This window comes from Chiloscyllium punctatum, chromosome 24 (assembly GCF_047496795.1).
Source record: "Chiloscyllium punctatum isolate Juve2018m chromosome 24, sChiPun1.3, whole genome shotgun sequence".
NCBI classification, from domain to species: Eukaryota; Metazoa; Chordata; class Chondrichthyes; order Orectolobiformes; family Hemiscylliidae; genus Chiloscyllium; species Chiloscyllium punctatum.
Window position 1 is genome coordinate 80,602,359 of NC_092762.1, and position 283,766 is coordinate 80,886,124.

At 41.2% G+C, this 283,766-nt stretch overlaps 4 protein-coding genes and 1 non-coding gene across 7 annotated transcripts in view; 2 read left to right on the forward strand and 3 right to left on the reverse strand.

Moving 5' to 3' along the window:
* The window catches only part of LOC140494736 (CUGBP Elav-like family member 4), a 480,405-nt gene extending 428,966 nt beyond the window's left edge, over window positions 1–51,439 (reverse strand). For both annotated transcript variants that reach the window (XM_072594282.1, XM_072594281.1), the window contains exons 1-2: window positions 51,140–51,439; window positions 8,999–9,081 (exon numbers count right to left, since the gene is read on the reverse strand). In XM_072594282.1, the coding sequence (XP_072450383.1) occupies window positions 8,999–9,081; window positions 51,140–51,413 (357 nt within the window). In that variant the 5' untranslated portion in view covers window positions 51,414–51,439. The remainder of the gene's footprint in view (window positions 1–8,998; window positions 9,082–51,139) is intronic.
* Window positions 45,265–45,347, forward strand: trnal-uaa (transfer RNA leucine (anticodon UAA)). The gene has a single exon. It is a non-coding gene; the product is annotated as a tRNA-Leu (tRNA).
* A 38,890-nt stretch (window positions 51,440–90,329) lies between the features above and the next one.
* haus8 (HAUS augmin like complex subunit 8) lies at window positions 90,330–154,188 on the reverse strand. Of its 2 annotated transcripts, none has more exons than XM_072594285.1 (15): window positions 154,132–154,188; window positions 147,611–147,789; window positions 135,234–135,264; window positions 133,826–133,983; window positions 129,046–129,076; window positions 122,652–122,689; window positions 121,691–121,755; window positions 117,307–117,340; window positions 111,670–111,771; window positions 111,144–111,202; window positions 107,439–107,516; window positions 105,364–105,522; window positions 100,975–101,116; window positions 96,161–96,287; window positions 90,330–90,888 (listed from the first exon to the last, which is right to left on the reverse strand). In XM_072594285.1, exons 1-15 carry the CDS (start codon window positions 154,158–154,160, stop codon window positions 90,780–90,782), a joined length of 1,341 nt encoding a protein of 446 aa, XP_072450386.1. In that variant the 5' UTR covers window positions 154,161–154,188; the 3' UTR covers window positions 90,330–90,779. The 2 variants fall into 2 exon arrangements, with proteins under 2 accessions (XP_072450386.1, XP_072450384.1); XM_072594283.1 differs by lacking the exon at window positions 154,132–154,188 and adding an exon at window positions 153,935–154,043.
* A 552-nt stretch (window positions 154,189–154,740) lies between these two features.
* Window positions 154,741–203,976, forward strand: ncln (nicalin). Its single transcript, XM_072594286.1, has 15 exons — window positions 154,741–155,078; window positions 169,522–169,712; window positions 170,796–170,940; window positions 175,567–175,661; window positions 176,811–176,891; window positions 180,850–180,953; window positions 181,709–181,797; window positions 182,767–182,906; window positions 183,931–184,106; window positions 184,464–184,551; window positions 187,562–187,600; window positions 191,325–191,488; window positions 195,921–195,974; window positions 200,081–200,159; window positions 201,204–203,976. The coding sequence occupies exons 1-15, from the start codon at window positions 154,904–154,906 to the stop codon at window positions 201,261–201,263; spliced, it is 1,680 nt and encodes a 559-aa protein (XP_072450387.1). The 5' UTR covers window positions 154,741–154,903; the 3' UTR covers window positions 201,264–203,976.
* Window positions 203,977–269,508: 65,532 nt separating this feature from the next.
* s1pr4 (sphingosine-1-phosphate receptor 4) lies at window positions 269,509–278,741 on the reverse strand. Its single transcript, XM_072594287.1, has 2 exons — window positions 278,655–278,741; window positions 269,509–274,429 (listed from the first exon to the last, which is right to left on the reverse strand). The coding sequence occupies exon 2, from the start codon at window positions 274,337–274,339 to the stop codon at window positions 273,221–273,223; it is 1,119 nt and encodes a 372-aa protein (XP_072450388.1). The 5' UTR covers window positions 274,340–274,429; window positions 278,655–278,741; the 3' UTR covers window positions 269,509–273,220.
* Between the last annotated feature and the right edge of the window lie 5,025 nt (window positions 278,742–283,766).

The window sequence follows — 283,766 nt, forward strand, 5'->3', positions numbered from 1 at the left end:
ATAAGATAAAGTGATAAGCAATAATAATGATATAACATTATAACATAATGATTGATATAATGATTTGATTCCATAAGTCCTGTAATCAAGAAATGTTAGACCTACTTAGATATGCAAGTCAATATGTCCAAGAAGGAAGTTGAGAGTATTAGGTTTATGTGATAGCCTTTTCAACCACAATAAATCTTGTTGTTTTCCATTTATCACTTCATTATTGAGAATCTTATAAACAATATAATGTAAGCACATCATTTAGTTGGGTTTAATAAGTAAATCACGAATCATTATTGAGCTCCCTTATGCTGCTGGACTCAGTAATTCCTTGGACCCACTTAATAGCATCAACACTCACTGATTATGTAACAAAATGAAGAACAATTTACAGAACAAAATATAAAAGGTATTAAACAGCTGCTTGACTCCTTAAAGAGAAATGGTGCTGAGAGCTATGCTATATGTCCCAAAATAGCAAAATCCCAAAAAGGAACGCAGCATTTAATGCCACTGAGATAAAGAGAGGTAAAGATTCCTGTGCATGTTTATCCATGAGCAGTATGTCATTCACGTGAGTATGACTCATGGTTACCACAATCTGTCAACAGCCTGTAGGCTCAGTCATGCCCACATAGCCTAGCGCCAGCTGTTGGAGCACAGTGGGAGACGACTAAACATGTATTCTTAATCCTCAGTGAATGTCAAAGTACCCGAGTCCTCCCACACACACCCCTGCCCTCTTCCCAGTGCCTCCTGCAGAATTCAAATTACAGAAACGGTACCCATTTTTAAATTCCCTGCACAATAATCAATGCCAGTCCAGGACTGAATTTCACCCAAAAACAACCACTCATTTCAGACATTAGATCATTCTCTGCATAAAATATATTTTCATCCAGAGCATTCTGTTTGTGTTGAGAATCAGCACTGATTCACTGCAACACGCAGATCAGCAATTCACAATCTCGCCTTTAATCTCTCGACATGGTAATTCAATTCGAATTCTTTACTAAAATATCTCCCTTTCTTAAATTTCAAGTTTTCAGGATTCAACCACCTACAAAGGGATTGTCGTCAATCTCTGGTGTGGAGGGATTGTCTTTTGAGCAAAGGTTAAACAGGTCGGGACTCTACTCACTGGAGTTTAGAAAAATGAGAGGTGATCATATTAAAATCTACAGGATTCTTAAAGGGCTTGACAGGGTAAATGCTGAGATGATGTGTCCTCTCATGGGAGAGTCTAGAACCAGAGGGCATAGTCTCAGAATAAAGGGCATGGATTTAAGCCTAAAGTGAGGAGGAATTTCTTCTGTCAATGGATTGAGAGAGTTGGAAGTCCTTGCCACAGAATATTGTGAGGGCAGAGTCCTTATGTCTACTTAAGGCTTAAATAGATTCTTATTAACTAGGGGAATCAAGAGTAATGGGGAAAGGGCAGGAAAGTGGACGTGAGGAATATCGGATTAGCCACGATCCTATTGAATGACAGAGCAGGCTGGAGAGGCTGAAAGAGGTAAAAATCTCTCCATGCTTCAGGCTCACTGCCTTTATTCCTGATGAAGGGCTTTTGCCCAAAACATCGATTTCGAAGCTACTTGGATGTTGCCTGAATTGCTGTGCTCTTCCAGCACCACTAATCCAGAATATGGAGAGGCTGAAAGGCCTACTCCTGTTCCATGGTCTCAAAGAGATATCAGGCCAAACATAGAAGAACATAGAACAGTACAGAACAGTACAGGCCCTTTGGCCCTCAATGTTGTGCCAACCTTTTATCCTATAAAACGTTTAGTTTTAGGGAATATCTTAGAGAAAGAGAGAGAGGTGGGGAGGGTGAGGAGATTTCCAGCACTGAGTCAGACTTACTGTTAACAGGAAGCAGTTTGGCAGCTTTGCCGATGACCTAAGACTCCACTACACTGGCCAAGAAGTGAAGTCATGATTTGGAGATGCCGGTGTTGAACTGGGGTGTACAAAGTTAAAAATCACACAACACCAGGTTACAGTCCAACAGGTTTAAGTGGAAGCACACTAGCTTTCGGAGCGACGCTCCACAACCACCCAATGAAGGAGCGGCACTCTGAAAGCTAGTGTGATTCCACGTTAACCTGTTGGACAATAACCTGGTGTTGTGTGATTTTTAACCAAGAAGTGAAGTGAAAGCCTTTCCTAGGATCTATGGATACTGATTGCCTCCATAGTGGATATCACAGATGAAATGTACTTTCCTGAGGACATCAACAGGAATTCAATGGCTACTGTGAACATGAAGCCATTATCCCATTTTCTACTCGGACCAATGTCCCAGTGGAGATCAGATTCTCACGTCTGAAATATCACATTAACAACTTGAACCATATCTCAATTCTAAAGTTCTCATCATTTTAAAGGTTTGAGTATGACTTGGAATGGTGTCCAAAAGATGCAAAGGACAACTCAAAGCCTCCAGAGGCACTTTATATCAGGTACTGTCCCTGTATATTTGGAAGAAATAATGAAAGGACATTTGAGAGACCCTTCAGACGCCTGGATAAATGCTTTGAGATGGTCCTCTGCAATAGAAAAAACAAGTTTAGTCTAAAAATCATTCACAGTCCTGATGCCAAGAGCTGGCTTCAAAATGGGGCAAAGCTGAACACTTGGAAGACAGTGTTTAGATATTGAGAACACTTGTTTTAGAGGTGTTAGATGTTGGGAGTGGTGTGATAAAAGAGAAGACTTGCAATTGTACAGCACCTCTCATCAGTGGTCCCAAATCACTTTACAACCAATTCTGTGTTTTTGAGGTGTGGTCACAGTTATAATGCAAACGTGATAATTTGTAGGTACTTGTTTTTTTTTAATTGTCATGTTCATATCAAGGATAAATATTGGCCAGAAAGCCAGGAATAACTTTGGTCCTGTTCTCTGAATTTGTGCCATACAATCGTTGATGTCCCTCTGAGGGAGCAGACAGGGTTTTGCTTGCGCATCCTATCTGAAAGTGAAAAATCACACAACACCAGGCTGTAGTCCAGTAGGTTTATTCAGATGTACTAGCTTTTGGAGCACTGCTCCTTCATCAGGTAGCTACCTGAGGAAGGAGTAGTACTCCAAAAGCTGGTACTTCCAAATAAACCTGGTGGATTATAACCTGGTGTTGAGTGATTTTTTACCTTTGTCCACCCCAGTCCAACACCGGCATTTCCTCATCAGATCTGAAAGATGGCATTTTCAACTGTGTCGCACTCCCTCAGTACTGCACTTCAGCTCATGCCCTGGAGTAACACAGAAGTGGGTGTGTAACCTACTGAGGCCAGGCTGACTCAGTGCACGAGAAGGTTATGTTCATGGCTTAAATCCCACAAATGCCCACTACTATACTTTCTGCTTGATACACTGCCTTGGATCCTATAATGTCTTGAGATCAGGATGGCAGCGTAACTTTCATAGACATGATATTCACTGTATCCTAGCATGTAGAAAAAGTGTTATAGCATACTAACCATGAGACACAAGGCAAGGGGCAGGAAGAGGTCAGAGGAGGGGACAAAAATCATACTTTGTCATTTGTGACTTCTGACAAGTGTGGCAGTGATTTTAACAAACAGAAAACACACACTATATCCATTGACCTCTGTAAAAAGTATAAATATTGGTCCAGGGCTCTGACAATGAATCTAGACCCCCTGAAAATTTCAGCAGCCAACATTTGAGAATTTTCTCCTTCTGATACAGGTGGACACATCTCAGACAGCAAACAGAAGAAAACATGAAATTAGGGAAAAATAACTATTCAGTCCATTAAGTTTGTTCCTCCACAGACCTGATACATTCATTTGCCTGTCACTGCAAAAGGTTCCCAAGATCCTCCTTCAACATGATACCAAGCTGAACTCCAGAATATCTGTCTATCCTACTACAGTCATCCCTGATTGTGTACTTTTCCACAGTGAGACAGTTCATGGTCACAGAGGTCTGGGAGCACCTTGTACCTCTCAGTGAGACAGACACACTAGGCCAGGAATGCATGGTACAAATTTGTTAACAAAAGCTGCAACATGCTGAGAATGTAAATGTCAGGGTCTAAAATCATGGAGTTTTCGTAAACTATTTGGGCGACCAGTGGAAGTCCATTGACTGGTTCCCCATCACGTTGCAGCTCTCAATAACAGATCGCAAGTAGGCCCAGGGAGGTGAGGGAAAGCAAATTAAACGTGAGGGATTGGGGGCAGGACTGACCAGAGGTCTTCAAGATGAGCTACAAAACCAGGAGCAGCAAAGAAGTGTTAGATTGTCATTGGCTAGTGCAAGAAGCTTAACTTCTGCTTTAAGAAGGCAACTGAAACAAAATGGCATTCAGTCTGTTATCTTGGGATGGGGTGGGGTCAGGAAGAGGACAGATTTATGATACAGTCCCCAATTCATAACTGCAATCAAATTAGGCATTAACTTCAAATATCTCCATATGTAGAGACAGGGGATCCTGCATCAGCAGATTCAGCCAAGGCCTTGGCATTACAGGAGGTTAAAATGAAGCAGATTCTAGTTATATATGTTTCATAAAGTCAAGATCATGTTTGGATAGATCATTTGTGTCACATACTTCATGTACATGCCCACTGGTATCAGCTCGATACTTGATCAGAGCAGAAATACAGGCAATCTTCAGTAATATTTATATACACACCCACATACCAACACACACTTTCCAAAGACTGAACCACAGAAATGATACAGCACAGAAGGGGGCCATTCAGCCCATTTGTCTATGCCAATTCATAGAAACTCAGGTGCCCTTTCTAATCCTTCTCACACACAGCCCATTGCCCTGCAGCTTATAGCACTTAAGGTGCAGATCCCGGCACCTATTGAATGAGTTTAAGGTCTCTGCCTCCACCACCAACTCAGCAACAAATTTCAGACACCCACTGACTACCATCTGCGTAAAGAAATCCTTCCTCATACGCCCTCTAATCTTTCTGCCACTTAGCTTGATCAATGACCCCTGGATTTTGTGCTGTCGGCTAAGGGAAACAGGTTCTTCCTGCCTACTCTCTCTCTAACCCTCACAATTTTGTACACCTCAATCATGTCACTCCTCAGTCTTCTCTGATCCAAGGAAAACAACACCAACCTCTCCAATCTTTCCTCATAGCAACAATTCTCCAGCTCTGGCAATATTCCAGTAAATCTTTCCTGCACTCTCTCCAGAGCAATTACATCCTTCCTGTAATGTGGTGTCCAGAACTGCACACAATCCTCCAGTTATGACCTCAACAGTGTTTTATACAGTTTCATCATTATTCAAAACATCTGCCAATGAAGGAGGACATTCCAAATGCTTTCTTTACAATCTTAAGGCCCTCTAGTGCTACCTTTAGGGGTCTGTGAACCTGCATGCCAAAAGCTCTCACTTCATCTTCTGCTCTCAATATATTTCCATTTATTGCGTATTCCCTTTTACTGTTTAACCTCCCTGAATGCATTACCTCACACTAATCAGAGTTGAACTCCATCTGCCACTTTCTTGCCCACTCCAACAACCCATTTACATCAGTTTGGAACTTACAGCCATCCCCTATGCTATCCCCTCCACAGCCAATTTCAGTGCCTCCTGATAATTTCCCAATTGTGCCCTCCGTATTCAAGACCAAATCATTGGTGTGTTAAACAAAACACAAGCGAGCCCTGTGGAACATCACTCGAAACAGCTTTCCCTTTGCAAGGGCAGCCATTGACTATCACCCTTTGTTTCCTGTTACTGAAACAACTAATCCATAGTGATTAAAATTGAGAGCACTGACCAACTCTTTCTAACAATCAAGGTCAGTTGTAGAACCACACTGGTTGGCTGTAACCACAACAGCTGAAATTTACAACCATTTGTGGCCTGTATAGCTCAATCTGTTGAACCATAAGGACGGCACTTCAGTAAAATTGAAACCAAGGGAGGACGTCATCTTCACAGCAGTGTCGAGCTGTGACACAGCAATTTTGACAATTTTCAGTTTTTGTGGATTGATGAAAAAAGATACAGCAGACTTTCCAGGCCATCCCAAAGGTCTTCACAGTGTAGTTGCTGCAGTAATGCAGAAATCACGGCAACCAACTTACACAAAGCAAGTTCCCACAAACAACAGTGGCCAGATTATTTGCTTTCTGGTATTGGTTGAGGTTAACTATTGCAACGACACTGGTGTGAACCCCTTCCCCCCCAACCCTCAAAATAGTGCTGTGGGATCTTCTTTGGCCACCTCCCCGGAGGGAAGACCAGACCTCAACTGCATACCCTATTTAAAAGGTGGGGGCATCTCTGGCAGAGCAGCACCTCCATCAAGCCCCACATGGGAGCGTCAGCCTAGATTTCATGCTCAAGGCTGTAGAGTAGGGGATCGTAACCATGAGTTTCTGAGCCACAGTCAAAGGGCTTGGCAACACCAAAGGCTCTTACAGTCAGTTCTTCTACAACGCAATGGTTGTGCTCTTGTGCAACCCCGTGTAATTTTAAAATTGCACTTTAGAAACAGATGTTGGTGATGTAATCGCATTATAGCCAACACGCGTTTTAAACGTTTCTGCTTTAGAAACAGTTTCCCCAATTTGCCAATCACGTTACAGTGAATTTGCGTTGATGAATCGCACGTTTTAATGGAACGGCTGTATTAGAAAATAGAGAAACACTAAGCAAGCATGACAGTGGAATGTATCTGCTATGGACAGCCTGTAAACAGAGCCGTTAGAATCTCAGTATGAACAACACGAGCTTCCGTACTTCTTGAGTGAGGTCAGGTACATGCCATAAGACCATAAGACATAGGAACAGAAATAAGCCATTCAGCCCACGTTTCAAATCTCAGAGCAAAATTCAATCCATCGTTGTCAACCAATAATAATTTGCATTTATATAGCCTCTTTAAAGGTAGCAAAACATCCCAAGTCACTTCACAAACAAAATTTGACACTGAACCACATAAGGTGATATTAGGTTAGATAAAAACCAAAAGAACTGCGGAACCTGGAAATCAGAAGCAAAAACAAAAACAAGAATGGCTGGAAAAGTGCAGCAAGCCTGACAGCATCTGTGGAGAGAAATCAGGTGCAGTGACCCCCTTCTTCAGTTCTGAAGAAGCTGCCAGACCTGCTGAGTTTCCCCCACAATTCCTGTTTTTGTTTTTGATATTAGACCAGACATTGGGTTTGAAGGATGGTCTTAGGAAAAGACAGAAGATGAGCAAATTTCCAGTGCTGAGCTCTTCAGCAGCAAGATACCAAGATTTCTTTTTAAACAGACATCCATTTTTCCAACTCCCAGTTGCACAGTTGATTACGATGCAGTTTCCACAATCAACAGTTTCCTGGGGCCTGACATGGAAAGCAGAAGCAGGGGTTGACAGTGGTTGGTATGTATTTAATTCCATTATTGCACTGGGGAGTGTCCCAGTACACAAATTACCAAGCTACTGATACACAGAATTGAATCCAGCTGGAAATCTAACCTGATTAAATCTATTCAAAAATAGAGAAATGGGATACACTGCTGTTAAGCCAACATACAAAGGAAAGTTTAAAAGACTTGCACTTAAATAGCACAGTTCACACAGTCATTCAAATCCATCACAAAAGAACTTCACAAACAACAATCTATTTTGAGATGTGACTTGACTGCTATATTGGACATGGCTGTCCATTTGGGAAATAGCAAGATCCCACAACCAGCACTGGAACACGTTACCAGCCTGCTTTGAGCAAGTCACGTGAGTAACGAAATGCTCGCCAAGTCACCAGGAGAACTGCATGTGTGTGCCCTTCCAAAATCAAACAAAGCAGGAGATGGTTCTTTGGTGGCGTATGCGAAGATAGAACAGTGACAGTGCAGCACACCATCAGCAGCTGACTGGAGTGTCAGCCCAGATCATCAGATCAATTTCCAGGTATGACTTCCTCAAACTTCTTTTCTCATTATCTCTCTAACTTAAAATAATATTGACCTTGCTTTGCGCACTTCCTGTGCAGCCGTAACCTTTCGCACCTCACTCGGTCTAAGCACCCAATGATCTATATGGCCTTTTTGCTCATGATTTGTCTGTACTGCTCACAAAACAAAGCTTTTCACTGTACTTAGATACATGTGACTACAATAAACCAAGAAAAATAAATCACTGAAATGTCATCACTTGTCCAAACACATTGAAATGATGTGCACGTCATTTATTTAATTATTTTATCATTGGAATCCCAAAATAAGAATTAGGGCCATTCATCCCTCGAATCTGCTGCATCATTCAATATGATCTTGACTGATCTGACCTTGGCCTCAGCTCCTGCATGTTCCCTTAAACTTTCACACCCCCACCCCCATTAGGTCAAAAATCTGTCTATCTCAGCTCGGAATATATTCAGTGATCAAGCTTCTACTGCTTTACAAGCTTGAGAATTCCAAACATTCATGACCGTCTCAGGTAAGAAAATCCCATCACCTCAGTCTGAAATATTTAAAATGGTGCCTATCTTTAAGGTAAAATTGAGATAGGTTTGTTTGTTACTCAAGACAATGCACCAGAACACACAAATATAGAGAAGCTAGTCCAGCCACCCAGTGACCGAAGGCTAGAGTTGAAGTTGAACCACAAACATGCAAGAGGACCAGTTGCTATATTTTTGTACGTATAATGCTAAATTGGTCTCAGATTGGTTGTACTGAAAATTTGCAATGCCAATAAAAACCAGAAGCAGTTGGCCTCAAAACAGCCCTTTAATCATAATCTCCTGCAGTTACCCAGACTAAAATTATCCCTGAGGGATGTCTACTTTACATTAATTACAATGAAGCCTCCAGGAAAACACATATTCGAGCCGCACTCGGCTGTAAACAAAGTGATGGAGCTGGTTAAGGTCTGTTAACCTACAAGCTGGTTTACAGAAAAAGAAAAGTGTTAGTATCCAGTTCAGAAAACAAAACAAACAGCAAACGAGAAAAGAAGAGAAATACCGTAATATCAATCTATTCAACAATGTATCAACTTACCCCAGGCAGTGTCTTCTGCTCATGTAATGCATTCTGTGCCTTGATAGCAGATTCTCTTGCACAGTATGTAAGGAAGGCACAGCCTGGAGGAACAGAAGTACTATATGAGAAACAAACCAAAATAATCAAATGAAATTTCATTGCATCACACCACAATGTTTAATAAAAGATAGGTTAAAAAGAAAGAAGATTACAGCAGATCATGAGGTCCATTCATCAGATACTGCAATCTCATCTGACCTTCTACTTTCCTACACATTCACAATTCCCTGGGAGAGGAAAAAAAATCTCATTTTCAAATCTGAGAATTTTGTCCCTGACCCCGCTAGAGCGATTGAGCAAGCTTAAATTACTAGATAAGATGCAAAGAGTAGGTTGTTTTGAAAACCCCAAAACTGGGTTTGTTTCCACTGGAATTTGGAAGAGGGAGGGATGATTTGAATGAAGTATCAAAGATCCCGAAAGGTCTTGACAATGTGGATATGGAAAAGATGTTTGTTCCTGTGGGTAAACCCAGAACTAGGAGCCTTTGGTTGAGGCACCAAGAATTGGTGTGGTTTTTCGGACAGAGACAAAGAGAAATGCTGCACATCTTTGGAACTCTCTGGTGATGGTGGTAGTGATGGGAGTCAGTGAATATTTCTTAAAGCAGAGGTGGATTATTACGAGTCGAGAATGTGATACTGGAAAAGCACAGCAGGTCAGACAGTATCTGAGGAGCAGGAGAATCGACATTTCGGGTATTCCTGATGAAGGGCTCTTGCCCAAAACGTCGATTCTCCTACTCCTCGGATGCTTCCTGATCTGCTATGCTTTTCAAGCACCACACTCTCAACTCTGATCTCCAGCATCTGCAGTCCTCACTTTCTCCTAGTGGATTATTATGAGGCAGAGTAATCAAGGTTTATTCGGGAAAGATCCAAACATGGAGTATTGAACAAATAGATCAGACGTGATCTTAATGAATGGGGGAGCAGATTCAAGGGACTGAACAACCTAATCCTAAATTCTATGCTCGTATAAGTTCCAGGATATCAGCACTGGAATTGCCAAACCAACCATTCCATCAATTCCTCCCAATATTTTAAAAGAAATATGGTGACCTACAGGATCAAAACAATCATCTTCACATCTCAACAACAAGGGTTAGATAAAAGAGTTCCAAAGAATATTGATTTTATTTATTTGAGAAATTATTAAATATGCTCTAGCCATTCCCACTTTGGAGTTTCACAATTCCATGCATCCAAATTTTGAATATGACAAAATATTGTATTTTGAGTCCTCTAGGTCCCACGAACCATATTGGCCAATTTCCAACCTTGCCCTCCTTCTACATTTTGACTGTGCCTCACATTTGCTTGTCTTCAGCTTTGGCTCAGTGATGGGGGCTCTCATCTCCTGAGTTAGGAGGTTGCAGATTCAAATCCATCCCCAGAAATTACAGCAAGAGATTTAGACACTCCAGTGCAGTACCATGTGAGCTCTGCACAGGCAGAAACTCCTTCTTCCAGATGTGATGACAAATCGAGGTACTGTTAAAATCCCACAGCAATTAGCCAAGAAGAGCAAGATAATTGTCTGGCCAACATCTATGATGATCACTTTATTGACTGCTATTTGTGGTACATTTCTGAACCCATACTGACTGTCACATTTGTATGCGTTCCATCAGTCACTATATTCAAGAAATATTTTGTTGGCTACAAGACAATGTTAACAATATTGTAAAGATACATGGGTGAAGGGTATTAATTAATTTAGTATTTAGAGTTATCAGTAAGGATGTTTATGCAATAGTGGTAGTGTCCCTACTTCTGAGTCAGGAGGCCTGGGTTCAAGTCCCACCTGCTCCAGAAGGGGGTTATGATATCTCTGAACAGTGTGACTGGAAAATACTTAAAGAGACACTTGGGGCACAATCCTGGCCAACGTGGCCAGCAACAGGTTCAAGCAGTATGTGATGAAAGAAGATCATTAGCCCCCTATTGCCTGCCCTTCCTCTGCGGTACGTTTGTGCCTGGAAGTCCTTAGAGAGGGAGCATGTGGTGTTGACCAACACTCTTGATGCCTTCAGAGAGGTAGGCATCACAGCAGGTGGAATGCCTTATTTCCAACTCCATTTTAATTTAAAACCACAAACTGCGGATGTTACAAATCTGACACGCAAACAGGAATTGCTGGACAAACTCAGCAGATCTGGCAACATCTTGTGGAGAGACAGAGACAGAGGGAGAGAGAGAGAGAGACCAAGATAGTGTATGGAGTCCAATGACTCAAACTCAGTTCTGAACAAAGGGTCACTGAACTTGAAACGTTAACTCTGACTCTCTCTCTATTGATGCTGCCAGACCTGCTGAGTTTCTTCAGCAGTTTCTGATCTTGTTCCATTTCAATTTAATCCCTTCCCTCCTTCTATTCTTTCCCTTTCGTGGGCAGTGCCTGTTAATGTCATTGGTCGCACTGGCAATTTGAAGGCTGTTTCATTAAAAAAGAGAGACCACTAAGATCTTGTAACATAATGGTATTGTCTCTACCTCTAGACCTGAAGTTCTAGGGTCAAGGCTCAGAGGTGTCTCACAGCATGTCTGAACAAGTTGATTAAAAATAACTAAAGACAGACTGCTAGGGTTACTGAGCAAGTGGTAGATGCAATCGCACTCTACAAATACACCAAGCATCAAGAGAAAGAATTGCGTCTAGCTTCAGACTTCATTATCTAGCTTGGGATTCAATTATCAGACTGTTAGGAGAACCCAAGGTCATGAGAAGTGCAAAGTATTTCTTTCTTTGTAAAACTTGCCTCAGTTGGAAGGAGTGTGATGTACAGTTGAAGCTAAATAAATGGAAGTGCATTCTGTGAATACTGTTCTGAGCCAGCAGAGTCCTATGTGACTGGAATATTGTTTGGTGGGCTGGAGCATAGGATTGCTACCTGTGGAGGCAAAACATTTACTGTAGGAGGCAGCAAGCCAGCACTGAATGCTGGGGATTTAGTTCAGGAAGTATTTTGGTATTTGCTTAACAACTTTTAGTGATCATGAAATAATTTATATAGACTTTTTCCTCATGAGATTAAATGGTTGGGATAGAATTCATGACAAAACAGAGCTGATTTAACGAGTCTATTGGTCTTTTATATTTCATACATGATTTTATTAATTGCTTCTAAATGTTAGATCACATCAGTCATACTGTTTCGCCCGCTCTCCCTCTAAGGAGACTACTGGCAGACTATTCAACCACAGGAGGCATCGACATCAAATCCAACCCAGTTTTGACTACAAAAAGGGCATGCAGCCATTTTCCAATTCTGAATAAAAGGTTGATAATTTCAGACTAAGGATGAGGAAAGAAATTCTTTCACTCAAAAGGAAGCAAATATTTTGAAGTCCATGGGGTCATGGATGCTCAATCGTTAAATACTGTCAAGACTAAGTTCAATTGATTTTTGGCACTAAGAGAATCTCTGTTATAATAAGAGACACAAGCAATTTGGAGGCAGGGATTGAACTTTGCGATGAGACACAAAATCAGTCTTGATTCATTGAATGTTGGTGGATTTTCAAAAAGATAATCTGCCCATTGTAATGATTGTAACGAGGTCAAGTGGACCTCACAGAATATGAGCTGTTAATCTGGTCCAATCAGGGAGCCCTGTCTGACAGATATAAACAAGAGTGTCAGAGGTTCTGTTCACTCTGAGAGCTGGATCAGTGTAAAGAACTACGCTCATGTAAATAAACCATGACTTGGTGATGGGATGCTGGCCTCTGTGGAGTTACTTCAGCCATTTCTGCTCCTATTTCTTCGTTTTTATGTTCTAACAGTGGTTACCAGATCATAATGCTGACTTTCTTCTTCCAAGGTGCAGGTCACTCGGTATCCTTTAGCCAGTTCAATGATCTTCCCTGTCCCAATGGACCAATCCACAATATTGAATCACAGCAGGTAATATCTCATGGTTATTTTCTCTGATGTACATAAAGGCAGCCAGAAATGTGCCTTATCTAAAATAGTAGCCAATTAGCAGGTGTGATTCAAGGACATAGTTGACTGTATTAAGTTTTGGAGTTGGAGAACTGAAGACTAGCAGTGAGTCATATACAGAGATGTAGCAAACTAGCAGCCAGAGATACACAGGGTATTAGCGAACTGGCAACAAGTTATACAAAGGGTATTAAAGAACTGGCAGAGAGTTATACACAGGGCACTAGACAGCTGGTAATCAATTGCATGGGCACTGGATAGCTGGTAGTATATTATATGTAGAACAACAGATGGTTGGCAGTGACTCATGCACAGGGCATTGGATAGTTGGCAATGAGTTATACAGGGCAAGAGAGTTATACACAAGACGCCAGATGGCTTGCAATGTGTTACACACAGGGCACCAGATGCTGCCACTGACTTATATACAGTGCACTAGATGTTTGTTCGCCTGTAATGTGGAGGTCACCAGAGTCTGGTAATGAGTTACACGCAGGACCCCAGCCACAGAGGACAACAGAGAACTGGCAGAGAATTACTCACAGAGTACCAGACTATTTGCATTGTGAGTCATGGAGGACACCAGACAGTTGGCACCGAAAAATGCACAGGACACCAGATGGTTGGCAACAAGGATAACTGATGATGGCACTGAATTATATCATTATACTCTGAGACCAGGGAGAACAAAGCAAGGAATTTGTATGGAGCAAGATGAACAATCCCTCCCCTGCATCCCTTGAATTTGAGCATTAAATTCCAACCAGCTGTTTTTACTGTTAATTCTGTTTTTAATGTGTAACACGTAGGGCCCTCTTATGGGACAGTGATAGCAACCCTACCCCTAGCCTCAGAAGCCTATGTTCAAATCCCACCTGCTCCACAGGTCTGAAGTAACATCTTTAAACAGGTTGATTAGAAAATTAAGTTAAATTAAAACAAAAGTGTTACCAGTAGGGCCCTATTGCATCCCTATCTCTGTGCTGAGAGGTCCATCTGGTCCAGAGGCCTGTAATAACATCTCTGAACAGGTTAATTAGAAAAGATAGGTTAATAAAAAAATGTTATATGTTACCAGTAGGTGGCACAGCAGAGCACAGGCAGCGTAGTGGTAGTGACCCTACCTCTGAGCCAGGAAGCTCAGGTTCAAATCCAACATTCCCGAACAGAGATTAGAAAACATTACGATAAAAGTAAGTGGAAAAGAGGAAGTGAAATAATAAAAGAGCAACATATAAATAGTCCAATTCAGGAAGGGTCCATACTGGACCTGGTGTTGGGGAACGTGCCTGGCCAGGTGATTGAAGCTTCAGGAGGGGATTACTTTGGGAATAGTGATCACAGTTCCGTACGTTTTAGATATTCATAGACAAAGGCGAGAGTGGTCCTAAAGGAAGAAGCTAAATTGGGGGAAGGCCAACTGTACCAAAATTCAGCAGGAGCTGGGGAATGTAGATTGGGAGCAGCTGTTTGAAGGTAAATTCACATTTGATGTGTGGGAGGCTTTTGAAGAGGAGTTGATTAGAGTGCAGAGAGACATGTTCCTGTGAAAATGAGGAATAGAAAGGGCAAGATTAGGGAACCATGAATAACAGGCAAAATTATCAAACTAGCTAAGAGGAAAAAGAAAGCATTCATAAGGTCTAGGCGACTGAAAACAGACAAAGCTTTGGAAGAATATCAGGAATGTAGGACCAATCTGAAATGAGGAATTAAGAGGGTTAAAAGGCATCATGAGATATCTTTAGCAAACAAGGTTGAGGAAAATCCCAAAGCCTTTTATTCATTTATAAGGAGCAAATGGGCAACTAGAGAAAGGATTGGCCCACTCAAGGACAAAGGAGGGAAGTTATGCATGGAATCAGAGAAAATGGGTGAGATTCTTCTCATATGTATTCACCAAGGAGAGGGACATGATGGATGTTGAGGTTAGGGATAGATGTTTGATTACTCTAGGTCAAGTCAGCATAAGGAGGGAGGAAGTGTTGGGTATTCTAAAAGGCGTTAAGGTGGAGAAGTCCCCAGGTCTGAATGGGATCTATCCCATGTTACTGAGGGATGCAAGAGAGGAAATAGCTAGGGCCTTAACAGATATCTTTGCACCATCCTTGAATGGGACCTGTTTTGGGACCACTGCTGTTTGTCATTTTTATAAATGACTTGGATGCAGGTGGATGGGTTAGTAAGTTTACAGATGACATTAAAGTCAGTGGAGTAGTGGACAGCATGGAAGAGTGTTGCAGGTTGCAGGGAGACTTGGATAAACTGCAGAATTAGGCTGAGAGGTGGTAAATGGAGTTCAATGCAGATAAATGTGAGGATATACATTTTGGGAAGAATAGCAGGAAGGCAGAATACTGAGTCAATGGAAAGATTCTTTCGTGTGGATGTGCAGAGGGATGTTGGAGTCCATGCAACTATACAAAACGATAATGCAGTCGCACTTGGAATATTGTGGTACAGTACTGGTCACCCCATTACAGGAAGGATGTGGAAGCAATGGAAAAGTTGCAGAGAAGATTTACCAGGATATTGCCTGGTCTGGAGGGAAGGTCTTATGAGGGAAGGCTGAGAGACTTGGGTCTGTTCTCATTGGAGAGAAGAAGGCTAAGATGGGATTTGATAGAGACATACAAGATGATCAGAGGATTAGATAGGGTAGACAGTAAAAGTCTTTTTCCTAGGATGATGATGTTGGCTTGTACAAGGAGGCATAGCTACAAACTGAGGAGTGATAGATTTAAGACAGATGTCAGAGGCAGGTTCTTTACTCAGAGAGAGTGGTAAGGGCGTGGACTGTCCTGCCTGCCAATGTAATTAACTCAGCCACTATAGGGGCATTTAAAGAATCTTTGGATAAGCACATGGATAATGATGGGATAGTGTAGGGGGATGGGCTTAGACCAATTCACACGTCAGAATAACATGGAGGACTGAAGGGCCTGTTCTGTGCTGTATTGTTCTATGTTCTATGAACAAGGGTGAGGTCCCGGAGGACTAGAGAGTTGCCAATGTTGTTCCCTTGTTTTAGAAGGGTAACAGGGATAGTCCAGGTAATTATAAACTGGTAAGCCTGACATCAGTGGTAGGGAAGCTGCCTGAGAAGATACTGAGGGATAGGATCTATTACCATTTGGAAGAAAATGGGCTTATCAGTGATATGAAACACAGTCTTGTGCAGGGAAGGTCATGCCTTACCAACTTAATAGAATTCTTTGGTGAAGTGGCAAAGTTAATTGATGATGTAATGTACATGGACTTCAGTGACATGTTTGCTAAGGTTCCCCATGGTAGGCTGATGGAGAAATTGAAGTTGCATGGGGTCCAGGGTGTACTAGCCAGATGGATAAAGAACTGGCAACGTGAGACAGAGAGTAGTAGTGGAAGGGAGTTTCTCAAAATGGAGAACTGCGACCAGTGGTGTTCCATAGAGATCGTGTAGGAACCAATGTTGTTTGTGATATACATAAATGATTTGAAGGAAGGTATAGGTGGTCTTATTAGCAAATTTTCAGATGACACTAAGATTGGTGGAGTAGCAGACAGTGAAGGGAACTGCCAGAGAATACAGCAGAATACAGATAGATTGGAGAGTTGGGCACAGAAATAGTAGATGGAGTTCAATCCGGGAAAATGTGAGATGATGCATTTTGGAAGATCCACTCAAGAGCGAACTAAACAGTAAATAGAAAAGTCATGGGAAAAATTGATGTACAGAGAGATCCAGATGTTCAGGTCCATTGTTCCCTGAAGGTGGCAACGCAGGTTAATAGAGTGATCAAGAAAATATATGGCATGCTTTCTTTCTTCGGACTGGATATTGAGTACAAGAGCTGGCAGGACATGTTACAGTTATATAAGACTTTGGTTTGACCACACATTTAGAATACTGAGTACAGTTCTGGTTGCCACATTACCAGAAGGATGTGGATGCTTTGGAGAGGGTGCAGAGGAGGTTCACCAGGATGTTGCCTGGGATGGAGGGCAGAAGCTATGAAGAAAGGTTAAGTAGATTAGGATTATTTTCATTAGAAAGACAGAGGTTGAGGCAGACCTGACCTACAAAATCATGAAAGGTATAGACAGGGTGGATAGCAAGAAGCCTTTTCCCCAGAGTAGGGGAATTACTAGTGGTCACAAGTTCAAAGTGAGAGGCAAAACGTTTAAGGAAACATGTGTGGAAAGGATGCCTGGAACACATTGCCAGCAGAGGTGGTAGAGGTAGGCACAATAGTGTCACTTTAAATGTATTTTGACAATACATGAATGAGCAGGGAACAGTGGGATACAGACCCTTAGAAAATAAGCGACAGGTTTAGATAAAGGATCTGGATCGGCACAGGCTTGGAGGGCCGAAGGGCCTGTTCCTGTGCTGTAACTTTCTTTGTTCTTTATTCAAATGCCATATGGTGACACAGCTGATGCATCCTTACCCTCTGGTCATCTGAACATGCAGAAACCCACTGCTACCGAAAAGTAAAAAGGGCAATTGGCAACAAGGAGAGTTACTGAGTGTTTGATGGAAATTGTACACTCTCTGTCCCCCACAGGGAAGCAGCAAACATAGCAAAAGTCATGGAGCATCTGTGTTTGTCAGCAGGAGGCATGTTTTCGGGGCTCCATCATGGTATCGGTGTAACCAACCAAAAGGTGCACAACTCACAAGCTTCCTCTGTCACCCCAGCTGAGACCATCTCCATCCTAGGGAGGACTGACCACCATCCTTTCTTTTGAATTGGAGTGAGCAGAACCTTGGTCCCAGTTCCAGCACATTAAGATCACATATAACCCGTACAGTTCGTCAATCAAGAACAGCTACTTGAAACATTGCGGATTAACCCAGTTTGACTCCTGTGTAGTAACAGTAATATTTCTCTCCTGACTATCAAGCGAGGACTCAAACTCATTCCAGTAATATCGAGCACACAAGTGTGTATCAGATATTTATAATCAAATATAAGGCACTGATTTTCTGATCTAATCTTCAACCAAAGTGAAAATTGCTACAGTGTCTGGATCAAATACAGCATCATGCAGCTCATTCTACCAGCTACCTCTATTAATGTTAAATTACAGCAATATTGATTCTCTTTAGGGAGGGGAAGGGATGTTGGTTGGGGGAGGATGGTGCAGAACAAGTGGTGTCACTTAACTAATGTGCAGCTGTGCTGACCTTTGAACCCTATTCCTCACCACGGTAGACAGGTAATGACTATTAGCAATGCAGCTGAACACTAATGAAGGTGGGTTATTAGACAAAGGTTATTGACCTTTCAACACAGTCAAGTCACACTCAGAATTGCTAATTCAAGATCTGGTTAATCCAGTAATGCTCAGTGTTAGGCACAAGACTGAGCAATATAGACCAATTTTTAAAATATGAGTAGCCATGGTACATTTATTTCTCCTTCAGTTTTTTTATGCGCTCCTTTCCTGACAACACTGGTGTCCTATGGTACCACAAACCCACAAGTAACTGAACATGCTACCTCTACCAAGTATTCAATCCTCATGAGAGTCTAGATAATGGGCATCAGAGGTTAGTTGGCTGGAACCCAACCTTGTCCTCACCCAACATCTAGCCCCAACAACTTATGTTTTTTTAAAATTGAGTGATCAGGAGTACAATACTTGGTGGCTTTGCTGCCCAGAGCACTGAGGCTAATTATGACACCCTCTGAGACAGCGTAGTGTGGCACAGACTTTGAACTGAACTTGGGAAGCACCAACTGTACGGTTCACTTTCCAACCTATATCCTACAATCTTCCGGCTCCTGCACATCTTTCTCTCCACACCCCCCACTCTCTATTTTCCCATCTGTAGCAGAGTGTTTCACATAATTTTGAAGCCTCTGCCCTAAGTCAAAATGCACTGCAACTTACTCCCTCATACTTAAAAGCCTCTTTAAAATCCATAGCCTTCAGCCCCCCTTCCTAGATTTTCTGCTCCAACACAATGTCCACATTCACTCTTGTGAAGTACCTTGGTACCTGGAGAAGACACTATTTAATGCGAGTTGCTGCAGTTCTACATTAGGCAGCAAATTTGCCAACTGATTGACATCAATACAGCTTAGCGATGAATTGTTGCTAAGGTTTTAGCTTTCCCCAATAGAGCTGTTAGCAAAGACATTGCCAACTGTGTGCAGAAACAGAACAAGTTAAATTGTTGGTAGCTGATCCTTATTTTCTTACTGCATATTGTTTGCTATTTCCTTCACACTGTCACCTTTAAGTTGCCTTCCTTCAAGATAGTAAAAGCCAAAGTACTTCAAGTGTTCCTGGTTACTCATTCTTTTAGGGATCAGTCAAGGCATTCATTGCCTTGTCATCCAGAGACCCCAGTTAATGTTCCACAGACACGAGTTCAAACACACCAAAATCTGTTGCCTGTCCCTAACTGCCTTTGAGCTGAGGTGGTGCCAATTCTCAGTTAACCACATACTGTGCATCTGCTGTCAAATGTAGCCCAGACCAACTAAAAAGATATTAGTGAACCAGCTGGGTTCTTAAAAAGACAAGTTTAACCACCACTGAGACTGGCTTTTAATTCCAGATTAATTGAAGTCATATTCCATCAGCTGCCTTGCTGGGATTTGAACTCAATTCCCAAGAGCATTAGTTTAAGCCTCCTAATTACTAACCCAATGACATTACCAATACAACCACCATCTCTCTTCTCAGTAACTCTGAACTCGATATTTTACTCAGAAAAGTCAAGTCTGTGCGCAGCATTCAGAATTAAAATAAAAGAAGCATATCTAACTCTAAATCATCAATAACAGGAGTTTAAGAGCATATGGATTACTAGAAGCTAAAGAAGAATCATACCGTTTAGTATCAGCCTTAAGACATTCTGCAGCAGAATGAATGGTTAAGCTGTAAACTAATGGAGAGAGACAAAACGGCTACAGGCAAATGTAAAATTGTTTTTACAGTAAGGTGCTAAAAGCTTTTTACAAGAACAAGGCAATCTGAAGTGATTTTACAACATATTGCAAAAGACCTAAACTATTGCTAAATGACTAAGTGGTTTTCACTAAAAAAAAGTGGAGTTGAGGATCAAATTAATCTTTTAACCTATGGCTTAGTAACAGATACTTATAAAATATAAGCTATATTCATGTCTCAGGAGAGGACTTGGGAAGTTGAGAGAAGTGATGAGCCAGAGCTTGGAGTTAGTTAGCGCACACATCACCCCAGAGGGGGACAGGTTAGACAGCTGAGTGAGAAAAGCAATTTCATGCTGAACGACCCTGTAGATTGTAATGTTTTCTTCCTCTGCAATACCTCCAAAATAACGAAGCTTTGAAAATGCTTCCAAAAGACAACAAACATGAAAATAACACTAAATTAGTGGCTCCTGCAAATATTTGGTGAGTTCAATTGTACAGCCACTGGAAACTAGGAAGGTCCTAGCTTCCAACCCCCTGGTTTAAAGGACCTCAACTGAGACGGTAAGATGGATGGTACAAGTGAATACAATGCCTCTGGTTTAGAGTGAGAGTGAGATTAGATTGCGATTCTCATTTCCCATTGCCATCTTAGTGACATTAGAGTCGTAGAACTGTGCAGACCCTTTGGTCCAACTCATCCATGCCAACCAGATATTCTAAATTAATCTAGTTCCATTTGTCCCATATTCCTCTAAACCCTTCCTATTCATGTACCCATCCAGATGCCTTTTAAATGTTGCAATTGTACCAGCTTCCACCAATTCCTCTGGCAGCTCATTCCGTATTGGATAGGCTGCATTTGGAAAGTCCTCAAACTAAGTATGTTTTCCCTTTGAGATTTTGCATTCTTGTGATTCTGTCTGGTGACAGCAAGATGCATAACGTCATCAGCATGTCTCTTTTCCTTGACCCTGTATTCAAGCTCTGTACAACCAAGTGACTATTAAATATAAACCCTGGCGATATGTATGATGAAGGTGGAGAGATGGTAGTGTCAATGGATTAATAATTCTACAACCACAGTTGGTGCCCCAGAGACGTGGGTTCAACCTCACTATAGCAGTGCATAGAATTTAAATTCCATGCATAAGGAAAAATCTGCTATCAAAAACTCATGGTAACCATGAAACTAACATCAATTGTTGCAAATAAAAAATAAATCATTTTGGGAAGGGGGAATGCCCTACCTATTCGGTCTAGCCTGCATGTGACTCAAAGCAACATGGTGACTCTGAATTGATCTCTGAAATGGCCCTAGCAAGATGCTAAGTAAAGGGCAGTCAGTGACAGGCAACACTTGAAATCAACATCTACATCCCATGAAGCAAAGAAACAGGAAGAGGACAGCCGTGAGACTGATGCCTAACTTTGAAAGACACATGACCTTTTTGTTTTTAAAAGCATGACCGATAACTCAGTCAACATCTTCAGGAAGGACATGACAGAAATTCCAGTTCCTAGTCTTATGAATTTAAGTGTGAAGTCAAGAACGTCCTTGCTTTTGGTAAGTGTAAAAGTGGACACAGCTGTTCATAAGTAAAGGTAAAAATCACACCACACCATGTTATAGTCCAACAGGTTTATTTGGAAGCACTAGCTTTTGGATTGCTGCTCCTTCATCAGGTGGTTGTGGAGTATGAGATTGTAGAACACAGAATCTATAGCATAAGACTATAAAGAGCCCCAGCAATCACTTCCCTAACTTCTAGGGTACACCTGATCAGGTCCTGGGGATTATCCAATTTTATGCATTTCAAGACATCCAGCACTTCCTCCTCTGCAATATGGATATTTTTTAAGATGTCGCCATCTATTTCCCTACATTCTATATCTTCCATGTCCTTTTCCGCAGTAAACATTGATGGAAAATACTTGTTTACTATCTCCCCCATCTTCTACGGCTTCACACAAAGACTGCCTTGCTGATCTTTGACAGGGCACTATACTCCCCCAGTTACCCTTTTGTATTTGTAAAACCCTTTGGATTCTCCTTAACCCTATTTGCCAAAGCTATCTCATGTCCCATTTTTGCCCTCCTGATTTCCCTCTCAAGTATACTTCCACTGCCTTTATACTCTTCTAAGGATTCAGTCAATCTATCCTGTCTATACCTGATCTATGCTTCCTTCTTTTTCTTAACTAAACCCTCAATTTCTCTAGTTATCCACCATTCCCTACACCTACCAGCCCACCACACTCTGGGTGGAAACATATTTCCTCACTTCCTCCTGCACCTTATCTTAAGTCTATGCCCCCTGCTCGTTGATCAAGAAAAAAGCTTCCTTCCTCTTTATCCTGTCTATGCCACTCATAATTTTATACATCCCAATCATGTCCCCACTTAGTCTCTTCTGCTCCCTGGAAAAGTAGCTAGCAACATTTAAGAAGCATTTTGAAAGACTCATGAACAAGCAGGGTATGACAGGGATACAGACCATGTGCAGACATGTGGGATCAGCTTAGATTGGCATCATGGTCAGCACAGATATTGTGGGCAATACGGCCTGTTACTGTGCTGTACTGTTCTATGTTCTAAACAATCTCTCTTCATAACTCATACTCTCCAGCCCAGGCAGCACCCTGGTAAATCTCCTTTGCACCCTCTCCAACATTATCACATCCCTCCTATAATATGGATTATATAAATGAAAACAATCCTCTAGCTGTGGCCAAACATTTTACACAGTTCAAGAATAACCTCCCAGTCTTAAACTCTATGCCTTGGCTAATAAAGACAAGTATACCATATGCCTTCTTAACCAGTTTATCTACCTGTCCCGTTACCTTAATGGACCAGTGTAGATGCACACGAAGGTCCTTCTGATCCTCAGTGCTTCCCAGGGTCCTACCATGCATCATGTAATCCCTTGCTTTGATCGCCCTGCCCAAATGCATCACCTCACATTTATCTAGATTGAGTTGCATTTGCCATTGATCAGCCCAAATGACCCACCCAACTGTAGCATACTGTAATCTCATCTTTGATGTTTATTACATTAAAATCAAGATTATGGTAATTTATTTAAACAAAAATTTACTATTTTGATGAAATCAATCATGAAGTTTTGTGTCTTTATCCACATGCTTGTCATCCAAAAACTTTCAAGATACAGAAACTCAAATTAATAACAACTCATTTTAGTCCATCTGTGAGGGTTGCTTTATTATGAAGGGGCTTCTTAAAGGGCACTGTTACCATGAGAAGTTCCACAGGATCAAAGCTGAGATGAACTTCATGTTAGCCATTATCTCCATAATCCTTGCGTTTCTCCACTTCTGAGACCATACCCGAGATTATTGTTTCATCATCAGAGGCCATTCCTTCAAATCGAGTGAGAATGCCTCTGGTGTTCCTCAAAATAGTGCCATGAGAATGTTAACATCCTCCAGAGCAGCCAGATAGGGCCTCCATTTAACGTCTCATCCAAAAAGCAGTACCTCTGACAGTCAAAGTTAAAAATCACACAACACCAGGTTATCGTCCAACAGATTTAATTGGAAGCACTAGCTTTCGGAGCGCTGCTCCTTCATCAGATGGTTGTGGCCCACAATCACCTGACGAAGGAGCGGCGCTCCGAAAGCTAGTGCTTCCAATTAAACCTGTTGGACTATAACCTGGTGTTGTGTGATTTTTAACTTTGTACACCCCAGTCCAACACCGGCATCTCCAAATTCTGACAGTCAAGTTATCCTTCAGTACTGCACTGCAGCAACAGCCTTCATATTCACTCTCAAGCAGGACTTGAACCCAGAACCTCATGACTCAAGAGGGGAGAACATTAGAGGGAAGAATTAAGTACCCATGGAGCCACAGTTGACAAATACTGTTACTGAGATTTTGTGTTTAATGTACGCACATGATCGAAACAGGTTGCATGCATTGCACTACCAGCTCAGGTGGCTGCATGGTGTCTATTGTAGGGTCCACTCCCATTCCAACTAATGCTCCAATGAAGGTTCCTCCTTCTCAACCTCTCTCTTTGCCTGAGATGTAATGACCTTAAGGTTAAACCATTACTAATTATCTCTCTATTGTGGGAGTGGGACTTTGGCCCACAGACCACCCTTCACTCACAGCCATTGACAGACCTTGATGCTCATCTACCTCTGCCTCCTCTTTCTTTCATATCTTGCCTGGCTGCAGCTTGTTGTTTGGGCTGCAATTCTGCATGGCTCCTTCCCTTCAGTATTTCCTTTCTTTTCACTGAAGAGCGCCATGGGATGTGGGGCTAATGTAGTTTCCAAAACACAAGCGTCAAAATTGAATAGAGATATTTCTGTGAGAAATGCCTGGTTTGAATTAGAAACGATTAAAATTATGACCCTGCTGTATCATTCACTGCAGCAATTCCATGTCCCCTTGTTCTGTGCTGCAGCATTTTTTATGGTAATCTTCAGATAAGCATGAGGTTGAGGTATCTCAACAAAAAGCTCATGAGCTGAGGCAGATTGTATCTTTAAAGTGCTCAGTATCTCCTCAATTTATGAAGACTACAGAGGATGGGTAGTTGAAGTTCAATACCAGCTTCCACCTCAGAGATCTATATTTCTGTCTGCTTCAAGTTGATGGCTGCCTGATTCCAGAGGATGGCACAACAGAGGATAATATCATCTGGACCACACAGCTCCCTCTGTCCTCCAGATCTGGACATGGTTTTCAACCTCTAAACACCTACCCTTTCACTCTTTGTCATGTCAGGAAATTGCCTCATTTCCCTTCCATTTTGCCAATTGAGGGTCAAACTAGTTACTTTTGAACCCAAGCCCGCAGCAAATCAAAAAACTGCCAATACTTGGTACTGGTCTAAAGAAGTTGTGACAGGACATATAACAGCAAAGAAATAATGTTCATTTTATATAGAACACTGATTATGCACCGGTTAAAACACTAAAAGCAGTTTTTGGCAGCTGTTACGAAATAAAAAGACATTAAAGACATTGTAATCCTACAGCACAGACTCTTAAAATGAGAATAGTGATGGAAACCTATACTTATGAGGGGCAACTTGATATACCGGAACAATTTCCACTGAAGCCAGGAAGACAAGAAAAGATTTAAGAGACATTTTTAAAATTATGAGGATTTCAATACAGTATATGGAACTACATTTCCTCTATTGGGAAGTCAGAGATGAAGGGTCATCAATTTAAAACTATTGCTACAGGGAGTGAAAAGAAAAGGCTCACAGAAACTTCTTTAGACAGAACACCATCAGAATGTGGAATGCTTTGCCAAAGGGAGTGGTGGAATCGGACCCCATTGTGTTATTCAAGAGAGAAAAGAAATTGAATAAATATTTCAAGCAGAGAGAGAGAGATGCAGAGCTTTGGGGATAGGGCAGGTCAGGAAGATTAGTTTTGAACTACGTTATTAAGTGTGACATGTCAAATGGCCATCTTCAGCCCTGTAAACCCTAATATTTCTTCTCCAGAAAGTTGGTCGGAGACATTTCTTCAATTGCTCTAGTGTAGGAAAATCAAGACCCAACTAACCGCTTCCCACTTCTCATTCTTAATGGTGTTTCTTAATATTCATATTCACCAGCACTCATTTTGAAATTCATCATTGCAGTGTTTAAAATGAGCTGGATCTCATTGACTATGAGTTCCCTGATTGGGTTTTTTGACCTGGGCCAATCAGGGAGCCCTGGCTGACAGATAAACAGGGGTTTCAAAGAGTCTCCTCATTCTAGAGACTGGCTTTGAGCTGGCTGGTCAAAGCCCATGCACTGTACACATGTAGCTAAAAGGTGACTTGGTGATGGAATTCCAGCTTCTGCGCAATTAATTCAATCATCATCTCCAGTGAGCCTCTGCCTGACTGAGGAACAGAGATTTTGATTACCAATGTTTCAAAACTGAGACTAAGGCAAGGGTTTACCAGGCAATGATTTGTGTGTTCCTCCCTGCTTTGGGCTCCTCCACACCCTAAAACAGGCAACATAAGTGCCATCAGTGGTGCCCTTGCAAGATCCTTCAAATCTGGTGACAAGAAAGGTGATAGATCAGCAGCATCACTTCCCAAGTCAACTTGTCCCACATCAAAATGTTACTCATTCAAAACAAATATTGTTGGACATGGCATGTTGCTCATTTACCTGAAATCAGGCTTCAGAAGCAACTGCTCCACTTGAAGTGCTCCCAACAGGACAGTAGAAATGTTTTGGGAATGTCTCTGAAGAGGTCAAACATACTCACAGGAGACCCCCCCCTGAATTGTGACTGAACAAGATGGAGAAGACTCATTCAGGTAGATACCAAACACAGAGAGATTTTGTGAGGAACATGCAGAAACAAAGTCAAGAGGGCAGACAAACCTTTAGTCAAGTCATTTATCCAACCCATCACACACCAACTGCCCGCATAGGGCAAAATCTGCAGAGGACACAATGGATTGATCAGAGATTCCAGACCCAGAGTGGATGTGAGTCATCCTCAATCTCAAAAGACTGCCTTAGAGAAGATTCACCAACAAAATACAATTGTGAATCACATAAAGGCACATAGTCTCAAAACAATACTACTTAATTACACACTCTTTAATAATTAAGCATTATTGTGAATTAAAATTATTATGAATATGAAAGTGATCGGAACAGAGGCATAAAGCAGTGTTGCTAGCTCAGTAAATAAACACTTTGCCCAAAGCAATACAGATTGGGAACTGAGCAGATTCAATCATGTGCACTTAGTTGGTCAGAGAGAGACGACCAACTGGGAGTACTTGTGTCTGAATATTGTTTGCTGTGATTAAGAAAGTACAGGATCAGACTCATACAAGAAGCTTCCTTGAATTGCAGACACAGAGCTGCAAAACACACAATCCCAGAAAGAACTTAGAATTACCTCGCAATTTTCACATTCTCAAGACAGCCCAGAGGATTTTGGAATCAGTCAACTACTTAAAGTGTAATCACTGCCACAACACAAGAAAACATGGTGGCTAAATATTGTACACAGGTGGGTCCCAAAATGATAAATTCTACTGATGACCAGGTAATCTGTTTCAGTGAAGGTGAATGAGCACTAACTGTTGGTAAGGACACAAAGGAGAACCCCCTTACTGTTCTTCCAATAATGTTGTGAAAATGTTGATGCCCACTAGAGAGAACAGACAGAGCCTTGCTGGAATATCTCTTGCAAGAGATGGCAGCTCCAGCAGTGGAGCATGTCATTGGTACAGCGCTGAAACGTTGGCTTGAATCACATGCTCAAGTCCTGGGGTTGGACTGGAACCCATAATCTTCTGACTTAAAAGACACAAGCACTAAAACGCTGAGCTACAACAGCCATCCAACTCATGTGAGAGGATGACCATTTGCTTGAGCCACAATGGGGCAACAGACAACTATGGCACTTTACCTTAATATAAGGTATGGCCTAAAAAGGTGCTCCCTAGGAAGAATAGCACAGACACAATGGGTCTCCTTCTGCGCAGTATCAATTCTGTTTAGAGTGAGGGGCAGTTGGAAATCTATGCGGTTAACACTATCTTGCACTGAGCAGCGTAATGGTTGGAAAACTGCAGATTGCAGGTTCCTATCCTACCATGTCAAATTTTCACATTTGGTGAATTTGACCCAGAGCCAGAGAAAAAAAAAATCATGAAAGCCTCTGGATCAAGAGAAAAATGAATCCCGTGATTCCCCAGTACCCTTCAAGGAAGAGATGCTGATGCCCCAGTCAAGTTAAGTTTACACAGCAACTGACACTTCATACCTTCTGAGTGTCACCCCGTTGTATGCACCTTTATACCAATGAGCCAGTAGATAAAAATAAAATACATCTATCCTCCTGAATTCATACCTTTCCTGTTAAATCCCACATCCTACGTGAGTTTATTTTCCGGAGCCTCAGAAAAGGTTTTGTTGTGAATAGAATATCACACGCACAGCAGTAAGTTATAAAGACATTACTCATACACGGCAGATTCCTAATTAATGCACACCCACGATGTTCCTGGTTGGCAGGTTTTTCTCAACATCTTAAGAAATTCCCAGCAGTCATGTAAAGGAATTGGAAACAATACTTTTATTTACCTTACAATGGGGAACCTCATCCACCAACCTCAGATGGTCAACATATCTTAAACACAATATGGAGGCTTTAGAGAGGATTGACAAGGTAGCCCTAGAATTGGAACCCTCTACCCATCAGGAAAATAATGAACAGGCTGTCAAGGTCCAGGACTATGTGCTGAGGGACACAATAAAACCTACAACAGCTGCAGCTGAGGTTCAACAGGCCTTACTTCCACTCCTATGTCTTATGGTCTTATGGTCTAAAAGGCCACTGTCTAAGGCCTTTCAGCTATAGTCCACTGAGGATCTGAAATCTGTAGGATCGTCTATACAGTCTGCTTCACAAAAAGTGTACAATGTGGTATTCAATAATATTAAAAATGTATTGAGGCATCTCAGAGTGGAACACGGTGTATAGTGAAAAGTTTATTTTGACTGCATTTTCTATAATTTTGAATTTAGAATGTTTTGCCCTTGGGCTGTAAACTAACATATAATGTATATTGCAAATATTAAGACGACAGTAATTATATTGAGTGAAATTAGTTGTATTGAGTCAAGCTGAATTTTATTGCAAACATGATAATATTCAAACTGAAATGTTTTGTCATGTATTTTTACAGATATAATGAATAAAGTACATTTTTGGCAAAAAGGATAGTGTTTTCCTTTCCTTTTGTAAGTAATTGGCTGAGGGGTGATCTAAGGGAGGTCTTAGGAATTGTGAAAGGTTTTGGACGATTTCTATAACCACTTTAGGTGCAGCTGAGACTGTTTTTGGGTCCTGTACCTGCTCCTGGGATGGGTGATGAAGGAATATTGACTGGAACTTTGACTGGGGCACTCAATAATTCGCATGCCCAATCAGCAGAAGTGAGTAGACTCTCAAAGATTGATTCAGAAGGCTCAAAGCTTCAGCCAAACATCCAACTACAGTAGAAAGTGAGTAACTGAGAGTGTGCTTCAACAAAAAAAGGCGCCTTCTCAGAAATTGTTTTTAGAGAATCCATTAAATCATACAAAAGAAAGTAGCTATACCACATTGGTTGTGGGGATGGTGTAGGGAAGATGACGGAAACATGTGGTTGTGTTTGTCGGGGAGAGAGAGTGAGAAAAGAGCACAACTAGAGATCATCAACAGATGTTCACTACCAAGTTATCAATCAGGGGATTCAAGTTTTCAAGAGATCTTACGGGGAATTCAGGAAGGACTTCTGTACCCAGAGCGTGGTAAGAATGCAGAACTCAGTACCACCGGGTGTAGTTAAAATGAATTGTATCGTTAGAAGTGCATTTACAAAGAAGCTCAACAAGTGCATATGAAATAGGTCAATCAAGGTGAGGGAGGTTGAGGCATGCCTCAACAGCAGTGTGTGAACTGACTGAACTGAAATGAGTTGTTCTAATGCCCTAGATACTGCTGTGACCAACACAACCGACAAACCAGAGTTGCACTTTATAATTGCCAGCCTTTATAATCCCCCCCCACCCCCACCCCTCTGCCATTTCTTCCCTATATTTTCTTTGAATACTTTGTTTATCAGTGATAAAAGTAACTTGGAAACCAGGAGGAAAGGACTGCTCTCTCCCAGACTCCAAGAGTGTAGATGACGTTTGTTGCAGAAAAGTGTGCAGAAGAATAACAAGAGGAATTTGAGAAGAAAGGATACAATTCGGACAGGAGTACCTGAGTGGAGAGACCGAGATGTGTATAGGCCCAAATTATTGAAGGTGACAGGGCAGATTGGGGAAGAGCTTTAGTACAGTTTACTCGATCCTGGTCTTTATAAATAGAGGTGCAGGGCTCAAAAGCAAGGAACTTGTCGTGAACTGTTCCAAACTCAAGAGAATTGTGTCCACGCTTTGGATGGGATGAAAAGATTCACAAGAATATTTTTTAAAACATCTTTCATTGGATAAAACTGGCACTGAAAAAGCCAATATTTGTCACCCATCACCCATCACCCCAGAGAAGATGGTGGAGAGCCATCTACTTGAACAGCTGTAGTGCATTGATATAGCTACACCGACAGCCTACAATCCACTAACTTCATCCGCCGCTGCCTTGACCTCTGAGGATTGTACACAGCACCAGCTGGAGAGACTGGAAATGAATTCATTGGTGTGTCATTTGATGTTTGTGGACCCGCAGCCTATAGGGAACATTTCCTCCAGCTCTGTTGAAAAGCTAGTCCCAAGATTTTGATGGAGTGACAATAAAGTAACAGCCATATGGTTCCAAGCCAGGATGCTGTGCAAATTGGAGGTGGTGGCATTCCCATGTATCCGCTGCTCTTACCCCTCTCAATGGAGGAGGTCACGGATTCTGACAGAGGACCCTTGATTAGTTGCTGCAGTTAATCTTGTAGACGGTGCACACTGCTGCCACTGTGCATTGCTGGTGAAGGGAGCGAATGTTTAAGTTATTGGATAGGGAGCTGACCAAGTAGGCTGCTTGGTCCTGGATTCCATCAAGCATTCACTCCCTCCACCACAAATGCACAGTGCAATAGAGAATGGCTCCAGGGATGAAGAGCTTCAGTTAAGCGGGTGGTTTAGAGCAGTGGGGCAGTTCTCCTTTGAGAATGTATGGTTGAGAGGGGATTTGATCGAGCATTCCAAAATCAACACAGGCCTGAACACAGTGGATGGGGAGAAATTGTTCCATTGGTTGAAGGATCTAGAACAAGAACACATTGATTTAAGATGAATGGCAAAAGAATCAAAGGTGGGATGGGGAACAACATGTATGACACAGTAAGTAGTTAGGACCTGGAATTCTCGGATTTCCAAAGAGGAACTGTCTCAGTGAGAAGAAAGTATCGGTGAAGTTATGGGGAATGGTTCAGAGGACTAGGACTAGCTGAGTTGTACTTTCAGAGAGCTAGCAGAAGCACGATTGGCCAAATAGCCTCCTTCTAAGCTCTAACCATTTCATGAAAGGGAAGTCTTAAAATTGCTGCCATCTATTATGAATAATCTTAGAAAATTGGCCCTTAAATGGTATATTTCTCAGTCCAACTATTCTCAGTTGACCTGGCACCACTAGTTTCAGAGTTTCAAATATCTAATTTGTCCGTGCCCAATTTCCCTTCAACTGAAGGCCATGCTTAGTCATTTCAGAGTGGAGTTAAGAGTCAATAGAGTCATACAACATACAAAAGGCCCTTCGAACCACTGAGACTGCGTTGACCTATCTACACTAATCCTATTTTCTAACATTTGGCTTATTTCTTTGAATGGTATGGCCTTGCAAGTGCACATCTACATTTTTTCTTAAAGTTTGTGACACTTCCCACCTCAAGTATTCTCTCAGACTGTGCATTCCAGATTCCCATCACCCTCTGGGTGAAAAGAGTTTTCTCAAATCCCCTCCAAAATCCTGCCCTTCCCCTCAAATTTATGCCCCTCGTCAATTAGGGGGGGGCATCTGCTTCCTATCCACTCTGCCCACACTCACTCCTTCTGCAAATAATCTTATGCGCCTCAAGCCAATCACCTCCCAGCCTTCTCTGCTCTAACCTGAGCTCATCCAGCTTCCCTTTGTTGCTAAAATGCTCCAACCCGGGCAACATCCTGGTGAACCTCCTCTGCACCCCCTCCAGTGTAATCACATCCTTCCTAGAGTGTGCCAACCAGAAATGCACACAACACTCCAGCTAAATCCTAACCAAAGTTTGTACAGTTGCAGCATAACCTTCCTGGTTTTATAATGTGTGCCACAACTGATAAAGGCAAGTGCCACATATGCCATCTTAATCACCCTATTAATCTGTCCTGCCACCTTCAGGGATCTGTGGACAAGCACCCCTAGATCCCTCTGTTCCTCTGAACTTTTCAGTATGCTGAAGATAGTGAGAACTGCAGATGCTACAAAGGCAGAGTCAATAAAGTGTGGAGCAGGAAAAACACAGCAGGTCAAGCAGCATCGGAGGAAGGGAGTCAACGGTTCAGGTCAGAACCAGTCCTGATGATGAAGGGTCCTGCCTGAAACATCAACCCCCCCCCATCCCCGCTCCTCTGATACGGCTTGACCTGCTGTGCTTTTCTAGCTCCACACTCTATCAACTCTTTCCAGTGTCCTGCCATTGACAGAGTACATCTTTGACTTGTTATTTCTTCCAAACTGCATCACCTTTTCAGGGTAAAATTCAATCTGCCACTGATCTGCCCATCTGACCAAACAGTCTGTATCTTCCAGTAACTTTAAACTTTCTTTCTTACTATTAACCATCACATCAATCTTCATGACATCCACAAACTTACTTATTGTCCCCCGCTTCCCCACATTCCCATCTATATCATTTACATCAGAATTTAATAACATATCTGTGGGTCTCAAGTCACGCACAGGCAGGATGGGATATAAGTGACAAATTTTGCTTTCTAAAAGATGTTAGTGAACCAGATGAGTTTTTTTGACAATCAACAATGGTTTTGTGGCAACCATTACGAGCTTTTCAATTCCAGATTATTAATCAAATTCTACCAGCTGCCATGGTGGGAATTGAAGGAATGTCTCTGGTTAAAGTCAAACAAACTGTAAACATATTTAAGTTACAGTAAGATGTTGTAGTGGGTATACTGAAAGGATACTTTAAAATCCTGGGTGGATAAGAGGTTAAAATGGACATGGAATTCACCTTTCTATAATGCATTTGGCTTATGGCAAAGTGCAAAGAGCAGAGTTTAAAAATAGAACAATTACACACTGTGTCAGTGTCTTGTCTTAATCATGTGGAATAATGCAGCACTGAAGGAGACCATTCAGCCCATCTTGTCTATGTTGGGTTTTTGAAAGCTTTATCCAATTAGTCCCAACTCAGCATAACCTTAAGGGCAGGGTTGTGGCTCTTGTCACATAGTGGCTCTGGTTCTGCCTCTGCCTCTAAACCAGCAAGTTCTGGGTTCAAATCCCACCTTCCACAAAGCTATGTCTGAACTGACTGATTTAAAAGTAAACTTTAAAGAAGTTCTTCATGGGTTGCCCAATTCATCCAATGGAATAGTGGGTTCATCCAATGGGTACAGAGTCCATGAACTATAAGCAAACTTATTGGGCCTTGAGATTTGACCTCAAATGTGTTAGGGACAAGAGTAAACAACCATGGTGAGATCTTCAGATCATAGATTCGACATTGCTTTTCTGGTAACATAATTACGACTCCACCATTTTAGCAATTCTGATTATTATCAGCACAGAGTTTGAGGTCAGACTGCTTTGCAAGATATATTGATGTGATGTCTCATGATATCATTGAATTCACACCAACATTATAAGTTTTTTTAAAACATTAACCTGTTGGAAATGTTTTGACATACCTCTGTAAGAGTTGGGACTCAAACCTTGACTTTCTAGTCCAGAAGTCAGGACACTAACACTGCACCCCCATCCCCATCCCCATCCCCATCCCCATCCCCATAACACCACGCCATACAAAATTTTAAACTTACCCCTACAGCATTAATATACACTTCAAACTGATTCACATTTCAGTTCACATGACATTTAATCTTTTGAAAGTCTGAAATATTTGTTCAATTTATTTAATTAAAATAGAGGGTTTTTTAAAATTAAGTACACTAAGAAAAGATGCTCAACAGATATCACAATTCTGGCAAATACTAGAAATCCTCTTGGAAAACAATGGCATTGACAGTGTCTCCAAAATCCAAATTCCCATGGCCTTCAATCATAAAAGTGAAAGCAAAGTTACTATAGTTCTGCTAGAGAGGCAACTGATAGTGATTTAACCAGAGGGTCACAATGCTACAGATGAGGGGAAAGGTTGAGAAGGACAGTCCTTTATGACAGTGCAGCTGTTGTGGGATCTGAACCCATGCTGTTGGTGTTATGAACCAGCTGTCCAACCAATTGAGCCCCTTGCCCCCCCAACCATTGACCCAGCCAAAACAATCATCACCAATGCCTTCATTTGTGAACAATGGCTACTCTGATGATGTACTGGAATCTCATTTGGGGGTGGGTGGAGTTGCCCTGGCCATTTGTATTCCTCAGTGGATGCATCACAGTAACACCCAACTTCATGCTCAATTAACGTCCTACAGGGTGACATAAAACTCGACCTGACTTTCCTTTCTCCAACTCCAGAGTCTAAAGCCTATTGTATTTGTCAGCAAAAGCTCAAGCCAAGGTTGCTTAATGCAGCAACACTTAGATAATTATAAAATACTTCAAATGTAATAAAAAGTCCCAAGACACTTCTTATAAAACAAAACATGACTCCGATCTGGAAGGAGATGTTCGATGAAGTGACCAAAAGCTTGGTCAAGGTGATACATTTTAAGGAATGTCTTAAAGGAGATAAGTGAGCAAGAGAGGCTATCCAGGTTACTTCAGGTCCTCACCCACCACCACCCATCCCAGCACAGTGACTCACAGCACTAGGGACTTGGGTTCGATTCCAGCCTGATACTCTCTGTGCGGAGTTTGCACATTCTCCCCATGTCTGTGCAGGTTTACTCTGGGTCCTCCCACAATCCAAAGATGTGCAGGTTAGGGGAATTGGCTATGCTAAATTGCCCCATAGTGTTTAGGGATGTGTAGGTTAGGTGCATTAGTCAGGGGTAAATGTAGAGTAATAGGGTAGGGGAATGGGTCTGGGTGGGTTACTCTTTGGAGGGTAGGTGTGGACTTGTTGGGCCAAAAGGCATGTTTCCACACTGTAGGGATTCTGTGATTTTATGAGTCCACAGAGAGGTCCAGAGACAAGGGTGAGAACTTAAAAATCAGGGCATTACTCGACCAGGAGCCAATGTAGTTAATGAGTACAAGGGTGTTTGGTGAACAGCACCCAATGTGAGTTAAGACATTGACAGCAAGGAACTCATGGAATTCCCAAATCTAGTGACAATAAAGGCACTTGTATACAGTGACAGTGTCCCTACCTCTGAGGCAGTTAGGGCCTGGTTCAAGTCACACCTGCTCCAGAGGTGTATAATAACATATCTGAACAATTTGGTTAGAAAATATCTAGAGAGGTCATGAGGGTTTTGATGGCTGTTAAGTAGAAGAAAGGCAACATTATGGTGGAATTGTCGTCTTCAAGGTGATAGTGGTTTAATCACAGCATTGCCAATGAGAGAGCTGGAGTTGGTAGCTGGGGAACAGAGTAGGATCCATTGGTCTCTCCAATATTTAATTGGAGGAAACTTCAACCCATTTTCAGCACTGGATGCCAGATAAGCAATCTGATCATTTTGCAACACTGGAGGTGGTGTCAGGAGAAGAGCTAGTGATGTCGAGCTGGGTATTGTCAGTGAACATGCCTCTTGACTTTCAGGGTCTCCACAGATCAATTCCACACACAGCAGTGCACTCACCAACTAAGGTCTCAAAGAAATTGCCATCTAATCATTTTCTGGTTTTGTTGCACATCAACATGCAACATATAAACTTGAACATACCAACACAATTTCTGACACAAGTTCCAATTTGATCATAGCTTAGTTATCAGAAGAAGGAACCCTATCTACACCCATTGGGAAGGGTATTTACTATCAATCAGGGCACCCCATACTCACCTGAACAAGATTTGTTAACTCAACACAGACCACAGCAAGAAACTCATATGTTTATGCAGGGAAAGTCAGACAGAAAAACGGCAATTAGACCATCGCTTTGTCTTTCTATTTTTGTTCGTTTAGTACAGGAATGTAGAAGATTTTTCTCTTTGTTGAATACTCAGAAGCATCCAATAATGCCCCATGGACTACATGAATGAATTGTAACTCATTGGTAAATGTGCTCCAGCTACATTCCAGTGCCTCTGGAACTTGCACACTTATTAAGTTTAATTTTATTATTTAACTACTATTGAAATTAAATCCACATTCCTGTTAATTTCCATATATCTTGAGCTACTAATCTTGTTGTCCCAATTTGGGATTTATTCAACGAAGAGATAATAACATTAAGAACAGCTCTTTCCAAATCTCCACAACATTGAAACTGGATAAAATCAGCAAGGTCAGAAGGTATCAGGACAAATACAAAGTTTCTATCTACTCCAGAAGGCAAGTTACCAGATATTGAGGAACCAAAGACACCCCATAAGCAGTGGTTTCAACCCTGTTAATCAGGTCAAATACTATTGTAAAATGTGCATATCAAGGCATCACTGAATGGATTGAGTCTAGTAAAACTGCCAACTTTAGACCGCGGTATCTTTGTGGTCGTTACTTTATTCCTTCGGTTCAATCATTGGCCCTCAAAGCTCTGATATCATCTTACTGTTTAAAACCACAATATTCATCTGCAAGGTGAAACAAACAACAATTATAAGTAAATATTCAATTTATTCTTAGGCAGAGCTCCTGATAAGTATCAAATAACTCCTCCATAAAGTGTGGCAATCAGGTCTGCACCTGATTGCCCCTGTTAGAATCCTGTTTGGATTCTAACAGGGGCAATCAGGTGCAAACCTCATCTCAACCTTGGCCCAAACATGGCCAAAAGAGCTGAAATCCAGGGGTAAGTGACTTTCCCAGACATTAAGTCTCCCTAAGTGTGACACCAAGGAGTCAAGTCAATGGGAATCGGGAAAAATCTCTCCACTGTTGGAGTCATACATAGCTCAAAGGGAAACAGTTACAGTGGCTGGAAACCAATCACCTCAGCCATTGGACATCACTGCAGAGTTCCTCAGGGGAGTATCCTAGGCCCAACCTTTTCACCTATTTCATCAATAACCTTCCCTCTTCCATAAGGACAGAAGTGGGGATTTTCGCTGATGAACTCACAGTTGCCAGATACTGAAGCAGTTTGTGCCCACAAGCAACAAGACCTGGATAACATTGAGGCTCGACTGCTTGGCAGCATGACATGAACATTACATGCCACTTGAGTGCCAGGCAATAAACATTTCCAACAAGGGAGAATCTAATCATCGCCCGATGACACTTGATGGCTTTACCATCACTGAGGCCCACTATCAACATCCCAGGGAGTTACCATTGACCAGAAACTTAATTGTTACTGACTGCAGCATTCACAATAAAATGGACAAATTGGTCATGCAAGAAGATCTAAACGGGTAGGACATAGTAGACATTATAGAGATGTGATGGCAGGGTGATCAGGAATCGGAACAGAATATTAAGCATTTTTCAGTTTTTAGAAGGACAGACAAAAAGGAAGGTAGGGTAGCACTGCTGATTAAGAAGAAAATTAATGTGAGTGACAGGAAGGATTTTAGCTCTGGTGAAGTGGAATCTGTACATGTTGAAGCACCAAGAGGCAGAAAACAATAGTAGGGGTTGCACCCAGACCTCAAGACGGTAGTAGCAATATTGGTGAAGGCATTCTAAAGAAAATCAGATAAACAAATAATAAAGATACAACTATAATTATGGGCAACTTTAATCTGCATATAGATTGCGTTAATCAAATCAGTACTGAAACCAAAGACAAGGAATTCTTGGGCTGCATACTGGGATAATGTTATTAATCAATACACTGAAGATCCAAGGAATCAAAGGATATCAGGAGAAAATGGGAATAGTGTACTGAATTGGCTGATTGGCCATGATCATACTGAATGGCACAACAGGCTCGAAGGGCCAAGTGGTCAACTCCTGCTCCTATTTTCTATGTTTATATTTGAATAGGGTGACTGTAAGAGTAGATGAATGGCTACAAATTCTACAGCAATTAACTCACCTCCTTACTCACCAAAGATTATCCGCCAATTGAATTCATGGGTCAACAGCATTATGGAATACTCTCCTGAATATATACCGCTCTGGTGTTCAAGAAGCTCAACACAATCCAGCATCAACCAACTGCTTTACTGATACTCCATCCAACTTCACCACTCGCTCCCTGTACCACTGATGCACAAAGCCAGCAGTATGTACCATCTACAAAATGCACTGGAATAACTCACCAAAGCTCCCTTGACAGCACCACCCAGACCTATAATCACTACCATCTAGAAGGACAAGGGGAGCAGGTGAAAGGAAACACCACATGCGAGTTCTCATCCAAGACTACATACCATACTGACTTGAAACGATACCAACATTCCTTCAGTGTCACTGGAACAAAATCCTACACTTCCTTCCCCAACAGCATTGTGGGTATCATGACTAAATTGACTGCATTGGTTCAAGAATCATAGAATCCCTACAGTGTGGAAACAGACCATTTGGCCGAACAAGTCTACACTGACTCTCTGAAGAGCATCCCACCCAGCCCATTCCCCTACCCTATTACTTTACATTTTCCCCTTGACTAATGCATCTAACCTACACATCCCTGAACACTATGGGCAATTTAGCATGGACAATTCACCTAACCTGCACATCTCTGGACTGTGGGAGGAAACCAGAGCACCTGGAGGAAACTCACACAATCACGTGGAGCATGTGCAAACTCCACACAGACAGTCGCCAGGGGCTGGAATCGAACCCGGGTTGCTGGTGCTGTGAGGCAGCAGTGCTAACCAATGAGCCACTATGCCACCCTAGAAGATGACACAGCATCACTTTCCCAAGGGCAAGTAGGGATGGTTAACAAATGCTGATCTTGCCAGCGACACTGACATTCCATAAATAGATTAAAACGAACAAGATTACCTCAAGGTCTTAAAACAGTTTATCAAACCCTGAATGCAAAATTGCTTTGTCAAAGGAATATAAAAATGGGAGGGAAAACCATCAACATCTCAGCTGAGAAAATGCAACATTTGACTCAAATCATAAATGAATCAAGAGCTTTTATCTGGCAGCCAATTTTTTTTCTGTCTTCAGTTTTCAAGTAAGCATTTCAGAAAGAAATTAAAAGACCACATCAGGAAATCCAGCAGCTGCTAGTGGTTACTACAGGTGTGTTGTCAGTTCACACAGAGCAGGAGGGTTCCTGCTTTGATTGCCAGTCTTTGCTGAGTTTGCTGATCTTTTGACAGGGTTGACATTCTTGACTGCTATCTGCTGAAAGGTGTGTACACATATACTGAGAAAGAACTGTACACAGCTCAGCTGCAATGACGGACAGAAATGAAAGCTCACTGACATTCAATGTCTACGAACCTACAGAAAATCATGCACTTTACAGCACAAAAGGTACAGCACAACAGCTGTTTCATCCTGCCTGGACAAGCAAACTACTTTTGCCCATACCCCATCCTTTCCCCATACAAAAAGATTTTCATTTATCTATCACTCTGCACAGCCACTAGATGTCCCAATACACTCCATCAAGTAAAGTACAACTAATGAAGGTGATGCCTTAGTGGTAGTATCACTAGATGATTAATCCCAGCAATCCTGGTAATGATCTGGGGACCTGGGTCCAAACTGTGTTCAATAAAAATCTGGAATACAGTAACTGTAATTGTAGAAACTGTAGGTAATTGTCAGGGGGCTAAACCTAACTGGCTCACTAATATCCTTTGGGAAGGAGAGCTACCATTCTTACCTGGTCTGGGCTACACACAACCCCTGGACCATTGCAATATGGTTGACTCTTAACTGCCTTCTGGGCAATTAGGGATATGTAATAAATGTTGGCCTAGCTATACCCTGTTGATGAAAAAAAAGTACATGCAGTTTTGTTCGTTTACTTTTCAAAGCTTGATCTTTATAATCTACTGTAGATTCATTTCCAGCACTGTTTCTGGTCAAGCATTCCAGACTCAAGATATTTGTAGAGATGGACCAGTTCAGCCAGGTGAATGAGAGTGTCGGTGAAAGGGTATTGGTTGAGTTGGCGTGAGAGCAAGAAACAGAAGGTTTGGAGGGCTTCGCTGTGGCAGATGAATGTGTACAGGGACTGGATGATGAGCTTAGGCCCGAAACATCAATTCTCCTGCTCCTCAGATGCTGCCTGACCTGCTCTGCTTTTCCAGCACCACACTCTCAACTCAGATTCTATATACCCTTTACACAACAAATCCTGAAATTTCCTTCACACTTTGAATTATAATCTTAAATTTATGTCAACTCGCTAACTTGATCAATGGAAACAACTGGCCCGAGTTAAGGTGTCAACTTTCAACATATGAGGGAAGTGAGAACAAAGAACAAAGAACCTTCCAGCACAGGAACAGGCCATTCGGACCTCCAAGCCTGCGCTGATCCAGATCCTCTATCTAAACTTGTCGTCTATTTTCTAAGGGTCTGTATCCCTTTGCTCCCTGTACATACATGTATCTGTCTAGATACATCTTAAATGGCGCTATCGTGCTCCCCTCTACCACCTCTGCTGGCAACGTGTTCCAGGCACCCACCACCCTCTGCGTAAAGAACCTTCCATGCATATCTTCCTTAAACTTTTCCCCTGTCACTATGAACTCATGATCCGTTGTAATTGAGTCCGCCATTCTGAGAAAAAGCTTCTTGCTATCCACCCTGTCTACACCTCTCATGATTTTGTCGATCTCAATCAGGTCCTCCCTCAAACTCCATCTTTCTAATGAAAATAATCCTAATCTACTCAACCTCTCTTCATAACTAGCACCCTCCGTACCAGACAACATCTTGGTGAACCTTTTCTGCATCCTCTCCAGGTTACTAACCAGCCCTGATCAAACTATACCTTAGCCTTTCTTCAGAAGAAAACTGGATGTGGGAGGAAAGTTACACAAATACAAGGAAGATTAATCAAAACACACAACAGAGGAGCATTCCTATCTGAACTCAATTGAAAAGCTTAAGATAACTAGAGGATGATAATTAAATGCTGGTTTAGCCAGCAATGTCCACATCCTATGATGATATTTTTCAAAACGGCTCAGCATTTGATGATGAGTTTCTTTGCTGATGATGATCTGTGGTTCCCTATGTGTGATTAGTTAAGTCTGTGTTTAGTTGCAGAAGAAAGAAACTAAACTGTAGGCAAGTAGCTGTAAGCACGAGAGCAGACATTTTAAAGCACTGAGTCACACTCTTGTTCTGGACATACAACCTGGGATTTTATTTCTGCATATCTCTACAAAACACAGAGATCTCAATCAAGATACCTGGGACACTGCAATTGTTTAAAATACAGTGGTACAGTGCTGGTGTCACTAGGCCAGGAAGTTCAGGTTCTAGTCAAACACAGTGTGATGCTAGAAAAGCACAGGGGGTCAGACAGAATCAAGGAGGAGAGCTGATGTTTTGAGCAAAGCTCTGGATGTATTTTATAACACACATTAAAAATATCAATATTACAGCATGACTAATATAATTGACTATGTTCAATTATATGCAGGTGGAGGGGTAATAATTGTGACTTCACTTGAGCATATTTCAAATGGACACTAGTGCTCCTCAAGCATTCAGTGCAGAGGGCGTGAGCAAGTCGGAGAACCTCCTCCAGTCGGGTCTGCCCTTGGGTGTGGCCAAGATGGCTAGTACCAGGTCCAGGCAGTGGGCTGTGGAGGGGTTCATAGATGCCAACTGTCTGCCCGTCTTCCGCAGCTATGTTCATGCCCAGGTGTCCTTGGAGAGGGAGCATGCTGTGTCCACCAACACTCTTGATGCCTTTGGAGACAAATGGGCACCGCGGGGGATACAGTGCTTTGTCTACTCCTCCTACTCCACTTTGATTTAAACTCTTTCCCCTCTCCTCACTTTGGATGATCTGATTTACCCTTAATAGGCTTTTAACAGAGATGATTTATGGTGAGGTGATGCATTTTGGAAGATCTAATGTAGGAGGGAATCACAGAGTAATTAGCAGAGCTCTTAGTGACATCAAGATACAGGCAGATCTAAGGGTACCACAGTCTACAGTTCCCTGAATGTGGCAACACGGTCAATAAGGTGGTCAAGAAGGAATATAGCATGCTTGCTTTCATCGGTCAGGGAATAAAATATAAAAATTGGCAAGTCATGTTGCAGCTTTATAGAACTTCACTTAGGCCACATTTGGAATATTATGTACAGCTCTGGTCGCCACACTACAAAAAGGATATTAGATTAGATTAGATTAGAAGTGGAGGTTTTCGAGAGGGTACAGAAACAGTTTACCAGAATGTTTTCTGGTTTGGAGGGTAAAAGGTATGAGGAGAGATTGGACAAACTTACTTTGTTTCTACTTGAATGTCAAAGGGTAAGGAATGACCTGATGGAAGTTTACAAAATTACGGGAGGCATGGATACAATATATAGACGGAATCTATTTCCCTGAGTCAAGATATAAAAAAATCTGGGGGCATCTAGGGGGCATAGGTTTAAGCTAAAAGGGGATAAGTTTAAGGAGATGTGAGAGGCAAGTTTTTTTTATATAGAGGGGTTTAAGTGCCTAGAATGTATTGCCGGTGGTAGGGGAGGGGGCAACATTTAAGAGGCATGTTGACAGATGTATGAATAGACAGAAAATAGAGGGATACATTGAGGCAAAAGGTGTTTAGTTTAGAAAGGCATCATGTGCCAGCGCAATCATGGTGGACTGAAGGGCCTGTTCCTGTGCTGTGTTGCTCTTTGTGTCTTTGTACTGGTGATGGTTAATAAGTGAAGAAATACCATGAATGGTTTAGTGACAGGAGAAAATACTTTCAGTTCTGTGCGATGACACTTCTAGGGATGTTACAAAAAAAAGTTAAAAGGGATACTGCAGCTCTTCTGATGCAGTGGTATTGTCCCTACCCTTAACCCACAAGCTTGGGTCCAAGTCGCACCTACTTCAGATATATGTTGTAATATGGCTGAAAAGGTTTATTAAAAATATCTATGAAAAAGGGACACTTACTGAAACTGTGTGTGGTTGAGTTGGGAGCTACATGCTTCCAATATTTCATTCAATAAACAAATGTAAAGATTGGTTCCAGTTTCTTCCTTCAACACTGGCTTCCTGGAATAAAACATGTGTTGTCTCACAAAGCACTTAGAACACCCTGAGGTTAGGATAGGAATTGCATATTTGCAACTCCCGTCTTTAGGTTTTTTTTCACCCGACCAAAAAGTCTGCCAAGCACCTTTCCTGAAGATAGTGCTGATATTTTTAAAACATTCTTTCATAGGATGTGGGCATTGGCACTCCTTTTATTCCATTGTATTTAGCTAAGTTCAAATTCCCAAGCTGCCATGGTAGAATTTGAATTTATTTCTCTATATCATTAATCCAGGCCACTGGATTACTAGTCCAATAGGATAACTATAATGCTATCTTATTCAGATAAGATAATATTATAAACTGTGGACTGCTACAGTCTGGAAGCAATTTTCTAACTTTTCAGGTAATTTCACAGGTCAGCAGTGTCTATCAGTACTTAGCACGGAAACACCTGGGAATTGTCTGTTCCGATGTGCAGCAGAATGACCTAGTACTAGGGTCATTGCTCAAAAAGGAGCCAGGGATTTTCCATGTGTTCTGGTCAACATTGCTTTTTCAAATCACAGCATCAGAAACTAGTTATTCATCTTCATAATTAGTGTTATAAGTTATTTTTCACAAAGTGTTTATCTATGCAACAGAATAAGTTACATTTCAAAGCAACTGATTGGACACAAAGGGAAATTGAATGTAAATTAGATTAGATTACTTACAGTGTGGAAACAGGCCCTTCGGCCCAACAAGTCCACACCACCCCGCCGAAGCGCAACCCACCCATACCCCTACATCTACCCCTACCTAACACTACGGGTAATTTAGCATGGCCAATTCACCTGACCTGCACATCTTTGGACTGTGGGAGGAAACCGGAGCACCCGGAGGAAACCCACGCAGACACAGGGAGAACGTGCAAACTCCACACAGTTAGTCGCCTGAGGCGGGAATTGAACCCGGATCTCTGGCGCTGTGAGGCAGCAGTGCTAACCACTGTGCCACCCACTTTATATTATATATCTTATATATTATATCTTTATAATATCTTTATATTATAAATCTTTATATTAACCCTGGTACAATTTCATCCCAACACTGTCAAAGTCAAAACATTTCATGTTTGTTTGATACAGTAATTAAGGGGCTAATTTTAATCTGACTCACTTGGTGCGCATACCATAGAATCCAGGTGACAGAATTTATTGCATAATGCAGTACGTCATGCGAATTTGGGAGCATTGGTTTTTGCACACCATGGCTCATTGACTTTTGAACCCAAATTGTTTACAAATTGCATTAATTTGAAAATCATGCTTTTAGCACCATTTCAGAGTCACGATGCTACATGATTGTAATCAGAAGGTGAGGTGAGAATGACTGGCCTTGACATCAAGGCTGTATTCGACTGCATGTGGCATCAAGGAGCCCTAGCAAAATTGGAATCAATGGGTCTTAGGGGCGAACTCTCCACTGGTTGGAGTCTCACCTGGCACATGGGAAGATGACCGTGGTTGCTGGAGGTCAGTCAGTTCAGCTCCAGGACATGGGGGGACAGGAGTTCACCAGGATGGTATCCTGGACAGAACTTTCTTCAGCTGCTTCATCAGTGGCCTTCCGCCATCATAAGGTCAGAAGTGCAGATCTTTGGCAGTAATTGCACAATATTCCGCACCATTCAGGACTCGTTAGACACTGAAGCAATCCATGTTCAAATGCAACACGATCTGGACAATATCCAGGCTTGGGCCGACAAGTGGCAAGTAACATTTGCGCCACACAAATGCTGGGCAATGACCATCACCAATAACAGACAATCTAACCACTGACCCTGACATTCAATGGTGTTACCATCACTGAATTCCCCCCTATCAACATTCTGGGGGTTATCACTGACCAAAAACTCGACTGAACTTACCACATAAGCACAGTGGTTACAAGAGCAGGTCAAAGGCTAGGAACACTGGGGAGAGTAATTCACTTCCTGAGTCCCCAGAACCTGCCCACCATCTACAAGGCACAAGTCAGGGGTCTGTTGGAGTGTTCCCCATATTCCTGGATGGGTGCAGCTTGAACAACACTCAAGAAGCTTGACACTAACCAGGACAAAGCAGCACACTTGATTGGCACCACATCCACAAGCATCCTCTGCCTCCATGACTGATGCTCAGCAGAAGCAGTAGCAGTGTGTATTATAAGACCATAAGACATAGGATCAGAAATTAGGCCATTCGGTCGATCGAGTCTGCTCCACCATTCAATCATAGCTGATGGATTTTTCAACCCTATAATCCCATTTTCCCCATGTAACCTTTGATCCCCTTGGCAATCAAGCACTTATCTATCTGTTTTAAATATAGTCAATAACCTGGCCTCCACAGCTCTCTGTGGCAATGAATTCTACATATTCACCACTCTCTGGTTGAAGAAGTTTCTATCCGCAAGATGCATTGCAGAAATTCACTGAAGGTCCTCATAGACCACCTTCCGAATCCGTGACCACTTTCATCTGGAAGAACATCACCGACCAGGATGGCCGAGTGGTTAAGGCGTTGGACTTAAGATCCAATGGACATATGTCCGCGTGGGTTCGAACCCCACTCCTGGTAGCTCTTTAGGGCGGCATGGTGGCACAGTGGTTAGCACTGCTGCCTCACAGCGCCAGAGACCCGGGTTCAATTCCCGCCTGAGGCGACTGACTGTGTGGAGTTTGCACATTCTCCCCGTGTCTGCGTGGGTTTCCTCCGGGTGCTCCGGTTTCCTCCCACAGTCCAAAGATGTGCAGGTCAGGTGAATTGGCCATGCTAAATTGCCCGTAGTGTTAGGTAAGGGGTAGATGTAGGGGTATGGGTGGATTGCGCTTCGGCGGGGCGGTGTGGACTTGTTGGGCCGAAGGGCCTGTTTCCATACTGTAAGTAATCTAATCTAAAAAAAAACATGGGCATCAGATACACAGAACACCACCACCTTCAAGTTCCCCTCTAAGCCACTTATCATTCTGACTAGGACATATATCACCATTCCTTCACTGTCACTGGGTCAAAATCCTGGAACTCCCTCCCTAAGGGCATTGTGGGTCAACTCACAGCAAATGGACTGCAGGAGTTCAAGAAGACAGCTCACTACCACCTTCTCAAGAGCAGCTAGGGATGCACAATAAATGCTAACCAGCTACTGACACCCACATTCCACAAATGAATAAAAAAAGGCACAAATTTGAGATTCTTTCAGTTTATATCATGTATTTTTTTAGTTTAACTTAAGATATTTGTAATGCCAAAAATTTAGCAAGATTCTACAAGTAGCAATCTGTCTTTTACTGAGAAATAAAGAATAGCAAATACACTGTTATTGTTCTGCAGATAGTGGCTTGAATCACCTGAGTAAACAGACAAGGCCTCAGTTGAACATCCTACAGGAAAGGTGCTCACTCTGAATGTACAGCATTTCCCTCAGTATTGCAGTTAATCAGCCTAGATTCTGTGCTAAAATCTGTGGTTTCAAACCCCCAAACCTCTGACTCAGAGGTGACAGTGTCACAGTTGGTACTCAAACTCCACCAGCACTCACACCAGCAAATGCTACCATTGAATCATAGCTGACTTTTGTACACTGAGCTTGATCTGCTTCAGTCCAGTTTGGTTCAGCAAGTGCTACTTACTAGGAGTGATAGTAACTCATTTTGGCTGAAAAATATGATTCGTTTTGATATATTCCAAGTTAAAACAAAAACAGACATGTTTAACAAGTTTGCAATTATCAGTGTTACTCTCAGCATTTCTCCGATGTTGGCATTTAAGTATATAGTAGAAATAAGCCACACGTTTGCTGTTGTTGTTCAGATTTTGTGGCACATTGCCTTATGCATGCTGTTATTGCCAAGCAATAGGAGTATTGACATCTAGACAGTACACTTGCAGGTCTCTAAAGCTTGGTTTTCCTAGCTTGCAGCCAAGCCCACTGGAGTTAGGTAGGAGATGTGTTCCTCTGCGGGAGAACTGCACATTCAACATCAGAGAAATAGATCAGTGCAGACGCACACTTCTCAGCAGTTTGGTTCACGACACTTTGATGTGACAGTGGATTTCTCCATCCACTGGGTGTGTTACCTAATTAATCAACAAACACCTAGTCCGAAAAGCTCTGCTTTCGAAATAAGGTCAGAACCAATATTCAATCCAGCTGACCGTGGTCAAGAGTACAGCATTCTCAAGTAATAACTATTTCACAAATCAGGAAATATAGAAATAATAATCCAGATTCAGAAATGAGGAGAAGTTAATGGTGCCAAATTAAAGATGGGCCCTTTCTCCAAACCAAAATCTGACATGGGATCAGAGGTGATCAATCAATAGAGTAGCACTCTGTAGGTTTTAGTCTAAAAAAGATTTACAACAAGAAATGTGATCACTGCAACGCATAGTGCTGTCTGTTCCTAACATAAAGTGGGTTAAGACACGCCTTTAGTATTATAAAGTCAGGAAGTATGCTTTACAAATTGATATCACATGAAGGAACAATCAAACACATTTCAAGAGTGGCATTTCTATTTTATTGGATTAAGAGTATTGGAAGCTGGCTCAGCTTCCCAAAGACAGAAAGGGCAGCTTCCTTAAAGAAAAGCTTTCATGGAATGTAGATATCAATGGCAAGAGCAACATTTGCTGTTGATCCTTAATAGACCTCAAGATGGTAGTAGTGGTGATGAGTAGCATTCTTAAACCACTGCTCAGTCAACGTGGTGTCGGTGGACCCACAATACTGGGTAGGGGAAAAATTATTAAAATTTGTCTTTTCAAGAGTTCAAAATGAGCCAGAGAACCATCAGTAGTTCCTTTCATACCTGGTCTGATATTCTACTATATTGACTTGACTTGAAAAGAAAATGAAGAATGGTGTAAGAGAAGTTAGCAATTAATTATTGTTAAGTTTGTCAAATTGCCATGGTATATTTCAATCACTGTGTTAATTGAGAGGGTGAGCAACCAGTATGATTCAGATCATCAGGAGCTTAACTAAAATAAAGGTTTAGAAAATTGAGATTATTCACTTAGGTAAAGAAGAGAATTGGAGGTAATCTCATGGAAACGTCAAGCTTACATAGAGGATTTCCCCAGGCAAATAGCTTGTAGTGCTAAAGAGAGAAGACAGTCAAGTTAACAAAGAGAAAGTTAGGTTTATGAATAATGTCAATAGAATCTTTTTATTTAAAGGGAAACAATTAACTAAAATTAGCTAAAACAAAACTGAAAAAGTGCATATAAATGTTTTGCAGATCCAACTTCACACATTCTTGTTGACTGAAAGGATTTAAGGTTAGGTTAAGAACACCTAGGTGAGATTTGAATATCAAAAGGAATCTGATTGATAGAATATTCCTCTTCATAATATGGAAAGCAAAAAGAATCGGGCACCATAAAATCACTGATGTACACGATACACAAGTTGTTCACTGTTGCAGTTACATGTGTTCGGCTCCAGACGGCTAGGTGATGAGAGTCCAACACCAGCACATCACAGGTGATGAGAGATTGACTTGAAGCCGAAAAGACTAGCATCTTCTGATAGTGCAGGTCCGTTTCCCTTCTGGCTTGGGAACTGCCTTTCTCAGAGTGGAAGGCAATGGCAACAGGTGACAACAAAAACTGCCAAGAAGGTAGCTCAGGTTGAAGCAACAGAAGACACTGTGCCAAGGACCAACTTGCTGGTCTAGCTCAGTTAATGACAGATCATAAACAATCACGTCCAAACCCAACCAACTGTTTCAAATCGATTTTTATTTGGAAACAGGTGAATTCCCAATTAATGCCCATCTCTTGAATAAGTACTCAATGCAAGGACAATTATCACCATTTTAAATATTTTAATAAAACAATATGAAAATGGAAATAAAATTAAAAGTTAACAAAGAGCTGCAGATTGCAGTAAGGAAAAAGAATTTAAATTGAATGCCCTCTATGTGCAAATCAGTCCACTATAGAGATGAGGCAGCCCATCATTTCATTGCTATTACTTCTAGTGATCAAATTCTGGATTTTGCTTTAAATAGACATCACCCAGGTGAAGGGACAAGCACCAAGACCACAGGACACTGCCAAGGTCAAAAAGAACAGGAAAGAAAAGGTAAATCGAGATCAAAGACCGTGTGATGCTGACTTGTGTTTGAAAAGATAAATGAGCAGCTTACTCCAGCACATAAAAGGTGTTTTCAACACTGGAAAAGTTTTAATTGCAACAAGTCTGAAGAAAAGAAGTCTTTACAAACGTTGTTAAGTCAATTTTAAATGCACAAGGGAACAGGGCAAGAAGGTAAACCTTGCAGTGCATATATCCAAATAGTTTGCCCAAGTATTTGCGAAATACAGAGAAGCAGTCAGCTTGCCATGAACAAAACAGGATAAATTATCAAACTCAAACATTCAAAACAGGATAAATTATCAAACTCAAACGTCCAAAGAATGAAAGGGGAGCACCAAAAAAAAATCTTCTCCGAAGTGTCAGGATAATGAAGAGAAGTCGGCAGGACCTTGTCGACCAAAGGGGAAGTAGGTTGACTCATGCATTGCTGAAATGCTAAGCACATTCCCTACCATGTTGAACAAGGGCAAGCAAACATGCTGTTGCAAAACAATATATTCCTCGCCTCACACCTGCTAATAGAAAAGGGGCAACAAAAATACTGTACCTCTTTCTGTCTGGTGCTTGAATGATCAAATTTAGTGGTTCATCATCCTTGACTCTTGAATGACAAGTCACCAGATTTAGGCACAAGACTCAAAAATAATTTTGTATATAAATGTGAAATATATAATTCTGATCTTAGAGCCGGTTTCATCTTAATTATAAAGCGTGACATGTAGGAAAAGAAAATTTGACATCGAGCAAGTGCAGCTCTTGACATAGTATATGAAGCAAAGTAATGAGACGGGCAGTTTGTTGCAGTGTTGCAATGCATACAGCTCTTACTACCAATTGTACCATTTGGTAAATAAAGTTTTTAAGCAGTTAAGCATAAAATTCGTTTAAAAATTACACCGTTCACATTGTGAATATTTATCTATAACATATCCCACTGCAAACACTGTCTCAAAGAACCACAGTAAAACACACCAGGATTCTCTGCTCACAATTCCTTCATTTACTGGGTAACCCGTTCAAATGCCCTCTGATGAACTACAACCTTGTATGTAACGTATTGTTTATAACCAGTCATTAATACAGGAAACAGCTAATACATCCGCCCTGTAACGCACTCCTTGCTGTAATACTCCCGTACCACAACCTCTCACAGAACACACATCATTTACCCCATTTGTAGTCAACAATCTTATACAAGGCTCATCTTCTTAACTACAGCACAACCTCTAATGTAACATGCAATAATTCAGCTTCGGTCGCTGGGAGGGAATGTGTGCATAAATAAAAATTAGATATCTGTAACGTGTTCCTTGAGAAAGGCAGGCTTTTTAGCATTGTTTGATACACAAGATCTACTGGTTAAATGGTCAGCTTTTACAATTAAAAGTTGATATGAAGAAATGTCCCCAAAGTCCCAAGCATCAGCGCTTCATTAAAAGGTGGGAAGTGGGGAACAATGAAAAAAAAACGATCCATTGCTTGATCTGTTAGAAACCTTGAAAAGGATCGCTCCCTTTTTGGGAAAATATTTGGTAAATGGGTAACGTTGGAGGGTAAATTGCACCAAATGTTGTCGTGGCGTTGCTAGAAAAAAAACCCTAATCACTTGAGACGTCAGAGTAAAAAGACCTGGATAAAGCAGGACCGTTCTCACGCCGAGGGAAGCACTAAAGACGGTGCCTCTTTAAACTAAACTGCGATTGAGGACGACAATGCAACTTGTAATCCTTAAAACAAAACTGGGCATTGTGAACGAAACGGCCATCCACTGTAATAGCCTGAATGCACTTCACATTATCCCGTCTGAATTTACTATAACTAGGGCAATGAATCCTGGAGTTAAAATGAAATGATTTCTTTCCCACTTACAACCTTATTAATAAAGAGTGATTGGATTTCAGGTTCAACTTGAATAAAACACCGAGCATTAGTTTCAATAAAATGAAAGACATAACTGTACAGTGAATAAAAGAATCTTTTCTGCCAATCAGTGTGAAACAAAAATCATTCAGTGGCGACATTTTAAATGTAATTTTAATCAAATGCCTAAGTGCCTTGATTAATTCAACTCTGTTAATTTGATCATCGTCTTTTTTTAACTGAAAAACAGGTTGATCAATAGTCAATTAAAGAAGCTAAAATAACTAGAAATTTTAACACAATTAATAAGGTCTTGATTTGAATCTATTGGTATCAGAATCTATGATTTCCCATTAACTGCTTTGTTGCCTTATTCTGTAGGTGGTGCTGATGTTATTCAAACCTTTGTGCATGCCTGTGAACCGGTCCTTCAGCACAGTTAACTCATATATCTTCCCAAATTCCTCAAAGAGGGGCTTCAGGTCATTCTCCTCCAGGTTCCGTGGGATCTGGCCAATAAACAGCTTAATGGCGTCGTGGTCCTTCATCTGGCTGTGGTTGAGCTGAATATCAGCCTCGTTCATGGGTTGATGATACTGGGAAGGCTGCCGCTGCTGCCGCTGCTGCTGTTGCTGCTGCTGCTGCTGAGCTCCGTCTGCCTCTCTCAGTCTGGCCATCGCTAACCAACAGAATGAAGAACACAGGAGGCACCACTCAGCTGTAGAGAGAAAAAAAAGACTTCCTGTTTCAGCCTGTGTGCTCAGTGGTGACACCCCTTGAGGACTGGCTGTCTGGAAAAGCTGTTTGTATATATTCCCCTTTCAGTTTAGCAGCAAGCAAAGTTGAAAGAGATCGCTGCTAATTAACCCTTGGAAGGCAGAAATGTTTTTCCTTTGTTGTTCTTTTTGATCTCCTGTTCAAAACGTTAGCATGAAAACAGTTCCAAGGTAATAGAGTGAGAAATCGTAAAGGGAATGTATTTGTATTAAAAACAGCCGCCCGAACATTGCAGGAATAATTTCTGGCTAGGTACCTTAACAGTCTTCAGGACTCAACGTCGAGTTTAACAATTTCAGAACATAACCATAATTTAAAACAAAGAAGAGGCTGCTGGAAATCTGTAACACAGAAGAGCAGAAATTGCTGGAGAAACCCAACAGGTCTGGCAGCATCAGTGGAGACAGAAACAGAGTTAACGTTTTGAGTCCAGTGACCCTTCTTCAGTCATCAATGATCACTGGACTGGAAGCGTTAATCTTGTTTGTCTCTCCACAGATCCTGGCAGATCTGCTGAGTTATTCCAGCAATTTCTGTTGTTGTCACCTGTGACAAAATAGTGGGTGACTATTTAGAAATTAAAGGCTGTCAGGCACACCATGGGCACTGACACAACACTCAGGCTCAAGATACAGCAGATAGTCAGGAAGGATCACTCAAAATAGCTTGCCCATGTTTACATCCTGAATGTACACCTGAGTGACCGTGGTGTATGATCATGTAATGTCCGGTTCACTGGAGATCTTACCGACACCACAGGATGGTGAATGCTTCATGGATCCGCATTTTGAAATGCCATTTAAAAGCGTTTCCCAGTCACTGAGTTGTGACTTGGATGAGCTGTCCTGAACAGAAGGTTGGACTGGTGCACACTAAAGCTTGGGACAGCTGCCACACAGGCCCAGTGGGGAAAGACCACCGTCTAAGGTCTTTCTGCTGAAGTTAAATGGGGAGCCATTCAGTTATCAGACCCTTCCCATGTGTCAGCTACATGGGAATATAATCTCGTCCAGGTAGGAAATGCTTCGGTTTGTTTGCTGGATAATGTCAAACTCCAATGTTTGTTTCTTCATATACAACTGTACAGAACTGAACTGCTTTAGTGATGATGTATGTATATAAAGATATTTTTAGGAATAAAGTACATTTTTGAACTAAAGAAAAGCCACTTTTGCAGTCAGCACAGAAAAGGACACACGCACATATCTCCCAATCTAAGGCAAAATATTGCACATGATGGAGACCTGAAGCAAACACAGGGAAGGCTAAAGAAACTCAGGCAGGTCTGAGTATCTACAGTATCTACAGAGGGAGAGCAAAACAGACTTAATGTTCCCAGTCTGGTATGATGTCTTCAGAAGTTCAGATGAAAAGACATAAAAATCTGAACCATTAACTCTGTTTCTCTCCTCACAGATGCTGCCAGACCTGCCTGAGTTTCTCCAGCATTTTCTGTCTTTATCTCCCAGTCAAGTTTAGCAACCAGTCAATGTTTATTATTCAAGTTCACCTTTGAGTGGGTCAAGTAACTCCTTTCTGTCCTAATGCTATGTTTGTATGAACTGCTTAATCTCAGGGTTCTCCACCCCCTACACACTCAGCCTAATCTCAAGGGGAGAGCATAAATAAAGAGACAAACTGGTTCTTATCCAAGCATCAAGATAACGATAATCCACATCTGAGAACTGCTCAGAAAACCAAAGAAGTGAGGGCAAAATACAAGGTGTTGGGAAGGCATGGTGGCTCAGTGGTTAGCACTGCTGCCTCACACTGTCAAGACCCAGGTTTGATTCCGGCGTCGGGCAACTGTCTGTGTAGAGTTTGTGCATTCTCCCCGTGTCTGCATGGGTTTCCTCCAGTTGCACTGGTTTCCTCTCACAATCCAAAGATGTGCAAGTTAGATGGATTGTCCATGCTAAATTGCCTGTAATGTCCAGGGGTGTGCAGGCTAAGTGGATTAGTCATGCGAAGGGCAGGGGATTGGTGTGGATGGGATGTTCTTCGGAAGGTTGGTATGGGCTCGATGGGGCAAATGGTCTGCTCCTACACTGTAGAGATTCAATGAACTTAGCTTGCAGTTATCAAAATACACATGGCTGATCAGTCATTCTTTGTGATAGGGTTAGGGTGAGTTTTCTTCATCTGAACTTCAGGGGGAAAGAAAGTGAAATAAAATGTTGCATTCCCGTATCAGTTTTCTTCCTGCTATTTTACGCTGACTGAGGTGAGTGGTTACACTGCTTGGCAACAGCACACTTTCCATTTCAGATGCCCAATATCAGCAGCAAGTAATCCCCAGGGCAGCGACTAAAGCTTCCTCCGCTCTGCTCCAACAATGTGCCTCTGTGCTATCTTCTTAAAAGTATTTCCTGCATAAGTATGACCGTTCCATTCCAAAATACCAGCAATCTCTGTCAAAGATTACCAATTTAATACCAATGGCTCACGCCTCACCTGCCCCCCTCCCAATTCTCTGGTTTGAGACTGCGCATAAGATCTGTACTGCCAGCAGACTTTTATCACTTTGGGCCAGATTTGAACCCTCGCCCCAGGGATAAAGAGAGACTATCTGACCGATTGAACCATTAAATCCTCCAATTCCACTCCATGCATCATTGCAGGCCATACAGGCTAATCCAGATTGGACACCTATCAGAAGTAGATTTACGTCACTGTCCTCTCAAATTTTGTGTGGTCTTCTTCAGGAAATTAACATCTTTGCACGACGGCATAGCTGTGTTGGAAATTTGGTCAATGAAACTGCTTTATTAACATATGTCCACTGTGTTTATGGCACAGCATGGACTTTTATTTGTGCAACTTGTTTTTATATTTTTCAGCCTATTCTGATCAAATAGTGCCATTATAGAAAGAGCGATAAACCTGCATTCATATAGCAATGTCCAAGTGCTTTACAGTTAATAAAATCACTCTTGAAGTGTGATATCCAATTTGTGCACTACAAGATCACACAGGCAACAATGTGATAATCAGCAGATTTTAGATCTATTAATGAGTATGTAGAGTACAAGGAAAAGAAAGTTTTGTTGAATAAAAGCTTGAAAGAACTGCAGATGCTGGAAATCAGAAACAAAATCAGAAATTGATGGAAAAGCTCAGTATCTGTGGAGAGAAATCAGAGCTAAAGTTTCAGGTGCAGAGACCCTTCCTCGAAACTCAGTTCTGAGGAAGGGTCACTGAATCTGAAACGTTAAGTCTGATTTCTCTCCACACATGCTGACACACCTACTGAGATTATGTTGAACTTGTAGAAACCACTGGTTTAGCCTTTAGAGGCATGTTGTATCCAGTTCTAAGCAGCATACTTAAGAAGGATGTGAAGCTATTGGAAAGAGTACAGAAAAGATTAGACTCCCTACAGTGTAGGCCCAACCAGTCCACACCGAAGAGTAACCCACCCAGACTCATTTCCCTCTGAATGCTGCACCTAACACTACAGGCAATTTAGCATGGCCAATTCACCTGACCTGCACATCTTTGGACAGAGGGAGGAAACTGGAGCACCCGGAGGAAACCCACGCAGATACGGAGAGAATGTGCAAACTCCACACAGATGGTCACCCGAGACTGGAATTGAACCTGGGACCCTGGTGCTGTGAGGCAGCAGTGCTAACCACTGAGCCACTGTGCCACCCCCCAGTGATCATGGAGATGGCTCCAGGAAGGAAGATTTTCACTTATAAAGATGGATTGGAGAAACTAGGATTTTTTCCTTTGAGCAGAGAAGGCTGAGAGAAGATCAGATAGAGGTATTCAAAATCACGCAGGGCCTGGACATAGCAAATATGGAGAATCTGTCCCTACTCATGAAACAATCAAGAGCACGAGGTCAGAAATTTAAAGTATTGGCAAAATAAGCAAAAAGTGGCATGAGAAATGAGAAAAAATATTTTCAGACAGAGAGTGGTTAAGATTTCAAATGCTCTGTATAATGCAGACAGATTCATTGAAACACTGTAAGAGGGAATTATACAGTTACCTGAAAAGGAGGAATGTTCAGGGTTATAGGGAGATAGCAGGGGAATGACACCCAGTAATTGACCAATTGGAGAATTGGTGCAGACCAAATGGCCTCCTCCTGTGCTCTAACAATTCTGTGAATCGCTAATTCTGAGATAATCTGTTTATTTTCAGAGACGTTTGGGTTAAGCACTAAGTATTGGCCAGTACTCCAGGACTCCCTGTCATTCTTCAAAATAGTTCCAAATGCTTCTTTAAGACTGCACTTCCAACAGTTCAGCACTCATGTAGTATTGCACTGGAAAGTCAGAATAGATTTTCTTTTCACTTTTTTTGATGTGTCCATGCTCTGTAAATGAATCACTCAGAATGTTATTTCTTTCAGGTTCTTTCATCATGGGACAAAGACTGGGACTAGCCCACATATCAGTCAGAAATTTGCAAACGGTTAAGAGTTAAAGGGTTAAATTCAGGTAGCCTCTTGAGATGTGGCTGTTTTTTTCTCTCTGTAGTCTACACATAGCTGCTGCATTTATTAACGGCATTGTTTAATAGCATTGCTGGCCTTCCTGATTAAACAGAGATAAGGTACAGAGATATGCAGCTGCTGCATTGTCATCATCTGTGGCTGTCCTCTGATTTGAGGATATTGTCCATTTGGAGTCAGAATTTCCACCATGGGTCCTTATGTGAACAAGCAAACTAATTCTCAACCAGCAGATCTTTGGGCATGTGGGTCAAGAGTTAATGGGATCTGGAAAGCAGGATTTGCTTCACTTTCCTTCCTTCTTTGCTTCATCGTTAAGAGATTATAAATCAAAGCATGATGCAGCTTTGTGGGTAAGTTGTCACCAATTTGAACGGATAGTGACAAATTCTTCCCATTCATAGAGTCATAGAGCATGGAACCAACCAATCCATGCCAACTATGTTCCCAAACTAAACTAATCCCACCTGCCTGTGCCTTGCCCATATCCCTCCAAAACTATCCTATTCATGAACTTATCCAAATATCTGTTAAATGGTGTAACTGTAACTATAGCTACCACTTTCTCTGGAAGTCCATTCCACACACAAACTACTCCTTGCATAAAAATATTCCCCCTCATGTCCTTTTAAAATGTTTCTCCTCTCACCTTAAAAATATGTCCTCTAGTTTTGAACTCCTCACCCAAGGGTAAGGACATTAATGTCAAAGCTGTCATGCTTTAAGGAGAGCTTCAGAATGTCTTTAAAACAATTTCTTTGTCTGCCTCTGGGACGTTGACTACTTAATTGAGACAATGGGACTTGGTGGATGAGACACTTTTCGGCCATTCAGACAGTATCCAGTGCATCGTATTTAGTTGGACAGGCATTTTGCCTGAATGGTTATAGATCTGGCTTCAACAAAGGGGCTCAATGGTCCTCACTGGAATTCGGTGAATGTGGTTGAGATGTCACTGACGGGATTTCTCTAACACTCTTGTGCATTCCTGATGCACAGTACAGGTCTCACTACAGTACAGGAGCACCTGCTCTATACACCAGGAGTTTTGTCTTTGACTTGTAGGGGCCTTGTTTTGTTAAACACTCATTGCCATAGTTTGTAGAAGGCAGAGGTGAGGCAGATAATCTGGTGTTTTTGGATCTCTTTGTAAGTTGTGTCCTTTTGAAAGAAGTCATTGCCAAGGAAGGGGACGTGCTTGGTATATTTGAGAGGCCCTTCTTCAACATATTTAACAGCTGGAATATTTGGCTGACCAGATGTGGATTAACGTGTGAGTTTTGTTACAATTCTGAGACAGACTGAATTTCTTGTGGGTAGAACTGAAGAAGATGAGAGAACCTTGCCAATCCATATCAGTATGGGTAATGATTCCTCAATCATCCACATACTATAGGATATTACATCTATGCCGATCATTTTAGTTCTGGACATGAGTGAGGTTAAAGTGTTTTCCATCTATGTGGAATTTAATACTGACCTCAGAGAACAGCTGATCTTTGCTGAGGTGAGTAGTCGCTATCAGGTCGATTGCAAATAGTATAAGGTTTATTACACATAGTTCAGACGCCAAAGGCAGTTGTTTCAGATTTCTCACTCAAGTCAGTTGCAACTACCAGATTGTGATTAAGTTTCTTAGTCATCCAAATCTTTGGAGCACAATCCACAGAGGCCAGATTCACCTTGCCCAACGTTTTATATCTATTTGATGAATGCAATGAAGAGTTCCTTTTGCTGCTTTCCACATTTTTCTTGGATTTTTCTCACACTGACGACCATGTTGGAGGCTCCTGTGTAAGGCCTAAATCCACTTTGTGTGTCTGGGAGGATTTCCTCTGCCTCTGGAAGTAGGTGATGCTGGAGAATGTCAGTCAGTGATCAGCACTATCACACAGCACTATCAAACACTATCAAAGTAGAGTTGCTGATAGATAGAATAGTGAAGAAGGCATTTGGTATGCTTTCCTTTATTGGTCAGAATATTGACTACGGGAGTTGGAAGGTCATGTTGCGGGTGTACAGAATGTTGGTTGGGCCACTTTTGGAATATTGCTTGCAATTCTGGTCTCCTTCCTATCTGGAGGATGTTGTGAAATTTGAAAGGGTTCAGAAAGGATTTTCAAGGATGTTGCCAGGGTTGGAGGATTTGAGCTACAGGGAGAGGTTGAATAAGCTAGGGCCGTTTTCCCTGGAGCATTGGAGGCTGAGGGGTGACCTTATAGAGGTTTATAAAATCATGAGGGGTACGAATAGGGTAAATAAACAAAATATTTTCCCTGGGGTGGGGGAATCCAGAACTAGAGGGTATAGGTTTAGGGTAGGAGGGGAAAGATATAAAAGAGACCAAAGGGGCAACTTTTTCATGCAGAGGGTGGTGTGTGTGTGGAATGGGCTGTCAGAGGAAGTGGTGGAGGCTTGTATAATTGCAACATTTAAAAGGCATCTGGATGGGTATATGAATAGGAAGAGTTTGGACGGTTATTGCCGATGTGCTGGCAGGTGGGACTAGATTGGGTTGGGATATCTGGTCAGCATGGACAAGTTGGACCGAAAAGTCTGTTTCCATGCTATACATCTCTATGACTCTATGACTATGACTCCTGATGAAGGTATCAGTTACTTCCTTGATTTATCCATAAGCAGCAAACTGCATGCCAAGCAGAATGAAGTATAAACATGGAGGGCTGCAGTGGTCTCTGAATTGTAGATGGTTTCTAGAGGTTTTTTGGAGCGGACAATGCACTTTGGTCACTGCCTCTCTGCTATGCTTTAACCTCTAATGCACTGAGTTTCCAATTCCAAGTAGCTGTACCTGGACTGAATGACTGCTGGATAGCTATAGGGGTTGGTATGCAGAATACTTCTTTGCACTATCTTACCTCCTCACCCATCCTTTCTTAATAATCTTTCTCAGCCAAGCTATATACCTGAAGCATTCTACATAATAACCCCATCCTTGTTCCTCTACCCGTCACATTTGTAACCAAAATTGAGACTTTCTATTCAACTGCATCTTTCCAATAGACAGCCCATCCTTGAATCATCAACTCTGTTCAGCTCCTTTCCCAAGATTTTATAACTGGGACAAGCCCTTTAACCATTAACTTGCAGAACATTTAAATCTCTTTCTTGTCATCCAAGGATTGATATTATAAATGGTTTCCTTTGTCTTTCAAATCTGCTATCTTCAAACCCTGCTTCAAATGCACGCACTTTCAATCTTCCTGTTCCTACAAAGTACTTGCCTCCCAACATCATACATGGCTGTAATCCTTCGACAGGAGAAAGTGAGGACTGCAGATGCTGGAGATCAGAGCTGAAAATTTGTTGCTGGAAAAGCGCAGCAGGTCAGGCAGCATCCAAGGAACAGGAGAATCGATGTTTCGGGCATGAGCCCTGAAGAAGGGCTCATGCCCGAAACATTGATTCTCCTGTTCCTTGGATGTTGCCTGACCTGCTGCACTTTTCCAGCAACACATTTTCAGCTGTAATCCTTCGACATACTATCTCCTACATCTGAACTCATCGGACTCAATAGTTCAGTTTGAAGCTTTTCAGTCAGGCTTTCATCCTGACTTTGCTTGAATACACTGGCTCTAAACTCCCACCCCCCAAACTCTAAGTTACTATTGATGGAAAGACTGGAATGTTGCTGAAACACCTTATCTTGAATTTACATGAACAAACACAAGCATGCCAAACAACAACAATTTATTCCACAAGGGGAAGGGGTTGCTGACTGGTTGGCTCTGATTGGTTTAACCATTGCCATAGGATATCAATGGTACCTATCGTCTCCTGAAGCTCTCTGGTAATTCAAACAAAGTGCAAGGTGTAAAACATACGCCTTTTAGTCTGCAGGGAACAGGATCCTACGAATGGATATAAATCACCTTCAGCAAGCATTAATGAGTCATTACAAGCTTGACTGATTACCTTAAGGTGGCTGTTATTGTAACTATTAGCACACTCAGGATTGTTCAGCATTTGCTATCCAATCACTGAATCACTTCTCTAACAGTCAATGACTTGTTTATGGCTTATAAATGTTGCCTGGTTGAGTACAACTCATACTCTAGCTTTACTTTAATTCTACCCTGGGATGCAGCCATCATTGGCTAGATTGGCATTTATTACCTTTTAAGAACGTGAATCACACATTGACCAGACCAGGTCAAAATGGCAGATTTCCCTCCACCACCCCACGCTCCCCCCCCAACCCCAAACCCCAAAAGGGCATTAGTCAACAGTCTATTACACAACAGTCTTCACACAGTTAGGGACGTAGATAACATGTTTCATGACCTCAAACCTTCCCAAAGCTTTTTACAATCAGTGAAGAACTTTGATTAAGCAACAGTTTAATAACTGTTGTAATGTAGGAAAGTCAGTAACCAATTTACGCAAAAGAAGTTCTCACTAACTGTGATGTGACAATGCCCAGTCTTAATGATGTTGATTCATAAATATTGGCGAGGATGCCATTCAGAATTACCCTGCCCTTCTTCAAATTGAGTCATTGGATCTGTTACATCCATTTGGGAAAGGGCCTTGTTTTAGTGGCATTGAAGGGATCACAGATTAGTAGAAGCATGTGATCTCTCTGTTCTATGTGCAAGACTATAGTAAAACAAAAGCAGGAGATTGGCATTAGGCTTGTTTGAAAAGCTGGTGCAGAGAGGATAGGCCAAATGGCCTCACCCCGCGCCATAGCAATTCTGTGATTCTGTGATATCAATCCCCGCATTACCACAGCAGTAAGTACCAATAGTAACCTCTAAATTATGGATCCTTGATCAGTGTTGGGCTACATCTCAGTGGGATTGATAGTCAAGCGTGTTACTATTGGCATCAGAGCCAACAGGCAAGCATCAAACAATATTGACCAAGCTTTCATCTCTTCAATGCTGCCTGTAGTTGAAGGCAGCAGGACATGCAGCTGCAGCAGGACATTCGCTGTCTTTTCTAACTGCAACATTCCAGAAGATGATCAGCATTTGTTCATCAGCAATTTTTGAGAGAGAAAACCAGAGCACAACAAAGTTAAGTTTTGACAAGTTGTTATTGTCAGCATGGATGTGCAGTGGGAACATTGGTGAAAAATGTAATTGTTAGATCTGGGGTGGAGACAGAAGAAGGAAGAAAGATTAGAATATAGAACATTACAGCATAGTAGGACCTTTGACCCTCGATGTTGCACCAACCTGTGAAATCAATCTGAAGCCCATCAAACCTACACTATTCCATTACCATCCATATGTTTATTCAGTGACCATTTAAATGCTCTTAAATGGTGATGAGTCCATTACTGTTGCAGGCAGGGCATTCCAGGCCCCTACTTCTCTTTGAGTAAAGAAACTACCTCTGACATCTGTCCTATGTCTATCACCCCTCAATTTAAAGCTATGTCCCCTCGTGCTAGCCATCACCATCTGAGGAAAAAGAGTCTCACTGTCGACCCTATCTAACCCTCTGATCATCTTGTATGCCTCTATTAAGTCACCTCTCAACCTCTTCTCTCTAATTTAATGCAGCCTCATGTCCCTCAACCTTTCTTCATAAGACCTTCCCTCCATACTAGGCAACATCCTGGTAAATCTCCTCTGTACTCTTTCCAATGCTACCACATCCTTCCCATAATGCGGTGACCAGAACTGTACGCAATACTCCAAGTGCAGCCGCACCAGAGTTTTGTACAGCTGCAACATAACCTCATGCTTCTGAAACTCAATCTCTCTACCAATAAAAGCTAACACCCCATCCACCTTTTTAACAACCCTATCAACCTGGGTGGCAACTTTCAGAGATCTATGCACATGGACACTGAGATCTCTCTGCTCATCCACACTACCAAGAATCTTACCATTAGCCCAGCACTCTGCATTCCTGTTACTTCTTCCAAAGTGACTCACCTCACACTTTTCCACATTAAACTCCATTTATCACTTCTCGGCTCAGCTCTGCAGCTTATCCAAGTCCCTCTGTAATCTGCAACATCCTTCCGTACTGTCTACAACTCTACTGACCTTAGTGTCATCTACAAATTTACTAACCCATTCTACTATGCTCTCATCCAGGTCATTTATAAAAATGACATGCAGCAGTGGCCCCAAAACAGATCCTTGCAATACACCACTAGTAATGGAACTCTAGGATGAACATTTCCCATCAACCACCACCCTCTGTCTTCTTACAGCTAGTCAATTTCTGATCCAAACTGCTAAATCATCCTCAATCCCATACCTCTGTATTTTCTGCAATAGCCTACCATGGAGAACCTTATTAGATGCTCTATTGAAATCCATGTACACTACAGCAACTGCTTTACCCTCATCCACCTATTTAACTCCTTCTCAAAGAACTCAATACGACCTACCCTTTATAAAACTGTGTTGACTATCCCAATCAAATTATTCCTTCCTAGATGATTATAAATCCTATCTCTTATAATCTTTTCAAAAACTTTTCCCACAACCAAAGTAAGGCTCACAGGTCTATAATTACCAAGGTTGTCTCTACTCCCTTTCTTGAACAAGGGGGCAACATTTGGCTCTAGTCGTCTGGCACTATTCCTGTAGAAAATTATGACATAAAGATTAAAGCTAAAGGCTCTACAATCTCCTCCCTAGCTTCCCAGAGAATCCTAGGAAAAATCCCAAAGGCCCAGGGGACTTATCTATTTTCACACTTTCCAGAAATCTTTATGAACGTCAATTCCATCTAGTCTAATAGCCTGTATCTCAGTATTCTCCTCGACAACATTGTCTTTTTCCTGTGTGAATGCTGATGAAAAATATTCATTTAGCACCTCTCCTATATCTTGGGACTCCATGCACAATTTCCCACTATGCCCTTGATTGGCCCTAATCTTACCCTAGTCATTCTTTTATTCCTGACATACCTACAGAAAGCTTTAGGGTTTTCCTTGATCCTACCTGCCAAAGACTTCTCTTGTCCCCTCCTGGCTCTTCTTAGGTCCCCTCCTGGCTCTTCTTTAGGTCCTTCCTGACTAACTTATAACTCTCAAGCGCCCTAACTGACCTTTCACATCTCATCTTTACATTAGCCTCTTTCTTCCTCTTGACAAGAGATTCAACATCTTTAGTAAACCATGGTTCCCTCGCTTCCTACTTTCTCCCTGCCTGACAGGTACATACTTATCAAGGACACGCAGTAATGGTTCCTTGAACAAGCTCCACATTTCAATTGTGCCCATCCCCTACAGTTTCCTTCCCCATCCTATGCATCCTAAATCTTGTCTAAGCACATCATAATTGCCTTTTCACCAGCTGTAACTCTTGCCCTGCGGTATATACCTATCCCTTTCCATCACTAAAGTAAACGTAATCGAATTGTGGTCACTATCACCAAAGCGTTCACCTACCTCCAAATCTAACACCTGGCCCGGTTTGTTACCCAGTACCAAATCCAATGTGGCCTTGCCCCTTGTTGGCCTATCTACATCCTGTGTCACAGTTGATTTCTCACTGACTAGAAGGGGCCCACTTGAAAATTCAAGAGAATTGGACAGAAAAACAAAAAAAACTATGAATCTGCAAATGAGGTTTCCTTCCCTGAAATGTTTGTCCTCTACCTAATGCTTGCTCCAACAGTCTGGTCGATAATGGAAAATAGTCTCATGAGAAGTGACAGAAATGTCATGTTGTCTATTTTGGATACTATTATTGTTCCATTTGACTTTGATGAGTGGAACAAAAATCACATTAAATGGCTCTACATCTAGATTTCACCATTCTTTTGATATTTTAAGACCTTGGTCACTCAGTGACTCAGTGGCTTAATGGATTTACGGTGAGGTATTGAGTCACAGGCGAGGAGCTAAATTTGCCAAGGTCTATGCTGAGTTAACTGATCCTGGCCAGGGCAACATTGCAAAAGCTACAATTAGTCTCAGAGTCTCAGCTTCTGTAGCTAGAGGTGGAGAGATGAATATCAAAAAGAGTTAATGTTAACATTCTCCTTCATGATAACTAAACAGTGACCCCTACTGGAAAGGGCATGTGATTAGTAAGGGAGATTTTGTCCCTTATGCATAATAAAATCATAATTCCTTTCCTTATAATATACATTATAAATGTTGTTAAAAAAGGACTGGTATTTAGCTACATACAGAGGCACGGAGGAAACCTAGGCCACTGTCCAGGGATTGCAAGATCCGATTATACAAAAATGGTGAAAGGAGGTCATCGTAGTTCATAGAAGCCCACCCTCCTCAAAACTAAATTCCAGGGGAATCAAAACAGGGAGGAAGAGAAAAGATAAAAGGGAGAAAAACTGGGAAATTTCTTTGCAAATTCCTTCAAGTTACCAAGCAAACTCCACAAGACCATTGATATCCCACTAGGAATATTTGCCTCGGCCTAGAAATATTTCCGTGTTCTTCATGACAAAAGGGAGATATTGTCCACGTATACAAAATAGCACACGGGTAGCTCGTAATTTTCTGTTTACTTATGTCCTCTTTGATCCTTGTAATGCTCAACAAGTATCCACCTGGCTCAGAAAGGCCTCATTTTAACTTCGTTTCATCTCCCGATCCCTTCACAAAGGATTCGGTTGTAATTTTATTGTATCCTACAAATCGAATCACTTCCTGTCTTGACTTGCAAGGGGAGATTCGCTGTGAAGTCGAGTGGTGCTGGTCTCTTGTACACAGCTTGAGGAAAACTTGGTAAGGAGTGAAAAATGTGCAATGTGAAAATGTTGTCAAAAAAAAGACTGGTATTTATGTCGCACTGTTTGTTACCACTGCATGATTTAAAGTGCTTCATAGACAATGAAGTACTTTTGAAGACTAACCACTGTTGTAAAATACGCTTTGTTGTATTTTAGGAAAACAACAAAGATTTATGAAAAAGCATCCATTTTCTGAACCACTACAGAATAACAAGTGCTCAAAAAAACCTACTTAGAGAGGTCAATGTGGGTTTTATGTTGAGAAATATGCTATTTTTAACCAAGAATTGTTGAACTGGTTTATTTCCAAGCCTGTCTTAGAAAACAGTCAGCTTTTAACCAGGCTGGATGCAAAAAAAAATTAGGATTGAACACTAACTATTTCGAAATACTTTCAGATATTCCCAAGTGCTTGGTGTGCAGTTTAAACTCTGGAGATTTACATAATTTTCCAAGGTGGCTGATGCAATGTATTGCTTTCATCTGCATTAATTATGATTGAATAATTCCCCTTGCTGGCTTAGCAGATAAATAGTGTAACACTAAATCCAACCACCAAGGCTACCAAGTCCTGCTGATTTGGATCTCAAAGCCCAAACAAGCTAATAGTGTTGTAATTATTTATTAATTGGTTTGCCATTCCTTGATATTAGTGAGCCTAATAAGCCTAGCGGTTTGGAAATGCCTTTTTTTAGTAGTGGATACATGGAGAAAAAGACTTCAACTTGAGATATGTGCAAATTAATGAGAACGTGGATTTCAACTTTATATGCAGCCCATGAAGAAACCCTTGATTTCAATAAAAAAGAGGTCCCAGGGTCAAAGATTTAATCTGTGTTAACTAATCTCAATCAGGGCATCAATTGAAGCTTTGCAATTTCTTGCAGTAGCCACAGGGGACAAAGAGGAGCATCTCTCCCTGAATGTGCAGCAGTGATGCCTGATTCGACATGTGTGCACTGACCTATATTGGCTCCCCATCCATCAAAGGCTTGATTTTTAAAATTTGCATCTTCATTTGTAACTTGCATCAATGTTTCACTGTCCTTATCTCTGTAATTTTCCTCCACACCCAAAACTTTCCAATATCGCTGAACTCTTCCAACTCTGACCTCTTGGGAATCTTGCTCCACCACTGACTGCAGGAGATAGGCCTCAAGTTCAGAATTTTTTTTTAAAACCTCTCCATCTCTCTGTCACCTCCTCTAAGACACTCCTTAAAAACTACACTCTGCCTGGCTTTTGGTTAACTTACATAGAGTGATTAGATTTGCTGGGCTCATCACTTGGTTTTCTTGGATAATGTTCCTGTGAAGATCCTTTTACTACATTGATGGCACTACCCAAATGCAAGTTGTTGTTGAATGCTTTGTGAGATTTGAATTAATCTTTTCAACCAGGCACTCTAGATTGTTTACAAGAGAGACCAGAGTGCCACCAGTACCACAGAAATATGTCCCAGCAACAGATTGTCATAATTTGTTATCAAGTGGAGAGACAGTGTCAGCAGAATAATATGGAAATGCAGAACCAGACAGATTAAATTCCCTACAGTGTGGAAACAGGCCATTTGGCCCAACGAGTCCACACTGAACCTCCGAAGAGTAACCCATCCCCCTTTGACTAATGCATCTAACACTATGGTCAATTTAGCATGGCCAATTCCCCTAATCTGCACATCTTTGGACTGTGGAAGGAAACCAGAGCATCCGGAGGAAACCCACACAGACACGGAGAGAATGTGCAAGCTCCACACAGTCGCCTGAGGCTAGAATTGAACGCAGGTCCCTGGTGCTGTGAGGCAGCAGTGCTAAGCACTGAGCCACCATGCTGCCCATTTATTAAGCCTTATCTGGGCTATCCAAATATCTAGAAGAAAGTGAGGACTGCAGATGCTAGAAATCAGAATTGAGAGTGCAGTGCTGGAAAAGGACAAAGAGCTTAAGTCTGAAATGTCAATTCTCCTGCTCCGTGAGTGCTGCCTGACCTGCTGTGATTTTCCAGCACCACAGTCTCAACTATCCAAATGTCTGATTTAGCTTGGAGAAAATGTATGATCTGTTTACCTCTACAATTATCTTCACTATATGTGCTTAATTTGTTGTTCATACCTCCACTCAAAGGGGTATTAGTAATCTTGAGATTAAGGATAACTACTCGAAATGAAAACCGATATGTCAGACTATTTTGTTTTCAGTTATATTGTCATACAGCAAATGTTTCAAGCTTTGGCTCTGCATTATTTCCAAGGAGATAGCAATGACACAAAGGAACAAAAGTGGGGACTGCTTTACAGAACATATCTGTTTGGCTTGTAAATATTAGCCACCTCCTGCCATTTCTATTCTCCACATTGGTCTCACATGGACCCTCTTGTCCTTGGTCTATGACAATATTCTAAGACGCTCAATGTGATCTCAAGGAACAGTGCCTCATTTATCACATATGTACCCTACAATCTTCTTTCTCCAACAATCCAAGACTGTACTCTCTGCCCCCATTCTGTTTCCTTTCTATTGACACTCTTGCTGTTCAGTATTTTCTGCTTTCAGGAGGCAGTTGTTCAGATGTCTGCCATTCATACCTCCTCTGGGCAGATCTTTTGCTCCTTTACCACCCTACACCCTGCAAAGCCAATTCTTTTGTCATTTAATCTCTCCCTGTCTTCGACCCCATCACAGACCTTCCCTTTCATTCTTTTTCCACCACTACACCCCTTCATCTCACCCGCTTTACTTCCTTAAAAACTACTACATTTGTAGGTTTTCCTGGTTCTGGTAAAGGCACAGGTCTGAAACACTAACTCTGCTTCTCTTTCTAAGTATTCCCAATAATTTGTTTTGTTTTTATAACAAGAATAACAAACGTGTCAATAAACTGTATGCCCTTCAGCTAGCCTTTGGCTTTGAATATATGAGACAACTCACTGCAAGTAACATCTACCAATGTTGGCTTATTTATGGTCTGTTCAACTGAAGAGAAACACATTGAAGAGAATGCAGAAGTGATTTACAAGAATGTTTCCAGGAATGAGAAACTTCAGGTATGTGGATAGATTTAATAAAATGAAACTGTTCTCCTGGAGAGACGAAGGCCGAGAGGAGATTTAATACAGGTTTTCAGAATTATAGGACACTGGGCAGAGTAGATGGGGTGACACTGTTCTAACTTGTAAAAGTGGTATGACACAGGGTAAACCCTTCTGCTAATTTAAACAGAAATGCTTACCTTGCCTCGTAATATGTTAAGTATGAATGACAAAGAACTATCAAATTCCCATTATTTGAAGAAAAAAATAATAATTTATTCTTTAACTCCCAGAAACACAAGAACATTAATTGTTAGACAGCATGGTGGCACAGTGGTTAGCACTGCTGCCTCACAGCACCAGAGACTGGGGTTCAATTCCCGCCTCAGGCAACTGACTGTGTGGAGTTTGCACATTCTCTCTCTGTGTCTGCGTGGGTTTGCTCTGGTTTCCTCCCACAGTCCAAAAAAAACGTGCAGGTCAGGTGAATTGGCCATGCTAAATTGCCCATAGCATTAGGTGACGGGGTAAATGTAGGGGAATGGATCTGGGTGGGTTGCGCTTCAGTGGGTCTGTGTGAACTCGTTGGGCCGAAGGGCCTGTTTCCACACTGTAAAGTTATCTAATCTAAATTAAACAACAACTATTTACATGGTAAGCTTCCTTTGTTTGATCAATTTATCTACCTCCCTCTCTACAACAATATACTGATCCGATAAAATCCCCAATTAAGTTTAACAAAAAAGAATCAAATTTCAAAACCAGCCAATCGTCTCTTTTCCTTTGGTGTCTTTGTTTGTACTTTCCTGGGTCTTTTCTTTGGTTTTCTGCTTCACAAGTTTCATATAAAAAGGTACCTTTCAGAGAGAGGCTGTGCAGGCCGTATTGCATTTGTGCTCTTTGCCACTCTGGCTAACTGTTTAAAATACCTGACTTTATATATCCCAAAATATCAGACCATCTCATTGGCTTGATGTCATTAAAACATTAAAATTCAAATTCGATTGGATTTTGGCATCTTTGGTCTCTTAATTTAAACTGATTGGCCTGATTCTAATTTGTTATGTACCATGGCAACTCAGCTCCAGCTATTTGTTTCCCAACCAAATGTTACATTTTTAATCCCACTGCTGGCATTTCTGGGGCAGCATGGTAGCTCAGTGGTTAGCACTACTTCTTCACAGCAGCAGGGTCCCAGGTTCAATTCCAGCCTCAGGCAATTGGCTGTGTGGAGTTTGCATATTCTCCCTATGTCTGCGTGGGTTTCCTCTGGGTGCTCCGGTTTCCTCCCACAGTCCAAAGATGTGCACGTCAGGTGAATTGGCCATGCTAAATTGCCCATAGTGCTAGCTGCATTGGTCAGAGAGGAAAAATGGGTCTGGGTGGGTTACTCTTCGGAGGGGGCGGGTCAGTGTGGACTGGTTGGCCCAAAGGGCCTGTTCCACACTGTAGGGAATCTAATCTAATCTAAATTGCTCAGCACACTCTGTGCTTTCAGTCAGTCCTTGCCGGCTTTCACTTTCTCTTAAAGGTATAGTACACACCTTCACCTTCATAACAAAAGGAACAAGATCGAGAGGGCATAGATCTAAAGTGATGTGCTAAAGAAGTAAGGGTGATGGGAGAAAAAACGTTTCCACTCAATGAGTAATAAATATCTAGAATGCACTGCCTGTAAGTGTAGAGGAGGCAGGTCCAGTTGAGACATTCAAGAGAGCATTGGATGATTATTTGGATAGAAATAGTATCCAAGAATTTGGAAAAAAAAAGCAGGAGATCGGCACTCGGTAATGATGCTCATTTGAAGAGCTAGTGCAGGCACGATGGGCCGAATGGCCTCCTTCTGCATCGTGATGATTCAGTGATTTGTCATTGCACGGCACTTCCCATGACAATGCTTTATAGTCATAGTCAATGAAGAACTCTTGAAGTTGTAATAATTGAATTATATTTTGGCTACATAGGCTTCATATTACCGATAAATACAACTGCTCATCGTGAGCAAAAAAGGAAGAGGTTTTCATATCTCAAATAGGAACAGGTGGGTTTGCATGTGGTAGAGTTTCATGAGCTTCAGAACCAACAACAATGGATTGGTAACAAGTTTTGGCATTAGTGCTCCCTGGATAGCTGCAACAGACAGCTTGAAATTATACTATTGTTCCCTCATTGTTATTCACTGAACTGATTATATGCTGTTGTGATATGGTGAATAAATATAAACCAGTGTTTGCAGAGCTGGATACAGGGGATTTGATTCCAGTAACTTACTGCGTGTTGTGTAGATTGGATTGTTTTCTGAATACGTACCAGGTTTACAACTGCTGGATCATGGATAGTACTGGAAGAATTAATTCAGCTTTATTACAGCACATTATTTGTCTGGTGCTGGATATCAGCAATTTCTGCCAAAGTTGTACCATACACAGAACAACGTTCTAGGGACCTGGCAGTTTGTGGAATTTAAATGCCATTAATAAAATCTGAAATTGGAAGCGAAAGTCAATAATGGTGCTTACACAACTTTGTTGTAAAAACTTATCGGACTCTCCGACATCTTCTAGGCAAGGACATCTGCTATCCTTAAACTATGAACACACACACACCCACACACACACACCAAGGGTAATTTGGGATAGACAATAAATACTGTTCGTGCATATCCCCAAGAAAGAACATAATAAAAAAACTAGGTTATTTGCCTCGACTGATACTTAAAACATCTCCCTGCTGCTTTATTTCTGTACCTATTACATGTCAGTTAGTTAGATTTAATGGGCTAGTCAGTGAAGATCGGCCCATTTCTGAGTCTTGACAATTATAGCTAACCTTCTATGATCTGTGATTTATTATCAAGGTCTGCATCTTATGTATTTTATTTCCCACTGACTTAAGTGCAAAACACATCTACAGATTCACATCTCATATTTTAATCACAATCAGTTCTTGTACTCTTTATCATTTCCTGTATCATAGAAGATGTTAAATTTATCTTGATATTGTTCTTCTTATTAGACAGAAGTGGGTACTGCAGATGCTGGAGATTAGAGTGGTGCTGGAAAAGTACAGTAAGTCAGGCAGCGTCTGAGGAGCAGGAAAATCGACGTGTCGAGCAAAAGCCCTTTGACTGTTGTGCTTTTCCAGCACCACTCTAATCTTGACAATGTTCTTTCTATCCTGAACACCAGGCCCCCATCAATGAAAAATATCAAAGCATTAATTCAAATACCAGTGAGATATCAAAGCCTACTATGAAAAGTCATTTCTCCCACCTTAAAGGAATTGGAGTTGATTGGGGATAAGTGAGGCAATATTCCAAGCAGAACTGTAGTTACCTAGGTGAATGCTGACACATGAGATGTAGCAGATTTATGGCTATTGACTCATTCAAGACATATACAGGCAATATCTAAGCAAGACTGCATACCTTACGTGAATTAATCAATCATATTCACGCTTTTTGAACTAATCCTCAAGTCCTCTTAAATTATCCATGAGTTTCATTAATATTCATAGAGTTTTACAGGACAGCATCCTGTTCAGCCCATTGTATGAGAATCTGCTCAATCTTATTTCTTTGTTTTTCAACTTTTTATGTGTTAAATAACATACATAAAAGTCAACGCTATTACTTTTGGCTTAGAAAACCATATTTCTTCATGTACCTTGTGTAAGAGTTGGCACTAGATTCTCAGGAATCGAAGTGCAAGAATTTCAGAACCAAAGTGTGATCCTAGAGATGTCAATGATTTGATTTCCTTATATGCATATAAACACTCATGGAATCATAGAATCCCTACAGTGTAGAAGCAGGCCATTTAGCCCATTGAGTCCACACCGATCCTCTGAACTGCATCCTACCCAAACCCACATTCCTAGCCTATCCCCATAATCCTGCATTTCCCGTGGCTAACCCACCTAAACTGCACATTGCTGGACACTACGGGCAATTTAGCATGGCCAATCCATCTCACCTGTACATCTTTGGACTGTGGGAGTAACCAGAGCAGCCAGAGGAAACTCACACAATCATGGAGATAATGGACAAACTCCACCCAGACAGTGGCCTGAAGGTGGAATTGAACCCTGACACTGTGAGGCAGCAGTGCTAACCACTGACCAATGCACAATGCAAATGCTTAAAACATTTAGATGGCTTATATTTCATTGTCATTTATTCAAATAAAGTGATCAGATTATGAATAATAATGGATGGAAATTATTCAGTGTTATTGGCTTTTACTTTATGCCTAAATCAAATGTATGTCACCACCCTCCCCCAAGCATTATCCATATGAGAGCCAACCTCATCAACTTTTGCCCAAAGAATTGAACCATTATGTGAGTGTGCCACTGTATCACCTACAAGCTGCACTGCAGAAATTCATCAAGGCTCCTTAGGCAGCCTCTTACAAATCCATGACCACTACCATGTAGAAGGACAAGGTTAACAGATACATATGATAACCACCTTTACAAGTTCCCTTTGAAGTCAGACACCATGCTGACTTTGACAGATACCACCATTCCCAGTTATGTTCACTGGGTCAAAGGCATGGAACGCCCTCCAAAATGGCCTTGTGGGTCTACCAATGCCATCTGGATTACAGACGTTCAAGACAGCAGCTCACCACCAACCTCTCAGGGTAATTAGGGAAAGGTAATAAATACTAGCCCAGCAGCGATGCCCACATCTCATTAAAGAATAAAAACTTCCTTTTTAAATATTATTTTGGCAATTTGGCTCCACTGCCATTTCTAGTAGGACACTTCATATGCAAATAACACATTACTAAGAAAATCTGACTGAGAATTGTTCTAAATCTAGGGGTAGGACATTGAAGTTTCTGAAGCTAGCTAACACCATAAATGTGCATCTGCAGGCACAAAAGGTGTCACAAGGTAATTAAGGCAAGGCACCAATGACCATTAAAACCTGTTCCACTGCTCAATAGCTGATGATTCATCCTTTTCCTTAAATCCACTATCCCACCCTGTTTCCATAACCCTAAGTTCTCTTTGTGCTCAGAAAAGAGACCATGAGATGTAGGGGCAGAAATAGGTCATTCAGTTCATCAAGTCTGTTCTGCCAATCAATGAGTTTATGGCTGATCTGATAAACCTCAACTCAGCTTTCTTGCCTTTACCCCACAACCCTCTACTCCCTTACTGATTAAAATTGAAAATAGGAACAAGAGTAGGCCATTAAACCCTTTGAGCCTATACTACCATTCAGTATGATCATGGCTGACCATCCAACTCAGAACCATGCTGAAAACAAAAAATGCTGGAAATCACAGCAGGTCAGGCAACATCCATGGAGAGAGAGCAAGGTAATGTTTCTAGTCTAGATGACACTTCAACAGAGCTGACATCACTTCACATCAGCTCTGGTGAAGAGTCATAGAGTGAAAGAGATGTAAAGCACGGAAACAGAACCTGCAGTCCAACTCGTCCATGCCGACCAGATATCCCAACCTAATCTAGCCCCACCTGCCTGCACCCAGCCCATATCCCTCCAAACCCTTCCTAGTCATATACACATCCAAATGCCTTTTCAATGTTGCAATTGTACCAGACTCCACCACTTCCTTTGTCAGCTCATTCCAACATGCATGAAAAAGTTGCCTCTTAGGTCTCTTTTATATCTTTCCCCTCTCTCACTAAACTATGCCCTCTAGTTCTGGACTCCCACACCCCAGGGAAAAGATCTGGCTATTTACCCTAACCATGCCCTTCATGATTTTATAAACTTCTATAAGGTCACCTCTCAGCCTCTGACGTTCCAGGGAAAACAGCCTCAACCTATTCAACCTCTCCCTGTAGTTCAAATCCTCCAACCGTGGCAACATCCTTGTAAATCTTTTCGAAACCTTTTCAAGTTTCACAATATAGTTCTGATAGGAAGGAGACCAGAACTGCATGCAATATTCCAAGCATGGCCTAACCAATGTCCTGTACAGCTGCAACATGACCTCCCAACTCCTGTACTCAATACACTGACCAATAAAGGAAAACAAACCAAACGCCTTCTTCACTATCTTTTCTGCCTGCAACTCCACTTTCAAGAAGCTATGAACCTGAGTCATCTAGATTCAAAACGTTAGGTTGCTCTCTCTCCATGGATGTTGCCTGCCACGCCACGATTTCCAGTATTTCTTGTTTCCAGTACAAATTGCAGCATCTGCAGTACTTTGCTCCTACAATGCAGAACCATATTCCTGCTTTTGCTCCCATACCCTTTGATCCCATTAGCTCTAAGAATCATATCCATCTCCTCCTTAAAAATCTGTCTATCTCAGCCTTGAATATACTTAATGACCCAGCCACTTTATCTCTCTGCAGTAAACAAATCCGGATTTACTACCCTTTCGGGAAAGAAATTCCTCCTTACCTCTCTTTTAAATGGATGACCCCATACACTGCAATTATACCCTCTGGGTCCTAGACTCTCTCACTAGGGGAAACAACCTCTTAGCATTTACTGCTTAGCATCTAACACCTAGCTGCTTAAGAATCCTATATATTTCAACAAGGTTTCCTCTCAGTTTTCCAAACTCTACTGAGTACAGAGCCAACCCACTAAACCTGTCCTCATTTTAAAAAATGCTTAGTATACCCCAGACCAAGTGGATCATCTCTGGGCTGCCTTTAATGCCAGTATATCTTTAAGTAGATAAGATGACCAAAGCTATTCACAATATTCCAGAATCCATAGTGATTTTTTAAAAACGTTTTTGCAAGATCTCCCTATTTTTATACACCACTGTCTTCAAAGGAAAAGGCCAACATTCTATTCACTTTCCCTACTTCCTGCTGCAAGGACCCCTAAATCCCTCTGTACAGCAGCTTTCTGCAGTCTTTGCCCATTTAAATAGTATTCAACTCTTCTCTTCTTTCTGTCAACGTGCATAACCTCATGTTTTCCCACATTACATTTCATCTGCCAAGTTTTTGCACACTTGCTTTACCTGCCTGTATCATGTAGACTTTTCGTGTCAACCTCACTACTTGCCTTCCCATCTGTTTTTTGTTGTCACCTGATGATAGTATATTTACTTCCCTCGCTCAAAGAAAATTTCAAGTTTAGCCTCTAAGGACAAGATGATTTCAGAAGTTTAAGAAACAAAATGTTTGAAGAATTGCACATAGTTGCTAGAAACCTTGGGAGAAAATAGAATGAAATGAATAGGTGTAAAAGTCCAAGGAGGAATTTGGGCAAACGGACACCTGGTTCTGAACAGTTCTAATGAACCAACCCCTGGTGATGATAAAACTTAATGTGTTGTGATTTTTACAAACAGGTTTACTAGCCCTCTTTAATCTTACTCTTAATTACCACAATGTACCTTCATGAAAGCAATTTTGAATCTAATGCCTGTCAGCCACAACCAGATTTTGCAAACCCAACTTTGAAAAGGAAAGTGAGTTATTGATCCAGAATGTAAAATTTACAACAATTCTGATTTACTCTTTACATAAATAGAGTAATAAAATCAACATTAAATCTCTTTCAGCGATTTAGAGGCAATTTATAATTGCCTGCATTTTCTCATTTACAGCAATGAAGGGTACAAGCCAGGTAAAGAAAGACTTGCATTTATATTGCACCTTTCATGACCATTGGTGGTCTCAAAATACTTCGCGTTCAATGAAGAATTTTTAAATGCAGTCACTGTTGTAATGTGAGAATCATGGAAGCCAATTTTCACTTAACAAACACTTACAGATAGCGATGGTCAGTGTGATAATGACCAAATAATCTGTTTTTGATCATCTCAATGTTGATTACATATATATTGATCAGGACACTGTCGGATAACACCCTCACTGTTCCACGAAATAGTGGCACAAGACCTTTACATAGACCCGAGGGAAAGGTGAAACCTCCATTTAACATCTCATCAGAAATATTGCACCTGCAATAGTTCCTTAGTGCTGTACTGAAGCTTTCATCTAGATTTTTGATTTAACTCTTGCATTGGGTTTGAGCCAACACTTTCTGATGCACAGACAAAAATGCTGCCTACTGAGCCACACCTGACAGCTGAACTGGGTGCATTCCCCATCAATAGGGAATATCTCTGGACAATGCCATAGGAAAACCACTGGATAAACAAAACAAAAACAAACACACACACACAAAGCATCCACTGCTTGACATATACCAAATAGTCTTTAATCGGTAGCCCCTTTTGCAGTTCCAGTATATTACAAAACCATAAAGTTATCAAAAAACAAACAGGGAAACACTCCAGTAACGTAATAAACATACTACAAAACATGATGTAATGAGAGAAAGGCCATAGTGATCACTTCTGGGGCCACAATTATTTACAATGTATATTAATGACTTGGATGAAGGAAGTGGTGTCGGTGAAAGCAAGTTTGGCGGTGAGAGCAAAAAACAAATGGGAATAAAATAGTGAGGTTGATGCAAAGAATGTCTATGAAGGAGCACAGGCATGTCTCTCTATTAGAGGTAGGCAATTGGTTATGTATGTGCGGTAAAGTGAGGAGTCAGGGCCTCCATGAATTACTGCACTGTCAGCTTTATTCTGCACTATACTTTAGTCATCTAGCCAACTGAGCAAATATACCAAATAACCAAGGAAGTTATATGTAAATATATTGTGTTTCATTATGGTGGAAAGGCAATTCATTTTTATGTTGATGGAAGATTAAGAGGAATTGGAAACTTTTCAAAAAAAAGTAGGACAATGTGACAAAGTTGCTCCTTTAACAAAGCTAGGTTGTCCTTCGTTTTTTCTTCAGGAGATCATGAAAACATAGGTTCCCAAATTTCTGAGTTTGGATAGGTTTTAGGACCAATTTGTTTACAGCTAACAGATACGATCTCAGGCAGAAGGCTTTCAAATAAAAAAAAACTTTTATATGCCAGTTCTCCCAGCTCAGCTTTCTCTGGTTTTGTTTTGTTTTAAAAAGCAGTAGCTGTGTGAAAACGCTGCTGGAATTCAGAAGCAAGCTCAAGCTGGTTCTTTCTCTCTAACTCCTATTCTGTAAGAAGTTGCATTTGATTTTACCTTTTGTGCTAAGGGTATTTATGGGGATTGTTGCAAGTACTTTGGAACAGCATCATTAAGTGGGATGATCTGTAGGGTTTTCAGATAGCATAAATTGTTCGGTATTCTGTTTTCTGTCTTGTGTGTTTCATTCCGTAATCTTGTAAATAAATTCTATTTTGTTTAAAACTAAGTGGTTTGACTAAGGAGTTGATTCACTCCTGGAATACCCAACTTTACACCTGCTTAAAACAACTAGCAAAGTTAAGGTCTGGGCTCCATTCTTGAAAAGCTTTGAGGGGTGTGGCCTGATTCATAACGAACAATCCCTTAAGCCTGGTCTGCCAGTAAATAAAGTTGATGATTGACCTATCCCAAATCCACTTTTCAGTAACTTTATTGGGAAGGGACAGCAAAGTCACTTCAAATAAATTTTCTTCCTTGGTTACACATTCTTCCAAAGAAGAATTCTCGCTCCACGCAACATCACAGCTTACACACTCTGCTTAATCAAGTCACAGATCTGTGACCTTTGGTGGCCAATTGAAAAAGTCCTGAAATCTGGAATCCTCTGAACACACTTCATCTTTGTGAAACTTTCCCAATCTTTAAGTATCTCCTGACTGCTCTCTCTTCAATCACATCTGTGTTTCTTTACTCACAATATGACTCAACAAGCCATTCACCTTTCTGAGAAGGACCTTACTATCTTTTTCTTGCTTTAAGGTAGATTCTTATGTCTGACTTGATGAATAAAAATAACTAATTTGAAATTGTTTATGCTCTTGAAAGAATGTTTTTAAAACCAACTTCAATTCCCAGTATTTCTTCAGTAGAGGCAATTGTCACAAGACAACCTGCTTTCTGAAGAATGAGTGAACAAGTTAGACATGCTCGACTTCACATTGTCATCAGATGCATTTTACAGAGAAAAAAAAGCAGGACAGCCATCTGTATTGTAAAACAATCAAGGATCTAAGTAAAAATACATTGAAAGGAATGATAAAGTCACATTGAATATCTAACTGGTGCAATTCAGTTATTTCATTGCATAAATATGCAATGAAAATTCAGAAGGCACCTTTTAAGTTTCCCTGCTGAGCAGTGGTTAATTTAGTTTATGAACAGGCGTTAACAAGGTAACACAATTTATCTGTGCGTCTATGACAAATCTTGACAATGCACACAAATTTAACAAGCAATGACACAGATTAATACATCAAATTGTGAATAAATTGGGGGCGTAAATAGTAGCTCACTGGCAATTTAACAAAACAATATTGCAAGTGTTATATTTCTTTAGAATCTGGAATGTGACATTTCTTTGCTCACAAACATAACCTTATCAGTTGCCCTGCAGCTTGATTATGAAAGGTGCATTTAAATTACCTTTAACCTGTACAGAGGATAGGTTCTGCATGGTGTGTATCATGTGGATATTTATTCATCAGCAAACCCTTGAATAACATGGTAAAAGTTTACTGGTTGTGGTTTAATTTGGACTCTTCCAAAAGCTAAACTAATGAATTTCAACTGTAGTAAGGCAGTCAGGGATGGATGTAGGACAGTAGGGAGGATAGGACAAACATTTGTTAATTCTCATAATCACCCTGTTCCTCAACCCTTATTTATTGGTACAAAATCTCAGGTCTCCTCTTCCTTTAAAACTGATCAATAAATGTGACCTTTAGACTCCAAAGTTTCAAAGTTACTGTTCCTGAAAACTGGGAGGATGCTTTCTTTTAAGTAAGATTGTGGTGAAATCTCCAGTGGCAATTCTTATTATTGGTCCACTCCAATTAATCTCAAGTGCAGATCAAATTCATGAATACTTAATTGGCTTGACTGCTGGATCTCCATCAAAACTCAATCACTGAAAAGGTTACAAGTTCATTAACCTCTTTTGGCACTATATTAAAAGTTCATTGTGCACTGCATGCAGTTACAGTTTTCTATTTCGCAGCCTCACTCTTTATGCTATAGGCAGAATAACTGGTTTTACATGTAGAATTAATAGCTTCATCTCTGATGTAGGAAGAGTATTTACCAGCCAATATTCAACTTGTTCAAAGACATAACACATGCTGATTTAAAGATATTTTTTGATTTTGAGACAATTGTTTTCTCACCATCTCAATAATAGCTTCTTTACATAAACTTTACTTACACAAAAAAAATTATTCACTAAGCAACCACATAATCAAGTTTCCACAATTCTTAAGGGCACCAGCATTAAGTAAACTTATTGTACCATAAAAAAAAGTTCCTGTTACTACCGGTGGAGGTGCCAAAACTGTTTTTTCCTATTCCCAGTCCTTGCTTGACAACAACTTTGCAAGGCGAAAGTGAGGACTGCAAATGCTAGAGGTTAGAGTCAAGATTAGAGTAGTGCTGGAAATGCACAGCAAGTCAGGCAGCATCCGAAGAACAGTAAAATCGACATTTCCGACAGGATTCCTGATGAAGGGCTCCTGCCCGAAACATCGATTTTCCTGTTCCACGGATGCTGCCTGACCTGCTGTGCATTTCCAAGAATTTTGCAAGGTTTATGAATGTAAACAAGGAACTCTGGATTTCCAATTTGATGCGGACTTCACTGTGATCCAGCCTTTTAATATACAAACCAGATTGATATTCTGAAGTTAAACAAGTAAGGGGTTTAGTTTTATCCCTAAAACCTCATTGGTAAAAATAAGAAGAAAACTGGGAAAAGTGTCGAACTTTGGCCTACTCCCTATTAACACACACAAATCATGGAGAGAGATACAACTTTACAAAGTTATTGGATGTTTAAATTTTGACAAATAAAGGCAATACGAGTAAAAGTAGTAAAATCAATAAAAGATTCACCGGCTGTGTCTGATGTTATGATGACAGTTCAGAACCCGAAAATACAATGGATATATTTCAACTTTGAAATCTAAAATTAGATTCTTTTTAAACCAGCCAGCTTCTGTGAAAAGACAAAAAAAACTACAGATGCACATTCAGTGCTGGCAAAGTCCTGAGTGTGACCCATGAAATGTCACAGTGCGACAAGTACCATGGCTTTAAGAGATGTATTTTGTCCTAGTTCTGTTTGGAGAGTGGTTTTAAGACAGAGGTACCGAGCTGACTATTTGAAGCCAAAGTAAACACCTTGTCAGGCATTGGGAACTTATAGAAACAACCTGAATGAGAGGGGTCAAACTTCCCCATGGGTCAGGATTTTTAGTTTTCGTGTTTTCAGTGGCACTTGCTGCTGGGGTCATAAAGCTGAATGTGGAAACTCTTATTCCTCTCTCCGTTACAGTTAAAAGCTGGGGGTTCTCCTCCTGCTGCTAGAATTGCATGTGAGACAATCTATTTTACTAAATGGACAGCATGGTGACTCAGTGATTAGCACTGCTGCCTCACAGCACCAGGGACCTGGGTGCGGTTCCCACCTCGGGCAACTGTCTGTGTAGAGTTTGCACATTCTCCCCGTGTCTGCATGGGTTTCCTCCAGGTGCTTTGCTTTCCTCCCACAATCCAAAAAGTGTGTGGTTCAGATGAATTGGCCATGCTAAATTGCCCATTAGTCAGGGGTAAATATGGGGTAGGGGAATGGGTCTGGATGGGTTACTCTTTGGGGGGTCAGTGTGGACTTGTTGGGCTAAAGGGCCTGTGTCCATAGTGTAGGGATCTAATCTAAGTATGCCTTTGCTAAGGCTGTGTTTATGGGATATTACTATATTGGAAGAGTTACAGACCAAACCTCCTCAAAATATATTATGAAGGTAGCCTAGACCCTAACTTCTTCCTAGTTTTAAGTTAAGGGTAAGGTGTTGCATTCCAGATGCAATTTGATTGATCAAACTACTCAACATTAAGAAAAACTTCTTTTTTAACACTACAGTTAAAATATCGACAAAATAAAAGAAAAGGGAAGAATTGGCTTAACTGTAACTCATCGAAATGCTTAACAAAATAATATATATCAACTACTACTAATTAACTGTTCCAATATAGTAACATCCCATAAGCACACCCTTGCCAAATTCAGTAAAATAGATTATTACTCGCAGCAGGAGAATGCCCAGCTTTTAGCTGTAACAGGGAGGGGAATAAAAGCTTCCACACCCAGCTTCAAGACCCCAGCAACTGCAGAAAGTTAAAACTAAATACTGGTTCTGTGGGACCTTGACCCTCCCATTCAGGCTGCTTCTATTGATCCAATTTTTAAAAATAACCCAAGTCCTCACAAGCTGTTTATTGGCTTTGAGCAGACTGCTCTTCACCAACTTCATTTAAAAAAAAATCCCAGGACAAAACACATTTCTTAAAGCCATAGTATCGTCACACCTCCTCCTTAAAAAAAAAGTACCATCAAAATACAAAGATGGCTTCATTTTTAAAAACCTTTAGCTTTACGGTATTAGTACAGTACATTTACATTACACTGACTCTATGAATGCCAACATTCAGTACTGCAGTCCATTTTTTCATGCCACCCAATGACGGTCTTCCTTCATCAAAGTCACAACAGCATGTTGGCAATCACATTTTCCCATTCTGCCACATGTATAATTTTCAAATTGAACAGTTGCATTAACAAGCCCCAGCTGAGCAATCTGGAATTTTTAGCTTAAATTTTTCCAAAAGCTTTTAAAAGGGGTTATGATCAGTATATACAATTGTCTCAGATACATTACTGGCAATATAAAAATGTTGAAATGTTGCAATGCAAAAACTAAACTCAAAGTCACCATGTCAACTACAGAATATTTATATTGATGATTATACAATTTTCTAGAAATATACCAAATAGGTATTTCTATATTCTTGTTGTCTTCTTGCAAGAGTACAGCACCGACCCTCACATCAACAGCCCCTTTGAATGGCTTTGCATAATTAGGTGTGGCTAACACTGGCACAGTGGTTAATACAGCTTGTAGGCTGTCAAATGTCTTCGGACATTCCTCGATCCACTGAAAGTTTCTGCATTTCTTCAGCAAATCAGTCAGTGGAGCAACCACACCACTAAAATTCAGATAAAAAACACTCTGGCCCAGAATCGTAGTACTTCCCTCTTAGTTGATAGTATGGGAAACACCCCAATAATCTTTGTTTTCACATCTGGTGGGGTCATTTGTCCATGTCCAATGACCTGGCCCAGAAACATTACTTGGGCTTGTGCGACCTTACTCTTAGCCAGGTTTATCACCAAGCTTGCCTTCCAAAGTTAATTTTCCATGTGTGACTAAAAACAAAATCACAGGATCGTCAATATATATCACACAACTGGGTGATCCGATATGATTTTATTGGTCAGTCTTTGAAATGTGGCTGGCGCATTTTTCATACCAAAAGGTTAAACTGGTACAGTCCATTTGGTGTCACAAAAGCAGAAATTTCCTTCATTTTTTTTTAAAGAGAAGGGTATCGGTTGGTATCCTCTGAGTAAGTCCAACTTTGAAATATAAAGTTGCTTGTCCCACCTTCTGAATACAGTCTTTAAAAAGTGGAATCAGATATGAATCAGATTTTGTAACTGCATGGAGTTTGTGATAGTCCACACACCTGTTGGGTACCATCTGATTTTGGCACAATTACTATGGGTGAGCTCCATTCACTGCAACTCACTTCAATTATATTGTCTTTGACCATGTGCTCAATCTCTTTTCGAATCTGTGCCAACTGTATGAGGGTGAAGTCTATTTTTTTTTTTAAAAAACCAGGACAAAATACACCTCTTAAAGCCATAGTATCCTCACGCTGGACTCACCCCTGGAAAGATGACTTTGATCTTTTGAGAGGACTATGGAACTTAGAAAAAAAACTCTAGAATGCCCGTAAGTTTCTCAAGCTCTCCACCTCTCTTTCAATCTTTTAGATCCTCTCCAAAGGTTCCCTTTCGACCAAGCATTACTTAAACTATTCTAATAACTCCTTGTGGCTTAGTGTCAAATTTAGTTTGATAATGATCCTCAGAAAACCTGGAGATATTTATATTAAAATAACTAAATATAAGTCATTGTGGAAGGATTAGACCTTAAGAGTGGACATCACTGTGCTTTTAAGTTAGGCATTTGGAGAATATGAAACCAGAACACACAAGACTCCTTCCTGGAATAAAAAAAAAACTAAAAGAACTGCAGATGCTGGAAACCAGAAACAAAAACACAAGTTGCTGGAAAAAAACTCAGCATGTCTGGCACTACCTGTGGAGAGAAATCAGAGTTGATGTTCCAGGTCCAGTGACACTTCCACAGAACATGTTGAGATTTTACAGCAATTTCTGCTTTTGTTTCATTTTTGGGATAAATAGCTTCTATTCTGAGAAAAGAGTAACAGGTTGCGCCTTTGCCCATTGATTTTAGAGAAAGGGTAGGAGATCACATTGCAACATAGGTTATCCTGAAGGGACTTGACAAAGCAGATTCTGAGAAGATGTTTCACATTTTAGGAGAGACAGAGCTAGGGGACACAGTTTAAGATGAAGGTGAGAATGTTTACCATCACAGAGGAACATTGGCATTTGGAATTTTCTTCCAAAAAACAAAAATAGAAAGTGCCGCACTTTAAAAATTATTCAAGTTAAGTCAGATAGATTTTACATGGGCAAGGGAGTCAAAGATGTTTGGGAGTGAACAGGAAAGTAGAGTTGAGACCACTACCGGCACGGTGGTTAGCACTGCTGCCTCACAGCGCCAGAGACCTGGGTTCAATTAGCGCCTCAGGTGACTCCCTGTTTGGTTTGCACATTCTCCCAGTGTCTGCGTGGGTTTCCTCCAGGTGCTCCGGTTTCCTCCCACAATCCAAAAATGTGCAGGTTAGGTGAATTGGCTATGCTAAATTGCTCATAGTGTTAGGTGAAGGGGTAAATGTAGGGGAATTGGTGTGGACTTGGGCTGAAGGGGCTGGTTCCACACTAAGTAATCTAATCTTAAACAAAAAACCAGATCAGCCATGTTGGTATTGAACAGTCGAGGGATAAATGGCCTAATCTTCTGTTCCTGGATAGGATAGGAACATAAAATGTAAGCACATTATATCGAAAGCTTCAAGTTGTATAATTTTTAATATTCTCTGAAAATAAGCATATGAAATGTTGGATGTAACTTTTCAATACTAGTACACTTCTACCATCTTCAAAAGTTGTACTGAAAGGGACATTAACGCGTTAGAAATGCATCGAGTAAGACAAGATTAATGAAAGAAAAAAAAATGACATTTAAACTTATGTATTGGAACTACTGAATACTTCAATAAAGGAATATTTTCTTCAAAATTAGCACAACACGGAAGAGTCACAATGGACCTGTATCCAGTGGCTGCTGTGGTACGGAATAACTAAGTGCATTTGAAGCAGGTTAAAACTATTGCCCCCTCCTTTTCACCAATAGCCTCTCATCCCTTCCATTTTAAATGCCAATGCTTGCTGAGGAAAATGAACTACGTACCTTGCAGTTGATACTCAAGCAAGAGCCAAACAGCTTAATACTCTCCTTAATCTAATCTTGGCTTACCACAATATGCTAAAACAGACACAGGAGCCCTGGTTGACATATTCCATTTCCAGCTTGCGCCAAAGCAGATTTCAACACCCAAGCTGCACAGTGCAGAAAGCTGTGGGGGCAGAGTCATTGTGTATATTTAAAGCGGAGATAGTTAGATGCTTGATCGATAGGAGAGTGAGAGGGTGGGTTAGGAACTTTGCCAATGACATGAAGATTGGTGGAGTTGTGGATAGTGTGGAGAGCTGTTGTAGGTTGCAATGGGACATTGACAGGATGCAAAACTGGGCTAATAAGTGGCAGATGGAATTCAACCTGTAAAAAAGTGTGAAGTGATTCACTTTGGAAGATTGAATTTGAATGCAGAATACAGGGTTAAAGACAGGATTCTTGGCAGTATTGAGAAACATAGGAATCTTGGGGTCCACGTCCATAGATCCCTCAAAGTTGCCACCCAAGTTGATAGAGTTGTTAAGAGGGTGTACGGTGTGTTGGCTTTCATTAGCATGGGGATAGAGTTTAAGATCCACACGGTTATGTTGCAGCTCTACAGAGCTCTGGTTAGACCATAATCGGAAAATTGTGTTCGGTTATAGTCACCTCATTATTGGAAAAATGTGGAAGCTTTAGAGAGAATGCAGAGGTGGTTTACCAGGATGCTACCTGGACTGGAGGGCATGACATATGAAGAAAGGTGACTCTATAGAGGTGTACAAGATGATGAGAGGCATAGAATGGATGGCAAGAGACATTTTCCCATGGTGGAAATGTCTATCACGAGGGGCATAATTTTAAGGTAATTGGAGGAAGGTTATGGAGAAATGTCAGAGGTAGGTTCTTTACTCAGAGTGTGGTAGGTATGCAGAATGCAATGCTGGCAGTCACAGTAGAGTCAGATACATAAGGTCATTTAAGCGAGTCTTGGACAGGCACATAGAAGATAGAACAATGAAGGGTACATAGGTTAGTCTGATCTTAGAGTAAGATAAAAGATCAGCACAACATCAAGGACTGAAGGGCCTGTGCTGTTCTATGAGAGACAAGGGTTATAGGAAAAAAACTGGAAAGAAACTTTTTTTAAGCCTGAAGGCTTTTGTTTCCCTTTGATGCAATGAGTCAGAGCAGTGTGCTTAAACTTGGTTCGTTCTCAGCCTGTTACTCATTTGCAAGCCATCTTATCTGGCTGAACCATAAAGAAAGCTGCAACATTCGCCACCAAGTCACTGGCACACCAGTGTACGTTTGCTCAATCTGGAACAGCTCAGCAGTAGATTATCCATGCAGTACACTGCACCATTGAGCGAGATCAGACATTTTACCAGCTCTTCACCACGAAAGGGTGCAAGCATGCAAGCTGCTGGAGTAAGAACAATGCCCTCTGCTGACCAGTTGAGGGAATTGCGAATATACATGAAACCTGTGTTATGACTTTATCCCTTTTCACAAATACCCAAGAAAGGTGTTATGACATTTGGATTGAAGTATACCAGTCACTTATTTCTTTATTACTTCAAATATCAACCAACATCTGCAGTACTAAAAGCAGTTTGGGTCCCCTCATTTAGGAAAATATATTGTTTAATTCGACAGTTCGGAGAATGTTCACTTGCATGATCCCTAGTATGGAAGGATTGTCTTTTGAGCAAAGTCTAAACAGGTTGGGACTCTACTCAATGGAGAGTAGAAGAATAAAAGATGTCATTGAAACATATAGGATTCTTCAGGGAATTGACAGGGTTTGAGGAATGTTTCCTCTCATAAGTGTGACTAGGACCAGAGGGCATAGTATCAAAATAAAAGGGGTGCCAGTTTACGACTGCAATAAGGAACAATTGCTTCCAAGTTGAGAGTTTTTGGAGCACCTTGCCACAGAAGACTGTGGGGGCAGAGCCATGGGTTATGGGAAAAGGGCTGGAGAGAATTTTTTTTTTAATTCATTCATTCATTAGATGAGCACATTGTTGGCTAATCCAGCATTCATTGCCTGTCCCTAATTGCCCAGAAGCAGTTAAGAGTGAACTACATTGCTCAGACTAAGTAAGGATGGCAATTTCCTTCCCCAAAGAACAGTGAACTAGATGTTTTTTTCCTGGCGATCAACAGTGGGATCATGACCATCATTAGACTCTTAATTCTAAATTTGTATTGAATTCAAATTCTACCATCTCCTGTGGCAGGATTGAAACCTGGGTATCCAGAATGTTACCTAGGTCTCTGGATTAACAATCCATCAATAATACCTCTAGGCCCTCACCTCCCTACTCAAGTTGAGGAAAAACAGATCAGCCATAATCTATTCAAATGGAGAAGGCTCAAAGGCCAAACGGCCTATTCCTGTTCCCATTTCTTAGGGTCTTATTAGTTGAGCCTCAATTCAGTTTTCGATGTAATGTAAATTTCAAACATGTAGAATGGTCACCTAATCATGTACAAATAACTAAAATGCCAGGGGATGCCAATTTAGAACTCATAATCACTGTAGTGAGACATTCTAGACAAGAAAACAATTTTTTTTAAAAATCAAAGAGAAGCTTAGTTTTGAAGCTACAATATAAAATATCAATTTTTGTAAGTTAGAAAACACTCAGAGGAAAGTGCAAAGCTACGAAGTTTAAATAATTTTAGAATTTTAAACTTCTATAATGAGGTTTATTATATAGGTACTTCAGAAAATGTTGGTTCGTGGATTCTGCACTTATTGAGTTCAAGAATGTCAGTATTCAAAATCATCTGAAATACATTTTGACAAATAACGATATAGGCTTACTTGCAAGGAATAGGTATGAGAGTGAGCTAATGGAGTTGGTCAAATCAACATTTTGCAGGTTCCAGAACAAGTGAAGGGAGAGGGAGTGTTGGATAGGTAATTGGTGATGGTGGAAATTTGAAGAACAAACAGAAAGCCATTTACTTTAAATGAACTGATTGGAGTTAAGTGAAATGTGCTCAAGAAAGTCTGATGCAACAAGATGTGGAAGATCAATCATGTGAAACAAAATACAAAATGAAAACATTTGAAAACCAGCCCTAAATGTAGGAAGAATAACTAGCACCATTCTATATATTAACAGGAGTAGGATTTGGAGGTGCCAGTGTCGGACTGGAGCATAAAAGTTTAAAATCACAATACCAGGTTATAGTCCAACAGGTTTATTTGGAAGCACTAGCTTTCAGAGCGCTGCTCCTTCATCAGGTGGTTGATGAAATGAACCTGTTGGACTATAATGCTGAGATTTTTAACTATATACAAACAGCTCCCTCAAGAGGCTAAGAGGAGAAATGGTTCACAATATTCTAACATGTTCCATAAATGTATATACACAAAAGAATATATAAGCAAACTGATAAGTTCTAAATAAGGCGGTTAGTTTTGCATGATGTCCATTAGCTGAAACAAATAGGACCTGCTGTATGAGACAGGATCCAAAACTGACCATGAAAACGGTCAAAATTGTCTGTTATACAATGTGACAATTACAGTAATTACTTTGTGGTGAGGTGGCTTATTACAAATTGAACCACCTCTGTCTTCATAGCTTATATCAGTCAAAACCCTGGAGATTACAGCTACACCATCACTCAAGTTCTTTATGCTCTTTGCAACACATTACATCAAATAATTTTTTTCTACTTACTTATAATGTGTGCTGCAAAAACAATTAGCATTAATAGTTGATACTCATCATAAGTGCCATTTCTAGTTATCTATGCACTTTAGTAATCCACCCCCTTCAATTTATCTCATGTTCTCATTTCTGCCTCTTTTCACAGGCACTTCCAGTCCTGCCTTTAGCAATTGGCCAGACATCTCCCCTGGCAATACTGAAACCAACGCTGCCATGGGGCTCCTAGAAAAGGAAAATTGGCAATTACTGCAGATGAAAGAGGCTGATGCCAAAAGTGATAAAACTCAAATGAGGTACAAGCTATTACCAAGCTGTAAAAACTGACCACAGGATTGCAAAATGCTCAAAATCTGCATCAAAGTTGATTCAGATTTGGAGGTCTTTCCTTAAATGTGCTACTGCATTCTGGAAAAACAGCCTCTGCACTATGGATTGGGCAGTCGTTTGTACAGCAATGAAAACTCTTACAAATTCACACACCTATTACTCAATTATTTAATGTTAGTGTATAAAGCATTTGCAGCATATTGCCTGTAGGAATGCAGTGGCAAAACACCTGTGCATGTACAATCATTGAACTTTTGAAAAAAATTGTTAAAGTTGAAGCCAACTTGTCTCTAGTCAGCATCAAGTTTTTGTTTAAGAAAATAACATTCGGCAGTTTCAATGCTACATTAAGAAATGGTTCTTCTCAACCTGGAACTGAGTCATAGGGCGAGGCAGCACAACTTTAAATTGTTACTTCCAGGTGATTATTACTTGTCATTGGAGGGGGATGCTGCACCGACAGAAGCCATTGGCCCCCTTGTGCACTTGACAGCAACTTTGAAAATAATTATCCAATTAGTTCCATTCCTCTTTCCTCACAGCCCTGCAAATTTTCCCTTTACAAATGTTTATCTAAATTCCCTTCACAAGTTCCTATTGAATCTATTCCCATTGCCCATTCAGCGAGTGCAGTCATGATCATAACTTGGATGCTGCTAGCTGGTTAGTGAGGAGTGTTGGAGAGCGAACATGCCTGGAATCATCCAAGGAAAGAATTAGGTTTGGCTCCCTTCCTTTCTAATCTTCAGTCAGGTTGGATGCCAGCACCCACCATCCAATTCACACAAGAAGAATAGCCAGGTGCAATAGCAAATCCCATGTGCAACAAACCTCACATAGCAACTTATCCATCTGTATAGCACTAGCAATTTGGCACAGGAAAGAAAAGGCACCTCTGCATAGGTATGAAAAATAAAATAAAGGTGAAAGCAAGATATGTCAACAGCATGATCATAAACTGAATAAAAAGTTATTTTTTTTCCCCAGAGGTCAGGTGCCTACCTGCTCCCCAGGGTAGACCTAAGATAGAAGGCATTACATAAAAATAATTGAAAAACTGGATAGAAAAAAAAATTATAAAGAATTTGGCAATACACAAATTACAGTCAAGTGTAATAATAGTATCAGTAATATTTAAGGGCACAGGAATAAAACTGCTTTGTGAATTGGGGAACAACTGTGAACGAGTTGGAGAAACAAAAACTATTTCTTCTCAAGCCTTGGTGTGATCTGTTTGTAGAACTTCATATTTTCTATGGGCCTCGTTGAATTGAATTGTATTTGCAAAACAGACATTTATGACTTAATCAGAAAAAACCCTTGGGAATTTAGTATTTGTGTATATAGTCCTATTCACAGAATAGGAGTTGATCTAAAACAATAATTTTTTTTTAAAGAAACATGATTTAGAGTTTCATTTTATTTAGAAGGCAAGGAGTATAAGACTGACTGGATTAGCAAATGTGCAAAACTGACTTTCTTCAAATCCATTTCCACCTTGAACCCACCATTAATGAACTTTTGACACCTGTGCGAAATGTAATTATGGCAAAAGCAAGATACTTGGAACCAGCACAAGGAGCAGATTACATCAGAAATAAGGAAACTTCAAGGGAATACATATGACATTAAATAGCCAGGGTTGTCAAATATTCTAAAGGAAGATACTTGTACACTTCTATTTAGTCACTTCCCTATTTATTAAAACTACTGGATAATGGTAAGCTAAGAGATGTGTTTGTGTAATCTTGTCCCTGAAGTTTCATTTGACTGAGCTTTAGTGCTTAAACTAATTGATGACTAATCTCCGATGTCCAGTTCAAAACACCATAAAGATAAAAGACTGGTGCAGAGAGGCCCTTGAAGAGATGAAACATGCCTGAAAAGTGCAACAATGGTTTTCACAAAAGAAAAATTCATTATTTCACCCTTGTTTGCCTGTGAGGCATTCTCCTTCTCCTTTGATGCTGCCTGATCTGCTGCGCTTTTCCAGCAACACATTTTTAAGCTCTGATCCCCAGCATCTGCAGTCTTCACTTTCTCCTATTTGGATTACCCAACCAGGGACAATGTTTTATTTTGCAAGGAGACTGCCCAGAAACATCCACATCAGGATTTTTTTTCCTTAAAACATGACGAGGGAAAAATAAATCACTCTTGCAACTCAACTGATGCAAACTAAGGAATGCAGAGCGACAATCAGTCAATTTTACGTAGGTTAACTAGCACAAACAAAATGTAGAAACTGCTGGCAAAACTCAGCAGGTCTGGCAGTATCTGTGGGAAGAAAGTAGAGTTAATGTTTTCAGTCCTGTTCTGAAGATTCATTGGACTTGAAACGTTAACTCTGTTTTCTTCCACACACACACACACACACACACACACACACACACACACACAGCCAGACCTGCTCATTTTCATCACCAATTTGTGTTTGTTTCAGATCGAGAGCCTCTGCAGTTCTTTATTTTATTATAACAAGCACTACACATTCATCTTCAGGATCATATCCAAAAAAGAACATTTGTTGGCTGATTGCATAAATAATACAAGATGATAGATTTTATTATACATAAATGAAGTGTTATTTATAAAAAGGGAAATGGGCTAAGTGAAAATTCATTTTGCTGATACTTCCATCCCCAAGGCTTCTTCGTCCAATTCTTGATGTAGCAGTGTGGTCTCTCTGCTGATGCTAGAGGCCAATTCCTCAATCTTCACAAAGAAACTGCGAAAGTAAACACAAAGACTTTTTAAAGAATGAAATGACATACAATTTAGATAAGGATCTTGGTTAGCATCCAGCTAAAACATTTTGACATCTTTCATAACAAGCAAACAGAACCAATGAATCAGTCAGAAAACCATTTAACCTGCACTGTAGCATAGTGGGTGGCTCAAGGACCATGACATATTCAGGATACTAGAGTTTCATGTTGCAATAAAAAAAAACAGCATTAATTTCCAACATTGCTAGCATTGTTGCTGTCAAAGTAAACAACATTTGGAATACTGTTAAGGCTCTTCCAATAAGGCTTTTATAAAAAGGAGTCTGGCAGTTTTTTTTAACCTTTCTCTCAACTGTTCTCCCTTTTGCTCCTGATAAGAATTCCATGCTGAGGAAGAAAGCTTCACAAATACTGACCAACCTCTAGTAATTGGTCAAAGAAGTTCAAAAATAATAAGCACTAAATTAACTATGGAGAAATAGATAGTGACAAATCCAAACAAAAACTTCCATTGACACAGCACCTTTAATGCATTAGAGTCTCCCAGGGCATGCTTCAGAAGTATAATCAGACAAGAACTGACACCAAGCCAAAAAAAAGAGATATTATGATTAAAGTATGTTGAGATTGTTTTAAAATGTGTGAAGAGTAAGGAGGAAGATATAGAGTCCTACAGCTTACGGAGGGAATTCAAGAGCTTAGGGCCTCATTGACCACTTTGGAGAGTGTAGCTTCAGGCAGAAACATTGAGTGGGGATTTCAGGAGATTCCAGAGTTGGAAGAATAGAACTGAAAAGAGGAAATTTGGGATTAAAAAATGGGGCACAGCCACAAATTGTATGTAAAGGCTGATAAAAATTCTAATATGGTAAATCTGGAATGACGATGACAGAAGGGAAATCCTATTTTTCATTCTGGATGGGAGACCAGTCAGATGAGCATTGGGATGTGAGAATCTAGAGGCAGAAAGAAATAGATGGAGGCTTCAGAGGCACATGCTTAGTGAGGGAGGTGGAAATAAGTAGTCTTTACCATATAGAAGATGCAGGGTTGATTAATTCAGCTCGGGCTCAGATAAAAAATTTACAAACAGCTAGTTTTAATCTGAGACAGCACGACAAGGTACAAGGCTTTGGGCCAAGTGCTGGAAATGATATTAAAATAGTTAGGCAGTTGTTTTTGACTGGTGCAGACACTACAGACCAAAGTTCCCTTTTCTGTGCTGTCAACTTCTATGACAGTGGCTTGGCAGGAGGTTGAAGTCACTGATGAGGTCGCAGATATGGTCTGGAACTGAGACAATGCCAGTCCACATAATCTTTAAATGGAGGAAATGCAATGCCTTTGGGACTGGACATCCTAAAACTAAGATAGCAACACAGAACTCAATCTGATCTAAAACATGTATACTTTTCCAAAAGCAGGGAACAGATAGTCGTTTGGAATAGGACATTTCGGCCCAATTTCTCAGCTTTCTACTTCCAAGACGACATAGATGTAGCACTGATACTGCTGCCCTAACAGAGATCAAGGAAATAGTCAATTTATATCTCCGTTGTGATTCTCAGTATGAATGCATTTCGTGAAATTGTAAGAGCTGATCTCATTACCAGTACATTGGCATCACAGTATGATTCATTTTGCATTTAATCTGGTCTTTAAGTAACTATTTTTGGAAAGGACTACAGGCAGTTCAGGGTCAAGTCAGATTAATTAGTAGATTGCTGGCATTTATGTAATGGATCGCAAGTCTCGATACATAGACCCTGGCATATTTCACTTAATAAGCAATATCACATTGAACAAACTGGAAACTCCTTTAGGGATAGTTACACTAAAATTTATGGCACATAGCATATCCAATCAAACTAGCATGCATTCAGGTTTCATAGGATAGATATGAAACCACAGGTATTGCTAACTGTTGCATGGTTTCAGAATATTTTTATGCAGTTCATGTTAGTGAAGAACTGAGGGGGCAGGGCAATCTGTTATATATTACCATTACATATGCATGGAGCACCAAAACAGAAATTGCTGGAAAATCTCAGCAGGTCTGGCAGCATCTATGGAGAGAAATCAGAGTTAATGTTTCAAATCCAGTGTCCCTTCTTCAGAACAGTTCTGCTGGACCCGCTCAGTTTTTCAGCGATTTCGGTTTGTGTTTCTGAATGCCAGCATCCACAGTTCTTTTGTTTTTTTTTGTTCATGTGCATTGTGTTTTGGTTTCTCTCCTTTTCCTCTTTGATAAGCAGTACACAGCCAGACTTTATAAACTTCATCACAGTCACAATGAAGGGGGCAGAGGGTTTATTCTTAATTACTGCATATAAATAACAAAAATAAAAAACGATCAGAATTCCATGTTTATAACAGCCCATTCAATCAACACCCATTCGGCGATCAAGGCCTGAGCTCAGATTCAGATAGAAAATTTTCTGACTTATCACTCGCAATACTAAGTAAATTAAATTTAGTGCAATAAATAGAATCCATATCATATTCTATAGCTCATCTGGCACATAGTTTCCAGAATACTAAGTTTGTAACTAAAATTAAAATGAATACTTATGATTTTTAAAATGGAACCAATAAGATGCCAAAAGTGCAATCACTCAGCGATACCACTTCAAACTATACCAATTTTATTGTAACGAGAAACTTGTTAAAAAGCTTAAGAAGCTGATTTTTTTATTGCCACAGTGTATGCACACTAACAATGAAAATACTAGTAAAAATAATAAATCTGAATGGAGTTTTTTTTCTGAAAATAAGCAAAACATTAAATTCCAATATTAAGAGGTACAGAAAAATGAAAATATTTACTAAAAGGTTTATTGTACTATTAAAAAAGGTGCAGCAGGGAAAGCGGTCTTCAGAATTAACAATAATGTTTACAGTCTAATTTAACAAGGTTCCTTTGCATTGCATGGACATCCTTGCTTAGGACAAAACAGCTGACAGTTTAAACATTGTTAGCACTTTTACTGGCATCAGTATAAAAAGAAAAGGTGTTTGTTCACAACTGCTATTTTTAAAGTTTTAAAAACATGGCTGCCACGAAGGCTTCTTGCCAGTAATTAATAACAGTGAGATTATTCAACAACCAAGGAAGGATAAACTATAGAAGTAATTTACTAGCGTGCCAGATTCTCACTAGAATTTAAACACTCTAAGTGATCCCAATTCACCTTCCTATAATTCTCTCTCAATAATGTTAACTGCATTTGGGAAAGAAATCTCAAAATTTTCTAAATTTATCTGTTTGAATCCATACCATCTTGATCAACTATCTAAGCAGTATTATAGATTAGTTTTCCCAAGCCACTTATAACCTCTACACTTCAGGCTCATTGAAAGGAGTTAGCCACAAGTTTTGCAATTTCGAGAACAATATAAATCCAAAATCATATTCAGCAAGTGTCAAATGGCTGATGACTATCATCTCGTGATTTAGAGTTTGGATGTGAAATGTGTTGATTAAAACTAAACCATTTTATGTAAAACCATAACCAAATGACTAACTTACTAGGCTGAATAAATCTGGTAGCAATATTGCCATAAGTTGTGTATTTTCAATCAAGTATTAGATTGGACAGAAATTATGTATTTCCTCTGACCCAGGTGCTGCACCATTTCATTTTGTTCCTCGTTATAGAAGCACAGAACAATGAAACAATGGGTGAGAGAGAAGTTTGCAAGAGGAAACAATTTTCACAGATTACACTAGGAATACCTGAATTTTTTTTAAACATGCGATACCAAACTTTTCCCCTCAAATACCTGCATTTAAATTATATTAGTGCATCTACAGAGCTGATCATCCTCCTCAAAATCATCTTTTTTCATTTTCACTTCTTTATTTGACGGAGGTTCAATAGTAAAACTCTCTGCTTCAGCAAGGAGGACCAGGAGCATTTTACTTTTTCAACTGTTAGGAACTCAACACAATTCAAGAATGGATTCAAGTGCTTGATAAACAAATGGATAACTTTTGAATCGATGTAGTAAACACAATAGCCAAATTGCATGCAGCTGGGTTCCAAGGACAGAAAATGAATGAAATGGTAAATTATCTGTTTTTGGTGCTTTTGGGTTGAGGGAACAATACTCATAGTAAACTACGTTCCAAATCAGTGGAATCTTTAACATTCACCCAAGTACAGAAGGCTTTAACAAATCTAAAAGTTAACATGAAGCACAAAAGCACTCCTTCAGTATGGCAATGAAGCATTATCCTAGATTCAGCAGAAACTCAAGTTTACAGTGAAGCTTGAACCCACACTTGCTAATTCCCACAGGCAAGTATGTGAGCCAAGCAGGTTCTTCTCCAAGGAGTACCAGATGTCAACTTTAACATTTTAAAGACACTTGGAAAATTCATATTAGCAAAGTTCTGGGTTTCAGCTTTCAAAAAGATAATGAATAGATTTATGACGTGACCTCCAAACCACTGGTAAAAATATTTATTTGGATGAAAATAGAATTAAACATTCATTGCAAATTAGACATTTTTTTAGAAAGTTCTGCATGAACTAATATTTGTAATGTCTTTGCCTTTAAATGTTGGACTCTAAAACATATCCTTTATTTTAAAAAGTTATGCTCACCCCAAGTATTTTCACAGAAGCTAATTCTTTTATCAGAGTTGATACCTTTCTTGTGCATCCAAGCTTGACATCATAGTTCCTTTTAGCTAGATGGAATTTATTTTTTCTGCTGTATTTTACAAATACACATTCATATGTACCTTGTTTATTTATTCACTGGAGGGCAACACTGGCTAGGCCAGCATTATTGACCGTCCCTAATTGCCCAGAAGGTAGTTAAGAGTCAACCACATTGCTTTGGGTCTTGAGTAATATGTGGGCCAGAACGGGTAAGGATGGCAGTTTCCTTCCCTAAAGGGCATTAGTGAACCAGGTGGGTTTTTCCTGATAATCTACAATGGATTCACGGTCACCCTTAATTTCAGATTTTTACTGAATTCCACTACCTACTGTTGCTGGCTTGGAACCTGGCTCTTTGGATTAACAGTGCAGCAATAATACCATTAGGCCATTGCCTCCCAACATGCACACATACGTAAGCACACACATCCACACAGACAGTTCTTTAAATAAACTGAGGAAAAATTACTGAAAGAAAATTTACAAAATCTTAAGATTAGCACAGACAAAGAAAAATTAAAATTGAGGTATCTAAAGTAGTTAGGGAGAGCAGCTAACAGATAAACTCTAATTTTTTAAGAAAGGGATTCTGCACCAATACCTTTTCATCTCCGTATCAGTCATCACAGCTACCTTTCCAAGTTCGTTTCCAGTTTTTGAATTTTGTCTGTCAGGTCCAAGTTCACCCAAAATCTGATATGTTGTTCTTAGATGAACTTTCAATTCCTCTGTGAAGAAAATGTTGGCTTAATTATACCAGAAGAACAAAAACTACCTATATAAAGCCTATGAAGAGGAATCTTTGATTCTTCTTCTGCCCAGGAAAACACCTGTTTACTCAGGGATGTTACTCCTTTTGGGAAAATTAGATGAATTTAAGCTGCATCCACACCATTATAATGACTTGTACAAATTGTATTTACATTAACAGACAGCCAACTACCTTGTGCAACTTCTCCGGCAACCTGAAATAGGTTTCCTCACAGGCTGCCTCAAACCTGCTACATACTAGAATGTCAATCTGCATCTATGACTAAAAAGGTGCAGGGAGACTGCTGCTGCATTAAAGCAGTTACTTTTTTTTTCATTTCTGGATCTGGAATTAAAATATAGAGAAAACCAAATCAAACAAAAAAAGTGTCCTCTGCGTGGAAAAGAAAAACTACAAGGAAAACAAGATCAACACAGCTCAAACTGGGAACAGGTCCATCGCAGAAAACTGACCCATCAAAGCACTTAGCATCCTGTTCTGTATTGCAGGAATTGAAACATTATTCTTCTGGTGCAATGAGAAGTGCTTTATTAAGTTGACAATTTGTTCATGGGATGCAAGCATCACTAGCTAGGCCAGCACTGAAGCAGAGACACCATGACCAAGGCAATAACAACTGCTGCTGCACAATCAAATAGCTTGATATACCATATCGCAAACCTACATTCAACTGAGAATAAAGAAGAGATAAAGAGGGATCAGGTCTTCCGCATTATAAGTAATCAACTACATGGGTCAGGAGAAGTGAAACTATCTTGTATAGGAAATTAGCACAATACTTCAGGGCATGTCCTTGCAGCTCCACTGGCAGGAACTGATAACTTGCCATCTATCTCCAGCTTGGCATTGAAAAATAATAAAGTACCCCATAAAATAAGTTAAAAGTCTAATAAAACTGCTTATGATGTATTACTCTCAAACTACAAAATATAAAACAAATGCACACAGTTAAACGTGGCAAGGAGACACTGAATTAATACGATGTTACTTTGCATCAAAATAAAATTTATGTGAACTTTTTGCTTGATATTAAATCAAATCAATGCAGCCAAAAAGCCTGAGAGGAAATTCGGCTTCCTGAGCCAAGTCCATTCCATGACTCAGCTCACTGGAGACACATTTAATGGAAGTTAGAGCAGTTCCCTTTATCTCTCTACTACTTGGAAAATAACAATAAATTTTCGCTATAGCTTATTATCTGCTGAACATCCTATCTGGTAGCAGAGAAGGAAAAAAAAAACCATGTACAGTTTTACGAAGGCCCCTCAGTGGTCCTTCAGTTGATCAAGTGAAACATCTAGTGAGGAACGAGGCAAGTTTGATCACTAGATTACAATGAATTAATTGACTATTGTGCAAGTACATACTGGATCCTGGGGAGCATTGCCAAACAAAAAGACCTTGGGAAGCAGGCTCATAGTTCCTTGAAGGCTGAGTCATTGGTAGACAGGGTAGTGTAGAAGGCATTTGGTACACTTGTCTTTATTGTTTAGTTTAGGAGTTGGGCGCTCATGTTGCAACTGTACAGGACATTGTTTAGGTCACTTTTGGAATACTACATTCAATTCTGATCTCCTTGTTACAGGAAAGCTGTTGTTAAACTTGAAAGGGTGCCAGAAAGATTCACAAGGATGTTGCCAGGATGGAGTGTTTGAGCTATAGGAAGAGTCTGAACAGGCTGGGACCATATTCCCTAGAGGATGGGAAGCAGAGGGGTGACCTTATAGAGGTTTACAAAATCATGAGGGGCATGGATAAGGTGAATAGCCAAGGTCTTTTTCCCAAGGTAGGGGAGTCCAAACAGGTTTTGAGAAGATTTGTAGTTCAGGTTGAGGTTTTGGATGTAGGCTTGCTCACTGAGCTGGAAGGTTCATTTCCAGACATTTTGTCACCCTACTAGGTAACATCTTCAGTGGGCCTCAGGCGAAGCAATGCTGAAAATTCCTGCTTTCTATTTGCAGGTTTGGTGATGTCATTTCCTGTGGTGAAGTCACTTCCTGTTCCTTTTCTAAGGGGGTGATAGATGGGGTCTAACTCAATGTGATTGTTGATAGAGTTCTAGTTGGAATGCCATGCTTCTAGGAATTCTCATGCATGTCTTTGTTTGGCTTGTCCTAGGATGGATGTGTTGTCCCAGACGAAGTGGTGTCCTTCCTCATCCGTATGGGAGAATACTAGTGAGAGAGGGTCACGTCTTTTTGTGGCTAGTTGGTGTTAATGTATTCTGGTGGCTAGTTTTCTGCTTGTTTGTCCAATGTAGTGTTTGTTACAGTCCTTGCATGGTATTTTGTAAATGACATTAGTTTTGCTCATTGTCTGCATAGGGTCTTCCAAGTTCATTAGCTGCTGTTTTAGTGTGTTGGTGGGCTTGTGGGCTACCATGATGCCAAGGGGTCTGAGTAGTCTGGTAGTCATTTGAGATGTCTTTCATGTACGGGAGAGTGGCTAGGGTTTCTGAACGTGTTTTGTCTGCTTGTTTGGGTTTGTTGCTGAGAAAAATCGGTTTCTATGTTCATTGGTTACCCATTATTTTTGCATACACAGTATAGTGATTTTCCTCTGCTCTGCGTAGTTTCCCTGTGCTTCAGTGTGTTGGCTCGTTGAAATAACGTTCTAATGCAGCTTCGTTTGTGGGTGTTGGGATGATTGCTTCTGTAGTTTAATATTTGGTCTGTATGTGCTGTTTTTCTGTCGACGCTGGTTTGAAGTTCCCCATTGGCTGTTCGCTCTACTGTGACATTGAGGAATGGCAGTTTGTTGTTTTCCTCCTCTTTAGTGAATTTTATGCCAGTAAGGGTATTATTGATGGTCTTGAAGGTTTCCTCTACCTTGTTTCGTTTAGTGATGACAAAGGTCTCATCCATATAGCAGACCCAGAGTTTGGATTGGATGGTTGACATAGCTGTTTGTTCAAGTCTCTGCATTACTGCCTCTGCTAAAAACCCTGATATCGGTGATCCCATGGGTGTTCCATTGGTTTGTCTGTAGGTTTTGTTGTTAAAAGGTGAAGTGGGTGGTAAGGCATAGGTCCCCTAGCTTGATGATATTCTCCTTGTTGAAGAAGTTAGTGGTGTTTGGTGTATGTGTCTTTGGGTCTTCTAATAGTGTAGTCAGTGTTTCCTTGGCCAGGTTAATGTTGATTGAAGTAAACAGGGCTGTTCCATCAAAGGAGACAATTATTTCATCCACTTCTCAGTGTCTTTGGTCTTCAGGAATTCTTGGATGGAGTGGGGAACTTCAAACCAGCATCCACAGGAAAACAACACAGAATTTTCAGCATTGCTTCACCTGAGGCTCACTGAAGATGTTACCTAGTAGGGTAACAAAACATCTGGAAATGAACGTTCCAGCTCAGCGAGCAAACCTACATCCAGGGGAGTCCAAAGCTAGAGCACATAGGTTTAAGGCGAGAAAGATTTAAAAGGGACCAATGAAGTAATGTTTTCAAGCAGAAGCAGTGAGAGGAATGAGAAAGTGGCTAGTACTATTATAACATTTAAAAGGCATCTGAATGGGCATAATGAATATTACGTGTTTAAAAGGATACAGGCCAATGCTGGCAAATAGGACTAGATTAATTTAGGACATTTGGTTGGCATGGACGAGTTGGACCAAACACACAGTCTGTTGCCATGCTGTACAGCTCTATGATTCTATGATCCCATCACGACTCAACTTCCAACTCCAGAAAGACTAATGAGGAGTTTCAAGGATGCAGCCTATATACCAAATTAGTCTGTGAAGCTCCAATAATTGAATAGTGTCTCAGCATTATCAAACATGACAATGTCAAGAGATCACCCTTTGTATTTGTACCAGAGCACAAAATCAGCATCAGTATTGAAGAATTGCAACTAGACATGGACTTGTGAAACAAGATTCCAGCACCATGGGGAACAGTACACTCAGTCCTTATTATCTGTTGATTCACTATCCAGTGATCTGTGTATTCAAGAAAAAAATCGGCCTTAGGCCCCATTTTCTTTTCCTGATCACATGGTTCTTCAGTGTAAATAAGAGGTTACATGGTCCTAAATAGCTCACCCCATATCCTTAGACGGAGCCCTCGTTCGGGACTCCCCATTAACTGGGAACATTTTTCTAGCATTTACCCTTTCTAGTTCTATTACAATTATATAGGTTTCTATGAGACTCCCTCCTCATTCTTCTAAACTCCAGTTAATATAGTTCAAACTGATCTAGTCCCTCTTTAGGTATCAGTCCTGCGAGTAAATCTTTGTTGCACTCTCTATACAGCCAGAACATATTTCCTCAGATAATGAGACTAAAACTGTTTACCATACTCCAGGTGTGGTCTCACTAAAGCTCTGTACAACAACAGCAAGACATCCCTGCTGCTGTACTTAAATCCTCTTGCTAGAAAGACCATTTGTCTTCTTCACTACCTGATGCACCAGCCTGATTATTTTTGGTGTGAAAGAAAAAAAAACACAAGTATGCCAAAGCCACTGAAATATTTCTGCTCCTTCCCCACATAACATCATTTATTCACAAACTAAGAAGTAAATTTGCATTGCTCAGTTGTATTTTGCCTTAATAACACAGCATTCAGAGAAGGCAAATCCAGAATTATTGCATCCTCTACATCAAAAAGTCAAATTTGTCCAAAGACTTAAGCCTACCCAAAAACTTCTGCAGATCTTCCGATATATAAATGTTCTTTGTTTGAAGGCTATGCCTTGTTGTATCAAGAGCATTACTGAAGGCTTTGTATTGTGTTTTGAACTGCTGAATAGATGCCACCACAGGTCTTAAATGCTCCAACTGTAATAAGAATCAATTGAATGCATTATTGTAAAAAGCCAAGTGAAAAAAAAACTGGTTGCAATAAACAAATTTCAACAATAATCCAAGATTTGTAAAACATTCAATAACACAGATGTCCACTGATGCGATACATTTAGACGTTCAACAAGCTTTCAATAAGGTCCTATACAAAAGAGTTGAACAGAATTTGAACCATAGGATCAGGAGAATATACTTTTAAGGATTAAGAACCAGTTAACAGACAAAAATCGGAGCAAAAATAAATAGGTCATTTCCAAAATAGCAGACTGTGACTGGTGGGGTAGTACACAAGAAGAGTGCCTGGGCTCAATCTATATTAATGATTTGATTGTAGAGATTAAACTTAACACTAGGCAAAAAGTTATAATTGTGAAGAGGAAACAGTGACACCTTAAGAGATTTTGGATAGGCTAAGTGAGTGGATAACAAACATGGTAGATGAAATTTGTGGGCGGCACGGTGGCACAGTGGTTAGCACTGCTGCCTCACAGCACCTGAGACCCGGGTTCAATTCCCACCTCAGGCGACTAACTGTGTGGAATTTGCACATTCTCCCCGTGTCTGCGTGGGTTTCCTCCGGGTGCTCCGGTTTCCTCCCACAATCCAAAGATGTGCAGGTCAGGTGAATTGGCCATGCTAAATTGCCCGTAGTGTTAGGTAAGGGGTAAATGTAGGGGCATGGGTGGGTTGCGGGTCGGTGTGGACTTGTTGGGCCGAAGGGCCTGTAATCTAATGTTATTAGATTAGATTACATTAAAAAGTTCAACAATATTCACTCTGGGAGCAAAAATAGAAATAAAAAGCATTTTCTTAAATGAAAGAGGAAGAAAGTGTTAAAATGTGCAAAGGGACTTAGGTGCTCTTGTTAATAAGTTACTGACAGTATACATGCACATGCAGCAAGCAATTAAGGCAGCGAATGAATACATTGACTTTCATCACAAAAGGGTATGAGCATGCAAGTAAAACTGTCTTTATGAAGCCTTGAGGCTGTACTTGGTGGATTGTGTGCAGATTTGGTCTCCTAGCCTATGCAAAAGTGGACTTGCCTTAGGTAGTACCACAAGGGCTCACCAAACTAAATCTTCAGGTGGAGGGAATGTCACAGAATTACAGGATAGAAACATATAATCCCTATGGTGCAGTAAAAGGCCATTCCCCTGGCTGGAGAAAGTGAGGATTGCAGATGCTGGAGATCAGAGCTGAAAATGTGCTGCTGGAAAAGCGCAGCAGGTCAGGCAGCATCCAAGGAACAGGAGAATCGGCGTTTCGGGCATCAGCCCGAATTCCTGAAGGGCTGATGGCTGAAACGTAGATTCTCCTGTTCCTTGGATGCTGCCTGACCTGCTGTGCTTTTCCAGCGACACATTTTCAGCTCCATTCCCCTGGCTGGGGCTATTAGAATAAGGGTTCTTAATCTCAGAATAAAAAGGGGCAAGTCACTTCAGACTGAGATAATGTAAATATTTTAATCTCTACCATGGGCAGGAGTAGACTCAGGTCATTAACCATATTCAAGGTCACGATCAATAGATTTCTACACTTTAAAACATCAAAAGATTTGGGGATTGATTAGGTAACTTTTGTTGAGGTAGATCAACCACAACTAGTTTGTATAGTAGAGGAGGCATCAGGGGCTGAATGCAAAGCTTAAATGTTCTCTTGAAAGTTAAACAAATTCAAACAGCAAAATAAAAAGTGCTTAAAGTCACAACTCATCCCATTCAGAATCTTAAAATCAATAGATTTAAATAAAAAAGGACAAGATAGATGTTTCCACTCGCGTTGTAAAATGGATGGTGCTCAAACCAAACTTTAGAAGGGGTCTCTGTAAATTAAACACCTTTCCAGTAACACTAAAGCATGTACTATAATTGGTTAATTCAATTTATATCAGTACAGGTATTCAATAAATAGGTAAAATATTTCTTCTATTATGTGATGCTTAATGGATATGCCTGGCAGCATAACATCCTGAAGATTACAGTCCAATCCTTACATGAATAAAGCAAAACAACTAAATATCAATTGAAGTACCACCATTGCAGTAGGCATATTTACACTAATTTGTCAGCAATTTAAGTTGTTGGTACTGGCCATGGGCACAAATTAAATGCATTGCTTTGTTGAGTTATGAGGAGAGGCTAGATAGGCTGAGATCCTTTTCCCTGGGGCACAGACGGCTGAGAGGTGACCTTAGAGGTTAATAAAATAATGAAGAGCATGGATTGGGTGAATAGGCAAGCTGTTTTCTCCCAGGATAGGGAAGTCCAAAACAAGGAGGTCAGGTTTAAGGTGAGAGGGGAAAGATGTTTTTTAAAAAAAAAGGGACCGAGGGGCAACTTTGGGAGAATGTGAAATTAGCCATTCTGGCAGGGAGAATATAAAAGCAGGTTATTTAAATGGTTGCATTGCTAAAACACAGGTGGATCTGAATGTCCCAGTGTATGATTCACAAAGGTTAGTATGCAGTACAGCAAGTCATTAGGAAAGATTACACAATGCTATTGATTATTTGTGAGGGCATTAAACACTAAAGTAATGAGGTATGCTTCAGCCAGTCAGGGCGTTGGTGTGATCTCATCTGGAGTACTGTACGTTATTTTAAAAATGTAAATTCATTGGAAGCAGTTCAGATCAATACTTGGAATGGGTGTGTTGTCTTATGAGGAGAGGATGGACAGGCTATAGATTATTCACTGAAGTTGAGATAAGACTTGATTGAAACAGCAGTAGATAGATTCCTAATGAGCAAGGGGATGATAAACCATCAGGGGTAGGTGGAAATGTGGAGCAGTCAGATCACCCAAGACCTTATTGATGGGCAGAGAAAGCATGAAGGGCTGGCTAATTTGAATGTTCTTTTGCGAACGCTTCCATTCAGAATGCTTCTTTTGTTGCCATATCTAGTCCATGAAGAGAGCACTCATACAACAGGCCAGGGCCACTTGCAGTCAATTGCTTCTTCAGCCAGCATCCTCCACCACTGCATCTTGAATTAGAAATTATAGAATCCTTACACCATGGAACAAAGCCATTCAGCCCATCAAGTCTGCACCAACCCTCAAAGAACATCCTACCCAAGACCCAGCTTCCCCACCCCAATCCCTGTAGCCCTGCATTTACCATGACTAATCCACCTAGCCTGTACATTCCTGGATACTGTGGGACTGTTTTAGCACAGCCAATCCATCTAACCTGAAGCACTCAGCAGAAACCTACACAAACACAGGGAGAACGTGCAAATTCCACCTCAGACAGACAGTCACCCAAAGCTGAAATGTAACAGGTCCCTGGTGCTGTGAGGCAGCCACAGTAACCACTGAGTCACCCAACTAAGTGTGGTGTTTTTGCAAATGAATTCTTCTTCTCTTCTTACCTCCCAAAACAACTTTAGTGTTTCTGAAGTTCAGTTTCGTGCTAAAATGTTTCCTTGTTTTTCTGTCCTTGTCATACAACAAATGCAAAGATGTTCAAGGAAGCATTGAGAACAGTCATGCAAGCATTTGCTAACTATGCTCTTAAGCTTTTCTAATTAATCTGTTTAGAGAGATGCTATTATACACATTCTGGAGCAGGTGGGACTTAAACACGGGCCTCCTGGCTCAGAAGTAGGGACACTACTGCTGCACCACAAGAGCCCCCATCTAAACATTCTACTGGTTTTTGTAGATCACATTCACCTGACCCACACTTTCACATCTTGACCCAAAAGCCATTGTATAGGTCAACAGAATCCAAGCCTTGAAGTGCTAATTCTGTCTTGTCAACAGTCAGTATAGACTCAATCCATTTCCCAACAGGAAAGAATGCTTATAGCCTAGGTTGGAACAGACTGAATACTACTGAACAGGTGGAACTTTACCTCATCCTGTTTCCCTCAATCTTCAATATAAACAGCATGCAACTTTAGCTACAGCATAATACAGTTTGCAAACCTGCCATCAAGTTATGATTGTCCTTTCCTTTCTAGGTAAGCATGAAGAGAGATAACATCAGGCCCACTTGACTGAAATGTTATGGGGAAAGGGGAAAACAAGTAATCAAATGAAATAGCAGACATCATTATCCCTGAACAAAGTAATTTCAGATAAATGTAAACATCATTCCTTAAGCTGCACAATGGCCTAAAGCAGTTGTGCAACCAAACGCATCTCTAAGAATAAAATGCAATAATCTCCCCCTCCCTTTTTTAATGTTAATGCAAGTTAATGCTAACTCACCTGTTGTTCTACCACCCCATCCAGTGCTTTGTTCTTCTCCAGCAAAATGAGATTCTGTTTCTGTTGAAATATTTCTTTCCGTAAATGCTGGTTTTCCTCTTCAATCTGAAGCAAGCACTCTTCTGCCCTTTCTTGGTATTTTGCCAGGTTATTTTCCCTCTACGAATGTGAGTAAAACTGAAATGTGAAACAGGGCTCCTGACTTCAAACCTTTGCTACAAGTAATACTTTTAAAATCATTTTGAATCTGATCAGAAAACTGAAAAAAAAAATGCTAATTTGGAAGGAAGGAATATTTTCCATTTCAGAAACAAATCCGAGCACAGACAGAGATCTAGCCCCAAAGCTCGTCTTGAGTTAGTCTATCTGCTTCAGAATACAACCCATCGAACTGGAAAGCAAATTTCTCAATCAAATCGATCAGGTGAACACTGGGTGAGGACAAAATATGCATGCAATGGAGTGAAAGAATAGCATGCACATTGACGGTCTAAAACTCAATGTCTTCACTCTGTTAATATCCAGGCCACAGGTATAATGCCAATTTGTGCGACTGTAAAATGGTGGTGTTAACTGGGAGTGCACAGGGATGACAAGGACAGAAAGACAAGGAAACATTTTAGCAAGAAACTGAACTTCAGAAATACTACGGTTGGACAGCATCTGGGGAGAGAGAAAACACCGTTAACTTGCTTCAGGACTGAACTATAAAGATGTTCAAACGAATAGTTCACAAGAGCAGAACCCACCACAAAAATGGGTGCGGAGGGGAAAGAATTATGAGCCTGTGATTTGGAGGAGGACCGAAGATGATTTAATGGTGCAAGTGTTTGATTTGTCGCTTGTCAACATCTTTGGTAATGGTGTCAAGGTTTGACTTGAAAATAGTGTTCTATAATCAGGGGGAAGATTGACTTGAAAAATTGCCAAGGTTGATCACGCCTGCCTTTTGCAATGGAAATATCAAGCGATGCAAGAAGCCAGAGGGGTCCAAATAAACTAGACAGACATTCTAAAACTAGGAGAAAGTGAGGACTGCAGATGCTGGAGATCGGAGTCAAAGAGTGAGGTGCTGGAAAAGTACAGCAGATCATGCAGCAACCAAGAAGCAGGAGAATCGACATTTCAGGCATAAGTCCTTCATCAGGAAACATTCTAAAACAGCAGGAAAAAAAATTCACAATTTTGAGATCATGGACTTCAGTTACATGGACATATTGGAAAAGCTGGCTGTTTCCTTTTAAAGAACAGATTAAGAGAAAAATTGGAAGAGGTCTTCCAAATCAGGAGTTGACCAGACAGATAAGATCAGGCAGCCATTTAAAGTAGTTGACAAAAAGAGGCAACAGTGACAGGAGGACAAAGTTGTTTTTTTAAACAAGAGGGAAGCATCCAGGCTAAAAAAAAAGTGAGCATGAAGGTGGCAAGGAAGTGAGAGCATGGCATCGTTTAGAGTTCTAAATGAGACAGGACACAAAGCTTCTGAGGCCTTCAGGGCTGTGAAACAAGATGCAAGAGTGATATGAACATGTGATTTAGGAGTTTGACTAGATTACTCAGCCATCATGTCTGCTGCAATATTCAATAAAACCACAATCGATCCAGCTCAGCTCTTGCTTATTCTTAGTAACCTTAAAGTCACTTGCTGGTCACTCCACTTAAAAATATTCAACGATTCTATCTCCATTGCCCTCCAAAGACAGATTACCCTCTGAAATAAAAAAAATCCCAGTGTAGTATTAAATGGAAGACCCCTTAATTTTTAAACCATGTCCCAGAGTCTTGTTTCCACAAAAAGTAGTTGAAGATTTCAGTTCTTGTCACATGAAAGAAAGAATAAAGACTTCTGTCCAAAAGACGAGATGAAGCGAACGATGAGATAGAACCGAAAGGTCAAGACAGCTCTAAAGTAAATTGGTTAGTTGCACAAAAGAAATCAACAGCATGTATGAGAAAGAAAGTTTGGCTTACATTAGAACAACTTTTCTCAGAGCAACATAGTTAAGTACCTCTTCTACTTTCTATTGGGACATAACCTTGAAAAATAAAACATTTGTACAATCACCTCCTCTTACCTTGGAAGCCAGGTAGGAGTAAAGCAATGCATCAAAATTATGCACTTCAGCTGCATCGTCTTCAGACAGTGTTGGAGACTACACAAAAGAAATGAATTCCTTTTTAAAAAATTGTAAATATTGTGTCTGGAGAAGTCAAAGTAAAGCAAACACTCAGGACCAAAGCACTTAGGTCCTTTGTTCTTCTGAAAACTTCTATATTTTAAATCATTGTATCAATGATAACCATATTTTAAGTTGTTATGATGCACCGATCATTATGCCTGAATCAACATCACTGAAATAAATTTCACGTCAGTATAATATTGCTGTAAAGCACTGATAGTTGTGAAATGTGCACCGTAAATCCAAACTTTTCTTTCCATAGAAATGTTCCATAGGTCATCAGTGGACAGCGAAGAGGGTTACCTCCGATTACAACAGGAGCTGGACCAGATGGGCCAATGGGCTGAGAAGTGGCAGATGGAGTTTAATTTTGATAAATACGAGGTGCTGAATTTTGGGAAAGCCAATCTTAGCAGGACTTATACACTTAATGGTAAGGTCCTAGGGAGTGTTGCTGAACAAAGAGACCTGGGAGTGCAGGTAGATAGGATAATGAAGAAAGCGTTTGGTATGCTTTCCTTTATTGGTCAGAGTATTAAGTACAGGAGTTGGGAGGTCATGTTGCAGTTGTACAGGACATTGGTTAGGCCACTGTTGGAATATTGTGTGCAATTCTGGTCTCCTTCCTATCGGAAAGATGTTGTGAAACTTGAAAGGGTTCAGAAAAGATTTACAAGGATGTTGCCAGGGTTGGAGGATCTGAGCTACTGGGAGAGGCTGAACAGGCTGGGGCTGTTTTCCCTGGAGCGTTGGAGGCTGAGGGGTGACCGTATAGAGATTTACAAAATTATGAGGGGCATGGATAGGGTAAATAGGCAAAGTCTTTTCCCTGGGGTTGGAGAGTGCAGAACTAGAGGGCATAGGTTTAGGGTGAGAAGGAAAAGTTATAAAAGAGACCTAAGGGGCAACATTTTCACGCAGAGAGTGGTATGTGTATGGAATGAGCTGCCAGAGGATGTGGTGGAGGCTGGTACAATTGCAACATCGAAGAGGCATTTGGATGGGTATATGAATAGGAAGGGTTTGGAGGGATATGGTCCAGGTGCTGGCAGGTAGGACTAGATTGGGTTGGGATATCTGGTCGGCATGGACAGGTTGGACCGAAGGGTCTGTTTCCATGCTGTACATCTCTATGACTCTAGTCCCCTCTAATGAAAAAGCAAACCTCCCAACTTGGGAAAAGTTCTTGAAAGAACAACAAGACTACAACAGCAATTATATTGACTGTAATGTAGTAATAAAAATATGTAAACCAAGCTATTATGATATTAAATGCTATAGCCAGTACTGTTTCATTGAAAAATAGATTTAATAATGATAGTAAAGCCTGGGCTTTAATTAAAAATGCTAAATGGTTAGTTCCATATATTTCGTCCCAACTTCAATTCACCTCAATTCTGATTTTGACAATACTGAGGATATAAACTGAAGAGGATTACAATTTGGTTAGAATCAAAAGCTTACATAAGCTCATCAGTTTCATGCATAGTTTCAAAGTTGATGAAAGTAATGCAGTGGATGTGGTATATATGAGTTTCCAAAAAAAAATCTAATAAAGTGAGAAATAAACGACTTGTCAATAAACTTAAAGCTCATGGAATAAAAGAGGCAATGGTAGCACAGAAACAAGGATGGCAGAGTGAAAGGCAATAATAGGGTACGGGTGAACTGTTGTTTTTAGGACTCCAAAAGACATACAACCTGTTATCCAAACATCAATTATCCAAACTTTGGATTATCCAAACAAAATCAAGGTCCCCTTAAAACGTTACACTCTACCATCAAAGCAGTTATCCAAACAAATACTCGCCGCCCATCTTGTTCAGATAATCAAGGTTGTTCTGTATTGGAATAAGTGTTAGGATCACTGCGGTTCTGGATATATACTAATGGCCTACACTTGGGTGTGCAGGGGACAATTTCAACAATTTTTGGATGACAAAGAACTTTAAAATACTATAAACTTGAGGGTGGAAAATCAGATAGCGTCAAAAAGAACATACAGGGTTGTAAAATGGATGGATAAGTGAAAAATGAAATTTATTGAAAGGAAGATGAAGTGATTCATTTTTGAAATATTTGCAGGTGACAAATGGGGCAGTTTCTTGTCATGGCCACACTAGGCATATCTGCAGAGTGCTTGGTCAACTACAAATGTATAAAGCTAGTCTTTAGTTTTTTGAACATTTAGAAATAAAAAAGCAAAGCTTTAGTCTCATCCAGTTGTTCATAAAATATACTAAAGAACTAACCTTTATTTTGTTAAGTGACAAAAAGTATCTAAAGTACAAATACAAAGGTTAAAACATATGGGACAAGAGATATTTGTAAAGAGGCCTGTTACAAATTTGAAGATTCACTTTCTGGAGGTGAACAGCTTGAAAACATGAAGTTAGAATTCATAGTTGTAATGGTTATGTGGTTGACAGTGCAAGGTTTCTCCCAGAGGCGGACTGAGCAGTGCAGATCTAGGTGGAAAAGGGGGAGCAGAGAGAAAGGGGAGACGCTTCAATTTTATAAATGGGGCATAAAAAGGAAGGAAGTAATTGTGAATCTTTATGAAATATTGGTTTGGACTAATTTTAGTAAAAATGTGAAGGAAATGGAGAGCATGCAAAATTTATAAAGAATGGTTTGAGAGATCAGGGACTTCAGTAACATGGACATATTGGAAAAGCTGGCTCTGTTTCCCTTTAAAGAACAGATTAAGAGAAAAATTGGGAGAGGTCTTCCAAATCAGGAGTTGACCAGACAGATAAGATCAGGCAGCCATTTAAAGTAGTTGACAAAAAGAGGCAACAGTGACAGGAGGACAAAGTTGTTTTTAACAAAAGTGCTGGATTCCAGAAACTGGAATTCAATACCTAAGATTGTGGAGGAAAAAAAAATCAAAGGGAATTGGACAATTATACAAAAAAAAGAGACAACCTCTGCAGGGCTATGGGATAAAAGTCAGGGGAATTAAATTCGTTAATTGCTCTTGCAGTGAGCAGGCATAGAAACAAGCCTGAATAACCTCTTTCTGCATTGTAATCATTTTGTGATCCGAGCCAAGGTTTTGAAAAATAAAGCAATTTAGAACTTGTCAGCTCACTTTGCAACGATGAGTCCTTAAATGTTACATTTCTAACTACATCTCCAAAGTATAATAATATTACATCTACATGATCTTACATCCATCAACATATATCTACATAATCCATTTAATGTAACAAAAATGTCCCACGGCACTGAAGAAGAACAATAAGAATGAGCCACAATAGGTGTCAGGTACATAAAGAGACATCAGACCCAGCCAACAGAACTCTAGTAAAGCATAATGAAAGCATAACTTATTGTGAAAAGCACTGTAATTTATAGCTTTCAACCCAAGTTACAGCTAGAGACAACTTAGTTCTTTAAAAGTAATAAAGGCTACAGGTTCAACATGAAAACTGATAGTACTGGGAACAACATAGGAAAAGAAACAATAGAGAACAATACAAACAGCAACACTGAAGTATATTTTGATGCAAGTGTACTGACAATATGTTGATATCAATAACATAAATAAGCCTAATTACAGAGTTGTCATGAAATAAAAAGTGGAGAGTTTCTTACCAAAACTGCTTCTAGAACAGAATTAGTACATTCTGGCATTTCAATTGCAGAAAATTCAGCTGAAATCAGAAATGGACAATAATTCTGAATACTTTTATTTTCAAAAACATTAATTATAGATAAAGCTACATCAACAGTTTGAGAGATGCTGGTGCACTGACGCAGAAGAGTAAGCCTCAAAAAGTAGGTACCATTAAGTAAAGACAGCTAGAATACTATACTAGAGACTCTTGCTTTCCTGTGTTTATTAGGCCATTTAACTTTGACATGAATAAAATGACAAGCTGCATCATAGAAATTTTACGGAACAGAATCAACCACTATCATGACTGCACCAACTGATAAGTGAATCAGCATAATCCCAAAGTTGGTGATTTTCAAAAAGTTAAAGCAAAATTTTACTCATCTTAAAGTGTATTTGAACATTGAGATTTTTGCTAACTGGCATTTCACAAAAATGTTTCAAGGGAAAAGTAAGGCACCTGAAAGGAATGAATTCCACCACGTACACAAGGGGAAAACTTACGTTTCATGGCTGACAAATCCCAGTTCAGAGATGGCATAAGTGCACTTTCTTCAAGTCCTGTAGAGTGAAGGTCCATACATTTTTTCTTCATACTTAGTCCTGCTGATATAAGAACAGATCAATCTACATCACTGCACGATATTAGGCACAGCACATCATCCAAAGCCCTAATTGCTGTTTAGTTATAAATAGCAAGTGGAAATTGTCTGGCAAGTATTGGGCGAAATTATGATGTCCACAGAGAACATTTAACATTTGAAAGGAAGATTTGAAGTTCCAGTTATGAGAAAAAAAACACATCAACATTTCAACATGTTTTTTAAAAAAATCTGCAAATGACTAAGGCAAATCACGGTTAAACATTTTCTTTTCAGAGGCAACTTATACGTTTAAGCAATCATAAAATTTTCACTTTCTACTTTAACAACCAAAGCCCCTGTTTTGTTACATTACTTGGACTAAATAGATATTCACTTCTCCAAGAACCAATCCAAAAAGATTTTGCCACTCAAGGATTTCATTTTTTCTTTTCCCCCTCTCAATACTAGCTTCCAAACAGAGGGTTCTTCTACCTCTAGCTACAGCTAGCCAATCCCCTTCACGGTTTGTTTTAACTCCTCTCGACTCTGATTTTCAAGCTGGACCCTAGCTGTGGCTAAAGTGAATGATGGTCAGTATTTTCTCTATTTAGGGTGTAGACTTGGAGAAAGTGAGGACTGCAGTTTCTGGAGAGTCAAAGTGAGAAAGTGATGAAGAACTTATCCCCAAAATGTCAACTCTCCTGGTCCTCGATGCTGCCTGACCTGCTGTGCTTTTCCAGCACCACTCTTTGACGAAGGGTGTAGGCTGACCCAACATCTATCTTTTTGGACACTAACTCTTAGTTGGTTACAGATCACCCAAAGCCAAAACTGCAACTATCCTTCTCTATACATATGTAGGAAAATCTACAATCTGTTCTCAAAATAGCACTAAAAGACACATTAGAGTCATAGAGATGTACAGCATGGAAACAGACCCTTCGGTCCAATCCATCCATGCCAACCAGATATCCCAATCCAATCTAGTCCCACCTGCCAGCACCCGGACCATATCCCTCCAAACCCTTCCTATTCATATACCCATCCAAATGCCTCTTAAATGCTGCAATTGTACCAGCCTCCACCACTTCCTCTGGCAGCTCATTCCATACATGTACCACCCTCTGTGTGAAAAAGTTGCCCCATAGGTCTCTTTTATATTTTTCCCCTCTCATCCTAAACCTATACCCTCTAGTTCTGCACTCCCCAACCCCAAGGAAAAGAAAGACTTTGCCTATTTACCCTATCCATGCCACTCAGAACTTTGTAAACCTCGATAAGGTCATACCTCAGCCTCCGACGCTCCAGGGAAAACAGCCCCAGCCTATAGCTCAAATCCTCCAACCCTGGCAACATCCTTGTAAATCTTTTCTGAACCCTTTCAAGTTTCACAACATCCTTCCGATAGGAAGGAGACCAGAACTGCATGCAATATTCCAACAGTGGCCTAACCAATGTCTTGTACAGCCGCAACATGACCTCCCAACTTCTGTACTCTATACTCTGACCAAGAAAAGAAAGCATACCAAACGCTTTCTTCACTATCCTATCTACCTGCAACTCCACTTTCAAGGAGCTATGAACCTGCACTTCGAGGTCTCTTTGTTCAGCAGCACTCCCTAGAACCTTACCATTAAGTGTATACGTTCTGTTAAGATTTGTTTTCCCAAAATTCAGCACCTCACATTTATCTGAATTAAACTCCATCTGCCACTTCTCAGCCCATTGGCCCATCTGGTCCAGATCCTGTTGTATTCTGAGGTAACCCTCTTCGCTGTCCACTACATCTCCAACTTTGGTGCCATCTGCAAACTTGCTAACTGTATCTCTTATGCTCGCATCCAATTAATTTATGTAAATGTCAAAAAGTAGAGGACCCAGCACCGATCCTTGTGGCACTCCACTAGTCACAGGCCTCCAGTCTGAAAAACAATCCTCCACCACCACCCTCTGTCTTCTACCTTTGAGCCATTCTGTATCCAGAGCTAGTTCTCCCTGTAATTCCGAGAGATCTAACCTTGCTAATCAGTCTTCCATGGGGAATCTTGTCGAATGCCTTACTGAAGTCCACTTAGATCATATCTACCACTCTGCACTCAATCCCCTTTGTTACTTCTTCAAAAAACTCAATCAAGTTTGAGAGACATGATTTCCCACGCACAAAGCCATGTTGACTATCCCGAATCAGTCCTTGCCTTTCCAAATACATATACATCCTGTCCCTCAGGATTCCCTCCAACAACTTGCCCACCACCGAGATCAGTCTCACCGGTCTATAGTTCCCTGGCTTGTCCTTACCACCCTTCTTAAACAGTGACACCATATTAGCCAACCTCCAGTCTTTCAGCACCTCACCTGTGAGTATCGATGATACAAATATCTCAGCAAGAGGGACAGCAATTACCTCTAACTTCCCACAGAATTCTCGGTACACCTGATCAGGTCCTGGGGATTTATCCACCTTTACCCATTTCAAGACATCCAGTACTTCCTCCTCTGTAATCTGGACATTTTGCAAGATGTCACCATCTATTTCCCTACAGTCTATATCTTCCATATCCTTTTCCACAGTAAATACTGATGCAAAATACTCACTTAGTATCTCCCCCATTTTCTGCGGCTGCACACAAAGGCCGCCTTGCTGATCTTTGAGGGGCCCTATTCTCTCGAGTTACCCTTCTGTCCTTAATGTATTTGTAAAAATCCTTTGGATTCTCCTTAACCCTATTTGCCAAAGCTATCTCATGTCCCCTTTTTGCCCTCCTGATTTCCCTCTTAAGTATACTCCTACTTCCTTTATACTCTAAGGATTCACTCGATCGATCCTGTCTATACCTTACATATGATTCCTTCTTTTTCTTAACCAAACCCTCAATCTCTCTAGTCATCCAGCATTCCCTATACCTACCAGCCTTTCCTTTCACCCTGACAGGAATATACTTTCTCTGGACTCTTGTTATCTCATTTCTGAAGGCTTCCCATTTTCCAGCCATTCCTTTACCTACGAACATCTGCCTCCAATCAGCTTTTGAAAGTTCTTGCCTAATACCGTCAAAATTGGCCTTTCTCCAATTTAGAACTTCAACTTTTAGATCTGGTCTATCCTTTTCCATCACTATTTTAAAACAAATAGAATTATGGTCGCTGGCCCCAAAGTGCTCCCCCACTGACACCTCAGTCACTTGACCTGCCTTATTTCCCAAGAGTAGGTCAAGTTTTGCACCTTCTCTAGTAGGTACATCCACATACTGAATCAGAAAATTGTCTTGCACGCACTTAACAAATTCCTCTTCATCTAAACCTTTAACACTATGGCAGTCCCAGTCAATGTTTGGAAAGTTAAAATCCCCTACCATAACCACCCTATTATTCTTACAGATAACTGAGATCTCCTTACAAGTTTGTTTCTCAATTTCCCGCTGACTATTAGGGGGTCTATAATACAATCCCAATAAGGTGATCATCCCTTTCTTATTTCTCAGTTCCCCCCAAATAACTTCCCTGGATGTATTTCTGGGAATATCCTCCCTCAGCACAGCTATAATGCTATCCCTCATCAAAAATGCCACTCCCCCTTCTCTCTTGCCTCCCTTTCTATCCTTCCTGGAACATTAAGCTGTCAGTCCTGCCCATCCCTGAGCCATGTTTCTGTAATTGCCATGATATCCCAGTTCCATGTTCCTAACCATGCCCTGAGTTCATCTGCCTTCCCTGTTAGGCCCCTTGCATTGAAATAAATGCAGTTTAATTTATTAGTCCTACCTTGTCTCTGTCTGCCCTGACTGACTCGTTTCTGTTCTCAACTGTACCAATCTCAGATTGATCTCTTTCCTCACTGGGTCCCACCCCCACCTTACTAGCTTAAATCCTCCCGAGCAGGTCTGGCAAATTTCCCTGCCAGTATATTAGTCCCCTTCCAATTTAGGTGCAATCCGTCCTTCTTGTACAGGTCACTTCTACCCCAGAACAGATTCCAATGATCCAAAAATGTGAATTCTTCTCCCATACACCAGCTCCTCAGCCATGCATTCATCTGCTCTATCCTCCTATTCCTGCCCTCACTAGCTCGTAGCACTGGGAGAAATCCAGATATTACTACTCTCGAGGACCTCCTTTTTAAATTTCTGCCTAACTCCTCATTATAATCTCCCTTCAGAATCTCATTCTTTTCCCTACCTGTGTCGTTGGTTCCAATGTAGACAATGAGCTTTTGCTGGCGCCTTTCCCCTGTGAGAACCTCCTGCACCCTCTGTGAGGCATCCTTGATCCTGGCACCAGGAAAGCAACACACCATTCTGTCTTTTTCGCTGCTGGCCACAGAAATGTCTGTCTGTACCTTGGACTACAGAATCTCCTTACACAATTGATCTCTTGGAAGCAGACGTACCCCTTGTTGCATTAGAGTCAGTCTCAATACCAGAAACTTGACTGTTCGTGCTACTTTCCCCTGAGAATCCATCACCCCCTACATTTTCCAAAACAGCACACCTGTTTGAAATGGGTACATCCACAAAAGACTCCTGCACTAGGTGCCTACCTTTCTTAGAGTTAACCTAGGTTACTGTATCTGAGACTTTTCCCCACTTCTATAACTGCCATCCATCACATACCGTTGCAAATTCCTCATTGATTCTAACTGTCCCTCCATCCGTTCCATTCAATCTGATAAGATTCGCCTCCAACAGCATTTGTGGCAGACATAATCCGCAGTTACCCTTAAACTCTCTTTAAACTCCCACATCTGACAAGAAGTACATATCACTGTACTAAAGGCCATTTTTGCTCCTTCACAATCTACAGACCCAGAAAATAACACAATCTTATTCCTCTACAAAACGCTGCTCAGGTTAAATTAATAGTTAGAGCTTATATTTTAAGTTAAATCAAGAGACATATCTCCAAAATCATATAATCAAGAAAGAACCCACTCTACTCACTTCTGCAGCCTTTCTATTGGACACACTTAAACAACAATTAACTTATCTGATGCTGTACTGTGAACTTTGCCCACCCTGTATCCAAATAGAAATATTATCAGCTCTCTATTTATCACTATTTCCACCTTGGGAAAGAAATTATAGCTTCCAGCACAAAATATTTATAACCCGATACCAATACTTTTCTCAAATATTTATGACCAGATATCAATACTTTTGTGGGTTTTAGGATACTTAGTGTCTCAATTGTGGATCTAGGAGCAGCTGTCATTAATGTTAACCTAGAATAATAACACCTTTTTAAAATTGAACAATTAAACCTTTCTAGGTTTATTGTCACAGTGCAGACTAGGTTACATTAAATGTTGGTTAAATGTCAGAAATAAAGATATGTCCCACATGACATCTTTTAAAACAAAATACATAGTTTTAAAAGGAAAAGCTCTCAAGAGTGAATATATCCCAAATTGAAAATCAGACTAAGATTTTAAATTTAATTTGAAACTTAAATAATCGTAACAAACAAGCCAGGAAAATCTGGTTTCAAACAGGATCAATCCAAAGATCATTTCATTGGCTGAATGTTTGAAATTACTGACCCATTGGTTACAGCCACTTACATTTTAAGACAGATTCTGAACTTTTCTCAGGACCCTATTAAAAAAAAAGTTTAGGTTAGCTTTGCGTTTACATGAAACAGTTGTTCAGCCCATTTGCCAATACATATTAATAAGATAGCTATAAAATGTTAGATTAGATTTTAACTTCTGTGTCTGCAGTCACCATTCTCTCATGTATTTTCACTTATTGTTAAGGCAGCGCCTGACAAATTTGGTGCATAAGCTGTAGGTTGGGCTAGGGAAAGACCATTGCTTCAAGTGAACTGTGCCTGCAATTTGGAGTACCCATTAAGGAAACCCTCCCCCAATCTCCCCACCTGCAACCCTCCAGGTTTTATGATTGCATGGGGAAACAATGCCAGGTCGTCCAGAAACAAGCCAAATATCAACAGAGGTAGGCAGCAGTGCTTCACCGGCCACCTGGTTTGTGGGTGACTAAGTCACTGAAGTATCCATTAGTACAAAAATGCCAAGATGGTGGAAAGATATCAGGCTTTCCTCACAATGCTCTCCCAGACAAGCCCTTCTGCCTCCCAATTCATCGCCAAAGGGCTCAGGCATCTAATTATAGACTGTGCTCATTTGTAGAGTAAATCATAAGACCATAAGCCATAGGAGTGGAAGTAAGGCCATTCGGCCCATCAAGTCCACTCCGCCATTCAATCATGGCTGATGTGCATTTCAACTCCACTTACCCACATTCTCCCCGTAGCCCTAAATTCTTGATGTCAAGAGGAATTAATCAATCTCTGCCTTGAAGACATTTAGCATCCCAGCCTCCACTGCATTCTGCGGCCATGAATACCATAGGCCCACCACTCTCTGGCTGAAGAAATGTCTCCGCATTTCTGTTCTGAATTGAACCCCCTCTAACTCTAAGGCTGTGTCCACGGGTCCTAGTCTCCTCACCTAACAGAAACAATTTCCTAGCGTGCACCCTTTCCAAGCCATGTATTATCTTGTAAGTTTCTATTAGATCTCCCCTAATCTTCTAAACTCCAATGAATACAATCCCAGGATCCTCAGCCATTCCTCATATGTTAGACCTACCATTCCAGGGATCATCCGTGTGAATCTCCGCTGGACACGCTCCAGTGCCAGGATGTCCTCCCTGAGGTGTGGGGACCAAAACTGGACACAGTACTCCAAATGGGGCCTAACCAGAGCTTTAAAAAGTCTCAGTAGCACAATGGTGTTTTTATATTCCAACCCTCTTGAGATAAATGACAACATTGCATTCGCTTTCTTAATCACAGACTCAACCTGCATGTTTACCTTTAGAGAATCCTCAACTAGCACTCCCAGATCCCTTTGTACTTTGGCTTTATGAATTTTCTCACCGTTTAAAAAGTAGTCCATGCTTGTATTCTTTTTTCCAAAAGTGCAAGACCTCTAATTTGCTCACATTGAATTGCATCAGCCATTTCCTGGACCACTCTCCCAAACTGTCTATTCCTTCTGTAGCCTCCCCACTTCCTCAGTACTACCTGCCTGTCCACCTAACTTTGTATCATCGGCAAATTCGCTAGAATGCCCCCAGTCTTTTCATCCAGATCATTAATATATAACGTGAACAGCTGCGGCCCCAACACGGAACCCTGCGGGACACCGCTCGTCACCGGCTGCCATTCCGAAAAAGAACCTTTTATCCCAACTCTCTGCCTTCTGTCAGACAGCCAATCCTCAATCCATACCAGTAGCTCACCTCGAACACCATGGGCCCTCACCTTGCTCAGCAGCCTCCTGTGTGGCACCTTATCAAAGGCCTTTTGGAAGTCTAGATAGACCATATCCACTGGGTTTCCCTGGTCTAACCTACTTTTCACCTCTTCAAAAGAATTCCAACAGGTTTGTCAGGCACAACCTCCCCTTACTAAATCCATGTTTACTTGTTCTAATCCGACCCTGCTCTTTCAAGAATTTAGAAACCTCATCCTTAATGATGGATTCTAGAATTTTACCAACAACCAAGGTTAGGCTAATTGGCCTATAATTTTCCATCTTTTGTCTTGATCCTTTCTTGAACAAAATCACAGCTATAATTAAACAAAAACGGAAGTTACTGATAAAGGTCAGCATGTCTGGCAGCATCTGGAAAGAGAAGTCAGAGTTAACGTTTTGGGTCCAGTGACCCTTCAGAATTGGGGATGGGTCACTGGACTAGAGACATCAATTGGCCTCTTTTCACAGATGCTGCCAGACCTGCTGACCTTTTCCATCAACTTCTGTTTTTGTTTCTGATTTACAGAATCTGTTTTTTTTTGTGTGATAACCACTACAGTACAGAAGCACCCACTCCTGTTCTTTTCCCCCCCCAGCACCCATATGTCATGTGTGTGCAGGTATTGGACACAGTGAAGAACAAGTGTACATCTTTATTTACATTCTACCACCAGAAAGAAAGGAAGAATCTGCTGTTCTTTTGGTTTTTACACAGATATAACTATTGTACTTAGCAGTAATCCATGTGTCCAGTCATGCTGACTGAACCTACAACTACCTGAAGGAGCAGCACTCCAAAAGCTCGTGCTTCCAATTAAACCTGTTGGACTATAACCTGGTGTTGTGTGATTTTTAACTTAGAAATTATAAAATGGTTAAAACCATGATGTATTCAGACTATATCTCTGGCTCTGACTATGTTGCTTCTGAGTTCACTCCAAGACCATGGGGGTTTATTTAGTAGTGATATGGTGACACTAGGATTCCAAAAGAATTTCCTCAAGGTGCTTGAGCTATACTTCAGACGGTATCAATCAGGTAACAATATAATTTGGCCTGTAGGCATAACAATGCTTCTGTACTTCTTACTAAGGAAACTTGATAGATTCTAACCAATGAACTTGGGATCAGAATTACCTAAAGAAAGGAATCTGTTTGCTGACACCCATAAACTACAGATTATTGCCAACTGCATGCACAAACAAGTTGATTATTGAAAATTAAAAGCTGTTTTAACACTGACCACTGTAAAACACTATCACAATACACTGGCTTAAGGTAATGTCATTAGTTGGTATTCATAACTCACTCCTTCACATTGTCAACTATACAACTGTATTACTGCTTAATGCGCACGATGTTAGCAAGCACAGCCTAATCAAAACAGACATTTCCTGGTCAAATAAAAGCACATATGAAAGAAAAAGAAAACACTGATTCTGCACCTGTATATTGGCTATGATAAAATACACAAATCCTTCTCAAGCAGACCCACCAACTTGGGAACTTGGTGTGCAAGTACAAGGGAAAATAAGGTGCTTTTGCTTAAATTTCTTTAGGTCGTTGATCAAAGCAAATCAATCAGATTCCCTTTTGGGAATCTACTGTTGACATCAATGAAGACTTATATACTATTTCTGGGGCATAGAAACAGCAACAGCATACATAATGTGGCTGAGGCAATAGAACGTCCTGAAGGGCTTCACGTAAGTGGTATAAAGCAAAACTGGCCACCAAGTCATACAAAGTGATATTAGTTAAAAGTCACAACACGAGGTTATAGTCCAACAGGTTTATTTGAAACCACTTGCTTTCGGAGCACTGCTCCTTCATCAAGTGGTTGTGGAGGTTAAGATTATGCTCACTGAATTTATAGCCAAAAAGGAGCCCAGTGTAATGGATATGTGAAACAGTAAACACAGTCTTTGATTAAAACTTTCATCTTTTATAATGGGATATGCCGGTTTCTGTTCTTCGATACGTAAATCACTCAGTCTGTCACTCCTACATGCACGCACAAGCTTATGGGGTGAATTTATTTGTGCAGAATTATACTTTACTTTGCTCAAAAACTGCATTAATCCATGTAAAACTCAAACTATACAGAGGGTTTGTCAGTCTGATACAGCATTGGGACACAGACTTCACATCTATTGTTCAAAAGCCCTGAGCTATAATTTAAGATTAGTTCTGGAATTTCCATATCAAAAAGATCAGAAACCAACATATCCCATTATAAAAGATGAAAGTTTTAATCTAAGATTGCTTACTATACCACATCTCCATGACACTGGACTCCTTTGGCTATAAACTTCTGTGAGCATCATCTTAACCTCGACAACCACCTGATGAAGCTAGTGCTTCCAAATAAACCTGTTGGACTACAGCCTGGTGTTGTGTGATTTTTAACTTTGTCCAAGCCAACCCAACACTGGTACCTCCAAGTCAAAGTAATATTAGAATAGATAGCCAATAGGCTACTTGTGCAAACAAACTGATACAGCTAAGATTTCCCTTGCCCAGAAAAGCTAATGACTAACCTATTACCCTTGCTCTAACTTAATAATTAGATTTCTACCAAATGAGTTAAACTGATTAGTAATGCAGGTTTCTCTTCTCTTAAAAGAATGTTAGATCCAATCAGGAAGATGTCACTTCTTACCTTAGTGACCACTTTCTTCTTCACAGCTGCAGCTTCTCGAAATCGAGACGGTACTACCCGAGCCCCTACAAGATATAGCAAGGCAAACTTCCAAAAGTTCAACTGCATTGTAGTGATTTTTGAAAAGTAAAATTAGCTAGGAAATTTGTTTTAAACAAAAAAGTAACTCCGCCCAATAAGAAATGGATAGAGTAAAATAGTGCATTGCTGAAATGGTGGAAACTGATGAGAGATTGAATCTTAAGGCAGTTTTATTTCCTTTTTCTCTGGAGAAGCAACAAACTTGAACAAAACAAACAATTTACATGTCAACACAACGTCACATCAATAGCTGCAGAATTTAGTCTGCAAATGAAAGCTTTCTATAAACTCATCTTGAAAATTGCATAGAGCTTTCTTCTTCTTACTTAAAAAGGGAGAGATATACTTCACAGTAAATAATTCAGAGACAGTCTTATTGAAATCCAAGTTTCTAAGGAGTCTTCAAAATAAATATTGAAAGCATGTCACTCCTGTTCAAGAACCTAGATGTAAGTGTCAAACAGTCTAACAAGTAAAAGGTATCACCCATTTAAGATGGAGAGGAGGAATTTCTTCTGAGAGGGTTGTTAGTCTTTGGAATACTCCTCCCCAGACAGCAGTGGAGTTTAGTTCATTTAATATATTCATGGTGAAGTTAAATAAATTTTTGATAGATAAGGGAGCAGGTAGGAAAATGAAGTTAAGGCCACAAACAGATCAATCAATATCTTACTGAACAGTTGGCAACTTGAGGGGCCAAATGGCCTCATGATCCTGTTTTTTATTGTCTTATAATCCTCCAATCTGTTTCCACTGATTGCAATTTTCAGAATTCAGAAAACAGTAAGGTCTGTTTGAAGTTAATATTGGATAGCTTACAACTTTTTATAGATGGTCGAAGAGCTTACACACTTCTAGGGAAAAAAAACCTTTGTCTTACCTTTAGGCCTCCCAGTACATTGCTCCATTGAGGAACCCCTAGAAAAACAATAACATACAGCCATCAACATCTAACTTGATGAAAAAAAAATGTCTTTCCACAAGACTGCATTTAAATGTCTAGAAACACATACAATGCTGTCACTTCAATTTCAGGAAAATATAGTGATATGTAAAAAAAAATCATGTGTTCCAATAAAATATCCAGCGATATAATTGCAGATTGTCTTTTCAAATTTGTGGCGCTTGGAGTAGTTTGAAGCATACCACTTAGTGAAGAGGGCAATATACTGGTGTTACAGGTTTGTCATTAATAAAAGTAGTCATCATGCAGATGGACACACAGCAACAGAAAACAAAAAAAAAATGCAACTGGGTCATAGTATTTTGATGCATTCAATGGAACCACCACAACAAAATCAAACAACTGAAACAAATAGTGCTGTAACATCAACATTTCAAGAGGATCCTGAACTTATGCTTATTTGAAAGGTTTCACTTTTATATACATGAAATGCAATTAAGCAGTATTTCTTTCTAAAATTATGGTGATCACAAATAAACAATTTAAACAGCACTTTTAATGCAATAATGCATCCAGAGACTTTTCAGAGCCATAAAAGATTATATTTGGGCATATGATTAAAATGTAACTCTTCGATCAAGCTTCTGAAAAACACCTTCAAGACAAAGAAACTGTTTAGGGAAACATCCAAAGACTGGGCCACCACTGATGGAGGAATTAAAATTGAGAATGCTTAAGGGGCCAAAACAAAAGATGATTTCACCTCATCTCAGCCTTAAACCCTGTCGTCTAAATTCCCCAGGCACGGGGTAACACTTTCTTAGCATCAAATTTGTCAAGCTTCTTAAGAATTTCATGTCTCAATTAGATCGGAGTTCAGATTAGAGTGGTGCTGGAAAAGCACAGGAGGTCAGGCAGCATCCCAGGAGCAGGGAAAAAAAAAATTCGGCATTTCGGGCAAAAGCCCTTCATCAGGAATCTGCAATCTGCGATCAGAGTTCAGTCATTTAACCCCAGGCAATATTAACCTAGTTTACTCCGTACCTCCTCCAAAACACAATCCACTACACATTCCTGATGAAGGGTTTATGCCCGAAACAAACTTCTCCTCTCTTTAGATGCTGCCTGACCTGTTTTTCCAGCACCACATTTTGACACAAATTACTAAAATTCAGTGTAATCTTTTATTGCATTCCTTCAAAGGTAGGTGCATCTTTCCTTAAGCAAGGCAAAAAAAAATAAACTGCATACCTGCCCTGATGGGATTTGAACCTGCTTCTTTCAGCCCCTTTGCAGTCTTATCAAAACTTACTTCCCCACCTAAATTTTGTATTATATTGTTTCTTTCAGATGAAACATTACCAAAAAATCAATTGGGCCAGTCACAGTTTGCAGGGACAGAAAATCTTGAGCCAAAAGAACTGTTCACCTTTCTATTGTTAGGTGGGCAGAAGTTGCAATACTGTTAAAGAAGAAAGTGAGGGAATGCAACTACAAAGTTTATAATGGTCAGAAAAAGATGTGACTTACAGACAAGTGCCAGGTGATAGTAGTGAAGGGGAATGAAGCTGCACCAAAATATCCAACTACTATCACAAACTGCTTAGGTTGACTGAGTTTTAGTGTTATTAAAACAAATGGAAAGTTCTGCCCTGTCCCCAGTAACAATCACTGCATTGTCTGATAAAGGGCAAACTTTAGCATCATTTGAAAGACTGATTTATGAAAATGTTTTTCTTGCTCACACAGGCCTCATAAAATATGCCAGTAAGCCTGTCATCTTAGCTGTAGGTTCAGAGAAATGCACGTACAGCAGAACACAAAGCCAAGTGCGAATTTAAAAAGTTTGCAATGTTGAGTCTATTAGTTTAAATTTAATCAGAAAATATGACAAAATTAGAAGCCACAAAATTTCTGGTCTCTCTTATTACACATGAAATAATGGAACACATTTTGATATAGATTACTGTTCTTGTAATGCTTAAAGATCAACTGATGAAATACCTATCATTTCATTGGGGGTGGGGGGGTTTACATTTTTGTAGTTGTATTCCCCTTCTCCAAATATTCTTAGAAGTGCAACTCTTCTTATATTGGCACATAAATGTCATGCAAATACTTCAGTTCAAATACTGGATATAAGTTTGCTCGCTGAGCTGGAAGGTTCACTTTCAGACATTTCATCATCATAGAACATCAAAAAAATACAGCGCAGTACAGGCCCTTTGGCCCTCAATGTTGCGTTGATCGAAGCCCACCTAACCTACACTAGCCCACTATCCTTCATATGCCTATCCAATGCCCATTTAAATGCCCATAAAGAGGGAGAGTCCACCACTGCTACTGGCAGGGCATTCCATGAACTCACAACGCGCTGAATAAAGAATCTACCCCTAACATCTGTCCTATACCTACCACCCCTTAATTTAAAGCTATGCCCCCTCATAATAGTTGACTCCATATGTGGAAAAAGGTTCTCATGGTCAACTCTATCTAAACCCCTAATCATCCTGTACACCTTTATCAAGTCACCCCTAAACCTTCTTTTCTCCAAGGAAAACAGCCCCAAGTGCCTCAGCCTTTCCTCATACGATCTTCCTACCATGCCAGGCAACATCCTGGTAAACCTCCTCTGCACCTGTTCCAGTGCCTCCACATCCTTCCTATAGTATGGCGACCAAAACTGCACACAATACTCCAGATGCGGCCGCACCAGAGTCTTATACAACTGCAACATGACCTCAGGACTCAGGAACTCATTTCCTCTACCAATAAAAGCCAGTACGCCATATGCCTTCTTCACCGCACTATTTACCTGGGTGGCAACTTTCAGAGATCTGTGTACATGGACACCAAGATCCCTCTGCTCATCCACACTACCAAGTATCCGACCATTAGCCCAGTACCCCATCTTTTTGTTACTCATACCAAAGTGAATCACCTCACACTTTCCCACATTGAACTCCATTTGCCACCTTTCTGCCCAGCTCTGCAGCTTATCTAGAACATAGAACATAGAACATAGAACATAGAACAATACAGCACAGAACAGGCCCTTCGGCCCACGATGTTGTGCCGAACTTCTATCCTAGATTAAGCACCCATCCATGTACCTATCCAAATGCCGCTTAAAGGTCGCCAATGAATCTGACTCTACCACTCCCTCGGGCAGCGCATTCCATGCCCCCACCACTCTCTGGGTAAAGAACCCACCCCTGACATCTCCCCTATACCTTCCACCCTTCACCTTAAATTTATGTCCCCTTGTAACACTCTGTTGTACCCGGGGAAAAAGTTTCTGACTGTCTACTCTATCTATTCCTCTGATCATCTTATAAACCTCTATCAAGTCACCCCTCATCCTTCGCCGTTCCAACGAGAAAAGGCCGAGAACTCTCAACCTATCCTCGTACGACCTACTCTCCATTCCAGGCAACATCCTGGTAAATCTTCTCTGCACCCTCTCCAAAGCTTCCACATCTTTCCTAAAGTGAGGCGACCAGAACTGCACACAGTACTCCAAATGTGGCCTAACCAAAGTCCTGTACAGCTGCAACATCACCTCACGACTCTTGAATTCAATCCCTCTGCTAATGAACGATAATACTCCATAGGCCTTCTTACAAACTCTGTCCACCTGAGTGGCAACCTTCAAAGATCTATGTACATAGACCCCAAGATCCCTCTGTTCCTCCACCTGACCAAGAACCCTACCATTAACCCTGTATTCCGCATTCTTATTTGTTCTTCCAAAATGGACAACCTCACACTTGGCAGGGTTGAACTCCATCTGCCACTCCTCAGCCCAGCTCTGCATCATATCTAAGTCCCTCTGCAGCCGACAACAGCCCTCCTCACTGTCCACAACTCCACCTATCTTCGTATCATCTGCAAATTTACTGACCCACCCTTCGACTCCCTCATCCAAGTCATTAATAAAAATTACAAACAGCAGAGGACCCAGAACTGATCCCTGCGGAACTCCACTTGTAACTGGACTCCATGCTGAATATTTACCATCTACCACCACTCTCTGACTTCGACCGGTTAGCCAGTTTTCTATCCAATTGGCCAAATTTCCCTCTATCCCATGCCTCCTGACTTTCCGCATAAGCCTACCATGGGGAACCTTATCAAATGCCTTACTAAAATCCATGTACACTACATCCACTGCTCTACCCTCATCCACATGCTTGGTCACCTCCTCGAAGAATTCAATAAGACTTGTAAGGCAAGACCTACCCTTCACAAATCCGTGCTGGCTGTCCCTAATCAAGCAGTGTCTTTCCAGATACTCGTAAATCCTATCCTTCAGTACCCTTTCCATTACTTTGCCTACCACAGAAGTAAGACTAACTGGCCTGTAATTCCCGGGGTTATCCCTATTCCCTTTTTTGAACAGGGGCACAACATTCGCTACTCTCCAGTCCCCTGGTACCACCCCAGTTGCCAGTGAAGATGAGAAGATCATTGCCAACGGTACTGCAATTTCCTCTCTTGCTTCCCACATAATCCTAGGATATATCCCGTCAGGCCCGGGGGACTTGTCTATCCTCAAGTTGTTCAAAATGTCCAACACATCTTCCTTCCTAACAGGTATCTCTTCTAGCTTATCAGTCCATTTCACACTCTCCTCTTCAACAATACGGTCCCTCTCGTTCGTAAATACTGAAGAGAAGTACTTGTTCAAGACCTCTCCTATCTCTTCCGACTCAATACACAGTCTCCCACCACTGTCCTTGATCGGACCTACCCTCGTTCTCGTCATTCTCAGGTTTCTCACATACGCATAGAATGCCTTGGGGTTATCCTTGATCCTATCCGCCAGGGATTTTTCATGCCCTCTCTTAGCTCTCCTAATCCCTTTCTTCAGGTCCCTTCTGGCTATCCTGTATCCCTCCACTGCTCTGTCTGAACCTTGTTTCCTCAACCTTATGTAAGCCTCCTTCTTCCTCTTTACTAGACATTCAACCTCCCTCGTCAACCAAGGCTCCCTCACACGACCATTTCTTTCCTGCCTGATCGGTACATACATATCAAGGACACGTCGTATCTGCTCCTTGAAAAAGTCCCACATTTCCACCACATCCTTCCCTGACAGCCTATGCTCCCAACGTATGCTCCTCAAATCCTGTCTTACAGCATTGTAATTTCCCTTCCCCCAATTGTAAAATCTACCTTGTTGTGCGCACCTATCTCTCTCCATAACCAAGGTGAAAGTCACAGAATTGTGGTCGCCATCACCAAAATGTTCACCCACTAACAAGCCCACCACTTGTCCCGGTTCGTTACCGAGTACCAAATCCAATATGGCCTCCCCTCTGGTTGGACAATCTACATACTGCGTTAGAAAAGCTTCCTGGACACACTGCACAAACACCGCCCCATCCAATCTACTTGATCTAAAGAGCTTCCAATCAATATTTGGGAAGTTGAAGTCGCCCATGACTACGACCCTGTGGCTTCTGCACCTTTCCAAAATCTGTTTCCCAATCTGTTTCTCCACATCTCTGCTGCTATTGGGGGGCCTATAATAAACACCCAACAAGGTGACTGCACCTTTCCTATTTCTGACTTCAGCCCATACTAACTCCAGAGGCAGATCCCCCTCAAACTTCCTTTCTGCAGCCGTTATACCATTTCTAATTAGCAATGCCACCCCCCCTCCTTTTTTACCACCCTCCCTAATCTTACTGAAACATCTGTAACCAGGAACCTCCAACAGCCATTCCTGTCCCTCATCTATCCATGTTTCCGTGATGGCCACAACATCGTAGTCCCAGGTACCGATCCACGCCTTAAGTTCACCCACCTTATTTCTGATACTCCTTGCATTGAAGTATACGCATCTATATCCCGCTGTAACCTGACACATCCTTCCTCACTGTCAACAACTCCACCGACTTTCGTATCATCCACAAACTTGCTCACCCAACCTTCTAGCCCCTCCTCCAGGTCATTTATAAAAATGACAAACAGCAATGGTCCCAAAACAGATCCTTGCACAACACCTAGTTCTATCATCATACTAGGTGACATCATATCAAAACCTTCAGAGGCTCACTGATGTTACTAGTATGGTGACGAAATATCTGAAAACGAACCTTCCAGCTCAGCAAGCAAACTTACATCCAAAACCTCAACCTGGAGGTACGAATGTTCTCAAAACTCGCTAATTTCAAAATAGTTTGTGTGTGCGTGCCAATGTGTCAACTTGGGGAAGGCAATCCATTACACTCCCTAAATTCAAAGTTGATGCAGCTGACTTTAATGAAGCATTTGGCAAAAAAGTATTCTTCACGACTGGCTCAACATTCAATTTAGTAACAATTCTGCTAATAGAATCCTGAACACCACGTTGAATACTTACGTGTCTGATCCTTTGCTTTCTTCTCTAGATGCTGTAAATTAAATTGAAAACACATTAGCATACTGCATTTTTCCTGCTGTCAAAGGGGAAACAACTGGTTCCAACTGCACCAAGGTTTGCAGTTTACTTTCAGTAAAATCGACCCAGAGACCCAAATTCCTGCTTCAGAAGTTTGGAACTAATATAAAATTAAGAAAAACTTGAGAGATTACCTTATTGCACCTGAAGTTATGACATCCTTCCTTCAACTAATCTGGTTTGCGTAATAGTCCAAGCCTCAAAATTAATACCACTCCCACAATTCCTTCTGGTACTGTTCTTAAAGTGTGGTCAACATTGTCAAGACAACTTTGGACCATCACCACTACCTTCTGAAGATAGAGGTGGAGGACTTTGTTAAAAAAAAAAGCATGAGGAATTGAAGTAGGCTAACCGGCCCCTTGTTCTTCACCATGAACAAGATCAGGGCAGATCAGTTTGTGTTTTGAATACCACATTCCCATCCACACCGATAACTTTTGATTCTCTTATCTAACAGAATATCTACTGTCTCAAAAATATTCAACTAACGCACATCCTTCTGAGGAAGAGAATTCCCAAGTCATGCAACCCACCAGGGGAGAAATTATTTCTCCTCATCGGTCTTAAAAAGATAACCCTTAATTTCCAAAACATTCCCCCCTGGTTCTGGACTCAAGTGGAAACACCCATTTCATAGCCACCTTGTTCAGATCATTCTGAATCTTACATAATTCAAATCAAGTCACGCCTTACTTTTCTAAATTCCCGTAGATACATGCTTTGCCCGTCTGACCTATCCTCAGAAAACAAGCCCCTTATTTCCACGTATCAATCGAATAAATCTCAGATGTACAGCATGGAAACAGACCCTTCGGTCCAACCCGTCCATGCCGACCAGATATCCCAACCCAATCTAGTCCCACCTGCCAGCACCCAGCCCATATCCCTCCAAACCCTTCCTATTCATATACCCATCCAAATGCCTCTTAAATGTTGCAATTGTACCAGCCTCCACCATATCCTTTGGCAGTTCATTCCATACACTTGCCACCCTCTGAAAAAGTTGCTCCTTAGGTCTCTTTTATATCTTTCCCCTCTCATCCTAAACCTAGGCCCTCTAGGTTCTGGATGCCCCGACCCCAGGGAAAAGACTTTGCCTACTTACCCTATCCATGCCCCTCATAATTTTGTAAGCTTCTATATGGTCACACCTCAGCCTCCAACGCTCCAGGGAAAACAGCCCCAGCGTGTTCAGCCTCTTCCTATAGCTCAAATCCTCCAACCCTGGCAACATCCTTGTAAATCTTTGCTGTACCCTTTCAAGTGTCACAACATCCTTCCGATAAGAAGGAGACCAGAATTGTACGCAATATTCCAACAGTGGCCTAACCAATGTCCTGTACAGCCTCAGCATGACTTCCCAACTCCTGTACTCAATACTCTGACCAATAAAGGAAAGCATACCAAACACCTTCTTCATTATCCTATCTACCTGCGACTCCACTTTCAAGGAGCTATGAACCTGCACTCCCAGGTCTCTTTGTTCAGCAACACTCACTAGGACCTTACCATTAAGTGTATACGTTCTGCTAAGATTTGCTTTCCCAAAATGCAGCACCTCGCATTTATCTGAATTAAACTCCATCTGCCAATTCTCAGCCCATTGGCCCATCTGGTCCAGATCCTGTTGTAATCTGAGGTAACCCTCTTCGCTGTCCACTACACCTCCAATTTTGGTGCTATCTGCAAACTTACTAACTGTACCTCGTACATAAGTGATTTGGATGCTAGCATAAATGACAAGTAGAGGACCCAGCACCGATCCTTGTGGCACTCCACTGGTCACAGGCCTCCAGGCGGAAATATAATCCTCCACTACCACCCTGTCTTCTACCTCTGAGCTAGTTCTGTATCCAATGGTCTAGTTCTCCCTGTATTCCGTGAGATCTAACCTTGCTATTCAATCTCCCATGGGCAACCTTGTTGAACGCCTTACTGAAGTCTATATAGATCACATCTACCACTCTGTCCTCATCAATCCTCTTTGTTACTTGCTCAAAAAAAAACTCAATCAAGTTTGTGAGACATGATTTCCCACGCACAAAGCCATGCTGACTATCCCTGATCAGTCCTTGCCTTTCCAAATACATGTACATCAGGTCCCTCAGGATTCCCTCCAACAACTTGCCCACCACCGAGGTCAGGCTCACCGGTCTATAGTTCCCTGGCTTGTCCTTACCACCCTTCTTAAATAGTGGCACCACATTAGCCAACCTCCAGTCCCCTGGTATGACTCTATAAAACATGCTTCCCTAAATAGGGCAACTAAAACTGCACACAATATTCATAATATGGTGTCACCAATGCCCTGTGTAAATGAAGCAAAATATTCTTATTTTTAAAATGTTCATTTCCTCTTGTAATAAAAAATAGCATTTCATTAGCCATCTTAATTTCTTGCTATTTCTGCATATTTTTTCTTGTAAGTAGTATACTAACACACCTAAATCAGTCTGCACCCATTTTCAGTTAAACTGATACATTTATTCATCAAACCAAAGTGAAAAACTTCATGTTTGCCCACCTACCCTTTCAAAATACATTTGCAACACCCTGGTGTTCTCTGAACAACATACTTTATCTGTTTGTGTTGTCTGAAATGTTAGCTCCCATGTCTTTGCTTCCACATCCAAATCCTTGATATAAATTGTAAGATGTTGAGGTCCCAGCACTGGCAGGATTTGATGAATGGAGTCGTGTCTGTCAGTAGAAGATCCATTCATGCATTTTCTTTGTTTGCAGCCAGCCAATCACAACCATGTGATTTATGTTAATCCCTGCACTACAAAGTTGCAAAGTTTGAGTAATAATGTATTACATGAATTGAATTGAATTTATTGACACACGTACCAAGGCACAGTGAAAAGCTTTGTCTTGTGAGCAATACAGGCAGATTACAAAGTTAAGTAGCATAGATAAGTAAATAATAGGTACAAGCGAATGTAGTTACAGGGAGTTTGTGAGTCCATTCAGTACTCTAACAACAGTAGGGTAGAAACTGTTTCGAAACCGGCTGGTGCATGTGTTCAGGATTCTGTACCTTCTCCCCTATGGTGAAGGTTGTAGAAAAACCATTACCAGGATGGGATGGATCTTTGAGAATGCTGGCAGCCTTTCCTTGACAGCAGGCCTGATAGACGGATTCTATAGATGGGAGGTTGGCCTTTTTGATTGTCTGGGCTGAGTTCACGACTCCCCGAAACTGTCTCCGACCTTGAATGGCACACTTGCCAGACCAGGTAGTGATACATCTGGACAGAATGCTCTCAATGGCACACCTATAAAAGTTGGCAAGGGTTGCCTGAGGAAGAAGAGACGTCGCTGGGCCTTTGTAACCAGTGCATCCACATGAAGAGTCCAAGAAAGCTTGTTGTGGATGACCACTCACAGGAGCTTGACACTCTCCAGGCATTCCACCTCTGTGCTGATGTGTGGGGAGGCATGAGTAACATCCCACCGAAAGTCAATAATGAGTTCCTTGGTTTTGCTGGCATTGAGAGCTAGGTTGTTCTCAGTGCATCATTTTTCCACGTCTTCCACTTCCTATCTGTAGTCTGTTTCGTCACCATCTGAGATTCAATCGACTATGGTGGTGTCATCAGCAACCTTGTAAATGGCATTAGGAGAAAGTGAGGACTGCAGATGCTGGAGATCAGAGCTTAAATATGTGTTGCTGGAAAAGCACAGCAGGTCAGGCAGCATCCAAGGAGAAGGAGAATCGACGTTTCGGGCCCTTCTCCTTGGATGCTGCCTGACCTGCTGCGCTTTTCCAGCAACACATATTTAAGCTTGTAAATGGCATTAGCCTGTTATTTGGTGACGCAGTCATGGGTATACAGTGAGTACAGTAGGGAGCTGACTACATGAAAATTTGTCAAATGCCTCCTGGAAATCCGAGTGCAGAACATCTACAAGCTCCCCTTTATTCATAGTGCGTGCTACCCCTTCAGAGCCCTTTAATAAATCAGTTAGTCACCATTTCTCTTTCACATAACCAAACTAACTCTTCCTGATACCTTGACTTTAAGTGTCCAACTATAATCTCCCTAATGATTGCTCCTGACACCTTCTCTACCTCATCTTTTCTTTTGATTTAAAAATTTTTTTTTTTTTAAAAAGTAAGTGGCTAGGTATACCAGTTGAAGGTCCATCAAGTGGTGTGAATGTCTGATTGAATACAGAGTGACAGATTGCCTACCCTGGAAGAATACTACTTTACAACAATCTAACACTTTAGCATGTAAATATTTTCTAATACTCACTTGTAAATAACAAGAAAAAACTTATGGAATTTAGTTTGATAAATTCAATAGAATTGAACTCAAATTGTCAAATTCTTCATCTAGTACAATAACTGGACATTGCTTATTTTTTAACCAACCAATCAATCGTAAACATTTTTAGAAATCTTAAGAAAATCTGAGCTTCTTGATTTACACAAGCAAAAGCAAAGATGCAAAGAACAATAGTGGTAACATATACCCAGTTAACAAAGGAAACAGTACAATAAGCAAATGCAGTCAACAGATTTAAATATCAAGATTTGCATATGCAAGAGGGGCTGATTGAATAGCACCAGTTTTGTGCTACTGCTTAAAATGAATTTCTACCCTCTTAAGAAAAATAATTGTTTTTAAAAGTAGTGCAAAGAATTAAATAAACAAATGAACTTGCTTTTATATGCATTTGCAACACTTACACTTCTTCAGTGATGAGCTTTGAGAAGCAGCAAGTGACTTTGGTGTGCGTGTTGATGCTGGTCTCTGACCAGGTGTTGTAGGCAAGGGAGACTTCGGTGTAATGAACAACTTTGACGAATCGCTCAGATTTGGTACACTTTTTGAACTCCTAAGCAATCTGGAAAGAAAAAAAGATCCTCAGACTTTAAGTAAAGTCTGTCAAGTCATCCTTGTATCAACTACAAAAGTGTCTAGCAGACTGAATGGGTGAGACATTTGAAAACAGGTGTACTTGATGCAAATAATTTTCTTTGTTAATTTCCCACTTCTCTGCAAGTTTACTCTTCCCAAATTTTTCATTCACTTTTTAGTATGTTACACAAGGCACTCTTTCATACACAAGTCTAAACAGTGAGTAAAACTAAGCTGCTCCACCATTTGTTGCATTACAACGAAGTTCAATCCAGTCCTTATTAACAATCAAGACATGTTTACTTCCACCGAAGCCAATAGGATTGGTAGCCCAAGGCAACTGCCTCCTCTATGGCTCAGATACATTGAGACCAACAATAAATCTCTCACTTTTGAAACTCCTTCCCCATATACTTTTTCCACATTGCCGCCAAAATTGATTAAATGAAGCATCACTAGAGTTCAAATCTCAGGCCCAAATCAGGGAAACCTAGCATTATACTTAAAATTTTGCATCCTCGAAAGCATAAAGCTGTTATATTTTTACTAGATAATGTTTTCAAACTCAATCATTTCTGGCCTTCCAAACCATTTATTCTCAAAATTTCACAAATAACAGCTTTTGAAAGTCTAATTTCCCAAGTTTGAATCATATTGGAGTACAAAATACAGTTTGCAAATACAAACACCTAAAATCAACATAATTTTGAAAAGCAGGTGGTCACCAAAGCAACAGAGTGAAAAGGTCCAAATTATCTGGATGCAGTTATTCTGCACAGAATATGTGAACATTTCAACAAAAATGATTGCCTTGCACAAACATACTTAATACCGTGATAAAATTAGTGCTGTCAAGTTTATTGACCAATGCACCAGAAAAATTCTATTGCACCAATATTGTGTACAACATCTGTAGTGCAAATTAAATGTTTCTCACTTGTTCCCACCAATGAGGTAACCATCTACCATTCACTACATTAGTGGGTCAGTGCTCTCTTTGGATAACTAAAATCCATATCTAGATTCAAGAACATTTGCACATGTACTTATCTAGTTGAAACCCATGTACTGTGCCCCCCAAATGAAATGCTTCAGAAATCAGTCAATACATTGAAAAGCAATGGAATTTACATTTAGCAATTTTACTCTTATTTCAATAGGTTTCAAAAGAGCACTGTACAAAACAATACAGCTTAAAAGAATCGAGAGAAAGAACTTAAAGGACTTAACACTCACATGCCAGATTCATTGAAGTCCTCGTTAAAAGCTGTAATTTAAATGAATATTACAATTGATTTATTTCAAAAAGAGTATGGTACTATTTAAAAACATAACCAGATAAAAATAAAAAGACAGCATGTTCCGATCTGAATAAGTAACTAGATACTTTCACAGCAAGACTGAATTATTTGAGTTACACATACAATATTGGAAAATGGTCAGGGTTATTAGAAATCCTTAAAATGAATAAGCACTACATCTTGGAATACAAAGGCACGTTTTATATACCATACCTGCTATAGCAATTTTCCTCCCTAATTTTGAGCTCCAGCACTTCATTTTTTAAATTCAGCTGTTGTTTGTTTTAAGAAAAATGAAAGTCTGAAGTGATTAAAATATGCTTCCTTGAAGGAATTTGATCTAATTTTTAAAACTTTTTTTCTACTCTATAGTAAGAACTGTGGTGTTGAACTTTTAAACTTATTTCCTGATTTTTCTATTTTTGTACCCAAGATTTTGCGCCTCGGTACCTTTGTACCTAAGATTGTGCAGGGAATGGCGACATTGTACACTTTTCACTGTTCTCTTGTACCAATGTAGTTGAGTACATGTGATGATAGTTTTAAGCTGGTTAGAGGAAAGGATAGAGGGGATGTCAGAGGCACGTTCTTTACACAGAGAGCTGTGAGAGCATGGAATGCGCTGCCAGCAGCAATTGTGGAGGAAAGGTCATTGGGGACATTTAAGAGACTCCTGGACATGCATATGGTCACAGAAATTTGAGGGTGCATACATGAGGATCAGTGGTCAGCACAACATTGTGGGCTGAAGCACAACATTCTGTGCTGTACTGTTCTAAACAAACACTCACTTCGCACCAAGATTCAGGTGAATTGCCTTCTCACCACTCTCTGATACAACTCTTGCATTTTCCTGAATGCTGAGTCCCAGTTTGTTTTCCTCAGATCAGTCAACTCCGTATTTGGATTGATTTGCAATGTGTTTAATTCAGTGCCTCCCCCATTCCACCCTCATGTGCTTCCAGTAAAGTAATGACATATTGGACTGAATGGAGAATTCAGAGGTCCAAAGATCTATTCCCAAAAGCCATCGAAAATTCACAGATCAACTAATAGAGTCATAGACTCATACAGCATGCAAACAGACCCTTCAATCCAACCAGTTCAGGCCAAAACCATAATCCTAAACTAGTCTCACCTGCCTGCTCCTGGCCCATACCCCTCCAAACCTTTCCTATTCATGTATCCATCCAAAGGTCTTTTAATGTAAGTGTACCCACATCCACCACTTTCTCAGAAAGTTGATTTCACACACAAACCACCCTTTGAAAAACATTTGCCCCTCATGTCTTTAAATCTCTCAACTCACCTTAAAAAAAAGTGCACCCTAGTCTTGAAATCCCCCAGCCTAAAGAAAAGACAACTACCATGAACTCGATCTCTCATTATTTTATAAACTTATCAGGTTGCCTCTCAACCGCCTACACCTCTAATTTTGTAGGGTAGGTTGTGGGGGGGGGGGGTTCAATAAAAAGAAAAATGACACACCTTATCCAGCTTTTTTGTACAACTCAAGCTTCCCGTACCCGGCAACATCCTGGTAAGTCTCTTGAGCCCTCTCCAGCTTATCGATATCCTTCCAAAAGCTGGGCGACCAGAACTAGACACAGTAATTCAGAAGAGACCTCACCAATGTTCTATACAGCCTCAACATGATTTCACAACTCTTATACTCAAAGGAGTAAGCATTGAAAGTAAGCGTGCCAAATGCCTTTTTGACACCCTGCCTATGTGATGCAAACTTCAAAGAATTACATAAATGATTTGGATGTGAACATGGGAGGTATAGTTAGTATGTTTGCAGATGACACCAAAATTAGAGGTGTAGTGGACAGCAAAGACAGTTGCCTCAGATTATAACATGATCTTGATCAGATGAGCCAATGGGTTGAAGAATGGCAGATGGAGTTTAATTCAGATAAATGGGAGGGGCTACATTTTAGGAAAACAAATCTTAGCAGGACTTATACACTTAATGGTAAGGTCCAAGGGAGTGTTGCTGAACAAAGAGACCTGGGAGTGCAGGTTCATAGCTCCTTGAAAGTGGGGTCACAGGTACATAGGATAGTGAAGAATGTGTTTGATATGCTTTCCTTTATTGATCAGAGTATTGAGTACAAGAGTTGGAAGGTCATGTTGCGGCTGACAGGACATTGCTAAGGCCACTGTTGGAATATTGTGTGCAATTCTCGTTTCCCTCTTTTGAAAGGATGTTGTGACACTTGAAAGGGTTCAGAAAAGATTTACAAGGATGTTGCCAAGGTTGGAGGATTTGAGCTATAGGGAGAGGCTGAACAGGCTGGAGCAGTTTTCCCTGGGAGCAGAGGCTGAGGGGTGACAGAGATTTATAAAGTCATGAGCAGCATGGATAGGGTAAATAGGCAAAGTCTTTTCCTTGGGGTGCAGGAGTCCAGAACTAGAGGGCATAGGTTTAGGGTGAGAGGGGGAAGTTATAAGAGAGACCTAAGGGGCCACTTTTTCACGCAGACGCTGGTACATGTATGGACTGAGCTGCCAGAAGAAGTGGAGGAGGCTGGTACAATTGCAACATTTAAGGGACATTTGGATGGGTATATGAATAGGAAGGATTTGGAGGGATACGGTTGGGTGCTGGCAGGTGGGACTAGATTGGATTGGGATATCTGGTCGGCATGGACGGGTTGGACCGAAGGGTCTGTTTCCATGCTGTACATCTCTATGACTATAATTACGTACCTGCAAGCAAGGTCCCTCTGTTCTACAACACAACCCAAGACCCTACCACCAACCAGATAAGCCCTACCCCTTGTTTCTTGTACCAAAATGTGCATTTATCCAAATTGAACTCTATTTGCCATGATCTTTGCAGGAGGGAATCTACCCCTTTACCTGATCTTGGCACTCAAGTTCAAAACGGTGGTTTCATTCAATTATTATTTCAAAATGAAAACAAAAAATGTATTTTCAATAATAAAATGGTCTCAAAACTTTTAAATGGTCTTCATGCATTACTAAAATTTGCATTGTTTTAAGAGTACTGTATGTAGCAAAACATCAGCTGGATGCACAGGACCCTCTTCACCACAAATGAAATTCAGCATTTTTTGTGTAGTCACTCAAAGTACTAGGTGCTGAGAGAGTTCCTCATGTGCCTAACTGCACCAGATTGTTCTACCATCTAATATTAAAAAGTGAATGACATTTCCCTGGAGTCAGCAGTTTTTTTTTGTGTGTTATCAGCTGAATGATCCATCGATGCTGGTAGATGTAGGTTGCTGAAGTTGTAAATCAAGGCTGTTGCTGCAGATTTACAATGTTGTTGAACCTATTAGTCATAGTTACAGTTCAATAGTCGGCAGCAATTGAAGTGCACATATTGGACCGATTACTTGAAGATAACAACACAAAAAAGTTCCCAAACTGAAACAGACACACATCAATAAAAATTTAATCATTCATAGAATGTAGGTCTCAGTTCTCATTTCCACTGACAAATAAAAGCTTCTAATTTCAACACACTTCCCCGGAAGGTGTCAGTGCTTGACTGGTTTGATAAATGCAGGGAGCTTACTGGTACCTTGTCCATGCAACTAATCGTCATATGCAAAGCTAGACGGAGAGTTTTATCAAACCAGACCCGGCCATTGATCAGCAAATACTGTGTATGAACCCTGGTTGACCATTCCTTTTTTCTCCCTCCTTACTAACCCAAGGGTAAAGAATGACCAAGTCTCCAACAACTGTCCTGGCAGAGATTTCAGCCGGCTGATTTTTAATCTGCAATGCAGCAAAGGAATGGCCTGAATGCACAGCCAGCAGCTATCCTGCTGCAACAAGCACAAAGTCTTGGAAATTTTCACAGAGAGATTCTCCAAATCTCTATAACATCCCTTGCACTGATGCTCATCAGCCATGATATGGAGTTACTGCTTAAAGTTCAAATTTTTCACTTTCACTTCAAGATAGAATGTTGTAGGAGCTTATTTCATCTTTACCTTAAACAGCTCTCATTATTAAAATTTGCTGTTTAATGCAGCATATGAAAATTCTGTGAGAATCAAATCTCACATGCCAAACAGGATGGTTGGCAGCTTTTAAAAGACCAATGATAAAAAGAGGCAACTCAAATAACTCCACAGAAGCCTGAAACCTGTCACTTTTATTTACACATGCACAGTACTTGACATTAATACAGCTTTCTCAGAGCCAGCTCTCAGTGAACAGAACCTCTGACACCTGTTTTATCTGTCAGCCAGGGCTCCCTGATTAACATTCCCAATCTGGTCCAATCCAGGAACTGCCTGGCTGATTGCGTTACAATCATGTCATCCCTCCCCCTCTATGTCCTACGACAAGGTCTGTTATTTTCCTAGTTGCCTCTCCAGGGGCATTTTTGCACCAGGCCCCATACTACCAACTCCGGCTCAGCTACGAACATGTACCAGATCGTAGCCTGCCTCTTGCTTCAGAGTCTTTCGAAGAAACTCATCCACTTCTTCAGGCAGTAAAGGTGTCAAGACTGCAACACCAAATGTGTCCAGCTCAGAGTGAGGTTTCTTCAATGCTAAACAAACATCATAGGAGAACCCATGGGTTCCAATAGCCTTTCTGGCTGTTCTGAGGAGTCAGGTATGTTTTGCAACTGCTCTGTTTACAGCTTTCATCTGGTCAACATATTTGTTTAGGACCACTTCATCTACCTTATCTTTATATATCATGGGATCTGACCTCACATCAACCACACCTCTTACCCGTGCAGGGCCATTTCCAATGTTTTGACAATATTCATCCACTGAAGTAAAACTGGTCTCTCTTGCTTAGAGGAATCTTGTGTCCGACATAGGCATTGCTGATGCCATTTCACCACCCCCCCCCCCACCTTTTCTATTGTCATCCCCATGTTTGGCAAATGAATTCAATGCGCATCCAACCACTTTGAATGGGAATCCACAATGACTAAGAACATCAAGCCCATGAACATACAGTCAATGTGTAAATGAGCCCAAGGTTTATGAGGGAGCTGGTGGTAATTTTTTTCTCCTAGTTGACACTCTAGGCATTGCACCACCAGCGTGGCTACATCTGCAACTAATCCTGGCTATCAGACAGAAAACTTCTTGCCAACATCTTCATTTGGGTGGCACAGTGGTTAGCACTGCTGCCTCACAGTGCCAGAGACCCGGGTTTAATTCCCACCTCAGGCGACTGACTGTGTGGAGTTTGCACATTCTCCCAGTGTCTGCGTGGGTTTCCTCCGGGCACTCCGGTTTCCTCCCACAGTCCAAAAATGTGCAGGTTTGGTGAATTGACTATGCTAAATTGCCCATAGTGTTAGGTACAGGGTAAATGTAGGGTGTGGGTGGGTGCGCTTCGGCGGGTCGGTGTAAACTTGTTGGGCCGAAGGGCCTGTTTCCACGCTGTAAGTAATCTAATCTAATCTAATTTTGGACACCCCGCAATGACCCTGGTGGAGTTCAGCCAGTATCTGGCAGCAACCTTAGCTCAGGACAATTACTCTTGTTCCCCATAATAAAATAGCATCCTCTACAGTGCCTGGTCTCACTGGGTCCCGAAAAGATTTCAATTTTGGTTGCAATGGCCCTTTTGTTGCCCCTCATCACCACGGGCTGTTTTAGATTCTCCAGGACCAGATCCTTTTGTATCCACAGTCTGATTTTGTCAGCAGTAACCAGAAGGCTGTCCAGAAACTTTAATCAGAACAGACTCTTCCAATGGCAGAATCACTGGTGGTGTATTTGCCAGGAGCGGCTCAAGGCATCCACATTTGCCACTTGGCCTTCCAAACGGTGTTCCAACTTGCACTGAGAACAAAAGCCCGCTGCTGAGTTCAACCTGAAGCTATAGGCAGTACAGCCATGTCCTCCGAGTAACCCTAGAAGGGATTTGTGGTCTATGACTATGACAAATTTATGTTCATAAAAAGAGGTATTGATGGAACTTTCTCACACCAGAGGTGACCACCAAATCTTCCTTCTATATCTTTGCTCACACTCTGCATTAGCCAAAGGTCAGGAAACAAATGTTATTAGCATTCCTCTCCATTGGGCCATCTGAGAGTCAACACTATCCCAATACCATATCGGAAGGCATTGCAAGTCAGTACCAGATCTCACTTGGAATCAGGGTGCCAACACCTTAAAGATGGCAGCTGCTTCTTCACTTCCCCAAAAGTTACGTCTTGGCTAGGAGACCATTTCCAAGGCTTACCCTTTTACAAAGTCAGATGTAAGAGTGCCAGGATGGAGAACCCAGTTAAATATGAACTTTCCATAATAATTCACTAATTCAAGGGACGACCTAAGCTTTGGTACAGACATGGGATCCAGGGCACCTTTGACCACCCTCACTTTATCTTCCAACAGGTGTAACCTGGTCTTGTTGACTCTGCAGCTCACGTAGGTCACTTAGGGTACCTAGAACAAAAACATTTTTCCCATCTAAAGCATACACCCACCTGGGAGAAACATCTAAGGCTATGCCCAAGTTCTCCAAGTGCTTTTCATTGGTCTTCCCTGTAATTAGCAAGCATTCCAGACAAATGAGTGACCTGGGATAGACCTTGTAAAGTGTTCTCCATCGTCCACTGAAAATGGCACAGGCCAATATCCAAAATGGCATAGGCTGATATAGAAAATTGCAGTCTCATATGGGTACAAACCCTTATGGGTATTAATTGTAGCATACTTCTGGGAACAAGTTGAATCTTTTGGAAAAAGTAGAGACAGATGACACTGCCAGTCCACGAGGCGGCCAGATCTGTCAATCAAAAGTTGGCATGGAGCCAGAGCGGAAGAGTCGGACTTCGCACAGAGCCATGGTAATAGGGGACTCCATAGAGAGGAACTGACTGGGGTTTTTGTGGCAGCAGGCGGGACTCAAGGATGGTGTGTTGCCTTCCTGGTGCCAGGGTTAAAGACATCACAGAGAGTGCAGGAAATCCTCAAGGACGAAGGTGAAGAGCCAGAGGTGGTGGTACATGTTGGCACAAATGATGTCGGGAAGAAGAGGAGGAACATACTACAGCGGGACTTTGGAGAACTAGGACAAAGGCTGAAAAGCAGGACGTCCAGGGTGGTCATCTCCGGTTTGCTTCCAGTTCCTCGGGCTGTTGAGGCCAGAAACAGGGAGATAATGGACTTGAACGTGTGGCTGGGGACCTGATGCAGGAAGCAAGGATTTAGATTCTTGGATCACTGGGGTATGTTTTGTGGTAAGCATAAATTATACAAGAGAGACGGTTTGCGACTTAATAGGTTAGGGACCAGCATTCTGGCAGGCAAGTTTACTACTGCAACACAGCTGCGTTTAAACTAAGTAGCGGGGGGACAGACTGGATGTTTAAGAAGGAAATTGAAGGGAAAGTTAGAACAAGGGAAGTCAAGAAAGACAACTGCATTAATGAAGCCGAAAACTCAAAAAGGGATCATGCTGTAAGGTTGAGTGAAATAGGAGTTGATGGGAAGGGTGAGGGCAGCAACAAATTAAAAATACTATACATGAATGCACGAAGCATTAGAAATAAGATGGATGAGCTTGAGGTTCTTTTGGAAATTGGCAGATACAATATTGCGGGGATAACTGAGACGTGGCTTCAAGTGGACAGAGCCTGGAAATGAATATTCAAGGCTACACGTGCTATTGTAAGGACAGACTGACAGGCAGAGGGGGTGGGGTGGCCATGTTGGCAAGGGATAATATTCAGTCCCTCGCGCGGGGGACCTAGAATCAGGGGATGTAGAGTCAGTATGGATAGGGCTGAGAAATTCTAAGACCCTCTTGGGAGTTATCTACAGGCCCCCAAACAGTAGTCTGGATGTCGGATGCAAGTTGAATCAGGAGCTGAAATTGGCCTGTCGCAAAGATGTTACTACAGTTGTTATGGAGGATTTCAACATGCAGGTAGACTGGGAGAATCAGGATGGTATTGGACCTCAAGAAAGAGACTTTGTGGAGTGCCTCCAAGATGGATTCTTAGAACAGCTGGTGCTGGAGCTTACCAGGGAGAAGGCAATTCTGGATCTGGTATTGTGCAACGAACCAGAATTGATCAGGGACCTCGAAGTGAAGGAGCCATTGGGAAGTAGTGATCATAATACAATAAGCTTCAATCTGCAATTTGAGAGGGAGAGGATACAATTGGAAGTGACAATATTTCTGTTGAATAAAAGGAACTATGGAGCTATGAGGGAGGAGCTGGCCAAAGTTCAATGGTACAATACCTTAGCAGGGACGACCATGGAGGAACAATGGCAGATATTTCTGTGTATAATGTAGAAGATGCTGGATCAGTTCATTCCAAAAAGGAAGAAAGATCCTAGGAGGCGGCATGGGATGCCATGGCTGACGAGGGAAGTTAAGAAACATATAAAGTTAAAAGAGAAAAAGTATAACCTAGCAAAGATAAGTGGGAAAACGGAGGACTGGGAAGCTTTTAAAGAACAGAGGATTACTAAGAAGGAAATACACAGAGAGAAAATGAGGTACGAAGGTAAACTGGCCAAAAATATAAAGGAGGATAGTAAAAGCTTTTTTAGGTGTGTGAAGGCAAAAAAATGGTTAAGACTAAAATTGGGCCCTTGAAGACGGAAACAGGGGAATATATTACAGGGAACAAAGAAATGGCGGAAGAATTGAATTGGTACTTCAGATCTGTGTTCACTGGGGAAGACACAAGCAATCTCCCTGAGGTAACAGTTGCTGAAGGACCTGAACTTAAGGGAATTTATATTTGCCAGGAATTGGTGTTGGAGAGACTGTTAGGTCTGAAGGTTGATAAGTCCCCGGGGCCTGATGGCCTACATCCCAGGGTACTGAAGGAGGTGGCTCAAGAAATCGTGGATGCGTTGCTGATTATTTTCCAGAGTTCAATAGATTCGGCATCAGTTCCTGCAGATTGGAGGGTGGCTAATGTTGTACCACTTTTTAAGAAAGGTGGGAGAGAAAAAGCAGGAAATTATAGACCAGTTAGTCTGACCTCAATGGTGGGAAAGATGCTGGAGTCTATTATAAAGGATGAAATTACGACACATCTGGATAGTAGTAACAGGACAGGTCAGAGTCAGCATGGATTTATGAAGGTGAAATCATGCTTGACTAATCTTTTGGAATTTTTTTGAGGATGTAACTGAAGATGGACGAGGGAGATCCAGTAGATGTAGCGTACCCGGACTTTCAGAAAGCTTTTGATAAAGTCCCACATAGGAGGTTAGTGAGCAAAATTAGGGCGCATGGTACTGGGGGCAAAGTACTAACTTCAATTGAAAATTGGTTGGCTGACAGGAAACAAAGCGTAGTGATAAACAGCTCCATTACGGAATGGCAGGCAGCGACCAGTGGGGTACCGCACGGATCAGTGCTGGGACCTCAGCTTTTTACAATGTATATGAATGATATAGAAGATGGTATTAGCAATAACATTAGCAAATTTGCTGATGATACTAAGCTGGGTGGCAGGGTGAAATGTGAGGAGGATGTTAGGAGATTACAGGGTGACCTGGACAGGTTAGGCGAGTGGGCAGATGCACGGCAGATGCAGTTTAATGTGGATAAATGTATGGTTATCCACTTTGGTGGTAAGAACAGAAAGGCAGATTACTACCTAAATTTAGGTAAAGGGGCAGTACAAAGAGATCTGGGTGTTCTTGTACACCAGTCAATGAAGGTAAGCATGCAGGTACAGCAGGTAGTGAAGAAGGCTAATAGCATGCAGGCCTTCATAACAAGAGGGATTGAGTATAGAAGCAAAGAGGTGCTTCTGCAGCCATACAGCGCCCTGGTGAGACCACACCTGGAGTATTGTATGCAGTTCTGGTCTCCAAATTTGAGGAAAGACATTCTGGCTATTGAGGGAGTGCAGCGTAGGTTCACGAGGTCAATTCCTGGAATAGCGGGACTACCTTACGCGAAAAGACTGGAGCAACTGGGCTTGTATACCCTTGAGTTTAGAAGTCTGAGAGGGGATCTGATTGAGACATATAAGATTATTAAAGGATTGGACACTCTGGTAGCAGGAAACATATTTCCGCTGATGGGTGAGTGCCAAACCAGAGGACACAGCTTAAAAATACGGGATAGACCATTTTGGACAGAGATGAGGAGAAAATTCTTCACCAAGAGAGTGGTGGCTGTGTGGAATGCTCTGCCCCAGAAGGCAGTGGAGGCCCAGTCTCTGGATTCATTTAAGAAAGAGTTGGATAGAGCTCTCAAGGATTGTGGAATCAAGGGTTATGGAGATAAGGCAGGAACAGGATACTGATTAAGGATGATCAGCCATGATCATATTGAATGGTGGTGCAGGCTCGAAGGGCAGAATGGCCTACTCCTGCACCTATTGTCTATCCTCATCCAATTGCAAGTACATATAGTTCATGTCCAGCTTTGTGAAGGATACCGAGTTTTGTGTAGAAGTCCTGCAGGGGAGGGACTGGGTATTTGTTCAGTTGCAAAAAGCTGTTTACCTTTTGTTTAAAATCCCCATAAACATGAACCAACCAGCTTCACAACTGGTATAACCAATGCTGCCCATTTTGTAAATTGTATTGGTTTGATAATTCCTTCCAGCCTCCTGACTTCTGCCCCTATTTTGTAGATAAGATAACGGGCACTGGGCAGACATTGCACAATTGAGAAGTTGTTTCCTGAAGAACATGCAAGGTGGACTTAGCTCCTTTTATAGTCCCTAGACCTTCCTGAAAAACTTCTGAGTTTTTAGTTAGGACTTCACTCAGGCAACCGTTTTCTAATTGAAAAATGTTGACCTAATCAAGGTGAATCTTTCTCAACCAATTTTGTCCCATCAGGTTTGGGCCTGAACCTTTTACTACAATCAGTGGCAACTGAACCAGCTGCTTCTCATACAAGACCGGAATCAAAGTTATACCCTTAATCTGTAAATGTTCTCTAACATTGATTCTCAGTCTAACCAAGATCTTAGATAAACTTAGGGGTTGGCATCCATAGTGAATTTTATTAAAGACTAATTCTGCAATCACTGAGACAGCTGCACCAGTATCAACTTCCATTAGGTCCGGGTGGCCACTTAACTAGGAGTTTATTTTGATTGGTTCTAATTAGGATTTTGCTAAGCAATTTAACTGTTCCAAACCAGGTGTAGATATGTTTTCCAGGGTGTGCACTCTCCTGGATAGCAGCCTATAAGTTCTCTTACCTCTGACACTCATGTTTACGAGCGTCAGCCAGAGGTCCCTGATTGGACCAGATTAACAGGCCCAATCGTGGAACCCATATTCTGAGGTCCACCTGACTGACTTTGTTACAATCACTATAACAATCAAATGACAGCAAAAGCACACCTAGAAAAAAATTAGAGGTGGTGAGATATGAAAAGCAAGAAAAATATTGTTACAAGAGAAAGCAACATGAAATATTTACATACTAAGGGAAATTGGGTGGACTGAGCAAGCTTGATTAGATTATGGACAAAGTTTTAAGGGACCTCTCATACGTCAATGATTTTTACTTAAATGTCAGAATGTTTTTGTTTGTGTGAAGTAATTAGTACAGAAGCAATTGAGTGATTTTAACATGAGAACAATTTGAACATCTGCAGCCTGCTAAGAATTCAATCATTTCCTATCCCTTAATGGTACAATTGTAAGTACATGGATTGGGTTCGGAGCTAGGATCCAATCATAGCCACTGTTTTGTCGGGGGAGAAAAAGAAAACAGCACGAGCATTTCTTCCATGACCATGACAACTGGATCTATTAAAAGTGTAAGAACACATCCTAATCATCCAACATATTTCTTGAAAAGTTAATATTTAAAACAGTTGCCTGAAAACATGCATTTAATTCATGACCTGGAGCAAATGACATAGTCCAATGTTTTCCTTCTTCATTACTTTTAGATGATTGAAGCTAATTTGATTCAGAAAGGTAAAATAACTGCTACGAATGTGCTCACTTCAGAGGTGAAAAAGGGGATCTAAAATCCACATTGATTTTGTTCAGCACAAGCTAAGCATTTCCATTTTCACATCAGGAAGACAAGAGTGACAACGCCCCTGGGTTAGATGATGTGAATCCCGCAGGACTTTAAGAACCCGAACAGTGAATTGGGGAGGAGTATGAATAAGCATCTGTCATGAACGAGATATTACTCAGGTGCAATTCACTCTAGTGTCAAACCAAGTCATAAGCAACATTAAGATCTAAACATGAACAGTAGTCATTTGGATGGGAATACCAAAAGAATACAATGATCCAATTCAATGGACAAGTCGCTGATTCTCAAGACGACAGAAAAGACTTGGGACGGGGAAGAAAGTGAGGAAAACATTTAATTACTTACATTTACGTGATCCAAAAGAATCTCTCCGCTTAAGACCTGGTGTAGTAGGCTTGATGAACAACTGCTCTGATCCAACCTGCATCGATCTTTGTCGGGAAGATTGCACTGACGTATTGGAAGACAACTTTGATTCAGTCCCAGATCTCAACTGTTTACTCGTAGCCAATTTTTTAGAAGGCCTTTTAAAACAACAAAGGTCACAAAAAGACAAGAAGGTAGATTACAAACTGATGGTTAAACAGTTGTTTTGTGTGAGGTCAGTTCAAGATAAAAACAAGCAGCAGTGATGGCTGCTATATTTCAAAAGGAGACATTCTTTGCTTGGTGTGACAGAACATAGGGAAAAGAGAAAGCCAAACAGTGCAGAAATCACAACTTCACACCCACAGAAAACACTTAATAGTCATTGCAATTACTCAGCATATGAGGACTGGTAGCATTTTTAATTTATACCTATTAGTTGCCAGCTGAGATGGTGCAGTGACAACAGGTTTGGAGAGGCTTGGAGAGGGTGGACGCTAGGAACTTGTTTCCGTTAGGCGAGGAGACTAGGACCCATGGACACAGCCTTCGAATTAGAGGGGGTAAATTCAGAACAGAAATGCGGAGACATTTCTTCAGCTAGAGAGTGGTGGGCCTGTGGAATTCATTGCCGCAGATTGCAGTGGAGGCTGGGACGCTAAATGTCTTCGAGGCAGAAATTGATAAATTCTTGATGTCACAAGGAATTAAGGGCTACGGGGAGAATGCGGGTAAGTGGAGTTGAAATGCCCATCAGCCATGGGCGGAGTGGACTCGATGGGCCGAATGGCCTTACTTCCGCTCCTATGTCTTATGGTTTAACAATAAAATTGTAACTTTCAACTCTCAAATACAACATCTATTTTAAAAATTCCTCATGCCTCCTTCATGAAAATTCCTCCAACATTGTGTCACCACAAACTGACAGTATCCATAAAACTCTTGGAGGCATCAGAGAACAATGCGGACATAGAAAGAAGCTGAAGTAGCATTTGGAATTGAAAAAAATCCAACCTTCCTTTTTATTTGATTTAATTTATAATTGTCACGTGTACTGAGATACAGTATTGTTTTGCATGCTAACCAGACAAATCATACTTTACATAAGTACATCAGGGTAATAGAACAGAGTGGAAAAAGTGAGGACTGCAGATGCTGGAGATCAGAGCTGAAAGATGTGTTGCTGGAAAAGCGCAGCAGGTCATGCAGCATCCAAGGAGCTGGAGAATCGACGTTTTGGGCATAAGCCTTTCTTCTGTCATAGAACAGAGTGCAGAATATTGTGATACAGCTACACACAAGGTGCAGAGAAAGACAATTCCAATATACGAGAGGTCCATCAAAAAGTCTGATAACAGTGAGGAAGAAGCTGTTGTTAAATCTGTTGGTACAAATGTTCAAACTTTTGTATTTTGTCAGATGGAAGAGGGTAGAAGAATATAATTGGGGTGGGAGGGATCTTTGATTATGTTTTCTTTATTTTGATTTGTTGATTTTAAAGCATTTACCAGTTGTTCAGACCAGGAGCACCATTGAGGCATTAAGTTTTGGACATTATTCTTTGGATCTCTACCTTAGTTGACCAGGAGATACCAACCTCCAGCAATTAAAACAACATCAGCACAAGTGCACCATCTGTCAGCAACTATCCTGATTCAATATTCCAACAAAGTCCCATTATTTACACCTTTACCATTCTCAAATTTATTTCTGTGCAAAGTGTTATGTCTATTTTCTTAAGAACATTAAGGGGATGTGGGTTTCATCAGCAAGGTCAACATTTATTGTCCATTCCACCTGTTGCATGTCTAACTTTTACCTTTGGTTTCCAGGAAATCATCAAGACATGTCAAAGAAATGTCATCCAAAAAAGTGAAGCTACTGACAAAATGAAAAGAGGAAACTATTTCAGAGCTGGAATGTATATGTCATGGGTCCACGTGCAACATGGCAGCTACATGCATAAGCTGGAAGCTTTAAAACAGAAGTCTGAGACAATATTTAGCACACTATTTCTCCAGTTAAACATATTTGTATTTTGAGTTTTCTTTTCTATTTTGTTCTGTACATTTCAAAATGTTAGATGGTTAAAACTTATCCAACTGCAGCTCATTAAAATAAACCTTCCACATTTGCAAAGTTTTGCAAAATAAAGTAACACTCAAATAGCAGAATTTTAAGAGTCAGAGATGCAAAGCACAGAAACAAATCCTTTGGTCCAACTCATCCATGCCAACCAAATATCCTAAAGTAATCTAGTCCCATTTGCCAGCTTTTGGCCCATATCCCTCAAACTTTTCCTATTCCCTTATACCTATCCAGATGCCATTTATGTACCAGGCTCCACCACCTCCTCTGGCAGCTCATTCCATACATGCAACAACCATGTGAAAGAGTTATCCCCTCGGTCCCATTTCAATCTTTCCCCTTTCACTGTAAACCTATATCCTCCTGTTGTGGACTCCCCTACCCTGGGGAAAAAAAAACTTTGGCTGACTACCCTATCCTTGCTTCAATTTATAAACCTTGATAAGACCACCACCCCCCCACCCCCAAATCTACAATCAAACAATAGAATTTGACTAAATACATGCACATGGGTCACATACTTCCACACATTTTTCATGCCACTAGAGGTCCACATTGAACAATATAAGTTTGACTTTCTTTGGTGACAAAATAGCATACACTACAAATAGTACCATGCATTAAAAGTGCTCCAGCACAAATCCATATGAAAAAATTTCATCCAAAAAAGCAACTATTTAAATATATGTTTGTATGAATGTATATTAAACATTTGTTATATGAAGTCATGTAAGGATGTATAACAGAGCAAAAAAGCAAGGGTCATTTCAGCAAATTTCATTATTATATAAAAAGGAGAAGAAACAAATTTTACAGAAGTGATATTCTCAAAAAATGTATGAATTGCTCAAAAGATCAGAAATGCAAATTGCTTTTAGTAATACATGTGCCCAAAAAGACAAGATATTTTTATTTATTCATTTTGTGGGATGTGGGCATCGCTCGCTGGTGAGGAGACAAGGTTGTTCTTACAATAACAGATATTTGACAACCCAATCCATAGGAAGTATATAATAATAGAAAGAATGTTTTCGGTCAGTCCTGATCAAATTACCAGGCTTGACTTAAAGCAAAAACTAGAGCACATACACACACTGTAAGAAAGGAATGTCAACGGAGGAAAATTACTACAGCACTCTCCTGGCTAGCTTCTCAGCTTCCACCCACCATAAAGATGAGCCCATTCAAAACTCCACCACCACCTCCTGTATCCAAACAGGCTCCAAAATTCCATTCAACTATAACCCCTGTGATCATTGACCTATATTGGTCAAGGAACAACTTAAATTTTAAAAATGTTGAAGCTGGTGCCCAACTTCTGATTTTTCTACATACTCTACAAGTATTCTACCCTTCTCCAACTCTGGCTTCCAGCAGACTTTTTTTCCTAATCACTCCAACATTGACCACATGCAACTAGCTAAACAAGTTCTTGGGAACATAGACCCTCCAGTAGAGCTTTCAGCCCATCGATGCTGCACACCATTCAATACAATCATGACTGATAAAACACTTCAATGCTTTTTATGCATCCCATTCCCATTTCTCTGTACACCACTGGCAATCAGAAATATATTGATCTCTCCCTTAAACCCACTCATTGTGGTAAAGAATTCCAAAGATTCACATCATCACAAGGAAAAAGAAATTCTCATCTCGGACCCAGAGGCCTCCCTCTTAAATTTTAAATGTTGCCCCCCGGCTCAAGACATCCTCAGGAGAAATATTTTACCCACACCTGCCCTTTAGGTATTTCATGAGTTTTAGTGAGGCACAGTTTTCACTGTTTCTTCATAGGAAAGACACACTATTCAGGAACCAAGTCTGTATTCCCATCCTAAGTTTCTCCAATCCTTCTGAGGACACTGATTAAAACCTCTGAACTTTGGAAACTTCATTAAATATAGCAGTGTCAATTTATGAAGTATATGGCATGTTTCTGTACAGTAAAAAAGATAAAAAACACAGACTGTACTTATTCCGTATCTCATTCATGATTTTTTCAGTGCAAGTATCATAGGCAACAGCCAACATTTTACCTTCCTAGACCCTCATGTACAGAGTCATAGAGATGGACAGCATGGAAACAGGCCCTTCGGTCCAACTCGTCCATGCTGACCAGATATCCCAACCCAATCTAGTCCCACCTGCCAGCACCCAACCCATTTACCTCCAAACCCTTCCTATTTATATACACATCCAAATGCCTCTTAAATGTTGCATTTGTACCAGCCTACACCACATCCTCTGGCAGCTCATTCCATACACGCACCACCCTCTGCATGAAATAGTTGCCCCTTGGGTCTCTTTTATATCTTTCCCCTCTCACCCTAAACCTATGCTCTCTAGTTCTGCACTCCCCGACCCCAGGGAAAACATGTTGTCTATTTATCCTATCCATAGCCCTCATGATTTTATAAACCTCTATAAGGTCACCCCTCAGCCTCCAACACTCCAGGGAAAACAGCCCCAGCCTGTTCAGCCTCTCCCTATAGCTCAAATCTTCCAACCCTGACAAATTCCTTGTAAATCTTTTCTGAACCCTTTCAAGTTTCACAACATCCTTCTAATAGGAAGGAGACCAGAAACTCACGCAATTTTCTAACAGTGGCCTAACCAATGTCCTCTACAGCAGCAACATGACCTCCCAACTCCTGTACTCAATACTCTGATCAATAAAAGAATGCATACCAAACACCTTCTTCACTATTCTATCTATCTATCTGCAACTCCACTTTGTTGGAGCTATGAACCTGCACTCTAAGGCCTCTTTGTTCAGAAACACTCCCGAGGACATAACCATTCAGTCCTGCTAAGATTTGCTTTCCAAAATGCAGCTCCTCGCACTTATGTAAATTAAACTCCATCTGACACTTCTCAGCCCATTGGCCCATCTGATTAAGATCCCGCTGTAATCTGAGGTAACCTTCTTTCCTGTCCACTACATCTCCAATTTTGGTGTCATCTGCAAACTTACTAACTTATGCTTACATCCAAGTCATTTAGACAAATGATGAAAAGTAGTGGACCCAGCACAGATCCTAGTGGCACATCATTGGTCACAGGCCTCCAGGCTGAAAATAACCCTCCACCACCATACTCTGTCTTCTACTTTGAGCCAGTTCTGTATCCAAATGGCTAATTTTCCCTGTATTCCATGGAGATCTAACCTTGCTAACCAGTCTCCCATGGCTAACCTGTTCATCTCAGCTATAACTTTGTACTAATATTTTTCGAGCAGGGTGACAAACAATTTGCATTTAGTAATAAATTACAATCATTTGTAAACAAAAATTGCAAAAAAAGTGTAAACTTTTTTGCAACTCCACAATTCTGTTCCCTCCCTCCCCAAAGTGATGATTTCACAGAACAGCACACACTTCAAAATTTCAATTAAATAGCATTTTTCACTCATGGATTCCACTCAGATTATTACCATGGTCATAGAAGTAATTACAATCCAAAAAAAAACCACCATTAAATTACTAATAATGAAACCTAACAAACAATAACCCTGCAAGTTGCTGAAATCTAGTAGTCTTATTCAAGTGACAGCTATCAAATTACATTCGGATCAAATTACATATTCCAAAAGATTGAATTTCAAAATTCATCACTTTCTCACTGTAACACAATACTCTTCAAAAAGTATTTATGAATTGGAGATGCCAGTGTTGGACAGGGATGTATAAAGCTAAAAATCACACAACACCAGGTTATAGTCCAACAGGCTTAATTCAAAGCACTAGCTTTCAGAGCACTGCTCCTTCAACCACCTGATGAAGGAGCAGCACTCCAAAAGCTATTACTTCCAATTAAACCTGTTGGACTATAGCCTGGTGTTGTGTGATTTTTAACTTCAAGAAGTAGTGTCACTACATTCCTCACTCCTTGGCCAGCTCCAAGTCAAACATCTGTTAACCCTTTTAACTGGCCTTCTCCAATTCACAGGAATAATATTTAAATTCAACCTCTAGCCAATATTGAATTTAAGATTGCTACATTAGATGCTTATACCATTGGAAATAAGCACTTGCTTTCAAAAAGAAATCAAAACCTCTCAAGAACGAACTTAATAGTGTCTTCTAAAACACAACACTAGACTTTTGACAATCGAAACATCCAAAAGCTGGCAATATTTAGAAGGTGGAATCCGTGGAGTGAAAAGTAAAGTTGAGGTTTCAGGTCTGTGACAGTCCTAATGAACGCACAGACCTGCATCGCCACAGATGCTGCCCGACCAAAAAGGTTTCTCCAGCATTCTCCATGTTTACTTGGTTGTTTCCGATCTCTAGTATCTGCCGTTTTAGTCACACGATGCTTTAATTCTCCAAGATAAACAGTCATACGCTATAACGTAAACTAAGAGCCCTGAAATCAATCGGGATCATCAACTACATAGTTTAACTCACAGGACACTCCTACGACTAGAAGCCGCCATCTTCCGTTCAAAAACTGCCGCTTTCCCCTTCAACTGAGGATGTACCACCCCCACGGCAGCCAATGGTCCAGCCCCTTAAACATTTCAACTTTCTATTGGTCCATATTGACATCAATCACCATATATCACCCGCCCCTGCCCTGCCAAACATCTACTGGTTTACAGTCTACGCCCCGCCCCTCAATATAGCGAGTATGATTGGACAGTTTTGACGTCAATCATTAGCAGTGGCGCCCTTTTAGTGCGCATGTGCATCTGTCGCTTCTGACAAATCCGTGCAATTTATTTCCAACCGAACCCCTTCGAAAAATTTATAAATGTTGTGTATTCATTTCTCATTGAGAATCTAGATGCTGTCCTGACAAACACTGGGCAGATTAAAAGATTTGTGCACTCCAAATAGAAATAGGCAGGGTAGGAGGGAGGACTATGAATAATGGACAGTCCACTTAGCCATACAGCGGTCGAATCTGTTGAGATTTTGCACATGAAGAAGGAGGAACGCCAATCAGTGAGGAGTGAGGCAGGGTTAGCCTTGAGGCCCCCGCGGGATGGTTATCTCCTGCCTGAAGGACCCCTCCCCACGGGCGATCAGTGTCAGAACTGAGTGTGTTAGAGGTGGTGAATGAAGTATTAGAGATTCCATTTTGCTTTGAAAAAAATCTTATCAAGGTTTCGTCTCAAATATTTTATATATATATATATATATTAAAGAAGGAGACTAGCCGAAAGGAAATTCCAGAATGTTCGAAGAAGCGAGCGAAGTGTTTGACAATATGTTCAAGGGCTCTTTCCCATTGACTTTCATAGTCTTTATTCCGGCGGTGTTGATACTGGTCTCCCCGCTGCCCATAGAAGCTGCCCATGAGTTTACAGTGTACAGAATGCAACAGTATGACTTGCAGGGACAGGCCTATGGTGAGTATCTCGCCCTCTTGCCGTGCACCATCAAATGGCACTTTTCACATGGCAAATTCAGTAGAAGATTGCGCAATACCATTCTGACTGGGTGTTCATTTTTTTGTGTGTGGATTTGAAACTTCCAAGATCTGCTCAGGGCTCCATAGGTGAAGGCGGTGTAGAGAATGAGGAAGGCGTGCCATGTTCTCCGTAAATTATCATATATATTTGTGATGCACGAGCGTCTAGGCTGAGATTCTCACTGCAGAAGGATCCCGAAGTCAGAAGATTTGTGGGTTTGAGTCTCTTCCTAAGAGCGCATGTGTGACATTTCTAATTTGAGATTGTTGGAGCATTGTCAAGCATGTGTTTTAGATGACATTTTAAACGGAGCATCGGGCTACCGTCTCAGGTGGACACAAATGATCCTTGAGGCTTACCCCAAGTGTCCTGGCCAATGACCACGACCTCCCTATTTATCATGACCAAGAAAATCAGATTTTCTAATTATTATATTTCTGTTTGTGGGTTCTTGAAGTATACACATTAGCTGCTGTGATTCCTGCTTTACAACAGTGACTGTACACCTTTACTATGATTGTCTTCAGGTTATGACAAGTTACATATAAGCACAAGTCTGTATTTCATAGTGAAGTATGGTTCCAAAACTATCACCAAGTGGGCATTTATTTTAAAATATCAACCAGCGTTTAAGGAATATGGGCAGGCTGTTTGATTGCAGAGAATATCACAACAGATATTCACACTAATACATTTACCAGTGGGAATCATTGGTGAGTGAACAATTGTGGATACATATTTGATTCTATTTTCTTTCTCCCTCCCTAACTCAGTGGCACTGATGCCAATTGCATTGTCCTTGCTATTTTAGTCAGGTATTCATGTGAAGCTTGCAGTTTCCATTTGTGCTGTAAATACAGTTCTCCTCTAGGTGTCAGTTCAGTTCAGCTGGTGGCTCTTGCTACTTATGAAATTGTGGATTCAAGCTCCTTGTCAGGGTTTGAGCAGAAACCATTGTCATGCTAAGTTCTTGGAAAAGAGACCTGAAATTTGATTTGAAACTTTCTGCATTTTGAACCCACATGTAAAGTACAAATCACATTCATAGGTTAAGAGATTGTGAAGTTTTGTGTTCAAATGCAATAACTCAACCCTCTTTGATCTTTCATAAACATCTACCAATCTCTCTGCCTTGCTCCTTGTAATTTGCATTAAGCAAATTTTATGTTGCCTTGAGCGTTTCTTCAAATTATGATCAGAATTTTCAGCCCAAGGTACAACTTGCAACCAAAGTGCGTTTGACATGGCAAATTTCCCAGGGCTCTTTAGAAGATTGTTACTGGACAAAAGTTGACACTGAACACATAGTAGGTATTGGGCAGGTGACCTAAAACTTGTTCAAAGTATTAAATTTTAAAGGAATGTCTTGAACAAGTAGAGGGGCAATTTTTGAACTTTGGGCTTTGAGAGCTGATGACTACCAATAGATGCTGGAGGAAATCAGGAATGCAGCAAAGTTGGAGCAATGCATATCTTGGCAGTTGTAGGGCTGAAGATTGTAGAGCTAAAGGGGCATGGTTATGGATGAGAATTTTAAATTCAGTCTGATACTGCACTGTGAGCCAATTGTAAATGAGGAAGCACAAGGATGACCGGTGAATGTACTTCTGTGCAAGTAACGATAGAGGTAACTAATTTTAGAATGAGCTAAAGTTTACAAAAGGTGAAAGATAGTATTATCATTGATAAGTCTGGAAGTTACAAAAATGTAATTTAATGTTAAAGCGTTAGCAAGACAGAAAATTCTCCATTTATACAGTGCCTTTCACAACTGCTAGCCTTCTCAAACCACGTTACAGCTAATTAAGCAAGTCACTATGGTAATGTGTGAAAATGGTAGCCAAAATACTGACAGCATGCTCCTCAAACTGTAGTATAACAGTCTGATTATGTGATGTTAATTAACAGATAAATATTGGCTAGTCCACTAATGCTAACAGAACAATTCTTCCAAATAATTGATTTATTTGGCCTGCCTCATTCTGTAGATATTGGTTTTCTAACAGTGTTTCCTTTTTGGATGAAGTGGAAGGACACTTGAAAATTTTCCTGAATGCACCCTGAGAACGTTTGCACCTCTCTGACCTTTAACTACCAAGTAGCACCTGGATAGTCATAATGTTCCTCATTATATCTCCTCTACCATCCTCATGTAAATTCCTTACAAATTTGTCCATATAAATTTTTCCCACTAGTTGATGGCGGGCCACATAGATCAAATGTCGATCGGAGAAAATTTGTGGGACAGTGATCATTTGTATTAGAGGGTTTTGGCTCACTATGGGTTCAGAATGCACTCCTGCATATTTATCAGTAGCAGTTTCAGTCAAGACATTGTGCCTTTTCAAATAAGTTTAATTCTTTCTCAATGTGCAGGGTCACAAATTGATGATGGGAGAATGGCACGAAGTGAAATACTCATTCAGAGAACAAGGAATGACGCGATAGACCAAATGGCAGCCTTTTGTATTGCAACAATTCTGTGATTTGTGAATACATCTGAACATAAAAATTAGTGAAAGCAATTGTGAACCAAGCAAAGTGTGAAACTCTCAACATACATTTTGTCCTTTCAAATAAGATGAACTTTAATATAACTGCAATATATCTAGCCTCTATAATTGAACCTTTTTGTTCCTTAGTTGTAGCTAGATTCTAGATTCATAGATTCTGTATTCTAGTGTCATCTGTTTCCTGATATCCTGGTCATTTTGCTAATCATCTCTGATTTTATCTCTTAGTTTAAAACTTTCTCAATAACACTAGCAAGTCACCTCACAAGGAGTTCAGGTGTGAGTCTGTTTAGGTGCAATACACCCAGTCTCTACAGGTCCTGTTTACCCCAGAACAAGACCTGACATTCAAGAATCTAAAGCCTACTCTCCTGGTTATCTTTCCAGCCACACATTTCTTTGCTTTGTCCTCCTTTTCCTAATAAGATTTTATAGGAAATTTATGTATTATTTGTTTTTGACAGAATGCCTGCATTTTTGGGTCTTTTCTACTGGGTTGAGTCCAAGAGGAAATTCCAAGTTAAGATGCAAACCTAGTCTTGAACTTTGTTTTTTGCTGATTTAGTGATAAAAGACTTAATCAAGTCCAAAGCCACTTCTCAATGTATCAGATAATGCCACTTGAGAGAAAATCATCTCATTTGTTTTTTGATACAACAACAGCACAAGTTGCTGCATTTACTTATGTAACAGTCACTGCAGTTCAGCAGTAATCCTTGTAATTAAACATTTTTTTTCAGATATGATATACTGATGGGAAGAGAGTATTTTTACTTGTGTAACTTGAAATTGGAAGTATTAGTTATATTTAGAGTTTGGTATTGGAAAAGCACAGCAGGTCAGGCAACGTCAGAGGAACAAGAGAATCGGTGTTTCAGACAAAAGCCCTTCGTATTCCTGATGAAGGGCTTTTGCTGGAAACGTCGATTCTTCTGCTCCTCGGATGCTGCCTGAACTTCTGTGCTTTTCCAGCACCACTCTAATCTAAATCTGGTTTCCAGCATCTGCAGTCCTTGTTTTTATCTCAGATTTGAGTATGCTTAACCCAGTCTCAGCCATCCTCTGCTGTAAAGTATTATGCAATCTGAATGCTGAGAGGGGAAAAAAAGTCCTCCTTGTATATCTTAAACGGATGAGCCCTAACTCTGTAATTATGCCCTCTGGTCCTAGACGGTCTCAAAACAAAACAACCTCTCAGCAGTGACCCGAGATGAAGGCATCCTGGCTAAGTTTGCAAATACTACAAAGGTAGGTTTTGGGACAGGTAGCATTGAGGAGGCGGGGATGCTGCAGAAGGATTTGGATAGGTTAGGAGAGTGGGCAAAGAAGTGATAGATGGAGTACAACATGGGAAAGTGTGAGGTCATGCACTTTGGAAGAATAGAGGCATGAACGATTTTCTTAATGGGGGGAAAATTCAAAAATCTGAAGTGCAAAGAGACTTGGAAGTTCTAGTCCAGGATTCTCTCAAGGTAAACTTGCAGATTGAGTCAGTAATTAGAAAGGCAAATGCAATGATAGCATTTATTTTGAGAGGACTATTAAAAACAGGGATGCCTTTCCAAGGCTCTGGTCAGACCACATCAGGAAGGAAGTACTGGCCCTGGAGCATGTTCAGAGGAGGTTCAGAGAATGGTGCCAAGAATGAAAAGCTTAACATTCAAAGAACATTTTAGGACTCTGGTTTTATTCTCTTTGGAGTTCAAAAGGATGAGGGGTGATCCAATTGAAATATACAGAATATTGAGTGGCCTCAAATATACAGAATATTGATGTAGGGAAGATGTTTCCATTGGTAGGAGAGACTAGGACCTGAGAGCATAGCCTTAGAGTAAAGGAGAGACTTTTTAGAATGGAGATAAGGAGAAACTTCTTCAGCCAGAGGGTGGTAAACTATGGAATTCATTGCTATGGAGGCCAGATCCTTGAGTATATTTAAGACTGAGATAGCTAGGTTCTTGAGTATCAAGGGTTATGGGGAGAAAGTGGGAGAATGGGGTTGAGAAACGTATCGGCCATGACTGTGTCTGCTCTGCTATTCAATGAGCTGAACAGTCTAATTTCTGCTCCTATGCTTTATGCCTTCTAAGAACTGCATATATTTCAATAAGATCTGCTCTTATTCTTCTAATCTTAAATGAGTACAAACCAAACTTACTCAACCTCTCATAAGAAAATCCCTCCTTTTTGTAATCAACCTGGTGACGCTCCTCAGTACTGCCTCCAATGCCAGTATTTCTTTCATTAGATAAGGTGACCAAAACTGTTCAGTATTTCATGTGTGGTTTAACTGGTAGAAAGTGAGGACTGCAGATGCTGGAGGTCAGAGTCAAAAAGTGTGGTGTTGGAAAGGCACAGCCGGTCAGGCGGTATCAGAGGAGCAGGTCCCTTTTGTAGCTTTAGCAAGACAACTCCTATTTTATATTGTGTTTCCTTTGAACTAAGGGCCAGCTGTCCATTTGCCTTCCCTTTTTGTTCATTCACTCGTGGGACGTAGGCATTGATGGCTGGTCAGCACTTATTAACTGTCCTGAGTTGCCTGAGAGAAGATGATTGTGAACTGCTGTAGTCCACAGTCTGTAAGGTGACCCACAGTGCTCTGAGGGAGAGAATTCTAGGATTTTGACACAATGACAATATATTTCCAAGTCAGGTAGCTGGGTCGCTTGGAGGGGAACTTGCAGGTGATGGTGTTCCCATGTGTCTGCTCCCCTTGTCCTTCTCAATGGAGTGGCCATGGGTTTGAAAGATGCTATCTAAGGATCTTTGATGAATTTCTGCAGGCAATCTTGTAGATACACTGTGCACACTGCTGCTACTGAGCATCATGCTGGAGGGAGTGGATGCTTGTGAAAGTGGTGGTAATCAAGTGAGCTGCAACAGTCCAAGCAAGTAGGGAGTATTCCATTGCACTCTTGACTTGTGCCTTGTAGGTGGTGGACATTATTTGAAGAGTCAGGAGGTGAATAACACCCCACAATATTCCTAGCATCTGACCTGCTCTTCTAGCCAGTGCTTAATAATGACCCCCCAGGTTGTTGATGGTAACACCACTGAATGTCAAGGGTTGTGGTTACATTGTCTATTATTCAAGATGGTTATTGCCTATCATTTATGTGGTATGACTGTTACTGTTTGCCTTGTATTCTAGCTTTTTGTGATTCATGCACAAGCGCCCCAAATCCCTTTGTGATGCAGCTTTCTGCAGTCTTTCTCCATTTAAATAATATTCGGCATTTATTTTTCCTGCCAAAGTACATAACCTCATATTTGCCCACGTTATATTCTGCCTGCTAAGTGTTTTTTTTGGTCCGGTCCCTTCACCTGACTGTATTCCTCCTTAGATTCTTTGTGTCATTCTCGTTACTTGCTTTTCCACCTTTTTTTTTAATCATTTGCAAAATTGTACATTCACTTCCATCATTCAAGCCATTAATATATGGTTAATACTTGTGGCTTCAGCATTGATCCCTGTGGCATTCCACTAGTACAAGTTGCCATCCTGAAAATGTCTCCTTTCTCCCAACCTTCGGTGAAGGTGGCCTGTCAGCTGAATGATTGGCACTTTAATTCAAAAAGAGAGCACTGCTGCACTCAGAGTCCCTTTCTATTCCAGATCCACATCAATCATTCAACTTTCATAGTATTAAATCAGACCATTGTTAAATGTTTGTGATAGTGTGCATCTTCCATAGCACCCTTTCTAGTTGCACTTTTAATGGTTCACTTCGGCCAGTATTGGCCTTATTTTAAGTCATTGGCGTTTCAATTATACTGATGTTGGCAGCATTGTTCAAGCAGCATTGCCTTTAACCGAGTGCGTTATGACACAATCAAAAGCTCACTTTTTTAGACTTTCACTTGGTTCTACCAGTGCTGGTGTGGTTCACCAACAGCTCTATCGTCATTTGTGTTGTACTTGCTGTTCTGAGCCATTCTTTTGACGGATTGAACTTTTGGCCTGTCCACCTATATCTGCAAAACAGATTAAGCATTCATGACTTACGTGGCCATGACCCTAACTTGACAGATAAATGCAAGTTCTTGGGTTGTCAATGATCCTGATAACATTACTTTTTTTTTGCTTAACCCAGGTTGTTCTGAGAAGGTGGGTCCTTGTTTGTGCAACTTGGGTTGTTTACTTGATCACTTAAGATGGTATTTAGTTAGCTATATTGTGTTGGTATGTTCTGTTCTTTAAGGAACAAGAGTGAAGTAGTGGCATTTTTTTTTGTAGCATTGTGGAATGTCTTTTTTTTTTCTGATGTTGGTTCAGTAGCTTCCCAGGCAGAGGTGACCTTCTCAAACATCAGTTGATAGTGCAGAAGATTCACAATCAACCTTTTCCATGGTTGTCTGTATGTTCTAGCTTCAGTAGCAAAGAACTGAAATTCTGTGTTGCAGAGATGTTAGCAAAATTCTTTTTAATTTGTTGGTCCAACTTCCTGCAAACCTAGTAAAATGATCCATAATTATGTTTTCCTTTTAATTGTAATTATTGGTGCAACAGTTCTTATTTTTTCTCTCTGCCTGTTGAAAATGTCTGGCACCATTTGACGAACTCCTAGAAAAATCGAACTGAAATCAAGAGGTTCAATTTCTAGAACGCTTTTCCTATCCCACACTTAGTTTATGTGCAATTAATTGCTTTTAAGTGTGATCATGTGGATAAATAAAGCAGCCAAATTTGACGCTGTGGGATCCAGTAAACATAACTGAGGTAGTATAAGCTATTCTGTTTTCTGGGTAATATTGGTTTGGGAGAGATACTGGCCGAAATGTGGTAAGTATGCCCTTGTTGCACTTCAGTACCATTGGAACTTTTCCAAACATGGGAATGGCAAGCTAGGAGTTCATGGTGCTTCATTTCATTCAAAAGACAGCACTCTCAAAAGTATGCCATGCTGTATTGCATGATGCGTCTGCCTACATTAAATGTTCAAACCCTGGAGTCAAGCTTTTTAACACCCAGGCCACATTGCTAACATTCTTGTGAGCTAATGTCATAGCGTTATACAATACAGAACCAGACCCTTCAGTACAATTCGTCCATGCCAACTAGATATCCTAATCTGATCTAGTCCCAATTGCCAGCATTTGGCTCATTTCCCTCTAAACCCTTCCTATTCATGTACTTATCCAGATGCCTTTTAAATGTTGTATTTGTACCAGCCTCCTCCACGTCCTCTAAAGCTCATTCCATACATGCACCACCCTATGAGTGGAAAAAGTTGCCCCTTAGGCCCCTTTTTAACTCTTACTCCTCTCACTTTAAACCTACGCCCTGTGCTTTTGGATGTCCCTACCCTGGAACAAGGCCTTTGGCTATTCACCTTATTCATGCCCCTCAAGATTTTGTAATCCTCCATAGGTCATCCCTCAGCCTCCAAAATTACATGGCAAAAAGCCCCAGCCAATTCAGCGTCTCCCGATAGCTCAGACCCTTTAATCACCGCAGCATCCTTGTAAATCTTTTCTGTACCCTTTCAAGTTTTGCAACATCTTTCCTATAGCAGGAAGGGCCAGATTTGAACGCAGTATTCTAAAAGTGGTCTTACTGAAATCCTGTGCAGCTGCAATATGTCTAATGGATCACAGTAATAAGAACCTCTAACCAAATCAACATCCTTTACAGAGTTGTTGCTGAATTCCTGAAAGTGTTTTTCAAATATTACTGATACACTTAATTTAAGCTGCAAGAACAAATCTTTGAGAACCTTAATGGAATCTTGAGACAGCGAACCTAACTGTAAACCAATAGAATTGCAACAGATCTGTCACTATTGGTAACATTACTGGAAGTAGTTTGAAAGACATTGCACAATTAGCACATTACATTGTGTTAAGGTTCATGAGCTCAAGTGCCTCCAAATTAAACCTGTTGGAATATAACCTCGTGTTAAGTGATTTTTTAACTTTGTTCACACCAGTCCTACACTGGCTCCTCCAAATCATGAGCTCAAATATGTTACTTTCCACTACTGGTGATGTTTTAAGTAGGCCAGTGACAGTATTACACTGTCTTATGGATTTTGTTATGCTTTCTTGTGTCTCTATTGTCAATAAATTTATTCAGTTGTGAACAGAGATGTTATAGAACGTTATTAATTCTGGAAGTGTAATCCCTGGTGTCTGAGTGAGAAGATTTCAAGTGAGCTACTTAACCCATTTTCCATTAATCTATCAGTTACTGTAATTATGAGTATCACTGTAGGAGAGAAAAGCTCAACATGTGGCAAATTCAGTATGATTGCTTTCCTTCCCATTGTGAGCTATATATTTTTATGGTTGTGAAATAATACAAATTCTGAAATTATTGCAAAGAATAACATGGCATACCCTGTTCTGGCCTATTGTTTTTATTATCAGGAAACAGTCAAAAGGCCAAGCTTAATTTGCAGGACATTGCTAAGATTGAATTAATACTGACAAGTTTGAATGAATGAGGATGAAAAGGCAGTAGACTTTAGATTGAGAAGAGATATGGAGTTTCATTGTTTTGAATCCTCAAAATAACAACAAAGTTGGAGTAAGAGATTGTCTAAGAGCCTTGATGGAAGCACAGTACAAAGGATGAAAGTTCAAAACTGTGTTTTATGTTTATGTACGAGAATGTGCAAGGAAGCAAAGGTCAATTTAGAGTAAACAGTAAAGGTTGGGAAATGCACCTTTTTTAATTTAAATTATTAAATAATGGAGAAAAACCCATTGTGGATAACCAATGAATATTATACATTCAAAACTTGTAACTTGTTTCATTGCTGTCATTTTATTTGTGCAAGAAATGATGAGTTTACTTAAAAGATTTAGTCTTCCAGGAATTCGATTTCCATATAAAGTGGAAAGCTCTGCCAAACATTACCACAAGACTGTAGCATGTTTCGCCCAAGAGTAGACACCTCCCTGAGGTGCTCCTTGTCTTCTTGTTAACATATAATGTGTTAGAATCAAGGAATTAACATTTTTCAAGATGTCAGCCTTTTTTTTTAAAAGGGTGCTTTTGTCTCCGATTCAAAAGGTTGTAAATTTAAGCAGAATCTAAATTGACTTCAGTGCAGTGTTGCAGGAATTCCGCCGTGGCGTATGACTCAGTTGTTGGCTTTGGCTCCAAGGTGGTGTTTGTCAAGTGGTGATCTGTTTAAATACTACATCAATGTAGTATCTTAAGAACACTTTTCTGCTGAGGAAGCAGCATGTATGTTTTTCCCTGTTGCCAGTTTTTAAAACCTATCTTGTCATAGGGTAGAGAGAGGTGATGTCAGTGGTTGAATGACATAAGTCATATTTTGCATCTTTAGTTCTCAGTGTTAGCAATATACAATCTAATTAAAGCAATACTTCTTGTTTTTAACTAGTGATAATTATCTTTGTTAAGCTTCCCCCTTTACAATGCCCTTTTTGCACAACAGACCCTGTGTATTCTATTCTGTTCCTCTCTCCACTTTCATTGTTTGCAAACTTAATTGCTTTTCTAAGAAGGCAAATTTCAACTCTGTTGTTTAATGGATAAAAGTACCAAGTACGACACTTACATGTTTGGTTCAGCCCTGTCTTTACTGTGTCAGCTGATGTCAACCTTCAATAGTTAGTCTACATGCTCTGTTTACGTTTGTGTGGAGAATACCCATTCTGACAGGGAAACAAAAGGCTGCTCGATGCCTTTGGGATTGTACCCAGCCGGGAAAATTGAACAGTAACGAAGCAAGCTTCTGTGACAGAACTAAAATAACTATTAAACGATTAAGGAATCTCAGGAACATGAATAGGCCCTTTGCCACAATTGAATTACAGAGTTGGCTTAATGTAGAGCAGAAGTATGCATTCAGCCCATCAAGTCTGCTCTGCCATTCAATGAGATTATAGCTGATCTGACCATCTTTAACTCCATCTTCCTGCCATTTCCCCATAATCCTCAATAACGTATCTCTATTCCATTTGCCTGCCTTTACTCTGTAAATCTTTAAGACCTTATTTTACAAACTCTCAATCCTTGTTTCAGTATTCTACAGCCATTTGGAGGAAAGTACTAGATTTCCACGATTTCTTTGGTTGTAAAATCTACTTTCTAATTTGATTTCTGAGTGGCCTGATAAATTTGAAGATTGATATTCCTACATCAGAGGAAGTAGTTTCCCCATACATACCATTATCAAATACTTTTCAACATGTTGAACAGTGCTCAATCCTCGAACGAGAAATTGGATATATGTGATGCCTTTGGTATACTAAACTATCCCAAGGTGCTTCACAGTGCATCAGACATAGTTTGACACCAGATTCTATGAGATACGAAGATAGTTGCGTGAGAGCTTCGTCAGAGATGCAGTATATTTTGAGAGGGTCTTAAAAGAGGTTAGAGTGAACTCTAGAGAATACTTGGCAAGTTTGGTTTGTCTACTATCATACGTGAGCCCTCTAAACTCTGGTATTGTTCAAGTGAATTTGCATTGTGCCCCTTTTAATGGTAAAATATCCTTTGCTGATCTGAATGCAGGTCAAGTCAGAATAGGACTTTGTACAATTGAAGCGTAGCTTCCTTTCATTTGTCTTATGGAAAAAAAGGACAACATTCTATTAGCCTTTTAGATTATTCTACCTATGCACTTGTTTTTAATAATCTTCTTAGTTGGTTCCCAAATCCTTTTGTTCTTCTGCGGTTTCCAATTTCTCACCATTTAGTAAACAGTGTGATTCTTCCTTTCTTTGTTTCAAAATTGATAGTTTTCCACTTGTACAGGTTGTCTTAATATTGACCATCCGTTTCTGTTTTATTTCAACTTCCTGATCATATTTGCCCTACTTGTTCTCTTTTCTTACCTTGTCATCTGGAAACAGCTTATTGAGTGATGACAATGGCCAATAAATGGATTTTGTTGTCAGAGTCATACAGCAGTCCGACTTGTCCATGCCAACCAACTTTCTAAACTAAACTAGCCGCATTGCCTACCTGCACTTGGCACATAACCCTCTAAACCTTTCCTATTCATGTTCCTGTCCAAATGTCTTTTAAATGTTAAAACTACCACTTCCTCTGGCAGTTTGTTTCACACATGAACTACCCTCTCTATGAAAAAGTTACCCCTCAGGTCCCTTATAAATATATTGCCTTTCACCTTAAAACTGTGCCCCTTAGTTTTTGAACTCCCCCACATTGGGGGAAAAGGTCCTTTGCTGTTCACCTTATCTATGCCCTTCATAATCGTATAAACCTCTATACAGTTAACCCTCCACTTCCTAAACTCCAGTGAAACAGGTCCCAACCTATGGGCAGCACAGTGATTCTGCAGTTAGCATTGCTTCTTCACAGTATTAGGGACCAAGGTTCGGTTCCACCCTTGGGTCCGTGTGGAGTTGCATAGTCTCCTTATATCTGTGTGGGTTTTCTCCAGGTGCTCCAGTTACCTCCCCCGGTCCAAATGTGTACAGGTTAGGTTAATTGATCATGCTAAATTTCCCAGGATATGCAGGCTAGGTGGGTTAGCCTCTTTGGAGGGTGGTTATGGACCTGATGGGTCAAATGGCCTGCTTTCACACTGTAGGGATTCTATGATTTCTATCCAGTGTTTTCTTACAATTGAAACCCTCCAGTCCTGGCAAATCTCTTCTGAACCCTCTCAAATGTAATAATATCCTTAGGAAGGCAAATAACCAGGGATAAATAGCTGGGGATGTTCCAGAATCTCTCCTCAGACCAGAAAGGAGGGTGCTGTGTGTGGAAGAGATATCCGAAGGCCAGCAGGGTAGAGGAGTGATTTCAGGTTTGTCACAGCAATTGGTATATAACTAGTTACTAGAAAATAATGCTAAACAAAACTGTACTTTTATATTTGTGTTTTGATGTGACACTTGGAATTGACAATGCTGTATATTGTCATTGAAATCAATCACACAATGTCAGTGCTGATGCCAAGACAGTTCTTGATTGGCTAATTGCTTTGTTAACTGATGGACTATTGATCATATAGCAACAAATAATGTCCTCAGAAATCCATATGTGACTGCATTGTGATGCATCTCAACAGTGAGGACTACTTATTTTACAGTTTTCATTGTTTAAGCTCAGCAGGTGCACTGGCGATGTCATTGTCATTCCAGTATGACTCTAATACCTAATAGCACTAGTTGCATGTGCCCATTCAGCAGTTGCATCACCTGCCACCATTTGTGGTTCCTCCAACTGCTATTATTGTTGCCCTTCCAAAAACAAATTGCTGACAAACTCTAGTCTGTTGAGTTGTTGGGCTTGCATTGTCCACCATCCTTCATCCAAGCCTGCTCATAGCAAACAAAAGATGACCGCTCAGGAAAAGGACAGCAGATGGAAGCTTGGAAAAGAGCATTTAGAACAGTGTTCAGGGGGTTTGGCTGAGGTTACCATGAAGATCCTGCCTTCTCAACTGATGTGTGGTGACCTTTGGGTTAAACTCAGCACCAGTCTGCTCTCTAATAAGAAAATTGCTCTGGTACTGTGGCGATTTTACATGTCCAGCTGGTCCACATCATCTTTCCCTAGAGGAGTGCCCTCTGGAGTTGAGACATTAGTAAACACCATCACTCTTTTCTCTCCATTATCACCTCCCCTTTTGTGCCAATGATAGTCAGTTCTGCAATGCAACTGGAAGTTATATGTTGGTACACTGGAATCTCCAACAAAGCAAATTGTGAGGGAACTGCCCAGGAAATTGAAGATTCTGACTCTGCACCTGCAGCCCTTCTAAAAGGCTCTGTTTAACACCGAGAAATTAGAATGTTCGGCTGTAGGTAGTTACGACTAGATTGCAAACCTAGTCTAACTCCTAGCTAATTATTAAACTAGGTAAAAACAATGACTGCAGATGCTGGAAACCAGATTCTGGATTAGTGGTGCTGGAAAGCACAGCAGTTCAGGCAGCATCCAAGCTACTTGGATAATTATTAAACTAGCCTGCCAGTTTTTCCTGCTACCCCAAACTGCATCTTCCTGTGACCTCTCCATTACCTTCAACTTCACTTCCAAGCACCCAACAACCACCTCCAGTACCACTGGACCCAACACCAACATCCCCAGGACCCAAATCCCTGTCTGTCCCAACCTAAAGACTATTTAGGTTGCCGAGCATTGTACTGCACCCTACTCCCCAATCTTTCCTTATAAACTCACCCTTTCATGGAGCTATCAAAATGGCAGAGCGGCTGAACATTTACATCACAGAATACTGGTACCATCAAAAGGGGGCATGGTTTGTTTTGCAACAACCAGCTGCATTAAAGGGTCTCTGTTGATCTTAAGATATGCTTCGCATTTCTGCAGGAATTGTGATCAGAATGCAGACCTCTATCTTAACAAAAAAAACGTAGGAGTGGTGATCTACCTCTGCCACTCCTCAGAAATTCCAACCCATTAATTTTTAACTCAGCAGCTGTATAGAAATCTACAGTCCTTTACTTTGAGCAGATAATCATCTTTATAGCATTATTGCCAGAATGAATTGTTAACACGTTTTACCAAAATTTTAAAGATTAGGTTAGTTCAACTGTATCATGTGAAGAATGGAAATTTCTGTGATCTATTCTCAATTCAGTCTGTTGATGAGGATTAATATGGTTAATACAAAATAGTGTGTGTGTTTGGGAGGGGGAAGAAACATCTCCAAATTTAGAGACAAGATAAAATCATTCAAGATGAACCTCATTGTTCCATGGTTAATTGATCTTTAATAAAAGAAACTTTCTCATTTCAACGAATCATAGTCAATCGATCTCGCAACCGAATTGGTTCCAACTTCTGTCATAATTTCTTTGTGGTCGCTGTAACAATGGTAGTGCAGTCTGACCAGCTGACCTGCTGTTTGGCAGCTAACAAAACAATGTCTATCTCTTCCGAACAGGTACAAGGAATGCCATGCTGAACACAGAGGCTCGAACAATTGAAGCAGATGTACTGAGCCGCCGGTGTATAATAATGAGGCTAGCAGAGTTTTCCTTTGAAAAGTTTCAGGAAGCCATACGACAGAGTGCAGGGGCAATTGTGATAATTCTGCCCCAAAACATGTCGACAATGCCTCAGGATGTCATTCAGGTAAAGAGGCATTCTTGTATTTCACGCAGTTGCACAAACACTGAAGAAAGCTTTCATGCTGGCACAATTATTCAAAGGATAACTGGTAACTGCGAATGATAATTTGTGTGTTTTTGTTGATGAGTTAGGATGGCATTATGACAAATATGTGAAGCACAAGCAGATGTAAGAACATAATTTAGGGCCTGATTAGATGACCAATACTGCAATATATTCATTGCCAAATGAATTTTGGAGCAACATGCATCCATAGACCATCTCCAATCAGTACTACTAATGAAATAATCCAAAAATGATCAAAGCAATTGGATGGGTGTTTTCTATCTGTTGGCTGTTATTGTCCTACTTGAAAGGAGTTTGGATTAGTTCAGTTCTATCCATAGTGTGTATGAGCCCACAACAAACAAAGTCCCCAGTTTGGCACATATTTGCCATTTCGGCCAGATCCTTCTAAAGTTGCAACTGTGGCAGATTGCTGTGACAAAGAAATAAATTTTAATCGACATCAATTAGTACTCGCTATCGGTTGTATCTGGCTGTGTAGGTCCTATCACTGGGTGCTTGTAGTAGAACATATACAATTCCCAAAATGCTAGCCTTCCTCACTATTAAAATGAAACCCATTGATTTGTTCATGTTTCTAAAGGTGAAAAATGAAACCAAATTACGTGCCATGCATTCCACAGTTTACCCACAGAAATATTTTCAAGTTAGTGGAAAAATTGGCACATTGAGAGCTTTAATTATCAACTCCTATTCTGTCTAATCCTGTATCATTTGTTTGAAATATTTTGACCTTTTTGAGGTCTCACTCTGGTTCAGTCAGTAAGGCCAGAGTATGATCTGGTAACAAGTCACATGAATGAGGAAGGTCCCTGATGTGTGTTGTGTAAGCTGATCTCTGTTAGGACAGCAACCTAATACTGCATTTGACCCCGCACTGTGGAATGATAGAAAACAGTGATTCCTGCTCCAAGTTTCTGTGAAGTAACCTCTATACATTCCAGTATCAGTGACTATCTTTGAGAGATGGTGGGGGGATGTTGTGGGTATCTAATTGACTTTGCTTTTTCGAACTTGCAGCAATTCATGGAGATTGAGCCAGAGCTGTTGGCAACTGAGACAATTGTTCCAGTGTACTTTGCTTTGGAGGATGATGAACTCTTGTCAATACATGAACAAACAAATTCAGCTTCTGTCTCTCAAGGCACCGCTTCAGCTGCAGAAGGTGGGTTGAGCCGTTATGAATTGGTTTTGAATAAAATGGTAACCAGAGTTTCAGCTATTTGTACAGAATTATGTTTTGCCTCAGTCAGCTGATCTAAGGTTTTTGAATGCAAATGTTTCCTGCCCTCGATAAACTTTGTTAATTGTTCAAGTTTTATATATAACCAATTTTTCTAATCAGAGTCGAGAGTGTAGTGCTGGAAAAGCACAGCAGGTAAGGCAGCATCCGAGGAGCAGGAGAATCTATGTTTAGGTAAGAGCTCTTCATCAGGAATGAGACTCATTCCTTTGAAAAAGCAAATGCTGCCTGACCTGCTGTACTTTTCCAGCACCCCACACTTGTCTGATCTCCAGCAGCTGCAGTTCTCACTTTCTCCTAACTTTTCTAATCTGTCTTCAGAGATGTTATTACCCACGCCCCTGGAGCAGGTGGGTTTTTAACCCAGGCCTTTTGGTCCAAGGATAAGGACACGACCAATGCTGCACAAGAGGGCCCCAATTTTGTTTATTTAATCTAATTTTCTAATCGACCTGCTCAGGGATTTTATTACAGATCTCTGGAGCAAGTCGGACTTGAAATTAGATCTCTTGGTTCAGTGGTGGGGATGTGACCACTGAGCCACAAAAGGGTCTCTTTCAAGTTTTATACCACATTGGGAGGAGAAAGGGGTCCACCTGCGTGCTATTAATCCGCTATGACTACATAATTCTTGGCAGTGAGCTTTGTCTCTGTACTGTCTTCCTTAATTTGCAGCCATTGTGTTGCTTTGATACAGGCCTTAGAAGCACAGTTTCACTATCTCTAAGTTAGAAGTCCGAGTTCAAGTCTTACCTGCTCCAGAGGTTTTTTTTTGAGCCAATTCAAAAATGTTAAAATACTAGAGCCCATCTGTAGGAACATGTCCTGACTTGCATTAACACTCCAGTTGTAGACCTGAGACCCATAAGTCCCTATACCTACCCATTCAGTTCAGCAGATACATTTCAGTCAAATTTCAGATGCCCTGTAACCTTGTCCACTGAATATAGTCAGGCTGGTCATGTATATTCAAAATGTACTGTGGCAATGCTCAATTTTTCCTCCCTCCTGCTGAGTCTCCAGGGCACCTTGCAGTTACTTCTCCAAAACTGAGGTTAGAGATGCATAATTTAGACAAAATGTTCATCCTGCTAAGTACGTCAAAATAGTCTTGATTACTTATTTTTTTGACTTGAGTGCTCTAGCTCACCCTCAGCTTGTCTTATAATTCAAATAATCAATTTTCATGGACACACTTTCAAGACTGCATTCTGTTGACACTTAACATTGAATTCGGCGAACAGACAACTACAAGTTGGCTTCTGCTGGGTTTTGATATCTTAAATCACAGGAGAGAATCTTCAGAGGTTCACTGTCATTAGCTTAATGTTAAGTTAAGTTTCCACCTAAACCTTATTCCAAGAAATATTTTTCAGCAATCTATATTTATGGCAATAAATGTAAAATCTGTCTGTAGGAACCCCATATTATCAAATTTCCAAGAGCTCCTGAAAACCTCAGCATGTTCCTGTGGGCTCTTTTGTGAAGTCTCACCTAATAGTAATATTGATGTCGAGTCATAGAGTTGTACAGGATTGGATCAGACCCTTCGGTGCATCTAGTCTATGCTGTTCCCAAAATACGCTCGACCCACTTGCCTGCATTTGCCTATATCGCTCCAAACCTTTCCTATTCATGGACTTATCCAAATATCTTGTGAATGTTGGAACTGTACCTGCATCCACCACTCCGCCACTTCTTCTGCAGTTCATTCCACGCACAAACCACTCTGTTTTTTTAAAACAAATGTTGCCCCTCATGTCCATTATAAAACTTTCTGCTTTCACCTTAACAATATGCCCTGTAGCTTTGAACTCCGCCACCCCCCCCCAACCTCTTCCTAGGGAAAAGACCTTGGCTGGTTACTCTATCCATGCCCCTCATGATTTAATAAACTCCAAATGGTCACCTCTCTACCTCCTATGCTCCAGTGGAAAAAGTCCCAGTGTATTTTTATACGTCAAGCCCTGCATTCTTTGCAACATCCTGGTAAATCGTTTCTGAACCTTCGCTAATTTAATAATAGCCTTCACATAGCAGGGTGACCTGAACTGTACACAGTACACCAGAAGAGGCCTTACCAACATCCTGTACAACCTCAATATGATATTCCAGCTCCTATACTCCAAAGTCTGAGCAATGAAGGCAAGTGAAGAATGAAATCACATTATCATGGTAGGAAATGTAAACCACCACTGAAATAACTAAGGCTATTTGAAAGAAAAATGCAGAATGAAAGAGATATGACCTGATGGACTATGGGTGGCCCTCATGTAACTACCCAAACCCTATATGTACACTTTAGAATCTGTAAATCCCACCTCTCAAATCTATGTATTAAAGGGACTTAATAGGCCAGGTTGTGGGCAACTGGCTTTTTTGTAACTCTTCAAATCCACCAACCTGATTGATTGAACAAAAATCTTTTCAGTTGTTTCTAGGGTGTGGGTAATACTGGCAGAGCCACATATATCGTCTATCCCTTGTTGCACTAAGATGGTAGTGGGACTTTTTAACCCTGCAGTCTTTATACTGGTGATGCAGATCCCAGAACGGTATTAGGTGATAAATTCCAGGATATTGGTCCAGTGGTAATAAAGCATGATTCCAAAGTGGTACTCTAAGGCATCTGAATGAAAAGGTGCATATGCAGCATAGAACTTCCAATTATTAACTCTTGAAGAAATCCTAATGGTGCTGACGGTCAGGTTGATGTTGGTATAGATTAGAATGGTGCTGGAAAAGCACAGCAGTTCAGGCAGCATCTGAGCAGTAAAATTGACGTTTCGGGCAAAAGCCCTTCATCAGGAATACGGGTATTCCTGATGAAGGGCTTTTGCCCGAAATGTCGATTTTACTGCTCCTCGGATGCTGCCTGAACTGCTGTGCTTTTTCCAGCACCATTCTAATCTAGACTCTGATTTCCAGCATCTGCAGTCATTGTTTTTACCTGATGTTGGTATAGGTAGTGTGCAAAATATTATGATGCAGATATTGATTGTCAAGTTGGGGTTAAGATATGTAAATATGGTGTAGTTATAGTGAAACTCAATATGAACCATTTGACAACAATATAAAGTGCTTTGAGGAAGTGTCTGCCAGAGACTGCCATTGTTTTTGATTCTTTAATTTCTCAATAAATTACCATAATGCATTACAATGCTGTTTCAAAATTGTAGCTAACATTCTGTGTCTAGTTTGCTTCCTTCATCTCCTGACACAATGCTGTTTAGCAGTTTCTGGTTCTTTGCCCAAGTGACCATTAGTCATGGTAGACACAAATGTTAGACAATTAAGTAAGGTAGGCATTGACTGATAGCCTCTAGAACTTGGCTTCCAGTCCAGGCCATGCTGATGTGACAAAAATACCTTCTGTCTGCCAGTGTTATAGGCTTTTATCTGAAATGAATTGAGTAAGTCAGTCCATTATTTGATGGGCATGGCTTGACAGCAGAATAAAAAACAGTGGCAGGCTAACAATCTGGTTCAGGATGGTTACTCTATTAAACTACAAACTGTCATGCTCACTAGTGCACGTGCTTTTGAGGCTAAGACAGAAGTGTGTTGTTACAGTAGAACACTTCATATTGTTTCTGAATTTGTTGCATTTTACTTGGGAGTGCTTGGTGCTAAAGCTGGTTTCATGAAATTGCAAAAAGAGTTTCATTGTCAGCACTAACATCCTCTGTGCATTATACGATGAAATGAAATGTGAGATGAAAGGCGATTAAATTCTCACTGCTTTGATCCAACTTTGAAATAAGGCTATCCTTATTGTCTTGTCTCCTAAAAGTTTTGAATCCTTGAGATTGTCGTCTCTTATCATTTGACTTGGGGAACTTCATAACCAAACTATCTTTACCTAATGTCTACACAGATGCAACAGAAATCATTGAATGGTGTTTGGAAGTACAATCTTATTTTTTCCCTATCCAAGCTGATTGGTTCTTTCAAGATGAATTCTTATACCTCTAACTTCAAAGCAATCTAAATCTCCAAGGTCAAGAGAGCAGTAACTGAGAATGGGCATTTCCTGTTTACATGACTTAAATACAACACCGGGATGTTCTGTTTTTGCTTTTTACATTAGGTTATTCATTTCATACTTGATAAGGATTTTTTAAAAACGCTAAAATAAAAATGCAACCTGTGCACCTCAGAACAACCAGCAATTGCCATTCTTCATAGATTTATACTTGAAGGATTAATATATTCTGTCTCTTTTAAATTAGATTAGTCTCTTGAATACTTAGCTTGGTTTTCTAATAGTTATGTTGTCAGTTCTTCATGTTGCTACTAGTGTGTCAGTAAAATATGTAATATCTGCATGAAATTTCCACTTAAAACTGTGGTAAAACACCTTGTTCTAGATGTTTGAGCATCTCAGCCAAGCTTATAGGTCTGGTGGTGGTGGGAGCAGTTTGAAGTACTCAATTTTTATTGTTTTTCCCCTAGAGCACTGAAATTAAAAGGCCTTATTAGCAAGACTGGACATAGTATCTTTCAACTCTATTTTGAATAAAATATATTCTGATCTCCTCTTCCTAGTCCTTTTGCACACAGCCACAGCCAATGGCTTCCAGATGGTTACAAGTGGGACCCAAAGCAAAGCCATTAGTGATTGGTCAATAACCAGCCTTGAGGTAGGTTGACATCATTCCTATCATTGTAATGATGGTTAAGGACCTAGAAGTGGTGCAACAATGAAGACTGCACAGACTCAATTGTGTGATCCTTGGCACTTTGCAGACCTGATAAAACAGCAGAGCAAAAAAAAGTTGTGTAATTTAGCGCACAGTTTCAAATTTGGATTTAGTATTTTCTGAAGAAAAATACTTCGTGTTGTGTGCTTTCCTCTGTTTCAGGCTTCAACTGGTAATCTAAGCTGGTCACCCTCATTCAGCATCTGGTCAATTCACCTGTTCAGGCAGTGTTTCCCTTCCAAACAATACAAACTAGTGCAGGCCATTAATGCCAATGAAACTGTTCTGCCATTTCAGTCATTTCACACCTGATCAGTTGATCTGACTGGTACCACAACTTTATTTTACTCATCCTTTCTTCATATTTCTTGATGCCCTTGCTGAACAAAAATCTATCATTTCTGTCTAGAAAATATCAATTTTCTCTCTCCAGAAATGGGACTGTCATGACAAGGAAATGATCCACTCTACAATGAAGGGTTATAACTGCCCATGAGTTGAGTTGTTTCATGGAAAATCTAACTCAAACTTTTGAAAGTGGGATCCAGCATTCAGTGAGTTCCTACAGGCTTTTCTTTCTCCTGCAGTGACACTCAGCGATAGTCACAGTGACTTCAACATATGGCAAATCTAGAGGTGATGCAGTGGAGGAGTAGAATTAATAAATAATTAGCAAAATAATTGGAGAGATGACTGAAAACATACTTGAAAAGATAGACATGGGGCAGGTCCTTAAAGGACTGGGATGGAAAGGTCTTGGGAGAAAAAGTAAGTGATGAAGCAAATTGAGGTTTGTATTATAAAAATTTGGAAGACAAAAAAAACTACAGTAGAGGAACTTGAAGGTTTTAAAAGAGAAATGTGTTATTCTCTCATTTGATTAACATTGAACCATTATTTCTGTTGGTTTTCACCTTAGTCGTGTCTTGAATAGAAAGAACTTGTTCAGTTAACAATTTAAAAGTATGCATTTATAAAACGTACATGTTTTAAAAATGTTTATGCTTTTCTGTTCAGCTAATAAAAGACATTTGGCTCTTGAAAGTATGGTATTGTGTGTTTTCACATGTTATTTTAATCATCTTTTAGGGCAGATTGACTGGCCTGGGAGGAGAGGATCTTCCCACCATTGTAATTGTAGCGCACTATGACTCCTTTGGAGTGGCTCCTGTGAGTACAAACCTGGCTAATCATGAGATCTTTTATTGTTAGTGGCTTTCTTGACCTATTTTGTCAGGCTTTTTATTATACACAAGCATTTTGTTGAAGTATAATGATTGTACCAAAGTTTATAATACATCCTGTCAAACAATATCCAACACATTGAGACATCAATATTTTGCATCAGTGTTTACTGTGGCAAAGGATATGAAAGCTCAAGAACTTGGGGAAATAAGTAGTGACATCTTCAAAAATGTCCATATTACAGAGGGTGTCTTAAAACGCATAATGGTGGATAAATCCCCAGGACTTGATCAGGTATACCCTAGAACTCTGTTGGAAGCTAGAAAAGTGATTGCTGGGCCCCTTGCTGTGGTATTTGTATCAACGATAGCCATGGGTGAGATGCTGCAAGACTGAAGGTTGGCTAATGTGGTGCCACTATTTTAGAAAGGTGGTAAAGAAAAGTCAGGGGACAATAGACCAGTGAGCCTGACATCAGTGGTGACTGGGTTGTTAGAGGAGATCCTCAGGGCCAGGATTTACATGTATTTGGAAAGGCAAGGACTGTTTAGGGATAGTCACCATGGCTTTGTGCATGAGAAATTGTCTCACTAACTTCATTTGAGGCTTTGAACAAGTAACAAAGAGGATTGATGAAGATACATTGGTGGACATGATCTATATGGACTTCAGTAAGACTTTCAACAAGATTCTGCATTGTAAACTGGTTAGCCACATTACATCACATGGAATACAGGGCAAACTAGCCATTTGGGTACAGAACTAGCTCAAAGGTAGGAGACTGGAGATGGAGGGTTGCTTTTCAGACTGGAGGCCTGTGACCAGTGGTGTGCCATAAGGATCAGTGCTGGGTCCACTGCTTTTTGTCATTTATATAAATGGCTTGGTGTGAACATAGGAGGTTTAGTTAGTAAGTTTGCAGATGACACCAAAATTGGAGATATAGTGGACAGTGAGAAAGGTTGCCTTAGGTCAGCAGGACTTTGGTGTTTTGCAGTACTGCATTCAATTCTGGTCTCCCTGCTTTAGGAACGTTGTTGTAAAACTTGAAAGGGTTCAGAAAAGATTTACAAGGATGTTTTCGGGTTGGAGGGTTTGAGTTATATGAAGAGGCTAAATAGGCTGAGGTTAATTTCCCTAGAGAGTCAGAGGCTGAAGGGTGACCTTATAAAGGTTCTTCAAACCATGAGTGGCATGGATAGGGTAAATAGACAAGGTCTTAGGATGGAGGAGTCCAGAATTAGAGGGCATAGGTTTAGGGTGAGAGGGGAAAGATATAAAAGGGACCTAAGGAGCAACATTTTCATTCAGAGGGTGGTGTGTGTATGGAATGAGCTGCCAGAGAAAGTGGAGGAGGCTGGTACAATTACAACGTTTAAAAGGCATCTGGATGCGTACATGAGTAAGAAGGGTTTAAAGGGATGTGGGCCAAATGCTGGCAAATGGGACTATATTAATTTAGGATATCTGGTCAACATGCATGAGATGGATGAAGGGTTGTTTTCAAGTTGTGCAGTTCTATGACTATTAGAGCATCACACAACAGTCTGGTGGATAAAAGAATTGCTTGCTTCAGCAATGAGTCAAACCAAATGTGCTGAGAAATTACCTAAGGTAATTAGATAATAAAAATCTTCCCATTGGATATGTCATTCTTCTGTTCTCAAATCATTTCTTTGCATTTATTCTGTCCTGTACATGGAAAATTATTGTTCAAGCAATTTGCTAGAGGGCAGCTGTCACTTCTGAGCAGGAATGAATGTTTTACATGAAGCATGTGATCAAGTTATAGGTTTACATGATACCTTTTAATCTACCCATAAATCTATATAAACGAACAAGTCCTATCTCTTTCCTCAGTTCTTATTTTAAACCCAGTTCTTGGTGAGTTTCTGTATTAGCACTTTGTTTTTTAATTGATTGCTAGTGAGAAGAGTGGACTCTTGGTTTAAGCTGCATTATATACATTCAGCCATGTCCAAGTATGAATCAGGTAGAAGTAAGATGAATTATCTAGTGCACCTCGAATGCTGCAGCAATTGACAGTTGAGAGCTTATTTTCCTACACTTACTAACTGTAAGGCAATGGTAGCATAGTTCTGATGGATAGGAGATTATTACATTTGCAATATGTAGGATAACTGGTTGATGCTAATACAATAGTAGGAGAAGAAAGTGAGTACTGCAGATGCTGGAGATCAGAGCTGAAAATGTGTTGCTGGCAAAGTGCAGCAGGTCAGGCAGCATCCAAGGAACAGGAGAATCGACGTTTCGGGCATCAGGCTGATGTAATAATACAATACAATACAGTACAATAGTAATAAATCCACTGAAACAGGGAGAAAAACATTAAATTTAGTTTTGGTTTGTTATAAAATTAACTGTGCTATGTCAGCATATGTTGAAATAAGATGTTGATTTTCAGCAGACTTGGATGTTTCAACACTACCGACTCGATGATTCTATATAGGTAAACTGTAATACATTACATTTGGGCAAACAGTACACTGGTAACAGCACTGGACTTGTAATTCAGAGTATGCTCATGTGTATACTCATGTTTTGGGGGGTAGGTTCAAATCCCACCACAACAGCTGGTGGAATATTTAAACCAAATCAATAAAATCTGGAATTAAAAGCAGTGATTGTGGCTATTCACCTAGAATTGATTGTCATCAAATCTCCATCTGGTTCATTAATGTCCTCCAGGGAAGAAAGTGTGCCATCCTTACTTGGGCTCAGCACTTGGCTATACATGACTCCACACCCACAGCAATGTGTTTGATTCTTAACAACCCGCTGAACTGCTGAATAAGCCACTCAGTCAGGGGCAGTTAAGAATCAGCAATAAATGCTGGCCTTGTCAACAATACCCACATCCCATTAAAGAATGAGAAAAAAGAATTAAAGTTCTCTATGCACCTTTTTATATTCTATTCTTCCTGCTAGAGGAAGGATGTTGTGAAACTTGAAAAGGTTCAGAAAAGATTTACAAGGATGTTGCCAGGACTGGAGGGTTTGAGGTATAAGGAGAGGCTATAAAGGCGGGGGCTATTTCCCCTGGAGCGTCTGAGGCTGAGGGGTGACCTTATAGATGTTTTAAAAACCATGAGGGGCATGGATAGGGTAAATAGACATGGTCTTTTTCCTGGGGTGAAGGAGCCCAAAATTAGGGGGCATAGGTTTAAGGTGAGAGAGAAAAGATTTTAAAAGGGACCCAAGGGGCAACATTTTCATGCAGAGGGTGATGCGTGTATGGAATGAGCTGGCAGAAGAGGGATATGGGCCAAATGCTGGCAAATGGGAATAGATGTATTTAGGATATCTGGTCAGCATGGGCAAGTTGGACCGAAGGGTCTGTTTCTGTGCTGTACATCTGACTGTATAACTGTCTAAAAGAGTAGTGAAAATTCATGATAGACTATATGGTATTACCAGAAGTGGAAAGCATTGGAAAGTTTAAAACATAGTTGGAAGATTGCTGAATTTAGGAGATATGGTGGCACAGCAACAGGAGTTCTGGATTAGTATTCGAAAGGCATAGGCCACTGCTCTAAGTACATGGTTCCTTAACCTACCACAGATGTTGGTCGAATTTCAATTTAAATAAGTTCTATTGATTTTTTTTTTATTATTGAAATCTGGAATTGAAAGCTAGTCTCAATAATAGTAACCATGGAACTATCACCAATTGTTGCAAAGACCCATCACTAATGTTCTTTTAGGAAGGAAATATGCCATACTCACCCAGTGTAGTCTGTGTGGCAATATGGTTAGTTGCCACTCAGTTCAAGGGAGGCAACACATGTCAAGGTCCTATTGAGAGACATTAGAGCAATAACCTGTGCCATTCTTCTGACCTTGACTTTTTTGTAATCTTTATGATAGATGAGTGTAAATGTTTTTTTTTCTTTCCCCATCCTATTCTCCCCACTCTGCACAGTGGCTGGCTTACGGTGCTGATTCAAATGGTAGTGGTGTAGCAGCTTTACTCGAACTGGCTCGACTATTTTCCAAACTCTATACTTACAAGAGGACACATGCTGGGTGAGTGCATGCAACACTTGAATATGAGATATTGCTGAAATTAATTTTGATTTTTATTCCTGCTGTGAGTTCATATAAATATGCTTTTTAAAAAGGATATAATTGAGAGTTTTTTTTCAGACACTGAACAGAAGCTGCACTGATAATTATAATTCTCTGTGCTTAACATACAGATTCAATTACAAATAATAAGCATGTACTGAGTAGGCTTGCTACTGCTTTTCTCATTTGCCTCAATTCATCCTGCGTATGATGTGCTCAGGTGCAGGCCCAAGGTATTATATATGTACATATGGAGCCAGGGATACATTGTGATCAGAGACCTGGAATAATCCATATCTTAATGCTTTTACCCAATCAGGATCAAATTCACAAATGTGCAGCGTGTTATGGGACTGAGCAGTACCGTACCAAACATCTGTAAGCTTGATTTCTATTCTGTGCTGACTTCTTTCAAGCAATAATATGTCAATATAGTTGGCCTCAGTTCCTGTGGCCTCTAGTTGAGAAGTCATCAGCTGGGATTCTTGCTGCTGTGGAGAGTGTTGGAGCTCAGCCAATCAACAAAACCAAGTAGAGAATGCTGCAGAAACTATGAAGCGATTGTACTAAGGTTGAGATTCTTTCTCTAAAATAGGTTGAGAAATGTTAACAGTCTCCAGTTAATTTATAGATCCCTTAAGAACTTGACAATGAACAATTTCTTGATAGTATCTTTTGGTTAAATACTATTTGGTTCTTCAATAACCTTTCAGATATAATGTCCTGTTCTTTGTATCCGGGGGAGGCAAATTCAATTACCAGGGCACAAAACGGTGGCTGGAGGATAACCTGGATCACACAGGTAAGATGAAGGATTGTATCTCTGCATTGGGAGCAAGAAACCACCTACCTGAAAGTGTTAAGAGTGCAATTACCTATATTCCTCTACCAGCAAAATTGTTTGTAAACATTATTTACACATCCACATAGTGTCCAGTGTTGGTTGCTCATTTACTGTTGGGTCTTTTAAGATAGTGCAATGGTGGCTACAGGAAAAATATTACAAATGCTCTGCATTTGCAAAGAATGTTGCTCATTGTGGATAGGATAAACAGACAAAGTCTTTTCCCTGTGTTGGAGAGTCCAGAACTAGGGGCATAGTTTAGGGTGAGAGGGGAAAGATATAAAAGGGACCTAAGGGACAACTTTTTTATGCAAAGTGTGGTGCATGTATGGAATGAGCTAGCAGAGAAAGTGGTGGAGGCTGGTACAATCACACCATTTAAAAAGGCATCTGGATGGGTATATGAATAGGAAAGGTTTAGAGGGATATGGGCTAAGTGCTGGCAAATTGGAATGGATTAGGTTAGGATATCTAGGATCCATGGACAAGTTGGACTGAAGGATCTGTTTCTGTGCTCTACATCTCTATGACTATAACTATTCACCACTTGAACATTTTAAATCTGGTAAATAGCACAAGCTATTTGCCACTATCAAGTTAGCACTTAGAATGTCCTCAACACATCTATTATTATAAATACAAATAGATATTCAGTAGCGTTGCTTCATTATGGTCGAGGTACTTATTCTTAGTTATTCCATTTGGGCTGAGGTTAGGTGGAGTTGGCTGATCTTTGTGGATAGCATCAATGTGAAAGCACAAGTCTGGCCGCTTTTGGCCAAACAACTCTTTCCTGTGATAAAAAAATTCTATGGAATTAGCTTCTGACAATTAGTTGAAATGTTTCAATTCATCCTGTGAGGGGAGCCACGTTTTCCCAGGAAGTCTGTACGAGGCTGTAATCTTGTGGATGTTCATGTTTTCTAGATTCCAGCCTCCTTCAGGATAATGTTGCATTCGTTTTATGCCTCGATACGTTAGGCAATGGTGATAGTCTTTACCTTCATGTCTCAAAGCCACCGAAGGAAGCCACTCCACAACACACCTTCCTGAAAGAGCTGGAAACAGTAAGTGTGTTGCCAAATCAAACTCACTTTTTAAGAGTAGAACTTGAGGATCTGCCACAGTGTGTTCCAAGGCAAACCCCTGGGTTCACACCCAATATTTCAATCTCATGCAGTTATTTTTGCTTTTATACCCTTAAACTATGCTTTATCGTAACTCCAATAATTCTCGAAGAGTTTCACACAATAAATGGAATATGTCCTGGCTATAGGGATGTTACTACCATAAATTGGCTGTCACATTGACCTAAATAACAATGCCTACTTCCCACTTTTTGTGATCTTCAGGTAAGTAGTAGCAAGAATTCCATCTACAATTTTCTACCAGTGGTGCTTTGAGCCAGTGCCTCAATAAGACTTACTCATTTCTCTCTACTTATTCATGAGACAGATATAAACTGGTCCCTATTGCCCACTGCATTCTACAGACAGCAGACTGAGATTGGAAACTCATTGTGAAAAATGGCTAATGAATTCACACTAAGTTAGAAATTCGCTGTTTCATTGGTGCATGCACTTCTCCCATACTTAGTCAGCTCCTTCTTCCCCATCTCCATCTTACTATGGACCTAGGTGAAGAGATCCCAGATTTGATTTTTATGCTGAAATAGTTGATATTATCCAGTGTTGACATTTTTAAACAATGATGCCCATAATAAAAGTAGAAAATCTGTTAGCTCAGTTTCTGAACATGAATAGAAAGGTTCTACCTTTGCTCTGCAGTCCATGCTGATTTGGTCACTTCCACTTGGAAGCAACTGCATTTAGTCTGTACTGCAGAATTTGCCAACCCAAATTCCTGCTATTCTCAATCCATTATGCACCTGGGAATTCTGTGGCCGATATAGTCAGCTTTTACTGGTACTCTTCAACGGTGAGTTTCCAGACTTGTATAATAACTTATGAGTTAAAATTGCTTCTTTGGTGCTGATGTTTGCTTTGAGATTGTAGGATGTTTATGGTACACTGCATGTCTAAAGTAAGTAACCTGTTAGTTGATTGAAAAATCGTTGAATTTAAAATGTAGGTGACCTCCAGGTTTCCAGAAGTGAAATTCTCCATGATCCATAAAAAAATCAACTTGGCCGAAGACATGTTGGCCTGGGAGCATGAACGATTCGGAATTCGTCGGTTACCAGCATTCACAGTATCCCGCCTAGAAAGCCATAAAAACAGCCTTCGGACCAGTGTTATGGACATGAGGTAAGAGGAACCTCCTTGTTGCTGCTTTAATAATTTTGTCCAGCATATTTTGCTTAAAAATGAAGGGTTCAAACTGTAGGGCATGGAAACGGAAACAGCAACAGCGGAAGGGATGTAGAGCTTTCTCCTCATTAAAAAGAAGTTACAGAAGAAAATATTCTCGGCAGGCCACTGAAATAATTTGTATTTTACAACTGAAGGGGCAGTTCAATGAAAAAGGATTAAGGGATATGATAAGAACATACAGGGTTGATTTATCAAAGATCAAGGTTATTCCTGAAAGTAAATGTGTTGTTAGTTATCTGCTTACCTTGTGTCAAGAAAACTTTTCTTCATATTCTTTCTTTCTAAATTTAGGTCCCAGATTAGTATTCAGAAATTATGTCGCAATACCAAAATAATTGCTGAGGCATTGGCAAGAGTAATTTACAACCTAACAGAGAAGGTAAGGATCTTCTTTCTTTTTCATTTGTATTCCCTGAATCTGCAGAAAATTGTCCTCCCTTGAATGAGCAAGCTCATTTTTCCATGCTGATCTGGTCAGTGAAGGAAAGGATAACATTTATAGAATCATTGAGATGTACAGCACAGAAACAGACCTTTTGTTCCAACTCATCCATTCCAACCAGATATCCTAAACTAAGGGCAGAATGGCCTACTCCTGCACCTATTGTCTATTGTCTATAATCTGCTCCCATTTGCCAGACTTGGCTCATACCTCTCTAAACTCTTCCTATTCACTAAACCTATTCATATGCCTTTTAAATGTTGTATTTGTACCAGTCTCCACCACTTCCTCTAAAGCTCATTCCATACACGCACCACACTTTGCATGAAAACGTTGTCCCTTAGGACCCTTTTTAAATTTCTACCCTCTCGCCCTAAACCTCTGCCCTCTAGTTCTGGACTCCTCCACCTCAGGGGAAAAGACCTTATCTATTTACCCTATCCAAACCCGTCATGATTTTATAAACCTCTATAAGGTCACCCTTCAGTCTCCAATGCTCCACGGAAAACAGTCCTAGCCTATTCAGCTTCTCTTTATAGTTCAAACCATCCAACCCTGGCAATATCCTTGTAAATCTTGTCTGAACACTTCCAAGTTTCAAAACATTCTTCCTATAGGTGGGAAACTAGATTTGTGCACACAATTCCAAAATTGGCCTAACCAACATCCTGTACAGCCACAACATGACCACCCAACTCCTGTACTCAATTCTCTGGAAAGGGAGCCAAACGCCGCCTTCACTAACCTATCTACCTGCGACTCCACTTTCAAGGAGCTATGAACCTGCACTCCAAGGTCTCTTTGTTCAGCAACACTCCCTAGGACCTTACCATTAAATGCATAAGTCCTGTTAAGATTTGCTTTCCCAAACTATAACACCTCCCATTTATCTAAATTAAACTCCATCTCCCATTCCTCAGCCCATTGGCCCATCTGATCAAGATCCCATTGCAGTCTGAGGTATCCACCTTTTGCTGTCCACTGCTGCTCCAATTTTGGGATCATTCTCAAACTTATTAATTCTACCTCCTATGTTCACATCCAAATCATTTGTATAAATGCTGACAAGCAGTGGAAACAGGCACCGATCCTTGTGGCAAACCACTGATTACAGGCCTCCAGTCTGAAAAGCAACCCTCCACCACCACCCTCTGTCTGTGTTTACTTTTGGCAGATACAAATCACTATAAATGCCGGAGGAAACATCACAGAAGTTCTTCACAGGAGGCTCCCAAGCACTGAGGATGTCACCTAGACAGGGGATGAAACATCTGCAACACAAATTCCCAGCTGGGCGAACAGAACCATAACATACTTTTGGCAATAGAACCCATTTTCCAAAACGTCTTTGAAATGGAGGGGATATTTTGGGTTGATAGTGCATGTGGTTTGATAGTCCATGTTTAGTACTGTGAGGTCTCTACCTCACTGTCTTATCTCAACCATATGACTGTGAGATCCATTTTCTTGTCTAGTAAGGGTTCCCAGAAATGCACTCCGCCTATATTTGCCCTCCAGTCTCTTGTTCCAGAATTCCTTCACTTTTGCCGTGCTTACCCCCACAAGGTGGTGAGGGAAAATCTGATGAAGCTGTCTTAAGTGTTGCAGTGGCTATTGTCTCCATCTAGTGTCTGGCTCTGGATTAGTGCGTAAGAAAGTAGAAATAACGTCCCCCCTCCTTTCATTCTCACTCGTATATCCTCACACTCCCCCGACTCTCAAAATGAGAAAAGCAGCTGCTTATTTGATAAAGAAATTAATGCAAATTTGGATCAGTACTCACTGTGTAAATTAAAGAATCTTTTGAGATCCCTCAATAATGCTAAGATAAAATAAACATGAAAAGCCCAACTCTGCATGTTAATTCTGATGGACCGGATGTGATTCCTGTATTTTCTGTTCTCACTTCAAAATGTTAATCTTTTTTTCAAAAATACTACATAATGAAGTGTTGATGTTTATTGCAAGGGCAATGGAATATTAAAGCAGGAAACGTTTTATTACAACTGTGCTGTTTTTGATCTCCATCTGCAAAAGGAATAATTGCACTAGAAGCAGATCAGAGATGGTTCTGACATGACTCATTGTCAAAATGAAGCAAAGTTGAAGAGGTTCGGTGTATTCCCATAGAATGTTATGAGAATGAGAGGTGACCCTGTTGAAACATACAAGATCATAGAGGAAGCAATTTAAAAGTAAGAGGTCTCCCTTTTAAAGTGGATTGAGATTTTCTTTTCTGTCTGAAGAGTTGTGAAATTCTCTTGCCAAAAAACAGTGGAGATTAGGTCATTGAATTTTTTCAAGGCTGAGTGGATGCATCTTTAATCGTCAAGGGATTCAGCATGATGGGGTGTCAGGATAATGGATGCAGGCAAGAATTGAAGTTGAGACCACAACCAGATACCCATGATCGTATTAAATGGCAGAACAGACTCAGAGCTGAATCGTCTACTCCTGCTTCCTGTATCCTGTGTCCATATAGTAAATGCAACCATAGCGTTTGTGTATTGATTAAGCATTTTAGCAAAATGTGACCATGTTAAGCACTGACTTTGCTTGCAGATTATTCAAAGAGGATTCTGACATTCCACGCTACTGGAACGATGGGATTTGGGTGTCACAGTGACTCTTGATTTCCTGATTTTGATCATGCTGGAACAGGGAGTTGTCTTTTGTTGCAAATGTAGGAATGACCTCTGCCTCTTAAGGCCTCTTTAAGTTTTGTTCACTGAAGTACAAATGAAAATCAACTCCCACTTGATTTTCAGTCAAGCAGGTTACTAGCTGAGCAACTTGTCGACCACTGGTTACCAGTCAGTTAGAGATATGGACTGCAATTTTGAACCATATTGTTGGTGTTTTGTGGATACATGTTGCTTCACATTGTGCACCTCATTCATAAATGCCTTTATGGACTGTGTCTTTAAATGTTTTTGTATTTTTTTAGGGTGCCCCAGAGGACCTTCAAATCTTCACCGAGCAAATGGTAAGCTTGAATGCCTCTTGATTTCTTTAAACTTCACTTTGCTTTTGAAAAAGCAAGTGACATCACAGCTGCTGGAGTGCACATTAGTGAGTTTATAACCTGGATGTCTGCAGTGGTGTCCTACAAGATGATGCTGTTGGTGCAGTGGTTTTTTAAAATCTGATATCAGGGACTGTTTTCCAGCCCTTCAGAATCCATTAAAATATTGTGTACAGCAACAACCATGGATATTGCATGACCTGCACAGCGTCAGATATAATTAAGTTAAGCTGTGTTATAGCTGCACTACAGAAATAAAACCAATTTGCAGCTCATAGCGAGGTATTCACTAACCACTGCAATCGCAGGCTACTTAGCTAGGGAAGCACACCACATCTGCTTGCAAGGATCCTCACCTGCAGGATGTTTTTCTATATGCTGAAATTAAAACAAAAAGTGCCTTGTAGTGGATATACCAACATCTTAGGAACTTTTCAGTCCCTACTTGGTACTTCATTGGAGTCATGCTTCTTTCATAATGAACTTCTTAATTTTATGAAATGTCCTCCCTAAGGTGTTGGGCGGAATAAACTCCAGAGTTCTGTTGTAACTTTTACACCACATTGCATCTACTGTTACTACAGCTTAGGGTTCTCCTGAGTTTTCAATTGAATCATCTTAATTGCTAAACTTGCTGCCTGACATTATACTAGCTCATTGGGTAAGGAACAATTGATAGATAAAGATATTGAGGTTCTAGTCATGAATAAAAGAGAATCTTATTTTGGGTTTGGACAACTTGGTTCAATTGAATTTCTTGATCAATGTAGAGAGTGTAGGGGCATTCTTAAAAAGGAAATCAGGAAGGCATTGTGGGGATATGAGATAACATTAGCAGATAAAGTTGAAGATAATCCAAAGAGAGTCTACAAATACATTAAGAGCAAAAGGATAACTAGAGAGAGGGTAAGGCCTCTTAAAGATCAAGGATCTTTGTGTTGAACACCAGGAGATGGGAGAGATACTAAATGAATATTTCACATCTGTTTTTACAATGGAGAAAGAAATGAAGTCTGGAGAGTGCAAAGAAATAAACTTTTTGATGTTTTAAAAACATTGCAGAATACAAAGTTCGGGAGGTCTTAGAGAATATAAAGCTGGCTAAATCTTCAGGACCTGTTCTAATATATCCCAGAACATTGAGGCAAGTAAGGGAGGAAATTGCAAGACCCTTTGCAGAACTATTTGCATCACCTATAACTGAGTGAGGTGTCTGAAGACTGAAGGGTGGCTAATGTTGTACCTTTGTTTAAGAAATATTGTGAGGAGAAATTAAAATATTGTGAGGAGACCTGTGAGTCTGAATTCGGTTGTGAGTAAATTGTTGGAGGTGATTATAAAAGGTAGGATTTATGGACATTTAGAAAAGCAAAAATTGCTTTGGGGTAGTCAGCATGGTTTTGTGTAAGGAAAATCTTGTCTCTCAAACTTGAGTTTTTTGAAGAAGTTACCAAAGAGACTGATGGCAGACTGGAGGCCTGTCACCAGTGTTCCACAGTGATCAGCTCTGGGTCCTGTTTTGTTTGTTATTTACATAAATACACAAGGCATGGTTAGTAAGTTTACAGACGACACCAAAATTGGTGGCATATCAGACAATGAAGAAGGTTTTCTAAGATTACAAAAGGGTCTTTGATTACTTGGCTCAGTGGGGCGAAAAATGGCAATTGGAGTTCAATCTGGATAAATGCAAGTTATTGCATTTTGGTACAACAAACCAGGTAGAGCTTATACAATTAATGATAGGGCCTTGGGTAGTATTGTGGAACAGAGGGACCTGTATATGGTACTTTGAAGTTTGCATCACACAGGGTGGTTAAAATGTCATTTGGCATGCTTGCCTTGATTGCTCAGTCCTTCGAATGTAGGAGTTGGAAAGTCTTGTTGATGTTGTACAGTACATTGGTGAAATCTCTTCTGGTTGCCCAGTTATAGGAAGGATATCGTTAAGCTGGAGAAGGCTTAGAAGAGGTTTATCAGGATGTTTCCTGAAATGGAAGGTTTGAGTTATAAAGAAAGGCTGGCACTTTTTTCGTTCAAGCATAGGAGGTTGAGAGGCGACCTAGGAGTTTATAAAATAATAAGAGGTATAGATAGAGTTAATGGTGTTATCTTTTCCCTTGGGTGGGGGATTTCAAGATTAGCGGGCACATTTTTAAAGTCAGAAGAGAAAGATTTTCAAAAAGACATGAGGCAAACCTTTTACACAGAGGATGGTTCGTGTGGAATGAATTTCCTGAGGAAGTGTTGAATTTGGGCACAATTACAACATTTAAAAGACATTGGATAAGTACATGAATAGGAAAGGTTTAGAGAAGTATGGGCCTGGAGCAGGCAGGTGAGACTAGTTTAGTTTGGGATCATGTTCGGCATGGACTGGTTTGACGAAAGAGTCTGTTTTCATGCTTTGTGACCCTATGACTTTGGAGTCAGTTCACACCTGAGACAGGAGGTTGAGAATTTGAGTCATAATTGAGAGATTTGAAGAACAGACTTTTGGATGACACTTCACTGAGGAGTAACATGTTAAACCTCTTGGATAAATGTGAATGATCCTATGGTGTTATTTCAAATAAGCACTTCTTCCCTCACCTTTCTTTATCCAATATCCTTGACAATGTTTGACCCCAATCAATACCAAAAGAATTACCTAATAATCAGATTGGTCTTCACTATATGCACCTTGGCTGCTGTATTTCTTACCACAATGACCATGTTTTCAAATGCGTTTCGTTGGCTACCATTTCCTTTCAAGATGCTGAGAACAACTATATAAACGTAAGTTTGCCTTTTACTTTAAAGTGGAGAAATAGTGAACTCTAAACAGTAGACAGTATGAGGGTAGTGTTTATTACTGGGCTGTGAAGGTTATTCAAAGCAGGTCAGAGTTGAACATGTGGTTACGGAGCACAGTTGTAGTCAATAAAGGGAATTGCAAGTGATGGTAGAAAAGAAGAAGCAAGAGATAAAGAGCAATACAGTGATGCGGGGGGTGGGGGATAGGTGGTGATATGTAGATCACGAAGGTATTATGGTGTCAGGTTATGTGGAATTTGTCATCAACTTGACACTAACATCAAGAGGTGATATGTAGATCACGAAGGTATTATGGTGTCAGGTTATGTGGAACTTGTCATCAACTTGACACTAACATCAAGAGGAATGCCAAAGAGAGAATGTTTAAGCAACAATTCTGGTTGTATAGTATTGAATATATTTTGTTGGAGGGAGTCAGCCTGCTTGGGAAAGGGTCACAACTGTTTCTCTAAAGAAGGTTTAGCTGAATAATAATGAACAACAGACTGTATTTTCAGTAAAATTGTTTGGTTAATTTTTCCCTCCCGTCCTACCAATATAATTAATAAAAGGCTGACCCATTCAGTAAAGTAAGACTTCAGTGTTTTTGTATAGTGGTCTTTAGTTTCATGGGAGCTTTTAAAATCCAGTCTGAACACCGCTTTATCGTAGATCTTCAGTTTGCATCAGCTGCTTTTCTATATTCAACCATCCTGATAGTTAGCCTGCCCTTCACAGTGCTCTTAGCAAATTTGAATTCGCATCTCATGCGCAATAATTTAATGTCAGAATCCAAGGAGCAAAATGTTCTGGAATGGTCTGTATTTTTTCTCTTTGGTGTCCCCTTTACTCTGTGTCTGATTTTCCTCCTCTACCTCTCCCAATGTAGCAATTACAGGAGGACCAGCTATCGTCCGTACTTGACTGGCTAACAGCTCAGCCAAGGGCAGCGCAGCTCGTTGATAAGGACAGCACCCTAATCTCCACACTGGAGTATTACATGAGTCGATATTTGAAAGATGTCAAACGCCATCATGTGAAGGCAGATAAAAGGTACCTTATGCTTTTAATAAGGAAAGGAGTACTGCATGTATAACCATGTAGGACACGCCACAAATATGGACCATACTTGATAGGAAATACATTTCCCAACCCACTTTTCCTGCCTTCTCCCTGTAACCTTTAGTCCCCTCACTAATCAAGAAATTACCTATCTCTGTCTTGAATACACTCAATGACTTGGACTCCAGAGGCTTCTGTGGCAATGAGTTCCACAGGTTCACAACACTCTAGCTGAAGAAATGTTTCCTCATTCAGTTCGAAAGGGTCATCCCTTCCCTCTGAGGCTGTGCCCTCAGGTCCCAGTCTATCCTAATAGAAACCTCTTCTCTGCAGTCACTCTATACAGGCTTCTCACTATTCTGTAAGTTTCAATCAGATCCCCTCATCCTTCTAAAATCTATAGTATATAGACACAGAGTCCTCAACCACTCACATGACAATCCCTTCATCCCTAGGATCATTCTTGGAAACCTCCTCAGGCCCTCCTCTAACACCAGCACATGCTTGCTTGGATACAGGGCTCAAAATTGCTCACAGTATTCCAAAGGCAGTCTGACCAGAGCCATATACGGTTTTAGCAGCACACCTCTGCTATTCTAGCCATTTTGAAATGAATGTTAACATTGCATTTGCCTTCCTAACAGCAAACTGAATCTGCATGTTAACCTCAAGAGAATATTGAACTAGAATTCCCAAGTCCTTTTCTTCAGATTTCCAACAACTTTTCACATTGTATTCCATCTGCGAGTTCTTTGCCCACTCTCCTAATCTATCGAAGTCCTTCTACAGCCTCCCACTTCCTCAAAATTGCCTGTCTTTCCACCTACCTTTTTGAGTAATTTGCAAGCTTAGCAACAATGCCCTCTGTTCCTTTGTCATTCATTAATGACCCTTTTATCCCTACACTATGCCTTCTATCAGTCAGCTAATCCTCTATCCATGCTAGTATCTTGCCCCTAACACCATTGTCTCTTAATTAACAGATTCCTGTACAGCATATTGTCAAAGTCCTTCTGGAAATCCAAATAGATAATGTCTGCTGGTTCTCCTTTCTCTGCCTTGCTCATTACCTCCTCAAAGAATTCAAACAGATTAGTCAAGCATGAGCTCCCCTTGATGAAGATGTGCTGTCTAAGCCCTATTTTACCATACACTTCCAAGTACTCTGCAACCTCAACCTTAATAATTTACTATAAAATCTTACCGACAACAGGGTCAGGCTAACTAACCTATAGTTTCCTGTCTTCTGCCTCCTTCCTTTCTTGAATAAGAGCGTTACATTAGCCATTTTCTCATCCTCTGGGACCTTCCATGACTCCAGCAATTCTTAAAAGATCACTAACAACACTTCTACTATCCCTTCAGAACTCTAGGGTGTAGTCCATTTGGTGTTGGTGATTTATCCATCTTCAGATCTTCCAACTATCCCAGTATCTTCATTGTGATGGCCAGTACACTTAGCTCTGCACCATGAGTCTCCTGAAGTTCTGGTGTCTTTCAGTGTGAAGACTGATGCAAAGTAGCTTTTCAGTTCCTCCAACATTTCTTTACTCCCCATTACTATTTCTCCACCATCATTTTCCAGTGGTCCACTCTTGCCTCTCTCTTACCTTTTTTTATATATCTAAAACAAAGCTCTTGCATTTATCTTTTATATTATATTACTGGCTAACTTGCTGTTATATTTCATTACCCCCAAATTGCTTTATTTAAGTTATCTGCTGGTTCTTAGGCCAGAGAACTGGGGAAATCCTTATCACTAATCGTGTGCTTTTTCTTTTGCATTTCTGCTGTCTGAGTTCACCTTATCGGTCATGGTTGCCTCATTCTCCCCTTAATATGCTGCTTGGGATGAATTTCTGCTCTGCATCCCAAATTACCCCCAGAAACTCCTGTCATTGCTGTGCCACTGTCCTCCCCTGTTTGGCTTCCCTTCTAATCAAGTCTGTCCAGCTCCTCCCTCTTGCCTTTGTAGTTACTTTCAGTTAGTTGTAATACCATTACATCAGATTCGGTCTTCCACCTCTTCTTTTCTACCCCCCCCCCCTCCAAACTGCAGGGTGAATTCTTGTGTGGTCAAGAGGAACCCCTAGGAGTTCCTTCACTTTAAGCTCCCCTGACAAGTATGCCTTATTAAACATCAAAAAATCTAGAATTGCCAGTTCCCTAGTGGGCTGTACCTCAACTTGCTTTTTTTTTAAAAGAAAGTCCCAGAGGCATTTCACAAATTCCTTTGTTTTTTGGGGAGTGGGAGAGATCCAGTATCAATCTGATTTTTTTTTTCCCCAGTATACCTGCATATTGAAGTCCCCCATGATTATTGTATTTGTGCCCTTCTCACATGCTTTTTTTATCTCCTGATTTATTTTCTTCCCCACATTCTGACTACAGCTAGGAGACGTATACTTAACTCACACCAGGTCTTTTATTTCCTTTGAGGCTCCTCAAGTCTACTCTCTGGTTCTACACTGTCCAGTTCAATATGACTTCTTGCTATTGATTTAACTGCATTCCTTACTAACAAGGCTACCCTGTCTGTCCCCTCTGCCCATCTGCTTACCCTTCTTAATAGGGCGCATATCCTTGGATCATATTCCCAGCCCTGATCACCTTGCAGGCACATCTGTGATGCCCCTAACATTATACATGCCAATTTCAATCAGCAGTATAAGCTCACTTACCTCCTTCAGTATACTGCATGCACTTGAGTGCAATTCCCTCAGTCCTGTATTGACTGACTGTCCCCTTCTCATAAGTTTTCCCCTTATTTGCTGTGCCAGAAATTAAATTCCTGACCCTTTCCATACTCTCTACCCTATTACTTGTTCTGAAAGTTTTAATAAGCTATGCTGAGCCCTCTTCCCCCTAACATTTTCCATGGAACTGAATCCACAACCCTCACCAAGCCCACCCTGCTACTATTTAATATAACACCTGATCCACAGTCCCAGTTAGGATTTGCCAGGACTCTGATCCCAGCATGATTTAAGTGGAGCCGGTCTCATCAGAACAGCTCTCCTTTTCCCAGTACCAGTGCCAATGTCCCATGAATTCAAACCGATTTCTCCTGCAGCAATCTTTGAGCCACAGGTTTATCTCTTTAATCTTGTGCCAATTAGCTTGTGGCTCAAGTAATAATCCAGAGATTATTACCTCCTTTAGTTCTGCTTTTTAATTTTGACCTTTAGCTCCTCATGTTCCCTGATCAAAACCTCTTTTTACCTGTATTGGTACCTGTGTGGACCATGACAACTTTGACTTTTCCCTCCCACTCCAAATTCCTCTATAGTCCCAGTAAAATGACCTGAACCTAGGCACGACGCAGACCTCACAGGTTTCAGGGCTCTTGATTCTGGGCACAGAGAATGGTGTCCATTCCCCTAATTATGCTATCCCCAATTACAACTCCATTTCTTTTATCTCCCCTTCTTGAACGGCTCCATGTACCACAGTGTTATGGTCAGTTTGCTCATCCTCCCTGTAGCTCCTACACTCATCCACAAAAGAAGCAAGAATCTCAAGCCTGTTAGATGAGCTCAAGGCTTGAAGCTCCTTTCGTACTTGATCCTGGATCCCTCTGCCTGCCTTGCTGCTAGTCACACCCTCCTGTCCCTGACCACTGACAAAATTTGAGGTAGTTAATCTAAGGGGCATGACTGCCTCCTGAAACACAGCATCCAGGTAAAACACCCCCTGATGCATCACAGCATTTAAAGTTCAGACTCCACCTCATCAACCCTGAGTCAGAGTTCCTCAAGTAATCAATACTTGCTACAGACACAGTCACTACAAACCCATCATGCAAGGTTTAATACATCTAGCTTAATTCTTAATTTGTTTTTTCGAAAATGTGGGATGCATGATTTGGGAGCTCACAGACCCCATTGTGGTTCGTAGTGACCACATCTGTGGCGAGTGTTACTTACTTGAGGAACTCTGGCTTAATCTGATGATAACCTAATGAGAGAGAGCCAAATCAGTAGCTATTACCAGTCAATAAACTTGCAGTCTTCCTGTGATATCACTTTTTTTTCCTTTTGTATTGGATACCTGAGTTTCAATTGATATGGTTTTAAAAAAATCTTTGAGCCAAAAAGTGCAAACACAAAGCAACTCTTGCCCTCTGCAACAAATATCCACGCTGCCTCCAAATTCGCTGAACTGTATTCTCATTCAGGCTGTATCTCACTTCACATGTGATCTCTTCTTCCTGACTGTATGCATAGTTGACTTGTACTTATCTGCTGTTTTTGTTGCTACTGTGTTTAATACAGGTACCATTAGGAACATAGCCACCTAACTGGAGTCAGTCACTAGAGATCTCAAACCTATAGGTTCTGAAACTACAGTTGCAATTGTTAGAAAAGACAAGTTTTCTTCAAGTTCTGATGACATGGACGACAAATCTTTTTTCTGATTCCAGGGATCCAGAATTTCTCTTCTATGATCAGCTGAAACAGACCATGAATGCGTACAGGTATGAAAGGCTGTCTAGGCAGGTTTTCTTTCCTTACTGCTTAGGGGTAATAATGTAATACTGATTCTTAGAGACTAGAATGATATAGGTTGGCTGAAAGAGAAAGTTGTAATTGGCTTTTTGCCAGTATTTGTTGGGGATTTAGGTAAATTGACCTGAATTCCTATTCCTGTTTGTTAAATAATTATTCCCACAAAAGAAGTGTGCATGTGTGGACACAAAACAAATACCAGATCATGCTCAGTTGCAAGGCCATCTATTGGTGAATAGATTAGAGTGGTGCTGGAAAACCACAGCAGGTCCGGCAGCATTCAAGAAGCAGGAAAATTGACGTTTTGGACTTAAGCCCTTCATCAGGAATTGGTGCCTAGCCTCTCAGTACTGAGTGATATGCCATAAGAATCTAAAATAAAACAAAGCGCTATGGTTTTTGGGAATCTGAAACAAAGACAAATGGCTGGCAAAGTTCAGCAGGTCTGGCAGCATCTGTAGAGAGAAAACAGTTAACTTTGCTTTCTCCCTACAGATGCTGCCAGACCTGCTGAATTTTGCCAGCAATTTCTGTTTTAGTGCCCTAAGAGTCTCTGCATTCGGAAGATCAGGATCGCTAATGCATGTAAAGCTCATTATCCCAGTTCACTAGTATTTGCAAAAAAGAAAACAAGATGGTGGATTGAACAGTAATAAACTCTGAAACTATTGTTGTACCATCAACTCTCCCATTTAGAGAGACTTGTGATCAATTTAAGACATATTATGATTTATTCACAGACCAAATAGATTGTTTACTAGTAGCTCAAAGAAGAAAGACACTTGATTAATTTTAACATGATTTATTAAGGTACAATATCTGCCTTCTGTATCAGATTTGATTATTTGCCAATTGATTGCAGTTACTATCAATCTTTTTCATATTCTTCAAATCTGACCTTCCCCCCTATATAGATAGGGGAAAGAGTCTAACTAAGCCTTTTGTCTTGTGTAGTTCTTTTTTCACCGTATGACTAAAATATGAAAGATACTTTGGACCTAAGTAGAAAAGGCAAGGATCTCTGGAATCATTTCAAGAAATGGTTGGGTGTTGTGTTAGATGATGTAGGATAACATGAATGGTTTTCTCATCCAATTTGTGATTCATGGTGTAAAGAATAGGCTGCGTGGTTTAAGATTGTTTTTAAATACTTTAATAAATGTATTTAGTTACAGTGGGATACTTTCTGAAGAGGGAAAGATACTCCTCCACAGATGGCATGTTTTCAATAAGAAGAAACTGGATGATTAGCAAAATCTTATCTTCTCAAACCACCTTTTTACGCCAAGGAACCCTTTTTGCTGCCTACTGTCTCTGTAATTTTGGATTATTGTGCATTCTTCCCCCTCTTCTTCTGTAGGTGGCAGAATGTCTATAACAAAATTCTTTCCTTAAGACCCTCCTCTGCTTCTGGCTATACAACAACTTAGATTTATATAGTACCTTTTAACATAGGCTGATGTCCCAAGGCAATTCACAGTAGCGTTACAAGATAGATTTTAACAAGTCAGTATTAAGAAAGCTTGATCAGTGTTGGTTTACAAGGAACAACTTAAAGAAAGAGAGAAGAAAAGTGAAGTGGAGACACAGAAGGAATTCCAGAGATTAAGCAGAAAGCACAGCTGCCTTTTATGGAGCAAGGAAATATCTAGACTATGCAAGAGAGTAGAAATGGGGGAAAAAGGAAATGCCAGTTGGTTGTACAGCTGCATGAATGTGCAGATAAGAGCATGACTTTGGAGGAATTTGAGTGCGAGTACAAGTGATTTTTAAAATAGAGGTTGCTTTGAGTTGAGAGCTAGTATAAGTTGTCAAGCACAGAAATAGTAGATACTCCGGTCTTAACATGAGTTCGCTTACAAGTCTCTGATGTTCAGAAACCACAAAATGTCTAAAGCATTAGATTACCCAATCTCTAATCTGATTTTAATCATGTGCCCTTGCTTTTAAAGTGTTTTTGCTGAAATCCCTTTTTTTTCCCCTTCCATCCTGCCCCCATCCCATGAGACATGCTAGGATTACATGTAAGATGGAATATAAACATAGAAATAGTGACAGAAATAGGGCATTTGACTCATCCAGATCACTCCCCCATTCAACACCATCATATTTGATCCTTTATATCAATGCCATACTCCTGTCACCCCAAACCCCTTGTCACATTCAATTTTTAGAAATCTGATATATAAATCTTAAGTAAACACAGTGGCGTAGCCTCCACAGCCTTCTGTTGTGGAGAATTCCACAGGTTCATTACCCTCTGAAGAAATATTGCCTCCACTCAATCTGAAATTGTCTACCCTGTATCCTGAGACAGTGATCCCTTGCACACCCCTAGCAAGGCAAGACATCATCCCTGCACCAAGTCTGCCCTGCCCTGTTAATGAGATATCTTCTCATGCTTCTAAACTCCCAATGAATTAAAGGCCAAGAGGTACTGCATACAAGACCACTTAAGATAAGAACCCATGATGCTGGAGGTCTTTATTTGCCTGGACAGAGGATTGGCTAGCTAATAGAAAACAAAGTTGGAATAAAGGGGGAAATTTCAGGACCACAGCCTGTAAATAGTGATGTGCCAGAGGAATCTGTGCTGGAGCTATAATTATTTACAGTATATATTCATAACTCTGATGAGGGAAGTGAATATACTCTAGCCAAGTTTATGGATGACACAAATATTTGGGAAGACCAGTGGTGAGAGGATGACACAAGTCTGCAGAGGGATATAGGTATTTTAAGTGACTGGGCAAAATCTTGGTATAAGGAATACAATGTGCAAAAATGAGGTTATGCACTTTGGCAGGAAAGGTGGAAGAGCTTAATAATATTTAAATGGGGGAAAGATCACCAAAAGCTGCATCACAGAAGGTTCTTTGCATGAATCACAAAAAGTTAATATCCAAATTCGCATAATTAGGAAGGCAAAGGACTGATGGCCTTAATTTGAAGGGAATGGAGTATGAAAATAGGGAGGTCTCACTGAAACTGTACAGTTTTAGTCTCCTTATCTAAGGAAAGATATACTGGCATTGGAGGTAGTCTAAAGGAAGTTTACCGACTTGATTTCAGGTTTGGAGAGATTTTCATAGTGGCTTAGGAGTTTGGACTTGGACTTAGAGTTTTAGATTCTTGGAGGGCTTGGCAGGGTAGATGTGGAAGAGGTTGATTCTCGTGGTAGGAATTAAGAACCAGTGTGCATAATCTCAGAGTAAGGTGTTTAAGACAAGTATGTCATAAGAATTTCTTTGGAGGTTAACAAATCTGTGGAATTCTTCACTGCATAAAACTGTTGAGGTTGATTTCATTAAATATACTGTAATCAGGATCAAGATTTTTTTTAAATCTGAGGAATTGTAGGGGTTGAGTTGGGAAAATGGAATTGAGGATTATTAGATCAATTCGTAATCTCATTGAATGGCAATTGACTCAGTGGACTAATTTGATCAACTGCACCAATGGCATGGGGTCTTAAATTGACCCAATCTCTCCTTGTATGACAGGACTGCCATCCCAAGATCAGCCTGGTGAGTTTTCCATTTATGGCAAGTGTATGGAATTCCTTGGGTAATGAGACCAAAAACTGCATACACTATTCCAGATGTGTTCTCGCCAAAACCCGATACAGTTGCAATAAATCTTCCTTTTTCCTTTACTCAAACCTATTGCAATGATGGCTAATATACCATTTACCATCCGAACCATATAGATGCAGCAAGCGGTTGCTTTCAAAGCTGTTGTACAAGGGCACCCAGATCCCTTTGTACATCAACCTTTCTAATCTATTGCCATTAAAGGGGCTCTGTTCCTGTGAAGTGAACAACTTCACACTTATCCAGAGTATACTTCACATTTATCTGCATTAACATATTTATTATCTATGTATTTATTTGGTAATCAATACTGCTACACCACAAATAAGGTTAATTTCCCTGTCTTTGGACTTCAAAGGTGTTATGACCATTTCCAAATCTAATGCTGGTTTAGATGAGAGGCTTTGGTTTGCCTGCTGCTTTCAGCATTTCCTCCCCTTTAGCCATTGAAGTGATATCTCTTCAATATGTTCTGTTTGCAGAGTGAAACCTGCCATCTTCGATCTGTTGTTGGCGTTGTGTATAGCAGCATATCTAGGAGTTACTTATTTTATTGCTCAGGTGAGTAAATAAATGACCTGAAAGAAGGCACTGTTGTTTGGCTTTGCCTGTGTGGAACGGAATAAAAGACCTTTCCAAAGAATTATAAATAGTATGGGAAACAATCAATGTGCCTCATCAATTAGATAAGTGGAGGATGGAAATCATTGTCTTTGGTCTGTGCTCTGAATCCCATTCTCTAGCTGCTGACTCCATCCCACTCCCTGACAACAATCTATGCTTCAGCCAGTCTGTCCACGTTCCTAGTGTGACATTTGATCCTGAGTTGGTCCTCCCTATCTCTCTATTTGCCTGTAGCCCTGTGAGACTCCAAGATTTCTACGCTCCTCAAATTTTGGCCTCTGTACATTTCCATTTATAATTGTTCCACTGGTGTCTTCCACTGCTTAGGTCTCAAATTCTGGAATTTCCTCCCTACATCTCTTTGCCTTCCACACTTTCTTCCTTTGATACACATCATAAACATACTCAGTCATCAGACTAAGATCTAATGTGGCTCTAAATTGGCACAGTGGTTAGCACTGCTGCCTCACAGCGTCAGAGACCCGGGTTCAATTCCCGCCTCAGGCGACTCTCTGTGTGGAGTTTGCACGTTCTCCCCGTGTCTGCGTGGGTTTCCTCCGGGTGCTCCGGTTTCCTCCCACAGTCCAAAGATGTGCAGGTCAGGTGAATTGGCCATGCTAAATTGCCCGTAGTGTTAGGTAAGGGGTAGATGTAGATGTAGGGGTATGGGTGGGTTGCGCTTCGGCGGGGCGGTGTGGACTTGTTGGGCTGAAGGGCCTGTTTCCACACTGTAAGTAATCTAATCTAATCTCTAATCTAAATACTCCTGTGAAGTACCTGGGGGCATTGCATTACATTAAAGATGCAGTATACATACATATGAGTGGTTGTTGTAGTCTATATCCCTTGAGAGTAGGGTGCTTGGTTAAGATGTTGTCCACAGGCTGTTGATCTATACCCCAGCAGAAAGTCATCATATTAAGAGGAAAGAATGGAAAAATAATTCTTAATATATTTTCATGAATTTCACTTCTTTTGCAGAATTTCGGTTTCATTTATAACACAGTACGGAGGATAACACTGAAGCCAAAGCAGCACTAATGTTCAAAGTCCTCTGCTCTTGGTACTTTCAAATCATTAAAGGATTCTTCCAATACAACCGCCTTATCTCGTGGTAAGGCTGGATCTGATCTACAGCACTGAGCCAAATCTTTGTGATTATGCAGCATCAGCAACTTCCTAAGGGTTGGAAGATGTTCTGTAAATAATGGCACTATTGCTATTTCACTGCTACAACCACACAAAAAACTATTTTATTTTAACCTAAATACAATCCACGTGAAGCACTACCCAAAACCTGGTCACCTGTCCTCCATTGGAGAATTTGTATATTAAGAATCCTCAACATAATGTCAATCCAGGTTTGAATGCATGAATATATGTTTGCTGGTTGTAATTTGTTTAATTCTGTTAGCTGTAAGGGTCCTGATAAAATAAATGAGTGATGAACACAGGATAGCCTATGATTCAGCACCAATTACTTTCTAAGTAACCACGTAGACAATTGTCTGAGTGATGTCTCCAGCTGTGATCATGAGCCTTTTGCATCGTGGGGCGGTATGTGTGAAAGTATGTGCAGGTCATTCTGCTATAATGTACGCTTCATTAACACAAATTCTCAATAACATAATTGATGAATTGAGGACATTGTTTCTAAAGTGTGAAGTTTTAAAGCATGTATTGTTTATGATGCGATTCCAGCCCCATCAGTTTAAATGCTGTTGCTATTACGCAATTTTCTTAACACAAGATTACACAAGAACGGAACTACCGCGTTATAGCAGAACTGAGTGTATAATGGTCAAATCACATACCATTTAATTTCACCATAGCCTTAGTTGCTGATTGAACAGATCTCAGTGTTTTAATTTAGGATGAAAAGCAGCCTTTTCAAAATGCTTAAACCCTGAACACTGAAACATGATAAATCAATGAAGAAGACCTCAGTGGCTTAGATTTGGCAGTCCTCGGTGACTGTCCATGGATTTGGGGTGCTTAGTTGGCTGGACAGCCAGTTTGCAATGCAGAGTGACATCAACATCATAGGTTCAATTCCTGCACCAGCTGATGTTACCGTGAAGGATTCTCCTTCTCAACCTGTTGCCTTGCCTGAGGTATGGTGACCCTTGTATTAAACTACCACCAGTTGTGTCTCTCTCTCTCTCTCTCTCTCTCTCTCTCTCTCTCTCTCTCTCTCTCTCTCTCTCTCTCTCTCTCTCTCTAGTCCCAGTGGGACTATAGTGACTTTAATCGGCTCCATGGCCTGCATTTGGGCTTCCCTGCAGTCCTGGTGTGGACTGGGGAGATGGATACAGGAATGAAGAAATCGGCTACTCTTCTGAAATCAAAATTAGAGGCTGATCTTGGATACAATTAAGGAAGCTTTATTCTGTGTCCCTTTTATTGTGTACCTAATCTAAATTTCCCACTGGCTAGCCAAAATACAAGTTGCTCCATTTCCTGACATGCAGGTCACTGACTTTCAGCAGGTAACAGTAACAGGGTTTTGTCCTTCGAGTGTTATAAGCTAGTCCCTTTCTGTAATAAATAAAAGAAAGAACTGCATATGCCAGAAATCTGAAACAAAAGCTGGAGAAATTCAGCAAGTATGGCATGCATCTGTGGAGAGAAAGTAGAGTTAATGTTTCAAGTCCCGTGTGACTTTTCTTCAGATCTCGGGTTTTGATGGAGGGTCGCTGGATTCGAAATATTATCTCTGCTCTCTCTCCACCTGACCTATTGAGTTTCTTCAGTCCTTTTTTGTATTCCGGCTTTTGAAGACTCCCTTTTTTAAAAACCCTATATCAATAAATTGTACCCTGTCGCAGTGCTTTGCTGTTTATTTTCATTTTGCAGTGAGTGTAAATCAGCTATGCAAAAAATAACTGCATATGGCTACTTGTGTGTGAGAGGATAATTCAACTGAATGGCTGAATCCATTCCTATTTTTAAATGCCAGTTTCAGGAGTGGACATCCAGGCCACTATCTCGAATACTGATCCCACTCAAAGTACCAAGACCAACTGTTACACCAGGACTTAAAAATGTGTTGCTCGAAAAGCGCAGCAGGTCAGGCAGCATCAAAGGAGAAGGAGAATTGACATTTCGGGAAGCAAATAAAATATTGCAGATGCTAGAAATCTGAAATATAAATGGAAGCACTTAGCTTGTCTATAGAGAAAGGAACTGAATTGATGGTAAACTTCAGTTAGACCCTTAGTTGTTCATTCTGCATTACCCAGGTAGTAAAGCTGGAACCTCAGATACATGTGTCTATTTGCTTGACCATCATGACAGTTCGTTCGCTTAAAGTAGTTGAGGTTGAAGGCACTACCCTCACTGTCATCCAAATCAGTGAGGCTTTAAACCTAACTTTCAACCTAAAAATCAAAACCACAAACATATTTTCTTGCCTTTCAACCCAAAAGAAGTGACAGCTTCTATCAAGCATTGCAATGTACACTGTCATTCCTCGTCATGTACTGTGGCATATACAGAACCTTAAATATTTTGTTTTGAAACTCATTGAAAATTTTTTATTCCATTTTTAATTGCTGCCTCTTGGCCTGAATTTTTATTTATGTCAGAACTGGATATTTGTTGAAAATCATTGATGTTAATGGGTTTTTTTTCCCCCTGATATGTATTGAAATGGATTATGGGATAACAATGGAGCTGTATCGAACACTGACCTCCTTCATAACTGTTCTGTTCTGCAGGAAGGAAAACAAATAAAATTGCAGGAAAAGACTGAGCAGTTGGCATGTACTTCTGTCTTTTGAAGATCTCAATCCTCCAATACAAACCCTTCTGTAGCCCCACCCCTTCCGACTTCTATAAATTCCTCCAGATGTATAATGTTCTTCAAATCTCTATACTGTTCCTTTTATTTTTTGGCCTCTTGCATATCCCTAATTTTAATCATTTCACCTGTGATTGACTTCTGCTGCCTAGGTCATACACTCTGGAATTCCATCCCAAAATCTCTTTGCTTCACTTCCCCCTTATTGTCTCGTTTCAGTCTCCCCTGTCTGTGTCCCTCCATTCTCCTTTTGTCTTTTCTCCTCTCTTTTTTCCCCCTGCCATCCATTATTTTCCCTCCTTTCAGTCATGTTCTCAATTACTTTACCTCGTAGTTTCAAGCCAAGTTTTGTTTGGTAACAGACCTGTGAAATGCCCTTTGGGATATTTCATTGCATTAAAGGTGCTATATGAATTCAAGTTGTTATTATCCTTCTGCAACCACCACTTATTTCTTTCAAACTCTCTTGAAAATACAGGTTCACCAGTTCAAGTACAGCCACCATTCATTTACAGTGTGTTTCCACAGTCTGATGAACTGGAAGGTGTTGTAGCTAAGATTTAATTCTGCCTTTAAAAAACCACACATTGTTAGTCAGGCAGAAACCCCAGATGCAGTCAGGAATTTCCCACTGTCTTGTGCTAATCCACTGCTGCTTTCAAGGGAAAAGAGCTAAAAGACAGGCATGTTTATTAACTTATGAGAAAATGCTCAAGTAAAAATCATGAGGCTGATCCACTTTTAGATCTTGACAAGGATATTTTTTTTTCCTTTTTAGAGAACTGTTTAATTGCCTCAAACTGTCAGCTTCCATGGGTACTGTTAACCTATTCCACAACTTATTACCACTCAGGACTGGTATTTTCTAATCGGTCTGCTCTAGTGTTACTAAACACTAGAGCAGGTGGGATTTGAATCCAAGTCTTTTGGCTCAAAGACACTATTATTGTGCTAGAAGAGCCATCACTTGAGAGAACTCAGGTACATGTATGTGTTTCATGTGTGTAAGTTTGAACCTTAGGTAAATACCCCTTTATGTGAATTGACTGATGGAATAATATTCTCCCCTGATCAATGTTGGTGAATCTGGTAATCTCACTCCAGATGTAACACTAAGTTCACCTGAGACGTATGTGGGTATTGAGTGGTCCTGTCTTCCAAATAATGAAAAAAGCAGTTTAACCGTTGTTCCTTGGAGCCAAAATTCTTAAAATAATTGGAACAGTGTTTGACAAATTGACTTAATTACATCATAGTTATCTATTCAGGAATCATGGACAGTTACTATCTAGAATGTGAAGCTGCAGTTTCCCTATAAGCTCTTTGAAAGTCATTATTGCCAAAGAAATCATGAACAGGAGTAGGTCCTTCAGCCTGTCAAAATTGCTCTATCAATTAGTTGGATCATGGTTGGTTTCAATGATTAAGCTTTCACAGCCCTCTGGGGCTGGAGAATTCCAAAGATTCACCACCCACTGACTAAAGGAATTCTTTCTCATCTATCTTCAATGACCTCCCCACTTATTCTCAGACTGCTCCTTTGTTCTAGACTCATCAGCCACAGGATTCATCTTATCGACAGCCACTCAGTCACATCTTATGAGAATTCTGAAATCTCTGAGATCACCCTTTTTTTGATTTATTGTCATGTGTACCTAAGTACAGCGAAAAGCTTTGTTTGTGAGCAATACAAGCAGATCATAGTAAGCAATGACATGCTGAATATAGGATGCTTAGGCATAAGATTACACTGTACAGTAGCTGCACAAAGCAAGATCAACCTTAAGATCGACATTATTCGAAGTTAGAGAGTCCATTCAGCAATCTAATAACAGCGGGGAAGAAGCTATTCTTGTACCTGTTGATGCGTGTGTTTAAGCTTCTGTATCGCCCCTCTGATGGAAGAGGTTGTAGAAGATCATAACTGGGGTTGGAGGTGTCTTTGACAGCCTTTCTCGTAAACGAAAAGTGTAAATTGAGTCCATGGATAAAGAGTTGGCTTCTGTGATGGTCTGCTATGAACACAACTTTCTTTAGTTTCTTATGGTCCTGGGCAGAACAGTTACCATAGCAGGCCATTATGCATCCGGAGAGTATGCTTTCTGTGGTGCATCTGTAAAAGTTGGTGAGGGTCCTAATGGATATGCTGAATTTCCAAAGCCACATGAGGAAGAAGAGGTGTTGTCGTGCCTTCTTGACCACATCTGCTTGGGAAGTCCAGGACAAATCATTGCTTATTGTCATTTCTAGAACTTGACTTTGTGAGCAACCCTCACAACCTCCACTCCATTGGTGTAGATGGGGGTATGTTCTCCTTTCTTTCTGAAGTCAATGATCAGTTACTTTGTTTTGCCATCATTGCAAGAGAGATTATTATCATTGCACCATGACAGCAAACCATCGATTTCCTTTCTGTATTCTGAGTCCTCATTGATATCCATCCTACCACAGTGGTGTTGTCAGCAAACTTGTAGATGGTATTTGTACGGAATTTGGCCTCATTCTTCTAAATTCTAGAAAATATAGGCCCAGTTCAATCAATCCTTTAGGGGAAACGTCTCCTAAGTCATGTGGTAGGATGTGTCTATTACGAAGCAACACCTCTGGATATTTTTAATCCACCTGCACAGATAGTATTGCACTTGAACCTGGGCCTTCCAGCACAGCAGTAATGACACTACCCTGTATCACAGCAGCCCTAGCAGGTAACCTATACACTTCACACTGCATGTCAAGGGTTTAATATACGTTCTTGCATTTTGTGGGGGTTATCACAGTAGAACCATGTTTTATTTTCGCTGGCAGCAGAAGGCTGAGCTGTCAGGTATTCCAACATGTGCTGGCTCATTTAGGAAGCTGCCAAACTGACTTGTAAAATATCAATTGTTTTCACTTGTACTAATTTTGCATTATACCCGAAACATCGACTTTCCTGCTCCTCAGGTTCTGCATGTCACTGTGTTTTTCCAACACCACACTTTTCGACTGTGGTCTGACTAGTGCCTTGTATTATTTTAGACCCTTTGATCGAAAGTGAAAATCTGAAATAAAAAAGTGATGGAAGTCCTCAAGTAAGGTAGAATCTGCGGAGAGAAAGTGATGATGATTCAGGCCTTCAGATGATTTTTAAACTGCATGTCTCGGTTCAGATTCTTCAATGTGAATTCTTGAGTGGCATGTTTGCGCTGTTTTCTCACACCAGATTCTAAAATGGATCTCAAATAATCATAAATTGATATTCAACATGCTAAAAGAAATTCTGATCAACTAGGAGCATGAAGAACAACGAGTGGCATTTGTGCAGCAGTGACTGTATAGTTGGAGCTATTGTCAACAAAGTGTGATGAATCATATTCTTACTTCCAAGTATGCCACTGATTAGAACGCATGCGCTATGTGCTGATAGAATAGACTCTCCTGTCACTTTGGCATTTCAACAAAAAGGGGAAAAAAGGATTGGTTTGCAGTCTTGGTTAATGTGATCTGTGTGACTTTAGACCGAGTCTTGACTTGCTTAATGGATTCTCATACAATATTTGCAATGTTGTACCGTGCTCACTTGTCTTGAAACCCTGTAAAAGTGGTCCAACTCCTTGGATGCCAAAATTAGTTCATGTCTGAGACTTCTCCATTTGAGTCTGTCCAAGTTGCTTTCTCTCGGATGTTGGGATCCAGCTTGCAAGCTCTGAGGTTGGCTTTCAAATTATCTTTAAACCCCCGTTGGCCCATCTATGTTGTGTGTTCCTGTGCTTCTCTGCCTGTAGGGCACTGAGAAGTCTGTATTTCTGCAACTGCAGGGAACACACTCCCTGCTTATGCAGCTGCAGTGCCTGTGGCATCATTACCAACAGCACCATCGAAGAATGGGACCAATGAAACTATTTGTCTTCAAATGTTTTTAATCCATTCCGATCCTGGAACCCCAATATTCACACAACCCCACTCCTCAAAGAATCCATTGTGTGGAAGGAGGCCATTCAACCCATCAAGTCCACACCAACCTTCCAAATAGCATTTCACCCAGACCTATTCCCGTCCCCCCACCCAATCCCATTAACCTTGCATTTCCCATGACCAGTCCATCTAGCCTGCACATCTTTGGAGTGTGGGAGGAAACCAGAGCACCCAAAGGAAACTCACACACAGGGAGAATATGTAGACTCCACCCAGACTGCTGCCTAAAAATGGAATTGAATCCGGATCGTTGGTGCTGTGAGGCAGCAGTGCTGCCCACTGAGTCACCATTCTGCCATGCTAAAACCTACCTCCTGTCCCCTGCCTTGCTCCATTGATGTTTGCCAATCCCTGTGAGCAAGGGAGCAGGGTGGTGAGTGGGAGTTCATGTACTGGTATGAAGCTGACTAATTTAAATTTTTGTTTCTTGTTAGCCACGGTCATAGCAGTAATTGGATTGTTTCAATTTTGTGTAACGTTCAGAATACTTAGCTGGTCAAGAGTATCTCTGCTCCAAATTGCCATCAGTGATCCAACCCCATAATGCTCCTAAGAAATGCACCCCCCCACCACCATCAGCAAAGTATGTACATGTGGCGCATCAAGCTTAACTTTGATGACTCTTTGCAGACCAGTATTCTATCAGCATGTCCTGGGCTTAAGCATGAAAAAATAGCCCGTTGTGCAGGAACTGTACTCCTGCATAGGGCATCTGTTAGCTCAGTCAACTGGACAGCTCCATCGGCTGCAGAGTGATGCTAGTATTGTGGATTCACTTAGGATACCATAAAGGACCTGCCTTGTCACCCTGTCCCCTCACTTGAGATGTTGTCACCCTAAGGTTAAACCGCCATCAGATATTTCAATCTAATGAGAAGCAGTCCTATGGTTTGGTAGACTATAGGAACATAGTCAAGAGTGTGGTGCTGTAAAAGCACTGCAGGTCAGGTAGCACCAGAGGAGCAGGAGAATCGACATTTCGGGCAAGAGCCCTTCAAGAATGAGGCTTGTGAGTCGAGGGAGTAGAGAGAACCTTTATTCCTGCAACATCAGCATTTCTGAATGAGATGGAGGCAAACAGAGTGTGTGTGGAATAGGTTGAAAGAGCAAGAATTAAAATGCAGATTTGTGGCAGTGCAACCAGGAGAGGGAGCAGTCCATTGAGAAATATTTGTATCTGCTGATCTGTACTAAGTAGGACTTCAGCTGAACAAAAGACATTCCAGCTTTTAATGAGAACTTGGAGAAAGGGTCATCATTCTTTAGAATCTGTAGGGAGCTGGAGTGCACTGAACTGTGGCTGCTGTTTCATTAGGCCCTCAATCCTGAGTCAAGATTAGAGTGGTGCTGGAAAAACACAGCAGGTTAGGCAGCATCTGAGGGGCAGGAAAATCGACGTTTCGGGCAGAAGTTCTTCATTGGGAATGAATCTGATGAAGGGCCTTTGCCCGAACCGTCGATTTTCCTGCTCCTCGGATGCTGCCTGACCTGCTGTGCTTTTCCAGCACCACTCTAATCTTGACTCTGATCTCCAGCATCTGCAGTCCTCACTTTCACCTCAATCCTGTGTGACTATTCATGGCACTGCCAGCGGAGGATCAGCAAATTCCCTTTGCCTGTGAGCATTGCCTGGGTGATAAGAGCTTTAAAACTGTCAGTGACTGTATGACTCCATTATTAAGTGGCCTATCTATGGTATTTCAGCAGCCAGCAATGGACCACCTCTAATGTGGATAGTTGAGCTTGTGCCCTAATCAAGCTACAGCTATTGGAACCAAAGGGCTACCTCAAAGGGATGGCAGTCCTGTCTATTAAGTTCTCCGGCAACTTGGTCCTAATTGTGTAGAAATAGCATTTTTTTTATTGCTTGGTGTTTGTCTGGAACATTGGAAAGGCCATCTTAGGCATTATCAACTCAATCTTGGATAAATCTGCAAATTATTAGGGGTGCAGTTTGACTGTTAGGTTGTTGTTCCTTCAAGCACAAAGTGATCGCATGTTAGGAGATCCATCTTACTGGTCCAACTAGAGGAGTTTTGTTAAATAAGCACTATCAAATTTATTGTACAATTGCAAATATTTAAAAATTAAATAAAGAAACATAGAAAATAGGAGTAGGAATAGGCCATTTGGCCCATTGAGCCCGCTTCCGCATCCAACATGATCACGGCTGATCCTCTATTGCAACACAATATTCTTAGTCCTTCCCCGTACCCCTTGACATCTTCAGCCTCCAGAAATCCAACCCTTTCTTTATTTAATGTATTCAATGACTTGGCCTCCACAGTTTTCGTTGGTAGAAAATACCACAGATTAACCTGCCACGAGTGAAGAAATTTATATCTTGGTCCAAATTGACCATATATACTGAGATTGTACCATTTGTTCTGGACACTGTCAGATAGGGGAAACATCATGCCTACACCCAGTTTGTTCAGCCCTATTAGAATGTTGTATTCTTTAATCAGTTGCCTCCTCATTCTCCTAAACCCCAGTGAATGTAGGCCCAGTAAACCCATTCTCTGCTCATACAATAAACCTGTCATCCATGAGAATCAGACTGATGGATATTCTGAAAAATCTTAAAAGGAGAGATATTTCCTTACACTTTAAGCCAAGGGTGGCATGATAGCTCAATAGTTAACACTGCTGTTTCACAATGCTGGGGACCTGGGTTCAATTCCACCTTTGAGTGACTGTGTGGAGTTTGCATGTTCTCCCCATGTCTGTGTGGGTTTCCACCCACAGTCCAAAGATGTGCAGGTTAAGTGGATTGGCCATGGTTTAAAATCCCCATGTGGTGGTGTCTGAGAGATTCTGTGAATATCATGAATTAAAACAAAAATGATATTGAGACATCAGCAGGTCAGTCACTGATGCTGGTTGACAGTGCCATTTGCCCTGCAGAGGGTTTAATGAAGGAGAAGATATCAGTTGGGGTATACATGGAGGTAATAAACAAGTCCCTTATACAGAGTTGGATTAGAGAGTGGCTTAGTAAATAGAGAAGTTATAGTTTGAGTAGTGAAACCAATCCCTACTGTAAAGAGTGATGAGAATTTTGAATGGGCCTTAACTTATTTAACTGCAAATACTTTTCATTCAATTGAGGCAATCTTAGAAATTTATTTTATCTTGAAAAAGCATACATTCCAAGCATTAACTCTGTTTTGTTGGTGGTCACTGCCCTATCTACAGAACCAAAGCTGTCTGTATTCAAGAAACTGACACTCCAATTGTCTGAACATTCTCATCTCCAAAGCTGTTGAATGCTCTGTCTTCAATTAGCTTTCCAAATGTCAGCTGCCAAGATATTGGAGTTTTTTAAAAGATGAACACTGCTGCTACCTTGGTGTGATTTTTATCTCCAGTCAGGCAGTATACCTGATGTCCCGATGCTTATGATATCTTCCATAAGAAACTGGCATAAACATCGTAGTCTGAAAGAATCTAATAGACATTTATCAGAGTTAACAAATTATATACAAACATTACTTCTTTCAGAAACAGTGTGTCTGGGCCACTATTAAACTAGTAATTTAGTGAGTGCTTCCAACAGCATGTCGTGCTTCAAGGGATCTGAGGTAAGTTGGTATCTGAGATCTATGTACCTTCAGGTCACATGATATAATGCAGTGACAATACTATGTGCATGTCTCTTAAAGGCACATTGACATGATTAGATTAGATTACTTACAGTGTGGAAACAGGCCCTTCGGCCCAACAAGTCCACACCGCCCCGCCGAAGCGCAACCCACCCATACCCCGACATCTACCCCTTACCAAACACTACGGGCAATTTAGCATGGCCAATTCACCTGACCTGCACATCTTTGGACTGTGGGAGGAAACCGGAGCACCCGGAGGAAACCTACGCAGACACGGGGAGAATGTGCAAACTCCACACAGTCAGTCGCCTGAGGCGGGAATTGAACCCAGGTCTCTGGCGCTGTGAGGCAGCAGTGCTAACCACTGTGCCACCGTGCTGCCCACTGCCACCGTGCCGCCCATGACATATCATGAGGCAAAACACAACAATTAAAAATTAAAAGAAGGAAGACAAATTAGTGACTACATCTAAACAAAGGCTAGAGATGAACTTGGCCAATACTTGGCCAGTTTACTCTACAGTTCTTCAACCCTGCAGTGAAAAATAAATCATTTCAAATCTGGAGGTTAGAATGGAGGGGACTTAAGGAAGAAGGAGAGGTTTTGGGAAGTAACTTTCTCCTTGGAACATAGAGGGTTGAGTAATGACCCATTTTTCAAGCTGATGAGAAATTTTGGGAGTGCAGCTAGAGAAAATCTATATCCATTGGCAAGTGGCTTATTAGCCAGAGATCAAAGATTTAAAATCATTGGCAAAAGATCTAGAGGGGAGATGAGAAGCAAGGTTTTCAAGCAGATAGTTGCTGTGATGTGGAATGTGTGACCTGAAAAGGTTGTGGAAGCTGTTCAATGATAGGAGTTGAACAGATACCCAAAGAAGAGTAACTTGCAGGATTGCAGACAAAACATATGGGAGGTTTGACATTCAATGCAATCATCCTTTCAAAAAGCTAGCAAAGGCATAATGGGCCAAATTCCTCCTTGATTCCACGATGTCAGGGACTAAGTGAATTTACACAAAACAACAACTCCCAGCTTTAGAAAGAGAGGTTGAAAGAATTAAGATTGGAGTTACTCTGAAATAGACGCAAGATAAACTGCAGTTTGAGATTTCCAACCCTAATTTCTACTAACCTGACCGGGTTTATCACTGACTGAAAGTATGCATCATAATTTTCTTGAGACTCTCAGATCTTACCATGAAGCACTTAAAATTGAAAGCCAGGAAGGTCTCTATTCCCAGTCACCATCTATCATACTGTCAGCCTGTTGCTCCATGAATGTTTTGTACAAGCAACAGTTATTATAGTTATACGCTTGTAATACTTTGAATCAGCCATCAAGACAGTCTAAATAAAGTATATGATCCAACATGTCACAAATCACCTTGTATATCCAGTGAGGTATTTTTGAAATACAGGTACTGTTGCAATGTAGATTCGGTAGGTCATACATAAGAAAGGCGAGGGAAGGTATTTCTGGAGAGTATTGAGTGGGCCTGTAGACTCCCAGGGGTTTGAAAGGATCAATTGGCAGACAATTCCTGAATTAGCTACATCTAGGAATGGGAGTCTGTTGTCATTGTCCTCCTTTTTTGTGAATTTTATGCCAGTAAGAATATTGTTGATGAGGTAGGTTTCAACTAATTTGTTTTGTGATGACAAAGGTGCGTCCACGTAGCAGACCCAAAGTTTGGGTTGGTTAGATGGGCGGGCTATTTGTTCAAGTCTCTGCATTACTGCTTCTGGTATGAGTCCTGATATTGATGATCTGTTGGGTGTTCCATTGATTTTGTTTGTAGGTTTTGTTGTTAAATGCAAAATGGGTGGTGAGGCACAGGACTACTATCTTGAGGATGTTGTCTTTGCTGATGAAGTTGATGTTGTCTGGTTCCTGAAGTAGTGCAATCAGTATTTCTTTGGCCAGGTTGATGTTAATTGATGTGAATAGGGCTGTTATGTCAAAGAAGATCATTATTTCATCCTCTTCTATCTTGGTAAAAGCTAAAAATCACACAACACCAGGCTATAGTCCAACAGATTTATTTGGAGGTACAAGCTTTCGGAGCGCTGCTCCTTCATCAGGTGGTTGAGGATTATAAAATCGTAGTAATTTATAGCAAATGTTTACAGTGTGATGTGATTGCAATTGTATATTGAAAAAGACCTGGATTATTTGTTAAGTCTCTCGTCTTTTAGAATGACCATGTTGGTTTCAGTACTTTCAGATGTAAATTCCAGAACTTCCTTAAAGTTACTTTCTCAAGTGAACTTTAACAATAGGTGCCATGTTGGCACAGATAATGCATTGAAGGTGCGAGGTGCCCTCTGTGAGGCGCCCTGTGTGAGGCTGCCTGTGCCCCAATGTTCAGACTGTTTCTTCCTAAAAAAGGGATTTACAGAATCTTACATGGGTTCATGCAGTTTTTGAGCAAAATAAAATGTAATTCTGAAAGTACAAATTCACCCCACAAACTTATGTGTGTGTGGGTGGGGGGGTTATGAATGTCTGTGAGAGAGTGTGTGTGTAAAGGGGAATAAGTCTGTGAGAGGGTGTGTGTGTAAGTGTGGAGTGTATGTGTGAGCGTATGAGACACAGCTTGTGTATGAGAGAGGGTCTGCGTGAATGTATGGGTCTGTAGGAGTGTGTTTGTCTATGTAGGGGTGTCTGTATGTGTCTATGAGTATATGTCTCTGTGTGTGTCTGCGCGCGTGTGTATAGTGCAGTGGGGTCAACTGTAGTGTGACATGAACCCAAGGTCCCAGTTGAGGCTATCACCCTAGGTACTGAACTTGGCTATCAGCCTCTGTTTGGCCAATTTTTGTTGTTGCCTGTCCCAAAGTCCATAAGACCATAAGACATAGGAGCGGAAGTAAGGCCATTCGGCCCATCAAGTCCACTCCGCCATTCAATCATGGCTGATGGGCATTTCAACTCCACTTACCCGCATTCTCCCCGTAGCCCTTAATTCCTTGTGACATCAAGAATCTATCAATCTCTGCCTTGAAGACATTTAGCGTCCCGGCCTCCACTGCACTCTGTGGCAATGAATTCCACAGGCCCACCACTCTCTGGATGAAGAAATGTCTCCTCATTTCTGTTCTGAATTTACCCCCTCTAATTCTAAGGCTGTGTCCGCGGGTCCTCGTCTCCTCGCCTAACAGAAACAATTTCCTAGCGTCCACCCTCTCCAAGCCTTGAGGATTGTCACCCGAAGGTGCGAGGTTGAACGTACTGGATTGCTGAAGTGTTCTCCGACTGGAAGAGAACACTCCTGTCTGTTGATTGTTGTGCGGTGTCCATTCATGATGTCTATCTTGATGTCTTTGATGGCGTTCAGGAATTCTTGGGTGGAGTGAATGGAATGTTATGAGTCTTCTACTAGTTATTTAAGTTTTTGGTGCAGTTCCTTGGCTATTCTGTATGTCGGTGTTCCAGGTAATGAAACAATGGGTCTGAGGGGGACCCCTTTGGATGACACCTTTGTCATCACAAACAGAACAAATTAAACCTACAACATCATCAGCAATATCCTTACTGGATAAAACTCACAAAAGAGGAAGGGGAACGACAACAGACTCCCATTCCTAGATGTCACAGCAGAACGAACAATTAATGGAGAACTTCAAAATAACATCTACAGGAAAGCAACACACACACACCAAATACTTAACTACAGAAGCAATCATCCCAACACCCACAAATGAAGCTGCATCAGGACATTATTTCAATTGGCCACAACACAACTACAGCACCCAGGAACTATGAACAGCAGAAGAAAAATACCTATGTGAAGTTTGCACATTCTCCCCGTGTCTGTGTGGGTTTCCTCCAGATGCTCTGGTTTCCCCCCACAGTCCAAAGATGTGCAAGTTAAGTGAATTGGCCAAGGTAAATTGCCATAAAGTTAGGTGCAGTAGTCAGGGGTAAATGTAGGGAAATGAGTCTGGGTAGGTTACTCTTCGGAGGTGCTGGAAGAGCACAGCAGTTCAGGCAGCATCCAAGTAGCTTCGAAATCGACGTTTCGGGCAAAAGCCCTTCATCAGGAATAAAGGCATGTGGACATGTTGAGCCCAAGGGCCTGTTTCCACACTGTAGGGAATCTAATCTATATAGCATGTTCAAGAAGAACGGGTACCCAATAAATACAGTCTGCCGATTTTCTCAACAACAAACCCAACAAGCAGACACAATGTGCCCAGAAACTCTAGCCACATTACCATACATCAAAGACTGAAATGACTTCTGGACTACTCAAACCCCTTGGCATCATGGTAGTCCACAAACCTACCAACACACTTAAACAGCAGCTAATGAATTTAAAGGACCCCATACAAACAACCAGCAAAACGAATGTAATTTACAAAATACTATGCAAGGACTATAACAAACACTACATCACACAGATAGGCAGAAAACTAGCCACCAGGATATATGAACACCAACTAGCCACAAAACAACATGACCCACTATCACTAGTATCCTTATATACAGATGAAGAAGGACATCATTTTGACTGGAACAACACATCCATCTTAGGACAAGCCAAACAGAGACAAGCATGGGAATTCCTAAAGGCCTGGCATTCAAACTGGAACTCCATCAATAAACACATCAATTCAGACCCTATTTACCATCCTCTGAGAAAAGAAAACTGGAAATGATATCACACAACTTTCAAGACCAAAACACACAAATAGAAAGTGGGACATAACACTAGCGCTTCACCAGAGGCTCTCTGATGATGTTACCTAGTGTGGTGATGAAACATCTAAAAACGAACCTTCCAGCTCAGCGAGCAAACTTACAACCATAATCAGCAAGTGATAGACAGAGCCACATAAGCAGAAAGTGCTGGACAAACTCAGCAAGTCTGACAGCATCTGTACATGATGTGGAGGAACCAGTGTTGGACTGGAGTGCACAAAGTTAAAAATCACACCAGGTTTTAGTCCAATAGGTTTACAGAGAGTAACAGAGTTCATATTTCAAGGCCAATGACCTTTTGTCAGAACTGAAAATGTTGGGGGGGAAAAGTGGTATTTAGATTGATGATGGGGTGGAGTTCAATATATCTCATCAGTTGTATGACACTATGATATTTTGCTATAAATTCTGTGTTCTATGATCCTATTCCACAGCTACCTGATGAAGGAGCAGTACTTTGAAAGCTAATGCTTCCAAATAAACCTGTTGGACTATAATCTGCTGTTGTGTGATTTTTAACTTCATCAAGGGAAGGTCATGCCTGACAACTGGAGAAACTGGAAGAGGTCCATACCCAAATGCAGCAAGACATGGGCAATATCCAGATCTCGGCCGACAAGTGACCCATAATATTCATGTAACCTAAGTGGCAGGTAATGACTATCTCCACAAGACAGAATCTAACCATCATCCCTTGACATTCAATGGCATTAACATCAATAAATCCCCCATTTATCAACATCCTTGAGATCACCATTAATCAGAAACTGAACTATACTTACCGTACAGGAATATACCAGAGATTCAGAATCTTGCAGTGAGTAACTCGCCTCCTCACTCCCTGAAGCCTGTCCACCACGTACAATGCTGAAGTGGGGAGTGTGATAGAACACTCCTCACTTGCCTTGATGAGTGCAGTTCCAACATTCAAGAAGCTTGACACCATCCAGGACGAAGTAGCCCGCTTGGTTGTACCACATCCACAAACATTTGCTCCCTCCATCACTAAATCCCAATGTCAGCAATGTATACCATCTATAAGATGCACTGCAGAAATTCATCAAAGCTCCTTAGTCAACCCTGTACTCGTCCATGAAGAAAGTGAGGACTGCAGATGCTGGAGATCAGAGTTGAGAGTGCGGTGCAGGAAAAGCATCATTCCTGATGAAGGGCTTATGCCCAAAACATCGATTCTCCCGCTTCTTGGATGCTGCCTGATCAGCGGTGCTTTTTCAGCACTATACTCTTGACCTTACTCACCCATGACCATTACCATCTAGAAGAACAAGGTCAGCAGATGTCTGGTGTAGCTCGTATCAGTACTCTGCGGCAGTGTCATGGTGTGGTCTGGTGTTGCCCATAGCATCATTCTGGGGCAGTGTCATGATGTGGTCTGGTGTAGCTCGGCACAGCACTCTGCGGGCAGTTTCATTGTGTGGGCTGGTGTAGCCCACAGCAGCACTCTGGGGCAGTATCATGGTGTGGTCTGGTGTAGCCCGGAGCAGCACTCTGGGGCAGTGTCATGATGTGAGCTGGTCTAGCCCGGAGCAGCACTCTGGGGGCAGTGTCATGTTGTGGTCTGGTGTAGCCCGGAGCAGCACTCTGGGGCAGTGTCATGGTGTGGTCTGGTGTAGCCCGGAGCAGCACTCTGGGGCAGTGTCATGGTGTGGGCTGGTGTAGCCCGGAGCAGCACTCTGGGGCAGTGTCATGTTGTGGTCTGGTGTAGCCCGGAGCAGCACTCTGGGGCAGTGTCATGGTGTGGTCTGGTGTAGCCCGGAGCAGCACTCTGGGGCAGTGTCATGTTGTGGTCTGGTGTAGCCCGGAGCAGCACTCTGGGGCAGTGTCATGATGTGAGCTGGTGTAACCTGGAGCAGCACTCTGGGGGCAGTGTCATGGTGTGGGCTGGTGTAACCTGGAGCAGCACTCTGGGGCAGTGTCATGGTGTGGTCTGGTGTAGCCCGGAGCAGCACTCTGGGGCAGTGTCATGATGTGAGCTGGTGTAACCTGGAGCAGCACTCTGGGGGCAGTGTCATGGTGTGGGCTGGTGTAACCTGGAGCAGCACTCTGGGGCAGTGTCATGGTGTGGTCTGGTGTAGCCCGGAGCAGCACTCTGGGGCAGTGTCATGGTGTGGGCTGGTGTAACCTGGAGCAGCACTCTGGGGCAGTGTCATGGTGTGGGCTGGTCTAGCCCGGAGCAGCACTCTGGGGCAGTGTCATGGTGTGGGCTGGTGTAGCCCGGAGCAGCACTCTGGGGCAGTGTCATGTTGTGGTCTGGTGTAGCCCGGAGCAGCACTCTGGGGCAGTGTCATGGTGTGGGCTGGTGTAACCTGGAGCAGCACTCTGGGGCAGTGTCATGGTGTGGGCTGGTCTAGCCCGGAGCAGCACTCTGGGGCAGTGTCATGGTGTGGTCTGGTAAAGACAGAGTTGCGAAAGTGATTCCTGATGAAGGGCTTTTGCCCGAAACGTCGATTTTCCTTCTCCTTGGATGCTGCCTGACCTGCTGTGCTTTTCCAGCATCACTCTAATCGAGACTAAAGATAGAGTGGGACTGTAGCAATGGAGAAGGAAAAATTGGACTCTCTTTAAGTTCTCTTTCTTTATTTTTATTTTATTTTAAGCTCATGACAATAGCACCGATTCATGGTGGAGGTATACTTTTCAGAAAATACTTTTCACTGTATTTTATATTGAATACATGTGACAGTAAATGGTTCAATTCAATTCAAGTCACACAATATGCATGTCTGCCCTTTGCAAATTTGCTTAGCACTGCAAAACCAGCAATACAATTCTTTGCCAACTTTGACTATAATCTTTGTTCATCCACGGTTTTAACAAAAGAGAATAAGGAAACTTACTTTCTGAAGTAAAAGTGCATTCTGCACATTTATAGTCTCTCATGTTCATCATTTGCAAACATTCTCAAGTTGTAACATTCTCAAGGAACACCTGCCCTATGAAAAGTGGGACTTTGCTGTGTGCACTCTATTTGATCTGAACGGGAGCAAGACCGAGGAGGAATTTGTCAAAAGGACAAAGATTTTGAATAATGGCAAAAACTGCAGATGCTGAAAATCTGAAATCTGAACAGAAAGCACTGGAGAAGCTCAGCAGGTCAGGCAATATCTGTGGAAAGAGAAACAGAGTGAGCATTTTGAGTCTGGTTTGATTCTTCATTGGAACTGATTTTGAATGCTTCCTTTTTGAAGGCCTCCTGCTCCCTAACATCAATTAATGATAGGAGTAACCAAAATGGAAAAATTGTGCAAATTAATTTTTAAAAGCATGTAACAACATTAAAAACTATGCTATAATATCTAGCAAATGCTGGCTAACAAAAAGACACATTATCTCCTCAGGGAATGTAGCAAACAGGTTGTAAAAGATCAAGTGAAGGTAATACAGGGGTGAAAATGCCATCCACTGGAGTTTCATTTTGGTTTTGTTACTTTTTTATTTTCAATAAAAAAGTAGATTCCTCCCTACAACTGTGTTGGACTGATAGTGCTCCATTCAGCGATCAACTCCCTATATTTTGCTTTTGTCTCTGTGTAAATGTCAAGTCAAATTGGATGAAGAGAGCTTAATTTCTAGCTGCTAAGGCACTGCTCCAGTCACGCAATACACCTACAGGGAATTTATATACTCTTAAAAGGGCTTGCTGGTTGTAAAAACACAATAAGAACCTTCTTTGAATGACTCATTATAAAGAAAAGCTGTAAATGGAAAGAGAGTAAAACAAACTATTTATAATGATATAAATGTTGAATAATGGATGGGTGATGCTGGATAATCTGATTTAATGGAACCTGGCTTTAATCATTTGCACGCTTTTGTGGCTGTCTTGTGTACAAAGAGAAAATCACTCATTGGGAAACAATGAAAACAGAACTCTATTTCAAATATTGTTTGGAGGAGAATTCTGCCATTTCATCGACTCCAGTTCACTTCTTTGTGGAAATGTATGCTATTGTTTTCTCCTCCCACTCCTCCAATAAAAGTAATGACCTTTAACAGGATTCAAATCCATTCAGTATTTAGCTCAACTTGATTCATGGATCGTCCACTGTGTCACCTGACGGCTATTCAACCTTGAAAGCAATCCTGAACTCAATCCTGTTGTCCCCAACATCCAGATTCATTTTCAACGGTAGGCCAATGGATCAGAATCAAACCCTGGCTAATCTTACCCTTTCCCAAATCAAACATGTTAAAAGTCTTACTGATACCAAACCACCAAGACCTACAAACACTCAGAACCTTCTGGGAATCTTCCCTTTATATCACCAGAAATTGGATTAGAACTAGTTATCCAACATGGAAACGGGATGCCATGTTCACTTGCCTGATACACCCTCACTCATATATCTGGAAAATTCAAGTGCACCATTGCTATATAATATAAAACAGGATATACAATTACCTTTACTTTGCTAGGATTGGAAAATAGACCTATCTTTATACTGTAGTATTTGACCCTCTCCCATTTCGTGACATGAATATGAACTCATTCTTTCCCTTAGGTCCTTACTTTATGTATGCATTCATGGGATGTGGGCATTGCTAGCTAGGCCTGCAGTTACTGTCTATTCTTAATTGCGCAGAGGGTACTTAAGGGTCAACCACATTGCTGTCCAGACAAGGGTAACAGATTTCCATCCCTAAAGGGCATGAGTAAACTAGGTGGATCTTCACAATGACGGTCACATGGTCATAATTAAGTTAGCTTTTATATACAAAGTTTTATCAAATTTAACTTTCACTGTCTGCTTTGGTGGATCTGAACCCATGTCCTGAGGGCTTGAGCCTGGGGTTCCAGGTTAGTAGTTCAGTGACGTTACCATTACATAACTGTCTTCCTTGTTTAGGTCATTCAGCTCTTTCCATTACATGTTCATGTCACAAACCCTTTCAGCACACTTTTCCGACACTCATTGACAAATGCATAAAGTTATTGCCATGGTTCATTATCAGAAGCCATTGATTTGGAATGAGCAACACTTCTCTGTTATTTGATGTCTTTTGCCTGGGTTTGGATGCTAACCAGACTGCAGCCAACAGTTCAAGTACAATGCCCTGGCTTCAGCAACTCAGTATCCAACCCCTCAAAGCAGCTGCCACAGTTTGGCAATGCAGCATCAAGTGTCAAGTGGCCATCAACAACAGCATACATTTATATAGCACCTACAACACAATAAACCATCCCAAGGCACCTCACAAGCTACAAAAACAAGAGCATCTGAAAGGAGAGGAGTGTGGGACAGAGAGGATAGAAACGGGTGGGGGTGAACCAGATAGGTATCCGTAGTTGAGGAAGCCAGTGTGATTTCAAAAGATGTATGCCAACAGGACATGAAAATAAAGCTGATCTTAATTAATGATGGGGCAGCCTCACGGACATAGGCAAGACTCCTGTTCCCATTTGTCATGATATTTCTTTGCCCAGGTCAAGGGTGCTGGAGGGCAGTTGTAGAACAAGCAAGTGGTGGATGACATGGTGGGAGTGTCACTAGGTTAGAATCCAGAGGCACTATCGATATGAGTTCAAATGGCACCTTGGCAGCTGTTTAATTAATAAAAACTAGTCTTATGTGACCATTAAGTCATTGTGACTACCTGGTTCAGTGATGTCCTTCAGGGCTGCTGTCTTTAGCCAGTCTAGCCTACATGTACATAGCCTCCTGCACAGCAATATGGATGACACTTAATCATCTCCCGGAGGTCTGGCAAGTCCCTCTGAGTCCAAGGACAATTAGAGTTGAGCAACAAATGCTGGCGTTGCCAATGATACCCACAAAAGAATAAAGAAACACAAACTCTAGTCCGTACCGGAAGTGCTTTGTTTATTTATTGAACTAATGTTGTGCATTGTAAGTTACATTTGCTATTAATATCACAATTATTGGACTGAAGTATTTTGAAATAAAATTAAGAACTTCTTATACAGCACCTTCCACAGCCTCAGGCTAATAATGTGCTTTCCAGACCATTATGTATTTTGGGACAGCTATCATATAGGAAACCTCAGCAGTCAGATTTTGCACAACAAAACTTCATCTAACAAAATGTGTTGACTACCTGTTTTAATGATGATAATTGAAAGATAAATATTAACCAGAACATCAATTCTTTTTTCCCTAAAGGATATAAGAGAACTAGATTAATTTTTACAACTACTGATAATAGTTTCACGATCACCATTATTGAAGAGAGCTTTCAATTCCAAATCTATTAACTGAATTGAATTCAAATCCCAACTGCGATGAGGGGATTTGAACCCATGTTCCCAGAGCAAGAGCTTTGGCTATGGATCACTAGACCAGTGATAGTATGACTACACCACCACCCTCCTCATATAGGTTCAGCTCCAAATATACATTTGTTGTTAGAAATAACACTATTACAATGTTGGGTATAATTCTCGCATTTATATAATATCTTCTCACATGCTAAGGAATTTCCAAAACACTCTGCAGCCCATGAAGTACGTTACTTTTGAAGTTTAGTTCCTGTTGCAATGTGGGGAGTGTGACAGCCAATTTAAGCACAGCAAGATGCCACCAGCAACAAGATAATGATGGCTGAATAATCTAATATATATGATGTTGGTTGAAGGATTAATACTGGTCCTGATGAAGGGTTTATACGTGAAACGTCGATTCTCTTGCTCCTCAGATGCAGCCTGATCTGCTGTGCTTTTCCAGCACCTCACTCTCGCCCCTCAATACTGGTCATGCCAATGATGTTTTGATCGTGGTAATATTATGGAACACTGAGTATAGCCTCACAATCTGGCAGAAAATATCCACACTCGCAATGATGGAACAAATAAATGAATGTCTCCACAAATGGGATCCATTTCCTTTTTGACTGCTCAGTTCCAATCACGTCAGTTTTGAAACACAGTACCAGATAAATACATAGTACCACACACAAGGAACTGAGAGGAGACAAGGAAGGCGACAATGAAAGAGAATTAGATTAACATCAGTATGGATGCACTCATAAACTCAAGGAACACTTTAGCAATTCTGTAACTTGAACTGTGTGCGTTAACACAGTTTGACTGTACTTAACATGATTGAATCTGTGTGGATCCAAACTGCAAATTTCCCTTTCTCCTGATTCAGCCTTTTGTAGAATTTCTCTTTCATTCTCTTTCAGCCACTGCTGATTAAAATTATATTTGATTGTTCTACGCTTGAAATGGCCTGAAACAGCAACATTATCACAAGCCCACATTTAGTCAAAAATTCTATATCTCCCTTTATGATCTGTGGGAATGGGATTTTCAATCAGCAACTGAGAGAATTGCTCATTTGAACAGGATTAATTTGCAGAAATTTCATTAGGACCATTGTCACAGGGATTTCAGCAAATATAATGACAGACACAATCTTAATCCTGCATCCCCTTCAACAGTGAAAAGATTCAATTAGTAATTATAGATTCTGTAATTTTAAACTTGAGTGGCACCTGGACGCAAGATTTTGATCATACCACTAAAGACAGAATCTGCATTTCCAAAACACCCTTCACATGATTCCAAAGCCACTCACACCCAAGCAATTAGTTGCTGGAGTTCTGCAGGTAAAGGTGGAGCCAAATTGTGCACAGCACAATCCAAAGCAGAGATTTCGAGTTTGATGTACGCTCCCATGATAGTGAAAGAAAATGCGACAATGATACTCTGAGGGTTCACTGAGGAGGTTAGATTAGATTAGATTCCCTACAGTGTGGAAACAGGCCCTTCGGCCCAACAAGTGCACACCGACCCTCAGAAAATTAACCTACCCAGACCCAGTTCTGGTGTCAATGTCTGGTTCACCCAGAATCACTGTGCCAGATACCACCCCCCACCCCCCCCAAACAAAAATGTTACAACTACCTGCAAAAGCAAGCATGTATCAGAGACAGGGCAAACATGGGGGAAGATACCAACTCATCCCAAACTCAATCTTCTGCTGTATCCTGTCCTATTTTTAGCAAGGTCAAAAATCACATAACACCAGGTTGTAGTCCAATGGGTTTATTTGAAATCACAAGCTTTCAGAGCGCGAAGAGGGAAGGAATACTGACACAGAATTTATAAGCAGAAAAGTTACCTTATCAGCAGGAATGGAAATCAAGCTTTGCAGTCACTGACTCACTCACTGGAATGGCAGCACAGTGGCTCAGTGGTTAGCACTGCTGCCTCACAGCACCAGGATCCCAGGTTCGATTCCACCCTCAGGCGATCGTCTGTATGGAATTTGCATGTTCTCCCCATATCTGTGTGGGTTTGCTCCGGTTTCCTCCCACAGTCCAAAGATGTACAGGTCAGGTGAATTGGCCATGCTAAATTGCCCATAGTGCTATGGTGCATTAGTCAGTGGGAAATGGGTCTGGGTGGGTTACTCTTCAGAGGGTCGGTATAGACTGGTTGGACCAAACTCTACCGAACACCACAGCTGATGGACAGGGTCTTCTTTGCCTCAAAAGGTAAATGCATGAAGTGGGTGCCAGTCCCTCGTTGCAAAGTATCCTGGCAGCAACACTGCAACGTCAGGTGAGAGTGAGCTCCAAACTTCATCACTGAAGTGCCGAACTATATTCCGAGTTAGTCCGAGATGAATCATGATGATGTGGTGAGACCACTTCTTTGCCAATGCCAACCTCTGTGAATGAAGGATGTGAGTGGTCACTGCCCATGGAATGTGCCCTGAGATACTGGGGAATGTTGACCCAGGTAGATGCCTGGGGATGACACCAGCAAGCTACAGCTGCCAATTACCTGTCCAGGAATTTGTATTGGGAATTATTTTCATCTGTACTGGGAAATTGACAAGTTAAATGTAAATGAGGTAATATTAGGGAATAATGAGAAGTTCATATATGAAAATAGGCTTTTGCTGCATTCCAGCAAGAGTCTCATCTCGCCATTAAAAAGGTCAGCAGAAAATTGGACTTTATTTTCTTGGTATTGAAAATCTGATTTTTTAAAATTCTCACAGTGTTTTCCCAACTGTCTCAGCATTGCCCACATCATTCAGAGTCTGTGAAACTTCTGTTTCTTGTTCTTTTGCTAATTACCTAAAATCTGCGCTTGTTATTGGTTCACTATTTACACAATCCTCCCTTGTGGAATAGTTCAAAATAGCAGAAAGATTCACATACTGATTAACAGGAAATATTTCTCCCAAAGCCATACCTACTTTTAAAGCAGGCAATAGAGTATTAATCCTTTATGAAAGAGTTATGGGATTGCGCGCTAAGATGATAATATCTTGAATTACACTAATACAGATTTTTCACAATTGGTTGTAAGAAGCTAGCTAATTGTGTTCTTAAAATTAAAATCCTTCCTTGGAAGGTAGAATCACTGGCACGACTAGTTCCCATTTGTCCATTTGCTGACTGGCTTGCCCATTTCAGAGGGCAGTTAAGGGTCATTCTGGTGAGGCTGACAGATTTCACTTTCTTCAGTGGATCAGCGGCAAGGTGGCTCAGTGGTTGCCACATGGCATCAGGCACATGGTTTGATTTCACCCTGGGTGGCTGTCTGTGTTGAGTTTGGACCATCTCCCAATGTCTATGTGGGTTAACTCTGAGTGTCTGGTTTCATCCCACAGTGCAAAGATGTGCAGTTTAGGTGGATTGGCCATGCTACATTGCCTATAATGTCCTGGGCTATGAAGGCTATGTGGATTAGCCATAGGAAATGCAGGGTTACAGGAATAAGGTGGGGGGGCACTATTTGGTTTGGGTGGGATGCTCTTCACAGGGTTGGTGTGGGCTGGATGGGCAAAATGGCCTGTTTCAAGATTAGAGTGGTGCTGGAAAAGCAGAGCAGGCCAGGCAGCATCCGAGGAGCAGGAAAATCAACGTTTCGGGCAAAAGCTCTTCTTCATTCCTGATGAAGGGCTTTTGCCCGAAAAGTTGATTTTCCTGCTCCTCGGATGCTGCCTGACCTGCTGTGCTTTTCCAGCACCACTCTAATCTTGACTCTGATCTCCAGCATCTGCAGTCTTCACTTTTGCCCAAATGGCCTGTTTCCACACTGCACTGATCCTAAGTGAAGTAGGACCAACTGGTCTGGTGACAATAATTTTGCAGACACCATTATGTAGCCTAATGTTCAATTTCAGGTAAAAACAATGACTGCAGATGCTGGAAACCAGAGTCTAGATTAGACTGGAGCTGGAAAAGCACAGCAGTTCAGGCAGCATCCAATGTTCAATTTCAGACATATTTAATTTGGTTGAACCTGTGCTTTCAGGATATTATCCTGTGCCTTCAGATTACTAGTCAAATAATAGTGCTGTTAACACCGCTGTCCCCCTCCAAAGTGGTCAGTGATATTTATTACAAATTTAGTGTCCAAAGAAACTGGTTTAACCATGTTTCCCCAGCATTCAGACTCTGTGGACCTAGGTTAGGGAACATGAAGAAAAAAATCATCCAAAATACATTATCCAATGACCTCACCACTGGAAAGATAATACGTGGATGCCATAAGGAACTGAATAACAGTCAGCTGTGATGCCAGACAAATAGGAAACACCTAAGTGAGGCACTGGGATGTGACAGCATGCCTAGATCACATCACTGTAGGAGCCAGTGATTTCAATTTCAAGGTAGGGAATAATCACATTAAATACATAAACAAAGCTGCTTAGGAATTAACATTTTCATAGGTCTCAGAGGATCTTGACTTACATCCCATTCCTTTAAAAATCACCCCAATTCTAAGACAAAAACTAACCAGAGTGTGAAGCTTATGGATAGGGCTAACATGACAAGTGAGTGCTGATAATGAACAGCAGCTAAACCCTTACCAACAGCTCTTGATCCGAAAGGCACCATGAATGGATTCATTTAGAAAGACAGACATGGAGTAGGAAACTTGGGTCATTAGTTCCAGATCGCTAATGGCATGCTGAGATTGCTCTGTGCATGTGTGTCAATTGCTGGTGCCCTCTCTGAAAGTGACAAAAGGTTAGTGTCTCAACTCCACTGCCAATTTGGTAATGTGAATTTATTGCCTACTTCTACAATATGGCAAATCCACACATTGGTTGCTCCTGTTGAGCTAAGAGCAAAGGTAAGTTAGTAATCCAAATTAAAATTCTAATTCAGGTGCTTATGCAGCAGCGAGATTGCAAAGTGTAGAATATTGATCAATCATGCAGCCCAGCAAATCCACTCCTATCCATGGGTCCCTGCCAAACACCTAGCTCAGGCAAGGATTCGATTGCACCCATTAAACTCTCGTGTGGAAATGATTCTGCAAAGTTTTTCCCTGGATCACTTTCCCAAGGGTGAATGATCGGTGTTGTTCTGTGATTGTGGAGAGATTAGGCAGGCTTGATCATTTTAGGTGTGGCTACCTCATCAGAGCAGACAAATTCTCTGGCTGGCTGAAATGTACTTTTTAAAAAATCTTTGCGAAATACCTCCACAGACGCCAGTATCCTGTCACCCTTTATTTACACGTGCATAGTACTTGACACTGGTCCAGCTTCCTCAGAGCCAGCTCTCAGAGTGAACAGAATCTCTGACACTCCTGTTTATATCTGTCAGCTAGGGCTCTCTGATTAGACCAGGTTAACAATCCCAATCAGGAAACCCATATTCTCTGAGGTCCACCTGACTGACTTCATTACAATCACTACACTTTGTACCAGTATTACAGCTCCAGATTGTTTGTTTTTTTTAATCCAGGGCCTTGGATTTCATCCAAAACATATCACATAATTTGCACGTCCAACTCTGGTTTCTTAAGCAACCCCAATTTTATTTTCTCCACCATTCGTTGCCATACTTTCGGCTACCTAGGCCTCATATTCTGGAATTCCCTTCCCACATCTTTCAATCTCTATACCTCACTTCCTTCTTTTAAAATATTTTTTAAAACCAACCTCTTTGACTAAGGTTTTGACCTCCTTATGTGGCTCAGTGTTATACCCTTCTGTCATATTCCTGTGAAATGCCTTGGGATATCTTATTATGTCCAAGGCAATCTATAAATATACATTACTGCTGCTATTAATTCTCAAATAAATGCACCTTTTTCACACAACTTGGCTCATCATTTTAAGTTCTTCTAGTCTTCAGTGCCCTGAACAGAGACATATGCCATTGTCACTGCATTGGGAATATGTTCCTTTATTAGCACTCAGTTTCTTGCGAAATGACTGTTCTGTGGTATCCCCCCTCAAATGATATTCATGAATGATCCTAGAGTCATGGAGTCATAGAGATATACACATAGATACCTACCCTTCAGTCCAACTCATCCATGCCAACCAGATATCCTATATTAATCTAGTTCCATTTGCCAGCACTTGGCCATATCACTCTAAACCCTTCCTATGTATATACCCAGCCAGATGCCTTTCATACGTTGTCATTGTTCCAGTCATGTTCCTTTATTGCATGTATATCCAATATTCAGAAACTGTCTGGATTGTAGCCTTAACCCAACCCTTCTGACACAGAAGCTGCCATACCAGCCATGAAAAGGAGGCAGACCCTGGTCAGGTTGCCATGTTATGGTTGGTGGGACTCATGGATTCCAACCAGAAGATGGAGTAGACACATCCTTGTTAGTACTGTTATGGCCAAAATGGAAGAATTGCTCTGTCTGTCTCAAATTCCACTATGCTGGAGATCAGAGTCAAGAGTGTGGCGCTGAAAAAGCACAGCAGGTCAGGCAGCATCCGAGAAGCAGGAGATTCGACGTTTCAGGCAAATGCCCTTCATCAGGAATGTCAATTCTCCCGCTCCTCGGATGCTGCCTGACCTGCTGTGCTTTTCCAGCACCACACTCTCAACTCAAATTCCACCATGCCACAGGTCACAACATAAATCAATTGTTTCACTTAGCTCCTAACATAACTTTCTCTACATACAGCACAGACTAACAAGATCCATTGACCAGGATTCTTTCTTAAAACAAAAATTATGAACAAAACTAATTTAATGAAGATGCAAAAGCTGGTCAATACAGAGTTTTGAATAGGAAATTTTAATTGTTTATCTCTCTAAATAACCCAGAACATCATCGTTGGCAATCACTTGCCAACAAGTATGACTGTCCACCTAGGAAATTCGGTGTCCCTGGACATAGCTTCTGTGGTCTTTTTGAGGCCAATGAGCCCAAACCTAGAGCCACATATCTGACCACACTTTGACATGTTTCCAAACATTGGCCAGCATCTTATCTGAGCTTGAATCTGCTCTTGCTGCATTGAAGGGCAATGGTATAGAAATTTCACATTTATTAGCCTTCCGCAAATGGACCCAGCTCAGTAAGATTTAGTTTGGATGAAGAAACCACATCAATCCATTCATCCTCTGGATGTGCCATTTAACACATGCTTAGTCTTGGTTTACTGGCTCAACCAGACTATTACATTTCTGTCAACTCTGACAGCTTTAAATCTGAAATAACATGATCTGGTGTGATTCCAGAAACCACAGATTTGTAGACCAAAGCAAATTAGGATGACTCGATTTACTAAATTTTAGTAAGGTTCTGTGCCTGTCATAAGCACATATGCAAATATTAAATAGGTCTACCCTTCCATCAAAACAGATCTTTCCAATGTTCTGTATCTGTTAGGAGGTGGGTGAAAGCAGTAAAGCTTTTAAAGGATAAAGCTCCTTGTTGTGCCTCTTCCAATGTTCGCTCAATTCTCTTTAAAGTGCTGACTCATGTTGGTGCAGAGGTGCTGGATTGCCCAGTGAGGATCATGGCCATCTGCACACTCATTCAACAATCCAATGTCACGGTGAGGCCAGGGAGAAGACTTTAGGTAACTTAATCAAGTGCAGGAATCACAGTCTGAATTCTTTCCTTCCTGAAACTGAGAATGAAAGTGCCCACACTGTTACCCTGGAACAAGATTGGTTAACTGAATACAGATTGAAGATCTACCCTCGCATCAAGCTGGTCTGTATAACTGTGTCCCACACCAGACATTGAGTTTATCCAGTGAGTCATATAGATATGATTTGGAGATACCGGTGTTGGACTGGGGTGTACAAAGTTAAAAATCACACAACACCAGGTTATAGTCCAACTGGTTTAATTGGAAGCACACTAGCTTCGGAGCGATGTTCCTTCATCAGGTGATAGTGAGCGTCGCTCTGAAAGCTAGTGTGCTTCTAATTAAACCTGTTGGACTATAACCTGGTGTTGTGTGATTTTTAACATCATATAGGTAGGTTTTGTCAAGGAAATAGTGGCACAGTGATAATGTCACAGGATTGTGGAGGCAGATTCAAATCCCACAATAGCAGATGGTGAGTTTAAATTCAATTAATTAATCTGGAAGTGAGAGATGGTCTTGCAATGGTAACTATGAAACTGTCATCGATTGTTGTGAATCCCATTTTGTTCACTAATGCCCTTTAGGAAGGAATCTCCATTATTGCTTACCTTGTCTTGACTACTTCAGAAACCCATCCAATGCTCTTTGGGGAAGGAAATCTATTGTGCTTACCTGGTTTGACCTCCTTGTGATTCTAGATACAAAACAATGTGGTGACACTGAACTGCCTTCTGAAATTGCTGAGATAGCCATTCGGATCAATTAGGGAAGAGCAACAAATGATGCCCACACCTTGTGAATGTAAGAAGACGGTTCACTCCTGGTCTTTTATCACTTTACTTACAGCTTAAAAACAATTTAAATTCCGCTCTTTCTTCTGTTTACCACCACCTTTTCCAACTTCTGTATAACTGGGATTTCAGGTGAGCATGGCCATCCTGCACATTGGCTAAAATCAACATGTAGACCTGTCCGTATATCTGTTGTATAAAAACAGTTATCACTGACTTTCTTACCTTTTGACTTAACCAATGTTCTCCCAGCTGGCTCCCATTCTGAAACCTTTCATATAGATTCCCTACAGCATGGAAACAGGCCATTCGGCCCATTGAGTTCATACTGACCCCCCAAAAGAGGATCCCACCCAAACACCCCCCCAACATTTCCCATTCCTAATCTACCAAACCTACACATCCCTGGACACTAAGGGCAATTTAGATTGGCCAATCCATCTAACCTGCACATTTTTGGATTGTGGGAAGAAGCCAGAGCACCCAGAAGAAACCCACATAGACACTGGGAGAGTGTGCAAACTTCACCCAAATAGTCACCTGAGGGTAGAATTGAACTTGGGTCACTGGTGCTGTGAGGCAGCAGTGCTAACCATTGAGCCATCGTGCTGCCTGGCGAAGGGGCTGTCTTTCGAACGCTTGTGATTACAAATAAACCTGTTGGATTATAACTTGGTGACATGTGACTTCTGATGAATGTATCAAATGGTGAGCAGGCTGGAGGGGCTGAATGGCCTACTCCTTTCCTCATTCTTATATTTTTGTCATGGAGTAGACTAGAGTGAGACACCTCTCTTGACCCTTTGCAATCCTTGGGGATTTAGGGACCTACAGTGCTGTTTGGAAGGGAATTCCAGGATTTTAATCCAGTGGCAGTGATGGGGATGATAATATTCCAAGTCAAGGATGATGTGTGGCTTGGAGGAGAATTTACAGGAACAAACAACTTTCAAGGGTGGGGTGGTTGTGAATTTTATTAGACAGACAGGGTTAAAAGCAAGAGGGGTTTTTTTCTCACTGAAAGATTGGGCCCATATGTTTTGATTGCAGCCGTGACCTATTTCCTCAAGGAATCTTGAGCAGCCTTTGATTTAAAAAAAGCACCCAACATCATAAACAAAATGATTGTGAGCCTCGGGTGCAGTGGGCGGCGGAGGTACAACCTCTCCCTCTCAGTCTGGAGGCTAATTTGATGGCAACAAACGAGAGAGAGAGAGCGCAAAGTCTCCAAGGAACCGAAAGATCCTCTGCTTAATGGGACAGGAGCAGTGACCACCCATGCAGTGTGAGTGAAACCTTGTTATTTGTTCTCTCTGTGTCTCCCTCCCATTTAATAAAATTCCCGCTGCTGCATTAACTGGTAAGTCAGTGACAGGTCACCGGTTTGCTGATATAAATGTAAGTCTATGTTTGTATTATGTAAATGTGCTTTGAAGGCGCTGTTGATCAGCTCAGTCGGTTTTTACTGCATGGTTTTTGTCCTCATTCTAGGAAACCCCAGGATCTCCATAATATTTGGTTGCAGATGATTGAATGTATTTGGCAGGTAAGTTGCGTTTTTTGGTTAAATAGAGTGTGGTGCTCCTTTATTTAACTTGTATTCTCCCTGGGTGGGACGCTAATAATTGGAGTATTATTATGCCGCAAACCACCCTTTCTCTCTCTCTCTCTCTCTTCCCTCGTATTATTACTATAAATGTACTGGACTCAAAACGCTGCTTAAATGGGAGATAGTGCGGGTTAATTATTCCGTGATAGGTTAAAGCTGTCAGTTATTATACACCAGAATGCTCGGTAACCTACGCAAATATTGTCTTGTGAATCCCCCTCAGATGGGGAGCAGCATTTTCGAGTGTGCGACGTAAATTCACCAACTTGTACTTGGTGAGTGTTGAAGTTTTTCTGAGTTATTTATGTTTCTTGCCGCACGAGGTCTATTTGAACCATCACCCGCTGCTTTATAGCGCCGTCTTTTGTGACTTTTTTTAAAACGAGAAATTAATCTTTACCTCATCTTTAAAACATCATAAAAGGTCCCCATTCTCCGGAGAGTCCATACCGTCGCTGAACAACTTTCCCTAATTTGGAATCGAGTTTGTGGTCACTCATTTGATGCAATGCCCCTCCCGTCCAAAGGCTTGAGTCTTGCTCGAGTTTTTTTTATTTTAAATATATTCTTCATTTCTGCTCTCTTTGGCTTTCCGTCAAATTGACTTGTTGACATGACCGGGTGGATTAACCGGTTATTTGTCCATACATGGAGACTTCCTGTTTTCATCTGACACCTACACTGCCAAGCAGGGACCATTGAGTAACAACGACTAAGGTTGGGAGCTCTGGGGCATTTCCTGATGTCCCTCGTTCTGGGAGCATTGTGGCCAGTGTTTGGAACGTAGTTGGCTTGACACTGAGCAAGGAGCAGAGCTGGTGGTATCTGTAGTGAGAATGTGGGTTAAAAACAGCTGGGGGAATGTTTTAATTCAATTCATAACCCTGGAATTGAAATCAGTTCTTGGCAAAAGGTGACGTTTAAGATTTTTAAAAAATTATTTATTCAGTTTGTGGGATGTGGTGTCACTGGCTGGGCCAGTATTTATTGCCCGTCCCTAGTTGCCCTTGAGAAGGTGGTGGTGAGCTGCCTTCTTGACCCACTGCGGTCCACCTGTTGTGGGTTGACACGCAGTGCCCTTTAAAGGAGGGAATACCAGGATTTTGACTCAGTGGCGATATGATTACAAGTCAGGATGGTGAGTGGCTTGGAGGGGAAAGTGTAGGTGGCAGTGTTCCCATGTATCTGCTGCCCTTGTCCTTCTAGATGGAAATGGTTGTGGGTTTGGAAGGTGCTGCCTAAGGAGCTTGTAGATGATAGTGGATACTGAAGATTGATGGTGGAGGGAGTGGATGTTTGTGGGTATGGTGCCAATCAAGTAGGTTGCTTTGTCTTAGATGGTGTCAAGCTTCTTGTGAAAATGACGAGAGTTTCTCCTGCTTGCTATGAGTTTTTAAAGATATATTTACACCCAGAAAACCTGCCTTTTGTGGTTAAGCTACCACCCACATAAAAGATCAGAAGAGGTTTTGGTTCCAAACAACTGGCTTTAAAAACCAGTATGTTCCCCAAAACACAAATATTCAGAGTTCAAAATCACTCCTGATCAGAAGCCAGTGGCTGCCTCTTCACAGGCAAACTTCAGATGTTCTTACCATGTATAGTCTGCATGCCTGACGCAAGACTTCCAAAACAAGCTCTCCATTCTGAGCTTTGTCACGGCAAGCAGTTACTAGGAGGGCAAGGGAAATGCTTCAAGGATATCCTCAAAGTTTCCCTGGAAAGATTACAGCATCGTTGTCCACTCATAGGAATCTCTTGTCCCTTAAGATTGACCAAACTGGAGAGGAATTGTGTGTGAAAGTGGCAAACATTTTGGGCAAATCCATCAGTTCCAGATGGAGTTAAATGCAAGCGACGGAAAGAGCAAAATACTGGCTCAAAATACCGGTCCAGAATTAGACTGTTTAGTCACCTCGGGGTCCTACAAATTCCAGTCTTGAAGGACAGCCTAAGACAGAGAAGAAGAATGGGATTTTCCAGTCTTGCTACAATTGCCAATGTGATGTATAAAACGGTAAAATTTATAGTTGGGACTCCACAGCTTCAGGACTGAATCCTCACCTTGTTCAATCAAACTTGCTGTGATGCCCTTTGTAGTCAAGAGGGTGACTGGAAATTAATGCCAAGGCTCACAATGGAAGGATGAGGTACTGCTGATGGCCTGCACCTCCGATCTGCTCTGAGGGTGTTGCTTAGCAGTGCTACTATTCCAGCTCTCTGCCCCTTTCATCAGACAGCTTTTAAAGACCAAGGGAAATATTTAGTCATCTCTGTTTATATATAATAGATAGCAGAGGCTAATGGCCCAACTGATCTAAGCTGATGTTGACCACTCATTCTACTGTACTTCACCAGCAAATTAATTTTAATAATAATGACAATGAATTCTACTCTTACTGCTGTTTTGGGTAAAGTATTCGGTGTCCTCACCTGCCTTTACATAAATATCTCCTAAACCCTTTCTCTGTTCACCTGGTCATGCTGCATTTATCCTGTCTAGTTACTGGCTTGCCACAAAGTGAAAATTCATGATATATTCCATCAACACCCCTGAAGATTTGGAACACTTGTGGATCTTTGCGTCAGAATGAGTCAGCACCTTCAGGATAGGAAGGAAAAGAATGAGGGAGTGGTAAAAAGATGGGGAGAAGAACTTTTTAGAATTCGCTAACTGAACACAAAACTGCAATCAGGGCAACAGAAACTGAGTCTCTTTTTTTTTCTGTACTGTAAGTACAGAAGTCCATTTGGACATAGCCCTGTTTAAATATACTGGAGACTGGCTTGCAGTATTTATGTAATTTAAATGGAGCCAGGAAGGAATGCTCTTTGTGACCGAGAAGGACTCTAGTGTAATCTATTTTGGGTCAGAAGTCTGACTTTCTGCTGAGATTGTTGTTCAAAAAGTTCATTTTGATTTTTGTTCCGGACATTTGCTCATGGAATCTTGGAACGCAGGCAAGAATTCTGTTTTACTTTAGAAGGGAGTTTTGATTAAGCAAGATAAAAGCTTTGCCCCAGATCTTTTTGTATGTTTGTTTTCATTCCCATTATTTTTTAATCCTTTTCCTCATTACTAATGACCAAGTTTGGATGGTATTCAGTGAGTCTTTGTACAAGTTCAGGGTTGTAAAGGACAAGTTTAGGACTGAACCCTGACGGTATCCAGTTACAGAGCGAGAAGTAACTTGTCTTTTTGCATTTTCAGGATGTCCCAATGCAGTTCATATCCAATTAAATATTTTTGAAAGTGTTGTCATGTTGGAAACATGGAGCCAATTTTCACATAGCAAGATCTGACAGATATTCCTTATTTTTGTTAAGGAAATGTGTATCAACCAGAAAGAAAGTCTTCTGTTCATCTTTTGAAATTGGCCCCAGAGATCTATGGAGCCAACAAAGGGACTGACAGTTCCTTTTAATTTTTGACATTTATTTCAAAAAACCATTTAAAAAAAAATACTTTTGAGGCATTTATGAAAAATAGACAGTAAATAATCAAGAATCATAAAATCTGACTAGTGAAAATTTGTATAGGTTTGTGAAAAGGAGAAGATTAGCTAATGTGGGCCCGTTACAGGGGAGATGGGAGAATTCATAATAGGGAATAAGGAAATGACAGAGAAACCTTTTTTAAAAACTTCAAAAAGATACAGCAAAACCTTTTCAGAAATACTGGATAACCAAGGGGCTCAGTGAGAATGAGGAACTGAAATAAAGCAGTATTAAAAGGACAGTCGCACTGGAGAGGATAATGGGATGATTGGCCCTGGGCCAGGTGATCTGTATTTGAGTGATGAAAGAGGTCGTTGAAAGCGATAGTGATCGGTGATGATCTTCCCAAATTCTATAGGTTCTGGAATGGGTCCTGTCAATTTGGAGGTAGTAAATATAACCTGACAGTTCAAGAAAGGAAGAGGAGACAGAACAGGGATGCCACAAATCTGAAAGGGGAGGGCAAACAGTTAGTGGTTGTGGTTCTGATAGAAAGAGGGATGAGATCATAGAGATGTACAGCACAGAAACAGACCCGTGGATTTAGTGTGATAAAAGTAGGACCTCTAACTGTAATCAATGGATTACACTTGGCGCCATGTACTCCTTTGTAGAGGAATAAATGGCTAGAACAGATGAATGCATGACTAAAGAGTCTGCAAGAGTGAGGAGATTCCTGGATCACTGGATTTTTTCTGGGAAAGGTGGGACCTGTACATGTTCAAAGGGTTGCACCTGAGCTGCAAAAGTATTGGGGAACAAAGCAAGAATTGATGGCAATCATTTTAGTGCAAGAGTCCTGAGGGTAAGGCAGTCCAGTCGAGAGTGCTGATTAATACACGGATATGCTATCATTTCCATCCACATGGTTGAGAGAGGGACAGGATTGATAACTCAATGTGCCAAAGTGTAGAATCTTCAGGAAGGGCAAAGAGATGTGTCGCAACATTGAAGATTGTATTATTACAAATACAAGAGGATGGTATCTTAGACAATTCCTCACTTGAGGCCATATGGGTAGAATTTAAAAATAAAACAGGAGACAGTCACATTGTTGAGAGTGTACTACATACTCCCAAACAGTCAGGGTGAGCAAGAAGGGCAGGCAGATGTCAAAAGTGTAAACATGGCAGGGTAATTATTGTAGGGGATTTTAATTTCCCTAAAGTGTGAAGGCCACCATGTGGATAATCCCAAAAGGAATGTGTAGGGGGCAGTGCTGGATCTAACTTTTAGAGAATGAAGCTGGGCAAGTGGTAGAAACAAAGAGTGTGGTGCTGGAAAAGTACAGCTGGTCAGGCAGCATCCGAGGAGCAGGAGAGTCGATGTTTCGAGCATGAGCTCTTCATCAGGAATGAGGGGGTGGCCCGAGGGGGCAGAAAGATAAATGGGGGGAGGTGGGACTGGGGGGATGGTAGCTGGAAATGTGATAGGTAGATGAAGGTGAGGGAGGGGGGGAGAGGTGATAGGCTGGAATGGATAGGTGGGAAGGAAGACAGACAGGTAGTATAGTTCACGAGAGCAGTGCCAGGTTGGAAGGTTGGATCTGGGGCAGTGTTGGGGGGAGGGAGTGTGAAAGAGAGGGGAGATGACCAAACTGCTAAGAACTGCATTGATCCCATTTAGTTGGAGGGTCCCAAAGCGGAAGATGAGGTGTTCTTCCTTCAGGTGTTGGGTGGTTCGAGTCTGGTGATGGAGGAGGCCTAGGACTTGCATGTCCTTGGCAGAGTGGGAGGGGGGAGTTGAAGTGTTTGGCTACAGGGCGGTGGGGTTGTTTAGTGCGTGTGTTCTAGAGATGTTCTCTGATACGTTCTGCAAGTTAGTGTCCTGTCTACCCAGTGTAAAGGAGACCACATCGAAAACAACGGGCACAGTAGATGATGTGTGTAGAAGGACAAGTAAATCTCTGTTGGATGTGGAAGGATCCTGTGGGACCTCCTTGGACAGAGGTGAGGCAGGGAGATGTGAGCACACGTTTTGTACTTCTGGCAGGGGAAGGTGCCAAGTGTGGAGCGTGGGCTGGTCGGAACACGGACCTTACAAGGAAGTTGTGGAGGGAATGGTCTCCGTGGAATACAGATAGGGGAGGGAATGTATATCCCTGGTGGTGGGGTCTGTCTGTAGGTGGCAGAAATGGTGGATGATGATGCATTATATCTGGACGTTGGTGGGTGGAAGGTAAGGACCAGGGGTTTCTGTGTTTGTTGTGATTGGAGGGGTGGGGTTCAGGGACAGAAGTGCGGGAAGTGGAGGAGAAGGGCATCATTGACCATTTGGGAGGGGAAATTGCAGTCCTTGAAGAAGGAGTTTATCTGGGTGGAATTGGTCCTCCTGGGAGCAGATCCGATATGGTGGAAATATCCTGGGTCTCCTCCACCACCAAATTCTCAGAACCCAATGCCTGGAGGAAGAACGCCTTCGGACACTCCAACCACATGAGATCAATGTCGATTTTTTTTTTTTCCACCAGTTCCCTGATCTCTCCTCCCCTCTCCCACCTTATCCCAAATCCAACCTTCCAACTCAACACTGTCCTCTTGAGCTGTCCTACCTGTCCATCTTGCTTCCTACCTACCTATCTACTCTACCATCTTCTCCAACCTATCACCATCACCTTCCCCTTCCCCTTTTCCCCCCCCCCCACCCTCACTTTCATCTATGTATTGCATTCTCAATTACCTCCCCCCCCCCCCCCCCCCCGCCGATGAAGAGCTCATGTTTGAAACGTCAACTCTCCTGCTCCTTGGATGCTGCCTGACCAGCTGTGCTTATCCAGTGCCACACCTTTTGCCTCTGATCTCTAGCATCTGCTGTCCTCACTTTCCCCAAGTGGTAGAAACCTCAGTAGGGGAGCATTTTGGTGATAGTAAGGTTTAAGATAGCCATGGAAAAGGGGCAAAGATGAACCAGAAATAATGATTCTTAATTGGAGGGAAAGGTCAGTTGTTTACAAAGATATCTGATCAGTCAGGATCTGACCAAATTATAATGGGAGCAGGTATTTGTAGAAAATCTACACTCACGCAGTGATAGTACATTTAAAAGGAAATAATGGGTACAGGACCAATGTTCCTGTACATCTTCCTGTAACAATGAAGAGTGGGACCAAGAAGTCCAGGAGGACAAAGGGGGATGCATGTGAAAGCAGTGGGAGGTAAAATAAAGGAAAATCCAAAGGCATTTTATTAGTCAATTTATTGGATAAACAACGAAAAAGTAGTGTCTGTTAAGGATCAAAATGGTGTCTATCTGCAGCCAGAATATTTAGGTGAAGTTTTCGATAAGTACTTTGCATTCGTATTCCCTATAGCAAAGGATGATATAATTATAGAAACCAGGCCGGACTCTGATATGCTCGAACAAATTGCAATTCAGAGGGAGGAGGTTTTAGCGGGTTTAACACAGATTAAATCTGCAGGCCAAGATATGATGTGATCCACACTGTTGTGGGAGAGGGTCCCTGACATTAGTTTCAAATCCTGTCAGGCCAGAGGGTAGGTATCTGAGGACTGGAGTAAAAAGGATTAAACATTTCCTTCATACAAATAAGTAGCTAGGAGGCATACATTTAAGGTGTAGGGCAGGAGGTTTAGTAGAGATTTAGGGAAGAACTGTTTCACGCGGGGTGGTACATATCTGGAACTCACTGCATGGAAGGATGCTAGAGGTGATAACCATTACAACATTTAAGAAGTATGTGGATAACCTGAAGTATTGTTGCATACAAGGCTATGGACCAAGTGCTGAAAATGGGGCTAGAGTAGATGGGTGCTTGCTGACCAGCATAGACACAATGGGCAGAAGAGCCTCTCTCCATGCTGTAAAACTGAGTCTGAGTCTATGTTCTATGTAGTTATGAAGCCAAGCAGTTTGTTGACCTTTTATTGCAAGAGATTTTGAGTACAGGATTAAAGAGTTTTTTATTAACGATTAGATAACTTACAGTATGGAAACAGGCCCTTCGGTCCAACATGTCCAAACCAACTCTATGAATGAGTAACCCACCCACACCCAATCCCCTGCCCCATATTTTCCCCTGACTGTGGGCAATTTAGCATAGCCAATTCACCTAACCTGCACATCTTTGGATGGTGGGAGGAAACCAGAGCACACGGAGGACACTCATACAGACACAGGGAGAATGTGCAAACTCCACATAGACAGATACCGAGGTGGGAATCAAACTCTGGTCCCTGGCGCTATGAGGCAGCAGTGCTAACCACTGGGCCACCATGCCACCTTGCTGCAATTGTGTAAAGTCCTGGTGAAACTGCATCTTGAGTAATGTAAACTATTTTGGTCTCCATATCAAAAGTAGGATACGCTTACCATAGAGAAACTGCAGTGAAGATTCAGCAGATTTATTCCTGGCATAGAGGGATTGTCTTCTGAGGAAACAGGCTGGGTACTCTCTAGGATTTATCATGATTTCAATGAGACACAAATTCTTACAGCACTCTGAAGTGTAGATACAGGAAGTTTGGTTCCTTTGGCTGGGATGTCTAGAACCCAGGGAAACAACCTCCGAGTGAGGGGCCAGACATTTAGGAATTTGGAGTGAGTCTTTGGGATTGTCTACCCTAGAGGCCTGTGGAGGATTCATCATTAAATGTGTTCAAGGTGGAAATTGATTTGAATTCTAGATGTATTTATCTTTCGCAGGATGAGTGTGTCACTGGCTAGGCCAGCATTTATTGCCCATCCTGAAATGTCCAGAGGGTAGTTAAGAGTCAACCACATTGCTGAGAGTCTGGAGTCACATGTAGGCCAACCAGGGGAGGATGGCAGTTTCTGTCTCTAACATTGGCGTTGTGTCATTGTTAGGCTCTCAATTCCAAATTTTGTATTGAATTCAATTCAAATACATCGTCTGATTATAGTGGGATTCAAGCTCAGGTCCTCAGAACTTTGCCTAGGCCTGTGGATTAACAGTCGAGCAATAATTCTACTAGGCCATCGCACCCTTTCTAGATATTGGACAGCTCAAGGGATTGGGGATTGCCACTTTCCAACACTATCAACATTATCTAATTGAATGATGAAGCAGGTTTGAGGGGGCTGGTAGGACCGGGCCAATTTCCTAAGGTTCTATAATTGAAATGTCCTTCCAGCCTTAACTGGCACCCAGCAACTTGGCAAAGATAATGTGTCACTAATTTCAACTGCACTTTTATACATTAGATCATCAATCCATTCCGGGAACACATTCAATGCATCAAGAGACATTGTATGTTGATCTTTTAATTTTATTTTAGTTAATACTTCAATCCAACACACTATGCACTTCATGACCTCAAAGAGGCAATTCACCCAGGGAATACTTTTCTCTCTTTGACTTCTTCTTGCTCTATTAAAGAACATTTCCAGGATTAGTGAAGTAATGTGTATCCTTGTTTATTTATGCAGCCCAGCAGCTGCCCCAGAGATTGACTGAACAAGGCAATAAATGTTAAGTGCAGTTGGGATGTTTTTTTTCCATCGATAATTTGACATTGAACATTAGGCAACCGGCCACTGTTCTTGTATTTGGTAGAAGCTGGAGGGCCATTGGGCCTTCCAATGAATGGTGATCAATTATTTATCAATAGACTCTATCTTGCTGACCAGAAGAAGCTTTGCTGGGACCTGCTCGAGGATAAATTTGTTTGTGGAATCATTCCTCCATTACTTACCTAACTGAGCTGCTGAAATGGTCATATGCTCATTTTTAATTTTCTTTTTGAACTTTCAATAATTATAATCTCCAAAAACTGTTAGAGATTGAATCATGTATTTATTCTCTCACCTCTAGATCCAATTTTAACATTTAGCAATGTCAGAAAAAAATCACTCATCCAGTGTAATTGCACCTGAAAATGATGCAAAGGTACAGTCACCTTAGTCTGATCCAACCATAGTGCTGCTTCTCTCATTAGAGAAACGATTGGTGTTTAACCTAAGAGTCACCACACCTCAGGTGAGGGATGGTGTGTCAAGAAGAATAGTCCTTCAGGGTAACTTCAGCAGAGCAGGATTTGAAGTCTCACTATTGGCATCACTTTGCGATGCAAACCAGCCATCCAGTCTTAGCAACTGTCCAATCGCGGTAACAGCATGCTGCAGAGTAGGAGTAGATTATAGAGCCTTTGAATTTGCTCCACTGTTCAACAAAATCGTGGCTGATCTGTTAGGAAGCTCAACTGTATGTTCTTGATGGCCCCACATTAAGCCTTGACTCCTTTATCTGCCAAAAATCTTGGGGTCTTACGTAAACTCAGTGATCCAGACTCCAGTGCTTTGAGGTAGAGAAACGCACAGTCTAACAACCCTCCGAGAGAAAAATGTTCTCATCATTTTCCCCCCCCCCAATTTCAAGTAATCTCCTTGTATGTTTAAATTGTATCTCCTACTTCTAGTCTCCCCCACAAGAGGTGTTTGGATCCTGTCAGCACCTTTCTTATGTTTCAATAAGGGATCACCTTTCATTTTTCTAAATTCCAGTGAAGGCCCAATTTGTTCAACCTTTCATCTTAAAATAACCACTTCATCCCAGGGTCGAGTCAACTGAAATTTGTCTGAATTGCTTCTCACAGGTTTTCCTTTTGTTTTTCAAAATCGGGAGACTAAAACTATATACACAATACCCTCTGGGTAGTCTCATCAAGGCTCTGTGCAGCAGCAGTAATGCTTTGTTACTGTTGTATTCTATTCCCCTTGCAATAAATGACAACATTTGACTTGCTATAACTACATTCTAACCTTATGAGAATCTCCTACTAGGACATATAGATACTTCCATGTCCCTGAACTTTTTCCAATTTCTCTCAACCTAACAGAATAGTGAAGAAGGTGTTTGGCATGCTTTCCTTTATTGGTCAGTGTATTGAGTATAGGAGTTGGGAGGTTGTGTTGCAGCTGTACGAGATGGTGGTTAGGCCACTTTTGGAATATTGCATACAATTCTGGTCTCCTTCGTATTGGAAGAAAGTTGTGAAACTTGAAAGGGTTCAGAAAAGATCTTCTAAAGATGTTGCCAGGGTTGGAGGATTTGAGCTATAGGGAGAGGTTGAATAGGCTAGGGCTGTTTTCCCTGGAACATCGAAGGCTGAGGGGTGACCTCAGAGGTTTATAAAATTATGAGGGGCATGGATTGGATAAATAGACAAAGACTTTTCCCTGGGGTGGGGGAGTACAAAACTAGATGACATAGGTCTAGGGTGAGAGGGGAAAGATATAAAAGGGACGTAAGGGGCAACTGTTTCTCACAGAAGGTGGTGTGTGTATGGAATGAGCTGCCAGAGGAAGTGGTGGAGGCTGGTACAATTGCAACATTTAAAAGGCATCTGGATGGGTATGTGAGCAGGAAGGGTTTGGAGGAATATGGGCCAAGTGCAGGCAAATGGGCCTAGATTAGGTTCAGATATCTGATCGGCATGGACTAGTCAGACTGAAAGGTCTGATTCTGTGCTGTACATCTCTATGACTCTAGTTGCTTTTCAATTCTTCCTGCCAAAGTGGATAAGGTCACATTTTCCTAAATTTTTCACCCACTCGTTTAACCTATCTCCTTTGTAGACTCTATTCCTTTTGACAATTTACTTTCCTACCTATCTTGGTTTCATTGCCAAATTTGACTGCCAATTTTTTTTTTAAACTCGAGATAGGATTATAATGGGCAGACATTCTTCCACTTCTGCATTGTTTGCCACAACCAAGTAATAAGGGGCTGCATTTTACAGCACCTAGGCAGTGAGGGAGGGCACACACGTTGGGTGCCCATCCCACCACCTTTCTATCTGTCTCTGGCCTATTTACCAAAGTGTGGGTATTTGGAGTGGTTGTGGGTGGAGTGCCAACTTGGCCAGCCACCCTGAGTCCTATTGAAGCACAGAAGTGCCTACTTAACTGGGAATCATGGACCTCAATCCACTTCCACTGCCAGAACATACTGCACAGGCCAGAGTGTGAAGACTGTCTGTCTGTTTGTTGAAAGGCCTTCTTTGCACAGGGCGGGATGTTTAAGAGGCTGGGACTTGGAGATGTGCCTGGATACCAGGTGGTTACGGAGATAGGGAGAGGAGAGGCCCCAGAAGGATTTGAAATCTGAGATGAGCCTTGTAGGCCATGGAATGTGTTTGGAGTCTTTATGTTGCGGCTAAGCCTATTGAAACACTGCAAGTCATGAAATGTAACTCAGTGCAGAGAGCTCTGTTTTACATTGGGATCATTTTATGGATTTCAACAAAATGCCTTTGGGCCTGAACCTTTGTTCATCGATGAAATCAAATCGCCCAAAGAGCTGTCTTCTGTGGAACTTATCTTGTGATCTGTTTACTGTGCACCATTCACTCTTTGTACTGGTTAGGGTTTTTTCATTGGAGAAAGTAATCCAAGCTGGTGTTATTTAGGGCTGTAAGCAGATGTTGGAGAAAGACTGGTACCCCCACTCTGCATTCTGAAGTGAAAATCAGCTCCCTGACTGTGCCGTCTCACCTTCTGTTTTCTTGGTTGAATTCTTGACTGTGGGGAAAAGACGTTTTTACTGTTTCACCTCTTTCCACCACCCCCACCCCACCCCACCCACACAGATATTTGCTAGAAATGGGGAAAATGAGGGTTAATGTAATAAGGTTGAAAGACACAGGAGTGTCATTGAATTGAATTTGACGCCACCACGTAAGGAAGTAATGAGATGATAACAAAGAGCTAAGTTTAAACAGTCATACAGCACAAAAATAGATCCTTTTGTCCAACTCATCCGTGCCAACCAGATGTCCCAAACTGACCTAGTCTCATTTGCCTACATTTGACCCATATCCTTCTAAACCTTTCCGATTCGTTATCTGTCCAAATACATTTCTAAAATGTTGTGATTGTACCTGCCCCCATTACTACTTCTGGCAGTGTATCCCATATGCGCACCACCCTCTGTGTGAAAGATTTGTCCCTCAGGTCCTATTTAAATTTTTCCCCTTTCCTCTTAAATCTAAGCCCTCTAGTTTTGGACTTCTCTCTACCCTGGGGAAAAAAGACCTTGGCTATTCATCTTATCCATGCCACTTATGACTTTATAATTTTGAGGTGCCAGTGTTGGACTGGGGTGTATAAAGTTAAAAATCACTCAACACTAGGTTATAGTCCAATAGGTTTAATTGGAAGCACTAGCTTTTGGAGCGCTGCTCCTTCAGGTGGTTGAAGGATCAGCGCTCCGAAAGCTAGTGCTTCTAAACCAACCTGTTGAACTTTAACCTGGTGTTGAGTGATTTTTAGCTATGATTTTATAAATCTCTATAGGGTCACCCCTCAGCCTCAAGTCATCAAGCTCTGCAGTCCTGTAACATCCTTGTATACTTTTTTTATGCACCCTTTCTAGTTTAACAACAACCTTCCTAAAGCAGGCCAATCAGAATTGTACGCAGTTTTCTAAAAGTGGCCTCACCGATGTCTTGTAGAGCTGCAAATGATGTCTCAAATCCTGTACTCACTGCTCTGACCAATAAGGCAAACACCTTCTTCACCCTGTCTACCTGTGACACAACTTTCAAGGAATTATGCACCTGCATCCTACGTCCCTCTGTTCAGCAACACTTCCCAGGACCTCACTATTAAGTGTATGAGGCCTGCCCTGATTTACCTGAACAAAATGCAATACCTTGCATTTATCTAAATTTAAACTCCCATAGGTGCTTCTTGAAGGAAAGAGAAGGTTCAAAACGTTTAGGGAAATAATTCCAGGATTTAGTATATTAGCAGTTCAAGGCACAGCCACCAATGGTTAACTAATTAAAATTTGGAATGCCCAGGAACCAGAATTAGATACCTCAGAAGGTTGAGGAGCTGGAAGAGATGACAAAGATAGGGAGCATCAAGACCATGGATCAGTTTTTTTTAAATTCTCATTCTTGTTAACAAAATGAGGTGTTGGGTATCTTAACAAGGAGCCAAGATAGGTCAGTGAGTAGAGGGATAATGGGTGAGTGAGACTTGGTGCAAGTTAGGATGTGCAAAATAGGAGTTTTTTGGGATAACCTCAAAATGGTAGAATGTGAGTGTAGTTAGGAGCGTCTCGGAATAGGCAAATCTAGTGGTGACAGTGTTCCGGATGAGGGTTCCAGCAACAGATGAAGTGCAGTGGTGGCAGATTCTAATGTTTTTGAGACGGAAATGGGTGCTCATGGTATTGAAGTAAACACTCATCATTCACTAGGATGATGAAAGCAGAAACTAGTTTGAAAAAGAAATGGGATGGGCTCCTGAAGGAAGTAGATTTTCTTAGCATCTTTGAAGAGGTTGATTCAATTACCCACCTCTGGAGTAGGTGGGATTTGTATTCAGTCCCAGAGATACGGGCACTACCTTTGTAGCACAAGACCTCCAGCTATGGATAGCCCCATATTGGGAGGGTATTCCACTGATTAGATTGCCCTCCAGGGAAATTACATATGCTAGGCTGAGTGATCTCCATCTGTGAAGATAAGATACCAAGGTAGTGCTGAGTTAGAGTTGGGTTCCATCAGCATAATTGTGAAAACCAATTGTTTACAATTGTGTTATTAAAGGGAAATAGAAGGGAGTAATGGTGAGGAAGCAGGAAGTGGTGCTCCACACCTGTGATTCTGTGGTTGTACAGAGAAAATGGAACTGGTCAACAGTGGTCCTACTAAGCGAGATGACCATGGAGAGCCATAAGGGGATGATGGGAGTCATCTATAGTGTCAAAGGCTCGAGTCAGGCTGCAAAGTACAAGCAGAAATCATTCATTTTTGGCACTGGCACATTGAGAGGTGTTTTAGTACAGTGGCAGAGACAGGGACCTGATTTGAGGATTTACAAACCTGGAGTTCCAGACCCAGAGAAAAAAAGAATTACTCTGGGAGGTCTTATCATATTCAGGAACTTTGGAGAGGAGATGGTTAGGGATGGGAAGTGTTTTGTAAGGACAAAGCATTTGTTTGAGGGGAAGAAGGCAATGCAGATTCAACAAAAGGGCATGGAACCCCTGAGAGGAGGGAAACCATTTACAAAACTCCATTGTCTGGTTGAGGACCATGCCCATAGGCATTGCAGTGTTCCAGTGTAACTCCTGTGACTCAACCCTGTTAGTGTTTCAAATACCGTATTCCCATCTAACCTCGTTTGTATATAATGTAGCAGAGACAGGAATGTTGCTGCCAGTCATTTACTTAAGGATCCCCCCCCCCCCCCCCCCCATTGAAACAGTTATTGTTGCTCCACATTACACCACTTTCTGAAAGGCTGGACAGATGGACAACTAAATCCTGCTACATTTCAGTTTGCCTACAGGGAAAGACAGTCAAATAAACAAACAAATTGACTTGTTCTGTATTTCACAACTTCCGTTTAAAAGTTGGATCACCTCAAGATTCCACACTGATCCCCAACAGTTTGATGTTTGGAGCGGTGTGGTTTTCTGTGAATTTGTCACATCTATTGCTGATTCTAGAGTCCTGTCAGCCACTGACAACATACTCAGCATCACGACATTGTGCAAATGCATCCTGATTTTTAAAGTGAGAAAATCAAATGAGTTGATGACTTCCTGGCCATCTCTCACTAATGACTGACCTCCAGACAGTCAGTGCTGATGGGGGAACTAGACGGAAGAAGGCAAAACACCACTCTCAATTCTGTCCTTGCCCAACTTCACAAACCTGCTTCAAGGGTATTGAGGAACATTGGTGAAAGCTGCTGATTTTCTCCTGTCAGCTCCAGCTATGCTGAAAGTTATCTTGGACCAGCTCAGTCAGCACAATCCAATGACTGAACCCAAGATCTTTCTGATCTGTGTGGCTGAGATACACGTACTGTTAACCAGAGGAGAGCTCTCTTGCGTTTTAATAACCTGAAGTCAGCTGATTAATGTGGTTTCATAATGGATGGAAAGGCTGTAATGATATTTAAAGAGCTAAAGAAACATTTACAGGGAAAAAACTTGAGACTGTAGAGTCATATGTCATCTCGGAAGGGTCTTGGTCAGTGTGTGGAACCGAGAAACCAGGATGATCCAGGAATGGGTTCCAAGTCTTTAAAGACAAAATAAAATAAACCTTGCATTTCCTTCATTGGTTTTCCTGCCATATTGCTGAAAGCAGGATCAGGTGCCAAGTTGCCCCCTGTACTAGCAGAGTCTTCGACTCTAGTCCAATTTTAACCCAGTGCGTAAGGAGCTCTTTATCTGGAACTTCAACTGAGTATCCATTTGATGAGGCCAGATTTCATGTCATGGGCTTATATTCTCTTAGAGTCCTAGAGAGGTACAGCATGGAAGCAGACTCTTTCGTCCATCCTAACATAATCTAGTCCCACCTGCCAGCATCCGGCCCATATCGCTCCAAACCCTTCCTATTCATATATCCATCCAGATGCCTTTTAAATGTTGTAATTGTACCAGCCTCCACCACTTCCTCTGGCAGCTCATTTCATACACTCACCACCCTCCACATGAAAAGCTTGCCCCTTAGGTCCCTTTTATCTTCCCCTCTCACTCTAAACCTATGCCCTCTAGTTCTGCCCTTCCCCCACCCCAGGGAAACGACATTGTCTACTTATCTTATCCATGCCCCTTATGATTTGACAAACATCTGAGGTCACCCCTCAGCCTTCAACGCTCCAGGGAAAACAGCCCTAGCCTGTTCAGCCTCTCCCTATAGCTCAAATCCTCCAACCCTGGCAACATCCTTGTAAATTCTTTCTGAACCCTTTCAAGCTTCACGATATCCTTCTGATAGGAAGGAGACCAGAATTGCATACAATATTCCAATAGTGGCCTAACCAATGTCCTGTACAGCTGTAAAATGGTGTCCTAATGCCTATACTCAATGCTCTAATCAATAAAGGAAGTCATATCATCTTGAGTGTAGACGATTTTCAGTGATTGAGCTGGAGTCCAGAACCAGAGGTTGCAGTCTAAGATACTGGATAGTCCACGTAGGATGGAGAAGAGAAGATATTTCTTCACCCTGAGTGCTGAGCCTGTGAAATTGTCTACTGTAGGAAAGCAGTTGAGACCAAAACATTGAAAGTTTTCAATGAGTTAGATACAGTTCTAAGACATCAAATGGTGTTTGGGGCGAAAACCGGAACAGGGCATGAGTTGGATGACGAGCCATGATCCTATTGAATGACGGAGCAGGCTCAAAGGACTGAATGGTCTACTGTTGTTTCTGTTTTCAATGTTTCTAAAGAAGTTGTTGGTTAAATGCAGAGACCGTATTTAGCCTGATGTAGGTAGTCCAGAACAAGAGCCTTCAACCTAAAGCTAACTGATGTCAGAAAACATTTCTTACCAAAAACCTGGAACACTTGCCCTCAGGAAGCTGTTGAGACTGAGTGTCAATTGAAAATTTTAAAACTGATTGAAAGCTTAAGGTGCCACGGCAAATTTTGTTTTTTTTTTCATGTAGTGTGGGCATTGCTAGCTAGACAGACCTTTGTTTTTCATTTGAAGGTGGTGATGGTCTTGAACCAATTCAGTTGTTGGTGTGTAGAAACAGAATTCCAGGATTTTGGCCCAGGTAGATGGAGTTAAGATACAGTTAAGCAATGCACTAATTGAACATCGAGATGGGTATTTTTTTAAAACTTCATTCGCGGAGCATGGGCAATGCTGACCAGGCCAGAATTCATTGCTGTCCTTAGCTGTTCTTGATACACATGAATGCTAGGGCATTGCAGAAAGCTGTTACAAGTCAAACAATTCTTGTGGGTCTGGGTCATACATAGGTCAGACTGGTTAAGGACAGCAAGTTTCCTTCCCAAAGGACATTAATGAATGTCTTCAGCCCAAAGGTTTACAATGGTTTCATTAGACTCTTAATTCCAGATTTTTGGAATATTGAATTCAGTTCCGGTCTCCCTGTTATAGGAAAGATGTTAATCTTGAAAGGGTTCAGAAAAGATTGACCAGGATGTTGCTGGGGTTGGAGTGTTTGAGCTACAGGGAGAGGCTGAATAGGCTGGGGTTGTTTTCCCTGGAGCATCGGAGGCTAAAGGGTGACCTTTATCGAGGTTTATAAAATCATGAGGGGCATGGATAGGGTGATTAGAGAAGGTCTTTTCCCCAGGGTAGGGGAGAGTCCAAAACTAGAGGGCAAAGGTTTCAGATGAGAGGGGAAAAATTTAAGAGACCTAAGGGGAAACGTTTTCATGCAGAGGGTGGTGCTTGTATGGAATGAGCTACCAGAGGAAGTGGTGGAGGCTGGTACAATTACAACATTTAAAAGGCATCTGGATTGGGTATATGAATAGGAAGGGGTTGGGGGGGGATACGGGCCAAATGCTGACAAATGGGACTAGATTAATTCAGGATATCTGGTTAACATGGGCGATTTGGACCAAAGGGCCTCTTTCTGTGCTGTACAACTCCATGACTCCATTGGATTCAAATTCCACCATCTGCTGTGGAAAGACTCAAACCCACAGCCCCAGAACATTACCTGGGTCTCAGGATTACTAATCCAGCGATTAATACCAGTAGATCACAGTCCCCTACCCCCCACCCACACCTCCTGGAGGAGCTGACTGTCATACCCCTGACACGATGAAATCAGCTGAGTGGAAATGGGAAAAGAGAAACCAATGAAGGTTATGGCCTTGTGGTTTCCGGTCTTGATAATTATCTGGTGTCCTATTGTGTTAGAATAAATATTTTTGAACATAAAAGATCCCACAGCACAAGTCAAAGTAAAGCAGGAAAAGTCTGCGTAGAGTCCTGGCTAACAGTTACATTTCAACATGAAAGAAAATAAAACAATTATAACAGGTTTGGGTTGGACCAAAGGTGAGTCACACCTGGCTCAGAGATTTGTCATAACATATCCAAACAGGCTGATCTTTAAGCATATAATTATAAGATAAAGTAAGGGGGAAGAATAAAATTGAGGGGAACATAAAATCTGTTATGCAAAAAAAATTATTTGCTTAAAACCAATTAAATGTAATCTGGACTCCATTATAAGTCTCATTAAGTAAATCTGCTTGTTACATTATCAGCAAGGAAGTAGACTGAAGTGCAGTCTGGTTTTGTTTCCCATGTCAGTATGTCTCCGTGTTCTCAAAGATGAATCTCTCTCCATAGAGTGGAGCGCATTAAAAAATGAGTCTGTAGCTCAGCGTATTGACCAAATGCTCAGACTGATATCACATTAATTGAATTGGGAGCTCTAAGTGCTTTCTCTTTTCTTCCTGCGACTCCAGCACCATCAATAACAACATTTACAGTCTCTGCAGAATCCGTTTGTTTAGGGACTCTCAATCTCTTTTTATGGAGTGTTAACTTGCATCTGTCTACACAAAAGACTTACTACGACAGTAAAAGGATTTGCATTTATATGACGCCCATCACAACTCTGACCATTTTGAAGTGCTGTACAGCCATTTGAAATATAGCTGATGTTGTAACATAGGAAACTTGGAAGCCGATTTTGTGTACAGCAAGTGCGCTGTCGTACAGCAATATGATAATGAACACGGAATCTTTTTTGTGATTTCATTTAACTGTTAGCCAAGACTCCATGAAGAATTTTCCTGCTTTTCTTTGACTTGTGTTATGGGATCTGTTATGTCCACAGACGGTACCTTGGTTGAACATCTTATCCGATAAACATTGTGTTGAAGTTGATCATTTTTTCAGCATTTTTAAACATGGAAGAATTGAGTGGCAAACTAGTAAAGGATCAAGCAATTCCCATTCTGTAATCCAAGCAGAGTAGAAACACTATGACAAGTGCTTCCCAAACAATATTTTTCTGTGATTCTCTTGGTAGTGATGAGTTGAAAAATTACAACATTAAATTGTCAGATGATCATTAAAGACCCAATTGCTCACTAAAGCCCATGAGGGAAGGCAACCTGCCAAGTGACTCCTTCCACACCAAGTATTTAATTCTCAATTTCCTGAATTAAACACAATTGATCAGGAATAAGTGTCACCAGTGACTCCAACTCCTTTAAGAACAAGTTTTTAAAGAAAGATTAGAAACCAATTTCCCACAAGGCTTGAAGGGCTCCTGCATCTATCTCTCCTGCTAAGTGATAACTCTTTCTCACACATCCTGCCACCTAAAATTTCTATCTGCCTCCCATTTTTTTTACTATTCTATTGGTGCAATGGTTGGTTTTTCTTTCTGATCATTCATTCTGCTCGTGTTCCCACCTTGCTTGTGTTTTAAAATTTGAGACTTGTTGCTTCTCATACTTGCCATTATCTCCTACGTCATAGGAGCAGGAGTAGGCCATTCAGCCCTTCAAGCCTGCTACGTCATTCAATATGATCATGGCTGATCTTCCAACTCAGTGCTCTGTACTTAGTATCTCCCCATCATCTCTTATCCCTTTTACCTTGAAGAACTCTATCCATCTTCTTGAAAACAATCAGTGTTTTGGCCTCCAACCACTTTCTGTGGCAGGAAATTCTACAGACTCACCACTCTGGGTGATGAAGTTTCTCCTTATCTCAGTCCTAAATGGTCTGTGTCTGTGGACTGTGAGACCCCTGGTTCTGGATGCTAACAGTTCTCAAACTGTTTCTTGCCTGAGCTCTGTAAGTCTTGATTGTTGGAGAAATAGCTTCTCCCAGAACAGTGTAGAAGTTCACGAGACCCAAACATGCATAACCTAACAGATATGTTTTGATTTACCTTGCCATTGCTCCTGCACAGTGGCTCAGTGGTTAGCACTGCTGCCTGACAGTGCCAGGGTTATGGGTTCAATTCCAGCCTTGAGTGACTGTCTGTCTATCGGTCTGTCTGTGTGGCGTTAGCACATTCTCTCCATGTCTGTTTTGTGTCCTCTCTGGGTGCTCTGGTTTCCTCTCTCAGCCCAAAGATATGTAGATTAGGTGGATTGGCTATGATAATTGCTCATTGTGTCCAGGGGTGTGCAGGCTAGGTAGGTTGGCCATGGGAAATGCAAAATTACAGGGATAGGGTGAGGGGGTGGGGGGGTTGTCCTGGGTGGGATGCTCGGGCTGAATGGCCTGCTTCCACACTGTAAGGATTCTGTGATTCTGCTTTTAATGTCAGCCTCGGGAATAGTGTGATGAATCAGAGAATTCAGAAGGTCGATAGATGTGGCAGCTTGCCCAGTATTTATAGAAGGAACTTATAATAAATCAATGTTCAAATGCATGGCTCTCAGACTAAATGCTGTTTTGGAGACAAACTTGCCGATCAGCCTCCCTTCAATTTTCTCCTTGTTTCTATTGATACAGGTTTTTCATTTGAACTCTACATGCAGCCCCGTACCCAATCTCCTGAGCAGTCCTGAAAATGTTGCCTCAGGATGAGAGAACAGATCAACCAAGAGCTGACAAGAACCCTACTTCGACCATGACACTGTGCAGTAAATGTGAGCAGTCTCTGTGTTGTATTAAGTGCAAACTGAGACCAGGACCAGTGAGAGGCAAAACTCTGGGAATATCTTGATGTCTTAAAGAGAGGTAGTATAAACACCAATATTAGAAATTTATAAAATAACAGAAATTCACAGAACACAAGGAAACCTTTGAGCCCAGCTTGTCTCACCAGCCTGAAAGTACTCATTCAGCTTAATCTTACATTCCAACTCCTGGTCGGTAGCCTTGTAGGTTGTGCAAGAATCTTTTTAGATATTGAGGATTTTTGCCTCTAACAATTTTTTTTTTCTCTCTCTCTCCATTTTGTGCATATAAACTAAATTAACTTTCTCCTCAGCATCCTCTGTTCTGAAGAAAATACATCCAGTTTGTCCCCAGAGCTAAAACCTTCTTCTCTAGACAATGTCCCTGTAAATCACAGGGGGGGGGGGGGGGGGGGGGGTTTGAATTCAATAAAAATCTGGAATGAGAGGCACATGATGACCATGAAACCATTGCCGATTGTTGAGAAAATCCATCTGCTTCTCTAATGTCCTTTTTAGGGAAGGAAACTGCCATCCTTACCTGGTCTGGCTACATTTGACTCCAGACCCATGGCAATGGGTCGACTCTTAACTGTCTTCTTGGGATTTAGGGATGGGCAACAAATGGGAGCAAGCTAGCCAGCGATACCCTCATCACGTGAAAGCATAATAGAAACAAAATCTCTGTACTCTTTCCCCTGTGCCATTCCATCTTTATTTTTTAGTATTGCAACCAAAATTACATGTAGTATTTCAGCAGCCATCCAGTGTCCAATAACACCCAAATATTCAACCAGATTCACAATGACAAAAAGATCTTTTATTAGGTAACTCGTACTTCCATACTAACTGATCGAAGGACATCATTACATCTCCCTCAAATAAATCACCCATGCAAGATATACCCCAAGCTAGCCAACGTTTAAATCCTGAATCTATCATACCCGGTTGAAAACCTGGCATACCCACTAAAGGTGTAAACAAAGATGTTTTGCCAATATTACCTTCACTCTGCCAAATTGCCCTCCATACTTTAACAGTATTGATGACTATTGGATTATGGCAATATTCCCAAACTGTCCTCACCTAGTTCAAAAACAGCAAACTGGTAAGGGGGCATTTTGCCTGGGAGACTTCGCTATCTAGCCATATTGAAAGAGGGTCCCCACAAACCCAATCACTTACGTAGGTCAAGAGCGAGCGTAATTGGTAATTTTTAATGTCCGGAAGGTCTATTGCCCCCAGTCTGTGAGGCAACTGCAGTTTGGCTAATTTAATGAGGGGAGAAAGTGAGGACTACAGGTGCTGGAGATCAGAGTTGAAAATGTCTCCTCCACTTCCCGCTCCACCGCCCTTGAGCCCCGCCCCTCCAACCGCCACCAGGACAGAACCCCACTGGTCCTCACCTACCACCTCGCCAACCTCCATATACAGCATATCATCGGCCGTCATTTCTGCCACCTCCAAACGGACCGCACCACCAGGGATATATTTCCCTCCCCTCCCCTATCAGCGTTCCGAAAAGACCACTCCCTCCGTGACTCCCTTGTCAGGTCCACACCCCCCACCAACCCAACCTCCACTCCCGGCACCTACCCCTGCAACCACAAGAAATGCAGAACTTGTGCCCACACCTGCCCCCCCCACCCCCCCTTATTTCCCTCCAAGGCCCCATGGGGTCCTTCCATATCCGCCACAAATTCACCTGCACCTCCACACACATCATTTATTGCATCTGCTGCACCCGATGTGGCCTCCTCTATATTGGGGAGACAGGCCGCCTACTTGCAGAACGCTTCAGAGAACACCTTTGGGACACCCGGACCAACCAACCCAACCACCCCATGGCTCAACACTTTAACTCCCCTTCCCACTCCACCAAAGACATGCAGGTCCCTGGACTCCTCCATCTCCAGACCATAGCAACACGACAGTTGGAGGAAGAACGCCTCATCTTCCGCCTAGGAACCCTCCAACCACAAGGGATGAACTCAGATTTCTCCAGTTTCCTCATTTCCCTTCCCCCCCCACCCACCTTGTCTCAGTCAAATCCCTCGAACTCAGCACCGCCTTCCTAACCTGTAATCTTCTTCCTGACCTCTCCGCCCCCACCCCCACTCCGGCCTATCATCCCCACCTTGACCTCCTTCCACCTATCGCATTTCCAACACCCCTCCCCCAAGTCCCTCCTCCCTACCTTTTTATCTTAGCCTGCTGGACACACTTTCCTCATTCCTGAAGAAGGGCTCATGCCCGAAACGTCGATTCTCCTGCTCCTTGGATGCTGCCTGACCTGCTGCGCTTTTCCAGCAACACATTTTCAACTCTGATTTAATGAGGGGCAGTTTACGGTGCCAGATATAGGAGCTGAACCAACCGTCGGTCTCCTGAGTGTTTGTTTATTGAAAATCAGGGGGAGCGTCCGTATAGGGTATAGCAAACGAGGGAGAATATTCATCTTAATAAAAGCTATCCGACCCAACCATGAGACTGGAAGTGCTTCCCATCTTTGGAGATCTTGTTTAATTTTGACAAAGATCTTTTGATTCCTCAAACGTCTTAGGACCCCTCAAAGGGCTTGGCGGACACTTATGTTCTTTTTGAAGTGTAATGACTGTTGTAATGTAGAAAAAGCTGTATCCAATTTGCACACACAAATCCTTGCACAGACTCAATTAAAGTCATCAGTTAATCACTGTTTGTTTGTTTTTCCCAGTTATGTTGATTAAATTTTAAACATTAGCCAGGACATTGGGGAGAGATCACTCCCTGCTCTTTGCATAGCCCAAATGACAGCAAGATTATATCGATGCAAGTCTCATGGTACAGGAATTCAAACTATTTCTTGCAGTATATTTGGCAAATTACATTTAAACCAATGGACACCCAGTACAGTACAATCACTGCTAGTCCTGCTTGTTTCTTTTCTTCTACAAAGTGAGCTATAGACAAATATATCAGCTTGAGCCACTAATCCTCAGTCACCTAGCAACACTTAGCAATTAGCAATATAGTACGCACCATAAATTTAACATTTTGGACAGTGATTCAGTCAAACTTTATTTGAACATTTGAAGGCAACTCCATTGCAATACAGATTAGAAGATGACATCTTGCCAGCCCTTCACAGATTTAATTATGACTTGATTTTTTTTTGTCATTGGCTCACTAGTGTCCTTTAGGGAAGGAAATCTGCCCTATTTACCTGGTTTGGCTTATAAGTAAATCCAGACATACAGCATGTGGTTGACACCTGTCCTCCAGGCAACTAGTGATGGACAATAGATGCTTGACTAGCCAGCGGCCCCCATATCCCTTGAAAGAGTTTAAGAAACACACAAATCCCACTTCTAATCATTCTCAGCGTGGTCTTTATTAGTCAGTCCACGCTTCAGGCTCTCTGCCTATATTCCTGATGAAGGGCTTTTGCCCAAAATGTCGATTTTACTGCTCCTCAGATGCTGTCTGAACTGCTGTGCTCTTCCAGCACCACTAATCCAGAATTTATTAGTCAGTGTATGTGTATGCTAATAGCATGCTTGGGAGGAATGATTAAAAAGGTCAATAAACATATCACCATCCTCTAATATAATGGGAAGAGCGAGAAGTCAAAAAAAGTATGTTTCAGGTTTGTTTAAAAAATTAGGTCTCACATACACCATGCAATTTTAAAATGACTAATAGAGTGCTTCCCAAACATTTCCCAACTGTGACACCATTTCAAGGTTTGAAAATTGATGTGAACCCCCCCCCCCCCCCCCTGCCGCACTTCAGTGAGAACTGAGTGGGTGGATGACTGTGATAACAATGGCCTGTTTGAGATTATTTGACTAGTGGGAGTTTGCTGTGCTTAAATTGGCGATTACAATTCTAACATTTTTTTATTCCACGTGAACCTAAGGAGAAACGTTTTCATGCAGAGAGTGGTGCATGTATGGAATGAGCTGCTGGAGGAAGTGGTTGAGGCTGGTACAATTGCAACATTGTAAAAGGCATCTGGATAGGTATATGAAAAGGAAGGGTTTGAAGGGATATAGGCCAGGTGCTGGAAGGTGGGACTAGATTGGGTTGGGATATCTGGTCGGCATGGAGGAGTCGGGCCGAAGGGTCTGTTTCTGTGCTCTATTACTATATGACCAACATTTATTTCCTATCCCTAATTGCCCTAGAGGGCAGTGATGAGCTATTTTCTTGAATCCCTGCAGCATGTGTGATGCAGATATGCCAACATCAGAAGGGAATTCCAGGATTTGATCCAGCAACAATGAAGGAAGTGCAATTATAGAACATAGAACATAGAACAATACAGCACAGAACAGGCCCTTCGGCCCACGATGTTGTGCCGAACTTCTATCCTAGATTAAGCACCCATCCATGTACCTATCCAAATGCCGCTTAAAGGTCGCCAATGATTCTGACTCTACCACTCCCACGGGCAGCGCATTCCATGCCCCCACCACTCTCTGGGTAAAGAACCCACCCCTGACATCTCTCCTATACCTTCCACCCTTCACCTTAAATTTATGTCCCCTTGTAACACTCTGTTGTACCCGGGGAAAAAGTTTCTGACTGTCTACCCTATCTATTCCTCTGATCATCTTATAAACCTCTATCAAGTCACCCCTCATCCTTCGCCGTTCCAACGAGAAAAGGCCGAGAACTCTCAACCTATCCTCGTACGACCTACTCTCCATTCCAGGCAACATCCTGGTAAATCTTCTCTGCACCCTCTCCAAAGCTTCCACATCTTTCCTAAAGTGAGGCGACCAGAACTGCACACAGTACTCCAACTGTGGCCTAACCAAGGTCCTGTACAGCTGCAACATCACCTCACGACTCTTGAATTCAATCCCTCTGCTAATGAACGATAATACTCCATAGGCCTTCTTACAAACTCTATCCACCTGAGTGGCAACCTTCAAAGATCTATGTACATAGACCCCAAGATCCCTCTGTTCCTCCACCTGACCAAGAACCCTACCATTAATCCTGTATTCCGCATTCTTATTTGTGGTTCCGATATGGACAACCTCACACTTGGCAGGGTTGAAGTGCCAATCTAGCATGTGCATGCTTTGGAGAGGAAGATAGTAATGTCCCCAACTGTCTGCCACCCTTCTCCTTCTAACAGATTTGAAAAGTGCCGTTATAGGAGAGTTGGAAATTTCTAAGAGTGACTGCACTTTCAATGTGCTCCATTTGGCTGTAAAGCACTTTAGGGTGCCTTGGTCTGTTATATTACAACAATAACTATATATTTCAAAAATACTTCATTGCTGTAAAATTCCTTCACTTCCAGAGGTTGTGAAAATGCCATCCAAAATGCAAGTCTTTTTTTCTCTCCTTACTCTGATAATAAAACTCTTCATCTTGATTTTGTGCAACGACAGTCCTATTTGCCTGTTGCGGTGCTGTTGAATCAGGCCTCACAATAAACTGAGGTTTGTTAAGTTAAACATCATAGATATTAAGCTCCTGGGCATTATTTCAAACCCCCAGCCCCATCCTGAAACTCCCCTCTAATTGTTACTGAAGGTTTGTGCTGAGGTTATTAGTCTAGTAGTGTATTTTGAGAGTGACTCAACAATCGGCCTCAGGATTCCTGGGTGAGGAACGAGACTGTTTGATTTGATTCTTGCCCCTCTTTGTCTTAAAGTATAAATAAGGGGAAACAGCCATCATGTGATTCCTTCCATTGTCGATATATAATGATCACTTGGGTAAGCTTTTGGAGAAAAATCTGCTGAGCATTCAGCTGACACCTTTGGGTGGGGTAGAAAGGAAAATGGAACTTTTGTTTCTTGAGCTGCTTTTCTAAGTCTTTTGAAAAAGCCTTCATTTTAAACAAATAATTGGAGCTGATTCTGCAATGCTTGGGAAACTGGTCTAAACCAAACTGCAACAAATGTGCCCAAACTAGCAGCTCACCACTGTCAGATTACAACAACTATCATTGAACTATCTTCCCGCCCTGTCCCATCCCTGCAATAAAAAGTCTCCAATTTCAAACACTATGGCTTGTTGCCATTAGAGCCATTTCTGTTCTTTTTTTTTGAGATTTAGTTTTATCTGAATCAAAATGTAGTACCTTCCCCCTCCATGTGAGATACCCCTTTGGACGAACAGACTGGGAGGACAGGAAGGTGTACAGTTTCACCCAGTGAGATTGGGGTAGTTCAGTGCAACAAAAAATGTTGACGTAAGAAGCTCTCTGCACTCCTGGCAAAGTTTTCACTGAGTATTCAATGAGAGAAATATTGCCCATCTTTGCAGAAGAGCAAATCAAGGGAAGATCTGACTTCCTGGGAACTGCAATTAAGAGGTGAGGCACGTTTTTAGATATGCAAAGGCAGTTCTTATATACACTCTTTCTGTCCTAACCATAGGTTGTTCACTTCTGTGCCACCATCTGTGTGTAGAATTTGAGAAGAGAACACTAGAATAGCTCTGGCTCAGAGTTTGAGTCCTGTGCCAATACATCCCTTGCACGTGTTTGAAAATTAGAAAGACTTGCATTTCTATAGCTCATTTCAGAATATCCCAAATAGTTTACATTGTGAAGGATAGTTTAGGATGTAATAGTTTAGGATGTGCAGCCAATTTTTTTCACAGTAATCTGCTACAAGAGCAAAGTGACAACACTCCAGTCATTTTTGTTTTTGGTGGCATTGATTGAAGGATAGATATTGGTGACCGGGAATGGAGGCTAGTTGTCATGTAATTGGATTGATAATCCAGAGGCCTGGGCTAAAGCTCTGACTTCAATTACCACTGTGTGGAATTTAAATACACTTGATAAATCAGGAAATAAAGAGCAGTAACTACTACTATGAAACTGATGTAATAACTTTTATTCTTACAGATGTAGGAGTCACTGGCTAAATTGGCATTTATTTCCCATCCCCAATCACCCTTGGACAAATGGACTGAATGTCTGCTGCTGTGTCTTGCTGGCTGTTTCAGAGCACAGTACAAGTCAACAACACCACTGTAGATTTTGAGTCCCACGCCACTCTGGCTCTGTCTAGCTAACAATTTTCCTCCTTTTAAAAACCCAAATACGTTTTTACAACAATTGATAACTTCATGATCACCATTACTAAGACTGGCTTTCGATTCCTGATTTTATTAATTGAATTTAAATTCAATCTGCTGCCATTATGTGATTTTTTTTAAACCCATGCCCCAGGAGATGAGCCTGGTCTTCTGCATTCCTGCAGCAGTGACTTAATCAATGTAGAACCAGCTGGTTCACTGGTATCCCTTTTGGGACTGAAATCTGCCATCCTTTCTGGTGTCACCTACATGTGACTCCAATCCTACAACAATGTGGTTGACTCGTAACTGCCCTCTGAAATTCACTCAACTCAAGGAAACTGCGATGACTGTTGGTCTTGCCAATGATCCCCACAGCCCATCAAAGAATTAAGAAAACAAAAGGATTCTGGAGAAAATTTTGCACATGGCTTGGATTCTTTAACCACTCCCTAAAGGACACCAGGCAAGGCCTTGGCTTCAGCATCTCACTGAGTGACTGCACCCCTGCAGCACTCTCTCAGTTCAGTATTGCATCAGAACACTGTTGTCAGGGATGCCTGCAGCCAGTGTACTGTTGTATTGTACCTTGCCTTTAACAGAGTTTCACCTTTTAAGGACTGATAGAAGATACTGGTTAGCCTTGTATTTCTTAGGAAATACCCATGTTACATGGATGTTAACTGTCAAGGTAAGACGAGCAGATTAACTAGCTCCTGTGAGAGGCTGTCAGTGATAACCTGGTGGACAGAGGTACGTTTGTGTCTTGGTTAATCTTTTCAGCATCAACGGTCATATACAACAGGCGTCAGCCTAGTTTATTATATGCTGAAGTCTCGTGGATGAGATTTTCTGACTGTGTGCGCTCCCCTCTGAGCAATGTTATAGAACTATGGAAGGAAAGCCTGACCAAAATGTGGGGTACAGCAGTTGTCAGAACTGAAGGGAAATGGCAGCAAGGTGGATGCTGGAAATGTGTCGTGTAACAACTAATCTCAAAATGTACTTGTGCAATTCCTGCAAATATTCCCTATGGATGCACATAGTCTTTCTGCACAGGAATCTCCAAATTAGCTTAGCCAGGTAAAGAAAACATTACAACATAGGAAATAGGAGCAGGAGTAGACTATCTGACCCATCAAATCTGCTCTGCCTTTCAGTCAGATCTTGGCTGCTCTGATGAAGAATCATCTCCACTTGAAATATTAACTTGCTCTCTCCATGGATGCTGTCTGGCCTGCTGTGATTTCCAGCATTGGTTGTTTTCAGTACAGATTCCAGCATCTGCAGTGATTTGTTCTTACATAGTTGATCTTTTCATGGACTCACCATAATCTTTAATTCCTTTACTATTAAAATCTATGTATCTTTGCCTTAAACCTTCAATGAGGTAGCCTCAACTGCTTCACTGGGCAGGGAAATTCCACAGATGCACAACCCTTTGGGTGAAGAATTTGCTCCTCAACTCGGTTGTAATTCCGTTCCCCGTTACTTTGAGGATGTGCCCCCTAGTTCTAGTCTCACCTGCCAGTGGAAACAGCCTTCCTGCTTCGATCTTATCTATTCCATTTATAATTTTATATGTTTCTATAAGATCAGCGCCCCCCACCCCCATTCTTCTAAATTCCAAGGAGTATAGTCCCCGTCGACTTGGTCTCTCCTCATAAGCCAACCGTCTCAACTCCGGAATTAACCTCGTGAACCTCCCCTGCATCCCAAGACCAGAAATCTTGAGATCAGGTCTTAGCAGTGTATCACATGTTGATCTAAAATTGTCTGCACAAAAGCCATTATTGCAGATGCTGAAAAAGTTAATGGTTGATTTATTGTATTCACATGTACCTAAATTGAGTGAAAAGCTTTGTTTTACAGGTAGTACAGGCAGATCATAGCTAACCAGGATACACAGGTCAAAGGGTGCTTGGAGCGAGACATGCAGGGTTATGGCTACACAGGCGATTCACAATGCAAGATCAGCAATTATCTGAAGTTAGAGAAGTCTATTCATCAGTCTAATAACAGCAGGGAAGAAGCTGTTCTTCAACCTGTCGTTGCATGTGTTCAAGCTTCTGTATCTCCTGCCTGACAGAAGTGGTTGGAAGGGAATGTTATCTGAGTGGGAGGGTCTTTGATGTTGGCAGCCTTTTTCTGCAGCAATGAGACTGTAAATGGAGTCCATGGATGGGACATTGACTTCCGTGATGGTCTGGGCTGTGCATGTACCCTTCTGTAATTTCTTATGGTTCTGGACAATGGGCTGAACTTCTGCTGCTGTGTCTTATGAAACTTGTGGCTTGCTGGCTGTTTCAGAGCACAGTACAAGTCAACAACACCACTGTAGATCTTGAATCCCATGCCACTCTGGCTCTGTCTAGCTAACAATTTTCCTCCCTTAAAAACCCAAATACATTTTTACAACACTTATCGTGCCAGGCTATTATGCACCCAGACAAAATTCTTTCTATGGTGCATCTGTAAATGTTGATGAGGGTCCTTTCACTGAGAAGTGAAAATTCTGGTAATGTTCAAAAAACCTGGCAGCATCTGTGGAGAGAAAAGCGTCATTTCAATATTAACTCTGTCTCTCTCTCAGCGGGTGCTGCCTGACTTGAGTTTAATGCTTTTACAAAGTATGGGTCCAAAGTCAAATCCAGATCAGAACCCAGATTGTGCCAGATTTCAGATTCTGCCATAGTTTTAGACTGCTAGCTGGTGAAGCAGGCAAGTAGGGAGGGCTAGTCAGGGTGGGGCAGGGCAAATCTCACAGCACCTCCAGTCGAGTTGTATGTCCAACTCTCAGATTTTATCTTCTCTGGGATCATCCTGAGAATGGACTCCCTTTATACCTGCATTTACTCTGCTCTTGGAGAGGCACCCAGATCTCCCAGGAGAAAATTGTCTTGGTTTGCAGACAGCTTAGAGGGAGGTGGGATTTTGGATTTCACACTTTCAACACTTGTAAGAATTCATGATTTGGAGGTGCCAGTGTTGGACTGGGGTGTACAAAATTAAAAATCACACAACACCAGGTTATAGTCCAACAGGTTAATTTGGAAGCACTAGCTTTCAGAGCACTGCTCCAACATCAAGTGGTTGTGGCTGGAGGTTAGAGTCGAGAGTGTGGTGCTGGAAAAACATAGCAGGTCAGGCAGCATCCGAGGAGAAGGAGACTCAGTGTTTCGGGCAAAAGCCCTTCATCAGGATGACCACCTGATGAAATCTGCTGCTTCCAAATAAACCTGTTGGACTATAACCTGGTGTTGTGTGATTTTTAACTTTGTACACCCCAGTCCAACACCGGCACCTCCACTTCATAACTCCTGATGTGAGGGGTTTTGCCCGGTGCCTCAGCTCTCCTGCACCTTGGCTGCTGCCTGGCTGGCTGTGCTTTTCCAGCACCACACTCTTGACTGTTGTGTGGTGTGGTGACTCTTAGCTTAAACTCACCACCTATCAACTTTTTTTAATGTGAGTGTGTTTCTCTAGGACTATCGTGTCTTTATTTTATCCACTTATAAGATGCCACTGAGCCTACTGAGGAAACTTTTTTGGACATGCAACAAAAATTGATTTTAAGTAGCGAGTAAGGTGGAGGGGTTTAAGAAGGGAATGGCACAGCCCAGGGCCCAATCAGTGGAGAGCACTGCTGTCATCAGTAGTCCAGATTAATAGAATCCCTACTGAAAGAGGCCATTTAGCCTATCAAGTCTGCACTGACCCTGCAAAGAGCATCCCACCTAGCCCCAGCCCCAATCCCTGTAATCCTGGATTAACCATGTCTAATCCCCCAGCCAGCATATCTTTGGACTGCAGGTGGAAACTGGAGTACCCCGCAGAAACCCACACTGCTACAGGGGGATCGTGTAAACTCCAGATACTGTGATCCAACATGGATGTGGCAGATGGGGTGGGTAGAGTGCAGGTCTCCTAGAGGGTTGTCTGAGTGGAGGAGGTTACAGAGATATGAAGGATAAAAATGTAAACGCATTGCCAGTGTCAGTCAGGAGGGTACCAAGTTTTGATCCTTGGCCTCTGCATTTACGTATATCAGGGACAGTAGCGAGCAGCTAGTGTGGGTGAGTGAAAATGAGTCCATAGGTGCTGCTCCTGTTTGACGTTTGGTGCTTCCTGCTGGGAAGTATCTATAATGCATTTGGGAAAGGCCAAACTTTTTTTTAAACTTAGCTGAAAATCACTTCTACGTGGTCAAATAGCCTGGCTATATAGTCAAGGTCATTGGGTGAGTTCACAGGCCCATCATCAGGGCAGAGATACAGGGAGCAAAGGTGAGAACAAAAAGTATAAAAGACAAAAATAAGATAGCACAGGGGCAATTGGTTAACAAAAACGCAAATGAATTATCAATAGAATTAAAGCGGAACTTTTTCAGTAGAGGCTGATGAGGTTCATTTGAGTAAATACAGTATCCAAACAGGCACAGTGGACTGTTCTGCTTTTGTTCAAAGCAAGATAGAATCCTGAGGGGACTTGACTGGGTGGATGTCAAAGAGATGGGTACTCTTGTGGGAGAATCTAGAACTAAAAATAAATGGGCATCCACTTAAAACTGTGAAGGAAGAACTGTGGAAGGCAGAGAATCTTTTGGAATTCCCTTCCTCAAAAGGCAGTGGGTACAGAATCTTTCAGTATGTTTAAGGCAGAAGTGGCTTGATGATCAAGGGAATAAAAGATGATCAGGAGTACAGAGTTGAGGTTAAAATCCAATCAGTCACAGTTAGTTGAGTGGCAGAGCAGTTTTGAAGGGCTGAATGGCCTACCCTTGTTCCATATTTATATAAAGCTGCTTCTGCAATGAATCATATCAATCTCTCTCTCTCTCACTCTCTACCCTTTGTATTTTACAGATTGTTCTATACAAGGAAGTCTGATTGTCATCACTTGAAAATGCTAGGACTCTTTCTGTGCTGAATGATGAATGCCAGCCAACTCCTGTCTTGCTGTGATTGTAGGGGTTCCTGGCATCGTGATTTAATAATTAAATAAAAGTGAAAAATCACATTGCCAGGGATTACCACACAGTTGCAGGCACATGCCAGCTATGTTACTGAGAACTCTGACAAGGACAGCACGCTTGAAGAGTAATATCTTCCCATTGTATGAGTCACAGGGGCTGAAGTCATTAGCTTCTTGTTGTTGTCGTCTAGCGCTTAGCAGGGACTAAGTATTATTTTTACATTTTTGGTTTTAAAAAGTATAGACAAATTCAATTCTGTATCCAGGTGAGAGTCAGGTCAATATTCCGGAAAGGATATCAAACTCCAGCCCCACAACTCATCTTCATTCTGGTTTTGTGAAAAGTTATTTCCAATACACTTCATTCATCAATCACCTGTAAGTACACACAAAAGTTCTAAATCAACTTTGCAGAAAAAATGTCAAACATTGGAACTTTGACATTTCTCAGAGCTTCTGTGCAGTTGTGGAAACAAAAGGCATTTTCTACATAATGCAGGGAACTATTTATTTATTTATTTATTTATTCTATATCCATGTTGAGACAATGAGAGATCCTGACAACTGAACAGACTCTCGTGGTACTTTTACAGAAAGGTAGTGGTCTTTCCCCACTGCACCTTAGCAGCAACTACCCCAAGCTTTAGTGTGTTCTTTAAAATGTAGTCCTGGACCTTGGCCTGTGCTAATCTGGTGGTCTATAAATGAGCCCTTGCTAACACAAAGAAATGTTTCTGGTGTGCATCATTTTATAATTCCCGTGACAATAACATGAAGAGAATTATGAAGCTACTTTAAGCCAACCTTGTTGTTTCCTCCTATGCGATCTGACTTTATCTGGTTCTGTGGTGTCACCTCCCTCCCATGCAGATGATAAGAGAGATTGGGTATTGTATGCATGTGAGTTTGATTTCATGCTTGCTTAAACTGAACATCCCTTACCTGCTTTTGTGTTTCTTCAATTCATCTTCCAACCTCCAAAGAAGGTTCTTTTCAGACTGGTCCAGAACTTAGCTATTTGGAGAGCAGTTGCCTTAAATGAAATCCTGTTCACAGTGGCTAAGTTCAGGTTCTGTGAAGAAAATACTCACTCAATAATCTCCATCAATCGTCATCAAACTGGATGTGTTTCAGGATTAGCAAAATGGTCCAAAGTGCTTCAGAAGAGTGTCACCAAATAAAATGTGAATTTGAGATGTAATTTGTCACATATAATAGGTCCCAGGCAAAGATGATGATTTTAGGGAAGGAGAGGCTGTTAAGCTTGAGAGAGAGAGAGAGAGAGAGAGAGAGAGATAAAGAGATGGAAAGCTCAGAGTGGAGGGCCCAGGCAACTAAAAGCATATTCATCAGTGGTGGAGAGGTTTAAAATTGGGGATGTACAGAATCATAAGAACATGTGGATCTTGGGAGTAATTTAGAGCTGTAAAAGACTACAGAGACAGGGACTGTTGAGTTCATAGATTTGGCAAAGATGAGAATTTTGAAATCAAGACATTTCTGGATTCTGAGCTACTTGGATCTGAAACAAGCTAAGATGTAGTCCACAGAGAGATTTGATAAGCTCTTATCTGGGTTTGGAAACTGGGAAGTCCACAGCAATGGTTTAATCAGGAGAGAAAAGCCTGGATAAGTTTCAGCTGCAGAGACTAGGTGGAGATGTTACAAGGTGGAAGGAGGTAACCTTAATAGTCAAAAGGATGCAGTGGTGGGGGGTGGGTGGGGGCGGGGGGAGGTGGTGCTAAAGACTCAGATCAGATGCTAAGATTGCAAGCAGTAGAGCAACCATGAGCATGTTGGGACACCAGTGGCAGGAGGGTGGGCTCTGGTTCAGGTTTTCAAGTAACAACCAAAAAATGTTTGTGTTCCTGTGTAACCAGCAGGGATACAGCTAGCCAGATGTAGGCAGCCGTAGATCGGAAACATGTCTTCAGCTGTCGATCCTGGGATTGGGCCTGGTCTACGTGGCCAGGGGTTTTCGAAAACAGGCCCTGATCTCCTGTGCCTACTGAGCTGATATCAGTGAGTTGTGAAGTACTGGCTCAGTTCAGCAGGAACTGGAGTCGGGCCTAACAATAGCCTACTGGACATGGATAAAGGAAAAATGTGTAGTTAATGTAATGAGGTCAGCCAGGTGGATCTCATAGAATCTGAGTTCCCTGTTTGGGGGTGTTAATCTGTTCCAATCAGGGAGCCCTGGTTGACAGATGTAAACAAGAATGTCAGAGGTTCTGTTCACTCTGAGAGCTGGCTCTGAGGAAGCTGAATCAGTGGCAAGGGCTTTCCCCGTGTAAATAAAAAGTGACTTGATGGGATATCAGCTCCTATGGAGTTATTTTGCACAGAGCCTACATTTGTGTAGCACCTGGCATTGCCTCAGGATAACATTTGCAGCCAGTGGTGATGAGGACCTGAAATACAGCAAGTGAGAGTGTTGATTTGAGGCAAATTTACTTGCAGCTTTCGCAAGAGAATTGGATAAGTGCCTGAAGACAGATAATTTGCGAATTATGGTGAAAGGGTGGAGCAATGGAATTGACAGATTTTGATCCTACAATTCTTTGGATACATACAATGGTCTTCTATGATTCTAGTGAAGACAAGGAGCAGGAAAAAACCCTCTGAGCCACTCATAACTCCAGCACTGATGCTCAGCCTTCCGCTGATTATTCCAGAATTGCATTGAACAAGAAGATGCCATTAAGCACCTTTTGTTTCATTCATAAACTCTTGTACTAAGCCAGGAGGGAAGGAAGTTGGTTTCTTCATAATGGAATTTTATGGAAAATAGTCATTGGTTAAAAGCTAGAAGCACTAGAAATTTGAGGGACCAGGTACATGTATCATTAAAATCTTACAAATAGAAAAGTTTCAAAAGACTGAAGGAACCCTGGCTGAAGGAATCTATATCTAGAAGATTAGAACAAGGGACTAGGAGCCACATTTCAGCTATAGATTTAGTATCTGAAACCGTTTTTGTTTCAGTTAAAAGTCTAATTAGCTGGAGCATAAAACTTCAAGAAGGATATATTAACTTTGAAGAGAAAGCATGGTAGTTTTTCCAGAATAATGGCTGAACTAAAATCAAGATTTCATTTCTGGGATTTAGAAGATTTAAGGTATGAGTTTGTTGATGGTTTCACCATATTTAGACAAACTAGTAAGGAAATTGGAGAACTGTTTTCACTGGTTGGTGTAGCTTAGTTTAGGAGTTGAGGCGTAGTTTTAAAAATTAGACTTTTGGTAATGAAGCAAGGAAACAGGTCTACACAAAGGTAGATAGATAGGAAACGTAGAAATAACCAGTACTGTAAAACTCCTCTGCAAATGTTAATTGATAATAGAATCAATTATTAACTTCAATCTGAAATTTTTGCTAACTCCAGAGATAATGGGAAAAGGCAGGTATGTGGCGTTAAGGCTACATGATCTCACTGATTTGTGTGAGAGCTAGCACAAGGGACTCTTGCTGTTCCTTTGTCTCCAGGCCTAGACATTCAGGCAGATCCTTACTCTTGAGTGCCAAAGCCTAAGGAGCCCACAACGTAGGGTGGCCAACCATGGTTTCAGAAATAATATTCTGATACCAAGTCCTCTCCCTACTCTTACACTCTAACATGCTCCCACCATTGATTAGCTCACCCCCAAGGGTCATCGCCCAGTGAAATAATTAATGGTTCATTAATTAGATGCTTTGACTCTCAATCAAAAACCACTTTCTCCCAAGTCTATACACTCTCTTTACACCCAAATAAATATAAGAAGAAATAATATAGAAGACTCCTGGAGATTAACCTCGAGTCTGATTTCCATTGAGTTGCTGATGAGTCAGGCCTCTGCTGAACAGCCCATAGGTGAGTGAAGAAATGTCAGGAACACTTGTCCTCACAGGTCTATAAACGCACCCTGAGACTTAAAACTCATTGCCACCTTAATTGCTCTGTGCACGTTTAGCCATGCCTAACTTCCCGATCCACAGAATTTGAATATGTAGTCAGATCACAGTGAACGCTAATTCATCTTTCAAATTATACAAAATACATTTGTTTTATCTGTAGTGGAAGATTGATAACTCACACAGGACGAGATTCAGTTGTCAACAACAACAGCCCTTTAATTACATCCAAACTTATTTCTTCACAGTTTGAAAACCTAATTAACAATTTTTTATTTAAGTTTGAAGCAGTAAATGTAAATGTTATGGTTGTTGTATTGTACAGTCAATTCATTCTGCACAGGCAGCGTAGTCCAGTGATGCTTTGGTTCACTCTTACTCGTATCTTGACATGCTCCATTAATGCTTTGACATCTTCCATTAATACTGTGGTGCGCTCCACCATTATTTCAGCTTGGGCTATTAAATAAATCAACACACCCTCTTAATATTTCAAGAGATAGTCCCACTTCTGCGCTTCAGGAAGAACCTTGACATTAAAAAAAGCTTTGCTTTTTGCGCACACAGTTATATTCTATTGCAAAATAACAGCTAACCCTTCCTTGTAATACAGACATGGTAAAGCAGCCAAAATTATTTGTTTGTTAAAATAATGTTGCAGGCTCTCAGGCGACTGGTCACTTTGCATATGTCAAAAAAAGTTACAATTTTTAAAAAGATTAGTTCACAGGATGCCATTGGCAAATTAAGCATTTTATTAGCCATCCCTAGCTTGAGAAGATGAGAGGTAATCCCCTTTCACTGCAGTCCACTGATGAATGTTATTCCTAGTATCTTTAGGTTTGCTGTTCCAGAACTTTTACCTTGTAGCATTCATCAAACATTGAATTCATCCATAATGCAAGGAATAAAATAACTGGATCTAAAATGCGTCTGTGTTTATTTAGCTGGATATCAAAGTATTGTCGTTCAAGAATATGCACAACTAAAGACAGGGAAGCCTTCATCAATGATTCACCTTTAGTAGCTGTGGTGAATCATATCCACATTTTTCACTGCTAAGTAATATATGTTTTTTGAATAATTTTAGTATCCTTCTAATTTATAAAGATTCAGTCCATTTCCAGAGTGTTGAACAGTGTCTGGTTCAGCATAAGTTAACAAATAACAATCGTAGAATTAGATGCAAGTTGCAGCAGAGTAACAGCCCAACTGATGCAATGCTGGTCCTGAAGCTTCATATCAGTCTCTAACTCTCTTCATTCTATATACAAGCATTTCCTTTCCCTCATGTGGTTCATATCTGGTTTTCCCTAAAATGCACTAATGGGTTGAGCCATTATGCTGTTGAATGAGTTTGCTAGGTCACCAGTAGAGCATTTGGTGGTCTCAAATGACTGAGAATCTGTGCATGTTTTGCATTTCATATGGGCTCACCTGCCCTTCCCAGTGTTTCACCGAAATCATTTTGTGGTGAGATCTCCTGTTTCAGGAGATATCTTGCTCCAACTGTCCGAGCAACCCATCAGTTAAAAGGGTGGAGTTTGTTAACTGAGCAAACAAAAATATGAGATAGTGTGGTGAAGGGGCAGCCCTTGGAATCTCATAACCTTACAGCTCCAAAGAAGGCTATTCAGCCCTTCATATCTGGTCCTTTGAAAGACCTATCTATTTAGCTCTACTCCCATACTCTTCCCTATCGCCTAACATGTTTACTCTGCTTCACCTATTTATCCACTATCTTTGTAAAAGTGTTTCTCAAATATTTCTGCCTAACTATTGGGTGCAACTTGTGTAAAAGAATGTCAAGAGACAAGAACAAAAGTGCACCACCCACCTAGAATATTAGCCCTGATGAAAAGGTAGCAGTTAAATGCTACTGGCAGGACTCAGCTTGACAGATCTTCATTGGGTTCTTGTATTGGGAACCCATGACCATGGATAGATAAGTGGAACTAAGGTGCAGATCTGCTGTGACCTAATTGACTAGCAAAACAGGTCTGAGGGCTGAGTTATAGAATCTCTACTGTATGGAAGCAGGCCATTCAACCCATCAAATTCACACTGATTCTTCAAAAGGTATCCCACTAAAACCCACCCCTTGTTCTGTCTCTGTAACCCTGCATCCCCCCATGACTATTCCACCTAACCTGCACATCCCTGGACACTATGAGCAATTTAGCATGGCCAATCCAGCTAGCCTGCACATCTTTGGTTTGTAGGAGGAAACTGAAGCAAACACATGCAGATACTGGGGAAATGTATAAAAACTCCACTCAGTCACCCAAGGGTGGAATTGAACCCAGGTCCCTGGTACTGTGTCAACCACTGAGCCACCATACCACCTCGAAATGATTAGATTAGATTAGATTACTTACAGTGTGGAATGGTCTCCTCTGGTTTGATGTTACTATGGATGCATCTACAATTGTCCATCTCTCATCCTCCAAGCATAAAGACTTTGCTTTTAGATATATATGTTTTGTACCTGGAGAAGTAGTTGCTGATCAGGTGATAGTGCAACAGCTCACTGGTGTTCATCTCCAGCACTTATATCGTTTTATTTTAAAACCTATATCCTGGAGCCGGCCAGTGTAATGTTGCAGTTGAGCAAAACTCATAATGTGGGTTTATACTGGTTTATAAAAACAAAGTTAGTTAACAATCTATCCAAGCTCTGAACTATCAGATAAAACTAGAAGCATGATTCCTATCAGTTAAACTTTGAGAAATGCAAAGCAATAGTTGAAGAATCTACTTGGGACGAGAGTGAATTGAATTTTTAACAGCTTTCTGAGGTAAGAATAATGTTTTTTTTAATGCAATTAAAAAGCACTGTCTTCAACCTTTGTATAGGTTCTTTACGCAGAGAGTGGTAAGGGCGTGGAATGCCCTACCTGCTAATGTAGTCAACTCAGCCACATTAGGGAGATTTAAACAATCCTTCAATAAGCACATGGATGATTTTGGGATAGTGGAGGGGGACCAGCTGAGAATAGTTCACAAGTCGGCGCAACATCGAGGGCCGAAGGGCCTGTTCTGCGCTGTATTGTTCTATGTTCTATATTCACTGTTGTTATGTTGGCAAATATAGCAACTGGTTTAGACAAAGCAAGATTACTCAAAAAGTCATGACCAATTAATGGTGGTCAGGATTCCAGGAGAATTATCATGCCCTTCTTCATTGGAATTGTCCAGAAACAGTGACAGTTGTAAAACATTCCAAGCTGGTACATAAGAGCACTATTAGATTAAACTTCAATGGATTCCTTTACATCCTACTAAGCCTTGATGTCTCATAGTAAGATTGCACAATACTGGGTTGTACTCCAACAGGTTTATTTGAAAACACAAGCTTGCAGAGATTCGCAGGTGCTAGTGAGGGAGGATATATCAGGCACAGAATTTATAAGTAAAAGGTCAAAGGGTCATATAACTGATGCAAATGTATTGAACAAACCTAGATGGCTGTTAATACTGATTAATACATAAATCTCAGAATTATATATCCTCTCTCACTTGCAGCTGAAGAAGGAACAAGGCTCCAAAAGCTTGTATTATCAAATAAACCTGTTGGATTATAACCCGGTGTCAAGTGATATTTGATTTTGTCCACCTCAGTACAATACTGGCACCTCCACATCATGGTAAGGTGGCATTACTGACAGTGCAGTGCCCCCTGCAGTACTGTGATGAAGTATCAGCCTGGAATATGCACTCACGTTACTGGATTGGAGTTTGAACACTCAGAGGTGACCCAGACCGAAATTATTGTTACAAGGCTGAGCATTGCCTTCATTCAATCTGGCTGCTGTAATGTCACCAGAAGGAATCCTAATTTTAATGCAAAAACAATGTTTTTGGTACATGCAGGAGGTGTTAGAGCAGCTCCCAGGGCTCTCCCACCTGCTCTAAACCCCTGAGCCACGTTTTATTGTTGTCCTGACTTGGGCAGAGTCTTCTTTGGGCTGAGCAGTTTTGAATTTCGGAAACTCTCCCTCAGCCTGTAGGAGCTGTCAGTGGAAGCTCCGAGAGTAGACTCGCTCCTGCTCAGGAATGGCAAGGGAGCTCCTGCTTTGATCAAGCAGCAGCAGAGGAGTTTGATGATGGCCCGCCTCACTTCCTTACTTCCAAAGGAGTAAATGACTGGATTGATGGCTGAGTTGATCACAGCCAGGGCGATGGTCCATTCCATACTGTGCAGCTTGGAGCAAGATGGTGAGTCACAGAAGATATCCAGCAGGAGAAGCACAAAGAGGGGGCTCCAGCAGATCACAAAGGCAGCAACGATCATGAAAACAGTCTTGAGCAGCCTCACGGACTTTTGCCTGCTTTTGCTGTTGGACACAGACTTGGCACTGTTCCTGACAAGGTGATAGATGCCACTGTAGAGTGCCACTATCCCAACGATGATGATGCTGAACATGACCACACAGAAGAGGATGTAGCTCTTGGAGTACAGAGGTAGCAAAGTAGAACACTCATCAAAGTTGCAAATGCAGTTCCAGCCCAGCAACGGCAAGAGGCCTATGAGGGAAGCCACCAGCCAGCACAATCCAATAAGGACATATACCCGATAGGTCTTACGTGCTGAGGCATAAGGTAGGGGTCTGACCATGGTCGCGTATCTCTCCACTGCTGTGATGAGCAGACTGAATGTTGAGGCAGCCAAGGCAAAGAACAAGACCCCCTCTCTAATGAACCAGAGGGTGGGAGTGATTTGAAAGGTCCTTTCACCCGACAGGCATATGTTCACAATGTAGACAATTCCAGTCAGCAGGTCGCAGAGGGTGATGTTGGCAATGCAGTAGTAAACCCAGCTCCGGAAGCGAGTGTTGTTCACGATAGCCATGAATACCAACAGGTTCTCTATGACAATGAAGCAACTGATTACCATGAAGACAATTCTGATTGCACCCAAGCCTTCACTGGGCAAAGGTCTGTTCTCCAGCTTCCCAGTGTGGTTATAATGCATCAAAATGATATTCTCCTGCTGTGCAGTCAAGAAATCCATGCACTCACTGTTGTTATTCATTTTGATAAGAAGCATTGACTCAGAAGTAGTAATTGTACTTGGACTTCAGCAGTGGCTCAGATTCACTCAACTGGCCTCAAGCATAATATTTGACTTTCAAACAATCTGGAAGGAAATTGAGAAATCCATTATTATCCTTTTAATTCTTATCAGTGCCCATCTAATTCCCTAATATCCTTTAGGGAAGGAAATCTGCCTCCATACCCTGGTCTGACCCACGTTTGAATCCAGACCAATAGAAATGTTATTAAATCTTAACTATCTTCTGATATGGCCCTAGCAAGCCCATTCAATCCACGGGCAGTTAGGAGTGGGTGGCAAATTGTGATCCTGTCATTGATACCAATATACTATGGAAGAATCAATAACAGTGTCCACTCTCCAGCTGTATCCCTTAATCCCCTTGTGGTCCAAATATCTATTCATCTGGGTCTTAAGTATATTCAACAATGGAACAGCCATGATGCTGGGATGGACATTCCCAAAGATTCACAACCCTCCAAGTGAAGAGGATTCTCTTCATCTCAGTTCTAAGGGATCACTCTCTTCGCTTGAGACCATGAGCCACATTTTCAACTACAAAGCCGAGAAAATCAGCCTCAGAATAGCTACCCTGTAAAATTCCTTGAAGACATTTTATTCATTTCAATTAGACTTTTGTTAGTTTGCCCACATCAGTGTTCAATTGATGGAGATGTGATGGTCATCAAACAATCTGACTTAGTGACAGAGAGATAAATACTGAGCAAGAGACTGGGGTGAGTCCCCTATTCCTCTTTAAAGGAGGACTGTGGGATTTTGTATCTTAAAGAGGTCAGTTTTAACAGCTCACCAGAAACAAAGCACCTTCAGTAGTGCAGCACGCATTCAGTACTGCGTTCTCTCAGTGCAACATTCCCTCAATGCAGCAATGCAGCACTCCCTTGGTGCAGCACTCCCTCAGAACATTCACAGAGACACAGCACTTTAACCAGTGCAACTCTCCCTTAATGCAGCACTCCCAGACAGTGTCTTCACCAGTGCAGTGGGTTTCCTCCGGATGCTCCAGTTTCCTCCCACAATCCAAAGATGTGCAGGTTAGGTGAATTGGCCATATTAAATTGCCCACAGTGTTCAGGAATGTGTAGGTTAGGTGCATTAGTCAGGGTAAGTATAGTATAATAGGTCTGGGTGGGTTACTCTTCAGAGATCGATGTGCAATTGGGCCAAATCTCCTATTTCCATACTCCAGGGATTCTATGATTCATAGCCACTCATTCAGTGCAGCTATGCAACACCTGCTTAGTGCAATGCTCCCTCAATGAAACTGTGCAGCACTCCCTCAGTACAGTAGTGCACTTGGAGCACTCCCAGAGATATAGCACCTTCAGGAATGCAGCATTCAGTGCAGCAATGCAGCACTTGCTCAGTGCTGTGCCCACTGAGTGCAGTGATGCAGTGCTCTTAGTACCAAGTTCCCTCAATGCAGCATTTCCCTCAGTGCTGCAATGCAGCACTCTCTCAGTGCCATGATCCCTCAGTGCTGTCTACCCTCAGTACAGCAATGCAGCACTCTCAATGCCACGTTCCCTCAGTGCAGCATTCCCTCTGCAGCAATTCAGCACTCTCTCAGTGATATATTCCCTCAGTGCAGCAATGCAGTGCTCCCTCAGTACAGTGATGTAGCACCCCCTCAATGAACTGCCAGAGACACAGAACCTTCAGCAATGCAGCATCCGCTCAGTGCAACAGTGCAGCATTCCCTCAGTACCATGTTGCTTCAGAGCAGCACTCCTTCTGAGCACTCCCAGACAGACAGCACCTTTACTAGTGCAGCAGTCCCTCAGTGCTCCACCAGGAACATCGACTTAAATTGTAATGCTCAAGCCTCCAAAGTGAGGTTTGACCTTCTGACTGTGTTATACACAGTTGACACCAAAGATCACGCAGAAAGGTAATAAATACATGTTTGTCTTAAATGTGTTTGTTGTCAGAAGGCAGCATAAAGGAAACTGTCGCAACAGCTCTATTAGGTCACAGATGTTTTTAAAATATTTCCTGTGCGAAAGTTGTTTTGAGAGTAATTTGGCACCAACGTGTATATATTTTATATTTTGTCCGATGACTGGCAGATTTGAAATACAAATGTCATTTTTTTTTCATTGTGCAACTTAACTTCCTCTTTGACAGTTGTTATTGACTTGTTAAAGTCACCTGCATAGGCTGTTCTTCCTCTTGCTCTGCTCTCCTTCCAGACTCAGGAGAATACCACCCACTTCTCCCCATGTTCTTTTCATCCTGGCTTCCTTTAAAATTTCTTTTAAAGGCTGGCTCATTTTAATTTAGTTTAATTTGGTCAACTCAGTTCTGTAAAAGAGTAATGAGAGGTGTAGATAAAGAAAATGCCAGCATAGGAATAATTGTTTAGAGTGAAGATGTCAGCTCTGCAGTGAGCAAGACACAGACTCCACCAAAGTGTCCCTGTTCTCAGTGTATTCTTCACAAATAGGCTTGAAAACCATTCAACATCATATCGCTACTCCTGCGATACTTGTACTTTTTAGATTAGATTCCCTACAGTGTGGAAACAGGCCCTTCGGCCCAACAAGTCCACACCGACCCTCTGAAGAGTAAACCAGCCAGTCCCATTTCCCTCTCACTAATGCACTTAACACTATGGGCAATTCAGCATGGCCAATTCATCTTTGGACTGTGGGAGGAAACCCACGCAGACACGGAGAGAATGCGCAAACACCACACAGACAGTCATCCAAGGCTGGAAGCAAACCTGGGACCCTGGTGCTGTGAGGCAGCAGTGCTAACCACTGAGCCATTGTGCCTCTCTATGCATAGGTGGCCTAGTGCTGGTGCTGAGTTCCACAGAGATATCCTGGATGCTGTTGCTGGACTCTCTATTTTACATTCCCCTTCTTCACCCCCTCTGTTTTCACCTCCCTCCAGCCTCTTAGTTGAAGCTTTCAGACTCAAAGCTGAGCACCCCCATTTCTCCTTTTCGAAGCCCACCCTCTCTCCTGCTGTTCCCACCTTGGTGTTGCTGACCTGCAGGGGCTTTGAACTTTGCAATATTAGGAGGATGAGTAGAGGATAGAAGGAGGGAGGCTGAAAGAGTAAAGGAGGACAGAATGGGTAAAACTCCATGGGCAGGCGAGAAGAATTGAAGGCAGAAAATGGAGAAAAGGAGAGGCGAGAAGTATAGTGAAAGCAAGAAAGAAGGTGACAGGGAGATGCAGGGAAGGAAAAAAGAGGCATATAAAAGGGAGAGAAGAGAAGATTGACGGAACAAAGTAAATAGGAAGAGAGGGATTAGAATAGGAAAGAGTGAAGGTCATGGAACAATTGGGAGGAATGGAAGGGAGAGGGAGGATGAGGGCATACATAAGATGCAGGAGCCAGAGTAGGCCATTCGGCCCTTTGAGCCTGTTTTCCCATTCAACAAGGTGACGGCTGGATGCCTACGCCAACAATCTTTTGTCTTATTAGCTTTTATCTTGATGGAGCTAGCTGCCTTCACACAGTGTTTGTAAATTACATTGTTTCAACACAACTCATATAAATAGAAACACAGACAATTTAAAGGTACATGTTTAAAGGGTTAAGTATTAAGAAAAATACTGCCTCAATCTGAGCCTTAGAGAGCTGTTGGACCTCCTTCTGTGCCATGAATTTTCTATATCTCTAAATCTTTTAAAACAATATTTTTTTGCTCCAGATCATGACTCAAGTCCACTTTCATGCACATTGCACTCTCTACATTCAATCTAGTATCTGTATTTACAGTTTTTTGGAGAAGACAACTCAAAATGGAACACTATGGAGGAGTCTTGCTGATGAAGAGTATTTTTTAACTGGTGTGTGTATCAATGCAGGCTGCTGGGTCTGCCTAATGGTATTTCATTTATTTTGTACTAAAGTTTTTCCTTTTCCTAGAAAGGTGAAAAATGCTAATAAAGTCAGCAATAGTACACAGAAAAACAAAATTGTTACAGTACAGGAGGAGGCCATTTGGTCCAGCTCTCCACAAGAGCAGTTCATTTAGCATTCAGTTCTCCCGCAACCCTGCACATTGTAATTTTTCAGATAACAGTCTAATTCCCTTTAGAAAGACTTTATTGAAACAGCCTCCACTACATTCTCTGGCAATATACCCAGATCCTAACCACTCACTGCATAAAGAATTTACTTCTTGTGTTGTTTTAGCTTCTTTTACCAAATCCTTTGAATCTGTCCATTTCATTCTCAATCCCTCCACAACTGAGAAAAGTTTTTAATTCTGCTTGTGCTTTCTTCGTCCTGCTTGGTGTAGTGGCTTATTTACTGAAGTTGAACTTACTGTGCTCGTGCCTTTCATCACTTGAGATGCCGCTTGCCCTGCGCCAATACTTCAGCAGCTGCTTCTCTCTCTGCCTGTGCACATGGTCTCAGCAAATTACAGAAGTTACAGGGAGACTTGTTGTGATCAGTTCTGTACCGCCCACAATGACATGGCAGGCTGAATAAACTGATAAGATTGTGCAGCAGATGCAGGGCCAGTTTTGGGAAGCAGCACGTTGCAGGGGAAGAAACAAACACACAAGATCACGTCATCTCAACCTATCTAGCAACAGTAAGACAACCCTGTACTGCAACACTCCCAAACCCATACGCAATGCAACTTGCACTTCTCTCTATTCAGTGTATGGTCTAGGGGCACACAGAGTGCTGGACTTGTAATTTAAACACTATAGAGCTGAATGGCAACACCTCACGTCCGTTCAATTAGTTGCCACTCTGGGAGATTTGAGTAGACATTACAAAGCTGACCTGACCCAGCATAGTACTGAGTAAAGTGTTACACTGCTATGAGTCCTAACTCTCAGAATTAAGTGATAGTCCTGTTTGCTTTCTGAGGTGGACATAAAAGACCCAATGATTCAATTTCACAGATGTGCATGGAGTTGTACTGGTCAATATTTATCCCCCGACCAACATCACTAATAGTCAGATTTTCTGATCATTATCACACTGCTGTTAGTGCGAACTTGCAATATGCAAATCAGCGCTGCACTTGCTACATCATAGCTGCACTTCAAATTTGCTGGAAGATGATTTTGGCATATTCTCCCTCTGCCTTTGATTGCAGAAGTTTGCCAAATCTGATAATTAGAGAGTGGAGGAGAGACCAGAGAGATGGGGATAAACTGGGAGTGTCATCAATGGAATGTCCTCATGCTCATAAAACCTTGATTGGAGCAAGTTGTTGGTGGTCCAGCACATTTTTGTGGGAATATTTTGGGAATTATTAAAAGGGGGAGGGTATATGCTATACTTGAGCAGAGTTTACAAAAGCCATATTTCTGACATACAATATAGTGAGTATGAAGGTGGGAATATGAATACATACATTATGCACAGTATGTGTATATATAAATGTGCACTGCATATTGCAGCAGGTGCAGAATGAGCATGCTCCTTGCCTATTCTTCTGCTGTAGTGGAAATAATTCAAAGACTGAGAAGAGACTAGTGTGGAACATTAATGTTAGCATTGCTCATTTGGGCCGAAAGGCCTGTTTCTGACTCGTAGACATTAAGTGATTCTGATCAATATTTTCCCAAAATGTGGTACATTAGACAGTTTCTACAAATTACATCTAATAAGAAGGATTGGCATATCCATATCCTAATGTGAGCACACTGCTGATTAATATAACTGATTTGGGAAGAAAGGGAAGAGAGTTGTTTTCGAAAAAAAAAACAGCATTCATGTGAGGAACTCCTGGCAGGAAGTCACTGCTTCTAGTAAACACCACGATTGCAGCAACTGCCAACGTCAACTGTCTTACAAGGAAAAACAGCAGAAAATTGTGTTAGGAGATTTTCGTCTTTACACGCTTCACTGTCCATTTATGATGGAGACGAAGAATAGTGATGACTTGATTTGCAGCCATTCAAATTCACTCTGCTGCTGTTCAGAAGACATCAGAAAATTGAGAAATGTTTCTTTACACAAAGAGTGATAGAATGCAATCCCAGGAAACACAGTAGATGATTGTTCAATTAATAATGTAAAATCTGAGAGTGGTAGTTATTTGCTAGCCAGAGGTATGAAAGCAACGAGAGTCAAGGAATTAGTCTATAGATCCATGATCTACTTAATAGTGAAATAGGCTCAATGGGCTAAATGGCCTGTTGTTCCTATTTTCTTCTTAATCCTTTCCAGAATATGTTTTCATGTGCATTGATTGATCGGCATGATCATCTTCTGTATTGTGTGTGAGTTTATTTTTGTATTTAAAAAGATTTTGAATTTTTTACAAAATTACAAAATTATTCTAAAATAGTATAACAATCTTATAGTACAGCAACAATAACAATAAACAAACTACTATTCAACTTCACAAACAAATTGGAGAGAAAAAATCTACCCATACTACAATTCAATAAATAATTAAGCAAAGTAAACTACATTAAATTAGATTGAACCAAGTTAAATTACAGCACTCAGTGCAACCCCACTAAAGCTCCCCTCACCGGGAGTGTCAGTTGGCATACCTGTTTTTATTCAGGATTCTTCCTCTCGGGGTCCCCAGCCCACCAGACACAGCCCTCACAGCTACATAAAGGCCAAATCAATACAGCCGACAAGTCTGAGTCCATATAGTTCAAAAAGGACCACCATGTCCTATAAAAAGGTTCCATTTTCTGGTGCACCATACTTGTAAGGAAGTCTAGGGGGATATGTTCCATAACTAACCAACACCATCCCAAAAGCCCTGGGAGATTTTTCGATATCCAGCTCATCAAAATTTTCACAATATGAGAAATATTAAACAGTTGCTTCCCATGGGCATCTAAAGAGGGCACATTTGGCAGACTCAAGAGGAGGGACACTGGATCTACCTTGACCCCAGTTCCCAAGATCCCCTCTAAAACACTTGCTATAGTTCCCCAATACTTACGAAGCTTGTGGCATAACCACAAGCAATGAGTAAGAGTATCAATATCTGCTTTACATTTGGGACACATTGGGATTGTTGCTTTTTTAAATTTCACAAGCCGCTCCGGAGTCAAATAGACCTTGTGGAGAGCCCTCACTTGCATAGCCTGTGTCCTATTACAAATTGAAATCTTCCTCACATTCTCCCAAATATCGTCCCATGTCTCTGACGAGATCTCCACCCCCAATTCCTGAGTCCATATCCTGCACAGTCGTTCAATATCCTTCGAGACACTACCCCTTCATAAATGGGATGGGTTGCTGATCAAGAGAGAACCTGTGGACCGAAGTACTCTCCTTTCCACATCAGACCTATAGAGATTAACCATTAATGTAGTATGTTTCTGTATAAAGTCCCTGATCTGAAAATAATGAAAGAGGTGCCTACTGGACAATTCATATTTCTGGCTCAGCTGATTGAAAGACATCATGACCTCCCCCTCAAATAAGTCTCCCAAACAATAGACTCCTCTAGACTCCCAGAGCTTAAAGCCAGAATCCATCGATCCCAGCTGGAATCCTGGCATTCCTACTATGGGAGTAAAAAGGGAAATTTTATATAAATTGTCCTCACTTTGTCGCATCATTCTCCAAACTTTAACCATGTTAAGGACAATCCGGTTTCTGCAATGCTCCATGACAGTCCTCATCTTGTCCATAAACAACAAATTAATAAGGAGGGCGTTTCGCCTGGGAAGCCTCGATGTCCACCTATATTGACCTCGGGTCCTGGCAAGCCCAATCATTCACATAGGATAATAGGGAAGCTGCAATTTAACAAGCTTCGTAAGAGGTTGCCTGTGACACCAGATAAAAGACCGAGCCAGCTGTTAAGCCTCCGTAACACTTGCCTAGGTAGCATCAGAGGGAGCATTCGCATGGGATATGATAAACGAGAAAGAGCATTCATTTTAATCAGAGCTATTCTACCCAACCAAGATATTAGTAGAGCCTCCCAATCCTGGAGGTCTTGTCTTATCTTCTCCAGCAACAGCTTTATATAATTGAACAAAGTCCGGAGTAATAAAAATGCTTAAATACAGGAAACCTCCCTGTGACCACCTGAAAGGGAATCAGATTCCACCCCCAAGATCGGGTACTCTGACAAGACCCCTCACAGGTATGGCCTCCGACTTCATAAAATTGATATTATAGCCCGAGGAAGAGTCTCATAAATTAATCTTTTGTAATAAATGGGGCACAGATATTGTTGGATTAGATAGAAAAAGAAGAACATTGTCTGCGTAAAGGGTGATTTTATACCCTCCGATCCCACCTCCAGAGAAACTATATTCGGGTCCCTTTGGATAGCCGCCGCCAACAGCTCCATCACTAATGTAAACAGCAGCGGTGAGAGGGGACACCCTTGTTGGCTACCTCTACCAATACTAAAATTGTCAGACCTTATGCTATTAGTGAGAACCGTTGCCTTAGGATCCTTATATAATACTGCCACCCACCTGGTGAAGAACCACCCCCCCCAAGACCAAACTGTTCCAGGACATAAAAAAGATACGGCCACTGCACCCAGTCAAATGCTTTCTCTGCATCGAGGGAGACCATCAAGCCCAGATTCTACTCCTGCTGGCACACCTGGACCATGTTCAGTATTCTTCTAATGTTGTTAGAGGATCTACGACTCATCATAAAACCTGTCTGATCCTCCTTTACAATAGAGGACAAGACTTTCTCCAACTTCAGCGCTAATGTTTTCTATAGAATTTTAAAATCCACATTTAACAGCGATATGGGCCTGTACAATGCACAGTCCTCTGGGGCTCTCCCTCCCTTGAGAATAAGGGAGATATTAGCTTCTCTCAGAGAGGATGGGAGGCAGTCCTAACTGTACAAATAATTGTACATGTCCAATATTGGCCCAGGAAACATGTTTATAAACTCCTTATAAAACTCGTTCTGAAATCCATCCTGGCTGGATGCTTTACCACTTTGCAGCTGCCTCACAACCTCCTGTATCTCTTGGATTGTCAGAGGGGCATCCAAAAGGGACGCCTGCTCCGAAGTTCCACATGGAAGGTCCAAGTTCTTAAAAAAGAACTCCATCTTCACCTACCTGTCCTCACAACCTTCCAACTGATACAACTCAGAATAGAATTTCCTAAATGCTGCACTAATGAGGTTAGATTACTACAGTATGGAAACAGGCCTTTCAGCCCAACAAGTCCACACCGACCCTCAGAAGAGTAACCCACCCAGACCTATTTCCCTCTGACTAATGCACCTAGCACTATGGGCAATTTAGCATGGCCAATCCACCTGACCTGTACATCTTTGGACTCTGGGAGGAAACCAGAGCACCTGGAGGAAACCCACGCAGACACAAGGAGAATGTGCAAACTCCACACAGACAGTCGACAGAGGCTGGAATCAAAAATGGGTCCCTGGCACTGTGAAGCTGCAGTGCTAACCACTGAGCCACCGCGCTCAGTGAATTACTGAGGTCGGGGTG

Coding starts and splice junctions, on each gene's coding strand:
- haus8 (XM_072594283.1), bottom strand. CDS start 153,987: ATGGAGAATGCTGGAGAAACCTTTTTGGTCGGGCAGCATCTGTGGCGA. Junction 135,265..147,610: donor TTCTTTTGGATCACGTAAAT/GTAAGTAATTAA, acceptor TTTAAATTACAG/CTTTTAACGAGGACTTCAAT. Junction 122,690..129,045: donor GAAAGCAAAGGATCAGACAC/GTAAGTATTCAA, acceptor TTGTTTTTCTAG/GGGTTCCTCAATGGAGCAAT.
- ncln (XM_072594286.1), top strand. CDS start 154,904: ATGTTCGAAGAAGCGAGCGAAGTGTTTGACAATATGTTCAAGGGCTCT. Junction 180,954..181,708: donor TACAAGAGGACACATGCTGG/GTGAGTGCATGC, acceptor ATAACCTTTCAG/ATATAATGTCCTGTTCTTTG. Junction 200,160..201,203: donor TTACTTATTTTATTGCTCAG/GTGAGTAAATAA, acceptor CTTCTTTTGCAG/AATTTCGGTTTCATTTATAA.
- s1pr4 (XM_072594287.1), bottom strand. CDS start 274,339: ATGCTTCTTATCAAAATGAATAACAACAGTGAGTGCATGGATTTCTTG.